Source organism: Microcaecilia unicolor, chromosome 11 (assembly GCF_901765095.1).
Source record: "Microcaecilia unicolor chromosome 11, aMicUni1.1, whole genome shotgun sequence".
Taxonomy (NCBI): Eukaryota; Metazoa; Chordata; class Amphibia; order Gymnophiona; family Siphonopidae; genus Microcaecilia; species Microcaecilia unicolor.
This window is the reverse complement of record NC_044041.1, coordinates 727702-965767: the sequence shown is the minus strand read 5'-3', so window position 1 is coordinate 965767 and position 238066 is coordinate 727702. Positions and strand designations below refer to the sequence as shown.

The window sequence follows — 238066 nt, the reverse complement described above, 5'->3', positions numbered from 1 at the left end:
CCGTTCGGCTGAACGCCTCTGGAGGAAATCTCGCACCCTTACTGACTTCATTCACTTCAAATTCATGCTATCCTCATTCCAATCCTCCCTATTCCTCGCTAAGCAGGACTATTACATCCAATTGACCAATTCCTTCGGCTCTAACCCTCGTCGTCTCTTCGCCACCCTCAACTCCCTCCTCAAAGTGCCCTCTGCTCCCACCCCCCCTTCACTCTCTCCTCAATCCCTGGCCCACTACTTCCGTGACAAGGTCCAGAAGATCAACCTCGAATTCACCACTACTCCTTCTCCTCCTCTTCAGCCTATATCTCACTCTCTCATCCAACCTACCCAGGCCTCCTTCTCCTCCTTTCCTGCTATCACCGAAGAGGAAATCGCCCATCTCCTCTCCTCCTCGAAAGCCACCACCTGTTCCTCTGACCCCATCCCCACTAACCTACTCAACACCATCACTCCTACCATCACCCCCACCATCTGTCATATCCTTAACCTCTCTCTCTCCACTGCAACTGTCCCGGACACCTTCAAGCATGCTGTGGTCACTCCACTCCTCAAAAAACCATCACTTGACCCTACCTGTCCCTCCAACTACTGCCCCATTTCCCTCCTACCCTTCCTCTCCAAGATACTTGAACGCGCCGTTCACAGCCGCTGCATTGATTTTCTCTCCTCTCATACCATCCTCGATCCGCTTCAATCCGGCTTTCGCCCCCTACACTCAACAGAAACGGCACTATCTAAAGTCTGCAATGACCTATTCCTCGCCAAATCCAAAGGCCACTATTCCATCCTCATCCTCCTCGACCTCTCCGCCGCTTTTGACACTGTCAATCACAACCTACTTCTTGACACACTGTCCTCCCTTGGGTTCCAGGGCTCTGTCCTCTCCTGGTTCTCCTCTTATCTCTCCCATCGTACCTTCAGAGTACACTCTCAAGGCTCGCCCTCCTCCCCTATCCCGCTCTCTGTTGGAGTTCCTCAGGGATCTGTCCTTGGGCCCCTTCTTTTTTCAATCTACACCTCTTCCTTAGGCTCCCTGATCTCTTCTCATGGTTTCCACTATCATCTTTATGCTGACGACACCCAGCTTTATCTCTCCACACCAGAAATCACTGCGGATACCCAGGCCAAAGTCTCGGCCTGCTTATCCGACATTGCTGCCTGGATGTCCAACCGCCACCTGAAACTGAATATGTCTAAGACTGAACTTATTGTTTTCCCACCCAAACCCACTTCCCCTCTCCCGTCACTCTCTATCTCAGTTGATAACACCCTCATCGTCCCCGTCTCATCTGCCCGCAACCTCGGTGTCATCTTCGACTCCTCCCTCTCCTTTTCTGCGCATATCCAGCAGATAGCCAAGACCTGTCGCTTCTTCTTCTATAACATTAGCAAAATTTGCCCCTTCCTCTCCGAGCACACCACCCGAACTCTCATCCACTCTCTCATTACCTCTCGCCTTGACTACTGCAACCTACTCCTGACCGGCCTCCCACGTAGCCATCTATCCCCCCTTCAGTCCATCCAGAACTCTGCCGCACGTCTTATCTTCCGCCTTAACCGATATACTCATATCACCCCTCTCCTCAAGTCACTCCACTGGCTCCCAATCAGATACCACATACAGTTCAAGCTTCTCTTACTCACCTACAAATGCACTCGATCTGCGGCCCCTCCGTACCTCTCTACCCTCATCTCCCCTTACGTCCCTACCCGTAACCTCCGCTCTCAAGACAAATCCCTCCTTTCAGTACCCTTCTCCACCACCTCCAACTCCAGGCTCCGCCCCTTCTGTCTCGCCTCACCCCATGCCTGGAACAAACTCCCTGAGCCTATACGCCGTGCCCCCTCCTTACCCATCTTCAAATCAATGCTCAAAGCCCACCTCTTCAATATCGCCTTCGGCACCTAATCAGGAAAACTTAACTACCCCAACTTGACATTTCGTCCTTTAGATTGTAAGCTCTTCCGAGCAGGGACCGTCCTTAATTGTTAATTTGTACAGCGCTGCGTAACCCTAGTAGTGCTCTAGAAATGTTAAGTAACCTTGGAGGATGTAATGGGTCAGTTCAGCAAGCTGAAGAGTAGTAAATCACCGGGACCTGATGGTATTCATCCCAGAGTATTAATAGAACTAAAAAATGAACTTGCGGAGCTACTGTTAGAAATATGCAATCTGTCCCTAAAATCGAGTGTAATACCGGAAGACTGGAGGGTAGCCAATGTTACTCCGATTTTTAAGAAAGGTTCCAGAGGAGATCCGGGAAATTATAGACCGGTGAGTCTGACGTCGGTGCCGGGCAAGATGGTGGAGGCTATTATTAAGAATAAAATTGCAGAGCATATACAAAAACATGGACTGATGAGACAAAGTCAGCACGGATTTAGTGAAGGGAAGTCTTGCCTCACCAATCTAATGCATTTTTTTGAGGGGGTAAGCAAACATGTGGACAATGGGGAGCCGGTTGATATTGTATATCTGGATTTTCAGAAGGCGTTTGACAAAGTGCCGCACGAAAGACTCCTGAAGAAATTGCAGAGTCATGGAATCGGAGGTAGGGTATTATTATGGATTAAGAACTGGTTGAAAGATAGGAAGCAGAGAGTAGGATTGCGTGGCCAGTATTCTCAGTGGAGGAGGGTAGTTAGTGGGGTCCCGCAGGGGTCTGTGCTGGGTCCGTTGCTTTTTAATGTATTTATAAATGACCTAGAGATGGGAATAACTAGTGAGGTAATTAAATTCGCCGATGACACAAAATTATTCAGGGTCGTCAAGTCGCAGGAGGAATGTGAACGATTACAGGAGGACCTTGCGAGACTGGGAGAATGGGCGTGCAAGTGGCAGATGAAGTTCAATGTTGACAAGTGCAAAGTGATGCATGTGGGTAAGAGGAACCCGAATTATAGCTACGTCTTGCAAGGTTCCGCGTTAGGAGTTACGGATCAAGAAAGGGATCTGGGTGTCGTCGTCGATGATACGCTGAAACCTTCTGCTCAGTGTGCTGCTGCGGCTAGGAAAGCGAATAGAATGTTGGGTGTTATTAAGAAGGGTATGGAGTCCAGGTGTGCGGATGTTATAATGCCGTTGTATCGCTCCATGGTGCGACCGCACCTGGAGTATTGTGTTCAGTACTGGTCTCCGTATCTCAAAAAAGATATAGTAGAATTGGAAAAGGTACAGCGAAGGGCGACGAAAATGATAGTGGGGATGGGACGACTTTCCTATGAAGAGAGGCTGAGAAGGCTAGGGCTTTTCAGCTTGGAGAAGAGACGGCTGAGGGGAGATATGATAGAAGTGTATAAAATAATGAGTGGAATGGATCGGGTGGATGTGAAGCGACTGTTCACGCTATCCAAAAATACTAGGACTAGAGGGCATGAGTTGAAGCTACAGTGTGGTAAATTTAAAACGAATCGGAGAAAATTTTTCTTCACCCAACGTGTAATTAGACTCTGGAATTCATTGCCGGAGAACGTGGTACGGGCGGTTAGCTTGACGGAGTTTAAAAAGGGGTTAGATAGATTCCTAAAGGACAAGTCCATAGACCGCTATTAAATGGACTGGAAAAATTCCTCATTTTTAGGTATAACTTGTCTGGAATGTTTTTACGTTTGGGGAGCGTGCCAGGTGCCCTTGACCTGGATTGGCCACTGTCGGTGACAGGATGCTGGGCTAGATGGACCTTTGGTCTTTCCCAGTATGGCACTACTTATGTACTTATGTACTTATGTACTTATGTAGTAGTAGTTTTATAAGTCAAAATAAAAAGAAATATTTTGTTTCATGCAAATTTCTTATTTAAACATAACTAAACAGGCTATAACTCCCTAATGCAGTCCATTGGTCTTCTTATATTTTGTCCTTGTGATAACTTATACTGTGCCAAAACTGAACACTCTTATCTCTTCTATCTGGTCAATAATCAAAGGAGCTCATTATGAACACTATCCACCCTAAAAGGTTGTTTTGTGGCTGTACATGAGGAATTGTGATATTATTATTATTATTATTGTTGTTGTTGTTATTATTATTTATTGCATTTGTACCCCACATTATCCCACCTATTTGCAGGCTCAATGTGGCTTACAGAGTGTTGTTATGACATAGTCATGACAGGATCTTAGATACAATCGGTAGTAAGCAGAAGATGTATGAGGGAGTAGAGAAGTAAGTGTTAGATAGGGTGGTGTAAGAGGTGTATTTTGATACTTGGGTGGGTTGGGTGGTGATTTGTGTCGTTAAGGGTTCTTTTTGTAGGCTTTGTTGAAGAGATGTACAGATCAGCAAGACCCAAATTAGTCCAAAACAAGTAAAGTCAAACAACACAGTTTATACCTAATTGTTCAACCAACCTTAGGATTCACCTTTGGGTTTAAAAAGAAAACCATGTGCATGTAAGGACTGCATAAACAAATTAAAACAAACTAAAGCAAATGTCCTTAATATGTAATTTTTGGTAGCAATAATGAAACAGTGATGGAATATTCACATAGCAAGCAGCCTGAGCCAACAGATTTATTTTCCTTTGAACATAATTAACTTTGTATGAACTTGGCAGCTAATAGTCTGCTGAACTGGACAATGTTTTCACATTTCGATTGACTCGACACAACTTCTGCATGAAGGAAGCCCTTCCTAGTGCATTTTTATAATATACCACTGTATAACTGTATCAATAAGATGACATAAATCTTGCTAATGAGAATTCTCTAATGATTAAATCCAGCAAGTATAAAAAGTCCCATTTAACTTACTTATCACATTGAAAGGAGAAAAAGACTTCAGATGCTCAGCTTACTGTTGTATATTTTCAATTGTAACTGCCGTGTGAACTTCCTCATCAGTCATAAAAACATCCGCTGAGTAAATTTTGTTAAAAGCAGCATAAAAAAGGTGGGCGTTTAGCCTAGATTTGAAGACGGCCAGAGATGGAGCTTGACGTACCAGCCCAGGAAGTCTATTCCAGGTATATGGTGCAGCAAGATAAAAGGAACAGAGTCTGGAGTTAGTGGTGGAGGAGAAGGGTGCAGATAAGAGAGATTTACCCAGTGAACGGAGTTTCCGGGGAGGAGTGTAGGGAGAGATGAGAGTGGAAAGGTACTACTACTACTACTACTACTTAACATTTCTAGAGCTCTACTAGGGTTACGCAGCGCTGTACAATTTAACAAAGAGAGACAGTCCCTGCTCAAAGAGCTTACAATCTAATAGACAAGTGAACGGTCGGTCCGATAGGGGCAGTCAAATTGGGGCAGTCTGGATTCACTGAACGGTAAGGGTTAGGTGCCGAACGCAGCATTGAAGAGGTGGGCTTTAAGCAAAGACTTGAAGACGGGCAGGGAGGGGGCTTGGCGTAAGGGTTCAGGAAGGTTGTTCCAAGCATAGGGTGAGGCGAGGCAGAATGAGCGGAGCCTGGAGTTGGCGGTGGTGGAGAAGGGTACTGAGAGGAGGGATTTATCCTGTGAACGGAGGTTACGGGCGGGAACGTAAGGGGAGATGAGGGTAGAGAGGTAGTGAGGGGCAGCAGACTGAGTGCATTTGTAGGTAAGAAGGAGAAGCTTGAATTGAATGCGGTATCTGATCGGAAGCCAGTGAAGTGACCTGAGGAGAGGGGTGATATGAGTATATCGGTTCTGGCGGAATATGAGACGTGCAGCAGAGTTCTGAACAGACCGAAGGGGGGATAGATGGCTAAGTGGGAGGCCGGTGAGGAGTAAGTTGCAGTAGTCCAGGCGAGAGGTAATGAGAGCGTGGACGAGAGTTCGGGTGGTGTGTTCAGAGAGGAAAGGGCGAATTTTGCTGATGTTAAAGAGGAAGAAGCGACAGGTCTTGGCTATCTGCTGGATATGCGCAGAGAAGGAGAGAGAGGAGTCAAAGATGACTCCGAGGTTGCGGGCAGATGAGACGGGGAGGATGAGGGTGTTATCAACTGAGATAGAAAGTGGAGGAAGAGGAGAAGTGGGTTTTGGTGGAAAGACGATAAGCTCGGTCTTGGACATGTTCAGTTTCAGGTGGCGGTTGGACATCCAGGCAGCAATGTCGGATAAGCAGGCCGATACCTTTGCCTGGGTCTCCGTGGTGATGTCTGGTGTGGAGAGATACAGTTGGGTGTCATCAGCATAGAGATGATACTGGAAACCATGAGATGAGATCAGGGAGCCCAGGGAAGAGGTGTAGATTGAGAAGAGAAGGGGTCCAAGGACCGATCCCTGGGGAACACCAACAGATAAGGGGATGGGGGTGGAGGAAGATCCATGAGAGTGAACTTTGAAGGTGCGGTGGGAGAGATAGGAGGAGAACCAGGAGAGGACAGAGCCCTGGAACCCAAATGAGGACAGTGTGGCAAGAAGTAAGTCATGATTGACAGTGTCAAAAGCGGCGGATAGATCCAGGAGGATGAGGATGGAGTAGTGGCCTCTGGATTTGGCAAGGAACAGGTCATTACAGACTTTAGAAAGTGCTGTTTCTGTCGAGTGAAGAGGGCGAAAACCGGATTGAAGCGGATCAAGGATGGCATGAGAGGAGAGAAAATCAAGGCAGCGGCTGTGGACTGCGCGCTCAAGTGTCTTGGAGAGGAAGGGTAGGAGGGAGATGGGGCGGTAGTTGGAGGGACAGGTAGGGTCTAGTGATGGTTTTTTGAGGAGTGGCGTGACTACAGCATGCTTGAAGGTGTCGGGGACAGTTGCAGTGGAGAGAGAGAGGTTGAGGATATGACAGATGGAGGGGGTGATAGTAGGAGAGATGGTGTTAAGTAAGTTGGTGGGGATGGGATCAGAGGAGCAAGTGGTGCATTTTGAGGAGGAAAGAAGGCGGGCGGTTTCCTCCTCGGAGATATCAGGAAAGGAGGAGAAGGAGGTCTGGGTTGGTTGGTTGAGGGAGAGGGTTGAAGGGTGAAGAGGAGGAGGTGGCTTGGTAGTGAACTCAAGGTTGATCTTTTGCACCTTGTCGCGGAAGTAGTCAGCCAGTGATTGAGGAGAGAGTGACGGGGGGGGGGGGGGGGGGGGGGGGGAGCGGATGGCACTTTGAGGAGGGAGTTAAGTACTGAGGAGCTGTGGAGTGAATGCACTTGTAGGTCAATAAGAGGAGTTTGAACTGTATGCGGAAACGGATAGAAAGCCAGTGAAGTGACTTGAGGAGAGGGCTAATATGAGCATAACAACACTGGCGGAATATTAGTCGTGCAGCAGAATTTTGAACAGATTGAAGAGGAGAGAGATGGCTAAATGGAAGACCTGTGGGAAGCAAGTTGCAATAGTCTAAGCGAGAGGTGATAAGAATGTGGATGAGGGTTCTGGTAGTGTGCTCAGAAAGAAAAGGGAGTAGTCGAAGATGACCACAAGGTTACGAGCTGATGAGACAGGAAGGATGAGTGTGTTATCCACAGAAATAGAGAATGGGGGAAGAGGAGAGGTTGGTTTAAGGGGAAAGATAAGAAGCTCAGTCTTGGTCATGTTTAGTTTCAGATGGCGCTGAGACATCCAGGCAGCAATGTCAGACAGGCAGGCTGATACTTTGACCTGGATTTCGGCTGAGATTTCTGGTGTGGAGAGATAGATCTGGGAGTCATCAGTGTAAAGGTGATACTGAAAACCATGGGATGATATCAGAGTACCAAGGGAAAAAGGAAGCTATGATAAAATGAGAAGAACGGTAAAAAAAAAACTTAGAGGAGCAACTGAGAGGGTAACAAACCTACAACACGCGTGGATGCTGTTCAAAAACACCATCCTGGAGGCCCAGGCCAAACATATTCCACGTATCAGAAAAGGAGGACGGAAAACCAAACGACAGCCAGCGTGGTTAAAAAGTGAGGTAAAGGAGGCTATTGGATCTAAAAAGGAATCCTTTAGAAAATGGAAGAAGGAACCGAATGAGGAAAATAAGAAGTGGCATAAGGAATGTCAAGTCAGATGCAAAGCGGGATTTTGAAAGAAAGATAGCGTTACAGGCGAAAACTGATAGTAAAAATGTTTTTGCATATATTAAAAGCAGGAAAGCGGCAAAAGAATCGGTTGCCCCGCTGGATGACCGGGGTGTAAAAAGGGCGATCAAGGAAGACAAAGAATAGCAGAAAAACTAAATGAGTTCTTTGCTTCGGTCTTCACAGAGGAAGATTTGGGTGAGATACCGGTGCTGGACTGGGGAAGTACGGGAGGTCATCCCTGATTCCCTCCGGTGGTCATCTGGTCAGTTCAGGCACCTTTTTGAGTCTTGGTCACAAGAAAAAATGGACCAAGTAAAGTCGGCCAAGTGCTTGTCAGGGGCGCCCTTCTTTTTTTCATTATCGGCCGAGGACGGCCATCTCTTAATCACGCCCCAGTCCCGCCTTCGCTACCCGGCTGACACGTCCCCGTGAACTTTGGCCATCCCCGCGACGGAAAGCAGTTGCGGACGGCCAAAATCGGCTTACAATTATGCCGATTTGGCCGGCCTTGTGAGAAGGACGCCCATCTCCCGATTTGTGTCGAAAGATGGGCGTCCTTCTCTTTCGAAAATAAGCGTGTTAGCGGACTTCAAAAAAAGGTTGGACGGCTTCCTGAAGGAAAAAGCCATAGAATGTTATTGAATGGACGAGGGAATAATACAGTATTTCTAGGACGGGTGGGACAAATTGCTTGTTCTTTTGGCTGCTGTCTGTGACAGGGTACTGGGATCGATGGACCCTTGGTCTGTCCCAGCATGGCGATGCATATGTACTTATAGATGGAGAAAAGAAGAGGTCCCAGGACAGATCCCTGAGGTACACCAACTGACAGTGGGATAGAAGTAGAGGAAGATCCACTAGAGTATACACTAAAGTACGCTGGGAGAGATAAGAAGAAAACCAGGAATGAACAGAGCCCTGAAATCCAAGTGAGGACAGTGTATCAAGGAGTAGGCTGTGATCAACAGTGTCAAAAGCAGCAGATAGCTCGGGAAGGATGAGGATAGCATTAAGAGGGTATATCTTCTAACAACTTATGCTATCATTCATATGACAGTGTCTTACTTTGTGAAATTAGCTTGGAGTTTCATTGACTGGGTGGGGTTCAGTCTGACAAGATATTTTTGTGTTAGACTGCACTCTGTGTGCTCTTTGTGCATCACAGTTAGTAAAGAATCTCTCTCTAAACAGAACCAAAAGATGTGCCTGAGCGTAAAATCTCTGTTTTCTAACTTCTGTAGAGGCTTCTGGCTTTAAGTGGTCTCAAATGTTCACGTACCTCATACTTTCGGATATTTTCTCATTAGGTAAACAGTTGGTTTTATGTTCTACAGTTCCTGGTGCTCTGTATTGCAGAAAGGTTAGAACATTCATACCTGGCTTCATCTTGTCCCTGCTTCTCTGTAGGTGGCCTTAAGACAGTCATTACATCTTTGGGCTTAAATCTATCCAGTTTTTTTCTGAGATATAATAATGCTGAGACTGTAAAAAACTTTGAAGTTTACTCTTGAGCGCTGGTGCTGCAAGAATCAGAGAAGCAAGGCTAGCGAGTTATACAGTGAGGACTGAAAAGTCTCAGCTGCACTAAAACCATCGTCTGGGAAAAAGGAAGAGGAAAATCTGACATGGTGAAAGTGCCCTATGTCAGCAGCTTGTGGTCAAATGCATGACTCCGTATTCAAGTGCAGAGCTAAGATTTTGGAGGGATGTATGGAAAATAGAAGTGGGTAAGAGCCAGACATAAAAAGAAGAAGCTGCATGGGAAAGTGTGGGAATAAAACCTAAGCTGACTGACCTCTGGGTGGAACTCTTGCATCACATATGTTGCAGCTGTCCTGGTTAGTAATGAAGAAATGGGATCAGGACCATACAATTTAGAATATGACTTTTCTTAGGAAGAAATGGAAAACATGAAAGAGGAATGTCAAATGCTTGGAATCTGTGCAACAAACTTATAAACATAGAAGAGGATACCAATGTGGTTAAAGGAACTAAATTGTGGCTCAAGACTGGGTGATTAACAAAAGAGACTTTACTCTTTTCAGGAAGGACAGGACAGGTATCATAGGAAGAATATCAGCTTTACAGGTCAAGAAAGCAACTTTGGATGTGAGGACGCCTGCTGAAACCAGGTGTAAATCCTTGCACACAAGTTGATGCAAATCCCCTGTATTCTATTTCATTGCACCTAAAATTTTGGAATGCCCTTGACCCGCTCATGCCCCCCATTGTGCACTATGGAATTTGGGTGCACAGGTAGAGATGTGTGTGCTCCAAATGAGTGCCAATTAATATCAAAAATTAACATCTAATTATTACTTGTTAATGGCTCATTTACCAATTAAGATGCACACGCATCTCAGGATTTTCAGAAGGCGTTTGACAAAGTACCTCATGAAAGACTCCAGAGTAAATTGGAGAGTCATGGGATAGGAGGTAGAGTTCTATTGTGGATTAAAAACTGGTTAAAAGAGAGAAAACAGAGAGTAGGGTTAAATGGTCAGTATTCTCAATGGAGAAGGGTAGTTAGTGGGGTTTCCTAGGCGTCTGTGCTGGGACTGCTGCTTTTTAACATATTTATACATGACCTAGAGATGGGAGTAACTAGTGAGGTCATTAAATTTGCTGATGACACAAAGTTATTAAAAGTCGTTAAATCGCGGGAGGATTGTGAAAAATTACAAGAGGACCTTACGAGACTGGGAGACTGGGTGTCTAAATGGCAGATGATGTTTAATGTGAGCAAGTGCAAAGTGATGCATTGGGAAAGAGGAACCCGAATTATAGCTACGTCATGCAAGGTTCCACGTTAGGAGTCACGGACCAAGAAAGGGATCTAGGTGTCGTCGTTGATGGTACATTGAAACCTTCTGCTCAGTGTGCTGCTGCGGCTAAGAAAGCAAATAGAATGTTAGGTATTATTAGGAAAGGAATGAAAGACAAAAATGAGGATGTTATAATGCCTTTGTATCGCTCCATGGTGCGACTGCACCTCGAATATCGTGTTCAATTCTGGTTGCCGTATCTCAAAAAAGATATAGTGGAATTAGAAAAGGAGCAGAGAAGGGCGACGAAAATGATAAAGGAGATGGGACGACTTCCCACTAGGGCTCTTCCTTGGAGAAAAGGCGGCTGAGGGGAGATATGATAGAGGTTATAAAATAATGAGTGGAGTTGAACGGGTAGACATGAAGCGTCTGTTTACGCTTTCCAAAAATACTAGGGGGCATGCAATGAAGCTACAATGTAGTAAATTTAAAAGGAATTGGAGAAAATGTTTCTTCACTCAATGTGTAATTAAACTCTGGAATTTGTTGCCAGAGAATATGGTAAAGACAGTTAGCTTAGTGGAGTTTAAAAAAGGTTTGGACGGCTTTCTACAGGAAAAGTCCATAGACTATTATTAAATGGGGAAAATCCACTATTTCTGGGATAAGCAGTACAAAATGTTTTGTGCATTTTTGGGATCTTGCCAGGTATTTGTGACCTGGATTGGCCACTGTTGGAAACAGGATGCTGGGCTTGATGGATCTTTGGTCTTTCCCTGTATGGCAATACTTATGTTCTTATGTAGGATCACACCCAACTGTGGGGGTATGTTTGGAGCGCCAATGAAAATATGTCTAATTTAGGCATGCGCCTTGACCATTTTAGTCGACATCACTGGATATTCCATTTGAAAATTGATCTGAATATGTATATACAACCTATTACGGTTTGCTTGTAGTAGTAGTAGTAGTAGTAGTAGTTGCTTGGACATCGCTTTTAATCGTGCCTGTGGCATCCTGTATGATGTAAAATGTTTTTGCATCTTTCTGCCACATTTTCTTGGTGTCTGATTGCATTTCTTGATAATTAGGGTCTTCTCTCTCTCCACATGATTCAGCGAATAATCACTCACCACCTCCATTATCAATGCTGTTCTAGCGTTTTTCTCCTTCACTACTATGCCTGGTTTCCTTATATCAAAGTTTGTACGGAAGTTCCCCAGGTAATCATAAGCTATTCATTCTGCTGTGACCTGCGCTCAGTAGTTGCAGTATATTAAGTTGTGTTAATAACAAACATGTATTGTGAGTATACCAGTTTCATAAAGGGGCATAATCGAACGGCGCCGGCCATCTATATGGGCAGCCATCTCTAAGGCCAGCATTGTAAAGAGGTGTCCCGAACCGTATTATCAAAACAAGATGGCCGGCCATCTTTCGTTTCAATAATACGGTTGGGGCCTGCCAAATGTTAGAGATGGCCGGGTTTGAGATGGCCAGCATCGGTTTTCGCCGATAATGGAAACTGATGCCGGCCATCTCAAACCCAGCCAAATCCAAGTCATTTGGTCGTAGGAGGGGACAGCATTCGTAGTGCATTGGTCCCCCTGACATGCCAGGACACCAACCGGGTACCCTAGGGGTCACTGCAGTGGACTTCATTAATAGCTCCCAGGTACATAGCTTCCTTCCCTTGGGTGCTGAGCCCCCCCAAATCCCCCCCAAAACCCACTCCCCACAACTGTACACCACTTCCATAGCTCTTATGGGTGAAGGGGGCACCTACATGTGGGTACAGTGGGTTTTGGGTGGATTTTGGAGGGCTCCCATTTACCACCACAAGTGTAACAGGTAGGGGGGATGGGCCTGGGTCCGCCTGCCTGAAGTGCACTGCAGTACCCCCTAAAACTGCTCCAGGGATCTGCATACTGCTGTCATGGAGGTGGGTATGACATTTGAGGCTGGCAATTTTTTTTTTTAGGGTGGGAGGGGGTTGGTGACCACTGGGGGAGTACGGGGAGGTGATCCCCTATTCCCTCTGGTGGTCATCTGGTCAGTTGGGGCACTTTTTTGAGACTTGGTCCTAAAAATAAATGGAACAAGTGAAGTCAGTCAAGTGCTCATCAGAGCTGGCCTTCTTTTTTCCATTATCGGCCGAAGCCGGCCATCTCATAACCACGCCCCTGTCCCGCCTTCCGTACCCCGCCGAAACGCCCCCTTTAACTTTGGCCAGCCCTGAAACGGAATGCAGTTGAAGCCGGCCAAAATCGGCTTTCGATTATACTGATTTGGCCAGGTACAGGAGATGGCCGGCCATCTCCCGATTTGTGTCGGAAGATGGCTGGCCTTCTCCTTCAAAAATAAGCAGGATAGTGAGTAAATGCCAGGAGGTGTGCACAGGGGAGTAGCACGGGGGCATGAGCCTGTTAAACATTCATGTGCTAATGTGTTACGCCTGCTGTTGACATGGCATAAGTGAACGTGTTGAAATGTGAGCACATCCCCTCTGAGAACCCAATCAAAGAAAGAATCACCTTCAAAATCTGCACTTTGGTCCACAAAATTATCTACGGAGTAGTCCCAGGATATATGATAGACCTCATAGATCTACCAACCAGAAACAGATTCGGATCAGCACAATCATACCTAAACCTACATTACCCAAATTGCAAAGGACTTACGTACAAAACAGCTTTCGCATCCTGCTTCTCCTACATAAGCACACAACTATGGAATGGACTCCCAAAAGCTGTGAAAACAATCCATGACCATCTAAACTTCAGGAAATCTTTAAAAACCAACCTCTTCAAAAGGGCCTACCCCACCAACCCACTGTAAATCCCCACCCCCAGCAACACATCCTAACCAATGATAGTACTGGACAATATAGAATCTTCACTCCCTTTGACCTTCACGGTGCCTGACACACTCCTACCTCATTCGACCACAATATCACCTGTATTTATTATCAACCAAATTGGCAAATGCCTCACGGTACTTTGTAAGCCACATTGAGCCTGCAAATAGGTGGGAAAATGTGGGGTACAAATGTAACAAATAAAAATAAAAATAAATGCTGACCTTTGCTAGTATATTCTATAGGATTCGTGCTCTGCAGATTGCACTTTGGCCGCTACATCTCGTTGTACTTCATAGCATCGACCCTGTAGTGTATTTAAAAGTACACTGTTCGGTCTCAATGTAAGAGAACCTAAAAAGGGTTCTCATATGCATATTAAATGATTAATGACTTTTCACCAGTGTGCAGCATGGAGAAACGTCCCATCTGCACAACAATATCCATTTCATTTCTCAGTAATACCTGTGGGAGGGTCTGCTTGTATCTAGTGCATCAAAATGTGATTTTTTCAGTCATCAAACAGGCCAAAAATTACAAAGAGACAACACAGATATACACAGACACACAGGCAGCGGGGTTGGGAAGAATTTCATGAGCCATACTCTGCATGTGTTTCCTACTCGTTAAAGACCAACAAGCTCATTTTCGAAAGAGATGGACGTCCATCTTTTGACATAAATCGGAATATGGACGTCCATCTCTCAGAGACGTCCAAATTGGTATAATCTAAACTCGATTTTGGACGTCTCCAAATGCAGGCCGTCACAAGGACGTCCAAATTTCAAGGGGCATGTCAGAGGCATGGTAAAGGCGGGACTTGGGCATGCCTAACACTTGGACATCTTTGAGCCATAATCGAAAAAAGCATGGACGTCCTAAAGTAAAACTTGGACGTTTTTACTTGGACATGTTTTCTTTTTGAATAAGGCAGACAAAGGTGCCTGAAATGACCAGATGACCACCGGAGGGAATCGGGGATGACATCCCGTTACTCCCCCAGTGGTCACTAACCCCCTCCCACCCTCAAAAACCATCTTTAAAAATATTTTGTGCCAGCCTCAGATGTCATACTCAGGTCCATGACAGTGCATGCAGGTCCCTGGAGCAGTTTTAGTGGGTGCAGTGCACTTCAGACAGGCGGACCCAGGCCCATCCCCCCCCCTGCCTGTTACGTTTGTGGAGGAAACAGCAAGCCCTCCAAAACAAACCACACCCACATCTAGGTGCCCCCCTTCACCCGTAAGGGCTAAGGTAGTGGTGTACAGTTGGGGGTAGTGGGTTTTGGGGGGGTGTTGGGGGGCTCAGTACACACGGTAAGGGAGCTATGTACATGGGAGCAATTTATGAAGTCCACTGCAGTGCCCCCTAGGGTGCCTGGTTGGTGTCCTGACATGTCAGGGGGACCAGTGCACTACAAATGCTGGCTCCTCCCACATCCAAATGGCTTGGATTTGGACATTTTTGACATGGACGTCTTTGGTTTCGAAAATCGCCGAAAGTCAAAGACGTCCATCTCTAAGGATGTCCAAATCCAAGGACGTCCTTGGTATTTTCGAAATGAAAGATGGATGTCCATCTTTTTGTGAAAATACAGTTTTCCCCGCCCCCGGATTTGGTCGTTTTACAAAGACATCCAAATCCCAACTTGGACGTTTCTTTCGAAAATGCCTCTCCAAGTTTCTGATGTCCAGAGTGCCATTTCCTTTTGGTAACTGTCTCCACAGTTCTACACTTTCCTGCTCTCCTGCCTTATAAACTGATATTTGGTGGAGCATCCATTGTTATGACACAGATCCCTTTGAAAATTGCCATTCTGATCTCAGAACCCAAGGCAGTCCAATGGAGAAATCAGAACCCATATCAGTAAATGCTTTTGGTTGACTTCAATGTGAAGGTAGCACCTTTGTAACAACGAATCCCCCTATACTATTATTTAACTCTGTATATGCCGCTCTTTCTTCACGCAGTTGTTAGGATCCTCCGTCCCACAAGAAAATATGCCTGTGTTACTCCCCTTCTAGTCCAACAACATTGGCTGTCAATTCAATTTAGAATAAACTATTAGCGCTTACTGATAAAGTATTACATAGCGGAACACCTTCCCGTCTCTCATCACTGATCACGCTAAACTCCTTATATGACAGTCATTTATCCCCCCTCCCCCTATGAGACTTGCTTAATTTGAACTCACAAGGCACCCTTCCTTTGGGATCTGTGTGTAGATACTTTCTTCCCCAAGTCTGAGTCTGCAATGAAGACACATATTTTCGGTTTGGCTTATCCAGGTCAGTCGAAGCCTCTGGTAATGCATTGAGGAACTGGCCACAGTTCACTTCCGCTTCCCCCGCTTTTCCTGCCTCCTCTGTTTCTATCTGTCCCTAACCCCTCTCTGTTATTCTTGTCTCTGTCCTATCACACATTGGCATTCCTGTTTCTTCTCTATTTTCCTGCACGGCAGGGGCGTAGCCAGACTACAGATTTTGGGTGGGCCTAGGCAAGAAGTGGGTGGGCACCAAGTGATCTTCCCCCCCCCCCCCTCAACCACCACCAACAAAAATATCTCAGCTGGCAGGGAAATGCTTCTTTCCACCATGGCAGTCTGCAGTATGCATGCGCTGAAAACTGAGCAAGCGCAGGTGCTAGTATTGTGGAGAGTAGTGTTTTCGTTACCACTATGGGGAAGTCTTCAGCTGGCTGAGCTTGGGATCCCCACCAGCTACCACTAAACATGTGGTACTGTTGGGTGGGCCTGAGCCCTAAGTGGGTGGGCCCCGGCCCGCCCAGGCCCACCTGTGGCTACGCCACTGCTGCACGGTACTTTTGAATTCTCATTGTACGCTGCTTTGATATGCTATATGGAAGGTGGTATATGAAATTTAATAAACCATAAACCATTCACCTTTCTGATCTTACAGTTATCTCTTTCATAAAGATCAGAACTTCTCCAGTAAAGTGTTGAATGTCAAAAAACTTCCTTTAACCTGTCGTGTTTTGATTCAGACTGAAAAAGAATCTTTGAGGACACTGGTTTATGAATGCCACAGAGGGTGTTGCTCTGCACTTTATACATAGTTCAGTGACTGTTATCACCATTAAATCATGCTTTCAGTGAATGGCTCAGTTGGATTCATATGGATTTAAGTAAGTCTTTGAAAAATATCTCCTGAATGATGATGACAGCAGGGCTGAAACTGGTCTATAAAAAGGAATTTCAATACAGAAAATACAGACATGCAGTTCTTGTGGTACAATGCAAGGATGTTCTTATCTCTAACCACACACAATCCAAAATAATCTGTCATGTGCTGACTGTAATGGCAGCAAATGGGACAGTCTTAAGTCATGCACACAACCCTGTTTTAAATTACAGCGAAGAGCAGATCTGATGAATTTGCCTGGGAGAATCCCGCTTCCAAAGACTGGCTCCAAGTAGGGAAAAAAGACTTCATTTCCTGGTCTTATTTTACCACTATTCCAGCACAGCTTACTACTACTACTACTATTTAGCATTTTTATAGCGCTACAAGGCGTACGCAGCGCTGCACAAACATAGAAGAAAGACGGTCCCTGCTCAAAGAGCTTACAATCAGTAGACAAAAATAAAGTAATCAAATCAATTAATGTGTACAGGAAGGAGGAGAGGAGGGTAGGTGGAGGCGAGTGGTTACACTTTATGTATATAAAGTGTATATAAAGTGTATTTTATAAAGCTTCACTTTATACAATGAGACCTAGGAGGGCGTTAAGAACTATGCCAAAAATCTGAGTGCTAAGCTAGTATTCTATGAAGGCAGATTTGCGAGCCAAATCCATAAGTGGGAAATGGGGCGCCTAAATTTAGGCGTGAAAGCTTATTCCGTGACAATAACTGAGCCGATTCTATAAAACGTGCACTGGAATGGTCAGAAACCTCAGGACCCACTCGTGCCCTTCCACCTGGAAACCCCTCACACTTACAGAATAGTATCTAAGTGCAGTTATGTATGTACATCTTTGCTAAGATCATGGAGGGTGAGGTAGCAGCTCAATTGTCAAAATTCCTTGGCCGGTTTTACACAGTTCTCAATCAGGTTTCCAAGCTAATTATAGCACAGAGACAGTGGTTGGCTCAATTTTAGATAAAGCAAAATCTATTTTGAGAGAAGGAAAGTAGAGAGGTGTGGTAGTCGTGTTAGTCCACTTTTAAAGGTAATCAATAGAAATAAAACAAAATAAAACATGAAAAAGAAAATGTACTAAGTTATGTCCAATTAAAAAGGTATAATCTTATTTTCTTTTTCATGTTTTATTTTGTTTTATTTCTAACGAGAGAAGGAAAGGAAATTCTATTGATGCAATTTGAAATATCATTGGCTTTCAATCTAGTCGATCATCAGATTCTTTTGAAGGTGCTAGATGATATAGGAATTTCAGGAAAAGTATTGAACTGGTTTTGTGGGTTTTTGACAAGAACTTATAAGGTGAAAATGAATAATATAATATCTGATGGCTGGGTTTATTCCATGTGGAGTACTGCAGGGTTTTCCACTTTCACCCATTTTATTTAATGCCTTTGTATTGGTCCATGGTGCGTCCGCACCTTGAGTATTGCGTTCAGTTCTGGTCACCGTATCTCAAAAAAGATATAGTAGAATTGGAAAAGGTTCAAAGAAGAGTGACCAAAATGATAAAGGGGATGAACTCCTCTCGTATGAGGAATGGCTAAAGAGGTTAGGGCTCTTCAGCTTAGAAAAGACACGGATGAGGGGAAATATGATTGAGATCTACAAAATCCCGAGTGGTGTAAAACAAGTGGAAGTAAATCGATTTTTTACTCGTTCCAAAAGTACAAAGACTAGGGGACACTCGAGGAAGTTACATGGAAATACTTTTAAAACAAATAGGAGGAAATAGTTTTTTACTCAATGCATAGTTAAGCTCTGGAACTCTTTGGATGTGGTACCAGAGGTTAGTGTATATGGGTTTAAAAAAGGTTTGGACAAATTCCTGGAGGAAAAATCCATAGTGTGCTATTGAGACAGACATGGGAAGCAACTGGCTGCCCTGGGATTTGTAGTGTGGAGTGTTATCACAATTTGGGTTTCTGCCAGGTACTTGTGACCTGGCTTGGCTACTGTTTGGAAAACAGGATACTGCTCTGACCCAGAATGGCTACTCTTATGTTCTTATGATTATTCTCTTGCATTTGTACTGGAGAGAGAAGGATATATGGAGGGGCATAATCGAACGCGAATGCCCATCTCCATGGGCGTCTATGTCTGAGAACGGGTACGTGAAGGGGTGGGACAGACTGTATTTTCGAAAAAAATGGGCGTCCATCTTTCGTTTTGAAAATACGGTTTGTACGGACCAAAATGCCATGGATTTAGTCGTTTGTGAGCTGGGCGTTTGTTTTTTTTTTAGCAATAATGGAAAATAAAAACGCCCAGCTCAGAAACGTCCTAATCCAAGTCATTTGGTCGTGGGAGGGGCCAGGATTCGTAGTACACTCGCCCCCCTGACATGCCAGGACACCAACTGGACACCCTAGAGGTCAGTGCGGTGGACTTCAGAAAACGCTCCCACATGCATAGCTCCCTTACCACGGGTGCTGAGCCCCCAACTCCCCTCCCCCAAAACCCACTACCCACAAATGTACAACACTACCATAGCTCTTAGGGGTGAATGGGGCACCTACATGTGGGTACAGTGGGTTTTGGAGGCCTCCCATTTACTAGCACAAGTGTTACAGGTAGGGGGTAGGCCTGGGTCTGCCTGCCTGAAGTGCACTGCGGTACCCACTAAAAGTGCTCCAGGGACCTGCATACATGCAGGCCTCTAGGACTTGTTGCTGCTGTATAACCTTGGCACACCAGTTGACACCTGAAGACTAATGTCTCCGAAAACGTCCTTTATTGGAATAAGCACGTTTATTTACAGTTAATTGCAGATCAGAGGTTGTGCCCCACTGGCAAAGAGTCTTCCTGGTACTGAGATTAGCAGTAGGTCAGAGCTGGCAGAATGCTGTATAATGCCCTCTTTCAGCAACATTCAAGGGAAGAACTAAGTTCTGTAGCGTGGCTAACACATGAAAGGGATCTAAAACTGTGTTACAAAAATGGCCACTACCTCATGGACTACCGGAAACAAAACAGGGCACACTCTGACCCAGTAAGCAGAGGGAAAAGCACTGTGGGAGTAGAGCCTACCACTACCAACATCGTGAGCATTTAACACAAGCTAGTGGAATCACGGAGCCCAATACCCTACACCACCACAATGCATTGCTGATGTGACTCTGCAGTGCACATAACAGAAAAGGTGTCACACTCACCCGAGAGCTATATCAGAACCAGGGAAAGGCTGTCACAGGATAGAACACATTCTGCTGTCATGGAGGTGGGTACGGCATTTGAGGCTGGCACAGAGGCTGGAAAAAAAAGTTTTTAAAGTGGGGTTTTTTTGGTGGGAGGGGGTTAGTGACCACTGGAGGAGTCAGGGGAGGTGATCCCCGATTCCCTCCAGTGGTCATCTGGTCAGTTGGGGCACTTTTTTGGGACTTGGACCTGAAAAATAATGGTCCAAATAAAGTGGACCAAATTCTCGTCCAAAATGCCCTTCTTGTTTCGATTATCAGCTAAAGATGCCCATCTCTTCTCAGCCAATAACCACGCCCCAGTTCCGCCTTCGCCACACCTCTGACACGCCCCCATCAACTTTGTTCGTTCCTGCGACGGAGTGCAGTTGAAGACGACCAAAATCGGCTTTTGATTATACCGATTTGGTCGCACACGGGAGAAAGACGTCCATCTCCTGATTTGGGTCAAAATATGGGTGTCTTTCTCTTTCGAAAATAAGCTGGAAAGTGTACAATGGTCCTGATGTGGGACCATGCCTCCTGAGGGAGGTGTTCTCTCATATAAAAGTCCACAAACTTCGCCAAGGATATCTTATACTTCTTCCCATGGCATCTGATTTGGAAGCTAAGATTAGCTGCCAGGCTTCACTCGGCCAAACTGCTGCAGGAACTGGTGTTCTGCAGATGTCAGCTGTTGGGGCAAGCTGGTGAAATTCTGTGAATTTAGAGTGAGAGAGAACATGAGCAATAATGCTGTGTTCACCTGGCACATGAGCAACCCTAAAGTAGATGTTAAAACGCATGCAGGTTCAATCACCCTTTCATTACTAGAGAATAGCCTATTTATCACCTCCACCACCACCATGTTGTCTGTCCGAAATACAATGTGCTTGCTGGCAAGGGGGCTCGAGGCCCAAATGGCAAGAGCCACTAGTATCAGAAACATTTCCAAGGTGGTAATGACCCCTATTTCATGCCAGCTCATAGGCCAGTGCTCCGAGCACCATGACCCCTTGAAATAGATGCCGAAACCTATGTCTCCTGAGGTGTCTGTGAACAGTTGCTTACTGGAGAACTCTGCCAGAATGCTCTCCCATTAAATGAGCCTAGGAAAGATTCCCACATACGCAGGTCCCCCATATGGATTGTGTAATGCGTATAAAATGATGACTCTTTGTGATAGGAATGGTTGCTAATGCAAGGTGATGGGAGAATATCCAGCTTATTTTCGAAAGAGATCGCCGGCCATCTTCCGACACAAATCGGGAGATGGCCGGCCATCTCCTGAACCCGGCCCCAACTTAACATTTCGTCCTTTAGATTGTAAGCTCCTTTGAGCAGGGACTGTCCTTCCTTGTTAAACTGTACAGCGCTGCGTAACCCTAGTAGCGCTCTAGAAATGTTAAGTAGTAGTAGAATATCCAGCTTATTTTCGAAAGAGATCGCCGGCCAACTTCCAACACAAACTGGGCCCGGCTTCCATTATGGCCGAAAACCGACGCCAGCCATCTCTAAACCTGGCGACCTCAACATTTGACCTAAATGTTGAGATTTAGCCGGCCCCAACTGTATTATCGAAAGAAAAGGTGGCCGGCCATCTTTTTCGACATTACGGTTTGCTCCACCCCTTTGCGGAGCTGGCCCCGAAGATGGCCGGCGCCGTTCGATTATGCCCCTCTATGTGACCCATGGGAATGAATCGTGCTGCAAAGGCCAACAGCCTGAATAAGGATGGTGGCCTTCTTCACCTGGCGGAAGTAGTAGATCTATTCCTATAGCTTTAGGACTTTTTCTTGTGGTAATTTGGAGAGTTTGTTAGCGGCATCCAGCACAACAGCCAGAAACGTCAGGGTGGATGCTGAACCCACCATTTTATTAGCAGCCAAAATGCCGGGCAATTGTTTGGAAGGCATTCAATGATGTGGAACAGTTTTGTCTTCCCCTGCCAATAAACAGGAAATCATCCAAATAACGGATGAGGCAAGGAGAGCCAACAGCTTGTTCCACGACCCAGTGAATAAAAGTGCTGAACTGCTCAAAGTAATTGCAAGAGGTGGGTAAGCACGTATCATAGTAGAAGTACTCACCAATGTGGAAACTGAGTAAGCGGAAGGCTTGCGGGTGTACAGGCAAAAGTCTGAAGGCGGAATCTGTATCTGCCTTAGCCAATTGAGCCTGTGTGCCCAATCACTTTATCATGTGTATGCATGGTCAATGGTAGCGTATTGTACAATGCATAGTTGTGGATCAATAATATCATTGACTGATGCCCCTGCTGGATAGGACAAATTGTGGATTAAGCAATATTTCCTGGGCTCCTTTTTGGGTAAATACCTAGTGGGGAAATGATGAGGTTTGGCAAAGGGATGATGCGGAATGAAACTGCGACCCTGCCTAAGGCAACTTCTCTGTCTATCTTAGCTTGTGCAATTTCCAATTTGGCATTCCAAAGGAAGGCATAATATTGTGCGGGGCTGTGCAAGGAATAAGGAAACGCTGCATATGCTCGCCACCTGTTCCCCTTTCGGGTACTGAATCAGCCAAGGCAACTTCATGTGTAAAGGTACTGTTGATAGTGAACTCGAATTGGCAGTAGTGTTGTGGCTAAGGTACATTTGTCTTTGCAGATCTGCATTGTGTTGCGGGGTGCGACGCTCCATAGTGGGAGCAGGCATGGCAAAATCTACACGGATTCCACATACAATTGCCTGAGTTAAATTGTCTACATGTCCGCTTGCTGGACTGTGGACCAGGCCTTGCATTGGCGGGGTTCAAGAGTGGGAACCTTTCGGGGCTAAACGGCTGGGACTCAGTCATCTCAACCAACCACAGATCCACAACCCTGTGGCGCCATGAGATGGATGGATCCTCTGCCATGCTCTTCCTAAATTTGATATCGTAGTTTAGCCAGGCCCATCCCCCATATTTCTTGTGTACCTGCACAATAGCATCTAGATGTCTTATATGGTAAAGCCTTAGGTCCGGCTCTTTTTCAATGATAATGCTCATGAATATGTGAAACGCCAATACCCAGTTAGCTATGGATTTGAATATTTTTGGTTTGTGCTCCCTCTCATGGTACTTATGTTCCTTATCTGCCTCCTCCCCCGCCCAGTCATCCTGGTCCCTTAGGAATAGGGAAAACATATCTATAAATTCTCTTTTCCAAATCTTTTGCTTCAATTTTAGGGCATCCCATTCGCTAATGAGTTGACCCCACAGAGCACACCTTCCTTGCAGAGGCTAGCATTAGGGTTAAGGGGGAGCGCTGGGGTCCCTATCACAAATGGACTATCGAGTGCAGAGGCATATAGTACAGAGGGAGCAGCTAGGGGTAACGCAGAGGAAGGAAAAGCAGATGGGGCATCAGTAACGCACCACACTTGCGGAACATTTTGAACATTCTGCACATTTTGTCCAGTCATGGAAACTGCTTTTCTCCGATTAAATGGCTCAATCGTGTTCTGGATAACATTAGCTAGGGATAGTTCCTTATCGTGCATGACTTCGGGTGTCTGAGAAGATGGTTCATTTTCTGGGACATTGGACTGCCTCACTGTGTGACTGTGACTCACCCAGGTTCCTGATTGCAGGATGGACAGGCTGCGAAGAGATGGTGTGGCCGATGCCTATAGCATCGCATCTGTTGCGCCATTCCTGAATGAACTCTTCAGCTCCCTGTTCATCCTGGCCTTGGTGCTGAGTCCGCCCTTTGTTCTAGGCTGTTGCCGACCTGGGTTGACACTTACTGGACTGGAGTCGCCCATGTGGGCTTTGATTGCGATGATTTCTTTGTTGGGGACATCGTTGTAAAAGATTGCAACATGTTTGCTTTCTTTAGTGTTCTAAAGAAAGCAAACATGTTAAAATGTTAATGTAGCAGAGCCACAGACATAGAACAGCAACAATGTGAACTGCTTCCTACCATCTGCAACTCTAAGGGCTTCTATTTTTTTTTATACATATAAATAGCAGCCAAAGAGAGGAACCCCTACTAAGATGGTCGACCCAGAGCAGGCAAATGGCCCTCACCAAGATGGCCGCTGACAGGAAGACAAAGGGCCCTCCCAAAGATGGCTGACAGTGTCCCTCACAAAGATGGCTGCCCTAATGCCAGCCAAAGCCCTCATAAAGTTGGCCTCCCCAAGGCAATACCAGTACTGATTAAAATGGCTGCCTTCTAGATGAAAACCCCTTACCAGATGGCCTTCGCCTCTCAAAAAGATGGCCTCTGTAAGGCCAACAGAATCCCTCACCAAAATGGCCACTCCAAAGGCCAAAGAAAGTACCCACAAAGATGGCTGCCCCTAAGGCTAATGAAGGAACTGAAAAAGATGGCTACCCCCTAGCCAGGAGCTCTATTACAAAATTGGCCATGCTGGTAACTCCCCACATATAGTCACTGTGGAGGTCGTTGATTGAGGTGAACCCTAAGGCAAAAACATACAAAACGGGCACTGAAAGATGGAGGCAACAGGAATCAATTGCACTGCCTTAAGCCCATGCATGAACCGCGTTTCCTTAACTTGATTTTCACGCGGGCCCATCATCCCAATCCTGTGACACACAAGCAACCACCCAACCTGGCAAGTGTGTCTGACAGGCCAAGACGGCCTCATGTTCCCGATACCCGGGAAACTAAGACATTGGTGCCAGAGTTGAAGAGAGGCACCAATCAGGGAACACTTGCTCCCCAGCCTGAATTACTGGGGCAGCATGAACAGGAGAGAAATGCCGCTCCACACTTGCAGACCTAGGAGATGCACAGTGGTGCAGGCAAGGGAAGAACGGCGGATGAGGAACACCAGAGCACCATGCAGCACAGCCAGAGAACAACAAAATGGTGAGCACAATGTCTCACTGAATACCCAGACAGAGAGGAGAAGTTCTGTTGGCTCTGATGCCTCTGGTGTGATAGCGCCCAGAGCATGGACTGGCTACTTATCACTTCTACAACGCTACTAGACGTACGCAGTGATGTACGCTGAACACTTAAGAGACGGTCCCTGCTTGACAGAGCTTACAATCTAATCAGGACAAATAAGGGATAAGGGAATTACTAAGGTGGGAATGATAAAACATGGGTACAGTGTTGCAACTCCTGTCCACTGAGCTGACATGTCAGGGATTTCCCCCGTCAACACTTTGGGGTTTATTCTGTAAAGTGGGCACCAAATAATGCACATACATGACCAGAATAGTAATATATATGTGAACACGTGTTCACATACATGTGCAAATGTCAATATTCTGCAAGCGTGTGCATCTTCGATAGCATGTAGTTTATATGTGCGCGAGGCCCATGTTTGCACGTGTAAACATGAGTGAATCTAGGTGCGAGCACTTACTGCAGTTTTAAGAGTAACCACATAAGAGAATCTAGATTCTACTTTCATTAAAAGAACTGCCCTCAGTATGGCAAAACCCTTTAGTGCCTAAATTTCGTTATTCACAGACACACCATGGGCTCTGGCTGCTCCTCCTCTCCTGCACTGAGGAAGGCGCATGCAGTGACTGCTTCAGCCACTACTGGCTGCCATCTGTCAGCAAGGGACAGAGCCTCCCATTCAGAGCAGCAGATTGGAGAACATTACCATGGCAGGGACTGGGCTAGCTTCACTTCCAGGAGTGAACAGGACAGAGGAGCAGACAGCGGAGCCTGCATATCTTTCACCAAATTCACAAAGACCTCTTTTGTTTAACTTTCTGAAAGATTTCTTTTGATTGAAATTTATGGCCAATTTCAAATGCAGCATGGCAGCCTCTGCCTGCCACAGGAAAACATTAGTAGATCAAGCAGGAAGTGATGTCACTGTCAGGACTGGAGGAATGGGGTTGTTTTATAAGTACATAGCAGCCTTTAGAGGGTATTTTTTGTGGGTAAAAGCAGTGTTTTACTAATGGCAATGGGCTTTTATGTATTATTGTACTTACAAACTGTTTCCTTAAACTGAAGTTCAGCATAAGCTGCTTTATAAAGTAATCAAATACAGAAAATTTCTATTATAATAACACTAAGATATAAACATGTCAATGAAATACAATTATCTTTTTTGTTTTGAAAATTTTTTTATTTTAAAAAGTTTTTTATTTATCAATTTCAACAATTACATTTAACACAAGAATCACAGAAATCACAGCAGACACAATATTATCAGATTATAAGGAAACTAGTTATTACATGTACTGCTATTAATCCTCAATTATGGGGAGATATAAAGGAAAAAGAAAAAACAGAATGGGGTTGAGGTTGGTCTCAGGAGTTCAGAAGTTACTACTACTAGACGTCTGCTTGACACAAAAGTTGAATTGAAAGAGAGATTCCACTTGAAATTCACAACGATTTAACCGGGCAGGAAGGCCTGTGGGCTGGTTATATTGCCTGTGGCCAGCTAACCACAGATATTCACTGGTACTTACATAAGTACATAAGTATTGCCATACTGGGAAAGACCAAAGGTCCATCAAGCCCAGCATCCTGTTTCCAACAGTGGCCAATCCAGGTCACAAATACCTGGCAAGATGCCAAAAAAGTACAAAACATTCTATACTGCTTATCCCAGAAATAGTGGATTTTCCCCAAGTCCATTTAATAATGGACTTTTCCTTTAGGAAGCTGTCCAAACCTTTTTTAAACCCCGCTAAGCTAACCGCCTTTACCACAATCTCTGGCAACAAATTCCAGAGTTTAATTACACGTTGAGTGAAGAAATATTTTCTCCGATTCATTTCAAATTTACTATATTGTAGCTTCATCGCATGCTCCCTAGTATTTTTGGAAAGCGTAAACAGACACTTCACATCTACCCGTTCAACGCCACTCATTATTTTATAGACCTCTATCATATCTCCCCTCAGCCACCTTTTCTCCAAGCTGAAGAGTCCTAGCCCCTTTAGCCTTTCCTCATAGGGAAGTCGTCCCATCCCCTTTATCATTTTCATTGCCCTTCTGTGCACCTTTTCTAATTCCACTATATCTTTTTTGAGATACTGCAACTAGAATTGAACACAATATTCGAGGTGCGGTCGCACCATGGAGCAATACAAAGACATTATAACATCCTCATTTTTGTTTTCCATTCCTTTCCTAATAATACCTAACATTCTATTTGCTTTCTTAGCCGCAGCAGCACACCGAGCAGAAGGTTTCAACGTATCATCAATGACGACACCTAGATCCCTTTCTTGTTCCGTGATTCCTAATGTGGAACCTTGCATGACGTAGCTATAATTCGGGTTCCTCTTTCCCACATGCATCACTTTGCACTTGTTCACATTAAATGTCATCTGCCATTTAGACGCCCAGTCTCCCAGTCTCGTAAGGTCCTCTTGTAATTTTTCACAATCCTCCTGCGATTTAACAACTTTGAATAACTTTGTGTCATCAGCAAATTTAATTACCTCGCTAGTTACTCCCATCTCTAGGTCATTTATAAATATGTTAATAAGCAGCGGTCCCAGCACAGAGCCCTGGGGAACCCCCACTAACTACCCTTCTCCATTGAGAATACTGACCATTTAACCCTACTCTCTGTTTTCTATCTTTTAACCAGTTTTTAATCCACAATAGAACACTACCTCCTATCCCATGACTCTCCAATTTCCTCTGGAGTCTTTCATGAGGTACTTTGTCAAACGCCTTCTGAAAATCCAGATACACAATATCAACCGGCTCACCTTTATCCACATGTTTGTTCACCCCTTCAAATAAATGTAGTAGATTGGTGAGGCAAGATTTCCCTTCACTAAATCCATGTTGACTTTGTCTCATTAATCCATGCTTTTGAATATGCTCTGTAATTTTGTTCTTAATAATAGTCTCTACAATTTTGCCCGGCACTGACGTCAGACTCACCGGTCTATAATTTCCCGGATCTCCTCTGGAACATTTTTATAAAATCGGCGTTACATTGGCCACCCTCCAATCTTCCGGTACCACGCTCGATTTTAAGGATAAATTACATATTACTAAGAATAGCTCCGCAAGCTCATTTTTCAGTTCTATCAGTACTCTGGGATGAATACCATCCAGCCCAGGAGATTTGCTACTCTTCAGTTTGTAGAACTGCTCCATTACATCCTCCAGGTTTACAGAGAATTCATTAAGTTTCTCCAACTCGTCAGCTTCAAATACCATTTCTGGCACCCAAATCTTCCTCGGTGAAGACCGAAGCAAAGAATTCATTTAATCTGTCCGCTACGGTTTTGTGTTCCCTGATCGCCCCTTTTATTCCTCGGTCATCTAGCGGTCCAACCGATTCTTTTGCTGGCTTCCTGTTTTAATATATCTAAAAAAATGTTTACTATGTGTTTTTGCCTCCAATGCAATCTTTTTTTCGAAGTCCCTCTTAGCCTTCCTTATCAGCACTTTGCATTTGACTTGACATTCCTTAAGCTGTTTCTTATTATTTTCAGTCAGTTCCTTCTTCCATTTTCTGAAGGATTTTCTTTTAGCTCCTTCACCTCACTTTTTAACCATACCGACTGGTCTTCCATCCTCCTTTTTTAATACGCGGAATATATTTGGCCTGGGCATCCAGGATGGTGTTTTTGAACAGCATCCACGCCTGATGTAAATTTTTGACCCTTGCAGCCGCTCCTCTAAGCAAAGCTAATATCAAATTCGATCATATTATGATCATTGTTATCAAGCGGCCCCAGCACCATTACCTCCCGCACTAGATCATGCGCTCCACTAAGGACTAGGTCTAGAATTTTTCCTTCTCTCGTCAGCTCCTTTACTAGCTGCTCCATAAAGCTGTCCTTGATTTCATCAAGGAATTTTACCTCCCTAGCGTGCCCCGATGTTACATTTACCCAGTCAATATCGGGGTAATTGAAATCACCGATTATTATTGTGTTGCCCAGTTTGTTTGCTTCCCTAATTACCTTTAACATTTCTACATCCATCTGTTCATCCTGGACAGGCGGACGGTAGTACACTCCTATCACTATCCTTTTCCCCTATACACATGGAATTTCAATCCATAGTGATTCCAAGAAGTGTTTTGTTTCCTGCAGAATTTTCAATCTATTTGATTCAAGGCTCTCGTTAATATACAATGCTACCCCTCCACCAATTCGATCCACCCTATCACTACGATATAATTTGTACCCCGGTATGACAGTGTCCCACTGGTTATCCTCCTTCCACCAGGTCTCAGTGATGCCTATTATATCTAATTTTTCATTTAGTGCAATATATTCTAACTCTCCCATCTTATTTCTTAGGCTTCTGGCATTCGCATACATTTCAAAGTATGTTTGTTGTTCCTATTTACATCATGCTCAGTACTTGACAGTATTAATTTGCAATCTTTTGTCTGATTTTTATTTTTATTTAAGGATACCTGATCTACTACGGTCTCTTTTGCAACCTCACTATCAGGATACCCTATCTTCCTTGTTTTGGTGATATCTTTGAAAGATACCTTATCCTGAACCATGCGCTTTTGAGTGACTGTCGGCCTTCCCCCAGTCTCTAGTTTAAAAACTGCTCTATCTCCTTTTTAAATGCCGATGCCAGCACCCTGGTCCCACCCTGGGTAACCGGACAGTGCCACTGACCATCACCACAAATTGATCCTACCAGGAGCAGACTGACTATTGGGGCAACTGGGCACTGCCCGAGGGCCTAGAGGCTCTAGGAGGCCAAGAGACTCTGCCTGGTTGCCCAATTCTGCCTCACACTACAGCCCTCTGTGGTGGTCCTACCTTGAAAGGCGCTGGTGGTCTAGTGGCCGCTGTGGGGGCAGGAAAGAATCCCACTCTTTCTTACCCACTGCCACTACTCTGCTTGTACCTGGTGCCGCTGTGTTTTAAAAATGGCTGCCGAGACTGCTGAGACCCGCGAGAGTACTGTGGGAAGTCTCGGCAACCATTTTGATAACACCGAGGCGAATGAACTGGGTTTGAACAGGGTATTAGAATGGAGTTGAGTACTGGGGTGACAGAGCTATGGAGCAGGATCTCTAGGAAGGAGATGGAACTGGGTTTGGTTTGAGCAGAGAAAGGAGCAGAGCACTGAGGTAGCAGAGGGCTGGGATTGAGCCAGGCTGTTTACTGTTCAATAAGAATAGTTTAAAATATCAGAAAGGATGTTTTCTTGGAGCAGTGCCACAGACTCAAAGCCTGCATGCATTCATCCTCAGAGCTAGGAAAGCTGGAGTTAATTGAAAGCACATGTCTTCTCTCCCTGCAGAGGAAACTGTGTGGTTAAAGGTTTCAACTTACACATTCTTCTGTGGAGCTGCTCATGAACCAGAAAAAGGGACCCTCTCACCACTAGCACGTTTTCTTTTAATATTAGTCATAACGTTGTTTTACCTAATGATGGCAGACCCTGTGACACACGAGAGCTGCAGCATCAGGAGTGGCTTATGTCTGAACTTCTTTCTGAAATGCATTGAAAGTTCTTGATCTTTACACAAGGTTTCAGTGGAAAATGGTAGTTTGCCTCAATCAAGACGAGGTCCGAAAAGAACAGCTAGTGGAGGGGCTCAATGTCCCTTTTCTCCATTTCTTTTCCCTTCTCTCTGACCCCTTTCAGATCTTTTTTTTCCTTGTACCCCCCCAGTGGCTCTCCGCACCCTTATGCTGTGTTAGGTTTTGGCTCAGTACTTGAGTTTAACTTCCTGAGTGGAAACTTCCCCAACATCCTTCCACCCTCACACAAACCAGTATCAGTACTATCGCCAAAACTCCACCATCCTCAAATGCTGATCCAGCCTGGTGCTCAGCCTAAATCAACCTGTAGTCTTAAGATGATCTGGTGAATGTTTAGCCGTAGAACCCCCTTCTTTTAAGTATTCGTGCCTCAAAGGTAATCCAGATACCCATGTTAAATTTTATCTGCTTATGTAGAACATGCATTAATGATAGGAATCCCCCCCCCCCACCCCCCGGTCTGACCATGACTCTCCCATTTCCACACTCCCTTTTTCAAATCATGCATAAAATTTAGGCACAGATCCTGCACACACGTAAAGTTCAATTAAATTTAATTAGTTCCAATCATTTGTTAAAATCCAATTATTGGAGCTAATTATCTTATTTAATTAAATTGCACATGCAAATTGGACATGATGTGATTCTGTTTCTGGTTGGTAGATCTATTAGGTCTATCATGTATCCTGGTACTACGCCATAGATGATTTTGTGTACCAAGGTGCAGATTTTGAAGATGGTTCATTCTTTGATTGGGAGCCAGTGCAGCTTGTCGCATAGGGGTTTAGCACTTTCGAATCGTGTTTTACCATATATCAATCTGGCTGCTGTATTTTGGGCAGTCTGCAGTTTTTTGTGAGTTGTACTTTACATCCCGCGTAGATTCCGTTACAGTAACGTTTTAAAGTGGAGAAGAAGCAGACTGTGAATGCTGAGAAGATAACCCAGACTGTGAGGACCTGCTTTGCTTATGGTTGTGGCTTATGGGTGTTTTGAGAGCTCTGACTCACTTTGCCGCCTGTGAGAGGAGTGGCTACCTCTTGAGTGATCACAGTGTTGTTTTCTGTGACGTTCAAGAGTAACTGCCTTGGGTGACACATGACTTGCTTTTGGTTCTGACAAGCCTCGATGGCTCTGTGGTGATCCACACCTTGACGGTGGGTGCAAACGCTGCCTCTTCTGCTTTGGGGAATGCCCCTGGAACATTGAGTCCGACGTGCTGCTCATGGGTGGAGCTGAAGCATCATGACACACCAATGGAGCACCCTGTGAGGACTGTCTTGGCGCCGAGCATATTTGGGCTAGAGTGCAAACCTGAAGAGCTAGCCTGAGCTCTTTGGTTTTTAGCGGAAGAGCATACTGATGACTACTCTGCTCGATTAGTGTCTGAGACAGTCACAGAATTACAGTGAATTTCAGAATTCACCAACCTTCTAGAAGTCTTCAACGAGGGTTTGAAGCAGTAGTAGCAGTAGAGGGCTGTTGATGAGACTGTAGATGTTCACGTTTTAACTCCCTGATTTTAAGGGCTCTTGAGAGCATTTTCTTACAAACCACACAATGTCTATCATTGTGCCCTTGGCCCAGACATCTAATACAGTGCTCATGAGGGTCTGTGATGGACATCTTGCAGTTACAGTGCCCACAGCACTTGAAACCTGGCTTTTAATGTCACTGTAAAAAGAACCACAGCTAGCTTGAACTCTATCAGATGATTAATTTTGATAAGATGAATGACAGGAGAAACTGTCTAACTGGTCCTGCTGCTACCGCGGAAAAATTATAACTGATTTGGAATGGAATGTCCACACATACACAGACAACTCTTACAGAGTTTTCTGAGCTTGGAACTGCTGGGCTGGCTCCATCACTGTTACATCACACACTTGTGTGGCTATAAGATCATCTATCCACGGAGAACCACTGTTACAGGTAAGCAACATTACTTTGTCCTCCCTATGACTGACCAACACTGCTGCTTTTCTCTGCTCCCTGCTATTAACCTATTGGTCAGATTGTCAGGTTCTCAGGTTCAGAGCCCGCGGGACTGGGCTCTGGAGCAAACGTGAGCCCTTGGGCTGCTGACGAGGAGCGACAGCAGCAGGCAAAACCCACCAACCAACACTGGGTAAGCACACCGGCAGGGACTGCAGGCACTGCCCAGCGAACCGGAACACCTGGACTGGAATCCCCCGGACTGGAGGACACAGGACTGGAACACACACCGGACCGGAACACACTGGACTGGAGCACACCAGACTGGAACACACACCGGACCGGAACACACTGGACTGGAGCACACTGGACTGGTCCGCACAGCTTCACCTGTGCTTAGCTACTAAGCCCCCCAGGAGTTGAGCTTCTGGGTTCGAGTAGCCGACAGGACTTACTGGATACCGGGTGACATAGGGACCAGGACTGGAAACAGAAGTGCTCCTAACCCTAAACTAGCAGGAGTGTTCCTAACAGAAAACTGACAAAAGGACTTCCTAAGCCCTATACTAAACAGGAGCTCCTAAGCCCTGCTCAAGAAAGGGACTTCCTAAGCCCTAAACTAACAGAGCAGGGAACTAAACCCAAAGCTAACACAGGTGCTACTAAGCACCAAGCTACAAGCAGAGCTTTACACTAATAAGCTAAACACAGAACTAACCAGCTACCTAAGCACTGCTCTAGCAAGCTAGAAACAACTAACAAGGTGCTTCCTAAGCACTACTCTGGCAAGCAACCAGAAGAGCTCCTAGCACTAAAAGGGAAGACAGGGGAGCCACAAGGAAAAAGAAGGGAAGCTAACACATAAGCCAAAAGTGATTCTAAATCACCAAACACCAACAGCAAAGACTGCAATGCTACCAATAGCACAAACACCAGAAGTACTTCTAACAGCAAACTCTGCAGTGTTCCTAACAACACCAAACCCAGGAGTACTTCTAATAGCAACAGAGCTTCCAAAGCCCTACACATAGCAATGCTTCCAAAACCAAGAGGGAAAAGCAGGGGGGAACCAAAGGGAAAAGCAGGAAAGCTAAACACATAGACACCAGTGCACACTGCACTAACACTAACCTGGACCTTAGCAAAAGCAAGCAGGGAAACTAGACACAAAGTCAGAAGTGCACACTGCACCACCCTACCTAAAGCAAACACCACTGTTGCAAAGGCCCTGAAGGAAACAACACCACTTCCTTATCAAGGCCCTCCCTGATGATGTCACACTCCCTAGACCTAGGCAAAAGCACACTGACCCAGAGAGGCCCAACCCACACCAATGCAAAACCGTGAAACACTTGAAGCCAGTACACCCAAAGAGAGTTAGAGCAACTCAGGCAACACACACACAGCTGTAGTGAAGTGAGACAATTAACCTAGGGTTACCATTTTGTGTCCTCTGAAAAAGAGGACACATGCCACGCCCCCGCCTGCACCCGCCACGCCCACTGCCACGCCCCTTTTGGATCGTAATTCCGCCCCCTTTCCCCTCCCCTCTTCACATAGTCCCCTCCCCCGCACCCCCCCATCACATACTCCCCTCCCCCTGTCACATGCTCCCCTCCCCTTCCTTACCATCTTCCCTGGTGGTCTAGTGACGTCTTCGGGGCAGGAAAGAGTCCCCTCTTTCCTGCCCGGAGCGCTGCCTGCCCTTGCCTAGATCCTTCTCGGTCTCGGCTGAGGATTCAAAATGGCCGCCGAGAGTTGAAGCGGCCTCGCGAGACTTCAACTCTCGGTGGCCATTTTGAATCACCAGCAGAGACCGAGAAGGAGGATGGGCAAGGCAGAGCTCCGGGCAGGAAAGAGGGGACTCTTTCCTGCCCAGAAAGACGTCACTAGACCACCAGGGAAGATGGTAAGGAAGGTGAGGGGAGACCCACGGCGCCGATGGATCGCGCAACTGCACGCACGCCCTCCCGCACGCACGTTTGTCCAGAAATCCGGACAAACGTGCATGCAGGCAAAACCCGCCGGACGCCCCGGACATGCCCTCAAAAAGAGGACATGTCCGGGGAAATCCGGACAAATGGTAACCCTAAATTAACCCCATGCTGCTGGAAGCAGCCAGCACAGAGAGACAGAGCCAGCTCAGAAAGGAAAGAGAAAAGAAACAGAAGCCAGCTAAGAAGCTGACCCCCAGGAAAGAAGTAAGTTTGAGAGGGGTTCAGACCCCAATCATAACAGCACCTCCCCCTCAAGGCTCCCGTGTCCCCACGGGAGCCCCAGGTCTCAAAAGACAATTTAGGTCTCCATGGGTAGCTGTGATGAAATCTCCCAATGGGTTTCACAACATAAATCTGGACGGCTGGGCAGGATGTGACAAGTACATCTGGAACTAAGAAACCAGAATGGCTTTGGCCGCCACGAGGCTCTTTAGAACGGCTGCTAGGCAGGATCAGAGTCTTGGATGCAACAAGTGGAGTTCTATTCAACAGGAACCATCTCTTGAAGGAGTCCACAACTTCCTTGACTTCCTGGCACTCCACTGTAGCAGCCAGAACTGGGCTAGAGCCCACACCCATCCTGGAATCTAAAGCCGGACAGGAACTCGAACAGGACTTTAGACTGGACCTTGCCTCTTGGCTGGAGCTGGAACTCAGGAGGGGTTCAACAGACTCCAGACTCCGCCCCTTCTGCCTCGCAGCACCTTATGCCTGGAACAGACTTCCTGAGCCCATACGCCATGCGCCCTCCCTGCCCATCTTCAAGTCCTTACTCAAGGCCCATCTCTTCTCCCTTGCTTTTGGCGCCTAACCACCTTCCCCATTCCTGTTACCTACACTGACTGCGTAGTCTATTACCGTTAGATTGTAAGCTCTCTCGAGCAGGGACTGTCCCTCCCCGTGTTTAAACTTGTACAGCGCTGCGTAACCCTGGCAGCGCTATAGAAATGCTAAGTAGTAGTAGTAGTAGTAGTAACATCTTGGTTGAAGTGGGAACTCAGAGTAGACTCAGCATCTTGCCTGAGACTGCAATCTGATCCGGCCTCAGCCTCTTGGCCGGAACTGCCACTCAATTCGGACTCAGCCTCTTGGCTGGACTCGGTACTCAACGTAGACTCAGCATCTCGGCTGGCACTGGGACTTGCTCCGGACTCAGCATCTTGACCGGGACTGCAACTTGACCAGGACTCAGTATCTTGCCTGGAACTGGAACTCCAACTTGACCCAGACTCAGCATCTTGGCCGGGACTGCAACTTGACTCGGACTCAGCATCTTGCCTGGAACTGGAACTCCAACTTGACCCGGACTCAGCATCTTGCCTGGGACTGGAACTCCAACTTGACCCGGCCTCAGCATCTTGGCCGGGACTGCAACTTGACTCGGACTCAGCATCTTGGCCAGGACTGCAACTTGAGCCAGACTCAGCATCTTGCCTGGGACTGGAACGCCAACTCTCACCGGACTCAACATCTTGACCGGAGGTGCAACTTGACCCGGACTCAGCATCTTGCCTGGGACTGGAACTCCAACTTGACCCGGACTCAGCATCTTGGCCGGGACGGCAACTCTCACCGGACTCAGCATCTTGGCCGGGACTGTAACTTGACCCGGACTCAGCCTCTTGCCTGGGACTGGAACTCCAACTTGACCTGGACTCAGCATCTTGACCGGGACGGCAACTCTCACCGGACTCAGCATCTTGGCCAGGACTGTAACTTGACCCGGACTCAGCATCTTGCCCGGGGCTGTAACTCAATTCTGATTCGGCATCTCGGCTGAACTCTGCACTCGGTGCAGACTCAGCACTCATCGTGGACTCATTATCTCGGCTGGACTCTGTACTCAGTGCAGACTCAGCACTCATTGTGGACTCATTGTCTCGGCTGGACTCTGTACTCAGTGCAGACCCAGCATCTTGACTGGAACTGCAACTCGATCCAGACTCAGCATCTTGACTGGAACTACAACTCAATCCAGACTCAGCATCTTGACTGGAACTACAACTCGATCCAGACTCAGCATCTTGACTGGAACTGCAACTCAATCCAGACTCAGCATCTTGACTGGAACTACAACTCGATCCAGACTCAGCATCTTGACTGGAACTGCAACTCGATCCAGACTCAGCATCTTGACTGGAACTACAACTCGATCCAGACTCAGCCTCTTGACTGGAACTGCACCTCGATCCAGACTCAGCATCTTGACTGGAACTGCAACTCGATCCAGACTCAGCATCTTGACTGGAACTGCAACTCGATCCAGACTCAGCATTTTGACTGGAACTACAACTCGATCCAGACTCAGCCTCTTGACTGGAACTGCAACTCGATCCAGACTCAGCATCTTGACTGGAACTGCAACTCGATCCAGACTCAGCATCTTGACTGGAACTGCAACTCGATCCAGACTCAGCACCTTGACTGGAACTACCACTCGATCCAGACTCAGCATCTTGGCTGCCACTGCTGCAACTCGCTCCGGACTCAGCATCTTGGCTGCTACTGCTGCAACTCGCTCTGGACTCAGCATCTTGGCTGTCACTGCTGCAACTCGCTCCGGACTCAGCATCTGGGCTGGAACTCAAAACAGACTCAGGCACTGGGCTGGAACTCAGTGTGGACTCAGAAGCTTGGCAGACAAAGCCCTTCAGGCTGGACTCAGACGTTTGTCGGGAAAAATCAGGAAGCCACCTTCTTTCAGCTTGGGCTTCAGGAGTATCCCGTAGGGTTGGCTCCGAGAGGAGCTGGAAGCGGTAAAAGAACAGCTTGGTAGAGGGATCAATAGCAGAAACTGGGTTTTCTTCGAACCCAAGCCAGGAGACACGCCTTCTTTCCGCTGCAGCTTCAGGAGTATTCTTCAGGGCTGGATCAGACAAAAGTGCAACCCGGTAATCCTGGAGTGTCAGAAACGGATCCAGATCAAAAATGGGGTTGGAACTGGGATCCAAACTGGTACTAGGAGACTCAGTAGACAGCGCCACTTGAACTGGATGCAGAGACTTGACTAGAAGCGCTGCTTGGACTGGACTCGGAGGCTCGGTCAGAAGCATCCCTCGGACTGGACTCGGAGGCTTGAGTGGAAGCGCCACTTGAACTGGCATCAGAGGCTCGGTCAGCAGCGTCCCTCGGACTGGACTCTGAAGCTTGGCTGAACGCGCTGCTCGGACTGGATTCAGAGGCTTGTCTGGGCGCACTGCTTGAACGGGACTGGACCCCTGCTGGGCCCAGAGCGTGGAATTCCCAAGACGTCTCCTCTCAGCGACAGCATCCGGAGTATCCCACAAAGCTGGATTCAGGACAAGGCTGCGGCGATACTCTGAGAGCATGATGAAAGGGTCCATATCTGAAACTGGGCTTTCAGTGATTCCAAGCCACCGGACACGTTTTCTCTCAGCTGCCGCTTCAGGGGTCTTCTTCAAAACAGGATGAGACAACAGTTTCCCACGATACTGACGAAGAGTCATAGAAGGATCAAGAACAACGATGGAGCTGGACCCCAGCTGGGTCAGCTGGGCGGGGGTTCTTGCCGGGCTCATGGCCTTTGCAATCTGTCAGGTTCTCAGGTTCAGAGCCCGCGGGACTGGGCTCTGGAGCAAACGTGAGCCCTTGGGCTGCTGACGAGGAGCGACAGCAGCAGGCAAAACCCACCAACCAACACTGGGTAAGCACACCGGCAGGGACTGCAGGCACTGCCCAGCGAACCGGAACACCTGGACTGGAATCCCCCGGACTGGAGGACACAGGACTGGAACACACACCGGACCGGAACACACTGGACTGGAGCACACCAGACTGGAACACACACCGGACCGGAACACACTGGACTGGAGCACACTGGACTGGTCCGCACAGCTTCACCTGTGCTTAGCTACTAAGCCCCCCAGGAGTTGAGCTTCTGGGTTCGAGTAGCCGACAGGACTTACTGGATACCGGGTGACATAGGGACCAGGACTGGAAACAGAAGTGCTCCTAACCCTAAACTAGCAGGAGTGTTCCTAACAGAAAACTGACAAAAGGACTTCCTAAGCCCTATACTAAACAGGAGCTCCTAAGCCCTGCTCAAGAAAGGGACTTCCTAAGCCCTAAACTAACAGAGCAGGGAACTAAACCCAAAGCTAACACAGGTGCTACTAAGCACCAAGCTACAAGCAGAGCTTTACACTAATAAGCTAAACACAGAACTAACCAGCTACCTAAGCACTGCTCTAGCAAGCTAGAAACAACTAACAAGGTGCTTCCTAAGCACTACTCTGGCAAGCAACCAGAAGAGCTCCTAGCACTAAAAGGGAAGACAGGGGAGCCACAAGGAAAAAGAAGGGAAGCTAACACATAAGCCAAAAGTGATTCTAAATCACCAAACACCAACAGCAAAGACTGCAATGCTACCAATAGCACAAACACCAGAAGTACTTCTAACAGCAAACTCTGCAGTGTTCCTAACAACACCAAACCCAGGAGTACTTCTAATAGCAACAGAGCTTCCAAAGCCCTACACATAGCAATGCTTCCAAAACCAAGAGGGAAAAGCAGGGGAACCAAAGGGAAAAGCAGGAAAGCTAAACACATAGACACCAGTGCACACTGCACTAACACTAACCTGGACCTTAGCAAAAGCAAGCAGGGAAACTAGACACAAAGTCAGAAGTGCACACTGCACCACCCTACCTAGGGTTACCATTTTGTGTCCTCTGAAAAAGAGGACACATGTCACGCCCCTACCCCGCCCCTACCCCGCCTCATGCCACGCCCCCGCCACGCCCCATGCCACGCCCCTTCAGGTCGGGTTCCGCCCCTACTCCCCCCCCCGTCGCATAATCCCCTCCCCCCATCACATACCCCCCCCCCCCCTCACTTACGATCTAGCCCTGGTGGTCTAGTAGTGTCTTCTCTTCGGGGCAGGAAAGAGCCCCCTCTTTCCTGCCCGGAGCGCTGCCTCCCCTGTCTATCATCCTTCTCGGTCTGGCTGGGGATTCAAAATGGCCAACGAGAGTTGAAGCGGCCTCGCGAGAGTTCAACTCTCGGCGGCCATTTTGAATCCCCAGCCAGACCGAGAAGGATGATAGACAGGGGAGGCAGCGCTCCGGGCAGGAAAGAGGGGGCTCTTTCCTGCCCCGAAGACGTCACTAGACCACCAGGGAACATGGTAAGGAAGGGGAGAGGACGGGAGACCAGGTGACCCACGGCGCCGACGATCGCCCGCCCACCGCACGCACGCGCCTCCCCGCACCCGCGCTCACGTTTGTCCAGAAATCCGGACAAACGTGGGCGCGGGCAAAATCCGCCGGACGCCCCGGACATGTCCTCAAAAAGAGGACATGTCCGGGGAAATCCGGACGTATGGTAACCCTAACCCTACCTAAAGCAAACACCACTGTTGCAAAGGCCCTGAAGGAAACAACACCACTTCCTTATCAAGGCCCTCCCTGATGATGTCACACTCCCTAGACCTATGCAAAAGCACACTGACCCAGAGAGGCCCAACCCACACCAATGCAAAACCGTGAAACACTTGAAGCCAGTACACCCAAAGAGAGTTAGAGCAACTCAGGCAACACACACACAGCTGTAGTGAAGTGAGACAATTAACCCCATGCTGCTGGAAGCAGCCAGCACAGAGAGACAGAGCCAGCTCAGAAAGGAAAGAGAAAAGAAACAGAAGCCAGCTAAGAAGCTGACCCCCAGGAAAGAAGTAAGTTTGAGAGGGGTTCAGACCCCAATCATAACACAGATATTTCTTAGCCAGTCAATAAGTTGTGGGGAAGTAGGACCAGTAGCTTAGGAAACATCAAATCTTCCTTCCTACTTTCCCCTGCAGCCCATTGGTCAGACATTCCTTAGCCAGCCAATAGGACGAAGGGGAAGGAACAACCCTCCTTCCTGGTTTCTCCTGCAACTGCAGCTCACTGTTGCCAGGTGGGCGGTTTTCTCACCCAATTGGGTGGCTTTCTGCGACTGGCTGCGGGGAAATTTTGATGGCTGCGGGAAATTGGACTGCTTTTTCACGGCCATGGTGCGGGTTTGGGCGGTTTTCGCTTCTATTGGTCCAATAGAAGCCCCGCAGAGGCGGGGTTAATGACATCGGAGGTTACATCGGGGTGGGGTTAATGATGTTGGAGGCTACGTCAGGGGTGGGGTTAATGACGTCGGAGGAACGTCGGAGGCGGGGTTAATGACGTCGGAGGAACGTCGGAGGTGGGGTTAAAGATATTGGGGGCAGGGTTGATGACGTTGGAGGCAGGGTTTGACTTTGTGTGGGTTTTGGGTAGGTTTGGGGCTGGTTTTGGGTGGGGAAAATTTTTTCAACCTGGCAACCTTGAACTCTACATCTCAAAGTTGTGTTCTCAGCTCTGGTGCCAGGAAAGAATATTGGGGGCACTCTGGCACCTATGGCGAGAGGCACTGGTGAAGTGGGTAGAATACAGCAGAGGAAAGATGATCTGCAGACAGCACACAGGAAGCAAAAAGGAGCAGATCACAGCTCAAGATGAAGTGAAATGTTTATCTCCTACAGTATGAGATCTCTTGTGCTGAATAAACATCTTACTCCATCTTGATGTATGATCCTGCTTCTTTCTGCTCAGTGGTGAAGTCATCAGTTCATGAGAGCTTGCAACCTCCCTGAGGAGGTCAGTGAACTGCTCCTGATTGTGGGGGGGGGGGGGGGGGGGGGGGGGGGGGAATCCCAGCAGTTTCCTGTCATTCCCCTGAGCCTCCAGTTCAATCGGAACCAGGGTTGGGATTTGCCATGATAAACCTTCATGTGCAATTACTCTGCAATTATTTTCTCTCTCTTCCTGAGTCATCGCAGTAAGAGCCCTTATCGAGAGGCTACGTCTCTCCCAGAACCCTGAAATCATGGGACTAAATTAGATTGAATACAGTAGTGTTTCCCCTCCCTGTTCCCCAGCAGAGCACAGCAAACATTACTTAATTTTAACAAGCTGCCTCTTGACATTTTTCTTCAGTTAAATGTATTTGAGGCCCCCCCCCCCCCCCCCCCCCCGGCAGCTGGAGAAACACTTAAACTAGGGTGTCAAACTGCAATCCTGGAGGGTCACAAGGCTGTCAGGTTCTCAGGACATCCCTCAATACATGCACAACCTTCACTTTATGCATAAATATCATATTCATTAGGAATATCCTGAAACTCCAGAATTGCAGTCTTGACCCCAGCTTCATCACTTCACCACCTGCTGCAGAGTTCTCTGCTGACATGATGAGACTTCAGTCCAGCAGCAGGAGGTGAGGTTCTTACAAGCTTCTCCAGTGGCTGGGATGGTGGGTGGCAGTGCAGCAGGCTTTCTTAAGAGTAAGTTATATTCGCTGTACTTTACTCTCTCTGGGACCCCCTTGTGTAGGGTTACCATATTTTGTTCCCCAAAAAGGACACATGCCCCGCCCCCACCACACACCCACCCGCCCCCTTTCACAACCTTGCTCCGCCCCCTGTCACATTTTCCCCTCCTCCCCTGTCACACACCCCATCACCCCCCCCCCCTTTACCTTACTACTGCCCTGGTGGTCTAGTGACCTCTTCCGCCTTCGAGGCAGGAAAGAGCCCCCTCTTTCCTGCCCGGAGCGCTGCCCTGCATGCTTCCTTCCTGTTGCTGATCTCGGCGCCGATTCAAAATGGCCACCGAGAGTTGAAGTCTCACGAGGTCACTTCAACTCTTGGTGGCCATTTTGAATCGGCGCCGAGATCAGCAACAGGAAGGAAGCATGCAGGGCAGCGCTCCGGGCAGGAAAGAGGGGGCTCTTTCCTGCCTCGAAGGCGGAAGAGGTCACTAGACCACCAGGGCAGTAGTAAGTAAGGGGAAGGGAGGCTAGCAATCTGCCCGTTTGTCCGCCCACCAGCCTGCCCGTTTGTCCAGAAATCCGGACAAACGGGCAGATTGGCAAAATCCGACCGGTTGCCCGGACATGTCCTCAAAAAGAGGACATGTCCGGGTAAATCTGGAGCTATGGTAACCCTACCCTCGTGACTGTGGGGCACTGCAGAGGCTGCCTGAGTGGAGTTTAAGCCTCCGGTCGCATGATGAGTGGGGAGCAGCTCTGACATTGAGCAAACTCCTTGACTGTGTTCAGAGAGGGTAATTTCTGTTGGGTTTAGCAACCCAGTCATTTTTTAAAGTTGGCTCTTATGGCCTGATGACTGGGGAGGCAGTGAACACTGTTTGTGTACCATCCCCAACCCAGTTCCTATCACATGACGTTCCAGCCCCTCCATCTTTTTTTTTAAAGGTAATGTTGCTTTCAACTTTTCCATGAAAGGAACTTCACAGAATTTGCATAATGAGAATTTATGCTTTTTTTGGATTATTCCTTATTTATGTCATAGATTTTGGCTGCTATCACTGGATACTGTGATTTTTTTATCTTGGAATCAACCACAGGTATCAAAGTATTTCTTTAAATAAAAAGGGAAGAAAAAAAGACTCTGATCTTTTTCAAACCACAAGGTAAGTATATTTACACAGCTTTTGGGAACAGAAGATAAGGGCACCAGCGTTCAGTTCAATTTAAATAAAAATCTTAAAGGAAAACCATACTCTTTATGCCAAAATGTTGTTCCAGAGGTGCTATGCTATAGGATTCTTATATTCCGCTAAGTTCAAAAGAGATTCTAAGCGGATTACAAGCAATAAATCCTTCTTTGGGAGAATTTACAATTGCAGATGTAATACATTGAAACTTGTAAAAAAAATCTCTCTCTCATCAATTGCACATCTCAAACATTAACTGCAGTTGCATTTCTAATACATTGAAACTAAAAGCATCTTTCTCACCAAATACACTGAAATTAAAAAATCAGACAAAGAAGACTTTAATGATTTCCTGAAGGAATAATATTGTGTTATTCTCCAAATTCCTAAAGGCAGTCTGTTCCAAAGCTTAACTCCCTGATGTAAAAAGCAACGCTCTAGCGTGGATTTCTTCCGAACACCCTTAAAAGACAGATAATTTAATTTCAAATAGCGTTACAATCTACCTGAGGAAAAAGATGATGGGAAATCTAGGTAATCAGTTTAAGGTGTACAGAGCAGCTGAATTGCTCTTTCTGGGGCGGGGTGGGGCGGTGGACTGTTTAAACCCTTGGGGGAATTCTTTTTCTTTTTAATAGGAAGAACAGGGTTCTCTGCAAACTGTGTTTTACTAATATCATCTGTAAAACGCGACCCTTGGAGGAAAGCATCAGGGAACTTTGACAAGAGAAAAAAAACAGATAAGGTCAGATCCATCTGAGTAAGTTGAACATAGAGTGGAAAATGGTATAATTTGAACAAGCAATTAAACAAAGTTCAGGCTGTGTTTTTGTTCTCTAGTGAGATATAGCAGAATTAGAAAAAGTTCAAACAAAAGTGACCAAAATGATAAAGGGGGATGGAACCCCTCTCATAAAGGCTAAAGAGGTTAGGGATAGTGTTCTGTGGAGAGGCCTAAGTCTTTGATAGTTAATTTCATAGACTCAGAACTCTTGGCCTGTTCTTGGGGAAAAGCCCTTTATGCATCTGTGGCCGGCAGGGCCAGCTCAAGGGATGGGGATGCCCTGAGCCAACGTGGTGGAGGCACCCCTCCACCCCCTCATGGGTTTAGCATTTCACCTTCCCTTGGGCCAGTATCTTCCCCCCCCCCCCCCCCCCCCCCCGTCTAGTTTCTCTTCCTCGACCTTTGTCCCCCCTCTCTGTGAGTCCGGCACTGCTGCCTCATCTTTCTTATTCCCCTGCGGTCCTGTAAAGTTAATATCGGTTGTTCAGCCAGCCCCTGCGTCTTTCCTCTGCCGTGTCCTGCTTCCTCTGATGCAATTTCTTGTGGGCAGTACACGGCAGAGGGAAGACACAGGGGCTGGCTGAATTATCATGCTGCTGCTTACAGGACTACGAGGGAGTGAGAGAGGTGAGGGTGCACTGCCAGACCTGTGGGGCAGGGGATGAGAGAAAGGGAGAGACTGGACTGGTGTGTGTGTGTGGGGGGGAGGGGGGGTAGAAAAGTCTTAACCTGTAGACTAGGTGAGGTCAGAGGCTGGGCATTTTGGTGCCCTTAATTGCTGGCGCTCTGAGTCAGAGCTTCACCTGGTCCAATGGTTAAGCCAGTCCTAAAGGCTGGGTCTGTTAGGCAGGTTGCTATCTATAAGTCCACAGATCTAAGGACCAGCCAACAGCTCAGGATCATCATAGTCTCCCATTTTCCCAAGCATCACAGGCCCCATTCTGGTCAGTCCTACTGGTATTCCTCCAATCCCATCACCAGCGCTCAGCCCAGGCCATGCAGAAAGATTTTTTTGCAGCTCTTCTCACACCAGACACTGCAAATCATACACCACACATCTGACACTACAAATTGTATACCACACTGTACACCAGACACCACATATGGTACGCCAGACACGCAGACAAAGAAGAAGGACCAAACAGTGGCGTAGCCACAGGTGGGCCTGGGTGGGCCAGGGCCCACCCACTTAGGGCTCAGGCCCACCCAACAGTAGCACACGTTTAGTGGTAGCTGGTAGGGATCCCAAGCTTTGCCAGCTGAAGACTTCCCCCTGATGGTAACGAAAACGCTACTCTCCACAATACCGGCACCTGTGCATGCTCAGTTTTCAGCGCATGCCTGCTGCAGACTGCCAAGGTGGAAAGAAGCATTTTCCTGCCAGCTGGTGGTGGTGGGGGAGAACACTTGGTGCCCACCTAGTTCTTGCCTAGGCCCGCCCAAAATCTGTTTTCTGTCTACGCCCCTGGGACCAAATATTCCCAAGAAGAATACAAAGCAACCAAAGTGAGGAGATGGAGATGATTTATAGAACCAACAATCTTTATTCCAACCAGCAAATTTTGGACCCAACGCAGCCGTGTTTTGGCAATAAATTGCCTGAATCAGGAGTCTAAACACATGCACAACTGGTAAACAAAGACAACATTCACATTTGGAACATGCTCCAATCATCAGCTTTTCAATATAAGATTGAAAATGTAAGTCAAGCTGCAAAGCTCTTCGCAGTGCTACACCAATACCAGCATTTGAGCAGCACTGCAGAGAGTTTTGCAGCTTGACTTACATTTTCAATCTTAAATTGACAAGCTGATGATTGGAGCACTGCACACCAGACACCATGCACCACATGCCAGATACCATAATCCTGACACTGGACACCAGACACCGCCCTTCACACAGCACATGCCAGATACCATAGACCTGACAGTGCACGCCAGACCCTGTACACTATACACCACACACCAGATACTATAAACCTTACACTGCACACCAGACCCTGTACACCAGACACCATGCACCACATGCAGGATATCATAATCCTGACACTACACACCAGACACCGCCCTCCACACAGCACATGCCAGATACCATAGACCTGACAGTGCACACCAGACCCTGTACACTATACACCACACACCAGATACTATAAACCTGACAGTGCACACCCTACAAACAACCAAGCATGTCTCTGAACCCTGCACGCACATACTTGTACATCATTGAACCCCGCACACGCAACCATGCAAGTCTCTGAACATGGACACACACCCATAAACATCTCTCAACCTAAAAAGATACCCATGCATGTCTCTGAACCCTGCACGTACACACTTGCACATCTCTGAAACTGGACACACACCCATGCATGTCTCTGAACCCTGCACACACACACTTGTACATGTCTGAAACTGGACACACACCCATAAACATCTCTAAACCTAAAAAGATACTCATGCATGTCTCTGAACCCTGCACACAAACCCTTGCATGTCTCTGAAACTGGACATATACCCATAACTGTCTCTAAACCTAGACACACACCCTTGCATGTCTCTGAACCCCGCACACACAAACATGCACATCTCTGAAACTGGATGCACACCCATAAATGCCTCTAAACCTAAAAAGATATCCATGCATGTCTCTGAACCCTGTACACCGTATGAGTTGGTAGTTTGTCTTTCATTCTGTTGCATTATGGTGTGGAAGTTCTGAAGTCCCAAAACTTGTTTAGTCTTCCCAGTGGAAGAAATCCCAGCAGCACGTCATCACTTTCAGAAGGTCTGGAGTTAATTAGGGGCTCTGTGATCAGTGCTCTCCCTTCTCGTGTACTCACATTCCACGTCTGGCTTAGGCACTGTTCACAGAGCCCATAGTGTTACCCCATCAATACCCCCTTGTGCTCAGCTCAGCCTTGCTCTCAGGCTGATGTTTCTGCACTTTTTTGGATTAAGTTCAGCAGCCACTGGAACATGAGTCCAAAACATAGCTCAAGCTCTACCCTTTGTTGTACTTGACCCTTGTAGATAAACATATTTACAGTCTGGTCAGAATGGGGGAAGGGATGTTGCAGATTTTTTACCATTCATTTGCATCCCAGCTATACTCAATGCTTTCTGACATTGGTGCATGAATTTTGTGACCATTAAATATGGTCAAAGATTGAAATCTTACTCATCTCCTGTTTTATGATGGCAAAACACACCTGTGGGTGATGACAGCCAATGACATTTTCAGAAGAGAGAAAAATCTGTACAGCATTTCCTGTGTGTGTGGTGTCTGGAATACAGTGTCTGGTGTGCACTGTCAGGTTTATGGTGTCTGGCATGAGGTTTTCAGACGTTTATGGGTGTGTGTCCAGTTTCAGACATGTACAAGTGTGTATGTGCAGGGTTCAGAGACATGCATGGGTGTGTGCCTAGGTTTAGAGACATTTATGGGTGTGTGTCCAGTTTCAGAGATGTGCAAGTGTGTATGTGCAGGGTTCAGAGACATGACTGGGTATCTTTTTAGGTTGAGAGATGTTTATGGGTGTGTGTCCAGTTTCAGAGACGTGCATGTTTGTGTGTGCAGGGTTCAGAGACATGCATGGGTGTGTGTCTAGGTTTAGAGATGTTTATGGGTGTGTGTCCAGTTTTAGACATGTACAAGTGTGTATGTGCAGGGTTCAGAGACATTTATGGGTGTGTGTCCAGTTTCAGAGATGTGCAAGTGTGTATGTGCAGGGTTCAGAGACATTTATGGGTGTGTCCAGTTTCAGACATGTACAAGTGTGTATGTGCAGGGTTCAGAGACATGCATGGGTATCTTCAGAGACTTGCATGGGTGTGTGTCCAGTTTCAGAGATGTGCAAGTGTGTATGTCCAGGTTCAGAGACTTGCATGGTTGTGTATGCAGGGTTCAGTGACACACAAGTGCATGTGTGCAGGGTTCAGAGACATGCAAGGGTGTGTCCAGTTTCACAGACATCAAAAATATAATGGAAATGTCCAATAAATATTCAAAGCCATGCCAGATCTCAGCAGTGCTAGTTTGAAGAACCATTTAACTCATCAAAGAATTACACACCCACCTCCTCATCGATCTGTGTTGAGTAATGAAATTTATGAAATCTACAAAACCTCTTACTATATTCAATATCTTCCAACTCCATTATTACAATTAATATTCATTTATCAAAAAATATTAAAATACAGATGTCATGTGTGTAAGAGTCATATGCAGAATTGTAAGAAACAAGTGTAATAGTTATGTGTGTAAATGTAGTAGTTATGTGTATAAGAGTAAGAGACATGTGCGTGAGTGTAAGAGCAGCAATATGTGTAAGAATAAGAGTCGTAAGTGTAACAGTTAAGTGTGTAAGTATAGTAGTTATGTGTAAGTCGTGTGTAATTGTAAGTCATGTGCGTAATTGTAAGTGTTTACATGTAGTAGTTATGTGTGTTAGAGTAAGAGTCATGTGCAAAATTGTAAGTTATGTGTGTAACTGTAACAGTCACGCGCATGAGTATAACAGGCATGTGCATAACTGGAACAGTCGTGTTAAGTGTAAGTCATGTGCATAAGTAACTGAAGAGTCATGTGTGTAATTGAAAAAGACATCAGCCTAACAGTCATGTGTGTAACTGGAACAGTCATATATGTAATTAGAACAGTCATGTGTGTGAGTGTAACTAAGAGTCATGTAAATGTAACAGTCATGTGGATAAACTAAGAGTCATGTGCATACATGGAACAGTCGTGTGTGTATGTGTCATGTGCATAATTGAGTCATGTAACAGTTGTGTTGTAACTAACAGTCATGTGTGTAAGTGTAACAGTTATATGCTTAAGTTTGATATTCATGTAAGTGTAACAGTCATGTGACTAAATAAGAGAGTCATGTGTGCGAGTGTAACAGTCATGTGTATAAGAGTAAGAGTCGTGTGTAAGTGTAACAGTCATGTGTGTTAAGTATAAGAGTCATATGTGAGTGTAACAGTCATGTGCTTAACTGGAACAGTCAGGTGTTTAAGTGTAAGAGTCATGTGCATAAATATAACAGTCATGTGCATGAGTGTAACAGAAATGTGTGTAAGAGTGAGAGTTGTGTGTAACTAAGTCATGTGTGTAAGTGTGTCATGTGTATAAGAGTAGAAGTCACATGTATAGCTAAGTGTGTGAATGTAACAGTCATGTTCATGAGTGTAAGTCATGTGTGTAAGAGTAGGAGTCATGTGTATAACTAAGTCATGTGCATGAGTGTAACAGTCATAAGAGCCATGTGCATAAGTGTAAGAGTCATGTGTGTAACTAACAGCTTTGTTTGTAACAGTCATGTGTAAGTGTAGCAGTCATGTGTAGTAGTTATGTGTGTAAAAGAGTCATGTGCATAATTGTAAGTCATGTGCGTAAGTGTATGTGCTAAGAGTCAAGTTCCTGTGTAACAGTCATGTGTGTGCGTGCATGTAACAATGTGTAAGAGTAAGTCATGCATGTAACTGTCATATGAATGAGTGTAAGAGTCATGTGTGTGAGTGTAACAGTCATGTGTGTAACTAAGTTTTGTTTGTAACAGTCGTGTGTGAGTTAACAGTCATGTAAATGTAACAGTCATGTGAGTGAGTGTAACAATCATGTGTGTGACTAATAATTATGTAAGTGTAACAGTTATGTGTAAGTGTCATAGTCATGCATGTGACTAACCGTAATATGTGTAAGTATAACAGTTATGTGTGTAAGTGTAATAGCCATGTGTGTAAGTAATGCGTGTGATGGTAACAGTCATGTAAGTGTAAGAGTCATCTGTGTAAGTGTAATAGCCATGCGTGTGACTAACAGTCATGTATGAAAGTGTAAAAGTCATGTGTAAATGTAACAGTCATGTGTATAAGTGTAGCAGTCATGTAACAGCTATGTGTGTAAGTGTAACAGTCATGCATGTGACTGTAACAGTTGTGTAAGTGTAATAGTTGTGTGTGTAAGTGTAAGTGTAGCAGTCATGTGCATGAGTGTAACATTCAAGCATGTGACTAACAGTGATGTAAGTGTGAGTCATGCATGTAAGTGTAACAGTCATGCATGTAACAGTTGTGTGTAAGTGTAACAGTCATTCATGTAAGTGTAACAGTTTTGCATGAGTGTAACAGTCATGCATGTGACTAACAGTTGTGTAACAGTTATGCATGTAAATGTAACAGTCATGTGTAAGTGTAATAGTCATGCGTGTGGCTGTAACAATCACATGTGTAGGTGTAACAGTCACGTGCATGAGTTTAGTAGTCATGAGTGTGACTAACAGTCATGAAAGTATAAGTCATGTGTGTGTTATGTATGTAAGTCATGTGCATGAGTGTAACAGTCATGCATGACTAACAGTTGTGTAAGTGTAATAGTCATATGTGTGACTGTATCAGTCATGTGTGTAAGTGTAACAGTCATGTGTGTGACTAAGTTTAATAGTCATGCATGTGACTAACAGTTATGTGTGTAAGTGTAACAGTCATACATGTAAGTTTAACAGTCGTGCGTGAGTGCTAGCATTCTGCATATTACAGAAGGGGGATAGATTCCAATTTTTAGGTCCTTTAGCCTGTTCACAAGGCATTTGACACAGGGTTTCCACGTTACCTATTTTCTTTGTCAATTGCCACATTCCCCCATCCCACATACACTGGTCTCAAAATAAAAACTTACTGGTTGTTCCAACCGTCACTTGTCCCCGATTAGGTTCCACTCATAGTAACATAGTAGATGACGGCAGAAAAAGACCTGCACGGTCCATCCAGTCTGCCCAACAAGACAACTCATGTGTGCTACTTTTGTGTATACCCTACTTTGATTTGTACCTGTGCTCTTCAGGGCACAGACCGTATAAGTCTGCCCAGCACTATCCTCACCTCCCAACCACCAGCCCTGCCTCCCACCACCGGCTCTGGCATAGACTGTATAAGTCTGCCCAGCACTATCCCCGCCTTCCACCACCGGCTCTGGCACAGACCGTATAAGTCTGCCCAGCGCTATCCCTGCCTCCCAACCTCCAGTCCCGCCTCCCACCACTGGCTCTGGCACAGACCGTATAAGTCTGTCCCGCACTATCCCCGCCTCCCAACCTCCAGCCCCGCCTCCCACTACCGACTCTGCTATCCAATCTCGGTTAAGCTCCTGAGGATCCTTTCCTTCTGCATTTTTTATTTGGACACATTTCTGTGGAATTTTCTCCCTTGTTCAGGATACAGTAACTCTGCTCACAAAAAGTTTAAGGTAGCTCTGAAGACTCATTTCTTTGCTTTTAGTGGGATGGGTGGACTGGGCAGACTGGGCCGTCTGGCTTGCGACTCTCAGGTCAGATAGTGGAACTCTGGCCGTCCTGTCTTTGAATAGAATTCCTTTTCATTTGATTTAGATTACTTTGTAAACCTCTTTGATGTTTGAACAACGAGAGGTGATATAGTAAATTAATAAACATTAACACAAACCCAAACAAAATCTACTCAAGTGAACCTCTACTGAAGGCAAAGGATTGGATATCCTTACTCACTTTCTCATTCCGAAGTAACTCTCTTCATCCAGAGTTGAAGATTTTGTCTGTCAAATGTCTCCAGTTGATTTCAAACAGCCCAGCCAAGCTTCTCTACAGTGTTCACAGAAGTTCAACCCTGTCCAAACCATTTCTCAGGTTCAAATTGAAGATCTTAATGTTAACACACTGTACCTTGTACCTCTGCCTTTCCATGGATCTTCCAAATTCACTCAGCACAATATGCTAGGCAATTCCCTCACCAGTGAGAGTTAGACTAGAATCCACTCACAGAAGTACTCTCCTTCTGAAAATCCTTGCCCCATGATCTCAGAGAGCTGGTACAAGTAGTTCAATTTGGGGTCAGGTCATGGCTTTTCTCACTGATCCAGTTTGGGAGAGCCTAGGAATGATATATTTACAGCCTGCCAGCTGTTCAGTGCTTGAACTAATTGCTTTCTTACCATGGATTTCTCCCTGTTTCCATTATGTGTCTGGATCTATATTGTTTGCATTACTCATGTTGTTGATCGCTCTTTTTCAGTAGGCTTCTACTAAATTGGCTGATCTGCAAACTGGCTTGTTATGCTAATGAAAGGCAGTAAATTAACATTGAAAAAACGAACTAAAATTGCACCTTAACATAACCAACTATCCAACAGAAAGAATTCATTTTAAAATTCAGCATAAGAGCTGCTGAATTGGTAGGAATCTCTTTACGATCCTTCTCCTATAAAGCGATTCAAGAATCAAGAAAATCTGTTCTTATTCAATATTTCATAACTACTACTACTACTATTTAGCATTTCTATAGCGCTACAAGGCGTACGCAGCGCTGCACAAACATAGAAGAAAGACAGTCCCTGCTCAAAGAGCTTACAATCTAATAGACAAAAAAAAAGTAAGCAAGCCACGCTTCACAGTGAACCAGTCATAAGCACTTAAAAGTTGTTTGTTGCAAAAACTTAACTCTGCCACCTCTGTAAATGTCACTTTTCTCTAACCTGTCTTTTTTGCTTTCAGCTCAATTTTGTTGGGTAAAGGCAGTCTAAACATAAGTACATAAGTAATGCCACACTTGGAAAAGACCAAGGGTCCATCGAGCCCAGCATCCTGTCCATGACAGCGGCCAATCCAGGCCAAGGGCACCTGGCGAGTTTCCCAAACGTACAAACATTCTATACATGTTATTCCTGGAATTGTGGATTTTTCCCAAGTCCATTTAGTAGTGGTTTATGGACTTGTCCTTTAGGAAACCGTCCAACCCCTTTTTAAACTCTGCTAAGCTAACCGCCTTCACCACTTTCTCCGGCAACGAATTCCAGAGTTTAATTATACGTTAGTGTCAGTTTTAGATTAGATTGAGGGGGAGAAATTAAATTGCTCTCCCCAGTTCTTGTTGAGTATCTTTATAGGATAACCTCATTATATAAAATTTATACCAAATCTCAATTTTGGGAGAAAGGGGTTTTTTACAATCTTGGTGATTATGTACTAAGTGCACGAGACATGCACAGTTCAGTGGACTTACCACTACCACCTGTGAAAGACACCTCATACTCACAATGCAAGATCAAGACCTTCTACCCATTTCCTCATTTCTCTATGCAGCAAGTCCTTCCCAAGATCTGCCTAGAGCAGCAGAGGAAGATTCAAAGTCGGGTGATGTTGGCAAGGAGGGGCAATAGGGTGAGCTGAGCCAGCAGCAGGTCATAAGGCAAGATGTTAGAGCTTCTGGAATCTTTGGACACCACAGGTTCACTGACTGCCCATATGGAGGGCACGAGGACAGAAATATGTGCCCTTGTGCAAGCTGGCACACATGTAGATGGCATTGTTGTGCAGTGACCCTGGTTAATAAAAACACAGCTGAGTTGGGGTCACACATGGGAAAAGCTTTAGCTATACAAGGCATGGCCAATTTCCATGTGTTCTCAACACCCAGTCTGTATCCCTTTACTAAGAAGCTACAGTACCTAGTAGCATTTCTAGAAGAAAATATTTGGGATGGCAACAGGTAGCAAGCTAGGTATGGAAGTGAACGAGAAAAAGTGGCATTTCTGTGCACACAGAGCAAATTCGAAACAGTGGTGCGTAGAGGCAGCTTTCTGGAGCCTACAATCAATGCAACTGAACCAAGGGAAGAGAGAAGATCTGACCTTGTTCAACCCAAATCAGCCGAGCAGCAGTAGCACCAACCGAAGGGAATGAAGCATAGCAACAGACAAATCCTGAAAAACCATATTTAAAAATCCAGGCATGGCATAAGCACAGCCTGAACGACCATATGAAAATCAGAGTCTGCTAAGATGGTGTGCCCAGTATACCTGAATGTAATTCACCGTCAGCTACTACTGAAAAAGGTGTGAACAAAATCTAAATCCCACCTGTTGACCAACCTAAAATATGCCACTGCCCAGAAGAGGAGTAACATGAATGGATGGATGGTGAGAGCTTACAATTAATTTTAAGCAGATGCTTGTTACATCAGAGAATGAAATATTTGTTTCCATGACTAAAGCCTCTTGGTAAACATTAGGGGCTGTGGAAAGATCTGGTTTCCTCCTCATCTGCCCTGAGACGCTGCAATGGATTACCCCAGTGGTTCCCAAACCTGGTCCTGGAGACACCCCAGCCAGTTAGGTTCTCTCTCATGAATTTTCATTGTGGATATGTTGAAAACCTGACTGGCTTATCCCACTCCCCCTACAGAACCCCTGCTTCTACTGTGTCACATCTGTTCCTGCCTGACATGATCCCCCCAACCCACGCTTCACAGTGAACCAGTTGTAGATGTACGGAGGAAGAATGAGGGCCATGTGCTCAAATTGGTTTTTTTTCAAGGGAATATAATCTCAAAATTGTTTTTTTTTCAAGGGAATATAATCTCAAAGTATTACAGAAAAAAACCACACATTGTGCTTTTCAAAATTTTATTGCAAAAAAAAAAAAATCCTTTTGGTCAGACAGATGGCAGTGAAAGGGTTTCTGTCATCTTTCTTAAGCAAGACAAGAGTCAAAACCAGCTTGACTTTTACACTCTGACAAAGGAAGGAAAAGCAGGAGGTGGATCAGTGAGCCGTCTCCTCCTTTCTGCTTAACCAAACCATAACCATTCTCCAAATGACACATCATCAAAGTACATACAACAAAAAAAGCTAAAAACTGTTGGGTCGATATTCAAAAGGGCTGCTCTGGTTACCATCAGCTGTTACTGCAGGTATTTAAAAAAAAGTTCTCATGCTGAACACATCATTTTTTTCTGATGTAAATTTACCTGATAAATTTGTCCTATACAGAGGCTGAGATGGCTTAGGCATGAGGTTCGTTCCTGTCACTTTATCCTCAAAAAACTCACTGCCCCGAAAGAAAATTACCACTGAACTTTAGGTCTACACATTCAGCGGTTCTACCTAAAATGGACCGGGTTGCTGGTCATAAAGACAAGTGGACAAATCATCAATTTAGCGTTAGATGGCAAATTTGTCTTTGAATATTGACCCCACAGAAATGAAAAGAGAAATGACTTGAAACTAAAGAAACCAAGATTAAACTATTGCAATAAACTCATGGCACTTGCATCACATGAAGCATTAAAAGGCCAGTCTGCTTGTTTGTACTATATCAGAAAGGTCTGAGCACAATACATTTACAGAAAGAACTGCTGAGCTTTGTGAATCCCCACGAACATATCATTCGAAAATGAAAGAGTTTCTCCAGCTAATGTTTGCAGTTAGCCAAACCTTAAGAGTTACAATTTTTCCTCAACTCGCTGAACTTGCTACCCGCCACAAAACAATGATGCCAGGGTCACCGTTTCATTTGGGCTGGTTAGTGCTGATAATCAGCATTAGCCAACCAAAGTTGTCCAGGTAACGGACCACTCAAACAGCAAACCTAAATGCAACGAAAAAGGGTGTCTGCTTAATTTTAGACCAGTTATTCAGCTCATGTGGATGTCAGCTAAATACCTGACAAATTGCTCAGTTAATTTTATCTGGATATTAGTTCTCCCTCTGTATTAGAGCCTGAGAGATGGGTTGTTTCCTGCTTTGGATAAGGGCAGATAATGCAAAACTAAAAGCACATAAATATTAACCTGAAACCCAAAGTGTTCTTTCAAACTCACTTGGGTCTCTGAATGAACTCCAGGTGACAGTATGATCTATTTTCAGAGGGACCTTGTTGTCTTACTAGAGAGTTAGGCCACCCAAGTTCAGCCACTCAAATGAGAGACCTGTGACGGGGCGCCCTCAGACGGATGCAGAGCTATGTAACGTAATAACACAGTAAATGATGGCAGATAAAGACCAGCATTGGCTCTCTCAGTCTTCCCAGACAGGCAGCCAGGGTTATACCTGCAACTCTGTATGGGTTACCCCCCCCCCCCCCCACCACCATCTTTGTATTTAGGGTTGTAACTGACACCCAGTGCAATCTACCCTGTCTTTGCCTTTTTTTTAAGTATGAAAGTTACGTTCTACTGTGAATGAAAATGCTCACTACTTGAATTCCATTTTCGTGATATATAGGGAAGCTCTGTGTTTATCCCATGCCTTTTTTTAATTCAGTCACATGTGCAGAGACATATGAGCAAATCTGTAACAGGGCAGAAAAGCAGAGCCATGTGTGAAAAACACGGCCACTCAATCGTAGGGCTGGCCTTGATGCCTATATCTCAGTTGTCATACTTGGGCCTCCTTTGATTTAGGTGAATTTTCAGTCACAATGAGATGAAGGTGGAAGAGCCAGTAATGCTGCTTGGGATGATCTAATGTGATAACAGAACTGGAAACGATGCTGAGTTGTCTGTAAATAAAGACTGAGGAACTAGCATTAAGATCTTACACTGAATCCGATAGTGATAACGGTGTCACGTAATGGAAGTGGCTGCCTTGCTCATCACTTTCACTGCTATTGACTGTACCATCTACGAAGTGATCTAACCTGCAGACCCCAATAAAGCGCATTGTGATAATCAATGCGGATGATGAACAAGGGAAGGAGCAGTGGCATAGCTACAGGTGGGCCTGGGTGGGCTGGGGCCCACCCACTTAGGGCTCAGGCCTACCCAACAGTAGCACACATTTAGTGGTAGCTGGTGGGGTCCCAAGCTCGGCCAGCTGAAGACTTCCTCCTGATAGTAACGAAAATGCTACTCTCCACGATACCAGCACCGGCGTATGCTCAGTTTTCAGCGCATGCCTGCTGCAGACTGCCAAGGTGGAAAGAAGCGTTTTCCCACCAGCTGAGATATTTTTTGGGTTGTGGTTGGGGGAGGGGGAGATCAATTGGTGCCCACCCAGTTCTTCCCTAGGCCCACCCAAACTCTGTTGTCTGGCTACGCCCCTGGGAAGGAGTAATGTTTTCTAAACTGTCTTAAGGAGATGCAAGACCATATGAGGCAAAAAAGGACAAACTGATTAGTCTTTTGGCTACATTCAAAGTGTTTGGTCAAAAATAACCCCTAAAATTCTTAGGTCCTGATGGACTTGCTCTCTCTGTTATCAGAATAAAAACCACCTCCCTCTGGAATGGTTTACCCACCCACCTCCGTTCAGAACTCTCTTACACTAAATTCAAGTCTTCCTTGAAAACTCACCTCTCTCGCCTATTCTGCCCACTCTTGAACCTCGCTCTGTTCTCTGCAGCAGCAAATCATTGTTTTATTGTAAACTGCCTTGAAGCCATGTTTTGGCATAAAGTGGTATATCAAGCTTTGTAAAATACATAAAAATAAATTTAGAGAAAGCTTGTTTATAGAGATCAATTAGTAACTGCATTTAAACAAGTTTCTAACAATGCACTGTCATCTGATGTAGACTGAACAGTACAGAGTATTTGAATGTCATCTGCATAACAAGATGCCCCACAACCCAGAGACTGGATAAGTAATGGCAAAGGACATATCAAAATATAGAAACAGGAAGGCTGCTGGCAGTGATCCTTGAGGGACCTCTCATAGAGCCTCTTATGAGGAGGAAAGAGCCCCCTTATTGACTACTTGAAAGACCCATGAAAATACAGAAGACATCAACTATTACAGAACGGGACCCTGGATACGAATGTCATCTAATCAAGAAATTAAGAGACAATGATCTAGCCTCAAAGAACACGGCTTCAACAACTCCCTAAGCTTCTCCACAACAAGCAGATCAGAATTTATTTTAGTTACATTTGTACCCCGCACTTTCCCACTCATAGCAGGCTCAATGCGGCAGGCAATGGAGGGTTAAGTGACTTGCCCAGAGTCACAAGGAGCTGCCTGTGCCGGGAACTGAACTCAGTTCCTCAGGACCAAAGTCCACCACCCTAACCACTAGGCCACTCCTCCACTACCGAGGGTGAAGATTGTATTGTATTTATTGACAAATTGCTGTGGAGGATTCATGGAGTTTCCCTTAAAGTAGCATTTTATTCTGCCATGACTGGGCCAGCTTATCAGGTGACAAAGCGGTGGACATAGCATATGAAGGAGCCTTGAAATTTAGTGCTTGAATATACCTGCAGTGTGGTGACTGCACAAGCACTATGGGAGAAATTCTATGAGTGGGCAGCTCCATTTATGCGTTCCGATGATGCCCCTCACGACAACCGTAATGTGGTAGCCCAGTATTAGCATGTCCACAGAGCTGGCAGAACTACAGACATGCAAATGTGGTGGGATATGTGTAACCTGCACGGAATAGCACTAGATAGCCTTCTCGTGGTTATGTATACAGCTACATGCAGAAGAGCTAGACTTCTATACCTACACCCTGCATGGGGTATGTGAATGTGGACCTTAGTTTATAGAACTGCTGTTATCTGACTATAGGTCTGCTGTTTGCTTTATCAGACTGATTATTTTTAAAAATGTGGACCTAGAAGTGAATAAATTCTCTCTTGTTTAGCTTGGATTCTTTGCAGATTGCTCTGTGATACCTCTTCTATTGTGGGGGATGTGGTGGGATGTGAGGCTTTGGGGATTACTGCTTAAGTTAGTAGAGGCTGAAATGAAGGGCTATGTGCAGAAGACGTGGACGGGGATAATCGAACGGGATCGACCATCTCTAAGGGCGCCCATCTCTGAGGACATCCCCACGAAGGGGCGGGGCATCCCGTATTATCGAAACAAGATGGGTGTCCACCTTTTGTTTCAATAATACGGCCGTGGACACCCAAATCTCAGCATTTAGGTCAACCTAAGAGATGGTCGACCTAAATGTTGAGATGGTCGACCTTAGAGATGGGCGACCTCGGTTTTTGCCAATAATGAAACCGAGGACGCCCATCTCAAAAACGACCAAATCCAAGCCATTTGGTCGTGAGAGGAGCCAGCATTCGTAGTACACTGGTCCCCCTCACATGCCAGGACACCAACCAGGCACCCTAGGGGGGCACTGCAGTGAACTTCACAAATTGCTCCCAGGTGCATAGATCCCTTACCTTCGGTGCTGAGCCCTCCAAAGCCCCCCCAAAACCCACTGCTCACAACTGTACACCACTGCCATAGCCCTTAAGGATGAAGGGGGGCACCTACAAATGGGTACAGTGGGTTTCTGGTGGGTTTTGGAGGGCTCACATTTACCACCTGCCTGAAGTGTACTCCACCCACTAAAACTGCTCCAGGGACCTGCTGTCATGGACCTGAGTATGACATCTGAGGCTGGCAATCAATATTTTGAAAGATATTTTTTGAGGGTGGGAGGGGGTTAGTGACCACTGGGGGAGTAAGGGGAGGTCATCCCCCGATTCCTTCCGGTGGTCATCTGGTCAGTTCAGGCACCTTTTCGAGGCTTGGTCGTGAAGAAAAATGGATCAAGTAAAGTTGGCCAAATGCTCGACAGGGACGCCCTTCTTTTTTCCATTATCGGCCGAGGATGTACATGTGTTAAGCCCGCCCTCGTCCCGCCTTCGGTACGTTGCCGACACGCCCCTGGGAACTTTGGTTGTCCCCGCGACAGAAAGCAGTTGAGGATGCCCAAAATCAGCTTTCGATTATGCCAATTTGTGTGGTGGCCCTGAGAGAAGGATGCCCATCTCTCGATTTGTGTCGAAAGATGGGCGCCCTTCTCTTTCGATTTTGCCCCTGATAGTTGCTTAACTGTCGGGCTGGTCCTATCTATTGGATCATCATAATTACTGTCCAGAGATATTCCTCTACTTGAGCTTTTGAGACCTCCAAGATTCCCTTCTTCAGATGTGACCATTTTCCTCTTCTCAGTCTCTGTGTCTTTTTAAGAAAGCAATGAAAACTTACCTATTTCAAAAGCATGTTTTGGGCAATGTTAATAACTAACATATCTATGTATGATCCAAGATGTATGATCTAGTACTCGTTGGGGCTCACTTTCAAAGCACTTAGACGTACGAAGTTCCATAGGTTACAATGGAACTTTATAAGTCTAAGAGCTTTGAATACATAATCCATTTAAAACAAAATTTGTTAAAAGCAGAATACAAGAACTGTAACTGTTTGTGTGGTTGTTCACTACAGGTAATCTCAACACCTCATGCAAAAGAGCTTTCATAGTCCGAGAGGGAGATACACACAAGCTCAGGAATCTTCAACTTTGAAAAGGTGTCACATTTTCATGATTCAAGTCATATTTCCAACATATTAACTGGCACAGATGAGAAGTAACATCTTTACCAAGGCAACAACCAAAAAATATAAAATTGTTGGCTTTGAGCCAAAATGACAGAGCAGAAAGCAAAGACCAAATCAAATTCTCTCTCAAAAGTGGTGCTGACACTCTCGGGATTTCATTCCACTTTCTCCACTAGAGGACCCCAAGACAGCTATGGCTGTAGGAAACCACTATTACTACCTATCTTTCTATAACGCTACCATGCGTACACAGCGCTGCACACAAACACATAAAAGACAGTCCCTGCTCAACAGAGCTTACAATCTATTCAAAACAAACAGGACAAAGAAGGGATCAGGGATTACATTTATTATGGAAATGATTAAAACACAGGCTTGAATAAGTGAAAAAAAGTCAAGAGTCAAAAAGATGGGCTTTTAGCTTGGATTTGAATAGGTCCAGAGCGGCCAGAAGGAGCACAGGGCAGCAGGAGCGTATTGGGAGACTATGAGATAGGGTGCAAACCCTCCCCAGCACCTGGACAGCTCAGTTGAAACTCAAGATTGTTGTGACTGGGGTGGTGATGGTGGTGGGAAGAGGGGGAGTCTGTAGACAACCCTCTCATCTCTTGGAAGCTGTGCTGCTTTCTAGGCTGCTGCCTGCAGACTTCTCATATTACCAGTGAAATTTCCACTTTGTCTTTGTGGAATAAGGTTTTCTGTGTAACAGACCCACAGAATACTCAATTTGGTTTTTTGCAAGTCAGCAGTGTACTTTTGCAGATCCTTCACGTTCCACAGTGGCTAGATCACTCTTGTCTACAAACTGAGCGAGAAACGGCTAATGCGTCAGTATATTTTTTTGCTCTGGTCTCACACAATTATTTTTTGTAACACATACACATGGCATCGGTCTTTCACTACCATTAGGAACGCAATGTAATAGACTCAGAGGTGATTTTCTTGCGCTCATGCCAGGTTGCTGAACCAAAATCTTTTACTGCTGACGCAGAACCTTTTTGAACTTGCAGCCAGAATAGAAGGTACAGACTCCAACCTGGTATTTCTTTTCATGAAAATTATCTCTGAATGGACTTCTACCCTGTCCCCTGCTCCCACTCCCGCAAATAAAAAAGCTAACTTATCTGTTATTGCATATTATGCCGGAGTAAAACAAAGTATTTTATATTAAAATAAGCACTGCTTATGCATTTATAATACTGTTTCTAAAGCTGACTTATTTTGGTGCTGTTAACCTAACTCCATATCATCATGAAATGTGAGTCTAGTCCTGGATTCCGAACTCAGCTCTGAAACAGAAGGACCAGAATGCAGTAGGTTGAAAGGTATCAAAACTGTGGGTGGAAACATGGACTGACTTCCACTTTTTGGCTGGTCCAAGCATAAACATGGTCAAATAGTCACCATTTTACTGAAAATGCCGGGGTTGCCTTCTGAACCCAGGAATGACAAAAGAGCTCATGAGGACAGGGTTGGCTCAATCAGCACAACTTCCCAACCAGAAAACACAATTACATACCCTCTACAGCACTGTACCTCAATCCTCATGCTCAAGAGGCCTGTAGTGGCCCAGAACAACTTTCAAGTCTTTTCATTCCACTATAAAAAGTACCAAAGAAACACTATGCTAATATAATTTAAAAAATTGTCTCGTATAAGGATATATTAAATATGAACAGTCAGAAATCCTAAGAGAAGTTACTGGAGCGGAAAAGGTCCCACCACATGGAAAGAGAATATTGGAAGCATCCTATTGTCTCTCATTGCCAGATTTGTAGATTGTGCGGACTCAGACTGGGCTATCCCACAATTCAGCTAGCACTTGAATACTTTGTACGGGAACTTGTATCTGTGCTTTGGTTCACAATTGGCAAAGAGCAAAGCTCAACCAGTTTCCCTTGTTAGACTCCCTGTCCTCTTTGTACAAGTCACTGGAAGGGTCTCGGTTAACACCCCATTGGAAATAATGCTCATTATTTTACTGTTTGAGGGGGCATGATAGCTGTTTTCACTTCATTCTTAGTGTCACAGTCCAAGGTCGCTTCTCTGCTCTTCTTTCGTGGGGGTTTTTTAATGGGTGTCTTTTTTACTGCTGGGTCACTCATGTTCTGCTTGGCACTTGGAGCCTGCTCCTGGCTGCCGTTTGAATTCTGTTTCTCCACATTCTTGTCTTCACTGGGAATGGCTTCTGATACTGGGCTGATCATTTTCTGTAGACTGATTGTTGTGGGCAGAACAGCTTTGCTTGACTTCTGGTTGGCATTTGCCACAGAACGCTTGGCCTTCTGAGGAGGGGTTGGTTTCTCCTTCTGGGCCTGAAGAGGCCCCACTCCATTCTGCTTTGTGCCATCCTCATTCCTGTTCAGGCTCTGAGTCTTTTCCTTCAGCTGTGCAGCCAGCAGCGTGGCTGCCTCAGAAGAGAAATGAGGATGAATCACCTCAGACCGCGATTTACTATGGTTTGGGCTTTTGGGGGCCTCTCTAGCTTCTCCTCCCTTTTTGTCAACATGGAAGTTTCCAATTTTCTTCAGGACATTCTGCACTGCTCCATTGATATGTTCCATCTGGTCCTGGCTTGTTTTGGTTCTGGGTTTGGCTCTGGAGGGGGGTTGTAGCTCCTCAGGCTCTGTGGTCTCACTCAAGTTCATATCTTTTTGATGCTTGTGTGCTTTGTCTTTATTTCGCAGAACTACTCTGTCCTCAGATTTAGTTGGGGGAGAAGCAGATGTACTGCTGGGGGTCCTCTTTCTGTTCTGCTCCTTAACATGCACCTGACTGTTCTCTGTGCTGACTGACTGGCTCACTGCTTTGTCAGATGATCTGCTCATGACGGGCAAGGAATTGGTTTGGTTAGGGTTGTATTTGCCATGAATCCAGGAGATTTTGGGCTTTGTGGATGGATCAGGGGGAGGTGGCTTCGTTCTTTCAGGTGATGGGGGTTTACCGCCAATTGTGGCACTTTTGAAGTCCATTGTATTTTCATCTTCATCCTTGGACTGCTTGGACAGTCGAGCAATCTTGGCATAAAGGGCACCTCCGGTGGATCCCGAGCCACAGGACGACCTCTCGCTGTCAGAAGATTTCAGCAACGGCATTTCACTGCTGTCCACCTGGAAGGCTTTGCTGGCCTCCATTTCTTTCAGAAATGTGTACTCACCAGCTTCATCTTCACGGATTGGCAGGGCAACTTTTTCTACCGGGCTGGAGTTTACTTTTTCTTTACTCTCAGATACTGAATCTGTAACAAGAGTTAGAAAAATATCATATGAAATTTATCTGTTGAAAACTAGAGATCGAAACCAACCAACTCGGGCTGCACATACTGCAGCGGGACATGTTTATCCACTCCTACCCTAGCTGAGATAATATTTAACCATCTTTCTGACCTCATGTGCAACTTTCTTCAAATCAATCACCTTACTTTCTAATTCTTCCTACTCTCTTACTCATCTATATGTTAGAACTTTGCCTTACCCCTCACTACCAATTATAATGTTCTAATACATATTGTGTTGCCATTGCAAATAGTATACAATGCCATACTTTGTATTGTTGGTTGAATATTTTTACTGCTCTAATTGCCTACTGCTCATGTTTGATCTATTCTTACTGTACACCGCCTTGAGTGAATTCCTCCAAAAAGGCGGTAAATAAATCCTAATAAATAAAATAAATAAACTTGATCCATGAAGGGATGAAATAAAAATTAAATCTAGTTTGCATGAGGGCTTCAAATAATTAATCCTTTTAGTTAAAATCAAGAAACTTTTGTTAGAATTTTTTTCTAATATTGACTTTGGAACTCATACTTCCTAACTGTGGAAAACCACGTAGGTAGGGCTGGTAAAATTAAAAAGCTGAGAAATCGTTCATAAGTCCTTTAGCCTTGCTGCACTCAGAATAGCACCAGCTCTTTCAGGAAGAAGCCATCTACCCATATGATATAGCAGGTAGGTTACATCATCAAAGCACTCTCTATGGAATAATAATCCTACAAGATTTTTCAGGAAGAAGCCATCTACCCATATGATACAGCGAACTCGTTACATCAAAGCACTCTCTATGGAATAATAATCCTGCAAGCTCTTTCACGAAGAAGCCATCTACCCGTATAATACAGCACTCTCGTTACATCATCAAAGCACTCACTATGGAATAATAATCCTGCAAGCTCTTTCACGAAGAAGCCATCTACCCATATAATATAGGAGGTACTTTACATCATCAAAGCACTCTGTATGGAATAATAATCCTTCAAGGTTTTTCAGGAAGAAGCCATCTATTCATATGATACAGCGAACTCGTTACATCAAAGCACTCTGTATGGAATAATAATCCTACAAGTTTTTTCAGGAAGAAGCCATCTACCCATATGATATAGCAGGTACGTTACATCATCAAAGCACTCTCTATGGAATAATAATCCTGCAAGCTCTTTCACGAAGAAGCCATCTACCCAAATGATATAGCAGGTACGTTACTTCATCAAAGCACTCTCTATGGAATAATAATCCTGCAAGCTCTTTCACGAAGAAGCCATCTACCCATATAATATAGGAGGTACATTACATCATCAAAGCACTCTCTATGGAATAATAATCCTACAAGGTTTTTCAGGAAGAAGCCATCTACCCATATGATACAGCGAACTCGTTACATCAAAGCACTCTGTATGGAATAATAATCCTGCAAGCTCTTTCACGAAGAAGCCATCTACTCATATGATAACGCAGGTATGCTACATCATCAAAGCACTCTGTATGGAATAATAATCCTGCAAGCTCTTTCACGAAGAAGCCATCTACTCATATGATATAGCAGGTACGTTACATCATCAAAGCACTCGCTATGGAATAATAATCCTGCAAGCTCTTTCACGAAGAAGCCATCTACCCATATGATATAGCAGGTACGTTACATCATCAAAGCACTCTCTATGGAATAATAATCCTGCAAGCTCTTTCACGAAGAAGCCATCTACCCATATGATATAGCAGGTACGTTACATCATCAAAGCACTCTCTATGGAATAATAATCCTACAACTTTTTTCAGGAAGAAGCCATCTACCCATATGATACAGCGAACTCGTTACATCAAAGCACTCTGTATGGAATAATAATCCTGCAAGCTCTTTCATGAAGAAGCCATCTACCCATATGATATAACAGGTACGTTACATCATCAAAGCACTCTCTATGGGATAATAATCCTGCAAGCTTTTTTAGGATGAACCCGAAGAGGTGCTGAAAGAGGATCCGCTGAGGGGAGGAAAACTTCACTGGTGTATCTTACCTGCTGGAAACTGCATTCAAAGTTGGGAAATCAAACGTGGGTTTGAATAGGTAATTTATTTGTCGTTTTTTGGTAAATTACTCTACTTATTTAGCAAAGTCAGTTTAGACAATAGTGTAGCGTTTAGGGGTTTATATAAATAATGTTTAAAATATAGTTTAGTATTTTTGGTTGCATTTTAGTGCTTGACATAACATCGGTTTAGAGCACAGATTCCAGCTGAGGGAAGCCTCTGTTTAGTGTTTAATTCCGACAGAGACTGCCTTTGGGAGGCTCCCACGGGGTCGGATCCTGAACCCAAAGTGCCCAGGACAGGGGCATTACAATGCCATGAAGTTACAAAACAAATAGGGGAAAATATTTTTACTCAGTGCATAGTTAAGTTTTGAACTCATTGTTGGAGGATATGGTAAAAGCAATTAGTGTAGCTGAGCTTAAAAAAAAGTTTGGACAAGTTCTTGGAGAAAAAGTCAATAGACAGTTCACGTAGAACTAAGAAAAGTCACTGATTATCCCTGGGGGTTAGTAGCATGGAATCTTGGCTGTGTTTGGGGATTCTGCCAGGTACTTGTGACTTGGATCAGAAACTTGGCAGCAGGATATTGGGTTTGATGGACCATTGATGGCAGTTCTTATGAGCCTCGATCAGCCTCTAAATGTCATTCCATGCAGTGGCCACAACTCCCTCTACCCTTCAGCCTGAGAACAGCTGCCCTCACAACGCCCCCAGCTCCAGCCACTGGCAGCCCTCTGGGAATCTAAATCTATTTGCAGTGTAATTATATACAAAACTTATAGCCCATCAATCACAGATCATCTTGGACAGGTCACAAGAAAACATCAAAATAACAATTAATATGACATAAAATAAAGAAAATAAAATGATATTTCCCATCCCCAACACTAACCCTCCCTGGCTCCCTCCCTCCCTCCCTGTCTCTTTTCCTCTCTCACTTACCCTCATGTGGTACACAGTAGACTGGTCCCTCATCTGTGGTATCGAATGATGAAAAGGACCCTCGTGAAGACCAGGACGGAGACGGCAGCTCCACAACAGAAGGCGGCTCAATGAAGCTACAGTTTAGGGTGTTTTCCACGTCATGGTGTGCCACTGAAAATAAGGAGGTGTGAGAACATAAGAAAGGATGTGCTGGCTCAGACTAATGGTCCACTAAGACCAGAATCCTGACTGCAGGGTAGATCATATGGAAGAAGCAGCTCAAGAGATGAGGCAGGGCAGATTCAGTCCCCGTTCTTCAGGCCCATCTCCTAGCAGTAAGAGGCTGTGATTGATTTGACAACATGGTGAATAGTGAGTGGCCAAACCATTTTAAAATCCATCTGTACTGCTTGCCTTGACCATATCCTGTGTCAACAAATTCCACTTTGTATTCATTGAAAAAGTACTTTCTTAAACTTGTTTTAAATCTACTAACAGATAATTTCATGGGGTGCTCCTTAGATTTTGGATTATTTGGAAGGGTAAATAGCCTCACATGACTTTACAAATGTCTATCATATCACATGCCTTCTCAGTCATCTGCAAAGGGGGGGGGGGGAGCTGGGATCCACAAAGAAGAGGAGAGAGACATGGAGGTACACAAGAGGAAGAAAGTGAAAGGAGGGAAAGAGTACAGGAAGATCACGGGGTAGAGCAGGGGCAAGACAGAGAATGATTTAAGAAACATGGGTGTGGAGAAGTGTGCAGGTCAGTAAGAATGACAAATGGGGCAGAAGAGGTATAAGGAGGGAGTGAGAGGGCCAGAAAGGGTCATGGGGAAAATAAAGGACATAGTGGACTAAGAGAGTGCACAGGAAAGGTGAAGACACAAGTGCGAGAGATAACAGAAAGCAGACATGGCAAGATGGAGGAGAAACACAGAAATAAGGGTTGATAGGTAAAGAGATGAAAGGCAAAAAATGTAGGGGTGTGAAGAGGTAAAGTTTGCCTTTTTGCGGATGATACTAAGATTTGCAACAGAGTGGACACCCGGGAGGGAGTGGAAAACATGAAAAAGGATCTGCGGAAGCTAGAAGAATGGTCTAACATTTGGCAAATTAAAATTCAATGCGAAGAAATGCAAAGTGATGCACTTAGGGAGTAGAAATCCACGGGAGACATATGTGTTAGGTGGTGAGAGTCTGATATGTACAGACGGGGAGAGGGATCTTGGGGTGATATTATCTGAGGATCTGAAGGCGATGAAAAAGTGTGTCAAGGTGGTGGCCTTAGCGAGAAGGTTGCTAGGCTGTATAGAGAGAGGTGTGACCAGCAGAAGAAAGGAGGTGTTGATGCCCCTGTTTAAATTGTTGGTGAGGCCCCACCTGGAGTATTGTGTTCAGTTTTGGAGGCAGTACCTTGCTAAGGATGTAAAAAAAATGGAAGCGGTGCAAAGAAAAGCTACGAGAATGGTATGGGATTTGCGTTCCAAGACGTATGAGGAGAGACTTGCTGACCTGAACACGTATACCCTGGAGGAAAGGAGGCACAGGGGTGATGTGATACAGACGTTCAAATATTTTAAAGGTATTAATCCGCAAACAAATCTTTTCCGGAGATGGGAAGGCGGTAGAACTAGAGGACATGAAATGAGATTGAAGGGGGGCATACTCAAGAAAAATGTCAGGAAGTATTTTTTTACGGAGAGAGTAGTGGATACTTGGAATGCCCTCCCGCGGGAGGTGGTGGAAATGAAAACGGTAACAGAGTTCAAACATGTGTGGGATAAACATAAAGGAATCCTGTTCAGAAAGAATGGATCCTCAGTAGCTTAGCGGAGATTGGGTGGCAGAGCCGGTGGTGGGAGGCCAGGCTAGTGGTTGGGAGGCAAAACGGGTAGACATGAATCGTTTGTTTACTCTTTCTAAAAATACTAGGACTAGGGGGTACGCAATGAAGCTACAAAGTAGTAAATTTAAAACGAATCGGAGAAAATATTTCAATGTGTAATTAAACTCTGGAATTCATTGCCCAAGAATGTAGTAAAAGCAGTTAGCTTAGCAGGGTTTAAAAAAGGTTTGGAAAGCTTCCTAAAAGAAAAGTCCATAAGCCATTATTAAAATGAACAGGGAAAATCCATTGCTTATTTCTAGGATAAGCAGCATAAAATGTATTGCACTGTTTTGGGATCTTGCCAGGTACTTGTAACCTGGATTGGCCACTGGTAGAAACAGGATGGTGGGCATGATGGACCTTTGGTCTGTCCCGGTAGGGCAATATTTATATACTTAAGTTCTGCTGTGCTAGTTCCCAGAGTCATCCATTTCTAGAGGTTACAGCATTTTTATTTCCTCGAATCCGTTAGAATATAAAACCAAGCTGCCAGAGAAACGACACCCCCTGAAATTAAAGCAGCTGTAGTGTAATGCAAGCACTTGGGCTGAGGACCAGATCGCAGGCTTTGGAAGCGGAGAGCAGGGTGGAAGGTTTAGACCGGCTGCTGAGTCCTGATATTGCAGAGTCCATTTCCTACAGTTTCCTTGCTTCAAACAACAGCTTTCTTCTAACTACTCTTCAGTTACATCCACCACTGTCCAGCTGTGATTTATCCCACATTTCCTGTGTAACTTTTCAGAGTCCTTCTAGAGAGTTCAGGGAAGTCAGTGTACACATGCCAAGAGTTCCCAGCACAGGCAGCCAGCAAAACCTTAAAGGAGACCTGCCTGGTCTGGTGCTACAGAGAACTGTCCTAGCCCTTTAAATCCACACTCTGATCCCAGCCCCTGGAAATGGCAGGACTTTGACATTACACATCCTGGGGAGGGGGTGGGGGTGAAGAGAGGATTTACTATGTTGTGGATGGTACAGGTAGATGCAGTACCTAATTCCAGCCCTATAAAATACTGTTCTTTTTAACACAATGCATTGATTACAAGCTTAGGTACTACTGAAGCTCTTATTAATTCTCCTGCCCCAATCAGATGTTACCTTCCTTCTCCAAATCTCTACTGCAGCAACTCACTGTCTATAAAGAAACCTTTTTAGACTTTGATGGGACAGACGGTCCCACTGTATCAATCTCATGAAAGCTAGAATTGTCTTATCAGTGTAAAGATAGACATGGTACGGGACCTGCAATTTCCTTGATGGGATAAGAAAGGTCACAACAGGTGTAAAGAAAAGGATTCTGAGATCAGAGGATCAGGTTCAGAGAAGATGGAGGAGGCAGAAGAAGGGGTGAGATGGAAAAGAAAATCAAGAAAAAGCAGAGAAAGAGGATAGCCATAAGCACAAAGCTTTGAAAATTATCAGCTGCTCCCCACAACTGATCTCTGGGTGGGAGATATAATATTGAAAGTGCAGCCCCTTTGCTTATAAAGTTACACAGGCTCCCAATCAAAGCCAGAATAATATCCAAACTATGTAAATTTGCTTTCAAAACTCTATATGGCTTAACCCCTGATTATACACAATTTAAGTGACTTCCCCCTTCGCAACGCTCTCCCTGGATCAAGATATCTTCTAACCCTCCACTATCTCCATTGAAAAAAATGTGATCTACAAGTCAATTTTTACATGTCAGGATTCTCTTATCGCTGTATCAAATGGTGGAATTACTACTACTACTTAACATTTGTAGAGCGCTACTAGGGTTACGCAGCGCTGTACAGTTTAACAAAGAAGGACAGTCCCTGCTTGAAGGAGCTTACAATCTAAAGGACGAAATGTCAAGTTGGGGCAGTCAAGATTTCCTGAATAGAGGTGTAGTGGTTAGGTGCCCTCCCAAAAGTCACCAGATGGGAACCTAATCATTTGATATTTTGGAAATACCTTAAAGCCTCTCTGTTTAAGCAATTTCTCATGGATGATCATAATTAATTTAACCCCCTAATTGTACAATTATTAAATTTCTCAGTTCCGTTCTAATTGTTATTATACATGGATGACTGTGAATTGTTACCTTTTTGTGTCTAGCATTCGTTTCCATATTACATTTTGAAAATATTCAATTCTCCTAAGGGATCCCCCACATGGGACAGACACATGGGATCCCTTAGGAAAAGGAGGAGTTAGTGGTTACTGAGGAAGGGCAGACTGGACGGGCCATTTGGCCCTTATCTGCCCTCATGGTTCTATTTTATTTTGCTATTACTACTTAACATATGCTATTCTGCATCACTTTTTGAGCTGTTAATCACAATAAGTTGTCAGCCACATTGACCCTGATCTATTGGGATAATGTGGGATATAAATGAAATAAATAAATAATTGGGTTGGGTCAGTTTTGGGTGACTGCTGGTCAGTGAAAAAAGATTTAACACTTCCTCAAGACACAACACATTGTTGTCTATGGCAGAGGTGCTGCCAGATTTACGATTTCCGTGCCCACAGGCAAGGCAGCTGATTCCAGAGAGTGGGGGGACATGAGAGGGGTGCGTGTCAGAGAGCCAGAAGACGGGTCAAAAAGGCCACAGTGGCACAAAGACACCCCTCTGAAGCAGCACATACACATGGTCCAAAAGTAAACAAGATAAGGCACCTCCCCCCCCCCCCCCCCACCATATGCATTTGGCACCTCTAAATCAGGCACCCTGGGCAGTTGCCTATGTTGGCTATACCCAAATCCAGGGCTGGGGGCCAGTCAGGAGTTTCTCAAACTATTTCCTATTTAGCACAGACTCAGCAATGCAGTGCGTATTAACGAGAACACATGAGGAAAAGCATGAGCCAACAAAAACAGGGTCCAGGACCAAAGCATTTCATTCAAGTGAAATAACAGCCCCTCTGGCAAGGAAAGCAGACATTTGCAACCTCCTCTCCTCTTCTGAAAGGGTGGGAACAGGCTTTCTGGTGAAAAGTCCTCATTAAGGTCTTCAAAAGAAAGAAGGACAAGGCAGCCAAACTCTGCTCTCAGACACCCAGCACAGATCAGAGTCACAAATCGCCCCTTGCTGCTCAGGAGATGCCATTCTGGAGAATTTTAAAGCCAAACCTCCGTTTCTTCAAAACGTCAAATAGAAGCAGCTGCGTACAATACATGTCCCTTGGATACTACTGACAGGATGTACAAAAATTCTAAACTCCCAGTGACAGATCAGAGGCTCATATCTGAGGGTTTAGTGCGAGATCAGAGGTTCATGTGTAAGGGGTCAATCAAACATATAAATGGCAAGTGACCGACTCACCTGCAAATGTGCAGTAGAGACTTCCCTCTCTGTCCCGTCCTCGTGTCAAGACGTGATGACATCAGAGGGCGGAACAGAGAGGGAAACGGAGTCGGACTGTCAGACGCTGCCGCTGGAGCCTGGAAACGAACATCGCGTGCACCAACCGCCACCCTCCCCCACAACCCCGCCGCCACTTCCGCCCCCCTCCGTATCGGGCCCCCTGCACTGACCTGACAGCACCTCTCACCTCCGTGTGGAAGCGCTGCAGGCAGCAGCAGAGCGATCTGCTGCTGCCTGCAGTTCTTTCACACGGAGGTGAGAGGCGCTGTCAGGTCAGTGCATGGGGCCTGGCACGCAGGGGGGAGGGAGCGGCGGCGAGGAGGGTAGCTGGAAATCTCGCCCGTTTTAACGGGCTTAACGGCTAGTACAGGATAACAGAAGAATGTTTGAGGGATCAGGACAGGATGATGTTTGAGGTTGATGACTTCAGGTCCTCACTGTTGCTCTCAATGAACAGTTTCTTAACAGAGGATTTATAGAGTGCCGATGAATACTGAAAGTGAGCACAGTTCCCTAGGTGACAACACATCCTCAGTTCTCAGTCAAAAGGAAACAATACAGAGTGACTCAAAAATTTCTTCCCATATGATGACAGGAAGAATGCCAGGCACACCCAGAGGTATAATGTGCAACTAAATTTGACATAATCACTTAAATGCAGATACAAAGGAAAACTATGACAGTAGTATTTAATGTTAAAAGAAGAGGCACTAACAAAATGAGGAAATAAGTTAGAAAACCCCCCCAAAAGGAACAGTTGCCAGGGCCAAAAGTATGCCTGAAGCAAGATTATTAATTTAAAATACCATTTTGGAAGCCCAGATAAAATATATTCCACATATCATTTATTCAGTCTTGATATACTGCCAAATCTATACTACAATTACAAAAAAAAAAAAAAAGAGAGAAGAAAGGAACTCCGGTAACCATGATAGGAAAGCTCCTAGACACACCTAACAGAGTTAACAACATTCTTTCAAAATCACTCTCAGGCACTACCTGGTCTCAAGGGGGCCCATCACTTCATCCCCAAAGGCCTTAACTATTTTCAGTATGAAATGTCTGCCTGAACATAGGTGTTGGAACAGGGGGAGCCACGGGTACCACGGCACCCCCAAAAATCAGGAGGAAGCAAGAAGTGCACCAGGCTGTCCCCACTCCCACCTGACACCCACCGTTCCAGTAGCTGCTGCTGTTTTAGCAGTGGCGGAAAAAAACAAACAAAAAGATCACGAGACCACACTGTTCCTACTTGTGGCTGCAGACTCAGGAAGTGTTGTCACAGGGGGGGCAGGACCAGCAGTTGCGAGTAGTAACAGAGCAGCCTCGCAATTTATTTTTATTTTATTTTGCCACTACTGCTGTTGCTGGTCTGAATAAACAGCAGCAGTGGTAGTAGGGGTGTTGGGTGGGAGGGGGAGAGAGGAAGTAGACACTGGATGTTGCAGGTGGAGAAAGGGGGCAGGCACTGGATGTACGGGAGAGGGGGACATGCTGGATAAGAGGGATGGGGAGGGGAGACAGAGACCAGATGGAAGAGGGGGAGAGAGGACAGACACCAGTTGGATGAGGGGGGAGAGAGAACAGACGCCAGATGAATGAGGGGGAGAGAGGGGGAGAGAGGGGGCAGATGCCAGATGGATGAGGGGGAGAGAGGAGCAGATGCCAGATGGATGAGGGGGAGAGAGGGGATAGATGTCAGATGGATGAGGGGGAGATAGGGGACATATGCCAGATGGATGAGGGGGAGAGAGGGGACAGACGCCAGATGGATGAGGGGGAGAGAGGGGGCAGATGGATGAGGGGGAGAGAGGGGACAGACGCCAGATGGATGAGGGGGAGAGAAGGGACAGATGCCAGATGGATGAGGGGGAGAGAGGGGACAGTCACCAGATGGATGAGGGGGAGAGAGGGGGCAGATGCCAGATGGATGAGGGGGAGAGAGGGGACAGTCGCCAGATGGATGAGGGGGAGAGAGGGGGCAGATGCCAGATGGATGAGGGGGAGAGGGGGCAGACGCCAGATGGATGAGAGGGAGAGAGGGGATAGACGCCACATGGATGAGAGGGAGAGAGGGGACAGACGCCAGATGGATGAGTGGGATAGAGGGGGTAGATGCCAGATGGATGGGGGGGAGAGAGGGGATATATGCCAGATGGATGAGGGGGCGAGAGGGGACAGACACCAGATGGATGAGGGGGAGAGAGGGGGACAGGCGCCAGGTGGATGAGGGGGAGAGAGGGGGCAGATGCCAGATGGATGAGGGGAGAGAGGGGAAAGATGCCAGATGGATGAGGGGGAGAGAGGGGGACAGGCGCCAGATGGATGAGGGGGAGAGAGGGGGACAGGCGCCCGGTGGATGAGGGGGAGAGAGGGGGACAGGCGCCCGGTGGATGAGGGGGAGAGAGGGGGACAGGCGCCAGGTGGATGAGGGGAGAGAGGGGACTGACGCCAGATGGATGAGGGGGAGAGAGGGGGCAGATGGATGAGGGGGAGAGAAGGGACAGACGCCAGATGGATGAGGGGGAGAGAAGGGACAGATGCCAGATGGATGAGGGGGAGAGAGGGGACAATCACTAGATGGATGAGGGGGAGAGAGGGGGCAGATAAGTACATAAGTACATAAGTAGTGCCATACTGGGAAAGACCAAAGGTCCATCTAGCCCAGCATCCTGTCACCGACAGTGGCCAATCCAGGTCAAGGGCACCTGGCACGCTCCCCAAACGTAAAAACATTCCAGACAAGTTATACCTAAAAATGCGGAATTTTTCCAAGTCCATTTAATAGCGGTCTATGGACTTGTCCTTCAGGAATCTATCTAACCCCTTTTTAAACTCCGTCAAGCTAACCGCCCGTACCACGTTCTCCGGCAATGAATTCCAGAGTCTAATTACACGTTGGGTGAAGAAAAATTTTCTCCGATTCGTTTTAAATTTACCACACTGTAGCTTCAACTCATGCCCTCTAGTCCTAGTATTTTTGGATAGCGTGAACAGTCGCTTCACATCCACCCGATCCATTCCACTCATTATTTTATACACTTCTATCATATCTCCCCTCAGCCGTCTCTTCTCCAAGCTGAAAAGCCCTAGCCTTCTCAGCCTCTCTTCATAGGAAAGTCGTCCCATCCCCACTATCATTTTCGTCGCCCTTCGCTGTACCTTTTCCAATTCTACTATATCTTTTTTGAGATACGGAGACCAGTACTGAACACAATACTCCAGGTGCGGTCGCACCATGGAGCGATACAACGGCATTATAACATCCGCACACCTGGACTCCATACCCTTCCTAATAACACCCAACATTCTATTCGCTTTCCTAGCCGCAGCAGCACACTGAGCAGAAGGTTTCAGCGTATCATCGACGACGACACCCAGATCCCTTTCTTGATCCGTAACTCCTAACGCGGAACCTTGCAAGACGTAGCTATAATTCGGGTTCCTCTTACCCACATGCATCACTTTGCACTTGTCAACATTGAACTTCATCTGCCACTTGCATGCCCATTCTCCCAGTCTCGCAAGGTCCTCCTGTAATCGTTCACATTCCTCCTGCGACTTGACGACCCTGAATAATTTTGTGTCATCGGCGAATTTAATTACCTCACTAGTTATTCCCATCTCTAGGTCATTTATAAATACATTAAAAAGCAACGGACCCAGCACAGACCCCTGCGGGACCCCACTAACTACCCTCCTCCACTGAGAATACTGGCCACGCAATCCTACTCTCTGCTTCCTATCTTTCAACCAGTTCTTAATCCATAATAATACCCTACCTCCGATTCCATGACTCTGCAATTTCTTCAGGAGTCTTTCGTGCGGCACTTTGTCAAACGCCTTCTGAAAATCCAGATATACAATATCAACCGGCTCCCCATTGTCCACATGTTTGCTTACCCCCTCAAAAAAATGCATTAGATTGGTGAGGCAAGACTTCCCTTCACTAAATCCGTGCTGACTTTGTCTCATCAGTCCATGTTTTTATATATGCTCTGCAATTTTATTCTTAATAATAGCCTCCACCATCTTGCCCGGCACCGACGTCAGACTCACCGGTCTATAATTTCCCGGATCTCCTCTGGAACCCTTCTTAAAAATCGGAGTAACATTGGCTACCCTCCAGTCTTCCGGTACTACACTCGATTTTAGGGACAGATTGCATATTTCTAACATGGATGAGGGGAGAGAGGGGAAAGATGCCAGATGGATGAGGGGGAGAGAGGGGGACAGGCGCCAGATGGATGAGGGGGAGAGAGGGGGACAGGCGCCAGATGGATGAGGGGGCGAGAGGGGACAGATGCCAGATGGATGAGGGGGAGAGGGGGCAGACGCCAGATGGATGAGAGGGAGAGAGGGGATAGACGCCACATGGATGAGAGGGAGAGAGGGGACAGCCAGATGGATGAGTGGGATAGAAGGGGTAGATGCCAGATGGATGAGGGGGAGAGAGGGGGCAGATGCCAGATGGATGAGGTGGAGAGAGGGGATATATGCCAGATGGATGAGGGGGCGAGAGGGGTCAGACGCCAGATGGATGAGGGGGAGAGAGGGGACAGACGCCAGATGGATGAGGGGGAGAGAGGGGGACAGGGCCAGGTGGATGAGGGGGAGAGAGGGGGCAGATGCCAGATGGATGAGGGGAGAGAGGGGAAAGATGCCAGATGGATGAGGGGGAGAGAGGGGGGACAGGCGCCAGATGGATGAGGGGGAGAGAGGGGGACAGGCGCCAGATGGATGAGGGGGCGAGAGGGGACAGATGCCAGATAGAAGAGGGGAGAGAGGGGACAGATGCCAGATGGATGAGGGGAGAGAGGGGAAAGATGCCAGATGGATGAGGGGGAGAGAGGGGACAGACGCCAGATGGATGAGGGGGAGAGAGGGGACAGATGCCAGATAGAAGAGGGGAGAGAGGGGACAGATGCCAGATGGATGAGGGGAGAGAGGGGACAGACGCCAGATAGAAGAGGGGAGAGAGGGGACAGATGCCAGATGGATGAGGGGAGAGAGGGGACAGACGCCAGATGGATGAGGGGGAGAGAGGGGACAGATGCCAGATAGAAGAGGGGAGAGAGGGGACAGATGCCAGATGGATGAGGGGGAGAGAGGGGACAGACGCCAGATGGATGAGGGGGAGAGAGGGGACAGACGCCAGATAGAAGAGGGGAGAGAGGGGACAGATGCCAGATGGATGAGGGGAGAGAGGGGACAGACGCCAGATGGATGAGGGGGAGAGAGGGGACAGATGCCAGATAGAAGAGGGGAGAGAGGGGACAGATGCCAGATGGATGAGGGGAGAGAGGGGACAGATGCCAGATGGAAGAGGGGAGAGAGGGGAAAGATGCCAGATGGAAGAAGGAAAAGGGGGCAGATGCTGGATGGAACTGGGGAGAGAGAGGGTCCAGACTGTAGATGGAAGTGAGAAGAAAGATGATGGAGGGGGGAGAAAAAGAGGACAGAAGGGGAGAGAGAGGGACCAGGCTCTGGAAAGAAGTAGGGAGAGAGAAGGGTCAGATGCTGAATGGAGGGGGAAGAAAAATAGGTCAGTCATTGGATGGAAATGGGGAAGAGAGAAAGGGGGAAGATGCTGGATGAAAAGGGGGGGGGGGGAGAGAGAGAAAGGGACAGGCACTGGATGGAAAGGGGGGGAGAGAGAGGAGCAGACCCTGGATGGGAAATGTAATATGACAAATTCTCTAGATGAAGAGGTGACATTTCATGGTGATAACTTAATGAAATCTATCACATAAGATGGTTAAGATACCATAAAGAACCTTATGAACAAGAACACAGAACTTAAAAGAAATTCTTTCATTGACAGATAACCAGTGTAGATCCTTATGAAGAGGAATTGCTTCATCATAACGTGGCAGCCGTGTTTTGTCCAGTCTATAGTTTTCTTAGGATACTCCGCTGAATACCTGCATAAGTTGAATTGCAATAGTCAGATTTGGTTAAGACTAATGACTGAACTAAAGTGCGAAAGACTGATCTTGAAAAGAATAGTCTTAATCTTGTAAGTTTCCACAATGAATTAAACAGTCACAGAAGAGAGCGTAAAAAGAACATACAAGCGTAAACAGAAACAGAAAAAAAGCAACACTGGGCCTTCAGGATAGAGATAACGGTCGTCCTTTAATCTGAAAATGACCCTCTCTGTGTCCTGCCCTCACGGAAACAGGAAATACATCAGAGGAAGGCAGGACAGAGAGAGGGAAGGAAAAGGCTGAAGGCGAGCCCACTGTCACGCAGTGCTCTTTTCAGTGCCGTCGCTGCGATTTAAAATAAAAGGTTTAAACGTAGGGTGGCAGGAATTGAGAGGAGGGCTGTCGGGGAGCTGAGGGTGGGAAGGAGGGACCGAGAGCTGCCTGCAGCTGGGTTGCGCTGGCCCTGCGTTTGGGGGGGGGGGCAATGCCCCCCTCGCCCTCCCCCCCATGCAGCATATCTGAATGCCAAAAACCCATTTGATTCTTGCAAATAGCCTAAAGAGATCATCATAATGTTGAACAAAATAGGTGACAGAGGAGAACGCTGTGGTCCTCCACTACAAGAAGCCCATGATAACGAGGTAACTTGGTAAGACCTGCATTTTAAAAATCCAGAGAACCGGGGAGTCACGTGATGCGGTGAGCAGCGGAAGACGTGCTGAGAGAGAGCTGCTCAGGGGACGCCCTCCCGCCGTAAAACTACCTCCCACGAACCGCTTATAAAAGAAACTTGCCGTTGCTAAAGGGGAGAGGAAGCGAATGGACAAATTTGTGGCCAAATCCGAACGGCAAATGCCGGCGAAAACGCCGAGAAAAGGACCGGATCGCTCGCGCCTTAGCGAGGACAAAATGGCGGCTTCCTCCCCACCGGCTTCGCCGGCACTTCCGGACTTCATTCCCGAGCTAACAGACGCTGTGGTAAAAGCACTTGACTCCCGCTTTGTGCAGCTATCGGAACAAATAGCAGGGATGGCTCAAACAACAGCAGAACTGTCTCGGCGGACAGGCGAACTTGAATGCAGAGTCGCGGATGTGGAGGACACGGCACAGGAGCATGCAGAGAGTATTACCGCACTGAAAGCCCTTACAGAGTCACAGCAAGCCAAAATTGAAGATCTTGAAAATAGAGCTAGAAGGGAAAATCTGAGATTTGTAGGCTTCTCAGAAACTATAAAAGACACAAACTTACTGACATGGCTGGAAGGCTGGCTGTTGGAAAATTTCCCAGAGGTTGGGGAACAGGGCCCGATCCGCCTGGATAGAGCACATAGACTTGGACCGGTGCGGGCCTCGACAGACAGACCAAGGATTGTGATAGCGAAGTTCCACAGCTTTATTCAAAAAGTGCATATTTTGCGCTTATTTAAATCTCAAAAAGAGGATCTACAATTTGAAGGCCGGTCGATTCGGATATTCCAAGACTACTCGACAGCATTAACTTTAAAACGCAGGGCATACTCAGGAATATGTTCGCAGCTGGTAACAAAGAATATTCGTTTCTCAGTGCAATATCCAGCTACATTGAAGCTGCAGCATAATAACAAGTGGCACTCTTTTAGCTCCCCGGAAGAATTCCGAACCTGGGTGAGCACACAGGATGGAATAAGTGATATGACCTGAGAGTATAGATTGTTAGACACTAGGTAAAAGGCAAGTTTTAATGCTGTTATTTGTTTCATGTTAATGGAGGTATGTGTGTAAGCTTTGTAACCATTTTGTGAGGGGGGGTTGTCCCCGCAAAGCATAAGGAGTGACCCGTGGCCCGCTCTTGATGGGGGTGGAAGCCAGAGTTAGAGAAGGGGAAGGGGATCAAAGGGAGGGGGAAGGGGGAGGGGTGGGGATGAGGGGGAAGAGGGGGAGATTACTAGGACTGCTTGGAGTGAGAGGTATACTAAATGGAGTGGGAGCAATTAAGAAGATGGAGGAAGGAAAAAAGGTGATAGGAACACAGGGGACAACAGGTTGGGGACAGATACCCCTGGGGGAGGCTGGGCTTCCGGGGGTTGTGTATGAGAAGAGAATCAGGAGAGAACAGAGTTATCCCAACATAGATGACGGGTAAACGTCACTTGAGAATATTGTCATGGAACGTAGCAGGGATTAACTCACCAATTAAACGCTACAAAATTTTATCCCAACTAAAGGCGCATGGAGCTGATATCGCGTGTTTACAAGAGACGAAACTCTCGGATATCGAACATGCGAAATTATCTCAACAGTGGGTGGGCGAGTGTCACTACTCTTCTTCCGGGAATAGTAGAAGTGGTGTGATTGTTCTACTCAAGAAAGGCCTCCCGTGCCAGTCTAAATTAATATATAAAGATTCAGAAGGAAGGGTGGTGTTGATCCATTTAAATTTCCGGGGACAACAGTTTTATCTGTGCACAGTATATGGGCCCAATAATTATTGTCCTAATTTTTTTCAAACTTTAACTGCATTGGGAATGCAATATACAGATGCTCCCTGGGTATGGACCGGGGATTTTAATCAAGTCATGGACCCAGTTTTGGATAGGTCCTCCCCAGGGGCAATAGCTGCATTGCGAGGAGGGAAGGGTCTTCCAGCACTATGTAAATCACTGCAATTGGTAGACCCTTGGCGCCTGCTCAACCCTGAGACCCGAGATTATACGCATCAGTCAAAGGCCCACCAAACGTGGTCACGTATTGATTACATATTAATGACACACACATGGTTTTTCAGAGTGGGGAGGGCATTTATAGGACCCACAGAGATCTCTGATCATGCCATAATTGGAATAGATTTGGATCTGAATCCTGGAGGGTTGACTAACACTCATTGGCGCTTCCCATCCTATCTCTATCAGGATAGACAATTTATAGATCATGTGAAATCGCGTTGGCAGTTCTATATAGATACAAATGCTCAACCTGATACTTCACCAATAGTGTTATGGGAGGCTTCTAAGGCAGTCCTCCGGGGGGAAATAATCGCATTTATGAGTGCCCGCACTAAACGATTAGCAGCAGGTATAGTTAGACTAGAATCGGCCTATAGAGCCGCAAAGAGATTGCACCTAGCTAAGCCCAACAAGGAAAACCAAGAAAAAATGGCAGCTGCCCTGGTAGCTTTGAACATGATGATCCACGAAAAATATCAGAGACTTCTGTATGCTAAACGACTAAACTTCCAACGATTTGGGAATAAATCGGGCAGACTGTTAGCACATGTAGCTAGAGCCCAAACAACCAAAAAATTTATTCCCTATATAAATTCTCAAAAAGGGCCGCAGCTCTCTAAACCTGAAGAGATTGCAAATGCATTTAAGGAATATTTTGAGGGGTTGTATGCCCAAGGACAGGGGCAACAGGGCTCTCTGATAAAAGACTACCTGGAAGATGCAGGTATGCCGCGTTTGGGACAGATGGTGCAGGAGCAGCTCTCCCTTCCCATAAGAGCACAGGAACTTCAGACAGTTATGAAATCTATACCTTTAAGATCAGCTCCAGGCCCTGATGGGTTTTCAGGCGAATACTATAAAATTCTGAGTCTAGAGTTAATGGGACCTCTTATTTCATATTATGAAGCAGTAATAGAACGCGGACATCTTTCTCCGGGGGAGAATGAGGCCTTAATTACTTTGATCCCTAAATCGGGTAAACCCCAAGATCAAGTAGAATCTTACAGACCAATATCCTTGTTGAATGTGGATATAAAAATCCTGGCGAGAATATTGGCAGATAGATTAGCACAACACTTACCGACATTAATAGGAGACCATCAAGTAGGGTTTGTGAGGGGCAGACAGGCCACAGTAAATGTGCGCAAGGTTCTCATGTCAATAGCACGTAGCCATTCTACAAAAGAACAGCTAATTTTGTTGAGTCTTGATGCGGAAAAAGCATTCGACAAAGTACAGTGGGAATACCTGTTTAAAGTACTAACCTATATTGGTCTGGGGGGCTGGTATACGGAGGCGGTTGCAGTATTGTACTCGAACCCAACTGCACGTGTAATCACCAATGGTACTCAATCTGCAGCCTTCCAATTACAAAGAGGCACCCGGCAAGGTTGCCCGCTATCCCCGCTGCTATTTTTATTATATATAGAGCCACTTCTCCGCACAATTATTAAAGATCCAGATATTGTGGGGATTGCTATGCCCTCACTGGCAGTTAAAGTATTGGCGTTTGCTGACGACATCCTCCTGACCCTGACGAGCCCTAGGTCTTCAACAGGGTACTTGATGGCAGTCCTGGATGAGTTTAGCTTCCTTACGGGATTCTCTCTAAATTATCACAAATCAATGGCACTACCAATTCAGTCAGAAATTCGAGAGCAATGGGCAGGTGACTTCCCCTTTCAATGGGCACAAGCCAAAATTAAATATTTGGGGGTTTATATCCCTGTAAATCTTTCAGAGCTCTATAGCTTGAATATTACCCCCCTGAGACAGCAGACCAGTGAAGTTTTGCAAAGATGGCAAGCACTTCCGATCAATTTATTGGGACGCATAGCATTGTACAATATGGTCCTATTTCCAAAGTGGACCTATGTGTTCCAAATGCTTCCATTATTATTGCGGACCAATGAGGGAGGTTGGCTAAAGAGGAAGATAAATTTTTTTCTGTGGCGGGGAAAAAGAGCGAGGATTCCATTATCTAGAGTGATGTTGCCGCGCCCAAAGGGGGGACTGGGTTTGTTAGATCTAAAACTGTTTTCCATGGCTAGTAATATGAGGCATCTGTCAGATTGGTTTCGCGCTACCAGCTATTTTTCTTGCACAGAAGCAGAAGTGGCAGTTCTGGGTAAAATGCATTTTTCATATTGGCTCCATGCGCCCTCAAGGGAACTACCTCAATTAGGGCACTACAAATATATTCTTTCCCCGATGCGTGCTACGTGGAAGGGACTGGGTAAGCTCCATCACATAGATACCAAAGTCTCAGTATTATTGCCAATCAAGGGGAATTTGGCCTTTCCGGTGGGAAGTTCCTCCATTTCTTTCCAGAACTGGGCTGCAGCAGGGGTTAAGTATTTATTTCATGTGGTTACGGAACAGGGGGTTATAAAGTCATTCGATGTGTTAAGAGAAGAGTATAAGTTGGGAGCAAATGAATGGCTAGCATACAAACAACTGCAACACTATACAAATTCCTTACCCACTACCTCATTAAGTGCCGCTTCTTGGGAGAAGCTGAATGAAATGCTAGGACTGGATGCACAATTACGAGTGCCACTGCAATATTTTCATCGCAATTTGAGAGATTCATTGAAGACAAATGATTATCAGACGGTGGTACTCGCCTGGAATACAGAACTGCGCACCAACCTCAAGTCAGAGCAAATTGGGGTGTGCCTCAAGTCTTTATACAAAACCACGGAGAATGCAGCGTGGTGGGAGATGCAGTATAAATTTTTGCTCCGTCTGCACGTATCCCCCCACAGAGCATATAGAGCTACTCTTAGAGATACAGACACTTGCCCAAAATGTAATGGTACTAATGCGCACTTGGGGCATATGTTTTGGAATTGTACATTGATAAAACCTTTTTGGATTGAATTGAACACACACGTATCTCTGATATGGAATAATCAGTGGAAGCCATCACCACGACAATTGTTTGATCTCTTTGGAATACAACAACCAGCACCAGTGGGATTTAAAGCTTTTTTGAAAAGATCAGTTTTGATGGCAAAACGTGTCATTCTGCAGCTGTGGTTGGTAACAGACCGCCCCACTATATCTCACTGGCGCTCAGCAATGATTCAAGCCTGTGCGATAGAGAAAAAAGGAATAAAGGACCTGGCCTCCAAGCGAGGCATACAATTTTGTGACATTTGGTCTCCATTTTGGGACACACTTACTCCAGTAGCAAGAAGTAAAATATTGAACTCTTAGATAAGGGGGGGGAGGGGGGAAAGGGAGGGAGGGGGGAGGGAAGGGGGGGTTTAGTTAATGTAATGTTGTAAAAAAGTTAAGCAAATCAAACGCTGTACTTGTCTTCTGTTTCATTTGAGATTGATGTATACAGATATTGTTTGGCTTGCAATAAACAAGAATTTCAAAAAAAAAAAAAATCCAGAGAACCATTTCAATACGGTTCCATAGCTCCATAATAGTCAAGTATGTTTAAAAGGATGTCATGATCTACTTTATCAAATGCACTAGACATGCCAAATTGGAGAATTAAAACTTTGTTGCCTAAGCTTAATTCTTGTGTAAAATTGGCTATTAATGCGGTAAGAATGGTTTCAGTACTATACGAGGGCTGAAACCCAATTGATATTTGTGCTGAATTGAATGATGCTGAAGATATTCCATTCATTGATGAGTGATTAGCCCCTCCAAAAACTTCGACAAATAGAGGTATTGAGGTCACTGGTCTGTAGTTGGAAACAATACTAATACTAATTTGACTATTTTTCGGGATCAGAGTTAAGAATATGTTATCATTGCAAGTAGGGAATATACCCTGAGATAACATTAAAGTTAGACTTGAATGTAGGTGATCAATTAAAAACTTAGGGGCTGGTTTCAAGAGATAATTAGGACAGGAGTCCTTAAAGTCACAGATGCAATCTTTATAGCAGGAAGTGCACCTCTCCACAACTACCAGTCATAGCAGAAAAGCTCTCCATCCTGATTAACATAGGCAACTGTGACTCCTTGACCTCACCTTAATGTCACACATGTAGTTTGATAAGTAAACACACAGACACTTGATATTAGACTGGCAACAACTTGACCATAGCTGTATTCCTAACAGTGCTCATGGGACCAATATTCTTAAACTAGGGTACCCGAGCCAACTGTAATTATTCTAGTCCGCTGCCATAAGCAAGACTGATAATTTTCAGAAGTCCGGAGTTCAACACAATGTGCAACTATCATTATCTATCCAGGCTCAGGTATAGCTGCCACCAGCCCGGGGTAGTATCACTTGCCCAGGCCAAAAGCCCATTAGCTGCGTTCAGTTGTGGCCAAACTTACAATTTTGTTATAATAATAGGATCTGAAGGTGAAGAAACAATGCGACAAGGCGATGGCCGTGGCCAGAAGGATGCTAGGCTGCGTAGAGAGGGGCATAACCAGCAGAAGAAAAGGAGATGTTGATGCCCCTCTACAAGTCATTGGTGAGGCCCCACTTGGAGTACTGTGTTCAGTTTTGGAGGCTGTATCTTGCTAAAGATGTAAAAAGACTGGAAGCAGTGCAAAGAAAAGCTACGAAAATGGTATTGGATTTACGTTGCAAACCATGCAAGGAGAGACTTGCTGACCTGAACATGTATACCTTGGAGGAAAGGAGAAACAGGAGTGACATGATACGGACGTTCAAATATTTGAAAGGTATTAATCTGCAAATGAACCTTTTTTGGAGACAGGAAGGCGGTAGAACATGAATTGAGGTTGAAGGGGGGCAGACTCAGGACTAATGTCAGGAAGTATTTTTTCACGGAGAGGGTGGTGGATATGTGGAATGCCCTCCCGCAGGAGGTGGTGGAGATGAAAACGGTAATGGAATTCAAACATGCGTGGGATAAACACAAAGGAATCCTGTTTAGAAGGAATGGTTCCATGGAATCTTAGCGGAGATTGGGTGCCGACGCCGATAATAGACGCCAATAATAGACTTCTACGGTCTATGCCCTGATCGTGACTGAATAGATAGGGATGGGCTGGAGTGTAAATTTTAAGGGGCTTCGACGTTAGCTTCAGAACTTAGTACAAGAACAGTGCTGGGCAGACTTCTATGGTCTGTGCCCTGAGAAAGGCAAGGACAAATCAAACTGGGGTATACATATAAAGTATCTTGTTGGGCAGACTGGACGGACCGTACAGGTCTTTATCTGCTGTCATTTACTATGTTAGGAGTCAAGCAAGCAATGGATTTGTTTTTTTTACGAAGAAAATGATTGACTTGGTCTGATGTGATACATTGAAATGTTGACCAAATTCTATTCATAGATGAGCAAAAGGGTGATTGACATTTGTAAATTAAGTAATTGCTTTAATGAGATGGAAGGTTTTGTCAATTCTTGTTTTATTTTAGTTTGTTCAAAATAATAGGCCAATTGATTCGCCGAAGGGACAGATTCATTTATGGAGGTTACCTGTTGAGTATTCAGCAATGAATTAACTAAAGCATATACAAGCTCATTTTCAAAGCACTTAGCCTCCCAAAGTTCCATAGAAACCTATGGAACTTAGCCTCCCAAAGTGCTTTGAAAATATGCCTCACAGTGTTTTCTAGGGTTAATTGTTGTTTTGCCTATGAATTTAGAGTAATAAGTAATTTTAACTTTGGAAATCATATGTCTGTATTCTCTTAGGAGCTGTTTCCAATTTATCCAATTATTATTAGTTTTAGTTTTGGACCAAATTCTTTCATATCTTCTGCATTTTCATTTCATTTCTAAGAGATCTACATTGTACCAGGGAGATAATCTCAGATTAGGTCTGGATTTGGTTTTGATTAGTGCTATCTTGTACAGAACTATGCTACAGTTGTCATTCCATTGTTGAATAAAATTAATAGATGGAGGAGAGGAAAATAGTTGACTAAATTGCTCATTTGACCAAAAGTATATAGGGTCAATTTTCCTCTGCTTTGAAAGATGTGAAAATGTTTTCATGTTTTAAGATTAAATGTAGCTTCCATCCAATTTAATGTAAATGTGAGGCAGCTATGATCTGACTAAGGAATAAGTAACCATTGTGAATTAAACATAGAAAAATTAAATGAGTCTCCAAATTTGGTTGCTCATATATCCAATTGATGACCTCTGACGTGAGAAGGTTGGCCATGGAAGATTGAGAATTGCCACAATTGAAGAAAGTCAAAAGATTGCTTGGTATGATGATTATTAGGATTGTCAAGGTGAAGATTGACATCGCCAATCAACAAAATGTCATCATCATAGACACAAGTAGTTGCAATGAACTAATTGTTCGAAGACTTTTTACAAAAGGAGTCAATTAGTTAAAATTCCAATATCACTTCAAAAAATTCATTCTTATTTACCTATGCCTGTTGGGCATATAAATGCTCACTCTGTCATAAATAACAGTGAAATAATTTGAGACTGGATAGAAGAAGCTTAATTTGGCATAACTCTTGTTGTTGAAACTTGGCTTCAAATGATTGATGATCCAGCAACTCTAGATATTTGCCCACCGGGATACAAAATTCTTTATTTCTCCAGAACTAAGGAAAGGGGAGGAGGCATATTCATCATCTACAAGTCATTCTTTGATGTAAAAATTATACAAAAATTGCAAACTCTCCAACTAGAAATTGCAACCTTCTCTATAAAAGATTCTTCCTTATCAAAGCCAATTCAAATATTATTACTATATCAGCCCCCTGGAAGTTGGGAGCAAGTGGTAAATTAGAGCCTACATGAGTTGCACATTGAAAACGTGATGTAGATAAGTTATGCGAAAGTCTGTTAGATGAGGGGTTTATGTACTGTCTTGGATTAATTATCACTGGGATATATTAAAAAGTTTCAAAGGCTGTCGCGTTCTCGAGGACCTTGGCATACTGTCAGGCTTCTTCCCCGGGAGCACTGGGTTCGTGAGTCCTTGGGCCACTACCGTGCAGCGGCAGTGGCAGGCAAGATCACCTTCAAAGTAGAGACGAGACAAGACTGGACCGGAACCCCGGACTGGAGTTCTACACAGGAATACATGGAACTGGAACGCACCGGACGGGTGCGCACTGGAGTGGAGCCCGCTGGACTGGAGCACACTGGAGTGGCCCCACTGGACTGGAACATACAGGAGTGAAACCAGCTGGACTGGAACACACTGGAGCGGAACCCACGGGACCGGAACCCGCTGGACAGGAACACACTGGACCTAGGCTTCACCTACGCTTAGCCACCTTTCCCCGAGGGTTGAGCCCTCAGGTTCAGGCAGCCGGCAGGACTTACAGGAAAAACCGGAACTGGAACTTGCAAGCAGGAACAGCAGGAATGAGGATCCAGGAGTGCCCCCAGGCACCTAGGCGAAAGCAAGGCAGACAGGCAGGGACTGTCCAGGTTCCGGCAGTAGGCAGGTTCAAAGCAATGGTCAAGTCAAGGAACAAGGCTGAGGCTGGAGCTTCAGTATCAAGGAGTGCTGGCAACAGACTGAACAAGAGCTGAAGCTCCAGAAGCAAAAGAAAACACACACGGGAAAACCAGCAGGCTAAACACAAGAAGACTAGGAAACTGTACACAAGCTAACAAACAAAGCTGTGCCCAAGCTAACAAGTCAAACACCAGAAACATACACAGAGCAATCTCCGGAGAACTAGTAAAGCTGTACACAAGCTAACAAACAAAGCTGTGCCCAAGCTAACAAGTCAAACACCAGAAACATACACAGAGCAAACAATGTAGCAGTGCACAGAGCACTCTACATATCAGGGCCCTTAGACGAAATGCAAAGGCCCAGAATGCCAGCACAGCACTTCCTTATGAAGGCTCTCACTGATGAGGTCACCAGCAGCAGGACAGAAGCAGGAAGTACCTTGACCCCAAAGAGAGACTTGGCACACATAGGAAGTGAGCCCACAGGAAAGACAAGCAGGAGCCATCTTGGAAGCTGGCACAGAGCCGGTGGCAGCCATCTTAGATGCTGGCTCCCTAGAGAGGCATAGCACACACAGGTGAGGTCTAGTGAAGTAATCAGCACACAGAGCCAGAGACAAGACTAACACAAAGACAGACAGAAGCCAGCAGAGCTGCTGGTCCCCAGAAATGAGGTAAGTCTGAGGGTGGTCACGGCCACAGACGTGACAAAGGCTAAGGTAAAGTGTGATAGAACACAAGACAGTATAAGTAAGTGTGTTAACCAATGTTGTACAATTCTATGGCTTGGAGGAATAGCCTAGTGGTTATTGCAGCTGACTTTGATCCTGGGGAAATGGGTTCAATTCCCACTGCAGCTCGTTGTAACTCTGGACAAGTCACTTAACCCTCCATTGCCCCTGGTACAAATAAGAACCTGTATATACTTGTAAACTGCGTTGAATGTAGTTGCAAAAACAATATATCAAGTCCCATTCCCTTTCTCTATGTAAATCCATTGCCACTGAGTGTGAATAAGAATGCAGCAGCAAAGGCCTGAAAAACTTACTTGGAGATAGTCACTTTCTGATGTTAGGGAGAAAAAAAATTAAGACAGAATACAATCAACTAAATATCTTTTATTGAAAGCATGCAAGCACCACCAAAACACTGCACGAAGGTGTTCCTTTGGCATGCCTCTTCAGTGTGACATCCACAATTAGGGGTCCAGGGAGCAGAAATGAGGCCTGACTGTTTTACTTGGTAGCATCTAGTGACTAGATAGCCCTTAATCCATTGAAGCACATTGCCGCATATTCCAAAATAATCCAGTAGATTAAGTAGAATGTCATGGTCCACTATGTCAAAAGCACTGGACGTTTTGCACTGTAAGACAATAATCATTGCAATAAGTGTTGTTATGACTGTCTCGGTACTGTAAGAGGGTCTGAAACCTGATTGACAGGCATGTAGTATCGAGAAAGAGTTGAGATAGTCCATGAGTTGTTGAGTGACCAGGTCTTCCATTACTTTGAGCAATAATGGAATACAGGCTATAGGCCCTATAGGTTGAAACTTCATTCATGCTGGATTGTGGATTTTGGGGGATAGGAGTTAGGATTATTTTTCCGTTTTTTGAAGGAAAATTCCCATGAGATAACATATGTGCTATGCTAGATTGTAGATGTATCAATAGTTCTGGCCCTGATTTTAGGAGGTAGCTGGGACATGAATCAAGTATACATTGAGATGATGCATATTTAAATTAATAGTGTTTAACTGAGTCCAATGTCAGTTTAGAGAAGTACATAAGTACATAAGTACATAAGTAGTGCCATACTGGGAAAGACCAAAGGTCCATCTAGCCCAGCATCCTGTCACCGACAGTGGCCAATCCAGGTCAAGGGCACCTGGCACGCTCCCCAAACGTAAAAACATTCCAGACAAGTTATACCTAAAAATGAGGAATTTTTCCAGTCCATTTAATAGCGGTCTATGGACTTGTCCTTTAGGAATCTATCTAACCCCTTTTTAAACTCCGTCAAGCTAACCGCCCGTACCACGTTCTCCGGCAATGAATTCCAGAGTCTAATTACACGTTGGGTGAAGAAAAATTTTCTCCGATTCGTTTTAAATTTACCACACTGTAGCTTCAACTCATGCCCTCTAGTCCTAGTATTTTTGGATAGCGTGAACAGTCGCTTCACATCCACCCGATCCATTCCACTCATTATTTTATGCACTTCTATCATATCTCCCCTCAGCCGTCTCTTCTCCAAGCTGAAAAGCCCTAGCCTTCTCAGCCTCTCTTCATAGGAAAGTCGTCCCATCCCCACTATCATTTTCGTCGCCCTTCGCTGTACCTTTTCCAATTCTACTATATCTTTTTTGAGATACGGAGACCAGTACTGAACACAATACTCCAGGTGCGGTCGCACCATGGAGCGATACAACGGCATTATAACATCCGCACACCTGGACTCCATACCCTTCTTAATAACACCCAACATTCTATTCGCTTTCCTAGCCGCAGCAGCACACTGAGCAGAAGGTTTCAGCGTATCATCGACGACGACACCCAGATCCCTTTCTTGATCCGTAACTCCTAACGCGGAACCATGTTCTGTCAGCTGGAAGACAGTTAGATGATATGCTAGAGATACTGACAAGATTTGTAATTGGGATTTTGGAACCTTTTAGATCATTTCTAATTTTGATGGTTTTCTTTGCGAAGTAATTTTCAAGTTGGGCTGTACATTGGTCTGATTCACTGCCAATGGTTAGAGGTTGTGTGTTTAGCAGGTTATTAACTAGGGTATAAAGTGTCCTTGTGTTTTGAGAAAACTGGCCAATGTATTTGGCATAGTAAGACCTTTTTGCTTCTTTAATTCTATTTTTCTAATCTCTTAAGGATTTTCTCCTATTTTCCCAACTTGTATTGGTTTTCATTGACAAACACTGATGAGTTTAGGTAATAAATCATTACTTATGTATTATACATATTTTAACTTGAAACAGTATAACTTATATATAAAACTGCCTTTCATAAACGCCATTAGGGTAATATACCAAAACAATACCGTAATTCAGTAGCCAACAAATATAAAAATAAACCAACAAATCAACATAAATATAATATATAGACCCTTATTTTAGAAGCAACCCCATGTGCAAATGGAGAGGCCAGGATACTTAAATACCAGGTCCAGCATCTCTCTCTCTCTCCCCCCTCTTACCTCCCCCAGACAGTGTCTCCCCCTCCTTCCCCTTCCCTCCTTCTAGTCCAGCATCTCACCCTCTCTCTCCTCTTCCCTCTCCCGAGTCCATCCTTCTCCCTCTCTGTCTCCTCTTACCTGCCCCAGGTCCAACATCATCTCCACTCTTACCTCCCCCAGACAGTGTCTCCCCCTCCTTCCCCTTCCCTCCTTCTAGTCCAGCATCTCACCCTCTATCTCCTCTTCCCTCTCCCGAGTCCATCCTTCTCCCTCTCTGTCTCCTCTTACCTGCCCCAGGTCCAACATCATCTCCACTCTTACCTCCCCAGACAGTGTCTCCCCCTCCTTCCCCTTCCCTCCTTCTAGTCCAGCATCTCACCCTCTATCTCCTCTTCCCTCTCCCGAGTCCATCCTTCTCCCTCTCTGTCTCCTCTTACCTGCCCCAGGTCCAACATCATCTCCACTCTTACCTCCCCCAGACAGTGTCTCCCCCTCCTTCCCCTTCCCTCCTTCTAGTCCAGCATCTCACCCTCTCTCTCCTCTTCCCTCTCCCGAGTCCATCCTTCTCCCTCTCTGTCTCCTCTTACCTGCCCCAGGTCCAACATCATCTCCACTCTTACCTCCCCCAGGGCTCCTTCTCTAAAACTTACCTACCTGCCATGGCAGCAACAGCAAAAGAAAAACCAGCAATGCATACTGTGGAGACTTCATACTCCCATGCTGCTGAACGCTTTGTCACATCCCCGTTCCTCTGACACACACTTCCTGTCGCCGTTGGGATATGACAGATCGTTCAATAGAGCCAGGTGTGGAGGCCCCATGGAACATGTTATGGTTCCTTCTTTTACAGTGAACCATGAAGCAGCAGCACTGGCAGGGAAGGAGGTTTGAGGGAAGATATTGGACCGTGGGAGGTGGGGGACTAGGAAACAGATGTTGTGGCAGTGGCAGGCAGCAACTGCAGGGCAAGGATTAGTGTGTTTGGAGTGCATGAAACAACAATGCACCTTGCAAAACAATCTTCTCAAGAACGCAAAGAGACAATTGTATGGGGTTGAAGCGTACACTGTGGTGCATACTGGTTTACTTCCAAATTGCTGCATTATTGTTGTGTTGTTTTCAAGACCGCCAAACATTTTTCATTGTTACTGTCTGTTGCCATTCAGCAGGACTCTTTTTCCTCAGACTCCTGAAGTAGGCATGACAGTGCCGAAACACAGTGCCGTGTCGAGTCATTAGAGTCTGTCAAACTAAAATTTGACAATAAAGTTTGGTTGCTTATCCTATCGTCTGTCATTTCCCGCTGTTTGGTGTTTTAGTTATATGATACCATCATGTGTGCTCTGCAATCTAGCAGTGGAGTCTTACCTACAACTTTTGGCAGCTTCTGGCGATGTAGTGGGATACAAGGCAGCTTCATGGTGATTCTGCTGAAGCAGCCACACAGGCGTCTCTGGGCTTTGGTGGCTGTAGCTTGCTCTTGGTCTGTGCTGTAAAAAGAGAAGTTTTATTAACCCAGCGACTCTCAGGGTATGCATGAGAAAGCAAAAAGACAAACTGTGCCAGCAGCTCATCCTCTCTGTAGGATACTTCAGAAAACTTTGGGTGATGATGGGAGAGTGGGGGCAGCTTTGTACATCTGGACTCTGTCTTCCTGGTGATGGTTGAGTATTGAAATGCCCATCAGTAAAGGCCAATTTAAGAGCATAAAAAGCACACAAGCATGAGGTAATTTTCAAGTGCACATGCACTTTGCCTTTCATCAGGGCCTAGGGCCAAAGTACCCAGAGAGATCTGCAGCTGCTTTTCGGGAGATATCTTTTCCCCTGAAAAACAATGCCCACACTTTTGAATATGTGCCTCCTCTCGCAGGACTCTGTCCCTGTGCCCATCTGACCGAGACATGTTGTTGACCCCTGTGCACAATTTTGTCAGGTGAAATGGAGCAATTTGCAGAGAGCCTACAGTATTTACCTTGGTAAAAGGCCTTTGAAAATTATTAGAAGATAGTTAGAGTTCTACTGACTGAAACCACCAAGAGACATGCACTAATGTTGCAATATTCAGAACTGCAGCAATGAATTCTGAAGAGTCGGACACTGGTGGAAGAGAGTGGTCATCTGAGTTACAGCACTGGAAATATCAACTATTACAATAAAGCAGAAAGCAGAGCTCCGACCGACACATGCCACTGATATCACTCAACATGTCCCCTTAGATCTTTCATCATTCTTCCTCACGTTCTGCATTTTGAAATATAATATTATATATATATATATATATATATATATATATATATATATATATATATATATATATATATAATATCATGGGATCATCTCAAAAAGATTTAGTGGAATTAGAGAAGGTAGAGAAATGAAAATGATAAAGGGGATGGGACGACTTCCCTATGAGGAAAGGATAAAGCAGCTAGGACTCGTCAGCTTGGAGAAAAGACGGCTGAGGGGAGATATGTAGAAGTCTATAAAATAATGAGTGGAGTGGAATGGGTAGACATGAATCGCTTGTTTACTCTTTCCAAAAATACTAGGACTAGGGGGCATGCAATGAAGCTTCAAAGCAGTATATTTAAAATGAATTGGAGAAACTTTTTCTTCACTCAACGTGTAATTAAACTCTGGAATTCGTTGCAAGAGAATGTGATAAAAGCATGCTGGGCATCTGGGCATTGCCTCTGGGCCCTGCGGGCACGGCCCGGTTGCCCGAATGGTAAGTCCACCCCTGCGTAAATATGCCTGTACAAAATAGCGCCTTCCTGCCCTGCTAACCTAAGCATCCTGTTATAAAAATTACCCTCATAGGGGGCAATTTCACAGCTGGACACCCAGGTAAAAGTGTCACACAGGTACATATCTGCCATCATAAAACAAGCTGCCATGAAAAGCACCATGAGGCTTATTTTCAAAGCACTTAGCCTCCCAAAGTTCCATAGAAACCTATGGAACTTAGCCTCCCAAAGTGCTTTGAAAATATGCCTCCATGTCTCTCACACACATTTGCACCTGTTCCAAAGGTCTATAGGTACAACACACACAACCGTATACAGTACAGGTATACACTACGACTCTGCCCCAGCCCCTCCCCACAAATACTTACATGAAGATAAATTAGGCACAATCTTTGATGCACCTACATTTTACCTGCTTCTAAAATTACCCCCTAAATGCAATTATGAAAATAACCACTAAGTGGCAGCATAGCATAAAAGTACTCTGTATTCAGGACAGCGACCCTTTTCCTGATTAGAGAAATAGTTGTAACTTTACATGAAGAGCAAATCCTAATATTTCAGCATGAGCAGATCACTGGACTTAGACACTTTCTAACAACAGTACTAAAGAAAATAATTTTGTTATTGACTTCTAAAGATAATTCACTTGGCAGCTAAAGCCATCAGGTGCAGTTAAGATACTGGATTTATTTATTTTTATTACATTTGTACCCCGCGCTTTCCCACCCATGGCAGGCTCAATGCGGCTTACATGGGGCAATGGAGGGTTAAGTGACTTGCCCAGAGTCACAAGGAGCTGCCTGTGCCTGAAGTGGGAATCGAACTCAGTTCCTCAGTTCCCAAAGTCCACCACCCTAACCACTAGGCCACTCCTCCACCTTTGCTACTATTTGAGATTCTACATGGAATGTTCCACTAGCAACATTCCATGTAGAAGTCGGCCCTTGCAGATCACCAAAGTGGCCGCGCAGGCTTCTGCTTATGTGAGTCTGACGTCAGACTCACAGAAACAGAAGCCTGCGCAGCCTTCTACATGGAATGTTGCTAGTGGAATAGCAACGTTCCATGTAGAATCTCCAATAGTATCTATTTTATTTTTGTTACATTTGTACCCTGCGCTTTCCCACTCATGGCAGGCTCAATGCGGCTTACATGGGGCAATGGAGGGTTAAGTGATTTGCCCAGAGTCACAAGGAGCTGCCTGTGCCTGAAGTGGGAATCAAACTCAGTTCCTCAGTTCCCCAGGACCAAAGTCCACCACCCTAACCACTAGGCCACTCCTCCACTGTTGCTACTATTTGAGATTCTATATGGAATGTTGCTATTCCACTAGCAACATTCCATGTAGAAGTCGGCCCTTGCAGATCACCAATGTGGCCGCGCAGGCTTCTGCGAGTCTGACATCCTGCACGTCCTGCGCAGTCTTCTACATTCCATGTTGAATCTCCAATAGTAGCAACATTCCATGTAGAAGTCGGCCCTTGCAGATCACCAATGTGGCCGCCCAGGCTTCTGCTTCTGTGAGTCTGACGTCCTGCACGTACGCGCATACTCACAGAAACAGAAGCCTGCGCAGCCTTCTACATGGAATGTTGCTAGTGGAATAGCAACATTCCATGTAGAATCTCCAATAGTAGCAACATTCCGTGTAGAATATCCAATAGTAGCAACATTCCGTGTAGAATCTCCAATAGTATCTATTTTATTTTTGTTACATTTGTACCCTGCGCTTTCCCACTCATGGCAGGCTCAATGCGGCTTACATGGGGCAATGGAGGGTTAAGTGACTTGCCCAGAGTCACAAGGAGCTGCCTGTGCCTGAAGTGGGAATCAAACTCAGTTCCTCAGTTCCCCAGGACCAAAGTCCACCACCCTAACCACTAGGCCACTCCTCCACTGTTGCTACTATTTGAGATTCTACATGGAATGTTGCTATTCCACTAGCAACATTCCATGTAGAAGTCGGCCCTTGCAGATCACCAATGTGGCTGCGCAGGCTTCTGCGAGTCTGACATCCTGCACGTCCTGCGCAGTCTTCTACATTCCATGTTGAATCTCCAATAGTAGCAACATTCCATGTAGAAGTCGGCCCTTGCAGATCACCAATGTGGCCGCCCAGGCTTCTGCTTCTGTGAGTCTGACGTCCTGCACGTACGCGCAAACTCACAGAAACAGAAGCCTGCGCAGCCTTCTACATGGAATGTTGCTAGTGGAATAGCAACATTCCATGTAGAATCTCCAATAGTAGCAACATTCCGTGTAGAATATCCAATAGTAGCAACATTCCGTGTAGAATCTCCAATAGTATCTATTTTATTTTTGTTACATTTGTACCCTGCGCTTTCCCACTCATGGCAGGCTCAATGTGGCTTACATGGGGCAATGGAAGGTTAAGTGACTTGCCCAGAGTCCCACTAGCAACATTCCATGTAGAAGTCGGTCCTTGCAGGTCACCAATGTGGCCGCGCAGGCTTCTGCGAGTCTGACGTCCTGCACATATGTGCAGGACGTCAGACTCACAGAAACAGAAGCCTGTAGCAACATTCCATGTAGAATCTCCAATAGTATCTATTTTATTTTTGTTACATTTGTACCCTGCGCTTTCCCACTCATGGCAGGCTCAATGCGGCTTACATGGGGCAATGGAGGGTTAAGTGATTTGCCCAGAGTCACAAGGAGCTGCCTGTGCCTGAAGTGGGAATCAAACTCAGTTCCTCAGTTCCCCAGGACCAAAGTCCACCACCCTAACCACTAGGCCACTCCTCCACTGTTGCTACTATTTGAGATTCTATATGGAATGTTGCTATTCCACTAGCAACATTCCATGTAGAAGTCGGCCCTTGCAGATCACCAATGTGGCCGCGCAGGCTTCTGCGAGTCTGACGTCCTGCACGTCCTGCGCAGTCTTCTACATTCCATGTTGAATCTCCAATAGTAGCAACATTCCATGTAGAAGTCGGCCCTTGCAGATCACCAATGTGGCCGCCAAGGCTTCTGCTTCTGTGAGTCTGACGTCCTGCACGTACGCGCATACTCATTGAAACAGAAGCCTGCGCAGCCTTCTACATGGAATGTTGCTAGTGGAATAGCAACATTCCATGTAGAATCTCCAATAGTAGCAACATTCCGTGTAGAATATCCAATAGTAGCAACATTCCGTGTAGAATCTCCAATAGTATCTATTTTATTTTTGTTACATTTGTACCCTGCGCTTTCCCACTCATGGCAGGCTCAATGCGGCTTACATGGGGCAATGGAGGGTTAAGTGACTTGCCCAGAGTCACAAGGAGCTGCCTGTGCCTGAAGTGGGAATCAAACTCAGTTCCTCAGTTCCCCAGGACCAAAGTCCACCACCCTAACCACTAGGCCACTCCTCCACTGTTGCTACTATTTGAGATTCTACATGGAATGTTGCTATTCCACTAGCAACATTCCATGTAGAAGTCGGCCCTTGCAGATCACCAATGTGGCTGCGCAGGCTTCTGCGAGTCTGACATCCTGCACGTCCTGCGCAGTCTTCTACATTCCATGTTGAATCTCCAATAGTAGCAACATTCCATGTAGAAGTCGGCCCTTGCAGATCACCAATGTGGCCGCCCAGGCTTCTGCTTATGTGAGTCTGACGTCCTGCACGTACGCGCATACTCACAGAAACAGAAGCCTGCGCAGCCTTCTACATGGAATGTTGCTAGTGGAATAGCAACATTCCATGTAGAATCTCCAATAGTAGCAACATTCCGTGTAGAATATCCAATAGTAGCAACATTCCGTGTAGAATCTCCAATAGTATCTATTTTATTTTTGTTACATTTGTACCCTGCGCTTTCCCACTCATGGCAGGCTCAATGTGGCTTACATGGGGCAATGGAAGGTTAAGTGACTTGCCCAGAGTCCCACTAGCAACATTCCATGTAGAAGTCGGTCCTTGCAGGTCACCAATGTGGCCGCGCAGGCTTCTGCGAGTCTGACGTCCTGCACATATGTGCAGGACGTCAGACTCACAGAAACAGAAGCCTGTAGCAACATTCCATGTAGAATCTCCAATAGTATCTATTTTATTTTTGTTACATTTGTACCCTGCGCTTTCCCACTCATGGCAGGCTCAATGCGGCTTACATGGGGCAATGGAGGGTTAAGTGATTTGCCCAGAGTCACAAGGAGCTGCCTGTGCCTGAAGTGGGAATCAAACTCAGTTCCTCAGTTCCCCAGGACCAAAGTCCACCACCCTAACCACTAGGCCACTCCTCCACTGTTGCTACTATTTGAGATTCTATATGGAATGTTGCTATTCCACTAGCAACATTCCATGTAGAAGTCGGCCCTTGCAGATCACCAATGTGGCCGCGCAGGCTTCTGCTTCTGTGAGTCTGACGTCCTGCACGTACGTGCAGGACGTCAGACTCACAGAAACAGAAGCCTGAGCAGCCTTCTACATGGAATGTTGCTAGTGGAATAGCAACATTCCATGTAGAGTCCCCAATAGTAGCAACATTCCATCTAGAATCTCCAATAGTAGCAACGTTCCATGTAGAATCTCCAATAGTATCTATTTTATTTTTGTTACATTTGTACCCTGCGCTTTCCCACTCATGGCAGGCTCAATGCGGCTTACATGGGGCAATGGAGGGTTAAGTGACTTGCCCAGAGTCACAAGGAGCTGCCTGTGCCTGAAGTGGGAATCGAACTCAGTTCCTCAGTTCCCCAGGACCAAAGTCCACCACCCTAACCACTAGGCCACTTATTTCATTCCTAAAGCAATACCAGCGTTAATGACAGGCCCATTTTAAATAGTTCATTGAGATTGCAATTGAGAACTTCAGGTCAGGACACCCTCGGTCCCTCCTGTATTTTACAGAAGGCTCTGCTGGATATGGAGGGCCCGATATTCATAGACCCCAGGAAACTCCCACAGTCAGCGTTGTTTACGATGACTGGCACTAAATATCCGGTTTATTTTTGGCCAATTCAAACTTAACCAGCCAAGACAATATTCAGCTCTGGCCGGTTAAGTTTGAACCGGCCAAATTTAGGCCTGGTATTCACGCAGCTAAATATGACCGTCAAACATGCGCTGAAAATCGGCGGATAGTCGGTCATATTGCGTGATATATCTGGTTAACCACTAACCGTGAATTTTCAGCGGGTCATGGCCATGTCCCACTGATAATTCGCAGATAGTCGGTTATGGGGCATTTAACCAGCCAGGTGCTGATCTTAGCTAGTCAAACACTTTTGAATACCGGTGGGGGGGGGGGGGGGGGGGGGGGGCATTCTTTTGTAAAATATATAAAGATGTGCACGTACAGAAGGATTAACCATTTTGCACTTGCACAGGAAGTGTGGTATCAACTCGCAGCTTCCATGCAGAAGTGTCACACTGAAGCTCAGACTCTTTTCCAATCCAAATTCACTGTTACGAGCATGTGGCTGAGGGAGAAATGATGGCAGAACAATTGACTGATTAATTGCAAATCTGATTCCACCTTAGGAAGGATCATCGACAGCTACCTGCAGTCATTTACTGTATTACTGTATAATCACCTTATTGTTGAAATTTTGTATAAGATGTATCGATCAGAAAGGTCTGAAGTTCACCAGCTCTGCATGTCAAAGTGGTCACCACTTATGCAGAGGAGGAACAGTGGATTGAAAACCAGGGAGGCCAGGGTTCAAATTCCACTGCTGCTTATTGTGATCTTGGGCAAGTCACTTAACCCTTCATTGCCTCTGGTACAAAGTCAAGGACAGAAAAAAAAAACATAGGCAGCTCATACATGAGGCTTGGAGAGGTTAAACTTCACCAGCCCTGAATGCTGCAGCTTCCCAGAAGCAGGACAAAAGCCACAGAAAGGGTGGAGGTGCACTTGGTCCCTGCGCAAGACAATCGCAGCAGAGAAGGAGTAGGGAGAATTGGCTCCTCCCAAACAACGGAGGAGACATATAGGTGGATTAGAGTCTTTATTATAAAACTTCAAAAACGACTCGACACAGCGGCCATGTTTCGCCAGCTAAGCACCTGCTTCAGGAGTCTTATGATGTAATGATGATTGTAATGCTGATACAGAAATAAAGTTTCTTATTAAACTTTATACACAAGTGGGCTATCAACGTAACCCAGAATCAAAGAAGCCTTCATGGACTGCCAAAGCGGGCTTGGTGAAGTATCACCATTTCCAGTTTCCTGTCTTTAGCTTCCAAAGTCATTACAGCACATTGCTCTGGGGAAAGCCAAGAAATCACTAGTAACTACATAGAGAAAGGAGCCAGGAAACAAGGACAAGACAGAGTCACCATTTATCTTGGACAAGAAGAGGAGAGTTCATAGGACACCCCCAGAAGCTGAGACATGGAGGGCCCCACTGCCTGCCTCTGCGTCCAGTCCCTCAAAGCTACAAGGTATTCTGCCTGGTTTCAGCAGAAGACTGAATCCCAGGAGTCCTCTAACCCAGCGCAGAGACTGAGGAAAAGGTGAATTGAATGTGCCTTTTATTATTTCATATCTTGATAAACTTTCTATATGTTCCGCTATTTAATTACAATTTATTTAAACTTGATATACTACTGCCCTCTCTAAAAAAGGTCTAAGTAGTTTAAATGACAAAAAGACCTCCATTATAGGAAAGCAAAGCAGACATCCAAGAACATATTCACATAACTTTAAACACATATTCACAGGCATTAAGTAAACTGTGAAGCAGGTAAAATGAGCAAAGAACTGTGGGAACAGGGTCTTTTACACCGGAGCAGGCTCTAAGCAACCTACATTTACAAGCGAGATATTCGCTTCCGGAGAGCAAATAGGTTTTGCTTGTTCCTATTTGTTCCTAACAGATAAGTTGCAAGAAGATGCTTTCCTTTCCTTTAAGGAACAGGTCTTCAAACACAACAGATTAAACAGCTCTGCAGCAGCATCAGTGCTGAGGGATATAAGACACATACTTACTCCATCATTCCCTCTTTTTTGCGACAGATGCAACAGCAGCAGAAGAGGCAGAATAAAAGAATCAGTAGCATCGTTACCAGGACCCCAGCACCTATGACCCCCATGCGCTGGTTCACTTCTGTAAACAGACAAGATAAGCCCTTAAATATGAACAGCAGAAGCCTGAACACACAGCGAAGTGGCTGAAGTGTTTGAAATCACATCAACATGTTTCATGCTGGAAATCTGCAGGAATGACCAAATCGATGTTAGCTGAAACTTTACCACATGACAACTTTTTAGAAAATCAAATGAATATTTGGGACAAATGTTTAGCATAAACAGCCTGATTTGCAGGGTCCTTTATTCTAAGCTTATTTTCTAACACCACCATGTGCCTTCATAAAATAGGACCCTGGATCCCACCACTGTAGGGTACAATGTAGGGTACAATGCTCCTGACACACCCCAGGCCCCTCCCACGTTAACACATTTGACACATCCCAATGCCCTTCCCACGTTAACGTCACTTTTATGCCCATGCCCCTCCTGCATTAATACCCTGACACACCCATGCCCCTCCCACGTTAATGCCTTTGACACATCCCCATGTCCCTCCCGCGTCAACACTCCTGACACACCCCATGCCCCTCCCACATTAACACTCCTGATACACCCCCATGTCCCCCCATGTCAACACTCCTGACACCCCAATGCCCTTCCCACATTAACACTCCTGATACACCCCCATGTCCCTCCCATGTCAACACTCCTGACACTCCCAATGCCCTTCCCACATTAACACTCCTGATACATCCCCATGTCCCCCCATGTCAACACTCCTGACAAACCCCATGTCCCTCCCGCATTAACACTCATGATACACCCCCATGTCCCTCCCATGTCAACACTCCTGACACTCCCAATGCCCTTCCCATGTTAATGCCTCTGACACACCCCATGCCCCTCCCATGTTAATGCCCCTGACACCCCATGCTTTCCCACAATAATGCTACAGACATGGCTATGCCCCTCCCATATTAATGCTGCTGATGCCCCCATGTCCCTCCCACATTAATGACCCAGACATGCCCCTCCCATATTAACATGCCTGGTGCCCCATGCCCCTCCCACATTAATGCCCCTGACACACCTATGTCCCTCCCCATTAACGTGCCTAGCACCCAATGCCCCTCCTACATTTACGCCCCCTTTGCATTTGCGTGCAATACGAGTGAGGCACTGTTTATACAACAGGGGCACAAGTCTGTTATGAGCAGAACTTCACATTAGCCCTAATTAGTGCCTAACAGCAATTATTGTTAAATGAGTTATGTTATGTGTGTAACTGGCTCTGTTCTATGACTGTGCACTGGATGGCTCAGTTTGAGATTTCTGGATGAAAAAAGCTGTATTCATGGGTGAAGTATCACAAAGTGCTGGTTGGAGGGGGGCCGTACTGGCTGATTTGCACATGCCTGGGCCTAGGAGGAAGGCCTAATTTGCATATCACCAACAGCCTGCTTGCCAATGTTATTTTGTAGCCCAAATAGCCTAAGGGCCTAAAGAAGTACCAGAACTCATGGTTGCTTAAGGAATGGAGGGTCCGGCCCAAAGGAGAGCCCGAGGAGGGGTTGTTGGACAAAGTCACCCTAAGTGAGAGGGGTCTCAGTATTCATAAGAAAATAAGTGTTGTCATACTGGGGCAAACCAAAGATCCATCAAGGAATCCTGTTTCTAACAGTGGCCAATCAAGGTCACAAGTACCTGGCAAGATCCCAAAACAGTACAATACATTTTATGCTGCAAATCCTAGAAATAAGCAGTGAATTTTCCCCAAGTCCATTTTAATAATGGCTTATGGAATTTTCTTTTAGGAAAATAGCCAAACCTTTTTAAAACCCTGCTAATCTAACTGCTTTTATCACATTCTCTGGCAACGAATTCCAGAGTTTAATTACCAGAAAACAAATATTTCTTCACTCAACATGTAATTAAACTCTGGAATTCATAGCCAGAGAATGAGGTAAAAGCAGTTAGCTTAGCAGGTTTTAAAAAAAGGTGTGGATAATTGTCTAAAAGAACAGTCCATAAGCCATTACTAAGATGCACTTGGAAAACTCCACTGCTTATTTCTAGGATAAGCAAAATAACATAACATTTAATCATCTCTCTGACCTCATGTGCAACTTTCTGTAAATTAGTCACCTTTTCTAAGTCCTCTTACTATCTATCTGTTCCATCTTTGCTTTTACCCTGTCTACATACCCTACATATTGTTGACATTGTAAGTAGTATACTATGCCATACTTTGTATTGTCATTTCAATATTTTTACTGCTGTAATTGTCTATTGCTTACGTTTGTTTGATTGATTCTTACTGTACACCACCTTGAGTGACTTCTTTCAAAAAGGCAGTAAATAAAACCTAATGAATAAAATAAATAAACAAAATCTGTTTTACTGTTCTGGGATCTTGCCAGGTACTTGTGATCTAGATTGGCCACTGTTGGAAACGGGATACTGGGCTTGATGGACCTTTGGTCTGTCATGGAGGAATAGCCTAGTGGTTAGTATAACGGACTTTGATCATGAGGAACTGGGTTCAATTCTCCCTGCAGCTCCTTGTGACTCTGGGCAAGTCACTTAACCCTCCATTGCCCCAGCTACAAATAAGTACCTGTATATACTATGTAAACTGCTTTGAATGTAGTTGCAAAAACCACAGAAAGGTGGTATACCAAGTCCCATCCATTTCCCAGTAAGGCTACTCTTCTGTTCTTATCAAATATTCAGATAGCTTATATCTCAGTAATATCTGCTGTCTACTTTTACTCCTGGTTGAACAAAATGAATGGACGTTCTGCCAAGTACCAACGTTTTACCAGACATCATGACTGAACTGCTGAACATCCTCCCTGTCACATCAGCTCGTAACCTTGGGGTCATCTTGGACTCCTCTCTCTCCTGCTCTGCATATATTCAACAGACTGCTAAAACCTGTCGTTTCTCTATATAATATCACCAAAATTGTTCCTTTCCTTTCTGAGCACATTGCCAGAACTGTTATCTACACTCATCACCTCACGCTTAGACTACTGCAGCTTGCTTCTCACAGGTCTCCCACTAAGCCATCTCTCGCCCCTTCAATCTGTTCACAATTCTGCTGCATGACTTATATTCCACCAGTGTCACTTGCTCATGTTAGCCCTCTCCTTAAGTCACTTCAATGGCTCCCTATCCGTTTCCACATACAGTTCAAACTCCTCTTAATGACTTACAAGTGCCTTCACTCTGCAGCTCCTCAGTACCTCTCCACTCTTATATCTTCCACCAGTCCTCCCCAGGAACTCCGTTCACTGGGTAAATCTCTCTTATCTGCACCCTTCTCCTCCACCGCTAACTCCAGACTCATAAGTATTGCCACACTGGGACAGACCAAAGGTCCATCAAGCCCAGCATCCTGTTTCCAACAGTGGCCAATCCAAGTCACAAATACCTGGCAAGATCCCAAAACAGTACAATACATTTTATGCTGCTTATCCCAGACATTAGCACCTGGAAAGATAAGTTAAGTTATGATCTTATACTCACTATTTGTAAAATGAGTACAGCCTAGTTATATTCTTTCAACATCGTCCAACATATGAATCTATAGTGTACATACAGAGATCTTGAATTAAACACCTCCACAATGAAACAATAAATTGATAAAAAGGATAAAACAGATAAAAAAGATACAATAATTCTGGTTGGTGCAGGGTTAGTCGATGATTATAACTGTCTTTACTAACAAAACTATGAAAGCCACATTGAGCCTGCAAATAGTATCATAGTAACATAGTAGATGACGGCAAAAAAAGACCTGCGCGGTCCATCCAGTCTGCCCAACAAGATAAACTCACATGTGCTACTTTTTGTGTATACCTTACCTTGATTTGTACCTGTCCTTTTCCGAGCACAGACCCCAACCACCGGTTCTGGCACAGACCGTATAAGTCTGCCCAGCACTATCCCCGCCTCCCAACCACCAGCCCCGCCTCCCAACCACCGGTTCTGGCACAGACCGTACAAGTCTGCCCAGCACTATCCCCGCCTCCCACCACCGGTTCTGGCACAGACCGTATAAGTCTGCCCAGCACTATCCCCGCCTCCAAACCACCAGTCCCGCCTCCCACCATCGGCTCTGGCACAGACCGTATAAGTCTGCCCAGCACCATCTCCGTCTCCCGCCACCGGCTTTGCCACCCAATCTCGTCTAAGCTCCTTAGGATCTATTCCTTCTGAGCAGAATTCCTTTATGTTTATCCCACACATGTTTGAATTCCGTTACTGTTTTCGTTTCCACCACCTCCCATGGGAGGGCATTCCAAGCGTTCACCACCCTCTCTGTGAAGAAATACTTCCTGACATCTTTCCTGAGTCTGCCCCCCTTCAATCTCATTTCATGTCCTCTCGTTCTACCATCTTCTCATCTCCGGAAAAGGTTCGTTTGCGGATTAATACCTTTCAAATATTTGAACGTCTGTATCATATCACCCCTGTTCCTCCTTTCCTCCAGGGTATACATGTTCAGGTCGGCAAGTCTCTCTTCATACGTCTTGGAATGCAAATCCCATACCATTCTTGTAGCTTTTCTTTGCACCGCTTCAATTCAATAATGTGGGATACAAATGCAATAAATAAATAAAAAAGATACAATAATTGTGGTTGGTGGAGGGTTAGTCGATGATTATAACTGTCACTAAGTAGGGTCACGCCGTGATTGGTGTCACAAACAACCCCAGTGACTTTATGAGACTTCCCCTTAAAAACATATATATCAACAAGATGTGAGACACGCCCGCTATAATCTCTGCTACCTTTTGTATTGTATATCCCAGAAATAAGCAGTGGATTTTCCCCGTCAATTTAATAATGGTCTATGGACTTTTCCCTTAGGAAGCCGTCCAAACCTTTTTAAAACCCCGCTAAGCTAACCGTCTTTACCACATTCTCTGGCAACGAATTCCAGAGTTTAATTACACGTCGAGTGAAGAAAACTTTTCTCCATTCCTTTTATCTTGCTGCACCATATACCTGGAATAGACTTCCTGAGCCGTAACGTCAAGCCCCATCTCTGGTCGTCATCAAATCTAGGTTAAAGCCCATCTTTTTGATGCTGCTTTTAACTCCTAACCCTTACTCATTTGTTCAGTACCCATGTTTTATCATTCCCACCTTAGTAATTCTCTTATCCCTTATTTGTGCTGTTTGTCTGTCCTGATTAGATTGTAAGCTCTGCCAAGCAGGGACTGTCTCTTCATGTCCAGTGTACAGTGCTGCGTACGTCTAGTAGCGCCATAGAAATGATAAGTACTAGTAGTAGTGAACAGCGACTGGTCAGAATGTGTTTCTTTGTTATACTGGCAACAACTTGATCATTCTGGCTGTTTCTGGGATGAGCAACAGTTAATATTTCATTTTGACAAGGCTTAGTAGAAATGAAAACGGTAACGGAATTCAAACATGCGTGGGATAAACATAAAGGAATCCTGTTCAGAAGGAAGGGATCCTAAGGAGCTTAGCCGAGATTGGGTGGCAGAGCCGGTGGTGGGAGGCGGGGATGGTGCTGGGCAGACTTACACGGTCTGTGCCAGAGCTGGTGGTGGGAGGCGGGGCTGGTGGTTGGGAGGCGGGGATAGTGCTGGGCAGACTTATACGGTCTGTGCCAGAGCCGGTGGTGGGAGGCGGGGCTGGTGGTTGGGAGGCGGGGATAGTGCTGGGCAGACTTATATGGTCTGTGCCCTGAAAAGGACAGGTACAAATCAAGGTAAGGTATACACAAAAAGTAGCACATAAGAATGTATCTTGTTGGGCAGACTGGATGGACCGTGCAGGTCTTTTTCTGCCATCATCTACTATGTTACTATGTCCCAGAAGTATCTTTGCCTGCTGCAGTCTTGCTTGCTTGTTTACTTCAATTTATTCAGTTGATCTGCATTTTTTGTAGTATTCAAGCGAAGACCATGGTGAACAATTTCATTCACTGATGCCTGGGAAAGCATAACTGCTTACCTGTAACAGGGGTTCTCCGTGGACAGCATAGAACTATAGATTCAAATAGAGGTGGCTGTATTTTGCCACTGTATGAATAGCTCCTGGCAGGAAGCACTTTCAATGCATATAGAAACATAGAAACATGACGGCAGATAAGGGCCATCCAGTCTGCCCTTCCTCAGCAACCCGTAACTCCTCCTTGTCCTAAGGGATCCCACGTGCCTGTCCCACGCTTTCTTAAATTCTGACACAGGCCTCGTCTCCATGACTTCCACCGGGAGGCCATTCCATGCTTCCACCACCCTTTCCATGAACGAATACTTTCTTAGATTCCTCTTAACTTCATCATATGCCCCCTTTTTCCTGTACATTAATGCCACTGAGGTATTTAAAAGTCTCTATCATATCCCCTTTCTCCTGCCTCTTTTCCAGCGTATACATGTTGAGATTTATAAGCCTGTCCCTATACATTTTAAGGCAAAGACCTTTTACCAGTTTTGTAGCCGCCCTCTGGACTGACTCCATCCTGTTTATATCTTTCTGGAATTGCACACAGTACTCTAAATGGGGCCTCACCAGAGACTTATACAAGGGCACCATCTCCTCTTTCTTCCTGCTGGTCATCCCTTTCCTCATGTACCCAAACATACTTTGGCTTTGACCATCACCCTCTCTACCTGTTTGGCCACCTTTAGGTCATCAGACACAATCATACCTAGTGCCTCGGCATTTTATGAACAGATGAACAGTAATTTTGTCAATTCACTGTTTGAGCATGAGGCTGTTATTCCTCTCTTAATTGAAGTTGAGAATTTGGGGCCGATTCTTGCCTCTGAGCTCTCCTTATGGATCCATATGAAGGACTTCATTTTCAAACTTTGAGCTATCCTCCAATTGAAATCTGTCTTACTTCTGGATCATTGTGATACTGTTTTGCAATCTTTGGTGCTTATGAATCTAGATTGCTATAACTTGGTATTTTTGGTAGCTCTAGAGTGTTTGATCTCTTCCCGCCATCTGGTTGCTGTTGCCCAGTCTAGTTATCACTCATATTGACAAATGTAATTCTCTCTATGCAGGTCTCCCTCTTTCCTCCCGCAAATGGCTTCAGCTCATTCAATCCACTGCAGTTTATTTACTTTACCGTTCAAGACCCTTTGATCATGTCACATCACTGCTTCATAGAGAACACTGGCTGCCACTCTTTGCCATCTCACTTTCCATCATCTCCAGATTATTTATCACACTTCTTCATACCCTATATGCCTTCTCAACCTCTTTGCTCCTCTACAGCTGGTTCACTTTGGTTACCCCCTCCTTCCGTTGTTCACCACCGCCATTAATTACGCCAGACCACGGCTGTGGAACTCACTCTGTCATCTCAGCTTAGAACCCACCTATGTGACATTTAAGGCAACACAGCCCACCTGTTTGCAATTGCATACCCTTCCAACCAATAACTTGTATTTTCTTTGATTGTTTCTGTTTCTCTCTACTAAGCAGCTTTTTTGGATTTGTTGTAAACCGTAGAAAGACCGCCATGCGGTTTTGAGGTGTATCTAACCATGCTGGCTGATCGTTTTTTTTTTTTAGTGCTGACAGTCACAGCAGGAGGAAGGAGCTGCAGGAGGAGGGCAGGTTTGCGAGGAAGGAGAGCAAGAAGGGGTGATCCTGGAAGGGAGGGAGAGGGGAAGAGAAGGACGGAGGCAAGCTATCCTGCAGTGTTTGGAGGAGCAATGCCCCCCTCAGTCCCCTAAACTATGTCTATGAGTCAGGGGTGTAGCCAGCTCCTATTTTTGGGGAGGCCTGCCAGTCAAAAAAATGTGTTGCCTGAGCTGCTACCCTCCTTCTTGTGTTGCTGCAGTAAGGAGAAAGTCACTGGCATATGCCTCCGGCCGCCAACCCTGGGACCCCTCACAGCAACTCCCTCTTTACTGTTGCAACATGAGGAGAAGGGGATGGCTCAGGCAGTGAATTTCTTTGGCTGGCAGGGCTTTGGCATCCTTGCCAGCCATTGAACAGATGCCGTAGGCTTGGAGGTGGCCTGACCCAACACTGGGGGGGGGGGGGGGGTGGACCCAAGGCCCCCAATAGCTATGCCACTGCCATGAGTTGACCTTGTCGTAATTTAGGTTAAATTTGTGCTATTTTCTTTCAAATGTATTTCCTTGATGCTTAAAGGCTTGTAGTGCTGAGGAGAACCACGGGGAGCATTTCTGGACACAGTATATTTATTTATTTCCATTTATTTGTTATAGTGTCTTTCAATTTGAACCTGTTGGTGTGAGATAGTATACCTACCCTAATCAACAAACATTTGCTCATGCGCTCCATCGTCAATTAGTATACAATTGTGCACTCACTGATCAACACCTGATGAAGGCTTTCTAAAGCCGAAACACGGACCGTGAAGGGTCCAAATAAAGTTTTGATTTGGGCGCATCTTACCCTGGTGTTTGGACTGATCTCTTGAAGTTGGTTTCTTTTCCACTTTCTTTTGTGATACTGCCTTTCAAAGCCATATCAAAGTGTTTACTGTACTTGATTATGACTGAACATAAGACATTGCATTAGGGACAATAAACAGGTTGTAAAAGAAAACATGGAAAAATAAAGTATGGGGATGGTAATTACATAACAATCATTATTCAGTAGACAGTCAATGAGCAGTAAACATCAGACAGCAGAAAAAGAAAAAAAAATATTCCTAATAACGTCTAATTCAGCTAAAGGCTTGTTCAGAAAGCCATGTTTTAAGACCAAACTTATAAAGGGGGGGGGGGGGCTATGCAAATGAATACTGTTTGGCATGAGGAATCTAAACAGAGGTTTCTATGGTGGGTAACCACCAGTAGGTTTTGCCAGGTATTTGTGACCTGGATTGGCCACTGTTGGAAACAGGATACTGGGCTTGATGTACCTTTGGTCTGTCCCAGTATGGCAACACTTATGTACTTGGGATTCTGAATGGAATCTTGCTACTCTCTGGGGTTCTACATGGAATGTTGCTACTCTGGGATTCCAGAATCTTGATATTCTTTGAGGTTTCTGCCAGGTACTTGTGACCTGGATTGGCCACTGTTGGAAACAGGATACTGGGCTTGATGGACCTTCGGTCTGTCCCAGTATGGCAACACTTATGTACTTGGGATTCTGAATGGAATCTTGCTACTCTCTGGGGTTCTACATGGAATGTTGCTACTCTGGGATTCCAGAATCTTGATATTCTTTGAGGTTTCTGCCAGGTACTTGTGACCTGGATTGGCCACTGTTGGAAACAGGATACTGGGCTTGATGGACCTTCGGTCTGTCCCAGTATGGCAACACTTATGTACTTGGGATTCTGAATGGAATCTTGCTACTCTCTGGGGTTCTACATGGAATGTTGCTACTCTGGGATTCCAGAATCTTGATATTCTTTGAGGTTTCTGCCAGGTACTTGTGACCTGGATTGGCCACTGTTGGAAACAGGATACTGGGCTTGATGGACCTTCGGTCTGTCCCAGTATGGCAACACTTATGTACTTGGGATTCTGAATGGAATCTTGCTACTCTCTGGGGTTCTACATGGAATGTTGCTACTCTGGGATTCCAGAATCTTGATATTCTTTGAGGTTTCTGCCAGGTACTTGTGACCTGGATTGGCCACTGTTGGAAACAGGATACTGGGCTTGATGGACCTTCGGTCTGTCCCAGTATGGTAACACTTATGTAGGTTGTAGCAGTGGCGTAGGCAGAAGACAATTTTTGGGTGGGCCAGCGGGTTGGATGGGTGGGCACTGCACCCCCCCCCCCACACACGGTCCAGCACATTTCAAGTTATCGGCGCTGCCTCCACTCACCTTCTCCCACCGTGGCGCTGCCTCCTCTCCTGCACTTCATAGTCTTCGCCTCCCACCCCCGCGGCAGCGCTCTATCGGCGCTGCCTGCCTGACAGCTAACAGATGCGGCGTGATGACGTCCTGCTCCGGGACCTTCCCTCTGCCGCGTGCAATCCGCCCTGCGTAAACAGGAAGTTGAATCAACGCGGCAGAGGGAAGGCCCCGGAGCAGGAGGACGTCGCGCCCCGTCTGTCAGCTGTCAGGCAGGCAGCGCTGATAGCAAATTGAAAGCGCTGCCGCGAGGGTAGGAGACAGAGACCGTGAAGTGCAGGAGAGGAGGCAGCGCTACGGCGGGGGTGGGAGAAGGTGAGGATGGGCCTGAGACAAAACTGGGTGGGCCTGGGCCCACCCAGGCCCACCCGTAGCTACGCCCCTGGGTTGTAGTGGGATGAACGTAAAGCTCTAGAACGCTGATAAGGGAGGGGGGGGGGGGGGGACATGTAGACAGTCCAGAACACCTGTGTAAAATGCTCTCTGAGCTAACATTAAAATTTTAACATTTAATCTAAAGAAACTTGGCAGCCAATGTTGCTCCCTCAGGAGAGGCCTAACATGATCTTGAGTTTTAACATTGTATAATAATGTGATTGATGTATTTTGGATGATCTGTGTCTGAGTTAGCTGGTATTTACGGCAACCCACAAGTGAGGAACTGCCTTAATCAATTCTTCTTATTACTAATAAAAGTAGGAACAGGTTAACTGCCTTCCGATCAAGAAAGCGCTTTAGCGAGCAAATTCTTCTCAGGTAGTAAAAAGAAACTTCTAATTGTATATGTTAATTGAAAGCCGCAGTAGGACAAAAAGGGAAAAAGCCGGTTTTGCAAGGGGTAAGTTATGCATGTTTGAAGGAAAGATACCTTTTTAACACTTTGTAGGCACATGGTATAGCACAATGAAGTCTATCAGGCTGTCACTAGCAGCGCAAAAATAAAGAAACATGTCTCGGGTTTAAAGTCATGACTTAGAGACCGAGTGAGAAAGCATTAGAGTATCTATTGTTTAAGGGAAGTAAGCTGAAATAGAGGGCAACGCACAAAAGTCAAGGCAGTATGAGCATAAATTTTGGGGAGTGGAAGACAACGTCCTAATAAAAGGAGAATGCAGAGTCTTAGACTAAGATGCGGTGTCATAATCTTAAAAGTGAAAGAAAAAGAATACATCCGTACATTGTTACATGCTCAGAAGTGCACGTATACGGACTTGGCAACATGAGGCATGAAAAGAGATAAGTAATTTTACAGCTCATAATTGGAAATAAAATAACGTGAAAAAATTAGACATTTATGAAATGTACACACGGCGTTGGTAGGATGAAGTGCATGGGAGAGCTTTTTTTTTTTTTTCTCTTCTTCCGCCGCTAGCAGGCAGGGAGTTAGTTCAACAAAAAAAATAGCTATATATCAAACATGACTGTTACTAGCAGCGTTCCGGAACAAAAAGAAAAACCCCACGCTATCTGGGGCTTAGAAAGGGAAAAGAATAACTTTATAGGCAATCAAAAATAAATAAGTGATAGCAATATTTTTCTAAGGTGATAAATTACCCCAATTGGTATCGCGCGGGACACATCTTTTATAAGTCTTACACGGACCACGGACATATGGTATAGGAGTCATATATTAACATTGTTCATCCCAAATAACTCCCAACTAAGAAATCTGATTCTTTATTTGCATCACATGATTTTGTATCAGTTCACTGGGGAGGAGGGGAAATGGATCAGAAGAGGATATCCACAATGAATATCAAATAGGTTTGCATGCAAATCTAGCTCATGTGTGCGCATGTTTTGCAGAAGCAAAATGTCATGTTTACCCATTCGGCAGGCTCCAGTAACAGGGTCACACCTGTCATCGTGGCAGTCACAAAATTGTTCACAGTTGACCCCAAACTGTCCAGCAGGGCAGGTGGCATTGCAGCTAGGGAGAAAAGAGCATAAAAGGTTTTCAGTCTACGGTGTTCAGGGCTAACTTATCTGCAGAGAAACATTTTCAATTAGACAAAGTACCACAGCCAAGCAGATGGCCTATAGCAGCACTCATAGTGAAAACAGCAGTTGCAGTGCTGGGCTCAAGCCTTGACTCCTAGCAAAGGACGACAGTCTGATTTCAGAATTTCATTCCCAGTGGAGGGAGAGACAAAACGAGAAGAAGAAAATGTGCTAGAAAAGATGACAGAAAAGCAGAGGGGAATTCATAGTAATGTTACACATTAATAGAGAAGACAGTAACTTTCAAAACCATTGTCATGGATTAATGCACAGAAATGACTTTCTGGAAAGTGCCCACCTTGCAAGCGAGTAAAAGCGCAGACACAGCCCTTAGCATTTATGTGACATGTGATGTGAGAATGCAAGGTGCTTAGCACCTAACTGCATGGGAATGTTCACAGGGGGAGATGCATGGGCGGGTCCCACACTTACACACGCATTTACGCCCTTAAATGCACCATTTACAATACATTAAAATACTCTCATATTCCACAAACACCCTGAGGTTCTATAAGGATTCCAATTAAGAGAACCAGGCATTCCTGAAGAAAAAATAATTATTAATAGCAATGAGATACAATTCCTCTTAACAACTGTGCTCTAACACCTTTCTAAACAGCAGATAGTTTTACATCATTCTAACGTGTGGAGATAGTGATTTCGAACCCATCACTGCTTGATGTGAGGAGACTCATAACATACACACTTCAGGTCTGGAAGATGGAGCAACAGGGTTTTCCGCATATGTGACAGCACCTAAATGCCGACTTATGATGTATTCTGTAATGGAATCTGGGCTCCCAGATGTCATTATAGAATTCACATTCAGAGCTCACAATTTGGGTGAGTGTTAAATGATTTTCCCCATAGTGCAACACCACATACACTTTTAGAGGAGACATTCATGACCTCGAAACAATGCACATACAAAGGACACAGGGGTTTCAAGTTGAAAAAAAGTATTTGCACCAAAAGGAAGAATAAGTATGGGTGGGTAATGCTCAAAGTAAAGGCAGATCCATATTTACACTTTGATAACTAATGCAAAAGTCCCTGGGTCCTTTGTAGATATACAGAGAATAAAAAGAGAACAAGGAAAATTTCCAGAGACCTGTCCCAGGTATTTAAGCCGTTACTCAGGAGACTCTTCTGCCCTCAGTGACTCAATTGGGCTCATTTTCAAAAGAGAAGGATGTCCATCTTTCGACATAAATCGGAAGATGGACATCCTTCTCCCAGGGACGTCTAAATCGGTATAATCAAAGCTCGATTTAGGACGTCTTCAACTACACTCCGTCGCAAGGACAGCCAAAGTTCAAGGGGTGCGTGTCAGAGGCGTAGCGAAGGCGGGACTTGGGCGTGCCTAACACTTGGACGTCTTTGACCCATAATTGAAAAAAAACAAGGACGTCCCTGATGGACGTTTTCACCCACACCTGTTTTATCTTACGACTAAGGCACAAAAAGGTGCCTGAAATGACCAGATGACCACCGGAGGGAATCGGGAATGACCTCCCCTTACTGGTCACCAACCCCCTCCCACCCTCAAAAAACATTTTTCAAAATATTTTGTGCCAGCCTCAGATGTCATACTCAGGTCCATGACAGCACATGCAGGTCCCTGGAGCAGTTTTAGTGGGTGCAGTGCACTTCAGACAGGCGGACCCAGCCCCATCCCCCCCACCTTACGTTTGTGGAGGAAACAGCGAGCCCTCCAAAACCCAGCACAAACTACTATATACTATAATGCCTCTGTATCGCTTCATGGTGTGACTGCACCTTGAGTATTGCGTCCAATTCTGGTCATCGTATAGCGGAATTAGAAAGTGTTCAAAGAAGAGCGACCAAAATGATAAAAAGACTGGATTTCCTCGTAAGGAAAGGCTAAAGAGGTTAGGACTCTTCAGTTTGGAAAAGAGACAGCTGAGGGGAAATATGATTGAGGTCTACAAAATTCTGAGTGATGTAAAATGAGTAGAGGTAAATCAATTTTTTACTTGTTCCAAAAGTACAAAGACTAGGGGACACTCAAGGAAGTTACATGGAAATACTTTTAAAACAAATAGGAGGAAATATTTTTCACTCAACGAATAGTTAAGCTCTGGAACTCTTTGCCGGAGGATGTGGTAACAGCGGTTAGCATATCTGGGTTTAAACAAGCTTTAGACAGGTTCCTGGAGGAAAAGTCCATAGTCTGCTATTGAGATAGAAATGGGGAGGCAGCTGCTTGCCCTTGGTTGGTAGCATGGAATGTTGCTAACAATTGGGTTTTTGCCATGTACTTGTGACCTGGCTTGGCCACTGTTTGTAAACGGGATGCTGGGCTAGATGGACCATTGGTCTGACCCAGTATGGCTACTCTTGTGTTCTTATGTAAAAATCCTGGGTATCACAGTAGACCAAAATATATCCTGGGAAGTGCAGGTGAACGGATAGTGAAAAATATTTCTACCTAACGCATAATCTTTGACAACTAAGAAGGTACTTCACAAAAGATCACTTTAGACTCATGGTTCAAGCTCTGTTTCTAACCAAGCTGGACTACTCCAATATCATTTACATAGGCTGCCCCAGAAATCTATTACGCAAACTACAGACAATTCAAAACACAGCCATAAGGATCATCGCTGGCTTAAAAACATTTGACAGGGTTACTCCTCTCTAAGTCCAGTTCCACTGGCTGCCTATAGAAGCCAGAATTGTTTTTAAACTTTGCTGCTTCATTTCCAAAATTATTCAGGGCTGTGCCCCGCCTTATATGTTTCCTCTAATCACAATACTAAAATTGGGCACAGCACAAGAAGCTTCCTTAAACTATTTTTCCCATCCTACAAGGGATTTCACCTCAACGATCTTTCGACAACCTATTCCCATACCAGACTGCTAAGATCGAACACCCTACCAGCCTCACTGCTCAACAATAACTTCTACACCCGATTGCGCTAGGCTGTAAAAACCACACTATTCAAGGAACGTGAACTTTCATAATCTCCTTTCAATTTCTGCTCACTTACCACTAGGATCAGCGCATTATGGGGGTGTTTTACAAAGGTGTGTTAGCGTTTTTACAGTGCTAAACACTAGACACACCCATAGGAATATACGGGCATCTCTAGCGTTTAGTGCGCCTTAGTAAAAGGGGCCCTATGTTAGACTAAGAATCTAAGGGGCTCATTTTCAAAACACTTAGACTTATAAAACCTTTATACTTTAAAGTAAACTACCTGAATCTTACCAGGGCAAGAAAGAATTACATATCTTTAGCTTTTCATCTTTCAACCACCCATGTCCAGCATCTCCCCTCTCTTTTCCCTTCCCCTGTATCCATGTCTGCATCTCCTTTCTTCCCTTTCTCTCCATCCATGGACAGAATCTCCTGTCTCTTTTTCATCCCATCCATCCATGTCCAGCATCTTCCCCTTCTATTCCCCTGTCCAGCAGGTCCCCCTTTAACCTTGTACCCCTTGACCAGCAACTCCCCTCTCTTTTCTTCCTTACCTCCCTCCAGCATCTCCCCCTGATCCCCCCTGTGGAGCCTCTTCCCCCTTCTCATCCCTTCCATGCCCCCTAGTCCAGCATCTTCCCTTTTCCTCTCTTCCACCCCCCACCCATGTCCAATATCTCCCCAAGCTTCTCTTCCACTCCCAGGTCCAGCATCTTCCCTGTGCTTCCATTCCACCCTCCATGTCCATGCTCCCTACCCATACAGCCTCTATTTCCTTCTCCTTTCAAATCTAGCATCTCCCCCTTGTCCAGCATCTTCACTTCACTTCTCTTCCCTTCCACTCTTCCACAATTTCAACATCTTATCTGAATTTCACTTCTATCCCTCCATATCCAACATTGTCCCTGGGCTTCCCTTCCACCCCATGTCCAACATTCCTGCTGTGCTTCCCTTTTCATCCTCCATATCCAGCATCTTCCCTGAGTTTCCCTTCTACCCCCATGTTCAACATCTCCCCTGAGCTTCCTTTCCATCCCCCGCCATGTCCAGCATATTCCTGAGCTTCCTTTCCACCTTCCATATCCAGCATATCACTCGCTCCCTCGCCACAAAGTCTCTTCCCTTCCCCTTTCAAATCCAACATATCCCCATCTTTCCTCTTTCATCCCCCTTGCCCAGTATCTCTCCTGAGCTTTCCTTCGACCCTCCATATCCACAATTCTCCCTTATGTTTCCTTTTGAGTGGAGGAGTAGCCTAGTGGTTAGTGCAGTGGACTTTGATCCTGGGGAACTGAGTTCAATTCCCACTGCAGCTCATGACTCTGGGCAAGTCACTTAACCCTCCATTGCCTGAATATATGTAAACCACTTTGAATGTAGTTGCAAAAACCTCAGAAAGGCGGTATATCAAGTCCCATTTCCCTTTCCCTTTCCATCCCCCATGTCCAGCATTGATCCTGAACTTCCCTTCCACCCGCTCCATTTCCAGCATATTCTGCTCTCCTCACTTCCAACCTCTATGCCCAACCATATCCTCAGAAATTCTTTCCATCCCCCCAAATCCAGCAACTCCCATGAGCTTCCTTTCATCCTCTCCTCATATTCAACAACTTCCCTGACATCCATTTCATGCACCGTCACAGAGGTAAAAGAGAAAGTTAAGCATGGGGTCTTAGAACCCAAGTGTACACGCTCAGCCTGGTCCCACCCTCACCGATGCAGATTACCGGTACTGGAGCGAGTGGGAACAGCAGATGCAAAGTATGCATGCTTGAGTTGCATGGTCCTATTTTCTTTTATTTCTGACTTTTGAGTCCTACTCAAGCTTCCAGAAAGCAAAACGAGGCAGTTGCCACAGAGATGTTTTGAGGGTACTTCCTGCCACCCTCAAAAATTTGTCACCTGAGGCAACTGCCTCTCTCTGCCTAATCACAGGCATGTAAATATACTTTCGATTTTTCAATACATGTGTGTGCGCATATGGGTTTTTTTTGGTTCTTTTTTACTTGTGGAAGGCTCATTCCACCCACCCACTGAATAACAAAAACTTGTTGTTTTTGACTTTACCCCTGATTACATAATAACAGTCATGCTAGATCAGACCTGTCCATCAAGCACAGCATCCTGTCTGACAGTGGCAAATCCTGGTTACTAGGAAGTACCTTACCAATCCCCTAAAATAGATCCATTTCTTGCATTTCTCTCCCAGCAGTGAGCAAAACCATTCTGAGATCTACTTGGATAATAATTTCTTTATGGGCTTCTCCTACAGCCATTTGTCTAAACCCCTTTGAAACTCATCTTTGCTAGATGCCTTGACCACTTCCTTTAGAAATGAATTCCGCAGTTGTTTTTTTTTTTGTTACATTTGTACCCCGTGCTTTCCCACTCATGGCAGGCTCAATGCGGCTTACATGGGGCAATGGAGGGTTAAGTGACTTGCCCAGAGTCACAAGGAGCTGCCTGTGCCTGAAGTGGGAATCGAACTCAGTTCCTCAGGACCAAAGTCCACCACCCTAACCACTAGGCCACTCCTCCAGTTTGATTGACTGTTGAGGTAACACTTTCTCCAATTTGTTTTAATTAGGTTCAGGGAATTTCTCCCTATCATGGTTCAGTTTGAAGGGACAAATAACTACTACTACTACTTAACATTTCTAAAGCACTACTAGGGTTACGCAGCGCTGTACAATTTAACATAGAGGGACGGTCCCTGCTCAAGGAGCTTACAATCTAAGAGACAAGTGAACGGACAGTCCGATAGGGACGGTCAAATTGGGGCAGTCTGGATTTAGTGAATGGTAAGAGTTAGGTGCCGAATGCAGCATTGAAGAGGTGGGTTTTAAGCAAAGACTTGAAGATGGGCAGGGAGGGGGCTTGGCGTAAGGGCTCAGGAAGGTTGTTCCAAGCATAGGGTGAGGCGAGGCAGAATGGGTGGAGCCTGGAGTTGGCGGTGTTGGAGAAGGGTACAGAGAGGAGGGATTTGTCCTGTGAACGGAGGTTACGGGCGGGAACATAAGGGGAGATGAGGGTAGAGAGGTAGTGAGGGGCAGCAGACTGAATGCATTTGTAGGTAAGAAGGAGAAGCTTGAATTGAATGCGGTTGAAATTCCATGTATAAAAGGGAAAAAAATGGTGATAGGAGTGTACTACCATCCACCTCGCCAGGATGAGCAGGTAGACACAGAAATGATAAAAGAAATCAGAGACGCGAACAAAATGGGCAATGTGATAATAATGGGTGACTTCAATTATCCAAATATAGACTGGGTAAATGTAACATCGGGACACGCTACAGAGATACAATTCCTTGATGAAATCAAGGACAGCTTTATGGAGCAACTGGTGCAGGAGCCGACGAGAGAAGGAAAAATTCTAGACTTGGTCCTTAGTGGAGCGCATGATCTGGTGAGGAACGTTATGGTACTGGGGCCGCTTGATAACAGTGACCATAATATGATCAGTTTTGACATCAACCTTGAAGTAACTGTACACAGAAAGTCAAATATGTTAGCGTTTAACTTTAAAAAAGGAGACTATGATAAAATGAGAAGAACGGTAAAAAAAAAACTTAGGGGGGCAACTGAGAGAGTAAAAACTGTACAACAGGCGTGGACGCTGTTCAAAAATACCATCCTGGAGGCCCAGGCCATACATATTCCGCGAATTAGAAAAGAAAGACGGAAGTCCAAAAGACACCCGGCCTGGTTGAAAAGTGAGGTGAAGGAAGCTATTAGGGCTAAAAGAAACGCCTTCAGAAAATGGAAGAAGGAACCGTCTGAAAATAACAAGAAACAGCATAAGGAGTGTCAAAGCAAATGCAAGGCGCAGATTAAGAAGGCCAAGAGGGAGTATGAAAAAAAGATAGCATTAGAGGCAAAAAAACATAGTAAAAAATTTTTTCGGTATATTAAAAGCAGGAAGCCGGCAAAAGAATCGGTGGGCCGCTGGATGACCGAGGGGTAAAAGGGGCGATCAAGGAAGACAAAGACGTAGCGGAGAGACTGAATGAATTCTTTGCTTCGGTCTTCACCGAGGAAGATTTGGGTGGGATACCGGTGTCGGAAATGGTATTTCAAGCGGACGAGTCGGAGAAACTTACTGACTTCACGGTAAACCTGGAGGACGTAATGGGGCAGTTCGGCAAACTGAAGAGTAGCAAATCTCCTGGACCGGATGGTATTCATCCTAGAGTACTGATAGAACTGAAAAACGAGCTTGCGGAGCTACTGCTAGTGATATGCAACTTATCCTTAAAATCGAGCGTGGTACCGGAAGATTGGAGGGTGGCCAATGTAACGCCCATTTTTAAAAAAGGCTCCAGGGGAGATCCGGGAAATTATAGACCGGTGAGTCTGACGTCGGTGCCGGGGAAAATGGTAGAGGCTATTATCAAAAACAAAATTACAGAGCACATCCGAGGACATGGATTACTGAGACCGAGTCAGCATGGCTTTTGTGTGGGGAAATCTTGCCTGACCAATTTACTTCAATTCTTTGAAGGAGTGAACAAACATGTGGACAAAGGGGAGTCGGTTGATATTGTGTATCTGGATTTTCAAAAGGCGTTTGACAAGGTACCTCATGAAAGGCTACAGAGGAAATTGGAGGGTCATGGGATAGGAGGAAATGCCCTATTGTGGATTAAAAACTGGTTGAAGGATAGGAAACAGAGAGTGGGGTTAAATGGGCAGTATTCACAATGGAGAAGGGTAGTTAGTGGGGTTCCTCAGGGGTCCATGCTAGGACCGCTGCTTTTTAATATATTTATAAATGATTTAGAGATGGGAGTAACTAGCGAGGTAATTAAATTTGCTGATGACACAAAGTTATTCAAAGTCGTTAAATCGTGACAGGATTGTGAAAAATTACAAGAGGACCTTACGAGACTGGGAGACTGGGCGGCTAAATGGCAGATGATGTTTAATGTGAGCAAGTGCAAGGTGATGCATGTGGGAAAAAAGAACCCGAATTATAGCTACGTCATGCAAGGTTCCACGTTAGGAGTTACGGACCAAGAAAGGGATCTGGGTGTCGTCGTCGATAACACACTGAAACCTTCTGCTCAGTGTGCTGCTGCGGCTAAGAAAGCAAATAGAATGTTGGGTATTATCAGGAAAGGTATGGAAAACAGGTGTGAGGATGTTATAATGCCGTTGTATCGCTCCATGGTGCGACTGCACTTGAGTATTGTGTTCAATTCTGGTCGCCGCATCTCAAGAAAGATATAGTAGAATTGGAAAAGGTGCAGCGAAGGGCGACTAAAATGATAGCGGGGATGGGACGACTTCCCTATGAAGAAAGACTAAGGAGGCTATGGCTATACAGCTTGGAGAAGAGACGGCTGAGGGGAGACATGATAGAGGTATATAAAATAATGAGTGGAGTGGAACAGGTGGATGTGAAGCGTCTGTTCACGCTTTCCAAAAATACTAGGACTAGGGGGCATGCGATGAAACTACAGTGTAGTAAATTTAAAACAAATCGGAGAAAATTTTTCTTCACCCAACGTGTAATTAAACTCTGGAATTCGTTGCCGGAGAAAGTGGTGAAGGCGGTTAGCTTAGCAGAGTTTAAAAAGGGGTTGGACGGTTTCCTAAAGGACAAGTCCATAAACCGCTACTAAACGGACTTGGAAAACTCCAAAATTCCAGGAATAACATGTATAGAATGTTTGTACGTTTGGGAAGCTTGCCAGGTGCCCTTGGCCTGGATTGGCCGCTGTCGTGGACAGGATGCTGGGCTCGATGGACCCTTGGTCTTTTCCCAGTATGGCATTACTTATGTACTTATGTACTTTACCGGTTCCACCTTGATCATGATTTTGTCACCTTTTGTCAGGCATCTCCAAGCCGAAGAGCCCTAATCTTTCAACCTTCCTTCATAAGAGTCCTTGCACCGCCTTAAGTTTTTGGCAGTCTGTACATTTCTCAGTTTGCTGCACATCGCCTCTTTCCCAATCATGTAGTGCTTCCCTGGGTTTCTGTGCCTCACATGCATGACTTCTTTGTGCAATTGTTTCTAACTCTTGCTTTATCTTATAAACTTCGTTCTGTATTTCCCAGACTCTGTTCGACAGAATTTGTATGCGATCAAAGCGTTACTACAGTACAGTATGTGTTGTCTTGGAAAATGTCAGGCTCCTTCAAGGAGGAAAAATAAACAGCAGCTTTGAGAGCTGTCCTGTGGTTTTTCTGTTTTGTCAATCTGATATTTTCTTTCTAAAGGGTTGGAGAAACTCTTTCTGATCTAAATGGAGGGAGCAGTGGCAGTCAGAGGCCCTTTCACACCCTGCATAAGTTCTGGGAGTTATTTCAAACTGAGGGTTAACAAACTCCAGGCTCCTTCCTGGCGATTGTGGCAACAGAAAGAGGCTCTATCTGAACTAGACAGCAGGCCACAAAAGTAAGTATTTGAATGTGGAAACTATGCTCCCAACACAAGCCGGAAAATGTACAAACCGATGTTGTGGCCTTGGAACCATTATTATGTACCATTCCATTTCATTTCATAGAGCAGGGCTTTTTTTTTTATTGTTGGAAAATATTCCCTTTTTGGAGAGGAAAGTTCAGAAAAGCTATTCATTCACTGCTAACCTACTGCTTTACCACAAAACACACTGAGTAAAAAGACGACAGCAAAACCCTGTCCGCAATGCACACGTTCCCATGCAATGTATTGTTTTCTTTTGTTTTTTTCTTACAGTGTTTTCTGAGAAACACATTCTGTGCTTTTCTTATGTCTACTAAAGTTGCCCCTTCTCCAGCGTATCCTGCTGGAAATCATCTGGTGGAAGCCAAAGTCATAAACTGCTCTTGGCTTAGCACAATGCTTTTTTTTTTTTTGGCATTAACCCTGATTTTCTGTGTGGTAAAGTTACTTCCAAGGCAAGAAGGGGTTTAAGCACGTCGAAAGAGTCTGTGCTAAGAGGAAAAGAGGTTAACCTCAATACATTTCGAGAGGCGTTTTTGATGTGAAGTCTAAATCCAATTTTTGGTCATTTGGAAAAAATGTCCAAAAATCAAGACCTGAACATAAACATTTTCAAACCAGAAAAATGTTCAACTTTTTGTTTTGAAAATGGCCATTTACTAGATGTTTATGTGCTCAGTGCGTCTATCTTCTAGGACCATTAAAAAAAAAAAACAACTTCCAAGGGAAAACCACACAAAAACAAGCTACTGAGATGTATGGAGGCCAGTATTCTTAGCAGACTGGCCACACAGACATCCAAGCAGAGCAATAGGACACCCGAGGGGGCACTGCAGTGGACTTCTGAGGCTGTCAGAGACTGCTATGTACTGTTTCTTTCATATCTTTGTGGGGGTAGGAGGGGGTCAGTGAACACTGGGGGAGTAAGGAGGGGGGGGCTATGCTTTAATCCCCTCTGTGGTCATCTGGTCATTTAGGGCACCTTTATGTGGGGACTGAAAGAGGTGTAGACCAAAATTTTAACTTGTAGCCCTGGACATTTTTGTTTTGTTCTGTAATGCAAAAAAAAAAAAAAAAAGTCCAACTTTTACAAATGCCCAAACCCTGCCCCCAACATGACCCCTTGTGATTTGCATGAAAAACATCTCAATCCAAGTTTTGAAAATCATGATTGGACGTTTTTCAGAGAAAAGGAGGAGTGGCCTAGTGGTTAGGGTGGTGGACTCTGTTGAAGTCTGCGAGAGTCTGCGTGCACGGACTGTTGAGGATTCAAGGCGGGCAAGATTAACCCGAGTCCCTGATGAAAATATTGAAACCCGCGGCGTCGGGCGTAATTTAGGGGAAGCCAAAGTGGACTTCAACAGAGAGACATGCAGTAATGTTTAAGATAAGTTTTCTCTATTTTTTCTTTTGAATTTTTATATTTTGAGCACGTGTACTTTTGGGCACCAGTGGAATGTGTTTGCAACAGCATTTATTTATGGTTTAATAAAAGGGATGGCTCGATGAAGAGAGACCTAGCCACTAGGCAAAAAACTAATGTTATTGCTGTTAAGTGGTATCGTCCGAGGGCTCCCAATAAATACATAAAATATGTGAAACTTGCATATATATATACATATATTACCAGTGGTATTTATTCAATTGCTGTTTGCATACGCTTAGTTCTTGTCTTTGGATTAGTGAAGAGCTAGTGGAACAGCAACATTCCATGTAGAATCTCAAATAGTACCAACAGTGGAGGAGTGGCCTAGTGGTTAGGGTGGTGGACTTTGGTCCTGGGGAACTGAGTTCGATTCCCACTTCAGGCACAGGCAGCTCCTTGTGACTCTGGGCAAGTCACTTAATCCTCCATTGCCCCATGTAAGCCGCATTGAGCCTGCCATGAGTGGGAAAGCGCAGGGTACAAATGTAATAAAAAAAAAAGCCACTTTATGCCATTCTTCGGACATTTTTCTCTTTTGATAATGAGACCCTGTGCATGTTAATGAATGCAAATGGGTTCCATAAGGATTTACTTCCAATGCAGCAGTAGCACAAATTTTTACTGTTATTTTAGTGCTGAAGCTTTATTGTACCCCTGAAATTTTAATTTACTTCACCATGAAAAAGGTGAATTTCCGTGACCTCATGCACGTGCAGATCCCAAGGCCCTTCTTGTGATCTGGGACATCGTGCACATGTACATCCCAGGCCCATCTTGTAATCTGGGACCTCATGTAGGTGCAAATCCCAGGCCCGTCTTGTAATCCAGGACCTCATTTAGGTGCAGATCCCAAGCCCGTCTTGTCATCCGGGATGTCATGTAGGTGCAGATCCCAGGCCCGTCTTGTCATCCAGGAACTCATGTAGGTGCAGATCCCAGGCCTGTCTTGTCATCCGGGAACTCATGTAGGTGCAGATCCCAGGCCCGTCTTGTAATCCAGGACCTCATGTAGGTGCAGATCCCAAGCCCGTCTTGTCATCCGGGATGTCATGTAGGTGCAGATCCCAGGCCCGTCTTGTCATCCGGGAACTCGTGCACATGCAGATCCCAGGCCTGTCTTGTGATCTGGGATCTCATGCATGTGCATATTCTTAGGACATTTTGCAAAACAACTGCCAATATATTGCATTGATATGATGTCTGTCCCTTTTCAGAGAGCCATCAAGCATGTCCTTGTCTCCTTATTTCCTCCTAGTATGAACAGCCCAGAAATCCATAAAGCACAGCTCCAATCATCTTCCTCTTTATCCCTTCCAATCTTCAATTCCTTTGAAGTCTCATCCCGTGAAACAGATTTGAATACATCTTATTTCTAAGTTTTATTTTTTCCCAAACTCAAATTTAAAAAGAAAGATCAGGTAAAAGTCAACTGCAAATATAAATTACTTAGAAGAAACCTAATTTCAAGCTCTGCGCAATTGTGCAGAGCAGAACCTATAACTAAAGAAAAGGAAGCCAGCGTAGAACAGACCTTCCCTTCTCACTGTTCAATGGGGCAATTTTAAAAGTCCAAACAAGCTTTTTTAAAATACAAATTGAAGGGAAAAGCACCCACAGAGAATTGCATCTCCTTTTTCTGTGGGTGCTACTTCCGTGTTAGTGACCTAAACATTCACGACAAAGTGAACAAAATTCCATATGTTGTGGGATTCTACATTAATTGATTTGATTTGCTTACTTTATTATTTTTTTTTTGTCTATTAGATTGTAAGCTCTTTGAGCAGGGACTGTCTTTCTTCTATGTTTATGCAGCGCTGCGTACGCCTTGTAACGCTATAGAAATGCTAAATAGTAGTAGTAGTAGGAACAGCACAAACTTTTACCTACATCCAAGATGGGCAATTTTCAAGCAGCTCTTTAATCTGGATATATACATGGGGTATATTTACACTGGCAGCTGGTACAAGCAGCAGAAGTGAAAACCCAGGACTCCTAACTCCCAACCAACAGAAAGAACAGAGACCACTACAAGGAAAGTGGAAGGTGCTTATTTAAAAGTGAATAAATCCAGCTGTATGTAGTCTTACATGAGGCTAAAACCAGGGACCAGGTACTGGCTACGGTTATTTCAACAAATAGAAAAATGAGGTACTTAGAAGGTTCTGGCATAGTCTACATTTCTGTGTATCTGGAAGCTAACATCTGTCTTCCTCCTGTTATAGGACGTGCCAAAAATGGTGAAGATTTCATCAGAGAAAGAGAAAAAGTACAATTTGTACTGAGGACTAACTGCCGACTCAGTGACTCAGAAGCTGCCTGGGAAAAGTACAACACTGATTCCTTCCTAGCACCAGTGTGTCCTAAAGACTAAGACAGCAAAGACACCAAGGCACTACCAGGTCTGAGTATTTACAGTACTTTTGACAATTGTGTGCCAGCTGTTTCCAGAAAGTACCGACATTAAAAACATAAGCAATAGCCACACTGGGTCAGACCAATGGTCCATCTAACCCTGTATCCTGCTTCCAACAGTGGCCAATCCAGGTCACAAGTACTTGGCAGAAACCCAAATAGTAGCAACATTCCATGCGACCAATTCCAAGGCAAGCAGTGGCTTCCCCTGTGTCCATCTCAATAACAGCCTATGGACTTTTCCTCCAGGAACTTGTCCAAACCTTTTTTAAACCTAGATAGTTTAACTGATGTTACCACATCCTCCAGCAATGGTTCCAGAGCTTAACTATACTTTGAGTAAAAAAAATATTTCCTCCTATGTGTTCTAAAAGTATTTCTATGTAACTTCATTGAGTGTCCCCTAGTCTTTGTATTTTTTAAAAGAGTAATAAATCGATTCACTTTTACTCGTTCTACACCACTCAGGATTTTGTAGACCTCAGTCATATCTCTCTTCAGCCATCTCTTTTCCAAGCTGAAGAGTCCTAACCTCTTTAGCCTTTCCTCATATGAGAGAAGATCTATCCCTTTGATCATTTTGGTCGCTCTTCTTTGAACCTTTTCTAATTCCACTAACTTTTTTGAGAAATGGCAAACAGAATTGAATGTAATACTCAAGGTGCGGTCACACCATGGAGCAATACAGAGGCATTATTGTATTCCTGGTCAGTATTCTTCAACGGAGAAGGGAAGTTAGTGGGGTTCCCCAGGGGTCTATGCTGGGACCGCTGCTTTTTAACATATTTGTAAATGATTTAGAGATGGGAGTAACTAGTGAGGTAATTAAATTTGCTGACGACACAAAGTTATTCAAAGTCGTTAAATCGCGGGAGGATTGTGAAAAATTACAAGAGGACCTTACGAGACTGGGAGACTGGGCGTCTAAATGGCAGATGACGTTTCATGTGAGCAAGTGCAAAGTGATGCATGTGGGAAAGAGGAACCCGAACTATAGCTACATAATGCAAGGTTCCATGTTAGGAGTCACCGACCAAGAAAGGGATCTAGGTGTCGTCGTTGATGATACGTTGAAACCTTCTGCTCAGTGTGCTGCTGCGGCTAAGGAAGCAAATAGAATGTTAGGTATTATTAGGAAAGAAATGGAAAACAAAAATGAGGATGTTATATTGCCTTTGTATCGCTCCATGGTGCGACCGCACCTCGAATATTGTGTTCAATTCTGGTAGCCGCATCTCAAAAAAGACATAGTGGAATTAGAAAAGGTGCAGTGAAGGGTGATGAAAATGCTAAAGGGGATGGGACGACTTCCCTATGAGGAAAGGCTAAAGTGACTAGGGCTCTTCAGCTTGGAGAAAAGGCGGCTGAGGGGAGATATAATAGAGGTCTATAAAATAATGAGTGGAAAAAGGGGGAGGGATTGGGGGGGGGGGGGAAATGTGGGATAACGTATGAGGAAGACTCAGTTCCCATTGTTTGTTCTGAGTATTATGTCGGGCTGGTTTAAAGTGTTTAATATGGGTTCATGTACACAAAGAAGGTTGATGTATGTTGCCACTTTTCAATAAACTATTAAGTACAACATCACATAGGGAGGGGGGAGAGGTTAAAAATGGTTAAAAGGTTGATGACAGTAGATACATTCAATTGTTTCATATGTGTTCTTCTATTTGAACAGTTTATGCTTATATTTTTGGAGTGTATGCATTGGTTTATCATCAATAAAATTGTTATAAATTCAAAATAATGAGTGGAGTGGAACGGGTAGACATGAATCATTTGTTTTCTCTTTCCAAAAATACTAGGACTAGGGGACTTGTGATGAAGCTATAAAGTAGTAAATTTAATACAAATTGGAGAAACTTTTTCTTCACTCAGCATGTAATTAAACTCTGGAATTTGTTGCCAGAGAATGTGGTAAAGGCGGTTAGCTTAGCGGGGTTTAAAAAGGGTCTGGACGGCTTCCTAAAGGAAAAGTCCATAGACCATTATTAAATTGACTTGGGAAAATCCACTGCTTATTTCTGGGATAAGCATCATAAAATGTATTAAACATTTCTGGTATCTTGCCAGGTATTTGTGACCTAGATTGGCCACTGCTGGAAACAGGATGCTGGGCTTGTTGCACCTTTGGTCTGTCCCAGTGTGGCAATACTTTTATCCCTTTCCAAATAATTCCCAGCACCCTGTTTGCTTTTGTGGCCGCTGCCACACAATGCAGAAAAGATTTCAGTGAATTGTTTACAATAAGACCTAGATCTTTTTCTTGAGTGCTGACCCCCAAGGTGGACCCTAGCAACAGATAACTATGATTCAGATCATTCTTCCCAATGTGCATCACTTTGCATTTGTCTACATTAAATTTCATCTGCCACTTGGTTGTCCAGTCATCCAATTTTTCAAGGTCTCCCTGCAGTTTTTCACAGTCTGAATGTGTTTTAACAACTTTGAATAGGTTTCTGTTATAGTAACATAGTAACATAGTAGATGACGGCAGAAAAAGACCTGCACGGTCCATCCAGTCTGCCCAACAAGACAAACTCATATGTGTATACCTTACCTTGATTTGTACCTGCCTTATTCAGGGCACAGACTGTACAAGTCTGCCCAGCAGTACTTCCCGCCTCCCAACCACCAGTCCTGCCTCCCATCCCCGGCTCTGGCACAGACCATATAAGTCTGCCCTCCACTATCCTGACCTCCCAACCACCAACCTCTCTTCCCCCCACCTGCTCCGCCACCCAATTTCGGCTAAGCTTATGAGGATCCATTCCTTCTGCACAGGATTCCTTTATGCATATCCCATGCATGTTTGAATTCCGTTACCGTTTTCATCTCCACCACCTCCTGGGGGAGGGTATTCCAAGCATCCACCACCCTCTCCGTGAAAAAATACTTCCTGACATCTTTCCTGAGGCTGCCCCCCTTCAATCTCATTTCATGTCCTCTCGTTCTACCGCCTTCCCATCTCCGGAAAAGATTTGTTTGCGGATTAATACCTTTCAAATGTTTGAACGTCTGTATCATATCACCCCTGTTCATCCTTTCCTCCAGGGTATACATGTTCAGGTCAGCAAGTCTCTGCTCATACGTCTTGGAACGCATTTCCCATACCATTCTCGTAGCTTTTCTTTGCACCGCTTCCATTTTTTTAACATCCTTCGCAAGGTACGGCCTCCAAAACTGAACACAATACTCCAGGTGGGGCCTCACCAACGACTTGTACAGGGGCATCAACACTTCCTTTCTGCAAATTTAATTGCCTCACTTGTCGCTCTGATTTTCAGATCATTTATATTAATTAACCCTTTAGTGTCCAATGTTTCCGTAATAAGCCATTTGGGAACAGATTGATGGGAACATTGGACACTAAATAGCATCAGTCCCAGTACAGACCCCTGAGGCACTCCACTATTCACCCACCTCCATTCAGAAAAATGGCCATTTAACCCTATCCTCTGTTTTCTATCCAATAACCAATTCCTAATCCACAACAAAACATTGCCTCCTATCCCATGATTCTCTAATTTTCTCAGGAGTCTCTCACTAGGAACTTTGTCAAAAGCTTTCTGAAAATCTAGATATACTCCATCAACCAGCTCACCTTTATCCACATGTTTATTCACACCTTCAAAGAAATTAAGCAAATTGGTGAGGAAAGACTTCCCTTGGCTGAATCCATGCGGACTCTGTCCTATTAAACCATGTTTATCTATGTGTTCCGTAATGTTATTCTTTATAATAATTTCCACTATTTTTCCCGGCACCGAAGTCAAGCTTACCGGTCTGTAATTTCCCTGATCAACCCGGAACCATTTTAAAAATTTGATGTTACATTGGCTACTCTCCAATCTTCAGGTACTATGGACGATTTTAATGACAGGTTACAGATCACTAACAGCAGATCAGCAATTTTATGTTCGAGTTCTTTCAGTACCCTGGGGTGCATGCCAACCGGTCCAGTTGATTTGCTACTCTTTAATTTGTCGATTTGAATCAGTACATCTTCCAGGTTCATTGAGATTTCTTTCAGTTCCTCCACATCATCACACCCTTGAAAAGTTTTTCTGTGACAGTTTCATACTGATTACATGTGTATGCCATTAGAGTAATGGTATATATACATGGGTGTATTATTCTGTTTCTTACACTGTGCATCTTTTACGGGGGGCATGCATAGGGAAGAGTCTGGGGGAAACGTAGGTGGGACTCACACTTACACATGAAACTTACAGAATACTACATGGTGTCCAAAAAACTAAACGGACCCCCAACATTTTCTAATAACTGAAAAATGTCCTACTGTAGCAGAAATGTCTGCCTGAAATTTGAGACATTTCTGGGTACTTTATTTTTCAACAGAATGCAATCCAGCACATCAAGCTTGCAAGACAGTTGAGCTCTTAATTAATGAAACCAACAGCTCAGCTGTGTCAAAGACTTTGTGAATGTGTCATGTTGAAGGAGGGCATGAACACAAATTATGAATTAACTAAGAAATAAACTAACATACTAACTGTATTTTCAAAGGTCATACTAAATGTCTGAACAATTACAAAGTATTTTGAAACTATATGACGGGCCCCTTTTTTTCATGGACACCGTGTATAAGTAACGTGCTTATCTCTGGTCCTGAGGTGCAGACACTTTTTCTAGTTCTATGGCTGGTTTAAGTGTTCATGTCTAAATTATAGGCAGATAGTTTCACTGCTACACTGCTATCTAGAAGGGAAAGTAGGTGCCTATTTCCCTTTACAGAAGAGTTTCCCACCAAACACCCAGTTATAGAACTGCCTCCACAGACTGCCACTGTACTGCCAGTTTCAGTTAATACTGAGACCAAATCTTGCCCACATATCGTACCAGCTCATGGCAAGGGAGTGAGTGCAGAGGCAGAGAGCAAACCTACAGTAAAAAACAAAATATGCAACTGATTTCCAAATCTGGCACAGAGAGCCAACAGGGAAGGAAAAATTCCTCTCCAGAGCCAGACATCTGTGTTTAAGTAGAAGTTTCTGCACAGGATTCAAGGAGCGATCAGTCTGGCTGCTCAGTTGTCTCCAGTAAAAAAAAGTTAATATGTCTGCCTCTTGCCAAATCACTTATGTACATCTCTGCTGTGATTTCAATACCTTCACTTGAATTCCAGTATGACAATGCTATCATTTTCTCCTTACCATTGGCCTTCCTTTCTGAGGCTGTCCCCCTATGTTATCAACTAATACAGACTCATTTCCTAGAACAAAGCCCACCCTGGCTAACTTCAGGAAGACAGAAGTGGGAAACATTACACCTAATACCGCCCTGTGACAAAACAGTGGGTTTTAAGCCTGGAAAACTGTATTAATTATTTCTTGAAGTATATTTCTCCAATTGGCCAGCAAGTGGTATTTCTTTGCTTTAAAACTGTTACAGAGAAATGACTCGGGGTTTTTTTTTTTTTAGTCTAACACAGATAGGAAATAAGATGCAGTATACTTTTCAAAACTTGCTATTCTGGGCTCTGATGGGCCCAAGAGTTCACATCATCTAGGATGTACTGGCTTTTTACCCATGTCTTAGCCAGGGAGAAAAGAGAGAAAGATCTCTTTGCTGAGGTCCTGTGAACAATTCCTTTCCTCAGGATGAAAAAGGCAGAGCAAATCACGTATATATACTTACTAAAAGTAAAGGAGGAGTCTAATTCTATACTAAGAACTTAGGTTGATGTTTAAAGGTTGACTGGTTGATCTGGAATTTATGAGGTCACAGTGGACAAAGTTTCAGGATTAAGTTTTAGCTTGTGAGTTTGAAACCAAGTTGTAAACGCAGATAAACAAAATTAAGATTAGGAGCTGAAGAATAAATAGAAGCAAAGATTTGGATGTCATCAGTATAAGAAAACTTAGTAACACCAAAACTTTGAATGAAGGTCAACAGAGGAGATATAAACCTATTAAAAAGTGTACGGGCCACAGTCCAGTGGTTTGTGGACTGATATATGATCAAACCAACAGACCTGAAAGGATCTCATTGCTAGAAAAGAACTAACTCACTGAAGAAACATTCCACCGAGGCCAATGGACAAGCAAGAGATGGCAATCAGTTAAATCAAAAGCTGAGCTTAGGTCAAGATTAACCATGACCGAAATCCTACCTGAGTCAAGGGTTAACCAGATTCTGTTCCCCACAGAAAGAAGAGAGGTCTCTGTGCTTCAGAATTGGTGGAAAACCCAATCAGCATGGATGTAAGATATTGGTCTTATGAAGAAAGTCATTCAAATGTTGATGGACAACCTTCTCTACTACCTTGGAAATGAATGAAAAATTAAAATCAGGATAGTAACTAAAGACCAGTGAGAGATCCAGGTACCTTTTAGAAGATAACTGCAGTTTTCCAGCAATCTAGAAATACCCTTGAGATAGATTAGAATTTATCATAGCATGAAGAAAGTTTATCTTTATAAGTAATTCTATAGACAATGTTTCTTTTGTAGGAAAAAAGGTACCAGTACTCATTATGGGCGGGGTCACCAGCTATGGCTCTGCCCCTATGGTAAGCCACACCCCTTATACCAGCCATGGCGCATATAAACAGGTATCATTGAAAATACTATACCAGTATAGGAGAAAAAAAATAACTTGTGATTTCTTTTTCATTATAAATAATTTCTGTAAGCTGTTACAGCTCCAGTATACCCAGTGCAAAATAAGACAGCAGATGTAAATTCTCAAATTGGACATATTCCAAACACTAAAATGAAAATAAAATGATTTTTTTCTACCTTTGTTGTCTGGTGACTTTGTTTTTTCTGATCATGTTGGTCCCAGTCTCTGATTCTGCTGCTCTCTATCTGCTCCCTTAACTCCACTTCCAGGGCTTCCTTTCCATTTATTTCTTTACTTTCCTCCTTTCTTCTTCATTTCTTGCCCTACATCCATAGGTAAAAGTTGGGTCCCCGCGGACTTGACTGGAGAAGGTATAGAGTGGATCCAGCTTTTGCCTATTTTCTCCATCCATATGCGGTTTTTCTCCTCTTTTCCCTTTCCCTCAGTATGTATCTCCTTCCTCTTTCTTCCCTCTCCTCCATCCATAATGCATCTCCTTCTTCTCTCTTCCCTCTCATCCATCCATGTCCAGCATTTTTCCTCTCTCCTCCCCTCTATCCATGTTCATCTCACTTCCTCTCTCTTCCCTCCCCAACATCCATGTCCAGCATTTCAACTCTCTCCCCTCCCCTCCATCCGTGTCCAGAATTTTTCCTCTTCCCCGTCCCCCCCATGTTCATCTCACTTCCTCTCCCTTCCCTGCCGTCCATCCATGTCCAACATTTCAACTCTCTCCCCTCCATCCGTGTGCATCGCCTTCCTCTGTCTTTCCTTCCCATCAACATTTCTCCTCTCTTCCCTGCCCTCCACTCCATCCATGTCCAGCATTTCTCCTCTCTCCCCTCCATCCATGTGCATCTCTTTCCTGTCTTCCCTCGCCTCCATCCATGTCCAGCATTTCTCCTGCCCTTCCTTCCCTCCATCCATGTCCAGCGATTCTCCTCTCTCCTCTGCCCTCCCCTCCCATCCATGTCCAGCGATTCTCCTCTGCCCTCCCCTAACCATTCATGCCCAGCAATTTCTCCTCTCCTCTGCCCTCCCCTCCCATCCATGTCCAGCAATTCTCCTCTGCACCCTATCCTCCCCTCCCATTCGTGTCCAGTGATCGCCCCAGCCTCCACCTGCCCCCTTTTTTAGCCCCCGAGTTCCAGTTCCAACCCAGCCCCATCTGCCCGCCCTCAGCTCCCCAACAGCTCTCCTTTCCTTCCTGCCGCCCTGCATTTAAATCTTTTATTTTACCTCAAGTCACAGCGGTGGTGGCGGCAGTGAAAGCAGCAGGCTCACCTCCAGCCTTCCCTCTCAGCATCCTGCCCTCGTGGAAACAGGAAATTACATCAGAAGAAGGCGGGACACGGAGTGAAGGGATGGCTGGAGGTGAACCTGCTGCTTTCACTACCGCCACCACCGCTGCGAGGTAAAATAAAAGATTTAAATGCAGGGTGGCAGGAAGGAAAGGAGGGCTATCAGGAAGTTGAGGGCAGGCAGGTGAGCCGGCCCTGGGAAAAAAGGTGCTGGTATACTGTACCGGTGCGTACCGGCACAAAAAAAGCACTGTCTATAGAAGTGTTTTGACTACATAAGAGGGGAGAGGATCTGCACTAGATGAGGTAGAATTCAAGGAAGAGACAGCCTTCCCAAGAGCTGTGTAAGAGCGTAAAGTAAAACTTTGCTAGAGTGAAGAGACTAACATCTCAGGAGGAGGAGACCGTCCTGCAGTAGAGGAAAAAGTCTGCCTAACATAAGATACCTCGTCTCGGAAAAAGTTAACAAAATCATCAGATGTTAATGTAATAGATGTAATTTAATCTGATGGATTTGAAGACAAAGCCAGAAATACGTAAAATAGAAAAAACATCTTTTAGGGTGATTATCACTAAGGGAAATGAGAGAGCTACAGAACTTTCTGTTAGGTAATTTAACCGCTGCTTTGTAGCTAAATGATCTTTCCTTATATAAAAGGAGAGAGGGACCGCTCCAAGCTTTCTGTCATTTCTTTTCTGCGTGGCAGACTTGTCTTTTATTTTTTAGAGATAAAGAATGAAATGTTACTAGTGAGACAGTATTAAGAGCCTTAGATAGGGTGATGTACCAGATAAGCCTATCCTGCTTGTCCTTGGAGAAAACATGCTTGCTTACCTGTAGCAGCTGTTCTCTGAAGACAGCAGGATAGGAATCCATGCAACCTCCCTCCTCTCCAACAGTTTTATTCTACGAAGGGTCCCATGCAGAATCAGAAAGAAGTAGAGAGATCGTGGATGCTTTTCAAAGTGCTCTGCTCAGATAAATGGTGACGGAACCCACGAGGGAGGGAGCGACGCTGGATCTGCTGCTCACAAATGGGGATAGCGTGTGTCAAATGTTCAAGTGGGTGCCCACTTGGGCAGCAGTGACCATCAAACAGATTGGTTTGATATGACGTGGAGTGGAGGGCGGCCACTCAAAACTCAAGTCCTGGATTTCAAGCATGCTAACTTTAGTAAAATGGGGGACTACCTGAGGAAGGAGCGGATGGGCTGGGAGGACATACGAGAAGTGGAAGGACAGTGGTCCAGGCTGAAAGAAGCTATAAATATGGCCACAAACCTTTATGTAAGGAGAGTAAATAAAAGCAAGAGAAAAAGGAAACCGATATGGTTCTCCAAGCAAGTGGCTGAGAAAATAAAGGCTAAAGAGTTGGCGTTCCTGAAATACAGAAAAACTCAAGAAGAGGAACACGGAGAGGAATACCGGATGAAACTGAAAGAAGCCAAGAGAGAGATACGTCTAGCGAAAGCGCAAGCGGAAGAACAAATGGCTAGAAATGTAAGGAGGGATGACAAAAATTTCATCAGATATATTAGTGAAAGGAGGAAGACTAAAAAGGGAATTGTGAGACTGAAAGATGCTGCAAACTGCTATGTAGATAATGATGACGAAAAAGCAAATTTGCTAAATAGATACTTTTGTTCTGTTTTCACAGAAAATCCTGGAGAAGGACCACGATTGACTGGCAAAAGTACATTTGAGAATGGAGTGGATATAGCACCATTCACGGAAGAGAGCGTGTATCAACAACTTGAAAATCTAAAGGTGGACAAAGCCATGGGACAGGACGGGCCGGACAGGATCCACCCCAGGATATTGAGGGAGCTCAGAGAGGTTCTGGCGGGTCCTATTAAAGATTTGTTTAATAAATCCTTGGAGACGGGAGAAGTTCTGTGGGACTGGAGAACAGCGGATGTGGTCTCTCTTCACAAAAGTTGTGATAGGGAAGAAGCTGGAAACTACAGGCCAGTAAGCCTCACTTTGGTTATTGGAAAAGTACTACTACTACTACTTATCATTTCTAAAGCGCTACTAAACATACGAATCAATGCTGAAGGAAAGGATAGTGAATTTCCAGGAAGCCAATAAGTTACAAGATCCGAGACAACATGGTTTTACCAAAGGTAAATCATGCCAAATGAATCTCATTGAATTCTTTGACTGGGTGACCGGAGAATTGAATCATGGACGTGCTATAGACGTAATCTACTTAGATTTCAGCAAAGCTTTTGACACGGTTCCCCACAGGAGGCTTTTGAATAAACTTGACAGGCTGAAGATAGGACCCGACGTGGTGAACTGGATTAGGAACTGGTTGACGGACAGACGCCAGAGGGTGGTGGTTAATGGAATTTGCTCGGATGAGGGAAAGGTGAGTAGTGGAATGCCTCAGGGATCGGTGCTGGGGCTGATTCTGTTCAATATATTTGTGAGTGACATTGCCGAAGGGTTAGAAGGTAAAGTTTGCCTTTTTGCGGATAATACTAAGATTTGTAACAGAGTGGACACCCAGGAGGGAGTGGAAAACATGAAAAAGGATCTGAGGAAGCTAGAAGAATGGTCTAAGATTTGGCAATTAAAATTCAATGCAAAGAAATGCAAAGTGATGCACTTAGGGAGTAGAAATCCATGGGAGACGTATGTGTTAGGTGGTGAGAGTCTGATATGTACAGACGGGGAGATGGATCTTGGGGTGATAGTATCTGAAGATCTGAAGGCGACAAAACAGTGTGACAAGGTGGTGGCCATAGCTAGAAGGTTGCTAGGTTGTATAGAGAGAGGTGTGACCAGCAGAAGAAAGGAGGTGTTGATGCCCCTGTACAAGTCGTTGGTGAGGCCTCACCTGGAGTATTGTGTTCAGTTTTGGAGGTCATATCTTGCTAAGGATGTAAAAAGAATTGAAGCGGTGCAAAGAAAAGCTACAAAAATGGTATGGGATTTGCGTTACAAGACGTATGAGGAGAGACTTGCTGACCTGAACATGTATACCAGGGGCGTATCTGCGTGGGGCCACAGGGGCCTGGGCCCCCGCAGATTTCGCCCTGGACCCCCCTACTACAGACCCTCTCCACCTCCCCTCCCTCCCGCCCGCCCGCCACCAACCCGTCGCCGATCTTTGCTGGCGGGGGACCCCAAGCCCCCGCCAGCCGAAGTCCTCTCTTCCGTGCAGGATGCAAGTTTCAACGCTTCCTGTTCTTCTGAGTCTGACGTCCTGCACGTACAACGTGCAGAACGTCAGACTCAGAATTTGGAATTCAGTCTGACGTCCAGCGCGTTGTACGTGCAGGACGTCAGACTCAGAAAAACAGGAAGCGTTGAAACTTGCAGCAGCGCAGCCTGCATGGAAGAGAGGACCTCGGCTGGCAGGGGGTTGGGGTCCCCCGCCAGCAAAGGTAAGTGACAGCAGCGGGGGAGGGTGTCATTGGTGGCGAGGGGGGGGGGTCCGGAAATGGGGGGGGGGGTGGCGCCGGGGGGGGGGGGGTAAAATGTGCCCCCTCCCTCTGGCTCTGGCCCCCCCTACCACCCGAGTCCAGATACGCCCCTGATGTATACCCTGGATGAAAGGAGAAACAGGGGTGATATGATACAGAAATCAAATATTTGAAAGGTATTAATCCGCAAACAATCCTTTTCTGTAGATGGGAAGGCTGTAGAACTAGAGGACATGAAATGAGATTGGAGGGCAGACTCAAGAAAAATGTCAGGAAGTATTTTTTCACAGTGAGAGTGGTGCATACTTGGAATGCCCTCCCTCCCGCGGGAGGTGGTGGAGATGAAAATGGTAACAGAATTCAAAAATGCGTGGGATAAACTAACATAAAGGAATCCTGTTAAGAAGGATTGGATCCTCAGAAGCTTAGCGGAGATTGGGTGGCAGAGCCGGTGGTGAGAGGCAGGGCTACTGCTGGGCAGACTTCTACGGTCTGTGCCCTGAAAATAGCAGATACAAATCAAGGTCAGGTATACACATAAAGTAGCACATATGAGTTTATCTTGTTGGGCAGACTGGATGGACCGTACAGGTCTTTCTCTGCCACCATCTACTATGTTACTATGCGATAGTGCCTGGCATGAATAGGCTCGCAAGCATGGTGAGACATTCTCAAAAGTTCTGGAAAAAGTTCCAATGCGGGCTCTGTCAGATGATGTCACCCATGTATGAGGATTCCTATCCTGTTGGCCTTGGAGAACACCTGCAATAGGTAAGTGATTGTGTTTTATTGATGGAAAATAAAGCTCTGTTATTTTTCTTCACCAGGAGCATGGCCCACTAATGTTGGCCTGATGCTAAAACGGAGCCTCTTAACCCATTAGTGCCCAATGTTCCCATATGTGGCAACAAATATGGGAACATTGGGCACTAATGGGTTAAAGGAGAGGACAGAAAATAACAACCGCCCACCCCTGATATACACCCCCCCACTCACTCCCAAAGCACACTCTTATTTGACAGCTTGACCCCTAGTGGTACTATAGTGAGCATAAGAACATAAGCATTGCCATACTGGGAGAGACTGAAGGTCTATTTATTCATTTGTTATATTCGTACCCCACATTTCCCCACCTATTTGCAGGCTCAATGTGGCTTACATAGTACCGTGAGGCGTTAGTCGCCTCCGGTGATGAAACAAATACCAAGTGATGTTATTATCAAAGAGGTTCATGTGTTACAGACTCATTAGGAGAATCATAGAGAAGAAGAGATATACAGTGTTCATTACGGGCTTTGGTTTCGTTGTGTTGCTGGGTTTAGGCACTTAAGTTGGGTCAGTAGGGTATGCCTTTTCGAACAGGATGGTCTTTAATGATTTCCAGAAGCTAAGGTGGTTGTACGTTGTTTTTATGGCTTTCGGTAGTGCATTCCACAGTTGCGTGCTTATGTAGGAGAAGCTGGATCCGTAAGTTGATTTGTACTTGAGTCCCTTGCAGCTAGGTTAGTGAAGATTTAGGTATGTTTGTGATAGTCTGATTGTGTTTCTGGTTGGCAGGTCTTTTAGGTCGGTCATATATCCCGGGGCTTCGTCATAGATAATTTTGTGGACCAGGGTGCAGATTTTGAAAGTTAGATGTTCTTTGATTGGGAGCCAATGCAGTTTTTCTCTGAGGGGTTTGGCGCTTTCGAATCGCGATTTTCTAAATATAAGCCTGGCTGCTGTGTTTATTTTCATTTTAGTGTTTGGAATATGTCCAATTTGAGAATTTACATCTGCTGCAGTAATTTACCACATCCTAGTAACTACCCCTCTCAGTGAGATAACATTACAAATTCTCCTACTTAATTAGAGGCAACAGACTACAAAAAAACCCCAGATGATGAGTAAAAGGACTGACAATTATTCTGCGAATTCTTTATTACAATTTAAATATACTCTGACAATGGTTTTACCATTTTTTTTGCCTTCTGAGACCACTCCACTTGTCTATTACTTAATTTTGAAATACAATTTAAAAACGTAACTATATAAATTTAGAATACCTAAATAGGAGCTGCAGTAAACTCCTTACTCTCCTCATTTCACACAGTTTTGGTGCGTTTACATGGAGGCTTGTTCCGCAGGGAGATTTTGACTTTCTGTCATCTGAGTGGATTGTTACTAAGCTGAATATTATATCCTGAGTAACATCTTACAGTATCAATGTTGGATTGCTAAATTGACCTGTGAGGCAGGCATTGCTTTACGTGAAAGATGGCCCATGTCAGGGCGTTATAAAACACATTTGCACCATTCCTGAAAGCTTTTGATTGGCACTGATGTGGTGGCACAATGTTAAGTTGGTGGGAGCAGTGCTCCGATGAAACATTATCGGGTTGGTAGGATTGATGCTATGGTGACAGAGCACTTTATTAAACAGCACCAGGGCTGCCCGTGGCTGATAAAGAGAAGCGGGTAATGAATGACGCAGATCCTGGAAATAAAACTACATATTGCAGTGAGTTTTAAATGGCCTAAAACCAAATGTAAGCAACAATGTTTGCAGTTTCAAAAATTCCAGAATTTATACTGGGAAGAAACTGAAATTCCAACCTTTGCCATGTCCTTTTAAAGAAGCCCAGATTTGTTTTCTAAAGCAAACTGGAATTACTAACTCCTGACCTCAGCTATATTTAACATCTCCACAAGGGCTCAGCTTGCTGACAGCTCCATTCCCGCTCCATTGTTCCTCAGCCAGGCTTAGTCTGCATTTCGCTGTGTGCTCAAGGGATAAAACAAGCCACTCACTTCCTGAGAAGCCATGGGGATCAGACTCATCCTGCTACCCTGAATTTCTAGCTCTTCTGAGCCCTCCACGTCCTGCAGACTGAAGCTCCCACACATCCTACTCCCCCAAGCCCTCAACATGCAGACTGTAGACTCCCTACATGTGCCATTCTTCCAAGCTCTCTGCATGCAGACTGCAGCTCCCACACGTGCCACTCCTCCAAGCCCTCTATGAGCACATTGCAGAGTTCCCACACGTGCCACTCCTCCATGCCCTACATAAGTATCACCATACTGGGAAAGACCAAAGATCCATCAAGTCCAGCATTCTGTTTCCAACAGTGGCCAATCCAGATCACAAATACCTGGCAAGATCCCCAAAAAGCACAAAACATTTTATACTGATTATCCCAGAAATAGTGGATTTTCCCCAAGTCCATTTAATAATGGTCTATGGAATTTTTCTTTAGCTAACAGCCTTTACCACATTCTCTGGCAATGAATTCCAGAGTTTAATTACACGTTGAGTGAAGAAAAAATTTCTCAGATTCCTTTTAAATTTACTACATTGTACCTTCATCGCATGCCCCCTAGTCCTAGTATTTTTGGAAAGCATAAACAGACGCTACACATCTACCTGTTCAACTCCACATTATTTTATAGACCTCTATCAATATCTCCCCTCAGCTGCCTTTTCTCCAAGTTGTACTGCCCTTGCCACTTTAGCCTTTCCTCATAGGGAAGTCGTCCCATCCCCTTTATCATTTTCGTCACCCTTCTCTGCACCTTTTCTAATTCCACTATATCTTTTTTGAGATGCGGCGACCAGAATTGAACACAATATTTGAGGTGTGGTCGCACCATGGAGCAATACAAAGGCATTATAACGTCCTCACTTTTGTTTTCCATTCCTTTCCTAATAATACCTAACATTCTATTTGCTTTCTTAGCCGCAGCAGCACACTGAGCAGAAAGTTTCAACGTATCATCAACGATGACACCTAGATCCCTTTCTTGGTCCGTGACTCCTAACATGGAACCTTGCATAGCACATAAGTGCATAAGTACTGCCATACTGGGAAAGACCAAAGGTCCATCAAGCCCATCATCCTGTTTCCAACAGTGGCCAATCCAGGTCACAAATACCTGGCAGAAACCCAAAGAGTAGCAACATCCCATGTAGAACCCCAAAGAGCAGCACGATTCTAGAATTCTAAAAAATGACAAGATTCCATGCAGAATTTCAAAGTGTAGCAACATTCCATTTAGAACCCCAAAGAGTAGCAAGACTCCATTCAGAATCCTAAGTACATACGTTTTGCCATACTGGGACAGACCAAAGGTCCATCAAGCCCAGCATCCTGTTTCCAACAGTGGCCAATCCAGGTCACAAATACCTGGCAAGATCCCAAAAAAGTACAAAACATTTTATACTGCTTATCCCAGAAATAATGGATTTTACGCAAATCTATTTAATAATGGTCTATGGACTTTTCCTTTAGGAAGCCGTCCAAACCTTTTTTAAACTCGCTAAGCTAACTGCCTTTACCATATTCTCTGGCAATGAATTCCAGAGTTTAATTACACATTGAGGTAGTATTCTATTGTGGATTAAAAACTGGTTAAAAGATAGAAAACAGAGAGTAGGGTTAAATGGTCAGTATTCTCAATGGAGAAGGGTAGTTAGTAGATTGGTGAGGCAAGATTTCCCTTCACTAAATCCATGTTGACTTTGTCTCATTAATCCATGCTTATGAATATGCTCTGTAATTTTGTTCTTAATAATAGTCTCTACCATTTTGCCCGGCACCAACGTCAGACTCACCGGTCTATAATTTCCTGGATCTCCTCTGGAACCTTTTTAAAAAATCGGCATTACATTGGCCACCCTCCAATCTTCCAGTACCACGCTCGATTTTAAGAATAAATTACATATTTCTAACAATAGCTCCGCAAACTCATTTTTCAATTCTATCAGTACTCTGGGATGAATACCATCCGGTCCAGGAGATTTGCTACTCCAATTTATTCAAAATTCTGTTGCAAGACTTATCTTACACCAGTGTCACTATACTCACGTAAACCCTCTCTTCAAGTAATTTCACTGGCTCCCTATCTGTTTCTGTATGCAGTTCAAACTCCTTTTACTGACTTACAAATGCATTCATTCTTCAGCTCCTCAGTATCTCTCCTCTCATCTTTCCCTACACCCCTCCCCGGGAATTCCACTCATCAGGTAAGTAAGTCTTATCTGAAGCCGCCTTCTCCACAGCCAGCTGTTCATCTGGGAACATTCTTGTGAGTCAATATGTCATGCTCTGTCTCTGGCCCTATTCAAATCCAGGCTAAAAGTCCCCCTTTTTGAGGCTGCTTTTAACTCTTATCCCCAATTCACCCGTTCAATACCCATGTTTTAATCATTCCCATAACAACTCCCTAATCCATTATTTGTCCTGTTTGCCTTGAATAAATTATAAGCTCTCGTAAGCAGGAACTGTCTCTTACAGGATTGAGTAGAGTACTGTATACATCTTGCAGCAATATAAAAATGATTAGTAGTGTAGTAGGACTCACGGAAATAGGTATATAACTTTATAGAATATGTGGGAATTCTGCAAGTCTGCAAATGGAGCGCTTCGATGAGTTTCATCTATGGGAACTCTGCAGTCTGTACGTGGAGGACTTGGAGAAGTTGCATCTATGGGAACTGCAGTCTGTACGTGGAGGACTTGGAGAAGTTGCATCTATGGGAACTGCAGTCTGTACGTGGAGGGCTTGCAGAAGTGGCATCTGTGGGAACTGCAGTCTGTACATGGAGGACTTGGAGAAGTGGCATCTATGGGAACTCCGCAGTCTGTACGTGGAGGGCTTGCAGAAGTGGCATCTATGGGAACTGTAGTCTGTACGTGGAGGACTTGGAGAAGTGGCATCTATGGGAACTCTGCAGTTTGTACGTGGAGGGCTTGGGGGCGTGGCATCTATGGGAACTCTGTACGTGGAGGGCTTGGAGGAATGGCATCTAAGGGAACTCTGCAGTCTGTACATGGAGGGCTTGGAGAAGTGGCATCTATGGGAACTCAGCAGTCTGTACATGGAGGGCTTGGAGAAGTGGCATCTATGGGAACTCCGCAGTCTGTACGTGGAGGGCTTGGGGGCGTGGCATCTATGGGAACTCTGTACGTGGAGGGCTTGGAGGAATGGCATCTAAGGGAACTCTGCAGTCTGTACATGGAGGGCTTGGAGAAGTGGCATCTATGGGAACTCCGCAGTCTGTACATGGAGGGCTTGGAGGCGTGGCATCTATGGGAACTCTGCAGTCTGTACGTGGAGGGCTTGGAGAAGTGGCATCTATGGGAACTCCGCAGTCTGTACGTGGAGGGCTTGCAGAAGTGGCATCTATGGGAAGTTCGCAGTCTGTACGTGGAGGGCTTGCAGAAGTGGCATCTATGGGAAGTTCACAGTCTGTACGTGGAGGGCTTGCAGAAGTGGCATCTATGGGAACTGCAGTTTGTACGTGGAGGGCTTGGGGGCGTGGCATCTATGGGAACTCTTTATGTGGAGGGCTTGGAGGAATGGCATCTATGGGAACTCTGCAGTCAGTACATGGAGGGCTTGGAGAAGTGGCATCTATGGGAACTCCGCAGTTGGTACGTGGAGGGCTTGGGGGCGTGGCATCTATGGGAACTCTGTACGTGGAGGGCTTGGAGGAATGGCATCTAAGGGAACTCTGCAGTCTGTACATGGAGGGCTTGGAGAAGTGGCATCTATGGGAACTCCGCAGTCTGTACATGGAGGGCTTGGAGGCGTGGCATCTATGGGAACTCTGCAGTCTGTACGTGGAGGGCTTGGAGAAGTGGCATCTATGGGAACTCCGCAGTCTGTACGTGGAGGGCTTGCAGAAGTGGCATCTATGGGAAGTTCGCAGTCTGTACGTGGAGGGCTTGCAGAAGTGGCATCTATGGGAAGTTCACAGTCTGTACGTGGAGGGCTTGCAGAAGTGGCATCTATGGGAACTGCAGTTTGTACGTGGAGGGCTTGGGGGCGTGGCATCTATGGGAACTCTTTATGTGGAGGGCTTGGAGGAATGGCATCTATGGGAACTCTGCAGTCAGTACATGGAGGGCTTGGAGAAGTGGCATCTATGGGAACTCCGCAGTTGGTACGTGGAGGGCTTGGGGGCGTGGCATCTATGGGAACTCTGTATGTGGAGGGCTTGGAGGAATGGCATCTAAGGGAACTCTGCAGTCTGTACAAGAAGGGCTTGGAGAAGTGGCATCTATGGGAACTTGCAGTCTGTACATGGAGGGCTTGGAGAAGTGGCATCTATGGGAACTCCGCAGTCTGTACGTGGAGGGCTTGGGGGCGTGGCATCTATGGAAACTCTGTACGTGGAGGGCTTGGAGGAATGGCATCTAAGGGAACTCTGCAGTCTGTACATGGAAGGCTTGGAGAAGTGGCATCTATGGGAACTCCACAGTCTGTACATGGAGGGCTTGGAGAAGTGGCATCTATGGGAACTCCGCAGTCTGTACATGGAGGGCTTGGAGAAGTGGCATCTATGGGAACTCCGCAGTCTGTACATGGAGGGCTTGGAGAACTGGCATCTATGGGAACTCCGCAGTCTGTACGTGGAGGGCTTGGAGAAGTGGCATCTATGGGAACTCCGCAGTCTGTACGTGGAGGGCTTGCAGAAGTGGCATCTATGGGAAGTTCGCAGTCTGTACGTGGAGGGCTTGCAGAAGTGGCATCTATGGGAAGTTCGCAGTCTGTACGTGGAGGGCTTGCAGAAGTGGCATCTATGGGAAGTTCGCAGTCTGTACGTGGAGGGCTTGCAGAAGTGGCATCTATGGGAACTCCGCAGTCTGTACATGGAGGGCTTGGAGAAGTGGCATCTATGGGAACTCTGGAGTCTGCACGTGGAGGCCTGGCACCTATGGGCACTCTGCAGTTCAGTTTTAGAGGCCGTATCTTGCTAAGGATGTTAAAAGACTTGAAGTGGTGTAAAGAAAAGCTACAAAAATGGTATGGGATTTGCGTTACAAGACTATGCCTCCGCTGACATACACACACCTCCCCTCCCAGGGACCTGCATATTGCTGCGATGGACCTGAGTATGACATTTCAGGCTGGCAAAAAAAGTTTTTAAAGTTGTTTTTTTGAGGGTGGGAGGGGGTTAGTGACCACTGGGGGAGTCATGGGAGGCCATCCCCGATTCCCTCCAGTGGTCATCTGGTCAGTTCGGGCACCTTTTTGAGGCTTGGAGGTAAGAAAAAATGGACCAAGTAAAGTCGGCCAAGTGCTCGTCAGGGACGCCCTTCTTTTTTCCATTATCACTCGAGGATGCCCATGTGTTAGGCATGCCCCAGTCCCACCTTCACTACGCCTCTGACACGACCCCAGGAACTTTGGTCGTCCCCCTGACGGGAAGTAGTTGGAGACAGCCAAAATCGGCTTTCCATTATGCCGATTTGGGCGACCCTGAGAGAAGGATGCCCATCACCCGATTTGTGAGAAAAGCAGAAGTAGGTAAAAACATCTGTGGTCAAAGACAGTTGACCATCTGCCGGAAAAAGGTGGGGGAATTTTTCCAGAGTAAAAATATCAAAATTTGCGGTTAGTCTTGTTGTCGCGGCCCTGATGCCACTCTGAGGTAGGTGAGCTCTTGAGTTCTCCCGAGCTTCACTAGTCCCAGGAGATCACCGCGCACCCCGACTCTTCACCCGCGGCGACCGCCGTTCACCGAGGGTTGAGCCCTCAGCTGCTGGCGGCCAGCAGGACTGCTGGAACCACGGGGTGACGGTTGACCTGACTAGGCGACTAGCCGAGGGCAAGTACAGTCTAGGAAACAGCTTTGCAGGCCGGCTGGCCTCCACGAAGGACAGACACAGTCTTGGAAATCGCTAGCAGGACGGCTAGCCTCCCCGAGGGACAAACACAGGCTTGGCAAAGGGCTAGCAGGACGGCTAGCCTCCCCGAGGGACAAACACAGGCTTGGCAAATGGCTAGCAGGACGGCTAGCTTCTTCGAGGAACAAACACAGACTTGGCAATTGGCTAGCAGGACGGCTAGCCTCCACGAGGAACAAACACAGGCTTGGCAAATGGCTAGCAGGACGGCTAGCTTCTTCGAGGAACAAACACAGACTTGGCAATTGGCTAGCAGGACGGCTAGCCTCTACGAGGAACGAACACAGGCTTGGCAAATGGCTAGCAGGACGGCTAGCCTCTACGAGGAATCCACACAAGCTGGGCAAAAGTAACAGGATGGCTTCAAACACGAAAACGGAAGCACTGGATCCTCTCCGTGCTTCCGTTTAAATTCCCCGCTCGACCTGGCTTGGAGAACAGCTGGAACCAATCCTCGCCGCCCAGGCCGGCAGCGGGTCCCGGATTGGCCCTCCCATCCGATGGGCGGAGTTCCTACGTGGATGCGCCAATCCGGCGCGAGTGGGCGGAGCCTCCTCTCGGGTGCTGCTGCCGCGAGGAGGGCGTCGACGCCGGCGCCGCCATCTTGGCCGGCGGATCTCCTTCTCCGAGGCCGGCGTTAGTTCCTTGGGGTCGCCGGCCTCGGAGCAACTTGCGGTCGCGGCGATCCCCGTGGCAGCCCTCCCTGGTTGGCCCGGATTCCTCGGGCGCTTCAGCCTCCCGCTCCGGCCCGCGGAGCCCCAGGTAAGGGCCCGGAACGGGACAGTATCCTCCCCGGACGACCCCCTCCTCCGGGGGCCGGGTTTGGATGGATATCGGGCGTGGAAGGCTTTGACCAATTTTGGAGCATGAACATTAGCCACGGGTTCCCAGGAATTATCTTCGGGACCAAAAGATCTCCATGACAACAAATAATACAGTCTTCCCCGCCGCCACTTGGAGTCAAGAATTTCTTCTACCTCGAACTCCGGTTCTGGAGACACCTGGAGATCTTTCTCCGGGACGGGAGGCGGGTGCCACCTGGACTCTTGAAACCTCTTGAGGAGTGAGATGTGGAAGGCGTTATGCACTCGTAGGGTGGCGGGTAGGCGTAATCGATATGTTACGGGTCCAATTCGTTCTTGGATCGCATAGGGTCCCGCGTATCTCTGTCCTAGCCTTCGGGAGGGTCCTGGGATTCTCAGGTGTTTCGTGCTTAACCATACCCTTTGTCCAGGGTGAAGCACGGGAGCGGGCCGCCGGTGGCGATCCGCAAAGCGCTTGTCCTTAATCGCGGTTTTCTGTAATTGTTCTCTAGCTATCCTCCAGACCTTCTGTAGGTCGGCTACTACCTGGTCCCCAGCTGGTGTCATGGCGGTAGTCGGGAATGGCCCTGGAAGCCGTGGATGTCGTCCATATACCAGGAAAAACGGGGACTGTCCTGAGGATGAGTGGTCACTTTGGTTATAAGCGAACTCGGCCCATGGAAGTAGCGAGACCCAGTTGTCTTGTCGTTGGTTGACAAAAGCTCTTAAGAAGTTTTTCAGAGTTTGGTTTAATCTTTCAACCAGGCCGTTGGTCTGCGGATGGTACGCGGATGAGAAATGATTCTCCATCCCCAAGGCTTTGCATAATCCTCTCCAGAAGCGAGAGGTGAATTGAGGCCCTCGATCACTAATGACCCGAATGGGTAGTCCATGTAGTCGAAAGATGTGGTGGATGAAGGCTTGAGCTAGAGCTGCTGCTGTCGGGACGCTTGTGAAGGGAACAAGTGAGCCATCTTAGAGAATCGATCTATCACCACCCAGATCACAGTCTGACCCTGGGAACGAGGTAAATCGGTGATGAAATCCATGGAAATCTCCGACCAAGGACTGGTCGGTATGGGTAAAGGTTGTAGGTCTCCCACAGGGGGTCCTCCTACTGGCTTGGTTCGGGCACATACTGGGCACGAGGTAACAAACTGGAAGATATCTCGTCTCATTTGTGGCCATCGATATTGCCTCGCGATGAACTGGAGGGTCTTGTGGAACCCGAAGTGTCCCGCGTACTTAGACGCGTGTCCCCATTGCAACACTCTTCTCCGGTCGGCGGCCACCACGAATTTTTGAACCGGGGCAACCTCCCCTGTGGCCGTACTGAGACAAGCGGGATCTAACATAGGTTGAGTCTCCTGAGTATCCTCGGGGATTTCAAAGGCCCGGGAGAGTGCATCTGCCGGGGTGTTCTGGGAAGCCGCTCGGAATACTAGTTGAAAATGGAACCGAGAAAAGAATAATGACCACCGGGCCTGTCGGGGATTCAACCGCTGGGCCTCTTGAAGGTATAGGAGGTTTTTATGGTCCGTGATAACCGTGAACCGGTGTTCTGCTCCCTCCAGTAAATGCCTCCACTCTTGCAGTGCGAGTTTCAAGGCCAAGAGTTCTCTGTCTCCAACTGTATAATTCCGTTCGGCTGGAGAGAATTTGCGTGAGAAGAAGGAGCACGGTTGACGCCGGCCCTCGGGGTTGATCTGGGAAATGACTGCCCCGGCCCCTAAAGCGGACGCGTCCACCTCCACCGTGAATGGCTTCTCAGGATCGGGGGTTAGAAGAATAGGCGCGGATTCAAAAGCCTCTTTGACCTGCTGGAACGCCGCCTGCGCCTCTAGTGGCCAATCCCGGACCCTAGCGTCCTTACGGGTGAGCTCCGTCAGCGGGATGGTCAACCGGGAATACTGTGGGATAAACTGGCGATAGTAATTAGCAAACCCCAGGAATCGTTGTAAGGCCTTCAGACCCTTCGGTTGCGGCCATTCGCGAATGGCCCGGAGTTTGTCTGGTTCCATCTTTAACCCCCCTGGAAGTAAGATATGCCCCAAGAAAGGTAGCGATCGTTGATGGAACGCGCACTTACTTAACTTCGCGAATAGATGGGCTTGGCGTAAGCGGTCCAGCACCGCACGGACATGCCCCGGATGCTCCTTGGGGTCCTTAGAGTAGATTAGGATATCATCCAGATATACGATCACCGTGGAATTGAGCAATTCTTCTAGGACACTATTGATGAGCCGTTGAAACACCGCAGGGGCATTACATAGTCCGAATGGCATTACCCGATATTCAAAATGACCCTCATGGGTATTGAAGGCCGTCTTCCATTCGTCCCCTGATCGGATTCGTACTAGATTGTAGGCTCCCCGTAAGTCCAACTTCGTGAAGATCTGAGCTCCCTGCAGACGGTCCAAGAGCTCGGGAATCAGGGGTAACGGGAACCGGTCCTTCACGGTGATGGCATTTAATCCCCGATAGTCTATACAAGGTCTCAAGGTCCCATCCTTCTTGGTGACAAAGAAAAACCCCGCCCCGGCTGGGGAAGTCGACGGCTGGATGAACCCCTTCCGGAGATTCTCGTGGACATACTCTCGCATCGCCTTGACCTCCCCTCGGGACAATTTGTACGGGCGACCCCGGGGAGGAACTGTATCGGTCTTCAGATTAATGGCACAGTCAAAAGGCCGGTGTGGGGGTAATACCTCCGCCTCTTTGGAACTAAACACATCAGCAAAGTCTCTATACTCCAGAGGCAGGGAGCCCAATTCATCGGTTCCCTCCCCGGGCAACGAATTTAAGGCCGGACAGCTACCACCCCGGTCCTTACAGCAGGTCTCCTGGCAGGTCTTGCCCCAAACTTGAATCTCTCCCCTGGCCCAGTCGATTACCGGGTTGTGGTGTCGTAGCCAAGGCAAGCCCAGAACTACCGGGTGGATGGTCCGGGGTAATACTAGGAACTCGGCCTCCTCCCGATGACCCTCCCCTACCTGCAGACCCAACATAGGCGTAATCTCAGTGACCGGCTGGGGAAGAGTAGTGCCCTGGATGGAGGTTATCCGCAGGATCGGCTTGCGGGGCAGCGTGGGCCATCCCATCTGCTGCAACAGTTCGAGCCCAATAAAGTTACCCCCAGACCCCGAGTCCACCAGGGCTCGGGTCTGAACCTGGGTCTCTTGCCACCGTAAGGTCACTGATAGGATGAGCAAGGTCTCTGGTAGGGGAGCAGAGTGCCCCAAGAACCCTCCCCTCAGGGTGCCTTGGGGAGCGCATTTCCCGACCGGAGGGAGCAAGTCCGGATGAAATGCCCAGCCTGCCCACAGTAGAAGCACAGTCCCTTAGACTGTCGGTGCTGTCTCTCGGCAGGGTTCAACCGTTGTCGGCCCAACACCATGGGCTCCTCCCCGGGCTCTGCAGAGTCCCGGTTCACCTGACGGGGCGCCGGGCCCTTGCTCGTCCTGGCGGAACCTCGTCCCCACTTCTGCCGCTCCACCCGGTCTCTGGCCCGCTCTTGGAATCGGGTGTCCACCCGGATACAGAGGGATATGAGGACATCCAGAGACCCAGGAGTCTCCCGTCCCGCCAATTCATCCTTGATTCGTTCGTGTAACCCCTCTCTAAAAATGGCCGTCAAGGACTCCGGATCCCACCGCAGCTCAGCGGCTAAAGTACGAAACCGGATGGCATAGTCGGCCACTGTCCCCTCCCCTTGACGAATCCGGAGCAGCTCGGATGCCACGGAGGAGGGTCGTCCCGGAATATCGAACACCATCCGGAACAGGCGCTGAAATTCGCTATAATCCCCCAAAATGGGGTCATGCTGGTCGTCCAGAGGGACCACCCAGTCCCGGGCCTTCCCCGTACAAAGGCCCATGACGTAACCAACCTTACTCTGATCCGAAGCAAAAGCCTCCGGTTGCATCCGGAAGGCTAGATTGCACTGATGAAGGAACCCTCGACAACCCTCCGGGTTCCCATCGTATCGTGCTGGCTCAGGGAACCGAGGTCCCACGCGGAACCCTCCCATACGGGGAGCCGCTACGGCCTCTGGGACCGCAGCGGCCTGGTTCTGTACCTGGAGCGTGGAGAGTTGGGAGCAAACATTCTGGAGAGCCCCGGACAGGGCATTAAGCTGTTCCTGTTGCTGCTGGAGTACCTTAGCCAGGTCCCGTAGATCAGGTTGCGTCGGCGAGCTCATGGCTTCCGTTTTCTGTCGCGGCCCTGATGCCACTCTGAGGTAGGTGAGCTCTTGAGTTCTCCCGAGCTTCACTAGTCCCAGGAGATCACCGCGCACCCCGACTCTTCACCCGCGGCGACCGCCGTTCACCGAGGGTTGAGCCCTCAGCTGCTGGCGGCCAGCAGGACTGCTGGAACCACGGGGTGACGGTTGACCTGACTAGGCGACTAGCCGAGGGCAAGTACAGTCTAGGAAACAGCTTTGCAGGCCGGCTGGCCTCCACGAAGGACAGACACAGTCTTGGAAATCGCTAGCAGGACGGCTAGCCTCCCCGAGGGACAAACACAGGCTTGGCAAAGGGCTAGCAGGACGGCTAGCCTCCCCGAGGGACAAACACAGGCTTGGCAAATGGCTAGCAGGACGGCTAGCTTCTTCGAGGAACAAACACAGACTTGGCAATTGGCTAGCAGGACGGCTAGCCTCCACGAGGAACAAACACAGGCTTGGCAAATGGCTAGCAGGACGGCTAGCTTCTTCGAGGAACAAACACAGACTTGGCAATTGGCTAGCAGGACGGCTAGCCTCTACGAGGAACGAACACAGGCTTGGCAAATGGCTAGCAGGACGGCTAGCCTCTACGAGGAATCCACACAAGCTGGGCAAAAGTAACAGGATGGCTTCAAACACGAAAACGGAAGCACTGGATCCTCTCCGTGCTTCCGTTTAAATTCCCCCGCTCGACCTGGCTTGGAGAACAGCTGGAACCAATCCTCGCCGCCCAGGCCGGCAGCGGGTCCCGGATTGGCCCTCCCATCCGATGGGCGGAGTTCCTACGTGGATGCGCCAATCCGGCGCGAGTGGGCGGAGCCTCCTCTCGGGTGCTGCTGCCGCGAGGAGGGCGTCGACGCCGGCGCCGCCATCTTGGCCGGCGGATCTCCTTCTCCGAGGCCGGCATTAGTTCCTTGGGGTCGCCGGCCTCGGAGCAACTTGCGGTCGCGGCGATCCCCGTGGCAGCCCTCCCTGGTTGGCCCGGATTCCTCGGGCGCTTCAGCCTCCCGCTCCGGCCCGCGGAGCCCCAGGTAAGGGCCCGGAACGGGACACTTGTGCCATCTGGGTAAAAACAAGTTTTTTTAGGGGGGCTCATAGAGTCCAATGTTAATCAAAAGAATATAAATAAGACTGAGCTGATATGTACGGAAGAGTCCGAGACAAGAGCTAAACCTGCGTGTTGCTCTGTCGGAAAGATCTTCCCTAAGAATATATATATCCATATTCTTATAATCCATGCTTCATATGTAATCTGGCTTTGGTAAGCAATAAATCCTGTGAAAGAAACTATTTCTCACTCTCTTTATTTCTCCTTATAGGGATTCTCCATCAATAAATGGTATCTGATTTAGGCATGACAAAAGGGTAACTAAAACTTATTATCTCCTGACAAGTCTTTTGGTCTGGCAAAAGAAGTGCACGTCTTTGCTGGAATCAAAAGGTCTTCACAGGCAGCTTTAGAGTTTTCTCCGCTACTCAGTGACATGGCTGGTCCATAGTTCCTGGGTCCTGGATAGAATTCAGAAGGGTCAAAAATGATAGGAGTCAGTTGTAATTGGCAATAGCCTTCGCTGAGTTCCCCTGTAGAATTAGGGGGCATATCACCCCAATTTAATTCAGGTCCCTTCTCTTTCGAAAATAAGCCTGATAGTATATACAGGTACTTATTTGTACCTGAGGCAATGGAAGGTTAAGTAACTTGCCCAGAGTCACAAGGAGCTGCAGTGGGAATCAAACCCAGTTCCCCAGAATCAGAGTCCGTTACACTAACCACTAGGCTACTCCTCCACTCATTCCACCAATAAGAGCCAACCTCATCAGTGATGTCACAATGGCTTGATTGTCCAATACTTGGCTCACTTCTGATATTGTGATGTCATAAGGGAAAGGGGGAAAGGGAATGGGGACTTGATAAACCGCCTTTCTGAGGTTTTTGCAACTACATTCAAAGCGGTTTACATATATTCAGGTACTTATTTTGTACCAGGGGCAATGGAGGGTTAAGTGACTTGCCCAGAGTCACAAGGAGCTGCAGTGGGAATCAAACCCAGTTCCCCAGAATCAGAGTCCGTTACACTAACCACTAGGCTACTCCTCCACTCATTCCACCAATAAGAGCCAACCTCATCAGTGATGTCACAATGGCTTGATTGTCCAATACTTGGCTCACTTCTGATATTGTGATGTCATAAGGGAAAGGGGGAAAGGGAATGGGGACTTGATAAACCGCCTTTCTGAGGTTTTTGCAACTACATTCAAAGCGGTTTACATATATTCAGGTACTTATTTTGTACCAGGGGCAATGGAGGGTTAAGTGACTTGCCCAGAGTCACAAGGAGCTGCAGTGGGAATCAAACCCAGTTCCCCAGAATCAGAGTCCGTTACACTAACCACTAGGCTACTCCTCCACTCATTCCACCAATAAGAGCCAACCTCATCAGTGATGTCACAATGGCTTGATTGCCCGATACTTGGCTCACTTCTGATATTGTGATGTCATAAGGGAAAGGGGAAATGGGACTTGATATACCGCCTTTCTGAGGTTTTTGCAACTACATTCAAAGCGGGTTACATATATTCAGGTACTTATTTTGTACTAGGGGCAATGGAGGGTTAAGTGACTTGCCCAGTCACAAGGAGCTGCAGTGGGAATTGAACCCAGTTCCCCAGGCTCAAAGTCCACTGCACTAACCACTAGGCTACTCCTCCACTCATTCCACCAATAAGAGCCAACCTCATCAGTGATGTCACAATGGCTTGATTGCCCGATACTTGGGTTGTGATGTCATAAGGGAAAGGGAAATGGGACTTGATATACTGCCTTGCTGTGGTTTTTGTAACTACATTCAAAGTGGTTTACATAGTGTATACAGGTTCTTATTTGTACCTGGGGCAATGGAGGGTTAAGTGAGTCACAGGGAGCTGCAGTGGGACTTTAACCCAGTTCCCCAGGTTCAAAGTCCATTGCTCTAACCACTAGGCTACTCCTCCACTCCAGAGATGGATCTTGCCTCACATGACCACCATTAAGCTTTCCCATAAGGTCAAGGCGGCAATTTCTGGAGTATCATTAAACTATAAAAACTGTAACAGTCTGTAACACCCCCTTTACTGGGCACTCCTGGATTCGGGGTCCGACCTGGCTAGAGTCTCCCAAAGGCAGTCTCCGTCAGTCCCTTACTTGCTTGATGCGTCCACTTGGGGAAGAAAAGTGTTAATGGGTGGGATAAACCTCTTCTCCCACCAGGAAAAAAAAAAAATAAGAGAACTGCTGTGAACAGGGCTGTCTAATAAATTAAACAGGTTTTATTTAACTATTTACACAGATCTTTATACACAAACACCAATAGTCTTGGTACTTAACCTCTCAAACACTATGCACTCTAGTATTAACAGTTGACTTAGGTATTCAGAATCAGTGACAGCCCTTCACGTACCGTTCAGACCCTGTCAGTCTTGCTCACCACCAAGGTAGTAGCTGTAAGCTCTTCCCTGCTGCTTTGTCAAATCAGTGTATGGGCGTGGCTGTGGCCTAGGTCCCGCCTTTCCTTTCAAGTCCATCCTCTCCCAGTCCCATCAGATCACACCCCTCCTGCAGGAGACTTCTTGGGCTGGTGGCTGCTGTGCTGGATCACAGATGGGCTAAGCAGTGGCGTTCCTACCCTCGATGACACCTGGGGCGGATCGCCAATGCGCCCCCCCCCCCCCCCCCGCGAAATGACACCTCTCCCCCCCCCGGCGAAATGACACCCCCTCCCAGGTGCACGCCGCTGGGGGGGGGTGCCGCGGCGCGTGCCTGTGGGCTCCGAGTTTGCTACGCTAACTTTGCTGGTTTGCTGCAGCTCCCTCTCCCCCGGAACAGGAAGTAACCTGTTCCGGGGCAGAGGGAGGGAGCTGCAGTGAACCAGCTAAGTTAGTGTACTGAACGCGGAGCCCACAGGCACGCGCCACGGCACCCCCCAGTGGCATGCACCCGTGACGGACCGCCCCCCCCCCTTGGTACGCCACTGGGGCTAAGTCTGTTCCTGCTGCAGTTTCTTGGAGGTTATCACCTGGGTTGTCACATTCCCTGCTGGGCCCCTAGTGCTGATCGCACCCCAGAGGCCTCCACCTTTGCTTGGACCCTAGTGACAATCGCACCCCGAAGACCTTCACACTCGCTGGTCCTCACCTCAAGAGGAGTCTCTGGCGTTCAGGATTATCAGCCCTTAACAGGGCTCTGCAACTGCCAGTTTCAGGGTTCCCCACTAGAGGGCTATCTCTGCTCTTCTAGGCCCTAGGCACCAATAATGCCCTCATAAGCCATTTTCTTCTGCCTTGAGCTGTGCCTTCTCCCAGGGCTGCTGTTCCTTCTTCTGCCTTGAACTGCTCCGAAAGGCTCCCAAGGGCTTCTGCTACTACTACTACTACTACTTAACATCTCTAGAGTGCTACTAGGGTTACGCAGCGCTGTACAATTTAACGAATAAGGACGGTCTTCTGCTCTCTGTGTCTTCAGGAAAGCTTCTAAAGGTACTTCCCTGATGGGATTCAGATTTACCAGCCTTTATCAAGGCTCTGTACTCACCAGTTCCAGCTTTTGTCCACTAGAGAGCAATCTCCATACCCAGCCAGATGAGTCAAGCACTTCTAAAGACTAAAAGCTACTCTCTCACTGAATTTCCATTGTGCCACCAATTTCCCCCCCAGGATAGGGTTGCTGAAATCCAGGACTGGCCTCCTGGAACTACGTATCTTGGCAGCTAAGTGACTCAGTTATATTGAGTGCTACCAGCCTGGTTAGGAAGTTGTAATACAGGATATGTAAAGGCATATTATGAGCTCTAAAAACAAAACATAAGAGCAGCCATACTGGGTCAGACCAATGGTCTGTCTAGCCCAGTATCCTGTTTCCAACAGTGGCCAATCCAGGTCACAAGTACCTGGCAGAAACCCAGTTAGTAACAACATTCCCTGCTACCAATCCCAGGGCAAGCAGTGGCTGCCTCATGTCTGTCTCAATAGCAGACTATGAACTTTTCCTCCAGGAACTTGTCCAAACCGCTTTAAAACCCAGATACCACATCCTCTGGCAACAAATTTCAGAGCTTTACTATTTGTAGAGTGAAAAAATATTTCCTCCTATTTGTTTTAAAAGTATTTCCATTAGGGCTGCATGTTAATCATGATTAATGCCACGTTTAATGTATTAATAATTAATTGCAATTAAATTTTTTTTATCATAATTAATGATTAACTAGCCTCCTTCCCCCGCCCGCCCGCCCGCAGAGATGGTTGGTCTGGCATATCTCCCTCCCCTCCTAGACCGCTGACGGCTCTCTGTCTTCTCTCCTCCCTGTTTACCTTTTTTTCCCCAGTAAATCTTTGCCCTACAGCGGCACTGAAATGTTGCCTCGGCCTGCACTGAGCTTTTCCCTCTGACCCATAACACCTCCTTCTGATATTGCTTCCTGTTTTCAGAAAGGGACGAAGATTTACTGAAAAAAGGTAAACGGTGAGGGGAGCCACCGGCAGTCTGGGAGGGGAGGAAGAGATGCCAGACAGACCATGTGGGAGGGTGGAGGAGAGCAACAGAACCGTGGGAAGGGAGGCACACTAGAGAGAGAAGGCAGGGGGGGCACATGAGAGAAAATGGGTGAAGGCAAGGGGGGCAAATGAGAGAGAATGGGTGAAGGCATGGGGGGGCACATGAGAGAAAATGGGTGAAGGCACGGGGGCATATTTGAGAGAAGGAGAGAAGGGCTCAGGCAGTACCTATTCAATGGCTGTTGGGGTAGAAATCTATTGCCTGAGACACCTCCTTCCACCTTGTACTGCCTCAGGGGAAAGGAGTCAGAGGGGTTCCAAGATACTGATGCCAGCATTCCCTGAGCATGCTCAGTTCATGCACGAACTGAGTAAGCTTGGATTGGCCGCTGTTATGGACAGGATGCTGGGCTCAATGGACCCTTGGTCTTTTCCCAGTGTGGCATTACTTATGTACTTAGAGGCACCCTTTGAACTTCCTCGTTCCTAAGAGAATGGGTGAAGGCATGGGGGCCACTTTGGCAGTGGATTTTTTCAACTGGCAGGGCTTCTGCATCCCCACCAGCAAAGATATATCTAATGTGTGTGTGGGGGGGGGGGGGGGGCTGGGAAGGGAGAGGACATGCATGTCCATGATCGCCCCCCCCCCCCCTCCAATGAACTGCTGGCTCTGTCCCACCTTCAATTGCGCAATTAATCGCAATGAAAAACCTTAATCATGATGCGGCCCTAATTTCCATGTAATTTCATTGTGTCCCCTTGTCTTTGTACTTTTTGAAAGAATAAAAAAAATTGATTCACTTTTACCCATTTTACACTGCTGTTAGTTTTATGGCATGTCCTGTATTCCTGGAATTGTTTGGTAAATAAATTGTACCCTATTTGCCTCTTCCACCCTATTTCCGAGTTTATGAACTTCTATCGTTAGCCCTGTCTCTCCTTCAGGTTGAAGAGCCCTGAGCTCATAAGTTCTTCCATTTCCTTTATCATCTTGTCCTTCTCTGTACATTTTCTAGTTCTGCTGTATCCTTTTTGAGATGTGGTGGCCAGAACTGTACATAGTACTTATGATGTGGTAACACCGTGGTCAAACAGAGGCATTATTATAGTTTCTGTTTTTGTTTTCTATTCCTTTCCAAATTTTCACTTATAGTTAAAACTGAGTAAGAATCTCAGCAGCAGAAACACTTTTTTTCACAGAGAGGGTTGTGGGTAACTGGTGCAGTGAAGGTGGCTAGTGCCAACACAGAATTCAGCCATTAGAAGGGTGGAACGGGACTAAATTATGAAGGTCACAAGGCTCCTCACTGGTTCAATGCAGTGGGTTTCTGATTTTCTATCGTTCTCTTACAAGTAGGGATCCTCTGGCCTATCTCATGCTTTTTGAATTCTCTAGGTCTATTGGGATGTCATTCCATGTGTCCACCACCATTTCTGTAATGGACTTTCTGATGTTGCTTCTGAGTCTCCTCCAGTGGTGTCTTCTGTGACTTCTTGTCTACCTTTCCTCAGAAAAAGGTTTGCTGTTTATACATTTATACCTCTGAGGTTTAAATGTTTGTCTTCATTACTGTCTCTGCTCTCCACTAAGGTCTTTATCATGTCATAGTGCTTTTGGGCAAACCCTGCATTTTATTGGTCGCTTCCTCCAGACTTCTCTAAGCCTCTGTATATCCTTTCAGAACTGGGCATGGATACTCAAGGTGTGTTCTAATCAATGTCCTGTACAGATATGTTGCCTCTGCCATTTTTCTGCTAATCCAGACATGAACCAGTGAAAAAAGTCCTGGAACATCTGAAATATTTATTACATAAACAAGCAAACAGTTGGAACAGCTGCTAAGGCTCTTTGCCCTAGAAACTGTTTATACGATGGAATAAACACTTCCTGACATGCGATCACTGGTTTTGTTTATTTGTTCCCAAAAGTAGAAGGGACTGGGCTGGACTGCAGGAGCTTGTGCCTCTACTGTCCAGTCAGCATGCCCCAAACGGTGGCCATTATATTCTTTAACTTTCCATTCAATGCAAGCTGATCCTTCATCCCCTGGTTTTTGCATTGCTGGGTATTGCTGAAGCAGCTTGAACTCGCCTATCAATTGAGCAATCAAATTGTTTATTATACATTCTTTTACTATACCACCCTTCATACAATCTCAGAGCGGTTCACATTGAAATAAAATCTAAGGCAGAAAGGAACTCCATCATCACTAGAGAGGCAGTGAAAGAAACACGAGCACCTAAGAGGCATCAAAACTGCAAAATTACAGTAAATAAAAGTCCCGGTATGCAATGAGCTTGAACCGGGCCATTAGAGCCTCTGCAGTGGCATACCGAGAGCAGGGCAGTGGGAGCAGACCACCCCGGGTGCACGCTGCAGAGGAGTGCAGGGAGCAGCACGCGGCTATCAGCTCCGCCAGTTCCCTGCTCCCTCTTAGGACAGGGAACCGGCGCAGCCAACAGCCGTACGACTGCTCCCAACAACCCCAGAAGATAAGAGCAATGTACCGGGGAGAGGGGGGGGGGGGGGGGGGCGCACAGCAGCGATCCGCCCCGGGTGGCAGCCAACCAAGGAACATCACTGAGCATCTGGGCTGAGCCTAATAAGTGAATGCTCAGAGTTTCTTGCAATACGCTTTGTGTAGCAAGAAGTTGTTTCATTACTCTTCTGCATTCCAGGTGTGAAGAAGTTGGGTGGGGGTGAGCAAAGAACTGCTGGTCCCTCACAAGTAGTATCTCCAAATGGGTTAAGTTTGTGCATTCCACGAAGAGTATGAACCTGAGTCTGGGGATGTCGGATACGATCTCACGCTATAAAGTTTATTGCTAGTGCTTGAACAACAATTGCATTGTGCCAAAAAGGGACGATAAAGACGACTGAGGGGGGATAGTGATTAAGGTCTACAAAATCCTGAGTGGCTTAGAACAGGTAAACATTCTTTCAAAAAGTAATAAGACTAGGGGACACTCAAAGAGTTACATGGCAATACTTTTAGGTCAAATAGGAGGAACTATTTTTTCACTTGGGAAAATCCACTGCTTATTCATGGGATAAGAAGAATAAAACCCGTTTCACTGTTTTGGTATCTTGCCAGGTACTTATGACCTGAATTGGCCCCTGTTGGAAGCAGGATCCTGGGCTAGATGGACCATTGGTCTGCTCCAGTATGGCTACTCTTATCTTCTTACCATGGGTAAGAACCACTCACCTAACTCAAGCAAAGCAATAAGGTAAAACCCTTTCCCCCCCCCCCCCCCTCTTGTATTTTTATTTCTTAGTTACTTCAAACCTTGTAAGCAGGTTCTTCTTTATAGCAAAGTGTCCCAATCTAATGGACAAATGACTCTCACCCTTCCAAACTGCTGATTAACAGCTCTGAATCTCAGCTTGTGCAGATCTACGAGGAAATCCTCCAAAGGACTGAAGCAGCTTCTTATAAGCCTCTGCATTTTCCTCTGTTCCGGAATTTTTTCCTTTGTTTTAATAGATATTTACTTTCAAGTGCCAAGACAAACAGATTTTCTTCCACAACTATCAACCGTCCTTGATAAAAGTAATTTATTTTGTTTTCCAGAGAACTAAATTCCTTCCTTTAATGCTCACCTTCACACTCAGTTCTAGAGCAGTGAATGGCTTGCAGACTGTTTAATTATTAATTTTCCTTCACTCACACCTTTCCAATGTCTTTTTTTTTCCTTCAAATTTCTGTCACTATCACCACAGCATTCCAAAGATACTTCAGCTCAGCGCAACTGTCACTGAGGATCTCCTAATGTAAACAATATGGTTGTTATGGTTATAGTTCCCCTCTCATCCAGTGGTTTCTATGGCGTTGCTAAGTAAACTCCATCGAGAAAAATGGCCGTTTAACCCTACCTTCTGTTTTCTGTCCACTAACCAATTCCTAATCCATACCAGAACCTTGCCTCCTATCCCATGACTCTTGAATTTTCTCAGGAGTCTCTCATGAGGAACTTTATCAAAACCTTTCTGAAAATCTAGATACACTACATCAACTGGCTCACCTTTATCCACATGTTTATTCATACCTTCAAAGAAATGAAGCAAATTTGTGAGGCAAGATTTCCCTTGGCTGAACCCATGCTGACTCTGTTCCATTAAAACATGTTTGTCTACGTGTTCTGTAGTTTTATTCTTTATAATAGTTTCCACTATTTTGCCCATCACAGAACTCAGACTTACCAGTCTGTAATTACTCGGATCACCCCTGGAACCCTTTTTAAAAATCGGCATCATATTGTCCACCCTCCAGTCCTCCTTGTAACCCATTGGTTTCTAGAAAGTCAAATAACCTTTCCTTCAGCAGCAATTCCATTATTTTTCCTACTACTGACGTGAGGCTTACCAGCCTGTAGTTTACTACTTCTTCCCAGTCTCTGCTTTTATGAAGAGGGACCACATCAGTTCATCTCCAATCCCTCGGCACCTCTCCCGTCTCTAAAGAACTATTAAATAAATCCTTAAGAGGTCATGCCAGGACTTCTGTGAGCTCTCTTAGTATCCTGGCATTATTAATTAGTTTCCATAGTGTACAACCCTTTTCCCATAGTTTTAAACTTAAATTTTCTCTAGAAGTAGACACTTTTCCCATAGTTTTAAAATGAAACTTTTTCTACAGGTAGAAACTTAACAGCCAAAGAACTTTAAAAGGATAGAAGGAAGGCTCAAATCTTGTTCTAAAAGACAGTTATTTTCTGTTCTTTGGTTGCTGGAGAGGTAGTACTGCTACTGACCTCAATTAGGTGTTAATTAAGGTGCAAGGAAGTAGAACATTTGCATAGGTTATTAAGGGCAACCTGATTATTGAGTTAGCTTGAAACAGCCTGTTTTGAAAAAAGTCCCCTTAGATTCAAAACTATATAAAAAAAGGTCCCACTGAACTTCTTTCTGAGAAGTTCTGAGAGAAGAGGACATTTCTCTGCTAAGTGAACACTATTTTGCTTTGGGAACTTAAAGATTGAGGTTTAAAGGAGGAATTATAGGTTAGTGGTAGGCAGAATAAAAATATAAAAAACAAACCTTATCAACTAATCTCCATACTCTTTTCCCCCTACTTTAAAACTTCAACTTTGTACCACAGCATTAACAGATAGCCTCTAGCAGGCAATACAGGACCTAGTTTAGTCGTCAAGCCCAGTATCCTGTTTCCAACAGTGGCCAATCCAGGTTACAAGTACCTGGGAAGATCTCAAAACAGTATAATACATTTTACGCTGCTTATCCTAGAAATAAGCAGTGGATGTTCCCCAAGTCCTTCTTAATAATGGTTTATGGACTTTTCTTTTAGGAAGTTATCCAAGCCTTTTTTAAACCCCGCTAAGCTAACTGCTTTTACCACATTCACTGGCAATGAATTACAGAGTTTAATTATTCACTGAGTGAAGAAATATCTTCTCCAATTTATTTTAAATTTACTACTTTGTAGCTTCTTTGCGTGCCCTCTAGTCCTAGTATTTTTGGAAAGACTAATCAAGCGATTCACGTCTGCCCGTTCCACTCCATTCATTATTTCATAAATCTCTATCATATCTCCCCTCAGCCGTCTTTTCTCCAAGCTGACGAGCCCTAGTCACTTTAGCCTTTCCTCACTGGGAAGTCGTCCCATGCCCTTTATCATTTTCGTCACCCTTCTCTGCACTTTTTCTAATTCCACTATATCTTTCAGATGCAGTGACTAGAACTGCACATAGTATTCGAGGCACAGTCGCACCATGGAGCAATACAAAGGCATTATAATGTCCTCTTTTTTTGTTTTCCATTCCTTTCCTAATAATACCTAACATTCTATTTGTTTTCTTAGTGGCTGCCACATACTGAGCAGAGGGTTTCAACATACCATTAACGATGACGCCTAGATCCCTTTTCCAGTCGGTGACTCCTAATGTGGAACCCTGCATTACATAACTATAATTCGGGTTCCTCTTTCCCACATGAATGACTTTGCACTTGCTCACATTAAACATCATCTGCCATTTAGATGCCCAGTATCGTAAGGTCGTCTTGTAATTTTTCACAATCCTCTTGCGATTTAGTAATTTTGAATAATTGTGTCGTTAGCAAATTTAATTACCTCACTAGTTGCTCCCATCTCTAGGTCATTTATAAATATGTTAGAAAGCAGTAGTCCCAGCACAGACCCCTGGGGAACCCCACTATCTACCCATCTCCATTGAGAATACTGACCATTTAATCTACAATAGGAAACTACCTCCTATCCCATGACTCTCCAATTTCCTCTGGAGTCTTTCATGAGGTACTTTATTTATTTATTTATTTATTTATTTATTTGTATCCCACATTTTCCCACCTATTTGCAGGCTCAATGTGGCTTACATAATACCGAGAAGGCGTGTGCCAGGTCCGGTAAAAGAAACAAATACAAGGTGATATTGTGGACAAGTAAGATGCATGTGTTTCAGATACAGAAGGGGTCGAGGAGAGTGAAGGTTATAAAGTGTCCATTACGAGCTTTGTTTTTGCTTTGCTGCAGAGTGTGAGAATTTATGTTGGGTCGGTGGCATATGCATTTTTGAACAAGTAGGTTTTTAGTGATTTCCTGAAGTTTAGATGGTCGTATTTGTTTTCACAGCTTTTGGCAGTGCGTTCCATAGTTGTGTGCTTATATAGGAGAGGCTGGATGTATAGGTTGCTTTGTATTTAAGTCCTTTGCAGTTTGGATAATGGAGGTTTAGGTATGTTCGAGATGATCTAGTTGTATTTCTGGATGGGAGGTCTATAAGGCCTCATTAACCCAAATAATAAAAGAAGCACCTTCAAAATCAGGACATTTCTGGTACCAGTATCTCTCTGTATTAACGGGGGGTATTTCTGTATTTATGAGGGGTAATTCTATATATATTTCCTGATGTTAGGTGCCAAATGATGCACGTTAAGTGCAAATTCTGTATTATAACTGCACGTGGAGTTGCTCTGACAGAATACTAGTATGAGTCCTCGGTTTCACACCTAAGTATAGGCACAAGCAGGTACATCTGCTCAGTGGCTGGTGAAAATGCTTGTACCACACAGATGTGCACATATGTGCTAAGCACGTACCCTGCCCTCTTATGCCCCTCTCAACTCCACGCCTCCCTTACAGTTGCACACTATGGATTCAAAGTACGGCAGTTAGCTGGGCTGCTTCCTGCGGTCGAGGGCAAACCTGGAAATTCAATGGCAGGCCATATCCAGCAACTGGCATTGAATTTCTGGGGGTTTTGTGGGCTCTCTGAACATAGCCGGTTAAGCCAATATTCAACGGTTGACCGGCTAAGTTATAGCGGTCAAACATACCCTGCTATTTATGTGGGTCTATCTGGCCGCTAAGCTTAGCCAGTCAGCCAATGAATATTGGTTCTAACTGGCTTATGTCGCTCGACATAGCAGCCCGGTCACTGGCTAATTGCTAATATTCAGCCGAGATCATGCTTAGTCGGTTTTAGGCTATTTAACCAGTCAGGAGTCGTAATAGGAAAAATAATGGAGTCGCTGCTGAAAGAAAAGATAGTTAACTTTCTAGAAGACAATGGATTACAGGACCTGAGGCAACATGGCTTTACCAAAGGAAAATCCTGCCAAACGAATCTCACTGACTTCTTTGACTGGGTGACAAAAGAAATAGATGAAGGCCATGCGCTAGATGTAATCTGCTTGGATTTCAGCAAAGCCTTTGATACGGTCCCCCACAGAAGACTCGTGAATAAGCTGAAAGGGCTGAACTTAGGACCGAAAGTGGTGAACTGGATAGAAAACTGGTTGACAGGTGGCAGAGGGTGGTGGTAAATGGAATCTGCTCGGAGGAAAGGATGGTGAGCAGTGGGGTTCCTCAGGAGTCGGTGCTGGGACCCATTTTGTTTAATATATTTGTGAGAGATATTGCTGAAGAGTTGGAGGGAAAGGTTTGCCTTTTTGCGACTGACACGAAGATAGCCAATAGAGTGGATACCCTGGAGGGAGTAGAAACGATGACAAGGGATCTCTAAAAGTTAGAAGAATGGTTGAGGGTCTGGCAGTTAAAATGTAATCTATTTAAAGAAAAGGGAATATGTTACTCAAAACCAGAGCACTCATATATAAATCACTTATTTAATGTGCTCCAGACATTCTTTTCAATATCAAAGTAATCTTTATTAAGACAATCCACCCCAACATACAAACACCCCCTTGTTGCTAAACCAGCTCAATCCTCCTTACATAGTCTATATAACAAATATTTCACATAAACTATAAAGGGAAATGGGACTTGATATACCACCTTTCTGAGGTTTTTCTGACTACATTCAAAGCGGTTTACATATATTCCGGTACTTATTTTGTACCAGGGGCAATGGAGGGTTAAGTGACTTGCCCAGAGTCACAAGGAGCTGCAGTGGGAATTGAACCTAGTTCCCCAGGATCAGAGTCCACTGCACTAACCACTAGGCTACTCCTCCACTCATTCCACCAATAAGAGCCAACCTCATCAGTGATGTCACAATGGCTTGATTGCCCGATACTTGGCTCACTTCTGATATTGTGATGTCATAAGGGAAAGGGAACTGGGACTTTATATACCGCCTTTTTGTGGTATTTTGCAACTACATTCAAAGTGGTTTACATATATTCAGGTACTTATTTTGTACCAGGGGCAATGGAGGGTTAAGTGACTTGCCCAGAGTCACAAGGAGCTGCAGTGGGAATCGAACCCAGTTCCCCAGGATCAAAGTCCACTGCACTAACCACTAGGCTACTCCTCCACTCATTCCACCAATAAGAGCCAACCTCAGCAGTGATGTCACAATGGCTTGATTGCCCGATACTTGGCTCACGTCTGATATTGTGATGTCATAAGGGAAAGGGAAATGGGACTTGATATACCGCCTTTCTGAGGATTTTGCAACTACATTCAAAGCAGTTTACATATATTCAGGTACTTATTTTGTACCAGGGGCAATGGAGGGTTAAGTGACTTGCCCAGAATCACAAGGAGCTGCAGTAGGAATCGAACTCAGTTCCCCAGGATCAAAGTTCACTGCACTAACCACTAGGCTACTCCTCCACTCATTCCACCAATAAGAGCCAACCTCAGCAGTGATGTCACAATGGCTTGATTGCCCGATACTTGGCTCACGTCTGATATTGTGATGTCATAAGGGAAAGGGAAATGGGACTTGATATACCGCCTTTCTGAGGATTTTGCAACTACATTCAAAGCAGTTTACATATATTCAGGTACTTATTTTGTACCAGGGGCAATGGAGGGTTAAGTGACTTGCCCAGAATCACAAGGAGCTGCAGTAGGAATCGAACTCAGTTCCCCAGGATCAAAGTTCACTGCACTAACCACTAGGCTACTCCTCCACTCCAAAAGCATCATAACTAATAATAATATTTGAGCTAAATGATCCATTCATAACCTTCACATCCTTGTATAATATTACATATCAAGCCTGCCTATTGTCCCAATAACCCACAAATAAGCAAACAGTTTGTTGTTCTTCTGTCATCATGCACACACAAAATCTTAATTGGGTACAGCTCCAAATCTCCTTTTAATTACACTATTCCACAGTGCCATGCGGCGAAAAAACGCTGTAAGCAGCTGTCAATCCTCAATGAGATAACACAATTTGCTCCAAAACAGGCAGTTGTAATAGACCTTTGATGACTCTATTTCACAGTTCCATGCAAAGAAAAAACGCTTTATAGTTTATGTGAAATATTTGTTATATAGACTATGTAAGGAGGATTGAGCTGGTTCAGTAACAAGGGGGTGTTTGTATATGGGGGTGGATTGTCTTAATAAAGATTACTTAGATATTTAAAAGAATGTGTGGAGCACATTAAATAAGTGAGTTAAAATTTAATGCCAAGAAGTGCAGTGTGATGCATTTGGAGTGTAGAAACCCAAAAGAGAGATACTGAATAGGAGGGGAGAGACTAGTAAGCTCGACTCAGGAGAGAGAACTAGGGGTATTGGTGTCGTAGGATATGAAGGTGAAGAAACAATGTGACAAGGCAACGGCCATGGCCAGAAGGATGCTAGGCTGCATAGAGAGGGGTATAACCAGCAGAAGAAAGGAGGTGTTGATGCCCCTCTACAAGTCATTGGTGAGGCCCTACTTGGAGTGTTGTGTTCAGTTTTGGAGGCTGTATCTAGCTAAGGATGTAAAAAGACTGGAAGCGGTGCAAAGAAAAGCTACGAAAATGGTATTGGATTTACGTTGCAAACCATGCGAGGAGAGACTTGCTGACCTGAACATGTATACCTTGGAGGAAAGGAGAAACAGGTGTGACATGATATGGACGTTCAAATATTTGAAAGGTATTAATCCGCAAACGAACCTTTTTCGGAGACGGGAAGGTGGTAGAACTAGAGGAGATGAATTGAGGTTGAAGGGGGGCAGACTCAGGAGTAATGTCAGGACGTATATTTTCACAGAGAGGGTGGTAGATACATGGAATGCCCTCCCGCGGGAGGTGGTAGAGATGAAAACGGTAATGGAATTCAAACATGCGTGGGATAAACACAAAGGAATCCTGTTTAGAAGGAATGGATCTACGGAATTTTAGTGGAGAATGGGTGGCAACGCCGGTAATTGGAGAGTAAAAACGGTGCTGGGCAGACTTCTACGGTCTATGCCCTGATCGTGACTGAATAGATATGGATGGACTGGAGTGTAAATTTTAAGGGGCTTTGACATTAGCTTCAGAACGTTTAGTACAGGAACAGCGCTGGGCAGACTTCTATTGTCTGTGCCCTGAGAATGGCAAGGACAAATCAAACTCAGGTATAAAGTATCACATACCATGTAAAATTAGTTTATCCTGTTGGGCAGACTGGATGGACCGTTCAGGTCTTTATCTGCCGTCATTTACTGTGTATATGTAACGCATCTAAATCTAACCTCTGGAATTTACGCCACATTTTCATTGGTATAAAATGGCCGCTTATAGTTTTAGGCGCTGGGATATCAACTAAGCGTAATTCTATATACCATGCCTAAGTCTAGGCGTCACTTATAGAATATGCTTAGGTGGAAATGTTTTTCGTGCGGATTTTCTAGGTGCCCATATATAGAATCTGGCCCTAAGTGTAAAGTTGTGCACAGAAGCTTCTAGAATTAGAGGGTAAGTGACAACAAAGCCTCACCTACAACTTGTAGGTGAAAGAATAAAGAGCGACTGCCCAACAATAGGTACATGAGGCCGGACTTACTGTAGGCCGTAGGAGCCAGCACTGCACAGACATTTTCCCGTTTCAAAATGACAGTCACCACTGAAGCAGCTGCTGCAGACGAAGGCACAGTTCTCACCGTATGTTCCGTTGTGACACTTAAGTTCACACCTGAGAAAGACGACAAAAAACTCTCATTAGGAATTTTTCATGCCCGACTGCCGTTACATTCATTTCATTTCAAAATGTATATTGCCACCTTCATATCCCACAGCTAGTCAAGGCATATGACAATATAGCAGAAACAAGACAAAGGCCTTAAACTACACATAAATTCATATAGTCATTCTATCACATTAAAACAGATTCTTATTCATATCTGTTCATCAAAATAGCAATCACACGACTGATCCTGAACATCCCACCTAAACTCTTTCACAACGGATAGCATTCTACAAGTTGTGCTTGATCCTTGCAGATGTGTCCGTGTTCCACCACACGTTCCCCCCTTCGCACACTGGCTACAGAAGAAGCTTTCAATTACTGGCAGAAATCTCAGCATTAACAGTGATGCTTTAATTACCTGACGGCTTAAAGGACTGCTGTTCATGTGAATTGTATAATTATTAGACGTTTTATTCTCCTCTTGATTCCCTAAAACTGTGCATGTTGGGAGATTATAATGTTCATTTTGATGTTTCCGTTAGCTCTAGCGAAAGGAAGTTTTTCTTTGGATGGAGGCATTGCACTTTATTGAATGTGTTCAGGCTCCAACTCATGTTGTATAATCAGACTTTCTTTTACATATTTATCTATTGCTACAACTTTGTCTTTATTCTGGGCTGACCACTTTTTGCTCACCATGTCCTCCACCGAGTCAGCAGCAAATTTGATTACTAAGTTTTTACATAACCTTAAAAACATCCATCCCTCTTTACTGGTTCTCAAATGCAAACAGGCTTTATCCCATGTGATTTTTCAAATTCAGAGGACTGTGCTCAGAGCTGGAGTACTGCAATGAGACGGATGCCTTTACATTCAGTACAGAGACCTGCACTATCCCATCTCTCTCTCTCTCTGTTATCTTCCCGAGGGACGTCTACGGCATGGCCTTGGATGGGAAATCTTTTCTCCCGAGAACCTACTCCCTTGAAGAAGAGTGTGTGTGAAAAGCAAAGCTGGGAGAGGACTGGGGTACAAATGCAGCAATGGATCACCCTGCGACCAGCATCCAGCAAAGGAGACCAAGGGACTTTGTTAGTAAGTTTAATCCTTTCTTCCATCGCCTGACTTTCTACCCATGGCTTGCCTGTCTTGCTGTTTTTACTGCTCTGCGTTTGTACATTTTTATTCATGTTGGGAGGAACCAGTAAGCTGCCATGTCAGCTGCTTAAGGAGTTTAATATTTTTAAAAGCCCATGGGTGAAAGGGTGAAGAGCAGTCCAGGAAGAAAGCACAGTGTACGCAGTAGATTCACAGAGAGATAGCGTCTGACTCCACAAGCACGCACATCGCACCTTTCACTCCATTGCTATTCACTCCTGATGCAGCTGAAACATGGCCATGTTGAGTCTTTTTAACAGACTTTTAAAATAAATGATATTTGCTTTCACATCTTGGACTCTTTGTTTTGCTGGACCTCACTTCTGTTCTCTGCTGTTGCTCTTTTACTCCTGTGGCCATTCAGTAACACCGACATGCCCATTACACGACTGAATGTTTAGAATGGCAGAACGTGAACCCACATAAAAGCCAAAATTCCACCTCGACACTATTCTGCAAATACCTGCTTAACACATATTTGCAGGGGGTACATATGAGTGGACCATGGTAGAGAGTCACATTTACAGTGCAAATAAAAAAATTCTGCAGTGTTCCTGCATCTCTCTGATATTTTGGAGATACCACATTGCTTCTGCTTAGACGTTCAGTGTGTATCCCGTTAGGAAAGAAGCAGCTACATTTCTTTACAGAGACTCCTACCAGGCACAGGAGTTATACAATTACCCTCCCCATGGGCAGTCTCATGCAAATACGGACCAGCCCTCTTAGTGTTTTTTCCCAGTGTGGCGTGCACGTGTGCCCAGAGGACCTGTGAAGCTTGCTCGTTTTACTGGAAGAGACTGAGGAAAAAGTGTGCAATATTTTAACTGATGCCAGTTTTACCATGTGTACCCGCCTCTGGGGTCACCCTCAGCTCTGCCAAATAGAGGGACCAGCTGTGTATATTTCAGTCAGCCACTGTGACGTGTTTTCAGATGGCAATATGTTAAGTGGAGTAACAAGCAAACACAGCCGCTTGGTGAAAATAAAAAATCTGCAATCATGGAAGAATCCTCAAGTCAGCTCTATCTTCCTGACTATTCCTAACACTTAGCAACCATCAAGCGTCACTCTACGAAGCCCTGTACACAGCTTTATCCTCCAGCTCAGGAACAGATTCAGCTTTAGTCAGTTCAAAGAGGAGCAGGTCAGGAACAAGGCTATCTCTTAGGATCAACCAATGCTGGACATAAACTCTACCCGATTTCATCAGATTTGATCTGGGAGCAAGTCCTTACCGGTCTCCCATCCAGCCAGGGTTGCAATGGGAGCATTTGCCATCAATGTGGTTGCAGTTATGGCCATCCTTACAGGGGGGGCACACTTTCTCACAGCCCTCACCATAAAACCCTGTAGAGCAGACCTTGTCGCACTTGGTTCCATTCCATCCCGCTTCGCAAGCGATGCATCGGCCTTCGGCCACAGTGCACGGCTGCTGCTCTTTGCACTGCCCACACCTGGCAAAACCAATAAGACAAGGTCACAAAACTATGTACTTGTTGTTTAACTCCTTTTAATATACTGCTTCACCCCAGAAAGACTAAGGGGTCCTTTACAAAGTTGCAGTAGCATTCTTAGCTCACGGTAGAAATCAGCTGATGGTAAACACCCGTAGGAATATAATGGGCATCTCAGCGTTTACCACCAGCTGACCCCTAAAAGCAGTGAAGAATAAATACTTCCATCCATCTTAAACAGCAAGTTAAATACTGTTGCATTGCTTTGATTATATTGTCCCATCATATTTAACTGCCTATATGCGGTTGGTGTGATGGCAAATTGTCAACCAATGTTTAAGCATGAATGACTATAACCTGCACAGAGTGATGAGTGTGGCTCTGGCCACCTTTTGGGCAGACTGGATGGACCATGCAGGATTTTATCTGCTGCCATTTACTGTATTACTGTGTGTTACAACAATTATTAAAAGTAAATAAAATGGTTAAAGGTATTTATAAAAGATATACGATTAATAGGGTAGTTAGTGACACACATAATAAATTCAGTTTTGTGTTACTGTAGTCAGGGACCTCACAAGTTCCTAGCTAAAGCTATGTAAATACAGCAGGCACCAAGATGGGCCCTTTTAAAATGCCAGGTATTTCCCCACTCATAATGCCACTTCTTAGATATCCCCTCACCCCCAGGGGAAGGGGGGAGAGACACAGGAGTGATTCCTGGTCACTCCTGTTCCAGAGGTGCACAAGGTCAAAATATCACCTAAGGCCCTCTAGTGGAAGTCTCACGGTACCATCATTAGTAGGCCAAGCTGCCACATAAGGGAATGTTAAATATTACAAGCTAAATTTAACTGGATTTCTATGTCAGATTAACTTAGTTCTGCTGTTAATGTCAACTGGGTTGTACTGACTAGGTTAGACGTCAGCCCCACCTCAGCATTTTATAACCAGTCAGCGGGCTTCAACAAGGAACTGTATACATGGCGGTGAATATCAGCTCCAAGATCTCTAGACCTAGTAAATAACAGCAAGGATGTTACTTGGCTCCATTTTTTCCACATTGGCTGATTCAGTTCTGCCTTTTCCTCATTTCCACATGGATGTCAATAGGGAAGTCAGAAATACAGGTCCAAGAGGTACAACCAGGACTGGATTAATCTCTTTAGAAAATGGGATCTAACTGGTAATGTTAAATTACTGCTATGAGATCAGTCCCAGAGTATAATGTGGAGTGAGCACAAGTATAGGTGAAGACTGCATTCTACAACGCAGCAGCCCAAGAAAATTCATCGCTGAAGGGCGAGAGCTCAAGGCCATCTAGTAGAGTTGAATTTGGGATTTGCTGAGTACTTCCAAATGACTGAGAAAGGGGGCTGGGCTTGAGGATCCTTGGTAAAACTCAGCAGGTTGTGCTTTATGTTCTTAAAATATCTTTTTGGAGCAAGAGGTACCTCTTTGAAAAGAAGCCACATTTGCCCACAGGAGCTCAGTGACCTGCTGCCTCTTTCGGACCCCCAGCTTTATCATCAGAAATGTATCAACAACGGCAATACCTGTTTCTCCAAGCAAAAAAGGGGTAGAAGAATCCAAAAGTGAGACGTTGCAGGATAACCAAAGCAGTAAAAAACCAGAAGTCCAATGCTTCTAAAACATATGAAAGTTTATTCTCCAATACTGAAATGCAGGATGCGTTGACAATTCTGACCCAATATGGGCTGTGTTTCGGCTGTAAGCCTTCCTCAGGGGTCCTTACTATTAAACAAGCAAAATGATAAATACATGTGCCATAAAAGATCTTGAGAAGTGTGGAAATATTGTGATTGAGAGACAAAGAGGGAGAAAGTGGACAAAAAGATATATATGTAAGTAAATAGAATAATCCATATGCTATGGTACCTCTTAGTAACGTAAAGAAACAGCACAGAAAATATTCTATCAAATAGGAAAAACTATTCAATTAAAAACCAAGGATTAAGCGGAATATAAGTTTTGTAATAAATAAATGTTTAATCTAAGGATTACCCACTTTTAGCATGATCACTTCTATTCACTTCTTGCTTATACACTTATATATACATAACTTTTTCTCCACTTTCTTTGCCTCTCAATCACAATTTTCTTATTTCCACATTTCTAAAGCTATATGTAGATCTTTTATGGCACAACGCATTATTTTGTATCTTACATGTAATTATTGTTCATCTCACTTGTTTAATAATAAAGACCCCTGAGGAAGGTTTGCAGCCGAAACACACCCATGCTGGGTCCTGCATTTTAATATTGGAGAATAAACCTTTGGACTTCTGGTTTTTACTGCTTTGGTTATCCTGCAATTTCTCCTTTTGGATTCTTCTACCCCTTTTTTGCTTGCTTGACTGCTCTGGAAGTGTTGTTTCACCCCTGTTTTTGATCGTACGCCTTGGAATCTGTTGAAAATCAAGTACTGACAGTTGATTTAAGACATTGAAGAATTCTTGACAATTACACCTGTTTCTCCACCATGATTAACTATCTTTATGGAACACGAAGATGAATTTTTAAAAATACAAAATATTACCTGAATCTGAATTTTGTAAGTAAAGCTGGGAAATTTCCAGAAACAGGAAGAGACTATTACTTACCGCTTCCTGCATCCTTGGCCGTACAGTCCGGCAGGACAAGGCTCCCGGCACAGCTTGCCCCGATAGCCTGGTTCACAGGTGCACGTCCCATCCAGCTGGTTGCATTTACCCCGGAAGCATTGGCAGTAACTCTCACAGCGTGGCCCCCAGTGGCGCTCCTTACACTGGCAGCGGCCGGTGAACTGGTCGCAGGGAGAATTGTTGCAGGTACACTGAGTGTTGCAGCTGCGGCCCCACCATCCAGACTGGCACAGACAGCGACCAGTCTGCTGGTTGCACTGGGAGGTGGAGCTGCAGTAACAGGCGTTGGCGCACTGAGGTCCCCACCAGCTGGGTTCGCATGTACACTTGCCAGTGTCCTTGTTGCATTTTCCGTGCTTACACAGGCAGGCGTTCTCGCACTTGGAGCCCCAGCGGTTCGGGTTGCATGTGCACTGCCCTGTGACATCATCGCACTGGCCATTGGGATAACACTTGCACATTTCCTTGCAGTCTGGACCCCAGAACTGGCGCGGGCATTCTAGTGAGAAACAGAATAAATGTCTCAGAGGGAGTCTCTCTGTAGGTTTTCTACTGATGCATGTGTAGAAGAACAAACATGTTTAGGAAGCGATCGCTTTCTACTTCTGCACCGCTACTAATGGGACCACACTCTGGCACAACTGATGACACCATACTTTGTATTCCTGTATTAATTTTCAGAACCTGGAAAATTGTGATCTCTTCCATAGAGTGCAGGCGTTCTGGCACTGTAAACGCTGAAAAACCAAACTTATTACCTAAGCAAGTGCCCCCTCAGCCCCTTTCCCCAAATCAAACCATCAGAAAACATGAAAATATAGGCTAGTCTGATACAAGAAAAGCCTAGTCCAGTATTAGACAAATGGCCATGGGTGGGCCAGACAAGCCTGATTCAAAAGCTGGTGCACGAGAGCATTTCTCCCCTGCTCCCTATGGTAGCAGGTCAGGGTAGAGGTTGTAGAGTATGTCAGGTGGAATGAAAGGATGTGGGCACAAAATTGCCTCAAATTCTTTGAATCCAGTGCAGAACTTGCAGTGCTGCAGGTACATGTGAAGCCCACCAAGAATGCATGAAGTGTTTTCAAAATGAAAGGCCTGGGCATACTCTCACTCTCCTGACCTCACCATACCCCCTTCTGGTGCAACCAAGTCAAGCAATTTAATGCTTTTGAGAGGAAATGAGATCTTTTAAAAACTCTTTCTATAGATAAAAAAGGATTTATGACTTTCTTACAGCAACCAGCAGCTAATATAACATAGAATTATGAGTAAACAATAAGTGACGAGACCCTCTCCTAACCCTCTTGGTGCACCTTTGTCCTGCAGTCAGAGGTTCTGGGGTCTTTCTGCTAGTGCTGGTGCTGCTCTGCACCTCTCACTGTGCCTTGGGGGGGGGGGGGGGGTCTTTATTTCTACAGTTTGTGACACTGTGCACCTCTGATACTGACTTGCAGTCTTCGTGCCTTTGCCCCTCTTGCTTCTGGGGATCTTCATGTCACTCCTGTAATTTTGGAGTGATGTAGCCTCTATCATGGGAGCTAGCTTTGTGGGTGATTCAGCACCCCCAATTATTTTGAAAAGTTGGCTCCTCTATGGCAGATGCCATTTGATGAAAATGGGTAGAAAATCCCACTTCAGACCATCACCCAAAAGATCTAGATGACCTGAAGTGTGAAAATGAACTGAACAGGTTATTCACCTGAACACCAAAGGGAAACAAAAGATTTTTGCCACACACAACCTTAGAAGTTGATCTAAGTCCTTCCATGTGAATTTTTTTGGCGGTGCAAGTGCAACACTCAAATGCACCTTCGTTCACCCCTCGGATGGACTCCTTTTCTGCCAAAACTCTGACCCTTCCATAACCATCTTGGTACTTGTTTGTCCTTATGACCAGAGAATTTTAAGTCTTCTTGCCAATGTGTAAAAATGTATCTGTTTTATAAGCACCAACAATCTCTCCCCCCCCCCCCCCCCCACCAAAAAAATATATATATATTTCACAGAAAATGCCAAATAAGGTTCTCAGATTATATTTAGGTGATAGTGAACCATCATATGAAAATTAAGGAGATCACATAATTCAATCATCCACTTATTCTGTATTTTATAATCATCAGTCTACAGTTAACTTAAATCTCAATTTATTTATTTAGGATTTATTTACTGCCTTTTTGAAGGAATTCACTCAAGGCAGTGGACAGTAAGAATAAGTCAAACATAAGCAATAGACAATTACAGCAGTAAAAATATTCAAACAACTATACAATGTATGGTGTGGAGGGGCATAATTGAACGAAAACGTCTATCTCCATGGGCGTTTATCTCCGAGAACGGGTCCGTGAAGGGGCGGACCGAACCGTATTTTCGCAAAAAAATAGACGTCCATATTTTATTCGACAATGTGTGAGCTGGGCGTTTTTGTTTTTCAGCGATAATGGAAAATGAAAGCGCCCAGCTCAAAAACGAATAAATCCAAGGCATTTGTTCGTGGGAGGGGCCAGGAGTCATAGTGCACTGGTCCCCCTCACATGCCAGGACACCAACCGGGCACCCTAGGGGGCACTTTTACAAAAACAAAAAAAAAAGGTAAAAGAGCTCCCAGGTGCATAGCACCCTTCCCTTGTGTGTTGAGCCCCCCAAATCCCCCTCAAAACCCACTGCCCACGTCTACACCATTACTATAGCCCTAAGGGGTGAAGGGGGCACCTACATGTGGGTACAGTGGGTTTGGGGGGGTTGGACGACTAAGCATTAAGCAGCACAATTGTAACAGGTAGGGGGGGGATGGGCCTGGGTCCACCTGCCTGAAGTCTACTGCACCCCCTAACAACTGCTCCAGGGACCTGCATACTGCTGCCGGGGAGGTGGGTATGACATTTGAGGGTGAAAATAAAAAGTTGTGAAACATCATTTTTTGTGGTGGGAGGGGGTTAGTGACCACTGGGGGAGTCAGGGGAGGTCATCCCCAATTCCTTCCGGTGGTCATCTGGTCATTTAGGGCACGTTTTGGGGCCTTATTAGTGAAAAAAACAGGGTCCAGGAAAAGTGTCCTAAATTCTAGCTAAAAACGCATACTTTTTTTCCATTATCGGTGAAATGCGCCCATCTCTGTTCGGCCGATAACCATGCCCCAGTTCCGCCTTCGCCACACCTCTGACACGCCCCGATCAACTTTGTCCGCATCCGCGACGGAGTGCAGTTGAAAACGTCCAAAATCGGCTTTCGATTATACCGATTTATTCGTTTTGGGGAGATAAACGTCTGTCTCCCGATTTGGGTCGCAATATAGGCGTTTTTCTTTTTCAATTATAAGCTGGATAGTATACTACTTACAAACAACTTGCTCTAACTTCTGGGTATTGACCAAACCCCTTTTGGATATATTTTAAATCATTAAATATTTCAATAAAAGAAGCCTCTCAAGCCTAGGGCACCTACATAGATGGGCTCTCATCACAGGCTTCAACCTCTGAAACCAACTGCGGAGAAAAACAACTCTCTATAGCAGCAAAAGCCTCATCAATAACCTACACAGAATGGGACATTGTGCATCAATCAGCAACCAGAGGCGATGTCTCTACCCCTGTACGTATTTGGCCACTGAAGCAAAGTCATACGGCTTGTGGGGTCTTTCTCACATATATTATCCATTTCTCTAGTATATGGCACATAGAAGGAATCACATGCACTATTGCTTCGGGCTGTAATAATAATATCCTTTAGAGGCGCAAAGCCAGATGGATCCACCTATATAAAGGCCTTTCTGGGGGAAACACAAGCACCTATTTTTATAAAATACAGCCATACAATGGCCCCTTGTAGAGCAAAAATCCCTCCACACAAATTTATGCATATTCCAAAGAAGGTGTACATATGTCACATACCATGATGCCAATATTTAAAAACATTTGCTATATCTGATTAATGTGGCTCCAAACGCAGAGTATGTCTTGTGTGCAAGTAAGAAGAATTTGGGTTTTGGTGCAGTTTGTACTTCAAATATGATGGGTGGGAAGGGTTAGTCAAAGCTGTGGAGCTTTCAGCCTTTGTTTGCACGTGATGTCATTGAGAACCCTTGTATTTTTGCTTTTTGACAATAAAGATTTACAAATTTTTCTTAAATTCCTTAAAAAAAACCATCCATCTGTTTAAAATATCCAAGTCCTGAGTTTGGAAAGTCAGAACTTAGACATTTCACACTGCAGTTTGTCCAAATAGCAAGAAGACATCTTGTGGGCGGGACTAGGGAAGACCCAACAGGGATTTTAGAATGGGAAGAAACGCCCACATCTAAAAAGAATGACATTTTTATCTAGACTCATTTCAGTCACATCCGAGTTGGAAAAAGGTTGCTCTAATTGAACAACTGACCACTGGAGGAATTAAACCATGACCCTTTCTTAGTCCCCCAGTGGTTGCTGTCCCCCTCCCTTTCCCCGAAAGTGGAAAGGAAACCCAGGCTCTATATCAGCTACAAATATTATGGCCATTCTGAACCAACGTAGCAACTAGGTCAGTGGAGTCATAGGAGCCAACTTTTCAAAATTATTGGGGGTGCTAAGCCCAGTGGAAATAACCCCTCCCTGGACACATACATGGAATTTTCTCAAGCACCCACAGCACCCACAGAGTCGGCTCCTATGAGTGGAGTAGCCTAGTGGTGCAGTGCAGTAGACTGTGAACCAAGGGACCCAGGTTCGTCACAATTCAGCTTTTTCTTTTTGTGTATTTCTGAGCCTTCCAGAAACAGAAAATTACTAACTGTATCTAAATATTTGACACCTGCAAGCCTGAAGGCTATTGACATGGTGGTTATTCAGGTACAGCAGGTATTTTTCAGCTCCTAGAGGGATCACGTTTACAAAAAAAAAAAAAAAAAAAAGCGTTATAATAGGGTTTGAACCTGTGTCCCTTGGTTTACAGTCCACAGCACGAGCCACTAGGGTACTCCTTTGTTCCACAGGGATGTCTGTGTGGTCATATTTTTGAAAATGATGCCAGGCAGATGTTCATGTCCCTGTTTTTTTGTCATCCAAAAGTTAGATGTTGCACTTTGGAAAATGGCTATTCGTTTTGAACGTTTTCAGTACAAAAACATCCACCTCACAGCTGCAATCAAATGGGAAATCTAGACATTTTTCCTGTTTGATTATAGTTGTGAGGAGGACAGTTTTTTTGGACGATATGAACAGGACTTGGACATGTTTTTGACCCTCCATGGGTCTTAAAGCAAAAAAAGACTTGCAAAATTATGGGATCCCCATCTCAGCACATTAACCACGAGGGTTCGCTGGAGCTTTGAGGGATGGTTCTCTCGTCCTTAAGACACTTAGGTGCTCATACGCTTACAAAGTTACATTATAGTGGCTGGTCGCACTACTTCCACTTTTGCATATAAGGGTAAACATTTGTGCATAAATGCATTTTATAACTTAAGTGTGCAAGAAGTGAGGGAGTAGCTCAATATTCAATGAATAAAGCAAATGTCTCGGCGAGTCATACAGATTGTAAATATAACCTGAAATCTCGGCTTAGCTGTACATACGATTTGGAAGTGTTGTAAAGCATTTTCCAAAGTGTATTTTACGTACAGAAAATGGCTGTTGTGAAATTGCATGATGAATGCACATTCAGCCAGAGGTGGTCAGTGTGTCTTTAAATTAGACCCGGATACTCACTACTACCTACTACTTTTCATTTCTATAGCGCTGCAAGACGTACTGGCTCCTATCTGGTACCAGCAGTGGGCATCTGGACCCGGTTAGTCGATACTGGTTCCTGGATAGCCACCAGTTAATTAGGACAAGATGTTTTCTATCTTATGGTAATCATATGTTACCCAAGTACTGCTGCTGAATTTTGGTGCAGTTCAGGTGTCTCCTGGCTCTGCTCCGACGCCTCCCCCGGACCACCTTAGCACCGCTGGGATAATGCTGTGGCAGTCAGAGCTACTTCAATAACACTATTTATTTATTTAAAAAATGTATACCTCGCCTATCCCCATTAGCTGCCATCGAGCATGTTGAATATAGACCACATGGGGGCAGTGTTTGGGCAAAGATGGGGCAGAGTAACCATGTGTGTGCAAAAATGTATCTGTACCCCCTCAGAGCAGGTGTAAATTTGGGGATAGTTCTGGAAATTACAGGCACCCTGTCGTAAAATTACTCCCTCAATATCTACCCCTTGCCCCTTTTCTGACCCTCATTCTCATACAGGCAACTCTGTTAGTGTCACCTGCAATGCATGATGGGAGTTTAGGGTCCTCGCGGAATGGGATGATCACCTCCTATTCTGCTCTTCAGAGCAGCAAATTCAGCAACTGTTAGCAAACAGTTCAGAAACCTAAAGCAATGGGAAGGCTTTTAATTTTCATGGTTTGTAGGTTGTAAGACCACCTTTTTCAAGTCAGAAATAAAATGAAATTCAAAGAAATGTATGTGCTAAAAGCATCAGGTTACTCCCCTCCAGGAATGAAATACCTGGCCCTGATACTATTTCTTCTGCAGTACAGAAATATGCATTAGTAAAGAAATCAAAGGAGGAGTGAGGACCATAAAAAGAAACAGGGTACTTGATTAGGACAAGGGAAATGCATTTTCTGTTTAATTAGCTCTGGGGTGCATAGTTATTTTTCAGCTAAATTCATATTCTAAGCAGAGGCACAAAGTTTGGGACAGGTTTATCCCCTTTCCAAGGTCTTCTGTAGCTCATTACCAGCTGAAACGTCTCTGTTCCCTGCTTCCCTTTGACTTGATCTTTCTGTTCTCCCACTTCCAATTCCTCTTCCATCATATTCTACCTCATCCCTCCTTACCCAGTTCATCTCTCCAGCAGGCTAGGCTGACCCATCCCTTCATCAGTTTACTCCTCTCTTCCCTGCAGGAATGGATCACTTTCCTGCTCCCTCTTCCAAGAGTCCCAGTTATCTGATGATATCAGAAAGCAGTGGTGAGGGACGATAAAAGTAGAGCACATGAACGTTAAAAAAGGCTCATGGATTTCAATTCTTCCGACTCTGCCGGTGGCCTCTGCTAGATTTAGATGCGATATAAAGATGCACCTTAATAAGATCAAGAACAAAATCTGTTCAGTACTCACTGGTATCGCAGTTGGCACCAAAGTATCCATGTCGACAGCGACACTCGTTAGGTCTCACACACACCTCGTTCTCTTTGCACGTGAAGTTCCCATCACAGACAGCTGCACAGGATTTGGAGAAAGAAAAGAAGCAGAATATGAGTATATTAAAAGCGTATCACAACCGCAAGGATCAAAGCATATAAATCCCATATACACCATAACAACGCCTCAAGATATTACCCCATGTACTCCACTTCCCCGTACTCTCGCCCATTCAACAATCTACCCACAGATAAAAAATGTCTACCCCATCGCTCTCTTGCTATTAGTAGATCAGCGTAGTAATTCCCCAACGTCATATCCTATAGTTCCTACGCCCCAAAGGTGATTGATCTGACTCTGTCTTCCTTAACTATTCACAATGTAACCCATAATCGTAATGTAACAAACTGTATTTCCATCATCTACAATGTATTGTAAGCCACACTGAGCCCGCAAATAGGTGGGAAAATGTGGGATACAAATGCAATTAAATAAATAAATAAACCCTGCCCTGATCCAAGTTTCCATCTCTATATACACTGTGTTTATTTGAAACATACAGATTATATATTGCTTTTTTAATTTGAAATTATTAACCACATTTATGAATTCCAAATTTATATTCACAGTAACTATTACATCGGCAGTTTACATAAAAAATTGTAAAATGAAACATTCAATAAAACATAACACTTAATACCTTCCACTAGATCATAAGCAGAGCACCTCCCTATTCCCTCCAAAAACTGCACCGATATGACACGATGCAAAATACCTCCCTCTGTGTCAAATACTAGGACCTTCCAACCGAAAGGTCACATGCCAAGAACTACATCTAATAATAACGTTATAATTTTTATAATACAACCTCTCAGCCACGGTGCCTTCTTACAACAAAGCAAATAACCAGTCACAACGATGCCCACCTTGCTGGAACCACATATCCTAGGAGGCTTCATACTGTGGAACAGCTGAAACTTGACGTCCAGGGGTGCCCGGTTCAAGTCCCACTGCTGCTGCTTGAGATCTTGGGTAAGTCTCAGGTACAAAATTAGACTGCATGCCCTCCAGGGAGAGGGAAATATCCATAAGTACATGCCATACTGGGAAAAGACCAAGGGTCCATCGAGCCCAGCATCCTGTCCACGACAGTGGCCAATCCAGGCCAAGGGCACCTGGCAAGCTTCCCAAACGTACAAACATTCTATACATGTTATTCCTGGAATTTTGGATTTTTCCAAGTCCGTTTAGTAGCGGTTTATGGACTTGTCTTTTAGGAATCCATCCAACCCCTTTTTAAACTCTGCTAAGCTAACCGCCTTCACCACTTTCTGCGGCAACGAATTCCAGAGTTTAATTACACGTTGGGTGAAGAAAAATTTTCTCCGATTTGTTTTAAATTTACTACACTGTAGTTTCATCGCATGCCCCCTAGTCCTAGTATTTTTGGAAAGCGTGAACAGACGCTTCACATCCACCTGTTCCACTCCACTCATTATTTTATATACCTCTATCATGTCTCCCCTCAGCCGTCTCTTCTCCAAGCTGTATAGCCCTAGCCTCCTTAGTCTTTCTTCATAGGGAAGTCGTCCCATCCCCGCTATCATTTTAGTCGCCCTTCGCTGCACCTTTTCCAATTCTACTATATCCTTCTTGAGATGCGGCAACCAGAATTGAACACAATACTCAAGGTGCGGTCGCACCATGGAGCGATACAACGGCATTATAACATCCTCACACCTGTTTTCCATACCTTTCCTAATAATACCCAACATTCTATTCGCTTTCTTAGCCGCAGCAGCACACTGAGCAGAAGGTTTCAGTGTGTTATCGACGACACCCAGATCCCTTTCTTGGTCCGTAACTCCTAACGTGGAACCTTGCATGACGTAGCTATAATTCGGGTTCCTCTTTCCCACATGAATCACTTTGCACTTGCTCACATTAAACATCATCTGCCATTTAGCCGCCCAGTCTCCCAGTCTCGTAAGGTCCTCTTGTAATTTTTCACAATCCTGTCATGATTTAACGACTTTGAATAACTTTGTGTCATCAGCAAATTTAATTACCTCGCTAGTTACTCCCATCTCTAAATCATTTATAAATATATTAAACAGCAGCGGGTCCTAGCACGGACCTAAATGTAACTCAGTTGAGGAACTACTGAAAAGTCTGAGCAAAATCCAAAGAAAGAAATCAGCAAGGCTTGAGAAGCTTGAAATTGCAGATTAAGAGCTACATTTATTCATAGAAAATAGGCAAAACCCTTTAAAACTCCCTACGAAGAAATATAGAATCTGTACTTAGCAAACAAATTAGGGATTCAGCCAGAAACATACCTGGGGAGAGCACTTTCCAAAGCCATTTATGCTTGGCCTCATTTGCTAACCTGCATTAATAAGTTAAACTGTGTAAATTTAAGTTCAGCGCATAGGGCCAGATTCTAGATATGGCGGCTAGAAAATCTGTGTGGAAAACATTTCCGCCTAAACATCTACTATAATAAAATTCACCCTCAACGTTCTGAGGACACTGACGTCAGTGAAGCCAAGCTCTGACTTCCTTCAAAAGGTTCGAAGGTTCGTGGTGGTGAAGCCACCAAAATCGCTCCAGGCCCCACCCTTGAGGGCGGAGCAATGGCAGAACAACGAAGGGGTTGGCAGAGAGGGAGGTGGGGGGGTGGGAAATCGCTCCGGTCCCCGCCCTCGAGGGCGGAGCAATGGCAGAACAACGAAGGGGTTGGCAGGGAGGGAGGCGGGGGGTGGGGGTGGGAAATCGCTCCGGGCCCGTCCTTGCGTCAAACGTCATGACGTTGGGGGCGGAGCAATGCCAGAACAATGAAGGGGTTGGCCAGGAAGGGACGGAGGGGGGGTGTTGGCGACGAAAACCTTGCTAGCGCACGTTTCATTTGCTCTGAAACGGGCTTCTTTTACTAGTATTCTATAAGTGCTGCCTAGAGGTATATAAAATACGCTTAGTTTATATCCTAACACCTAAAACTATGCATGTCCATTTATACCAATAAAAATGTGGCGTAAATCCTGAGGCGTAGATTTAGCCGCAGAGGGCCATATTCTATAACAATGCGCGTAACTTTTAGAACACACATTTCCCTGCCCATAACCTTCCCCTTTTTTCCCCGCGTGCATTAAAATGTAGGCGCAGTGCATTACAGAATAAGCTTAGAGAGTTGTGCGTGTAAATTCGAATTATTGCCAATTAGGGTTCATGATTGCTTGTTAAGTGCTGTTATCAATGCTGATTGGCTTGTTAAGCCAATTAAGTTACCTGCATTAATATAGAATATGCTTGGATTTGGGCGTGCTCTATAGAATCCAGGGGATAGGGGGTAATTCTATAACTGGTGCTAAAAAGCACCAAAAAACTGGGTGCTAAGGTACAATTTTAGAAAGGGCAGTGTTGCACCAAACTTTAGGTTCGACCACTTTTGCCATGACTACGGCCGGCATAAATGGTGGCAGCTAAATGTGACAGTTGGGTGCATAATTAAATGTCTTCTATAAAATGCGCACAAGACACGCCCACGCCATGCCCCTGCCCTTCCCACATTAACGCCACCTTGCATCAGCGAGTGGGAGAAGTTAGGCGTATTGTTACAGAAATTGGGTGAATGTCTGTTCCGCAGAACTGCATATTCCAGTCAATTTGTACTTAACTATTGGTAAGTTATCACCAGTTATTTCACTAGTTAGTGTCAATTAGTTAATTACTAGCCCTAGTTTATAACTGCGCCTGATTTCATGCGTAAGTTTGGATGCCATTTCTGGAGCTGGGGGGATGGGGCAGTTCCATGACCAGGTGCCTCACTTTGGTGCTTGAAGGGAGGCGGCAAGAGTCTGTTTAAAGGAAGTTGGGTGCTCAAGTTCCCTTACAGAATTACTAGTGTACATTTAAAAAAAATAAGAGAGCTGTATGAAGACCATTTTCAGCTGAAGACGAATAATAGGCATCGAGCTTTTACATAATCATAAAAGAAGCAAGGTGAAATCAGAGATCAAGTGTTTATTTCAGTAGGATTTAGCACAGCAGAGTCCCAGATTATATGTATTCAAATTTAAGTCACAATTCTAGCAAATACGAATAATAAATTCAGGGCACTATTCGGCCCAAATTGAATCCCGATATTCAGTATAGTCCAAAAAGTAAGGAAATAAATAGCCCAGCGATCAATGGGGGGGGGGGGGGGGGGGGGGGCGTTCGATTGTACACCTGAGTGCAAAAGGGTTTCGTGAAACTTACAGAATTTTGTATGTGACACATGAAATTGGGAGCTCCACCCCTGTGCACGCCCCCTTCAATTACACGCTCTAAGCTAAGCGGGTATCGCCAGTATAGCGCTTAGGTGCTACATGTGTGTAAGTATTGTACATGTGCATGTAAATGCTAGTATTGTAAACACGTCTGCACATAACACACACGTAAACGTGAAATGAGCATCTAGGTTAAAGTTAATAAACAGGCTCCAGTGAGAATGGAGACGGGATTTAATGTACGTTATGGAGAACTGCAAGACACTAACTCCCTCTCCTAAAGCAACCTCTGACCCAGTGCTCTGATCTGTGCTGAGAAGACTACCCCCCCCCCCCCCCCCCAAATATTCATAACTATTGAACTGGCCAGGAATGGCTCCTGGACGGTTAATAGTGTTGAAGAGCCTAACCGCAGATATTCAGCGGGAGATAACCGGTTATCTCCTGGCTATATCGGTTAGGCCTGGATATTAAGTGCCAAACTGGCTACGTGGAACAATGAAAATTGGCTGCTTAAATAGCAGATCTATCTTTGACCAGTAAAAAAATTAACCAATTAACTCTTAATATCTTTTTTTAACAGGCAAAATAAACTCAGATATTCAATGGCAGTCACTACAAAGGTCCCAGCATTGAATAGGAAAGACGCTGCCCACCGCCAGCTGAAGCCCTATGTTACTCTCATGGGAGGAGGTATCTGCAACCCCCTCTTTCATCAGTCACAGCAGGTTCCTTACTCTTCCCCAAGGCAATACAGCCCCCCCCCCCCCCCAAGCATCAAAGCGGGAGCTCCTGAAACACAGAAAGAGCACCACACTTTCCACTTGAAAAAGCCTGTCAGCTGGGGAACGGCTGGGATTTATGTCAACGCTTGGCCCAGTATAACCATAAATAAATGAGTGCTCAGGATAATGTGAAATGAGTACAAGTTACACCTATTAAAACTGCCTCCAATATATTGTATACAAGGATGATAATAAGAATTACCGTCTAGTTTATTGTTTGATTATCTGAACATTATTTAAAATTCTTTCAAACTAAAGCTGTCTCCAAACTGCCCTCTGAGAGTGTCTTGATTCCTCTCTCAGCATCAGGAAATACCTGTCCAGGAATTCTTTTTTTCTCCATGAGGCCAATGAAGTCAAACCTATTCCACTGGAGGAAAGAAGGCGGGGATTGAACTGCTAATATTTTCTGGTCACAAAGAAAACAGGGGAATTCACTCAAATCCTAGACCTAACAGCTCTCAACATATTTCTAGTCTGAAAAAAGTTGAGGACTGTTTGCCTGGGTATCTTAATACCCCTCTTAAAAACAGGAATAGTTATACTCTCTGGACTTAAGCAATGTTTATGCTCACATAGAGATTCATCCAAGTCACAGGACATTTCTCAGATTTGTCTTTGCCTCCTTGTGTCCCTGGCTGAATGACCCATATGTGAGGGGAGAGGTCACCTAGCCTAGCCCAAAGGCCTAGCCATCTAAGTCCAAGTAATTATAGAAGACAGAAATACCTGGTTGCCTAGTCAGGGTAATCTATTAGGAGAAATCTAGGAGCAATTTTACCGATAGCAGCAGCTTAAGCGCTGTGCTGTGATCAGGACAGTCGGAACAGGGTACCCACTGGGAGCAAGGAGAAGATGGGCAACCAGGACCTTTCATCATGTTCACAAAATCCTGGAAGAGCTCTGAAGGATGAAGAACCTACAGACCACTTACAGCTACAGGTCTCCTAGAAATCCATCATGTATACAACCAGGACCAACCACCTACGGCACTGCAGAGGAATCTCGGAACCCCAGAGTCTCTCAGCACATCAACCAGGATTGTTAATCTCTTTTGAAACTTACCTATACCATCTGATACATTCCTTCTAAGTAAAGAATACTACATGTTTTCACAAAGAGAAAAGGTTAATAGGGAAATAAAGAGACTTCATAAATACCATTTCTTTCCTGGTTCTACCTCCCACAGAAAGGATCCGTCTTAAACAATATTCAGCCACTCTCTGAAAAAGTTATAGACTTAGTTTAGGTCTTCTGAATTGCAGGCCTAGATCAAATGGATTGAGCGGACGAGGTTACTCACTGCCTTATCCATATATTCACTTCCTCTGTTACACAGATATTGACACATATGCTGTGGGGTCGTCCAGGGATCCCATATTTGTGGCGGTGAGTTTTTACCTTTGTTTCTGGACTTTGGTCACAGCAAGTGACGGCAACACCCTGCTTTCTTTTTGGGTCTATACCTACAGTGTCCCCTTGCAAGCGTGGAGTTGTCCAGATTTATCCGCTGGGTGAGATTGATGGTGCTGAACGTGATCCTTTCATCTTGGCTTTCCAGGGATCCTCCCACTTTGCAATTGTGGTGTTGCGACTATGATCTCGGTGTTAACTATGGAGAGGAGTCGCATCACTGACTTGGATTCACCAGAAGGACGTCGGTTTCAAGCAGTGTGGAAACCATTTTGGTCCACTCTAACACCCACAGCCTGCAGCAGGATTCTGAATTTTTGATACTTCATATTTTCAAGTCACGGACTTTGCTCGTGAGTCAACTAGTTTCGGCTTGTCCCCGTGGGTGGGGGGGGGTGGGGATTACCTTCTAAATAATGGCCATGTTTCACTAAGGACTGCTTCAGGGGCAGAGAAAGTACAGTAGACACATATATACATTAAAACATTAGTAAAATTATAAATATCAATATACGGCTTACGTTAAAATCCACGATACGATATTATACAAGGTTATGCATGATAACTGCACAGGCTTTTCATCTGTCTTTTGGGCTGGGAGGGCACCTGAGCCCTGAACAGCAGTGAGAGGGATCTGAGATGCAGACAGTGTAAGTTGTCTTATGTTTCTGTTTTATTTATTTATTTATTGGCCCCTGGTAGAGTCACAGCAAAGGAAAAGTGTGAAGGGTATTTGGGCAGGACGTTGTGCTGCCACATAAGCTTAACAGGCCTGCAAGGAGTATTCTCATGGAATTATTCATTTAAAGAGGCCTGTGAACATATCTCCACTATCTTGGCATTTTCAGCCACTGTAGAAATACTATCGGGTCAAAACTCCCTCTACTCAGTTCAATACGATCTCAATCGTGAGGTGGGGGAGGGCAGGCAGAATGGAAGGGGTGGCATGAATTTATTCAGTGACGATATTCAGCTGGTAAAGATAATCATTTAGTTTAGGCCTTGCTAAATGTCGGAAATGGCCTCCACATTCCTCTGTTTTTAACACTATTATGTCAGGCTGAATATATTTATTAATCCACCGGATTAAACACCATTTCCATAATTTAAATTAATGCCGCAGTCGCAATTACATTTTGAAGGTGGGCACCTAATATACATTCTGTTCCATGTGTCCAAATATTCTCTAATGGGAACAAAATGGAAAGTATCAAATTAAGAGGTTGTACATGACAGTTCCCTGATGAGAGTTAGATGAAGAGAGTTAGTTGTGTGATAATACCCAGATGAGAGCCAGATGGAAGGTATAGGAGAGAGACTGCACGAGGCTGTCTAATGAGAGCCACATGTGAAGGCTTAGGACAGAGGCTGCACATAAGGCTCCCTGAGGAGGGTCAGACAGGAAAGAGGTCACGCCGAGGAGGATAAAAATAGATCGAGACAATGAGTAACGTTCAGGCTTCCAAATATCTGGGCACAGATCCTTTCCATGCAGCATACTTGCAATGACAGGAAGTCCAGCTCTCTGTGATAAACTGTTCTGCGTAGTAGAGCTCTCTCTTTTGAGCAGGGTTCGGAGCCCGCCAGCTTCTTCCACTGCTGGCACTGTGCCTGCCTTTCTCTCCACCCCACCTCTGTAAACCATAGGCAGCCAAAGGAAGAGGAGAAAGACTGTGCCAAGTGATGGAAGTACACTCGCAGACGGTTAGTGCGGAGTAATGTGATGGAGGGCATGTGACTGCCTTCCAGAGTGGAGAAAAGCATGCGAGTCAGTCTACCCTACACATGTGTTTTCACTGCATTGAAGCTCCAAACTTCTTTCTGAGCTACTGGATTAGGAAGGATAGAGACCACCAAGGAACTCATGTAACAAAACAGGATAAACCTACCAAACACACTGACAGTCAAAGACCCTGAAAATCCCCTGCAATGCATTCTCAGCTTGTGGGTTGCCTCTCAGCCTGCTCTCCCTCTTCCTCAGTTCAACCCAAGTGACAGGGTTCCAATGAAAACCTTCATCTCAGCTGTCTTGCTCCAAGATTTGTCTCGCTTAATTTGACTGGGCACACGTCTTAAAACAAGTTGGCTGAAATTGTCAGAGAAAGCTGGCACAGCTACGCCCAAACTTTCAGGCACATATCTAGTGATCTCAGCAACTTCCTCAACAATCACAGCAGGTCGACATGAACTATGAGTTTGCAAAGGGCACCGAGGTAGGAATTGGGAAGTCCAGAGTGCGATGTGCAGAGGTTCCCAAGTACTTTAGAAAAGGCCCATGAAACAAAGATTCTGTAAAATAAGTCTAAAGACGCCAGGAAAGTTACAAGTAGATTAATTAAATTACAGCAAACCCAGTGAGCACAGCCAGCTTAGAAATGAACATGATAAAAAAAAACCCAACATGAAACTCAGAATTCTGAACCAGAAAATGCCGGAATCGTACACTACAGGTATAAGTGCTGGGTGTTACAAAACTGGATGTCCAGGAATAGACAATTAAGGAGTCAAGTGAATTGGTTTTAAACACTCCAGAGAGAAGCACATTTGCCCCGCATACAAATTCCAGTCTAAAAAAGCAGTTAGCTGACACTTCTGCCTACTTCAAACCAGATGAAAATGCAGACATCCAAATTTGTTTTAAGTATGGAAATACTTTTCCAGCCCAACCAAAACTTCCTGAGGGAATGCTGAGAGCAGGCACAGCTTCTGCTGGTAAGTGAACATTGCTTTCATGGGAAAATTGGTAACAAAGCCTGACATATACAGTAAGTACATAAGTACATAAGTACATAAGTAGTGCCATACTGGGAAAGACCAAAGGTCCATCTAGCCCAGCATCCTGTCACCGACAGTGGCCAATCCAGGTCAAGGGCACCTGGCACGCTCCCCAAACGTAAAAACATTCCAGACAAGTTATACCTAAAAATGAGGAATTTTTCCAGTCCATTTAATAGCGGTCTATGGACTTGTCCTTTAGGAATCTATCTAACCCCTTTTTAAACTCCGTCAAGCTAACCGCCCGTACCACGTTCTCCGGCAATGAATTCCAGAGTCTAATTACACGTTGGGTGAAGAAAAATTTTCTCCGATTCGTTTTAAATTTACCACACTGTAGCTTCAACTCATGCCCTCTAGTCCTAGTATTTTTGGATAGCGTGAACAGTCGCTTCACATCCACCCGATCCATTCCACTCATTATTTTATACACTTCTATCATATCTCCCCTCAGCCGTCTCTTCTCCAAGCTGAAAAGCCCTAGCCTTCTCAGCCTCTCTTCATAGGAAAGTCGTCCCATCCCCACTATCATTTTCGTCGCCCTTCGCTGTACCTTTTCCAATTCTACTATATCTTTTTTGAGATACGGAGACCAGTACTGAACACAATACTCCAGGTGCGGTCGCACCATGGAGCGATACAACGGCATTATAACATCCGCACAACCTGGACTCCATACCTTCTTAATAACACCCAACATTCTATTCGCTTTCCTAGCCGCAGCAGCACACTGAGCAGAAGGTTTCAGCGTATCATCGACGACGACACCCAGATCCCTTTCTTGATCCGTAACTCCTAACGCGGAACCTTGCAAGACGTAGCTATAATTCGGGTTCCTCTTACCCACATGCATCACTTTGCACTTGTCAACATTGAACTTCATCTGCCACTTGCACGCCCATTCTCCCAGTCTCGCAAGGTCCTCCTGTAATCGTTCACATTCCTCCTGCGACTTGACGACCCTGAATAATTTTGTGTCATCGGCGGAGTTTAATTACCTCACTAGTTATTCCCATCTCTAGGTCATTTATAAATACATTAAAAAGCAACGGACCCAGCACAGACCCTGCGGGACCCCACTAACTACCCTCCTCCACTGAGAATACTGGCCACGCAATCCTACTCTCTGCTTCCTATCTTTCAACCAGTTCTTAATCCATAATAATACCCTACCTCCGATTCCATGACTCTGCAATTTCTTCAGGAGTCTTTCGTGCGGCACTTTGTCAAACGCCTTCTGACAATCCAGATATACAATATCAACCGGCTCCCCATTGTCCACATGTTTGCTTACCCCCTCAAAAAAATGCATTAGATTGGTGAGGCAAGACTTCCCTTCACTAAATCCGTGCTGACTTTGTCTCATCAGTCCAGACATAGAAGAGAGATAAAAACAAACTCCCTGAGATAAGAATAAACTCCCTGAGCCCATACGCCAAGCCCCCTCCCTGCCCATCTTCAAATCCTTGCTCAAAGCCCACCTCTTCAATATCGCTTTCGGCACCTAACCATTGTACCTCTATCCAGGAAATCTAGACTGCCCCCAATTTGATTGACTGCACATTTTTGTCCTTTAGATTGTAAGCTCCTTTGAGCAGGGACTGTCCTTCTTTGTTAATTGTACAGCGCTGCGCAACCCTGGTAGCACTTTAGAAATGTTAAATAGTAGCTCAAGGTGAGTTACATTCAGGTACTCTGGATATTTCTCTGTCCCTGGAGGGCTCACAATCTAATTTTGTACCTGAGGCAACAGAGGGTTAAGTGCCCAAGATCACAAGGAGCAGCAGTGGAATTTGAACCGGCCACCCTGGATTGCAAGACTGGTGCTCTAACCACTAGGCCACTCCAAAGAATCTTGTTACTCTTTTGGGTTCTACATGGAATGTTTCTACACTTTGAAATTCTGCATGGAATCTTGTTATTCTTTAGAATTCTAGAATATTTATTTATTTCCATTTTGGTCACACCTTTTTCAGTAGTAGCTCAAGGTGAGTTACATTCAGGTACTCTGGATATTTCTCTGTCCCAGGAGGGCTCACAATCTAAGTTTGTACCTGAGGCAATGGAGGGTTAAGTGACTTTGCCCAAGGTCACAAGGAGCAGCAGTGGGATTTGAACCCACCACCTCTGGATTGCAAGACCGGTGCTCTAACCACTAGGCCACTCCTCCACTCTAGATTAATAAGCAAAGTTATTTCAGTTAACACTATCATTATCCCAGTGCTCTGTATTGAATTGTTTATAGAGGCTCAGATTTAAAGGCATACCAAGGAGGGCGGAGCAGTGGGGGTGGTCCACCCCGGGTGCACGCTGCAAGGGGGAACAGATTCCCTGCTCCCTCCGACATTACTTCCTGTTCCGGCCACACGACTGCCCTCTGCACCCCCAGGAGGTGATGTGCCAGGAGGGTGATGCACTGGGGGGAGGGGGGTGCGTAGCAGCGATCTGTCTTGGGTGATCTAGGAATGCCACTGTTCAGATTCACTCATTAATACTACAATAGTAACATACTAACAGACCTCAATGCTCTGTCCCGTGATTCCCTTTAATCGTCATCTGTCTACTTGTTGCCTTTACTAAAGTTTTCAATCCAAATTCCATTAATATACAATTTATTAAGAACTTATCTGTATAGGACCCAGGCTGACATGGGCCATGTTTCGTACTGCTGCACCAGGCTTAGTCCTTACAATGTTGCTGTAGCATTTCATTTGATCTTTGAATCACGGGGCAGAACACTTTGTGTGAAAACAGTGGCTTCTGAGGTCTGTTAGTATGTTACTGGGAAAGGGATAACCAGCGAGACTCTGATACAAGGGTAGAACATTTATCAGAATGACAGAGTGGACAGAAATAGTGGTGTTGTGGTATTATCCTGTCCAGTGGGTTACAGGTTATGCAAGAAACAAACTGTGTTCTGGAAGATGAATGGAAAGAATTACCACGTGTGGTGGGAAAGATTACAGAAGTAAAACCGCACAAGATACTAAGAATAAAATGACTTTGTCATGGATCATTTGGGCCTAGAAGTGATGAGAAGAGGAGCTGGTTCTCACTGGAATGCAGGATTTGTTGCAGAGTTTAACAGTGGTAGAGCCATTTCAAGTACTGATCATAATTGAATCATTGGAGAGACAGTAATAAATGAGACTTCAACGGTAACATTAAAAGGGGAGAGTTTCTTATTAGTTTCCCCAATTGTATCTGAAATGGAGAGTTTAAAATCAGGTTTTCTACACGTATTCAATATACACATGTAACTGACAGTATACAATTGATATGTCAAAAAACAAATCTTCAGCAGTCCCACTATCATACAGATAAAGAACAATATATTTGGTTTTTGGGACCCAGCTTCTTACTTATATTTCTTTTAAATGACAAATTCAACGTCACTCATTCCCTCTTCACAACTCAATTCATTTTTTAGGGGACCTCAGTAGCGTTTACTGCCAAAAACATGTTAATATGGCAGCATCAATAACGCAAACTTCGTCATCGGTACACCCGATTAAAATAATATACATAAACTTTTCTTTTCTTTCTTAAATCCAATAATGAAACTTATCTTCAGCTATCAGATCCAGGGGCTCTGCTGTCCGACATGCAAGGACCTCCCCTAAGATCTAATCTAGCGCCAGCTCTGACCAGTATATTCTCATTCAAAGACTGGCCAGAGCTGGCGCTAGATTAGATCTTAGGGGAGGTCCTTGCATGTCGGACAGCAGAGCCCCTGGATCTGATAGCTGAAGATAAGTTTCATTATTAGTTATAAGAAAGAAAAGAAAAGTTTATGTATATTATTTTAATCAGGTGTACCGATGACGAAGTTTGCGTTATTGATGCAATGTTTTTGGCAGTAAACGCTACTGAGGTCCCCTAAAAAATGAATTGAGTTGTACTAACACGAAGAAGAGGGAATGAGTGACGTTGAATTTGTCATTTAAAAGAATATATAAGTAAGAAGCTGGGTCCCAAAACCAAGTATACAATTGATGGCTTCATTTTTTCTGTATGTTTTCTAAGCCTATTCTGTATCTTTAAAAGGGTTTGTCATTTTGAAGAATATTGAAAAAATAATAATATAAAATAAAATAAAATTTTTTATGACCGATGATTATGAAGAGCCTCCTACATTTATGGTTTTGCCTTACAAATAGATGTGTCTTTTCCATACTGAAGTCTTTTTTTTCTCCACTTGAATTGGTTTTATGTATGATTTGATTGAATGACATTCCTTTAGATACAGAACATTATTGTAGAAGTTTTCTTGTGATTTATGAGGTAATTGAAACCACCAGTTGTTATACTTTTGCCCAATTTGTCAGCTTTTCTAATTTCTGTAAACATTTCTTCATCTGTCTTTTTGTTCTGTCCTGGCAGATGGTAGTAGAGCCCTACAAGAATACTCCTTCCCTTCACACATGGAATTTCTATCCATAATGATTCCATGTTGTCATCCGTTTCATGTGAAGTGTTTTATTTGACGCAATTCCCTCTTTAACATATAGCGCAACCCCCCTGATTCTCTCTATCATTGCGATACAATTTGTACCCTGTTAACACAGTGTCCCATTGATTTCCCTCTTTCCATCATGTCTCTGAGATGCCTGTTATATCTACCTCATCATTTAGTGCTATAACTCTCCCATCTTATTCTTAGACTTCTAGCATTTGTATACGGACACTTCAAATTGTGTTTTTTTTTCCTTGCATCTACAAGCTGCTTAGAAGTTGATGGGAATAATGTGCATCCTTTATTCCTTTATCCTACTCTCTCCTTAAACACGCCTGGATTTCTTTCAGATTTGTTGAAACCTCTCTACTGGGTTTCCCTGATTGCTCTGTTTCAATAGTATCCCTCAAGGATACTCCACACCAAACCATGTGCTCCTAGCTGACTGTTGGCTCCTTCCCCCCCCCCCCCCCCAAATTCTAGTTTAAAAGCTGCTCTATCTACTTTTTAATAGTTAGCACCAGCAACCTGGTTCCATCCCGGTTAAGGTGGAGTCCATCCTTTAGAAACAGTCTCCCCCTTTCCCAGAATGTTGCCCAGTTCCTAACAAATCTAAATCTCTCATCCCTGCACCATTGTCTCAACCACACATTGGAGCTCTGTCTGCCTCTTGGGTTCTGCGTGTGGAACAGGAAGCATTTCTGAAAATGCTACCATGGAGGATCTGGGCTTCAGCTTTCTATCTAACAGCCTAAATTTGGCTTCTATAGTCTCCCTCCCGCATGTACCAAGACAGCTTGCTTCTCCCCAGCACTATCTAGGTGATGCATGAGGTCCACCACCTTTGCACCAGGCAGGCAAGTGACCAGGTGATCCTCACATCCACCCAACTATCTACATGCCTAATGATAAAGAATTCAACTCCTTGGGGAGATGGAAGAGATGTGGTAATATGTGTCCTGCTGTCCTGGAGAACACTTACTATAGGTAAGTAGCCTCGCTTTCTCCAAGGACAAGAAGGACTACAATTACCACAGATGGGAATCCCTACCTACAAGGCTCACTGAAAACAACAAACAATGATCAATTAGGACTTGCAACAGTAAAGCCGATGAGAATCAATAACTCTAACATAATAATTCCTGTTGTGAAGGTGTAGTCTAGGAGGGTGCAGTTGAGGTCTAGACTTCAAAACAAATTTTGCAGAATTGTCTGACGATACCAACTGTTGCGGTGGGAATTCTGCTTGAGGCAGTAGTGAGATGTGAACGTGTGGACTGAAGACCATGTCACAGCTCTGTAAATCTCCTCAGTAGAGGCTGATCTCAAGTGGACTATTGACACAGTCATGGCTCTGATATTGTAAGCCATGACTTGACCCGCCAGATTCAGCCCAGCCTGGGCATAAGTGAAGGAGAAACAATCTGCTAGCCAATTGGATAAAGTGCTTTTACCAATGGCTGCCCCCCATCCTGTTTGGGTCAAAAGAAACAAAAAGCTGAGTGGACCATTTATGGGCTTTAGATCACTCCAGATACATGGCTAAGGTTCGCTTTCAGTCTTAGGTGTGCAGAGTGTTTTTGCCGTGATGGGCATGAGATTTGGGGAAAAATGTAGGAAGGACGATTTGTTAAGATGGAATCTGACACTACCTTAGGAAGGAACTTAGGATGCATGTGGAAAGCTACTCTGTTATGATGAAACTTTGTGTAAGGCAGATCTGCCACTAGGGCATGAAGCTCACTGACCCTACAAGCTGAAGTGACTGCCACCAAAAACAAGACCTTCCAGGTCAGATACTTCAGATGGTAAGAATCAAGTGGCTCAAAAGGAGCTTTCATTAGCTGGGTGAGGATGATGTTGAGGTACCATGACACAGTAGGAGGTTTGATGGGGGCCTTGTCTGAAGCAAATCTCACATAAAATTAACTAGAGGCTGTACAGAAATGGGCTTACCCTCTACATGATGATGGTAAGTGCTAATTGCACTGACGTGAACCCTTACACAGTTGGATGAATCTGTGGTCAGAATTTTCTGAGGAGGAATTTGGAATGAAAGTCTCTGAGTCAAATTGGTCCAGACTGTCCACCAGAGAAGTGACTGTACCAACTCTAGGGTTAGATGACATCTGTTAGAATCCTTGTGGTCTGGCACCAGTGGAGGTGGTTGATGCCACATGAGGGTGTAACTCTCCCAGACCATTTGAAGAATCGACTGGTCTGAGGTTACAAGATGCCACCTTGCTTGGAAAAACATTCAGCCTTCTGGATGCTGAACATAGCGTCTGCCTTGTTTGGAACAGGCTGCACATCATGGCAGCAGTATGTTCAGTAGGATACTTCTGCCCAGGTCTGGTACCACCTTGGTCAGAAAAAAGGATATTATACAAAGAAGATGATATACTCCATAACTGAGAGCTAGGGTGGTCTACAACCCCCATGAAGAAGTGTATTAGATCTTTCCATATACCAATTTTCTAACTGTGTGTACTTGAGCTATATAATTTGTGCTGATCTTGGGAAGTATGGAGTTAAATGCAAAGGCATCCCTCGGAGCAGTGAGAAAATAAGAATAAAAGAGAAAAATAAGAATATAGTTTGCATTCCTGCCTTCATCTCCCATCTTCCTTACCCCCAACTCCCACTAATATTAGGGTGAGCAGAACTCAAAAGATCCCAGCTATGGATGGAAGCATTAAGGGGTAGCCGAGTGCAATGGGGAGATCTATGAATGCACTGAGCAAGATCACAAATTTGGAGGGGGGAAGAGTGAATGAAAACATCAATGGAGATTGAAGACTACATCAGCTGGGTATCAAGTAAAAATACTTCAAGCAGACAAGCAAGAGTTCATGGTCAACACTCTGAAGCCACAAAGCTTTGTTGTAAAAACCCCTGAACTAATTTTATTTTCTTTACGGAAAGGGAGAGCAGGAGTGCACAGGAGCTTCAAAGGTACGATGGCTAGACAAGGACTTACCTTTCTATAATTTCCATATTGTGTATTTTTGGCTTACATGTATGAAGGGCCTCAAGAACTGAACAGTTTGACAAAGTTGTTGGGCTGTGTGAGAAGCACTATGAACAGACTTGTGTTGGGTCTGTGAATAAAGATTGTTCCTCAGGCCCTTGTGCTACTTTGAGCCTCTGATTACCTCTTCTTTGGTTGGCAGCTTACAGGTACCTAATGAATTTTTTCTAACATAGAAGTTGCCAGAGACGTCACTTTTCTCCTACAATATTCCCTCATTCATCTGCTTATAAGAGGTGGTGGCGTAGCTGGTATCTCTCTGGATCACTTCCCAGCACCCGAGAGAAGGGGCTCCCAAGATACTATATTGGTCCTTACATTCCACAAATTTCCATATAGATTCTATGCGGTTTACAATTTAAGAGATCCTCAATACGAGGACATGTACACTTAATTCTGTATTTAGCACATTAACAGCTTCAACCAAAAAGATTAAGGCTTTCTTAAACAGATAATAACAGTCTATTTGTTTTCCTCAAAATGGAAGCTGGTTCCATATTTTTGCCCCTTGATAAGCAAATGTAGAGTTTAACATTTGCTTGTAACAAACATTTTTAACTGATAGATAATTCTGTTTATAGGATTGTACATGTCCAAGCAAAAATAAATTAACTCAGAACATTTAAACAATGCTCCAGTCCAAAAGTATTCAATCCATATTGTGACGTAAACCATACAGGCAATGTTAAATGTAATCCTTGATCTAACAGGAAACCAGTACAATTTTATCAACCAAAGAATGGCTCTCTCACACTTTCCTAATTAAAATATCTTCCTCATGGCTGTACTTTGCAACAATTGCAATCTTTCGAGTAGTTTATCAGTTATTCCATAATAAAGAGAATTACAGTAATCCAGATACGGAAGTAAAATAGCTTGCATTATGCACCTAAAATTATAAGGGCTTAATAAAGAGTGAATTGCCACTGTTCTTTACCAAGGCATTCACCTGAAACTGAAAAGCAAGTCTAGAGTCCAAAATAACCCATAAAACTCTCAACTTACTTTTTATCTTTAGTATTTTCTCGGAGGACAACTTTAGTTCTTTAGTTAGAATTTTATCGTACGCACCGAACCAAACCACTTTTGTTTTAACCTTATTCAATTTTTTAAAATTAGCATAAGCCCACATATCCAACTCATCAATAGTACTTTTCAATAGTGCTAAAGTATCTGCAAAAAAACATCAGCATAAGAAGAAACTGAAATTCCCAGGTGAACCAACCTACTGCCTAAAGCCCTCAAATAAATATTTTTTTTAAAAGAATGTGAAAGTGGGGAACCTTTTGGTACCCTCAAGAAAACCACCATGGCACTGAGTTAGAACACTTCCATACTTCATATGATCTTTTTCACAGAAACCCAAACCAATTTAAAGCACTTTGAAGGAAGAGAGAGGGAGGGGGGGGGGGGGGAGAGGGGAGGGGGGGAGAGAGAGGGGGGGGGGGGAGAGAGGGAAAGAGAGAGATAACCAGAGCTGCGTGAGAGAGAGAGAGAGAGAGAGAGAGAGAATGAGAAACGGATACCCAGAGCTGAGAGAGAAAGGGGGGGGGGGGGGGGAGAGAGAGAGGAGAGGGGGGAGAGGAAGGGGAGAGAGGGAAAGAGAGAGATAACCAGAGCTGAGTGAGAGAGAGAGAGAGAGAGAGACAAAGAATGAGAAACGGATACCCAGAGCTGAGAGAGAAGGGGGGGGGGGGGAGAGAGAGAGGGGGGAGGGGAGAGAGGGAAAGAGAGAGATAACCAGAGCTGAGTGAGTGAGAGAAAGAGAGAGAGACAAAGAATGAGAAACGGATACCCAGACCTGAGAGAGAAGGGGGGGGGAGAGAGAGGGGGAGGGGGGGGGAGAGAGAGAGGGAGAGGGGAGAGAGGGAAAGAGAGAGATAACCAGAGCTGAGTGAGTGAGAGAAAGAGAGAGAGACAAAGAATGAGAAACGGATACCCAGAGCTGAGAGAGAAGGGGAGGGTGGGGGGAGAATGAGGTACAGGTACCCAGAGCTGAGGGAGAGGCATGAAGCACTGAAGCATGCAACCTGTGAAGTACTCACGTATTAAACAGTCATCGCCTTGCTGCTTCCAGCCAGGACAGCACTCGAAGCCAGCAGAACTCCTGAAAAATAAAACATGTCCCTCTATAAGAAAATTCCATACTGATGGCAGATAATGTGACACATCCTCCTAGAAACACCTTCGCTGTCTTTCAGTTTTAAGCATTTATTCCCCGTCACTGTACACATAGTTTCTAGAATACATTACTCTATGTCATTTCTATATCAGAGCGTCTAAAGTTAGGAGTCTGCTCTATCAGGGACATCGGTACTTCCTTTCCTATCTAGAATACCAGCCTACCCAGGGACATGGACTCAGCATTTAGACAGGAGCAGTTATGTGGCAGCTATTTATTCATTTCAGGGGGGAGGGGCCTCGCACCTTTTCCAGCTGCAGCTCAAGGTGAGTTACACTCAGGTACAGTAGGAGTTTGTGCATGTAAATTATAGTATTCTCTAAATTACGTGTGAGTGGAGAGAGTCCTGCACAGGCTCCACCCACATGTAACCCTCCTTGCAATTACACCCTATGTGAATTAAGCAGGGCATTTTACGGAATAGCACATAGGCAGAATTCTGCACATAACAGCATCATTGGGTGGTGGAGCCGGTGGGGGATTGGGTTTGGTGGTGGGGAGGCGAAGATAGTGCTGGGCAGACTTATACGGTCTGTGCCAGATCCGGTGGTGGGAGGCGGGACTGGTGGTTGGGAGGCGGGGATAGTGCTGGGCAGACTTATACGGTCTGTGCCAGATCCGGTGGTGGGAGGCGGGACTGGTGGTTGGGAGGAGGGGATAGTGCTGAGCAGACTTATATGGTCTGTGCCCTGAGCCGGGGAATAGTGCTGGGCAGACTTATACGGTCTGTGCCAGAACCGGTGGTGGAAGGCGGGGCTGGTGATTGGGAGGAGTGGATAGTGGTTGGGAGGCGGGGATAGTGCTGGGCAGACTTATACGGTCTGTGCCAGAGCCGGTGGTGGGAAGCGGGACTGGTGGTTGGGAGGCGGGGATAGTGCTGGGCAGACTTATACAGTCTGTGCCAGAGCCGGTGGTGGGAGACAGGGATAGTGCTGGGCAGACTTATATGGTCTGTGCCAGAGCCGGTGGTGGGAGGCGGGGATAGTGCTGGGCAGACTTATACGGTCTATGCCAGAGCCGGTGGTGGAAGGCGGGGCTGGTGGTTGGGAGTTGGGGATAGTGCTGGCCAGACTTATACGGTCTGTGCCAGATCCGGTGGTGGGAGGCGGGACTGGTGGTTGGGAGGAGGGGATAGTGGTTGGGAGGCGGGGATAGTGCTGGGTAGACTTATACGGTCTGTGCCAGAGCCGGTGGTGGGAGACAGGGATAGTGCTGGGCAGACTTATATGGTCTGTGCCAGAGCCGGTGGTGGGAGGCGGGGATAGTGCTGGGCAGACTTATACGGTCTGTGCCAGATCCGGTGGTGGGAGGCGGGACTGGTGGTTGGGAGGAGGGGATAGTGCTGAGCAGACTTATATGGTCTGTGCCCTGAGCCGGGGAACAGTGCTGGGCAGACTTATACGGTCTGTGCCAGAACCGGTGGTGGAAGGCGGGGCTGGTGATTGGGAGGAGGGGATAGTGGTTGGGAGGCGGGGATAGTGCTGGGCAGACTTATATGGTCTGTGCCAGAGCCGGTGGTGGGAAGTGGGACTGGTGGTTGGGAGGCGGGGATAGTGCTGGGCAGACTTATACGGTCTGTGCCAGAGCCGGTGGTGGGAGGCGGGGATAGTGCTGGCCAGACTTATACGGTCTGTGCCCTGAAAAAGACAGGTACAAATCAAGGTAAGGTATACAAATGAGTTTATCTTGTTGGGCAAACTGGATGGACCGTGTGGGTCTTTTTCTGCCGTCATCTACTATGTTACTATATGTTACTATATATCATTCTAAACATGGCCACCGTAACGGGAGTGTAAACATTAATGCCCATGTTACATAAAAGCATCATGCTAAACATGTCTGCGTGTAACGCGTGTATAAACGTTAATATCTGTGTTATGAAGGAACAAACTCAGTATTTTTAAGTGCAGCTTGGCCAGTGATTTATATCTGATTGGATTCTGAGATGAACCGGACAGTATGCGGACAGCTGAAAGAAGTCTATACAAGCTAACAACAGCTTTGCAATATCTGTGCCTGAAGCTCACGCTAAATACACGTGATTAATACTGAATTGTGTATGAACACAAGAAACTGATTGTAGTCAGCTGCATTTCAATAGAAATATGACATAACTTCAGAATTAATTTAGTTAGAAATATTCTGGTCTTAATTTGTGCCACTTAATAAGAAAGCATTGAATTTTAGATACTGATCATCTCCATATGAACTGAATAATATTAAAGTTTGATACCACATCTGAAAAAGTAAAGACTACAATCCCTTGACAATTCATAAACAAAGGAAGAAAGATTATGGGTGGGCCAGTAGCTGGTATAATGGAATGGGAATCAAATCTGGCTTCTATCTCTGACACTTTCCATTCTGAGGTTGATATTCAAATGTTTTGCTCCCTCAGCCCTTCCTCTCCAGACCTCAGCTCCACACACCTGGACTTGGTGGGTTCCTTAACCAGGTCCAGGACGTTTGCATGGATCACGATCCCCATGAGTGAGCGACAACAGCTCAAGATCCAACTACGCACTCTATGCAACATTGGTGTCCACACTTGTTTCTATACTTTCTGGAACGTCTTCCATCGATATTGCAGGGCCCAATTGTAGCATATAGTAATTGTAGCCATTGTGTACCATTAGATGGGATGTACGTTCTCCAGTATGAAAGAACAATGCAAAAGTATTGTGTTTTAGAGTGCTTCTTAGTCAACTGATGAATAGTCATCAAATAAGAATAGTTTTTGGAGAGGTAGAAGATGCAAATCTATAATTTATAAGATCCTACTTGCTATTCACCCCCCCCCCCCAAATAAAATGTTGAATAACTGAGCATATCCAGAACAAATGACCTAATGTGGGCATTTACATGGCACGTTTTCAACAATCGCAATTCTAAGTTATGCCTATCCTGACTACCCTCTGAGGGGATATATATACTCTATAAAGAAACTTGTACTGCTGCCTTCAAAACTGACATTCATTAGTTCACCAATGGCTTAGATAATAACTCTTGGATTATATCCGTAGAAATATCCCCACCGAGGTCTCTAGTCCATTCGTTAGCCGCTTCTGTAAATCTAGCCGAAGCAAATTTGCATAACTAATAAGAATGCTTCTTCCAAATCCTCAGTAAGGGCTTGTCTTGGAGGAGAACGGATGTAATATCTGACTTTTACTCAAGTAAAATTAATCAATTCATTTTAATGTCGATGCTTCCCTGAGCTGGGCAAAGGGTAAAGGTCTCCCATCCTTATTCGGAAGACTTTACTGAACATTCCAACTGGGAAATCAACATTGCTCTACACTGGAAGCCAGTCCATAATATTACTTAAATTCTCTTTCTTTACAGAGCCATATAGATCCCTGTACATAACATGTAAACAGCTTTGATTGTAGCCACAGAAAGGCGGTATATCAAATCCCATCTCCTTTCCCTTTACAACCCCTCCAGAGGGAAAGGGAATTTGACAGCTCCACTTAATGTTTAGCAGGAGTCTGTATTATATAACTCGGGGTTAGGGGGTGAACTGGAGCATGCAGACATAGGATAGGTGTATAATATCACGTTCTTCTAACCAGTCATTAACTTGTCCTAAATGACAGGCCTTTCATGTCAAAATCTGGCAAGGTTAACCCCCTCATTTTTGTGAGTACATCAATACCTTATATTGAAACCTAGTTTTACCTCCCTTCCATAGAAACCCTTGTATCAAGCGTTGTAAAACTAGTCAGCCTTTCCCGTGTAAATAAATGGGAACTGTCAGGAATACATACAAGCATCCATCATGGAAAGCAGTCAATTACATAACCAGGAGTGAATTTACATTAGCTTCATGTAATTGAGAAGGGGATGAAGGTGATGCTCAAAAGTCCCCATTAAAAACCATGTATGTTTAGATCCACGGTAGAAGTTACCTATTTTGAAATAGCGAGTGATGCTCAAAGGAAATCGCATGCAAATGAAATTCATGTAAATTCAGCAAGCAGCTTGGTAGGCAAAGCACCTAGCACAAGCGTAGAAGTCTCTCAGTCAGTGTCCGTGTTCTGCGCATGCCCAGGAATCCCGCTGCTGTACTCCTTTCCCCTTCTGTACTGGCCTGGCTCTACTGCCCCTATCTTCTATCTCCTGCAGTGCTCTAATCCTGGCTCCATCATCCTCCTGAAGCTTACTTGCCTTCCCTCGGGCTGCTCCCAATGATTTCGCTTAGGAATCTCCTTCTGAAAGCCTCCCCCCATGGCTGACATCATAGGGGCTTTCCCCTAGCCAAATGGCTGCAGCTTGTTCCTCCGCCCCTCCAGCTGACCTCATAGGGGCTCTCCCCAAAAATTGACCCTCTGCTTGTTTCTCCACCCTCTAAGCTGTTCTTGCTCTCGGACAAGCTTTGCTATTGAATAATGCTCCTCCCAGAAGTCGCCCTCACACAACAACAGCTCCAGACCTGCCGGAATATTTTGCACGTTAAAGGTAGACGCTCCTGTCTGTGCATTGCATGGTATGCTCATTTTAATACTAACGGGCTCACTGTAATACATTTGTGTTGGATTATCGCTAACAGTTACAGCAAACAGTTAAAGCCACGCAGAACCCCTATGTGCATTAAACGCTATATAACATTTGCATGGTAAGCTTTGTACATTGGGTCCTTCATGGCCAAAAACCATGTCAATTCTCCTCCTCATTGAAAGGGAAATTCTGGTCTCCCATTTCTTCAGGCTGTAGATTGATTGCTGTCCCTCCTCTTTTATTATAATTTAACTCTAAACAGACTGACATCTCAAAATTATCAAATTCCCGACTGACAACTGGCAATGTCCCCACAGGGTTTGTTAGAAATAAAAAGATATCATTTCACAGGAAGCTTAACTTGCTTCCCCTCCAATTTCATTCCATTGATTTCTGGATTTTGATGTATACTCTGCAAAAAAAAAAAAAAATCAAACAAAAATGGGGAGAGAGTCGAGTTCTTCTTTGACTGGAAAAGGTTTGAGAGACAGTCACATTAGTATTGATTGAGGCCTGGGGGGTCCTGATAGAGCAGGTAAAGCATTCCCATGAAGGAATCGTTGAATCCCATAAAGGGACCATTGTATCTAAAATGCTGTAAAGTCTGAAATAAAAAGGGCAGAGACATAGGCGGTCAGTGGCCGAACTGTTTGGGGAGGCTAAAGGGGGTGTGGTTAGGGGGTGTGGTCAGGGGCGGAGCTTACATCCATAATTGTCTGACAACACACAGAAAAAAAATAAGTAAAAATAAAATAGTCACAATTAATACCTTTTATTAAATTTAGATATTAGATATGTATCATATGTCAAAGAATAAAGTGGTTGCTCAAAGCATATACTAACCACAATCGCTCAACTGCAAAACACTATGCACAACTTTGTGCAAAAACACACTCAGAACCTTACTGTACCATAAATATTACACTGGGCAGACCCTAATACACCAATATACCACCCATACGGAAAATGCAGACTGTCAACAATATGAAACAAGGGATCATAATATCACAATTCTCATGTAGAGCCACAAAACACCCTTTTAGGGCAGATAGTGTTCACAATGAGCTCCTTTTATTAATGACCAGATAGAGATAAGAGTTTTCAAATTTCAATTTTGGCACAGTATAAGCCTCCTATACCGGGCGCCTATGGGCAGAGACACTATTCCCCTGATTCTGTAAAGGTCACCAAACATTGTGTGCACAAACTTAGATATGTTCCCAATTTGCGCATATAATTTAATGGAACAAGCCAATTATTGACAGTAAAATTATATTTAATTGGGGGTAACGCACATAAAGTCAGGCGCAGGATCTAAGTCTAAAACTTATGCGTGGAAATGGGAGGGCCATGGGTGTTTCGAGGGTGGAATGGGGGCGTGGCTTTGAATTGTGTGTGTAACTACAGAATAATGATGGTCCATGCGTAAATTTGGGTATTTGCACCACATTTTCATTGGTGCAAATGACGTGTATTCTATCAAGCACAACAAACTAAGTGCGGATTATAGAATACCGCTTTCGCAGGGGATTTTCAGCATCATTTTTAGAATTATTTACTCCTATGTGATAGGCTTTCTGCATCATAATTAATGGCCAAGGCTTCCCGATTAGGATTCGCACAGTATTCCCAGGCACTAAGAATTTTCCTGACATTATAGGTATTTTTTTTAACATCTGTTTATTTGGAGCACTCTTATGGTAAACAAGCAAGCGTACAACATCCACAGGTCCAGAAACATACAGTTTGATAAATAAGCCCCAAAGACATGAACATAAAATGTGAGATTTATCTTTGTGCATCGCCAGAACTAAGAGGTAAACCTCCATCACCTCTGGATCCCAAATGTATAAATAAGCAAGTTAACTCAAGTTCACCCTCAATTAGTTGTACTCTTTTTGCCATCCCCAAAACCAAATCTCATATTTTGTATTGTTATTTGAATATTTTTACTGCTGTAATTGTCTATTGCTCATGTTTGATTTATTCTTGTTGTACACCACCTTCAGTGAATTCCTTCAAAAAGGCGGTAAATAAATCCTAATAAACAAACAAACAAACAAACAAATAAATCAAAGCAATAAAACTACACAAAAACAGAACTCGGGATTACACTTGATATAAAGCTTGTGTTTTGAGGGAACTGGGGGGGGGGGGATTGGAGCAATAGAAGGGGGGGTGGGGGGTTATGATGATGTTTTATGCTATTATTTGGTTATGGGTATTTGCAGGGGGTAAAAGTAACAGATGGCTTCTGTGTGGGCCGTGAGGGGTAATTTGTGATGGTGGGTTCATGTTTGTACTGAGGTATTTGTATTTCAATAAAAATGTAAAGTTAAAAAAAAAAGCAGAACATCTTTTCCCCTCCCTCCCTCCCGACAAGTCTGGCATTGTGGTATACAAGGCAGAAAAGAATAAGCAAACAATATTATTAATAAAAATAACATTATTAATGCCTGTAAAAAACAATAGTCATAATAACCAGGCCAAACGTAGAAGCAAATAACACCACAATATAAGAACATCATTAAAATGAATAATACATATGAATAAGGAGAATAGTACATACAACATATAACGAGACCTGCACTGTGTTGACCATAGATTCTGTGAGCAATCAGAATATGCTTTCATGCTTAAGCTGCAGGCCTGGGGTACTTAGAGCCCTCTTCCCATTTGCAGCCTCAGAAGGAGAATTAGAGCTCAAAAAGGAAGGAAGAAAACCTGGAGTGGAGTCCCCAAGGGCTGGAAAGAGTTTTAGGGTCTCCCAGGAATAGAGAAAACACCACAAGGGAGAAGGTTCCACATACTAAATCTCTAGCTGCCACTCAAGTTGGGACTGACTGAAGGGGAGGGGTTGGACTGGAGGATTCCTATAGCTAGAGAGGAGGAGAAGGAGCTAGAGGGGGGGGGGGGGGGCAGCCCTGAGAGAGAGAGAAAGGGATAAAGTCCCTCATAGAGAGATGGCTTACAAGGGTAATTGGGCTACCCAACCCAGGGCAAGGAGGATCCGAAAGTAATTGTGGAGCCAGGACACTGTGAGATGGCTTAAGGCCTCTGGAAGTCAATGAGGCCTGAGGACATGGAAGTAGCTGAAGCTGGTGAACAAGGGTGGAAAGGCAGCGATGACGAGGCCATCTCCCGCTGAATATTGCCAGATAGCCAGTTAAGTGCCATTTAACCAGCAAGGAGCTGTTCCTGGCCAGTTAAATGGTTTTAAATATCGGGCGGTTTGAGTTTCTCTCATGCATTTTTCAGTTCTGTCACATTTTTGTCTCCACCACCTCCACTGGGAGAGCATTTCAGGCATCCACTGCCCTCTCCGTGAATAAGTGTTTCCTAATGTTGCTGCTAAGTCTATCACCCTTGAACTTCAATTCATGTCATAACATAAGAATGCACCACCACATTGAGGAAAGATACTACTGTAAATACAACTTAGCTGATTGAGCTTGACTGCATGAAACAGCCCAGGTGGGTTTATTTCCCCACAGCGCTATTGTGGAGCAGTAACTTCATTCAGGATTTTGATGTCCTCCATCCCCTGAAGAAGCCCCAGGGTGAAACGGGTCCGTCGGGTTTGGATGCCTACCTGGGATGTTGCATGCAGTCAAGCTCAATCAGCTAAGTTGCATTTACAATACTATCTTTACAGCAATGTGGTGGTGAATTTTTATTTTTCAATTTAACGTTATTTTTGCACACTGAAGCATATAACATAAGAATAGCCACACTGGGTCAGACCAATGGTCCATCTAGACCAGTATCCTGCTTCCATGCTAGCAATCCGGGGGTGAGCAGTGGGTTCCTCATGTCTGTCTCAAGAGCAGACTATGGACATTTCCTCCAGGAACTTGTTCAAACCTTTTTTAAACCCAGATATGCTAACATAGTAACATAGTACATGACGGCAGAAAAAGACCTGCACGGTCCATCCAGTCTGCCCAACAAGATAACTCATATTTGCTGCTTTTTGTGTATACCCTACTTTGATTTGTACCTGTGCTCTTCAGGGCACAGACCGTATAAGTCTGCCCAGCACTATCCCCGCCTCCCAACCACCAGCCCCTCCTCCCAACCACCGGCTCTGGCACAGACCGTATAAGTCTGCCCAGCACTATCCTCACCTCCCAACCACCAGCCCTGCCTCCCAACCACCGGCTCTGGCACAGACCGTACAAGTCTGCCCAGCACTATCCCCGCCTCCCAACCACCAGCCCCGCCTCCCGATCTTACTAAGCTCCTGAGGATCCATTCCTTCGGCACAGGATTCCTTTATGCTTATCCCACACATGTTTGAATTCCGTTACCATTTTCATTTCCACCACCTCCCGCGGGAGGGCATTCCAAGCATCCACTACTTTCTCCGTGAAAAAATACTTCCTGACATTTTTCTTGAGTCTGCCACATCCTCTAGCAATGAGTTCCAGAGTTTAACTATTCTTTGAGTGAAAAAATATTTCCTCCTATTTGTTTTAAAAGTATTTCCATGTAATTTCATTGAGTGTCCCCTGGTCTTTGTACTCTGGCTCTTCCACTTCCCCATCTCAGGAAAAGATTTATTTGTATATTGATACCTTCCAAGGATTTAAACATCTCTATCATATCACCCCTATCCCTCCTTTCCTCTAGGGTATGCATATTCAGGTCATCGTCTCTTCACGTGTGTCTTTTGATGTAAACCCCATACCATTTTAGTCACCTTCATCTGAATTACTTCAAATCTTTTTATGTCCTTGGCAAGATACACTTACAATTATACTGAATAGAATCGAACCCCAGTACCGATCCCTGAGGCGCTTGGCTACTCACATTCCTTTCCTCAGTGGATTCAGTCGGCCAGTTTCCAATTCTAACTTCAGTCGCTCAGTTTACTCATGTGAGGAACTATCACTCCTACCTTAGCTACGATAATATCCAAGCACCTCTCCGACCTCATGTGCTACTTTCTTTAGTCACCTTACTTTCTAACTCCTCTTACTCTCTTACCTATCTATATGTTCCATCTTTGCTTATACCCTACACTATCAGTTAAAATGTTCTATTATGTATTGTGTTGTAAGTTGTAACTATGCCATACTTTGTATTGTTATTTGAATATTTTTACTGCTGTAATTGTCTATTGCTCATGTTTCATTTATTCTTGCTGTGCATTCCTTCAAAAAGGCAGTAAATAAATAAATAAATATCAAAGGTTTTGCTGAAATCAAAGCAGTGGGAAGTTTGGCCACGAAAACGTCTCAATTTTTCCCAATTTTCAGCTAAGGGATATAGCGACATGAATAGGAATGCCCGCTCTTGGAGAAAGCAGTGTTTGTAGTAAATCGATTTAAGTTTTTATCTTAAAAGATCTGATGCATATGTAAATGATGATTTGTATATTCAGAGAGATCGAAATGACAGACTTCAAAGAGGCATGTCTTGGAAAATGTACTTATGCAGACAAATCTAACAAATATATATGATAATAAGAGGACCGCCCTTGGAGATTTAAACACCCACGTAGTAGTCCATCAAGACCACTAACGACTGACACAGCACTTCATTCATTGGCTGCTCTCTCTTCTGTAATATAGTTGAAACAATGTACTATTAATGCTTAATGTGTAATAATGTGTCCTGACCATTCATCAGGCAATACCAAAAACCATAATAGCCAGCTTTCGAAATAAGAAAAATTCAAAGAACATTGTTCAAAAATATTGTTACTTATCTTATAAGCCCTGCATTGGAATAACCTGACGCCGGTTGCTCATGTAGAAAGACTGTTCTCCCCTGGGACAACAAGACGCCCAGTGAAATTGGGGATTTTTTTTTTTGGGGGGGGGGGGGTTTTGAGTGTTGCGAATGGCTTGGGAAGACCAAACATCTACCGTATACATGTATTCCTCATCTTACATAGATATTATGCATCTCTGTGAATACATTTTCCTGTTGGGTTTTGAACTAGCTGAAAAACCTACACAGTTTTTTTTAAACCTGCTCATTGTGAACAAGGGTTTGACACAAGGGATTAAGGGAGTAATTCTCCTTAATCTCCTGTTTATTTCTGCCTTCAAAAACTAGAAACATTACCTCCATACTGTATGTAAAAAAAGTACCTGGACTTTGCTGTACAAATTAAGTGGCAGAGCTTAGAAATGGCAAGTCTGCCCCCTTTTCCCAAGAGTCATTTACTGCCCTGTCCTATAAAATAAGATTAGCAGCAACATCAGGCTGAGATTTACAGCTTAGTCTGAAAAGTGAGAAATACAGAAGAGGAACATGTCAAGCCAGAACAGGAGCAGAGAATGCACTAAGCAAGAGAATACTAAAACCAGAGCTGCAGAAAACGCCAGTTCCTCAAGAACTTAGATGACTAGACTCCAGCGTTTATCCTCTTAACTCAGGGTGCTCAAGAACATAATATATGACATTGTGATATTCAGAAACCAGCATCCTTTCAAAAAGACAATATGATGAGCAGAGAAAACTAGTGCTTCCAACTCCTGTCCCTGCTCAGACTAAGTAAAAAATTCAGCACCATCCATGCGATGCTTAAAGTCTACAGCTGTGTTGCAAGGGGCCGATGCACCAGCTAGTATGGGTTGTGAGCTCCACTTACTTTCTGAGCAATGCAGAGAGCCTCGACTATTGCAACCTACTCCTCACTGGCCTCCCACTTGGCCATCTACCCCCCCTCCAATCCGTTCAGAACTCTGCCGCACGTCTTATATTCCGCCAGAACCGATATACTCATATCACCCCTCTCCTCAGGCCACTTCACTGGCTTCCAATCAGATACCGCATTCAGTTCAAGCTTCTCCTTCTTACCTACAAATGCACTCAGTCTGCTGCCCCTCACTACCTCTCTACCCTCATCCCCCCTACGTTCCCGCCCGTAACCTCCGCTCGCAGGACAAATCCCTCCTCTCAATACCATTCTCCACCACCGCCAACTCCAGGCTCCGCTCTTTCTGCCTCGCCTCACCCTATGCCTGGAACAAACTTCCTGAACCCCTACGCCAAGCCCCCTCCCTGCCCATCTTCAAATTTTTGCTCAAAGCTCACCTCTTCAATGCTGCCTTTGGCACCTAACCTTTTGGAAATCTAGACTGCCCCACTTTGTCTGTACACTTGTCTTTTAGATTGTAAGCTCGTTGAGCAGGGACTGTCCTTCTATGTTAAATTGTACAGCGCTGCGAAACCTTAGTAGCGCTTTAGAAATGTTAAGTAGTAGTAGTAGTAGTGGTGTTAATTTCTGCAGAAGAAGTGGCTGCACACTATTAAAATGGATGTTTATGAGATCATTACGTACTCTGCTTGCTGCAATGCACAGAAGGTAATAGCGGGTTCTGATGCATGGACAATGCGTGAAATACTTCGAAGTCCTGGCAACATAGAAGGATGTGTAGCAACACCCCCTTCCTCCCTCCAACCTAACCCATCTAACACCAGAGATAACATGCAGAAAGCTACCGGGAGCTAGTGGCCCCCATCTCCCCCCCCCCCCCCCAAAGACCTCCTTCCTCTGAAATTAAAAATAAAAATTCCTGGTGGTCTAGTGCCCTCCCTTCTCCCACCCCAGCCCGACTCAATCCCTTCCTTCAAATTTAAAAAAAATTCTCTGGTGTCTAGTGGACCCTCTCCCTCCTCCCAAAACAACCCCCTGTTCCCAATTTAAAAAATACAAATCCTTGAGGCTATTTGACTAATGAATATTAGCAGGTTCAAAGGTATTAATTAAATCAGAAATAAAACTTCAAGCAGTGTATCTTGACTCTGGGTTAACTATGAAGCCTTGCAGTTGTAGGTTAAGTACAGAAATGCTTTTTTAAAATTGAAGATATTACAAAGGCTGAAATGATACTTAGAAGTGAATCATTTTCAATTGATAATTCAGTCACTAATTCTTACAACACTAGATTATTGCAAAGTAATTTTTATGGGTCTTCCTCAAAAGCGGTTCAGAATGCAGCAGCCAAGTTGACGTCTCGTCTGATTCAACTTTTATGGTAGACAGAATTAAATTTAAAGCTCTAATTTTTATTTTTAAAATTCTTTATAGTTTAAGTCCCGTGGCAACGTAAACCCCTCACAGAACGTTGATTGGTAGGTACAGAACAAGGGACATACCTGGGTAAAAGGGCTGAATTGTGGAGGAGTAGCCTAGTGGTTAGGGTGGTGGACTTTGGTCCTGAGGAACCGAGTTCGATTCTCGGCACAGGCAGTTCCTTGTGACTCTGGGCAAGTCACTTAACCCTCCATTGCCTGCTGCATTGAGCCTGCCATGAGTGGGAAAGCATGGGGTACAAATGTAACAAAACAAACTCTGTTCCAGCAAATTTGAGAGATGATATAAATTATGGGGCCCTCTTAGTAAGCTGTACTAACAGATTTAGCACGTGCAAATGATAAGATGCTCAAAGGAATTTAATGGGCTTCTTATTTAATCCTTAGCGTGTGCTAAATCCATTAGTGCAGCTTAGTAAAAGGATTCCTATGTGATGTTTCATCGTTTGAAAATGTGGCTTTTTACAAAGCAAAAGTAATGAGGTTGTTACTAAGGATGAAAGCTGGGGTTTAGTTATTAGTGACTAGGCCAAGTATATTTTAAATTTTGCATGGTAGATGCCCCAGTGGCATAGCCAAGGGTGGGGCCTAGGTGGGCCCAGGCACACCCACTTTGGGTTCAGGCCCACCCAGTAAGTAGCACACCTATGATGTAGCTGGCAGGGATTCCCAAGCCCCACCAGCTGAAAACTCCCAACAACTGTCTGTCCTTCATACCTTGTAAATAGCAGATCTTTGCCTGCAGTGAGCAGTGACTGATACATACTTCTCACACTGGCCCCACAGCCTTCCTTCTGATGTATTACCAGAAACAGGAAGTTGAATAAGAGGGAAGGTTGTGAGGCCAACATGAGCAGTGTATACTAAGTTGCTGCTCTCTGCTGGTGAAAATGTATTATTTAAAAGGTATGCAGGAGAGGGGGGAATGTTTGAGAGACTATATGGAATGCAGGTGAGAGGAGAGACCAAATCACCTGTGGGATGGGGAAGGGTTCTACTGCCCACTCATCTTGGGCCCAGGCAGTGGCGTTCCTAGGGGCGCTGACACCCGGGACGGACCGCCCCTACTGCCCCCCTTTGTACGCCACTAATTGGGTGTCTGGCTACGCGCCTGAGATACTCATTATATGAAAAATCTTTTGAAATATTTTATTCTGCAGTTTACCCTGAATTAATATATAATGTACTAAACTAAACTTTAAACAGCCACATATCTAGTGGGAGTGAAGGAGTAGCTTAATGGTTGGTGCAGGCCCAGAGGCTGACAGCCTGGGGAACTGGGTTCAATTCCCACTGCAGCTACTTGTGACTCTGGGCAAGTCACTTAACCCTCCATTGTCTCATGTACAAACTTAGATTGTGAGCCCTCCTGGGACAGAGAAAAAGGTGTGAACAAAATATAAATAATTGTGGTAATTATTTTGCCAGATATTGTAATGTGTGTTGAGATGTTGACCAGGCACAATGACAAAGTTTAAGTTTTGGGCTAAAGCTACTACATTTAAAAAGGTTAGTGTTTTCAAAGTTTCCATAAGTGTATATAGGGTTATTATTGATGCAGATAGAAATCCATTTATCAAGTGTACTGTATGGTATTTATTTAGTTTATCAAGAACTATTCACACCTCAATTAAGTTAGAAGGTAATACTTTTACAATTAATAAGAGGAAATATTTTTTCTCTCAACAAATAGTTAAGTCCTGGAACTCATGGCCAAAAGGACCTTACGAAACTGGGAGGCTGGGCATCCAAATGGCAGATGTTTAATGTGAGCAAGTGCAAAGTGATGCATGTGGGAAAGAGGAACCCGAATTATAGCTGTGTGATGCAAAGTTCCACATTAGGAGTCACCGACCAGGAAAAGGATCTAAGTGTCATCAATGATACATTGAAACCTCAGCTCTGTGTCCTGTGGTTTCTAAAGAAAGCAAATTGAATGTTAGGCATTATAACATTCTCATTTTTGTTCTTTTTTTTCCCTAATAATTTCCTATCGCTCCATGGTGCAACCGCACCTTGAATACTGTATGCAATTCTGGTCACAGAGTCTCAAAAAAGATATAGTGGAATTAAAAAAGGTACAGAGATGGGCGACGTGATAGGATGACTTCCCTATAAGGAAAGGCTAAAGCGGCTAGGGATCTTCAGCTTGGTGAAAAGATGGCTGAGGGGTGATATGATAGAGCTCTATAAAATACTGAGTGGAGTGGAACAGGTAGATGTGAATCATTTGTTTACTCTTTCCAAAAATACTAGGACTAGGGGGGGCACACCAATGAAGCTACTAAATAGTAAATTTAAAACAAAACAGGAAAATAGTTCTTCACTCAATGTGTAATTAAACTCTGGAATTTGCCGCCAGAGAATGTGGTAAAAGCAGTTAGCTTAGCAGGGTTTAAGAAAGGTTTGGATAATTTCCTAAAAAGAAAAGTCAATAAGTCATTATTAAGATGAAATATATTTTACTGTTTTGGGATCTTGCCAGGTACTTGTGACCTGCATTGGCCACTATTGGAAAGAAGATACTGGGTTTGATGAACCTTTGGTCTTTCCCAATTCTTATGGTAATCAAAGTGAGTTAAAACCATGACATGCACCACCATTCAAAAATCAAATGTACTTTTCCAAAAACAATAGACTTACTGTAAGCACATGAGCAAGTAAATCCAACTTAGAACCTAACATTCCTCCAAGACATTTAAACATCATATGAACAGAGAGTTGCAAATTAGAGTAATGTTAATGGGGGGGGGGGGGGGGGGGGTGAAGAGCTGAAAAAGAAGAATCCCATGATATAAAGAGTGCAACAATTTTTAACAACCAGTTACCCTGTTAGAAAAGATATCAGCCACGTGAATTTGCCATCTGAAACTTGCTCTCCCCCCGTGCAGCTACAAATATGGGGGTGATGTTCCAGGGGATATGTTTATGTTGGATAAGGAAAATAACACCCACAGACTACACCTTCAAATCTATGCAAATTATTTTCCTTGGAAAAAAGTACCTGACACAAAGCAGGTCTGCAGGTGAAAGTTTCAAAGGTTATCAGTAAAAAGTACCAATAAGAGAATTTGCAAATTGCTCCTACAGATCTGTAAGGTACATAAATGAGGCAATGTTTCTAAAACTGAATTTTAACACAAAATCTTAGCTCTGCTTATGTCACATTCTGCTTTGTGTTACATGTGGTGCTGACAAATAGCTTGTGAAATTAATTGCACACAGATTATCTGGCTTTATATTGTACGGACTTTGTCAGAGACCTGGACAGTGGTGTGCTGAAGCGGGCTCTCATAGGCTCGCGAGAGCCGTTTGTTAAGTTTTTAAGAATTTTGGGAGCCGGTTGTTAAAGTAGGCCTCCCCATGGCTACTTTAACAACTGACTCCCAAAATGTGGGCTTGGGCCCCCTCCTGAATTCTCTTTTACTTTGCTGGCAGTGATGCTGGCCCCACTAGCCAAGTAAATAGACTGCTGCTGCTCCCTGCTCCTTGTTTCTGACTCTGAGCATCAGGCTGGGACTTTTCATGCAAGCGCAAGAAGGTTCCATCATGCTGCTCAGAACCAGAAACAAGCAGCAGAGAATGGTGGCTGGTGGGGCTCGGCAAAGGTATGCCTAGCGTGCCCGCACAAGGGAGGGGAGAGAGAGGCATGTATTCCCCCCTCCTCCCAAAAAATTTCCAGGCCGGCTATGCCCGGAGAGAGAGCCCGTTGTTAAAATTTTACCAGCACACCCCTGGACCTGGAGTACTGACTATGACAAGTGCCAGATTCAATCTTCTCAGGCTGCTTCCCTTACAACTTATTCCACCCTAATTACTTTTAGCCTCTGGAGGGGAGCTGCTGTTATAAGGAGACAGCAGACATAATGCACAACAAAAAAGTCAACAGTATAGCCAGGGGAAAGCTAGCAAAACTGCTGTATTAATTTCCCCCAGGGTTCACCCAGATATGTTCACATCTGCTAACATCACTTGTCACCGTTGGACCTATAGCTACTGCACTGCTGGAGCCATGGAGTTCTCTACATAACCTCAGAGTGGCTCTTTAACCACTTGCAAATCATCACCATCACAAGTTTTCATCATCTGTATTAATATATTCTCATCCGCGCAAAAAAGGAGCCTCTTGAATTATGTTGTAATGTTCATACTAAGCAAAAACAAAAAGGAGGTAAAAACCCTCACGAAACCGTGGGATGTACAAACGAAAAGTGAGGAGAGTAGATGAGGATACCAACGAATGTATATTTATTGATTAAAAATTAAAAATAGAAAAATGACACTGTGCATAAAAATTGTTGACATCTCTTCGGAGAGGAGCATCATAAGTTCGTGTTGCCTTTCAATACATTTTATATATACTTTTTGAAGAGAGGAGACCCAAGCGGATTGTGTCTCGTTATTTTCTTTGGAGTACACATTCCGAGTTACATCTATCAAGGTTGTAAAGACCCCTGAGGCAGGCCTTTGGGCCGTAATGTTCATACTACCATCTGCCTATTTAATGCTTTCTTCATGCAAACACAGCTTCATGAATTCGAATCTCCTCTTTGATATGAAACGGTTGCAGAAAAAAATCCTGCTCCTTGCAAGGACCACAAACCTGGAAAATCACCAAGTGCACATCAGCAAAACTCTCAGATGAGATTAGGCTAAACAAGCTGCACAGCATTTTGAGACATTCTTAAAATTCAGTGTTAGAAACATTGGTATTACATTGGCCATCCTCCCATCTTCCGGAAGCATGCTTTAAGGACTACTGGACACCCCTAGATCAGGGGCGTAGCCAGACAGCAGATTTTGGGTGGGCCTAGGCAAGAAGTGGGTGGGCACCAAATGTTCTCCCCCCTCAAAAAAAAATATCTAAGCTAGTGGGAAAATGTTTCTCTCCACCTTGGCAATCTGCAGCAGGCATGCGCTGAAAACTGAGCATTCATAGGTGCCAGTAACGTGGAGCACACCATTTTCATTACCATCAGGGGGAACTGGTAGAGCTTGGAATCCCCATCAGCTACTGCTAAACACGTGCTACTCTTGGGTGGGCCTGAGCCCTAAGTGGGTGGGCCCTGGCCCACCCAGGCCCACCTGTGGCTACGCCACTGCCCTAGGTATAAGCAATTACAATCATCTAACTCATACTCTTCCCTGGACACTGTCAAGGAGCTTTCTCAATATGGGGGGGGGGGGGGGGGGGGGGGAGGTGCTGAAGCACCCACAGAGCTGGCGTCTATGGTCTGATTTGTTTAGTATGTGAAACTTCAATACAGCCTGTTGTACCACCTTAGGTAAATGTATTTAGAAAGGTGGTTAATAAGTCCTAATAAATAAATACATAAAATCAGCTACAGAAATAAAAGCTTTTAGTTTTCTTAAAACATGCAATTGACAAAATAAATCATCTACAACCAATTTTATCTAGGGCTTTTTAATACGCATGGAATGTAAAATCATCCCCAACTTCCACACCTAGAGAAGAAGGGAGTAGTGTGTTCTCCCAGTTTAATCATTTTGAGGCACTAACGCAAATCAGATCTCCATAAAATGAAATAAATTATTGCTTTCTAAGGGAAAGTGTTAGCTCCATTCAAGACCCACCTCAACGTCTCCATCCTCATCCTCTCTCTCAACGTCTCCATCCTCATCCTCTCTCTCTCTCCCCCGACAACCCAGACAGATCCATTGAAGTTGCTTCTGAAGGATGACAGTAAAGCCACCTGCTCCCAACATCTTCCAATTCACATACCTCAAACATATCCATCACCCACCCATGCTTATTTTTTGAAAAACCCACAGGTAGGCTAATAATTAATTTGCTGGAGAACTGATAATTGCTTTTGGATATCAAACCAATAGAGTTTAAGTATTCATTCATATGGCATATTCCCAGACCAACCAACAAATGTCCCCCAACATTGCAGAATGAAATTAGGATGTTTCAGCGTACAACTCAACATACCTATATCAGAGACAACAATCCATACTCCCTCCAGTGCTAGACACTTCAAACAGACACTCCAAAAACTTAGCAGGACCAAGTCCCAAGAACTCAAATGGGAAATTATAGACCGGTAAGCCTGAAGTCTGTGCCAGCCAAAATAGTGGAAATTATTATAAAGAATAAAATTATGTAACACATAGACAAACATGGTTTAATGGGACAGAGTCAGCATGGATTCAGCCAAGGGAAATCTTGCCTCACCAATTTGCTTCATTTTTTTGAAGGCTTGAATAAACACGTGGATAAAGGTGAGTCAATTGATGTAGTGTATCTAGACTTTCAGAAAGCTTTCGATAAAGTTCCACATGAGAGACTCCTTCGAAAATTAAAGAGTCATGGGATAGGAGGCAAGGTTCTGGTGTGGATTAGGAATTGGTTATTGGACAGAAAACAGAGGGTAAGGTTAAATGGTAATTTCTCTCAATGGAGGAGGGTGAACAGTGGAGTGCCGTAGGGATTTGTATTGGGACCGGTGCTATTTAACAGATTTACAAATGATATGGAAATCAGAATGACAAGTAAGGTGATTAAATTTGTAGCTGACACAAAACTATTCAAAGTTGTTTAAAACACATGCGGACTGTGAAAAATTGCAGGAAGACCTTAGGAAGCTAGAAGACTGGACATCCAAATGGCAGATGAGATTTAATGTGTGCAAGTGCAAAGTGAAGTACATTGGGAAGAATAATCAAAATCATATTTGTTTGACCCTAGGTTACACCCTAGGAGTCAGCAACTAAGAAAAAGATCTAGGTATCATCATGGACAATACACTGAAATCTTCTCTTCTTCCCAGTGCATGGCGGCGGCAGCCAAAAAGCAAACAGAATGCTATGAATTAAGAAAGGGATAGAAAATAGACAAAGAATATTATAATGCCTCTGAATTGCTCCATGGTGCGACATCACCTTGAGTATTGTGTGCAATTCTGGTCACCATATCTTTAAAAAGATATAGCGGAATTAGAAAAAGTTAAAAGAAGAGGACGCAAAATGATTCAGGTCATGGGACTCCTCTCATATGAGGAAAGCCAAATTACTGAGTGGTGTAGAACAGATAACAGTGAATCAATTTTTCACTCTTTCAAAAAGAGTAGAGATTAGGGGACACTCAAGGAAGTTACATGGTACTATTAAAACAAACAGGAGGAAATATTTCTTCATTCAACCATCTCTGTCTCTGGCACCACGGGATGGTTTAAATGAAACACATGCCCGTTCTCCAACTTTACCCTCTTGTACTGCCAGCTGAAGAATGGACTGCAGAGGGTAAGTCACAGAAGCTCGCTGATAACCTTCAGTTTCGGGACCCTAAGCTAGTACTTGGCGGGCTCGTCCCTTAAGCCAGCACACGGTTAGTAAAAGAAGGGGATGGGAAGGGATTCTGGATTTAGCTCTCATTGTTGACCTCTAAATGTCTTCTATTTTAACATTGAAATTCTTTTGGAACCAAGCAAATTCTTCCTGGTTCTTCGGGCTTCCAGATCTGTCATGACCAAATTCTGTGGGGCTCTGTTGTCATTAGGCTTCATTTGCAAATAACCAGGAATCTGTAGGCTAGTTTAGTTTACAATCTTGCTAGGGGGGTTTACAATACATCAAAAGTTTTTAAAAAGATAGAATAAGTCAAATGAAACCAAGTGAGATAATATAATTACTAGATGTCACTATCGACTGATCTCAAAGGATTGATTTTACAGTTTTAACCACAGTATATCCTTGTGTGCATCTCATTACACAGACCAACCACTCCCTTCCCTTTATTCCATTCCCTTCCCTTTCTGGTAGTTTCACCATTGTGAATGAAATAAAGGAGGGTCTATCGATGAAGGTGGTAAATATTCAATCATAGTGGTCGAAGTGTGCATGGGGGAGGAATGGGAGCAAAGAGCAGACACAGCCATAGGTCTTATCAAGGACTGGGGAGTAAAGCCACCCTTTCGAGACCAGACCAGAATGGAGTTCCAACATGAGGACGCAACCCAGGGACAGTATATTTCAGATGAATTCTACTGCCAAAAATGTAAGCTGAGAGAATCAAAGATCAAGAAGGAGATTAGGAGGTGAGACATTCAGCTAATTTTTAGGGAAACCTGTGCAGAGTATTTTAAAGATCAAAGTCAACATTTTAAATTTAACACCATTGGTAATCGGTAGCCAATAGTGAGCAGCCAAAGGAGAGGTACTAACTTGATAGCAGTATTTTGATAGTAGGTGCTTCAATGAACAGGAAGTCCAGCATTGAAGAGGGTATTACCATAGTCCAACTTACTGAGAAGATGAACTTAACCACGGAAGAAGAAAGATCTCTAGCAAAACAGAGATATGGTTGCTAACAGGATGCAATGAGAGGGTTTTTTCTAATTACATAATTTACGTTGATATTTGTGATCCACAAAAATTCACATATCCATCTTTCCCTATTGTGGAATGGTGGCACATCTGTTATAACAGCTGGCAATGACTGCTTATTTTCGTATCTTGGATGTCTAACTCCCGTTGAGGAGATGCGGGCCAGAGGTATGTACAGCTGTCATGCACCGTATTGATAGGTTCCATTGACGACACTCATAGACAGCATGATGTCAAAGCATGAGTCCATAAATGCGGCATGGAAAAATAACCCATGGCTGAGGCTTCAGACAAAACTAGTTGCCATTGTGGCAATGGTGAGGGAGAAAGAGAAGGGGCTGAAGATATGACTGAAGTGAGAGAAGGCATATACCCTGAGATAGGTAAATGGGTTTGGGAAGAGAAGTGAAGGGGAGAAATGGAGGAAGGATTAAGAGGTAAGAAGGAGGGGATGAACCGTGAAGATGAGGAGAGTGGGTAAGAAGAGAGGGATATTTCAAGAGAAATAGTAGTTTGATCCAAAATCTTGTGCAGGTTTTAGAAAAATTGGAAGGAAGAAGGCCAAATGACAACCAGCATGGTTAAAAGGCAAGGTATAAGAGGCCATTAGAACCAAAAAAATGGAAAAAGGATTCAAATGAAAAAAAGCAGCATAAGCAGTGGCAAATTAAATGCAAAGCATTGCTATGGAAGTCAAAAAGAATTTGAAAAGAAGTTTTAGAAGCAATAGCTCAGAATAAAGACTTTTTCAGGCACACTTGAAGCATAAGGGCTTATGAGGGAATCAGTGGATGATCACAGAGGTAAGAGAGGTCAAGACTAAATGAATCTTTGCTTCAGTCTTTACCGAGGAAGATGTGAAGGAGCTACCCATACCTTAAAGGAATTTAAATGGTGACAATGCAAAGGAATTGAAATAAATTGTACTGAACCTGGAAGATATAATAGGCCAAATCAATAGCCTAAAAAGTAGCAAATCACCTGGACTAGATATACACTCAAGTGGTGAAAGAACACAAAAATAAAATTGCACATCATTAGTAATTTGTAACCTATCATTAACGGTACCTAAAGATTGGTGGATGGCCAATGTAACATTAGTTTTTAACAAGGATTCCAGGGATGATTTAGTAAACCACAGAGCCTGATGTCAGCATGGATAAAATAGAGCAAACTATTATAAAGGACAAAGAGGCCGTTTTAATAAAATCTTAGTGCACACTAAAAGACACTGGGCCTGTAGGTATAAAATTGGATGCCCAGCATTTAGGACTCAATAACATCCGTTAGAGTGGGCGAAGCTTTAGTCAAAGGGTCCATAAATTGCTAAGTCTACTAGTTAGTTGAGGTGGCATAACAAATTATCTACTATAATAAAATTCACCCTCAATGTTCTGAGGACACTGACGTCAGTGAAGCCAAGCCCTGACTTCCTTCAAAAAGGTTCGAAGGTTCGTGGTGGTGAAGCCACCAAAATCGCTCCGGGCCCCGCCCTCGAGTGCGGAGCTATGGCAGAACAACGAAGGGGTTGGCAGCGAGGGAGGCAGGGAGGCGTGGGGGGGTGGGAAATTGCTCCGGGCCCCGCCCTCCAGGGCGGAGCAATGGCAGAACAACGAAGGGTTTGGCGGGGGGGGGGGGAAATCGCTCCGGGCCCCGCCCTCGCATCAAACGTCATGACGTTGGAGGCGGCGCAATGGAAGAATAACGAACGGGTTGGCCAGGGAGGGAGGGGTGTTGGCGACGAACACCTTGCTAGCGCCCGTTTCATTTGCTCTGAAACGGGCCTCTTTTACTAGTTTTTAAATAAAGACACAAGAATCAACACAGAATATCTAAACACAAGAATCAACTCACAGAATTTCTAAACAAGTTGTCAATATTACACGACTCCCAGTCAGGATTCCGCGCCAATCACAGTACTGAAACCGTATTAGTCACGCTCATGACAAAACTCAAACAACTGATTGCAAACGGGAATAACATACTACTGTTACAATTCGACATGTCAAGCGCATTTGATATGGTTGACCATGGAATTTTATTACACATCCTTGAATACTTCGGCATCAGAGGCAACGTTCTCAACTGGTTTAAGGGGTTCCTAACTACACGCTCTTATCAAGTGACATCAAATTCAGCTACATCAGCTAGATGGACACCTGAATGTGGTGTTCCACGGGGATCCCCACTCTCACCGACCATATTCAACCTAATGATGACACCCTTGGCCAGACTACTATCGAATCAGAACCTAAACCCATATATATATGCTGACGATGTAACGATCTTCATCCCATTCAAACAAGATCTAAGGGAAATCTCCAACGAAATCAAGCAAAGCCTATACATCATGAACTCCTGGGCAGATGCAATTCAGCTGAAACTAAACGCAGAAAAAACTCAATGCCTTGTACTCACTTCGCAATACAATAAGAATAAATTCACCAACATCAGCACACCTAACCTAGACCTACCGGTTTTGGACACCCTGAAAATTCTTGGAGTCACCATTGATCGACACCTAACACTTGAGAATCATGCGACAAACATAACCAAAAAGATGTTTCACTCAATGTGGAAACTAAAAAGAATTAAACCATATTTTCCAAGGTCCGTCTTCCGCAATCTGGTACAATCACTAGTACTAAGTCATCTGGACTATTGTAATTCACTATACGCTGGCTGCAAAGACCAAATACTTAAAAAACTCCAGACAGCCCAGAACACAGCAGCCAAACTAATATTTGGTAAACCAAGATATGAATGTGCGACACCCCTACGAGAAAAACTACACTGGCTCCCACTTACAGAACGCATCACGTTCAAACTTTGTACCCTAGTCCACAAGATCATCCATGGAGACGCCCCAGCCTACATGTCAGACATAATAGAACTACCACCCAGGAACGCAATAAAATCTTCTCGCACATTCCTCAATCTTCATCCTCCCAATTGTAAAGGACTGAAATACAAATCGCTGCATGCATCTACCTTCTCCTATATGAGCGCTCAGCTATGGAACGCACTACCACGCAACTTGAAAACGGTCCATGAACTGGCCAATTTCCGCAAACTACTGAAAACTTATCTCTTCGACAAGACTTATCACAAAGATCAGCCCATGTAACTGTACAATCTTTAATATATATATAGGAGTGTTTTATAATGTCTTTTGCTGTAATACAACCATGTACTTTACCACCATGTAACCCTAACCCTCCATAAACCAAATGTATATTCTCTTCTATTTCCAATATCCATGACGAATTGTAAGCCACATTGAGCCTGCAAAGAAGTGGGATAATGTGGGATACAGATGCAATAAATAAATAAAATAAATAAACCAAGGGAAGTCCTACCTCCCCAATCTGCTACATTTTTTGAGGGATGAATAAATACAGGATAGAGAGAGCCAATGAAAGTGAGGCAGCATTTTAGAAAGCCTGTCCATGTAGACTTTCAGAAGCAATGTGAAATAGTTCAATAGCCATCCACATGAACAAACTAATGGATGGGTAAACGGGAGTTAGACATCCAAGATACGAAAATAAGCAGTCATTGCCAGCTGTTATAACAGATGTGCCACCATTCCACAATACGGAAAGATAGATATGTGAACTTCTGTGGCTCACAAATATCAACGTACATTATGTAATTAGAGAAAACCCTCTTGTTGCATCCTGTTAACGTTCACCAGTATGATCCCAATACGACAGAATGTTCCACTGCAGGGATGATTATTCACAAGGACAGCTTTCCACACACAGGCAGTGACACAGTTGGGAGTGGCCTGGCTGTGGAACGAGATCAACATGAAATAGGTGGTCAACTAAAAAACCATCCGTAGCAGGGCAGTCAGGACTGGATGTCTTACAGCTGAGCAGTATGCACTGCATGCAACCTTGATGTCCTGTTTCCGGACCGCACAATGCAGAACCCCCCATATAATAAATTGCTTAAATGGGAAAAACGGCTACCTCAAGGCAGTTTTGTGTATAATGAAGCTACTCAGGCATCCATCGTCAACTTCCCCTGCATGCTGCAGCCAGACAGGTATGAAAAGAGATCAGGAAGACCCTGGCAACCTAGAATGAAAGCTGTGTTCCCACTGCCCCATCCTCCAACATTAGGGAGGCTGCATCCAGCAGAGGGATTTCACTTAGCAATCCTGCAGTGTGAACTGTTAGCACACTACTGCCTAGCCATTTCCAGAGCATCAGAGTGAGGCCAGGAAAGGGTCTGCAACTCCCACTGGGAAAAGCAATGCATTAGGGTACAAATGTGCGAAGGAGACCGACCGACAGCAGGAGCCCCCACACTCCCCTTCCAAAATGGACATGCAGTGAACTGTGCTGCCCTGAAAAGCCAGAACACTATTCCCTCCGATATTCAGCCGTTAACGTCTGCCACCAGCGTTGAACTTGGAAATTCAGTGCTGGCCATATCCAGTTGCCAGCATTGAATATCCAGGTTTTTTTTAAATGCCCAGTCAATAAAGATAGGACCAATAAAGATATTCCACTATTTCTGAGATAAGCAGTATAAAATGTTTTGTACATTTTTGGGATCTTGCTGTGTATTTGTGACCTGGATTGGCCACTGTTGGAAACAGGATGCTGGGCTTGATGGACCTTTGGTCTTTCCCAGTATGGCAATACTTATGTACTTATGAATGTGGTAAAGGCGGTTAGCTTAGCGGAGTTTTAAAAAGGTTTGGACGGCTTCCTAAAGGAAAAGTCCAGAGACCATTATTAAATGGACTTGGGGAAAATCCACTATTTCTGGGATAAGCAGTATAAAATGTTTTGTATATTTTGGGGATCTTGCCGGGTATTTGTGACCTGGATTGGCCACTGTTGGAAACAGGATGCTGGGCTTGATGGACCTTTGGTCTTTCCCAGTATGGTGATACTTATTGTACTCATGAATGTGGTAAAGGCGGTTAGCTTAGCGGAGCTTAAAAAAGGTTTGGACGGCTTCCTAAAGGAAAAGTCCAGAGACCGTTATTAAATGGACTTGGGGAAAATCCACTATTTCTGGGATAAGCAGTATAGAATGTTTTGTACTTTTTTGGGATCTTGCTGGGTATTTGTGACCTGGATTGGCCACTATTGGAAACAGGCTGCTGGGCTTGATGGACCTTCGGTCTGTCCCAGTATGGCGATACTTATGACCTGTTATTTCTATGGTCTTATTTATGCAGTAACACTGGCCAGTTAGCTCTGAATATGGGGAGCCATCCAGACTCCACCCCTAAAACGCCCCTGGAATGTTCCCAACATTTTCAGCAAAGATAACGTATTAAGTGCGCTGAAAGTGACCAGATAGTGAGTTAACTGAAAGGTAGCTTTTCCCAGTCTAAGTCAAGTCACACAGAGCTACATTCTGCAGTGCAGAAACGAGCCACATCTCACTGACAGATGAGGCTACAGGGTGGTTTGTGTGGGCTACACTATGCTTTGACTGTTAGGTTCCTTATTGAAAATTCATGTTTAAGGTACTTCAGACAAGTTCCCTCAACCTCTGTAGACTGAGCCTTTATCTTTCATGCTAAAAGCATTTCACAATGCACTGTGTGCATGTGGATTTTGGGCACAGAAGGGTTAACCACCAAGCACAGTGGCTTCTGTGGTCAACATCTGCAAGTTCAGCAAAGCTATACTTCCTTCCAAAAATACTGCACCACAACATCTGGGAAACACACACACGCATGTATACGTACATAAAAAAAACATCTAGCAAAATGCAAGCATGCACACACAACAATCCACGTACACAGCTCCAAACCTTTGCACCCACGTTCAAAACAAGTTATCAGCAACATCTGAGTGTGTAAGTGGATTACTGGAGATCTGTGGCTGCTACACAGCAAAAAAATCCATCTAATCTAAAAGGCCGAGGGACGGCAGATCAAGCAATTATCCAGACAGTGGTGATTTTCTGCCGCTAGCTAACTCAGAGGTGTTGTACATCTGCTGAATAATGCAGAATGACCACATTATGTGTCCATTCATCACTGCGTGACAGGCACCTACTTCCTGTTATAGACTGCTGGCATAACTGGATATTAACGTGCTACTATTTAGCTGCTGGTCACAGAGCCAGTGTAAGTATTTTGTATGTTGTGTGTGTAATTGGGACCCCACCCATCCTCTGCTACATGTGTCAAATTCATAGAATTACCCCCATCAATACGGTGTTGGTGTGTAACTTATTCCCAGTTGCTGTTATATAACACAGAGCTGTCAACACACAAATACAGAACCAGTAAAGGTAAAGTAAGCAACACTTAATATAGACACACTGAAACAATTATTATTATTTGCATTTGTATAGCGCTACCAGATGCACGCAGCGCTGAACACCTGATACAAAGAGACAGTCCCTGCCCAAAAGAGCTTACAATCTAAATAATACAGACAGACAAGACAGTTACTAAAACACACAAATGAACACTGCACCACAGTCTCTTCCCAGCTGAATCTCTTCCTCTTTCTGCTGCTCACTGTCAAACCCCCATCAGGTGCCACAATCCTGCGCAGTAAGCGTAACCCAGCGTGGGCTCACCTCACCTGTAAGTGTCTTCAGTTACACCAACCAGGGATCTGGCGCTGCGTAACTTACTCAATTCTGTAAGTTGCACATGTAACTGGCAGCACCTTCCATGTAACATAGTAACATAGTAGATGACGGCAGAAAAAGACCTGCACGGTCCATCCAGTCTGCCCAACAAGACAACTCATATGTGCTACTTTTTGTGTATACCCTACTTTGATTTGTACCTGTGCTCTTCAGGGCACAGACCGTATAAGTCTGCCCAGCACTAGCCCCACCTCCCAACCACCAGCCCTGCCTCCCACCACCGGCTCTGGCACAGACCCCCCCTGGCATTTTTACACAGTGTTGCTTAAAGAATCACTTTACTGCCAATTATACACGCGAAAGGGCTGCTATTCAGTACATTTGCACGCGAAATGCTGGCGTCCCAATCACAGAATTACACTTTAAGTGGTTACACATAACAGGAACAGTAAAATGAAATGACAATGTACAGAGAGGACAACTCCCAGATTCTCTCTCTCTCAGGCTGTCTCTGGCCCTCTCTTCTGCTCTTGCTCTGTTCCTCATATTTGTACTGGATGTTTTGTCACATGAGGGAAAAGAACAGACTACATTTTTTTTTTTACCTCCCCAATCATTCCTCCTAATAGGTTTCAAATGTTGGCAGTGTCTCAGAGACACAGAGGGAACAGCCACGCAAGCGCATATACACATACAGCATAGACCCCTCTGCATTGCATGCATACATGCCTAGCACACGCATGTTCACGCAAACATACATGCAGAACACAACCCCTCCTCAAAGGCAGCCGAATAGGGTGGACAACAGCAATTAAGAGAGCTTGGGGGCAGGCCGGGGACTGGTTTGTTTGGCCCCCTCCAACCAAAAAGGTGCCCCAATGTCCCTGGTTCCTTAAACTGCCACATATGGGATCGTGATTTCTCCTTTTCCTGTGGGCACCGGTTTTCTCTTTGTATTAAAAACACAAGCTCTTTCCCATGGCCCCAAGATTGTACAGCCAAGTGATGCCAGACACAGGACCCCCGGGCTGCAGAGGAGGGAAACACACTGTACAAAGTACAGAGTAAAGGAAAAGGTTTCTTTGCTTACCCGGGAGATCTGCAGACATTCCTGCCTCTAGGGCTCAGCTCCTGGCCCTGTCCAAAGCTCAGGCAGAGCAACAGCAGCAGAAACCACAGTGAGGAGCCGCCGATCTCCCAAGGAAAACTGCGTTTCCCTGGGTCTTGCTTCATCTCCATGATCGTCCCAGGGGCTGCTCCCAGAAATGCACAGCAATTTTCAGCACTAAAAGAGAAGCCTGGACTTAGACTACGTGTGGCAAAGCTCCTGCCATCTCTCCTGCCAAACCACAGGGAGCAGAGCAGTGGACCAGCCCCCTGACGGACCCCCGAGTAATCCAGCAAGGAAAGTTTACAAGCTGCACACACCGGACTCCAAACTTTGCCAGCTGGAAGCCATAAACCCCAGGCCAAGCACTCTCAAGTCTAGTCTTCACTTCATTTGTGCAAAGTTAAGCTAGGAGCAGTAAGCTGCAACTGCTGGATGTGACTGTGCAGAGGGAGAGCAGCCTGGGCCGGAAACTGTGCTCAGCTCCCCTCTCCTCTCCTTGGCACGATGCTCTCCTCCCTCCCTCCCTCTCCCAGCATCAGTGGCAGAAGGAAATTCCACATTTGTTACCCTGGGCTTGAGCCAGGCTCAAGGGACACTTTGAAAAGCGCTCCAGACTTCCCTGCGCTGGCTTTTTCACAAGAGGGAGGGGGATCGTGGCTAAGCTAAGGCAGAGCCTTTGGCCTGGTTTCTGGGAGGGTGGGGGGGGGGGGACCTCTCACACACCTAGAAGTAGTGTCACAAGCTCTAATGTAGCAAAAATAAACAAATATATAAACACAGCATAGACCTCAGATAAGGTTCAACACTGCTCTCTTCACAGTGGCACTGCAGCTATGGGAAGGGGTTTGGGGATTTAGCTCAGATGAAGGCAAGTTATAATCAGGTACATACGGTATTTTCCTGTCCCCGAGGGCTTACAAAACTTACATTTGTACCCGAGGCAATGCAGGAAGTGAGTTGACCCAAGAAACCCCAGAGAAATACAGAATTTCAAAGGTGATATATTTCATTTTCTGGAAACTGAGGGGTCCATATTTGGTCAAAGCCTTTTTTAAATAGTGATCGCAGCCAACTAAATTAGCCCTGGATTGTGGTAGCCTGGATCTGTGGCTAGGTTTGGAAGCGACACGTAAGGGTTGGAAATAAAGGTGGGGTGTTGTTTTCACACCTGTTCTCTCCACAGGCTGGATACTTTAAGCAATCATTTGGAGCTTTGAGCCCCGTCCCTGACAGGCTCCACAATTCAGTGTACCCTACCTTCCATATAACTAGATTTCATTCCTTCTTTCCTCCCCCCCCTTCAGTCTCCCTCTTTTCATCTTTGATCTACTCCACAGTTTCCCATCTTCTATGCTTACTGTTTGTCTTCCCTCTTTCCCACCTGTCTCAACCGTTTCTCAAACTACCTAACCTCTTTCACCCACTTTCTAGTCCCCTAATTCCATTTTCTCTACATATCCACTCTCCAACCTCTATGTTCTACATCTCACCTCCATCCCTAGCCCTTTTCCTCACACTCATCCACTCCTCAGCTTCTTCCACCTCTCCTCTCCAGCCCCTTCCATCTCATTCAACTCCTCTCCAGCCTCTTCTACCTCTCCTCTCCAGCTCCTTCCATCTCATTCAACTCCTCTCCAGCCCCATCTCATTCGACTCCTCCCCAGTCTCTTCTACCTCTCCTCTCCAGCCCCAGCTCCATCTCATTCAACTCCTCCCCAGTCTCTTCTTCCTCTCCTCTCCAGCTCCTTCCATCTTTCAACTCCTCTCCAGCCCCATCTCATTCAACTCCTCCCCAGCCTCTTCTACCTTCTTCCACCTCTTGTTCCTCACCAGCCCCAGTTAAGAACATAATAGCCATACTGGGTCAGATCAATGGTCCATCTCGCCCAGTATATTGCTCCTTCCCTCTCTCCACTTCCAGTCTCTTTGAAGACAAATCTATAAAGGTGTCTAGTTGGAGCTTATTCTATAAAGGAAAGTAGGCACACATATGATTTAGGCATGTTTCAGGCTTAGAGGTGGTTTAAGTGTTCATGCATAGATTGATTTAAAATGCATGCACATTATGATGATGCATAATTGCATGGCCCAGCTATGCCCAGACTCCACCCTTGTGTATGCCACCTTGAAACTATGCACCATCAGCTTTCAGCACCACTTTATGGACAAGTGAATACCTAGAACAAAGCAAGGTTATTTACCTGTATTCACTGATGAAAGCAGGCCAATTAGTCTCACAAATGGGTGATGTCATCCACTGAGCCTGGGCAGAAATGCTGTTTCTGGTGTAAGTCAAACAGGTTTCTTTATTCTTCACCAACTTCACTCAGTTCGGAGATTCTTTGACACTTTTCATGCCTTGATTCTGTCCCTCCTTATTAGTAGACTTGACTATTGTAATACTGTTTACTTAGGTTGTTCATGTACACTCCTTAAGAAACTTCAGACACTCCAGAACACCACTCTCAAATTACTTCATCGTGCTCGATCATTTTACTCCACTCTAAGAAATCCCATTGGCTTTCTGTTGAACAAACAATCATTTTCAAGACACTCACTCTTGCTTTCAAAGCTTATCACGTTGGTCATCCTTCTTATTTAGCTAATCTTACTGTTCCTTACTCCCCTGCACATCTCCTTCGATCTTTAAATGACCACCGGTTGGAATCTACTAGGCATAAGGCTTTCTTTGTTGCAGCTTGAGCTTTAGGGAACTCTATGCCACTTTCTACCCTACTCGTACAGAACCATCATTTAAGAACTTTAAAACAGCTCTTAAAACGTGGTTGTTTCACCAAGCATTTAACTCAACCTAAGGCTTTTCTATCTCACACCCTGTTTCCTGCAATATCCTCCCTCTCCACGATTGCATAGTTGGGCTTTTGTATGAATGTTTGTGTTGTTTCTATCTTCACTACCTCTCTACCCTCATCTCCCCTTACGTTCCCGCCCGAAACCTCCATTCACAGGACAAATCCCTCCTCTCATTACCCTTCTCTACCACCGCCAACTCCAGGCTCCGCTCATTCTGCCTCGTCTCACCCTATGCTTGGAACAACCTTCCCGAGTCCTTACGCCAAGCCCCCTCCCTGCCCATCTTCAAGTCTTTGCTTAAAGCCCACCTCTTCAATGCTGCGTTCGGCACTTAACTCTTACCTTTCAGGAATTCCAGACTGCCCCATTTGTCTGCCCCTATCGGTCTGACTGTTCACGTGTCCTTTAGATTGTAAGCTCTTTGAGCAGGGATTGTCCTTCTATGTTAAATTGTACAGCACTGCGTAACCCTAGTAGCGCTTTAGAAATGTTAAGTAGTAGTAGTAGTAGTAAATTTATTGGAGTTCCTTTCGATTTTAGACTTCTACACTGCTGTGATCTGTAAGTTAACTAACGGTGGTATAACAAATACAAATAAACTATAAACGTACTTTCACTTAAGAGTTTGAGGCAGAATTCCCACTGCACGTGATAGTTAATGATCTTAAATGGTGTCAAACAATTTGGACAGACCATTATATGTTAAATTTGGTTATTCAATGGAAACAAAAAGGTTCAAAAAAAGGAAATGGTTAAAAGTACTTATGATACTAATCTAATCTGGTTCTTAATATACCACTAATTCCTCAAATGGGTTGGAAGCGGTGTACGATACATAAACATACAATCGAATAATTACAAATAAGTTTATCCTATTATGATTTTGTGTAAACAGTATCAATTAGACAGCATTTACAATATGGTTTATTTCACAAGAACATAAAGACTTCTCTAATCTTAACTCTAAAGGTAAAGAGTTCCAGAAACAAGTTGCCTGATAAGAGTATGAATGTTTATGATGAGGTTTAGATGTTACATGCCTATTTCTGTGGATAACACTCTCATCCTTCCTGTCTCATCAGCTCGTAACCTTGGGGTCATCTTCGACTCCTCCCTCTCCTTCTCTGCACATATTCAACAGACTGCTAAAACCTGTCGTTTCTTTCTTTATAATATCAACAAAATTCGCCCTTTCCTTTCCGAGCACACTACCAGAACCCTTATCCACACTCTTATCACCTCTCACTTAGACTATTGCAACTTGCTTCTCACAGGTCTCCCACTTAGCCATCTCTCTCCTCTTCAATCTGATCAAAATTCTGCTGCACGACTAATATTCCGCCAGTGTTGTTAAGCTCATATTAGCCCTCTCCTCAAGTCACTTCACTGGCTTCCTATCCGTTTCCGCATACAGTTCAAACTCCTCTTATTGATTTATAAGTACATTCACTCTGCAGCTCCTCAGTACCTCTCCACTTTCATCTCTTCCTACACTCCTCCCTGGGAACTCCATTCACTGGGTAAATCTCTCTTATCTGCACCCTTCTCCTCCACTGCTAACTCCAGACTCCATTCCTTTTATCTTGCTGCACTATATGCCTGGAATAGACTTCCTGAGCCGGTACGTCAAGCTCCACCTCTGACCGTCTTCAAATCCAAGCTAAAAGCCCACCTTTTTGATGCTGCTTTTAACTCCTAACCCTTGTTCACTTGTTCAGAACCCTTATTTTATCATCCTCACTTTAATATTCCCTTATTTCTTGTTTGTCCTGTTTGTCTGTCCTAATTAGATTGTAAGCTCTGTCGAGTAGGGACTGTCTCTTCATGTTCAAGTGTACAGCGCTGCGTACGTCTAGTAGCGCTATAGAAATAAGTAGTAGGCGTAGTAGTGGTATATAAGAAGATCGTTGTCCTTAATTATAGATGTCAAATGAAAAGTAGATTGGTGCAAGAAATCATATAGATAAATGGAACTACTGAGGATCTCTCTCCAGGAGCTTCTGCCCAGGAGGGGTTAGGGGTGCTGATGTAGTTGGTGATTCAATCATTAGGCATGTAGATAGCCGAGTGGCTGGTGGGCATGAGGATCACCTAATCCCTTGCCTGCCTAATGTGGAGGCAGACCTCATGCATCACCTAGATAAGATTTTAGATAATGCTGGGCTGGAGCCTCTATTTTGGTACATGTGGGTAGCAATGGGAAAATGTGGGAGTGAGGTTCTGGACGCCAAATTTAGGCACTTAGGTAGAAAGCTGAAATCCAGATCCTCCAAGGTAGTATTTTCAGAAATATCCATAATGTTATTGAGATGGACATGGAAGAAGCCATTGCTTACCCCAGGATTGGTAGCATGGAATGCTGCTATTTGGGTTTCTGCCAGGTACTTGTGACTTGGATTGGCCACTGTTGGAAGCAGGATACTGGGCTAAATGGACCATTGGTCTGACTCAGTATAGCCATTCTTATGATATTAATTGCTTTAATTTAAAAATATTTTCTTTACTATATTATTAAATTTGTGGTTCAAACGACAACGTAAATTCTGGCTGTCACAGATGCTTCTTAGTCTTGCCTCCTCCTCTCTTAGTTCTTGTACTTCTTTCATGAGAGATGCAATGTGCATATATGACATGAAACCAGAATCTTGCCTTGGACCAAGCCTTCAGTCTGGACAAAGGCAATAGCTGTAATGAGAGCAGCAGCTTTAGGGGCACAATGTTTCTTTGCCATACTTCAAATATAGGAGGGTAAATGTACCTCTGGATAAAAAGAGAAATGCCTACCCAAGCCCCAACCCTATTCTTCTGTCACCTGTTCTGTAAGTAACAGAAGCAGGTAGTTTTACTGTGACGTCTCAGAACCTGTTCAGATTTACTTTGTGTGTGGAGTTCCTTGTTGTTTGTTGGGATATACACTGATTTAGCTTTGTTATAAACTAATATCCATCCATTAGAGGTATATAAAAATAACAACCCTATGTTACTTATATATACTGTAAGAATGATCTATAGATGTTAAAGAGAGATCCATTAACGGAGGAAAAGCACCTGATAAAAAAGCAGAAAGCTGAAAAGTCACTGCAATGAAATGATTTGCTCTCACAAATGGCTGTAATTTGGATAGAATAGTAGAAAATACTGAATGGCAAACTATATTTTTTCACGGAGAGAGTAGTGGATGCTTGGAATGCCCTCCCGCGGGAGGTGGTGGAAATGAAAACGGTAACAGAATTCAAACACGTTTGGGATAAACATAAAGGAATCCAGTTCAGAAGGAATGGATCCTAAGGAGCTTAGCCGAGATTGGGTGGCAGAGCCGGTGGCGGGAGGCGGGGATAGTGCTGGGCAGACTTATACGGTCTGTGGCAGAGCCGGTGGTGGGAGGCGGGGCAGACTTACACGGTCTGTGCCCTGAAAAGGACAGGTACAAATCAAGGTAAGGTATACACAAAAAGTAGCACATATGAGTTTATCTTATAGGGCAGACTGGATGGACCATGCAGGTCTTTTTCTGCCGTCATTTACTATGTTACTATATATAGAAGTGTCACCCTTTGGGTTGCAGGGCCTAAACAACCAAGGCATTATAGAATGGGTTAGCTGTGAAACCTACCTCCAATTGCCATACTAAACCAACTTACTACCCCCTCTGCTTCGAAACAAAAGCCTGCCTCCATGACCAGGAAACTACTTTAGAGAAAAGGTGGAGGAGGAGTCAGAAGATTAATACAGGTAATGGTGCTGGGGCCGCTTGATAACTGATCATAACAGGATCATATTTGACATTAGCTTTGGAGTAAGTATACGCAGGAAATCCAATGCGTTAGCGTTTAACTTTCAAAAATGAAACTATGATAAAATGAGAAGAATGGTGAAAAAAAAAATTAAGAGGAGCAGCTGTGAAGGTCAAAAATTTACATCAGGCATGGATGCTATTCAAAAATACCATCCTGGAAGCCCAGGCAAAATATATTCCATATATTAAAAAAGAAGAGAGGAAGACTAAATGACAGCCAGCATGGTTAAAAAGTGAGGTGAAGGAAGCTATCATAGCTAAAAGAAAATCCTTCTGAAAATGGAAGAAGGAACTGACAGAAAATAATAAGAAACAACATAAGGAATGCCAAGTCAAATGCAAAGCGCTGAAAAGGAAGGCTAAGAAGGACTTTGAAAAAAAGATTGCGTTGGAGGCAAAAACACATAGTAAGAATTTTTGTTAGGTACATTAAAAGCAAGAAGTCAGCAAAAGAATCAGTAGGACCACTAGATGACCGAGGGGTTTAACAGGGGTGATCAGGGAAGACAAAGCCATAGCAGAGAGATTAAATGAATTCTCTGCTTCGGTCTTCACCAAGGAAGATTTGGGAGAGATACAGGTGCCAAAAATGGTATTCGAACCTGATGAGTCAGAGAAACTGAATGAAATCCTTATAAACAGAGGATGTAATGGGGCAATTTGACAAACTGAAGAGTAGCAAATCTTCTGGACCGGATGGTATTCATCCCAGAGTACTGATAGAATTGAAAAATGAAGTGGCGGAACTATTGTTAGAAATATGTAATTTATCTTTAAAATCGAGCGTGGTACCAGAAGATTGGAGAGTAGCTCATGTAATGCCGATATTTAAAAAAGGTTCCAGAGGGGATCCAGGAAATTATAGACCGGTGAGCCTGATGTCGGTGCTGGGGAAAATGGTACAGACTATTATAAAGAACAAAATTACAGAGCATATTCAAAAGCATGGATTAATGAGACAAAGCCAACATGGATTTAGTGAAGGGAAATCTTGCCTAATCAATCTATTACATTTCTTTGAAGGGGTCAACAAACATGTGGATAAATGAGAGCTGGTTGATATTGTGTATCTGGATTTTCAAAAGGCGTTTGACAAAGTACCTCATGAAAGGCTCCAGAAGAAATTGGAGAGTCATGGGATAGGAGGTAGTGTCCTATTGTGGATTAAAAACTGGTTAAAGGATAGAAAACAGAGAGTAGGGTTAAATGGTCAGTATTCTCAATGGAGAAGGGTAGACAGTGGGGTTCCCCAGGGGTCTGTGCTGGGACCGCTGCTTTTTAACATATCTATAAATGATTTAGAGATGGGAGTAACTAGTGAGGTAATTAAATTTGCTGACGACACAAAGTTATTCAAAGTTGTTAAATCGTGAGAGGATTGTGAAAAATTACAAGAGGACCTTATGAGACTGGGCGTCTAAATGGCAGATGATTTTTAATGTAAGCAAGTGCAAAGTGATGCATGTGGGAAAGAGGAACCCTAACTATAGCTACGTAATGCAAGGTTCCACGTTAGGAGTCACCAATCAAGAAAGGGATCTCGGCGTCATTGTTGATGAAAAGTTGAAATGCTCTGCTCAGTGTGTTGTGGCAGCTAAGAACGCAAATAGAATGTTAGGTATTATTAGGAAAGGAAAGGAAAACAAAATGAGGACATTATGCCTTTGTATTGCTCCATGGTGCAGCTGCACCTTGAATATTGTGTTAAATTCTGGTTGCCGCATCTCAAAAAAGATATAGTGGAATTAGAAAAGGTACAGAGAAGGGAGATGAAAATGATAAAGAGGATAGGTCAACTTCCCTATGAGGAAAAGCTGAAGCGTCTATGGCTCTTCAGCTTACAGAAGAGATGGCTGAGGGGACATATGATAGAGGTCTATAAAATGAGTGGAGTGGAGTGGATAAGAGGCAGAAGAGCAGTATGAGTCTAGTGACCAGTTTTTATAGAAAACAGACAAGGATCCTTTTTTCCTTGCTAAAATTTCCTAAACTGGCATACATACGCCACCACTCATAAGATGATATATTAACATTATTTTTCCAATGGAGAACAACAACTGCAATCAGCAGGTTAAATAGTTTACCATTATCATGAGATGGAAATGCCAGGAGCATAGGATAATGATATATTATGCGAGGTTGTCTTGAATAGAAAATAGATTTAATCCTATCCCGAACTTACGCCCAGTATGAGACTAAGTTTGAACAGTAGAAAAGCATGTGGGAAAGTGAACCATTGTCCTTTTGGCATGACTAATATAAGTTTGACAAACTCAGACATCTTAGCAAGTTTCTCAGGAGTTCTGTAGGCGTTATGATAAATGAAGAAAGAGGAGTGTAAAATTGCAGATCAGTATGTGTAGCGATTTTAAGCGAGAATGTAGGGTGCTCTTAATTTATTGAGAATCACTTCAGTTTGTTAAGGGTTTTTAAAATGTATTTATTTACATTTGCTATACCGCTAAAACTGAAGACAGGTCCTAAGTGTTTCAAGCATGGAAAGGAGGAAAACGGTGCGGATGGAGGTAACGTTGATATGGCTGATGTTCTAGTCTTAAAGAACAGTACAGTAACTGTATGTTTGATCTATTGTCCTCCGAATATCTTGTAACATAATTGTACTTTACTGACCACTCTGTTTACCCTTCCTGTCAATGTATCAAGTTTGGTGATACTGGGAGAATTTAATTTGACTGTTGTGCTAGGCGTTGGTTTCTCTCGTGTAGTGTTTGATGTCTTTTCTGCTATCTTAGTTTGTTGATCAGGCCACACAGTTTTGAAATTTTATTTAGAGTTTTATAGTATAAAATACAAAAACAGAAAAAAATTTCATATAAACCAATATGTCCCTCCAGAAAATGAAACTCATCCACCCCCCCCCCCAACTCAAACTTCCCTACCAACCCCTTCTTCCCCCCCCCCCCCCAAGAGAATAAGAATCCAGAAAATGAAACAAACAAACCCAAAACACTGTATTCAATGCCCAACGGCAGTTCTTTAGTGGACGTTAAGAACTCAAGTTAAAGAACCACCCCCATAAGTATTTATTTAAACTTTCAAACATGGGAAAACAGTAGTAGTTTAAGCAGGTGAAGTACTTTTGTATACAAAAGAGAAGAACTTGTGTGTGATCATATCCGTTGATCTTAAGGCGGCCATACAGGTAGAAAAGGCAACAGCAAAAGCTAGGATACTTGGGTGCATAGGGAGAGGAATGGCCAACAAGAAGAGACCTCATTTAAAGTATTAGCAGTGGTGTGCTGGAGCAGGCTCTCACAGGCTCGCAAGAGCCGGTTGTTAAGTTTTTAAGAATTTTGGGAGCCGGTTGTTAAAGTAGGGCCCTCCATGGCTACTTTAACAACTGGCTCCCAAAATGTGGGCTTGGGCCCCCTGCTGAATTCTCTTTTACTTTGCTGGTGGGGATGCTGAGCCCTGCCAGCCAAGTAAATAGACTACTGCTGCTCCCCGCTCCTTGTTTCCAGCTCTGGGCAGCAGGCTGGGACTTCTCGAGCATGTGAGAGAAGTTCCAGCATGCTGCTCAGAGTAAGACGTTGGGAATGGTGGCAGTCCATTTATTGGCTGCCAGCAAAGATATGCCTAGCATGCCCGCACGAAGGGAGGAGAGAGAGGCAAGTGTTGCTCCCCCACCCCCACCCCCCCGGCCGCCCCTGGCCCTTCCAACTGCAGAGCTGGCTACGTCCGGAGAAAGAGCCTGTTAAAAATTTACCAGCACACCCCTGAGTATTGGGTATAATTATGGAGACACACCTTCAAAATAATAAACAGGATGGAGTTGGTCCAGAGGGTGGCTACTAAAACCATCAGTGGTCTTTGTCATAAAGCATTTGGGGACAGACTTAAAAGATCTCACTATATATTCTTTGGAAGAAAGGCAGGAGAGGGGAAATATGATAGAGACATTTAAATACTTATATGGCATAAATGTACAGGAGGCGAGTCGCTTTCAATTGAAAGGAAGTTTTGGAACGAGGGGACAGACTCAGAAGTAACCTGAGGAAATACTTCTTCACGGAAAGGGTGGTGAATTTGTGGAACGGCTTCCCGGTGGATACAAGAACAGATACTTACTTATATGCAGTGCGTATTTCCTAGTAAAAAAGGTGCCGGTACTCAAATGCTAGGCCACTCTTCAGGGGTGGGGTAATCACTGAGGGACCCATCCCACAATAGCCAAGCCCCCTGCAACCGGTCACAGAATGTATGACAAGGCAGAATTGGTGTGTAGAGCCTCAGCTCTTTCATTAAAACTTGGGGTCCATGGGTCAATTTTAGCAGACAACGGAAAAGGTGCCGGTACTCAGTACCCCCAAGTACCCCCTCAAAAAAAAGCCCTGCTTATATGGCATAAATGTACAGGAGGCGAGTCACTTTCAATTGAAAGGAAGTTTTGGAACGAGGGGATAGAATGGAGGTGAAAGGGGACAGACTCAGAAGTAACCTGAGGAAATACTTCTTCACGGAAAGGGTGGTGAATTTGTGGAACGGCTTCCCGGTGGAGACGAAAACAGTATCTGAATTCAAG

General features: G+C 44.8%; 1 protein-coding gene across 1 annotated transcript; it reads right to left on the bottom strand.

Annotated features, from left to right (window-relative positions):
* Positions 1-59038: 59038 nt before the first annotated feature.
* Positions 59039-227306, bottom strand: SCARF2 (scavenger receptor class F member 2). Its single transcript, XM_030218832.1, has 11 exons — positions 226893-227306; positions 198183-198244; positions 179383-179484; positions 172258-172777; positions 169415-169633; positions 166896-167024; positions 111732-111835; positions 100016-100133; positions 91689-91810; positions 65885-66037; positions 59039-62870 (listed from the first exon to the last, which is right to left on the bottom strand). Exons 1-11 carry the CDS (start codon positions 227039-227041, stop codon positions 61606-61608), a joined length of 2943 nt encoding a protein of 980 aa, XP_030074692.1. The 5' UTR covers positions 227042-227306; the 3' UTR covers positions 59039-61605.
* Between the last annotated feature and the right edge of the window lie 10760 nt (positions 227307-238066).

What these genes read in the sequence shown, in the direction of transcription:
- SCARF2 (XM_030218832.1), bottom strand. Translation starts at nt 227,041, where the DNA reads ATGGAGATGAAGCAAGACCCAGGGAAACGCAGTTTTCCTTGGGAGATC. An exon ending in GCTGGCTCCTACGGCCTACA is followed by an intron (nt 111,836 to 166,895) that starts GTAAGTCCGGCC and finishes TTTTCTCCCTAG; the next exon opens with CTGCAATGCCACCTGCCCTG. An exon ending in TACTGGAGCCTGCCGAATGG is followed by an intron (nt 100,134 to 111,731) that starts GTAAACATGACA and finishes GTCTGTTTACAG; the next exon opens with AAGTGAACCAGCGCATGGGG.